Source organism: Haliotis asinina, chromosome 1, assembly GCF_037392515.1.
Source record: "Haliotis asinina isolate JCU_RB_2024 chromosome 1, JCU_Hal_asi_v2, whole genome shotgun sequence".
NCBI lineage: Eukaryota > Metazoa > Mollusca > Gastropoda > Lepetellida > Haliotidae > Haliotis > Haliotis asinina.
This window is the reverse complement of record NC_090280.1, coordinates 18,629,691-18,892,517: the sequence shown is the minus strand read 5'-3', so window position 1 is coordinate 18,892,517 and position 262,827 is coordinate 18,629,691. Positions and strand designations below refer to the sequence as shown.

General features: G+C 40.0%; 8 protein-coding genes and 1 pseudogene across 9 annotated transcripts; 6 read left to right on the top strand and 3 right to left on the bottom strand.

The window, feature by feature from the left end:
- Positions 1–24,570: 24,570 nt before the first annotated feature.
- Positions 24,571–29,006, bottom strand: LOC137287856 (uncharacterized). The gene is made up of 2 exons (XM_067820239.1): positions 28,895–29,006; positions 24,571–26,672 (listed from the first exon to the last, which is right to left on the bottom strand). The coding sequence occupies exon 2, from the start codon at positions 26,651–26,653 to the stop codon at positions 25,592–25,594; it is 1,062 nt and encodes a 353-aa protein (XP_067676340.1). The 5' UTR covers positions 26,654–26,672; positions 28,895–29,006; the 3' UTR covers positions 24,571–25,591.
- Positions 29,007–34,219: 5,213 nt separating this feature from the next.
- On the bottom strand, positions 34,220–88,399 carry LOC137287667 (amyloid-beta precursor-like protein). Its single transcript, XM_067820060.1, has 11 exons — positions 88,190–88,399; positions 76,314–76,472; positions 67,312–67,432; positions 56,936–57,154; positions 42,189–42,433; positions 41,560–41,655; positions 40,580–40,738; positions 39,640–39,868; positions 39,199–39,309; positions 37,890–38,011; positions 34,220–37,039 (listed from the first exon to the last, which is right to left on the bottom strand). Exons 1-11 carry the CDS (start codon positions 88,241–88,243, stop codon positions 36,773–36,775), a joined length of 1,782 nt encoding a protein of 593 aa, XP_067676161.1. The 5' UTR covers positions 88,244–88,399; the 3' UTR covers positions 34,220–36,772.
- A 5,852-nt stretch (positions 88,400–94,251) lies between these two features.
- On the top strand, positions 94,252–115,630 carry LOC137287654 (sialin-like). Of its 2 annotated transcripts, XM_067820047.1 has the most exons (13): positions 94,252–94,305; positions 98,664–98,888; positions 99,974–100,065; positions 100,981–101,074; positions 101,517–101,662; positions 101,964–102,051; positions 103,784–103,873; positions 105,013–105,146; positions 106,201–106,350; positions 107,287–107,419; positions 107,973–108,211; positions 109,071–109,269; positions 110,918–115,630. In XM_067820047.1, the coding sequence occupies exons 2-12, from the start codon at positions 98,687–98,689 to the stop codon at positions 109,230–109,232; spliced, it is 1,530 nt and encodes a 509-aa protein (XP_067676148.1). In that variant the 5' UTR covers positions 94,252–94,305; positions 98,664–98,686; the 3' UTR covers positions 109,233–109,269; positions 110,918–115,630. The 2 variants fall into 2 exon arrangements, with proteins under 2 accessions (XP_067676148.1, XP_067676139.1); XM_067820038.1 differs by having other exon boundaries at positions 109,071–115,630.
- Positions 115,631–117,269: 1,639 nt separating this feature from the next.
- LOC137287822 (mucin-4-like) lies at positions 117,270–124,763 on the bottom strand. Its single transcript, XM_067820212.1, has 7 exons — positions 124,665–124,763; positions 120,625–120,714; positions 119,460–119,840; positions 118,921–119,301; positions 118,379–118,762; positions 117,995–118,135; positions 117,270–117,545 (listed from the first exon to the last, which is right to left on the bottom strand). The coding sequence occupies exons 2-7, from the start codon at positions 120,677–120,679 to the stop codon at positions 117,535–117,537; spliced, it is 1,353 nt and encodes a 450-aa protein (XP_067676313.1). The 5' UTR covers positions 120,680–120,714; positions 124,665–124,763; the 3' UTR covers positions 117,270–117,534.
- A 20,297-nt stretch (positions 124,764–145,060) lies between these two features.
- LOC137255640 (uncharacterized) lies at positions 145,061–147,864 on the top strand (annotated as a pseudogene).
- A 49,548-nt stretch (positions 147,865–197,412) lies between these two features.
- On the top strand, positions 197,413–213,054 carry LOC137287905 (fibrinogen-like protein A). The gene is made up of 5 exons (XM_067820283.1): positions 197,413–197,656; positions 198,420–198,544; positions 198,661–198,757; positions 210,821–210,985; positions 212,259–213,054. Exons 1-5 carry the CDS (start codon positions 197,488–197,490, stop codon positions 212,471–212,473), a joined length of 771 nt encoding a protein of 256 aa, XP_067676384.1. The 5' UTR covers positions 197,413–197,487; the 3' UTR covers positions 212,474–213,054.
- A 2,494-nt stretch (positions 213,055–215,548) lies between these two features.
- Positions 215,549–220,335, top strand: LOC137287916 (fibrinogen-like protein A). The gene is made up of 5 exons (XM_067820293.1): positions 215,549–215,866; positions 216,642–216,766; positions 216,882–216,978; positions 219,252–219,416; positions 219,698–220,335. Exons 1-5 carry the CDS (start codon positions 215,698–215,700, stop codon positions 219,910–219,912), a joined length of 771 nt encoding a protein of 256 aa, XP_067676394.1. The 5' UTR covers positions 215,549–215,697; the 3' UTR covers positions 219,913–220,335.
- A 4,137-nt stretch (positions 220,336–224,472) lies between these two features.
- On the top strand, positions 224,473–228,121 carry LOC137288002 (uncharacterized). The gene is made up of 4 exons (XM_067820366.1): positions 224,473–224,685; positions 225,471–225,524; positions 226,444–226,650; positions 227,409–228,121. Exons 1-4 carry the CDS (start codon positions 224,517–224,519, stop codon positions 227,696–227,698), a joined length of 720 nt encoding a protein of 239 aa, XP_067676467.1. The 5' UTR covers positions 224,473–224,516; the 3' UTR covers positions 227,699–228,121.
- Positions 228,122–234,519: 6,398 nt separating this feature from the next.
- On the top strand, positions 234,520–256,458 carry LOC137255554 (apolipoprotein(a)-like). Its single transcript, XM_067793015.1, has 15 exons — positions 234,520–234,709; positions 235,499–235,558; positions 235,957–236,019; positions 237,552–237,746; positions 237,883–238,170; positions 242,551–242,772; positions 243,395–243,454; positions 244,571–244,633; positions 244,875–245,084; positions 245,370–245,654; positions 249,388–249,480; positions 250,761–250,802; positions 252,820–252,882; positions 253,591–253,797; positions 256,030–256,458. The coding sequence occupies exons 1-15, from the start codon at positions 234,541–234,543 to the stop codon at positions 256,449–256,451; spliced, it is 2,442 nt and encodes an 813-aa protein (XP_067649116.1). The 5' UTR covers positions 234,520–234,540; the 3' UTR covers positions 256,452–256,458.
- The last annotated feature ends 6,369 nt before the right edge of the window (positions 256,459–262,827 follow it).

Genomic DNA, 262,827 nt, shown 5'->3' with positions numbered 1-262,827 from the left:
TCAGTACACAGCAGTGGTCGTGATCAGTACACAGCAGTGGTCGTGATCAGTACACAGCAGTGGTGCGTGATCAGTACACAGCAGTGGTCGTGATCAGTACACAGCAGTGGTCGGTGATCAGTACACAGCAGTGGTCGTGATCAGTACACAGCAGTGGTCGTGATCAGTACACAGCAGTGGTCGTGATCAGTACACAGCAGTGGTCGTGATCAGTACACAGCAGTGGTCGTGATCAGTACACAGCAGTGGTGGTGATCAGTACACAGCAGTGGTCGTGATCAGTACACAGCAGTGGTCGTGATCAGTACACAGCAGTGGTCGTGATCAGTACACAGCAGTGGTCGTGATCAGTACACAGCAGTGGTCGTGATCAGTACACAGCAGTGGTCGTGATCAGTACACAGCAGTGGTCGTGATCAGTACACAGCAGTGGTCGGTGATCAGTACACAGCAGTGGTCGTGATCAGTACACAGCAGTGGTGGTGATCAGTACACAGCAGTGGTGGTGATCAGTACACAGCAGTGGTGCGTGATCAGTACACAGCAGTGGTCGTGATCAGTACACAGCAGTGGTCGTGATCAGTACACAGCAGTGGTGGTGATCAGTACACAGCAGTGGTCGTGATCAGTACACAGCAGTGGTGGTGATCAGTACACAGCAGTGGTCGGTGATCAGTACACAGCAGTGGTGGTGATCAGTACACAGCAGTGGTGGTGATCAGTACACAGCAGTGGTGGTGATCAGTACACAGCAGTGGTGGTGATCAGTACACAGCAGTGGTCGTGATCAGTACACAGCAGTGGTGGTGATCAGTACACAGCAGTGGTCGTGATCAGTACACAGCAGTGGTCGTGATCAGTACACAGCAGTGGTGGTGATCAGTACACAGCAGTGGTGGTGATCAGTACACAGCAGTGGTCGTGATCAGTACACAGCAGTGGTCGTGATCAGTACACAGCAGTGGTCGTGATCAGTACACAGCAGTGGTGGTGATCAGTACACAGCAGTGGTCGTGATCAGTACACAGCAGTGGTCGGTGATCAGTACACAGCAGTGGTGGTGATCAGTACACAGCAGTGGTCGTGATCAGTACACAGCAGTGGTCGGTGATCAGTACACAGCAGTGGTCGGTGATCAGTACACAGCAGTGGTGGTGATCAGTACACAGCAGTGGTGGTGATCAGTACACAGCAGTGGTCGTGATCAGTACACAGCAGTGGTGGTGATCAGTACACAGCAGTGGTCGGTGATCAGTACACAGCAGTGGTCGTGATCAGTACACAGCAGTGGTCGTGATCAGTACACAGCAGTGGTGGTGATCAGTACACAGCAGTGGTGGTGATCAGTACACAGCAGTGGTGGTGATCAGTACACAGCAGTGGTCGGTGATCAGTACACAGCAGTGGTGGTGATCAGTACACAGCAGTGGTCGTGATCAGTACACAGCAGTGGTCGGTGATCAGTACACAGCAGTGGTGGTGATCAGTACACAGCAGTGGTGGTGATCAGTACACAGCAGTGGTGGTGATCAGTACACAGCAGTGGTGGTGATCAGTACACAGCAGTGGTCGTGATCAGTACACAGCAGTGGTGCGTGATCAGTACACAGCAGTGGTGGTGATCAGTACACAGCAGTGGTGGTGATCAGTACACAGCAGTGGTGGTGATCAGTACACAGCAGTGGTGGTGATCAGTACACAGCAGTGGTGGTGATCAGTACACAGCAGTGGTCGGTGATCAGTACACAGCAGTGGTCGTGATCAGTACACAGCAGTGGTCGTGATCAGTACACAGCAGTGGTGGTGATCAGTACACAGCAGTGGTGGTGATCAGTACACAGCAGTGGTCGGTGATCAGTACACAGCAGTGGTGGTGATCAGTACACAGCAGTGGTCGGTGATCAGTACACAGCAGTGGTCGTGATCAGTACACAGCAGTGGTGGTGATCAGTACACAGCAGTGGTCGTGATCAGTACACAGCAGTGGTCGTGATCAGTACACAGCAGTGGTGGTGATCAGTACACAGCAGTGGTGGTGATCAGTACACAGCAGTGGTGGTGATCAGTACACAGCAGTGGTGGTGATCAGTACACAGCAGTGGTGGTGATCAGTACACAGCAGTGGTCGGGATCAGTACACAGCAGTGGTCGTGATCAGTACACAGCAGTGGTGGTGATCAGTACACAGCAGTGGTGGTGATCAGTACACAGCAGTGGTCGTGATCAGTACACAGCAGTGGTCGTGATCAGTACACAGCAGTGGTCGTGATCAGTACACAGCAGTGGTCGTGATCAGTACACAGCAGTGGTCGTGATCAGTACACAGCAGTGGTCGTGATCAGTACACAGCAGTGGTCGTGATCAGTACACAGCAGTGGTGGTGATCAGTACACAGCAGTGGTGGTGATCAGTACACAGCAGTTGTGGTGATCAGTACACAGCAGTGGTCGTGATCAGTACACAGCAGTGGTCGTGATCAGTACACAGCAGTGGTGGTGATCAGTACACAGCAGTGGTGGTGATCAGTACACAGCAGTGGTGGTGATCAGTACACAGCAGTGGTGGTGATCAGTACACAGCAGTGGTCGGTGATCAGTACACAGCAGTGGTCGTGATCAGTACACAGCAGTGGTCGTGATCAGTACACAGCAGTGGTCGTGATCAGTACACAGCAGTGGTGGTGATCAGTACACAGCAGTGGTGGTGATCAGTACACAGCAGTGGTGGTGATCAGTACACAGCAGTGGTGGTGATCAGTACACAGCAGTGGTGGTGATCAGTACACAGCAGTGGTGGTGATCAGTACACAGCAGTGGTGGTGATCAGTACACAGCAGTGGTCGTGATCAGTACACAGCAGTGGTCGTGATCAGTACACAGCAGTGGTGGTGATCAGTACACAGCAGTGGTGGTGATCAGTACACAGCAGTGGTCGTGATCAGTACACAGCAGTGGTGGTGATCAGTACACAGCAGTGGTGGTGATCAGTACACAGCAGTGGTCGTGATCAGTACACAGCAGTGGTGGTGATCAGTACACAGCAGTGGTCGTGATCAGTACACAGCAGTGGTGGTGATCAGTACACAGCAGTGGTCGTGATCAGTACACAGCAGTGGTGGTGATCAGTACACAGCAGTGGTGGTGATCAGTACACAGCAGTGGTCGTGATCAGTACACAGCAGTGGTGGTGATCAGTACACAGCAGTGGTCGTGATCAGTACACAGCAGTGGTGGTGATCAGTACACAGCAGTGGTCGTGATCAGTACACAGCAGTGGTGGTGATCAGTACACAGCAGTGGTCGGTGATCAGTACACAGCAGTGGTGGTGATCAGTACACAGCAGTGGTCGTGATCAGTACACAGCAGTGGTGGTGATCAGTACACAGCAGTGGTGGTGATCAGTACACAGCAGTGGTCGTGATCAGTACACAGCAGTGGTGGTGATCAGTACACAGCAGTGGTCGTGATCAGTACACAGCAGTGGTGGTGATCAGTACACAGCAGTGGTCGTGATCAGTACACAGCAGTGGTGGTGATCAGTACACAGCAGTGGTGGTGATCAGTACACAGCAGTGGTCGTGATCAGTACACAGCAGTGGTGGTGATCAGTACACAGCAGTGGTGGTGATCAGTACACAGCAGTGGTGGTGATCAGTACACAGCAGTGGTGGTGATCAGTACACAGCAGTGGTCGTGATCAGTACACAGCAGTGGTCGTGATCAGTACACAGCAGTGGTCGTGATCAGTACACAGCAGTGGTGGTGATCAGTACACAGCAGTGGTGGTGATCAGTACACAGCAGTGGTGGTGATCAGTACACAGCAGTGGTGGTGATCAGTACACAGCAGTGGTGGTGATCAGTACACAGCAGTGGTGGTGATCAGTACACAGCAGTGGTCGTGATCAGTACACAGCAGTGGTCGTGATCAGTACACAGCAGTGGTGGTGATCAGTACACAGCAGTGGTGGTGATCAGTACACAGCAGTGGTGGTGATCAGTACACAGCAGTGGTGGTGATCAGTACACAGCAGTGCTGGTGATCAGTACACAGCAGTGGTGGTGATCAGTACACAGCAGTGCTGGTGATCAGTACACAGCAGTGGTGGTGATCAGTACACAGCAGTGGTGGTGATCAGTACACAGCAGTGGGTCGTGATCAGTACACAGCAGTGGTCGTGATCAGTACACAGCAGTGGTCGTGATCAGTACACAGCAGTGGTCGTGATCAGTACACAGCAGTGGTCGTGATCAGTACACAGCAGTGGTGGTGATCAGTACACAGCAGTGGTGGTGATCAGTACACAGCAGTGGTGGTGATCAGTACACAGCAGTGGTCGTGATCAGTACACAGCAGTGGTGGTGATCAGTACACAGCAGTGGTCGTGATCAGTACACAGCAGTGGTCGTGATCAGTACACAGCAGTGGTGGTGATCAGTACACAGCAGTGGTCGTGATCAGTACACAGCAGTGGTCGTGATCAGTACACAGCAGTGGTCGTGATCAGTACACAGCAGTGGTCGTGATCAGTACACAGCAGTGGTCGTGATCAGTACACAGCAGTGGTCGTGATCAGTACACAGCAGTGGTCGTGATCAGTACACAGCAGTGGTGGTGATCAGTACACAGCAGTGGTGGTGATCAGTACACAGCAGTGGTGGTGATCAGTACACAGCAGTGGTGGTGATCAGTACACAGCAGTGGTCGTGATCAGTACACAGCAGTGGTCGTGATCAGTACACAGCAGTGGTCGGTGATCAGTACACAGCAGTGGTCGTGATCAGTACACAGCAGTGGTCGTGATCAGTACACAGCAGTGGTGGTGATCAGTACACAGCAGTGGTGGTGATCAGTACACAGCAGTGGTGGTGATCAGTACACAGCAGTGGTCGTGATCAGTACACAGCAGTGGTGGTGATCAGTACACAGCAGTGGTGGTGATCAGTACACAGCAGTGGTGGTGATCAGTACACAGCAGTGGTCGTGATCAGTACACAGCAGTGGTGGTGATCAGTACACAGCAGTGGTGGTGATCAGTACACAGCATGGTGGTGATCAGTACACAGCAGTGGTGGTGATCAGTACACAGCAGTGGTGGTGATCAGTACACAGCAGTGGTCGTGATCAGTACACAGCAGTGGTGGTGATCAGTACACAGCAGTGGTGGTGATCAGTACACAGCAGTGGTCGTGATCAGTACACAGCAGTGGTCGTGATCAGTACACAGCAGTGGTGGTGATCAGTACACAGCAGTGGTCGTGATCAGTACACAGCAGTGGTCGTGATCAGTACACAGCAGTGGTGGTGATCAGTACACAGCAGTGGTGGTGATCAGTACACAGCAGTGGTGGTGATCAGTACACAGCAGTGGTGGTGATCAGTACACAGCAGTGGTGGTGATCAGTACACAGCAGTGGTGGTGATCAGTACACAGCAGTGGTGGTGATCAGTACACAGCAGTGGTGGTGATCAGTACACAGCAGTGGTGGTGATCAGTACACAGCAGTGGTGGTGATCAGTACACAGCAGTGGTCGTGATCAGTACACAGCAGTGGTGGTGATCAGTACACAGCAGTGGTCGTGATCAGTACACAGCAGTGGTGGTGATCAGTACACAGCAGTGGTCGGTGATCAGTACACAGCAGTGGTGTGATCAGTACACAGCAGTGGTCGTGATCAGTACACAGCAGTGGTGGTTGATCAGTACACAGCAGTGGTCGTGATCAGTACACAGCAGTGGTGGTGATCAGTACACAGCAGTGGTCGTGATCAGTACACAGCAGTGGTGGTGATCAGTACACAGCAGTGGTCGGTGATCAGTACACAGCAGTGGTGGTGATCAGTACACAGCAGTGGTCGTGATCAGTACACAGCAGTGGTGGTGATCAGTACACAGCAGTGGTGGTGATCAGTACACAGCAGTGGTGGTGATCAGTACACAGCAGTGGTGGTGATCAGTACACAGCAGTGGTCGTGATCAGTACACAGCAGTGGTGGTGATCAGTACACAGCAGTGGTCGTGATCAGTACACAGCAGTGGTGGTGATCAGTACACAGCAGTGGTCGTGATCAGTACACAGCAGTGGTCGTGATCAGTACACAGCAGTGGTCGTGATCAGTACACAGCAGTGGTCGTGATCAGTACACAGCAGTGGTCGTGATCAGTACACAGCAGTGGTCGTGATCAGTACACAGCAGTGGTCGTGATCAGTACACAGCAGTGGTGGTGATCAGTACACAGCAGTGGTGGTGATCAGTACACAGCAGTGGTGGTGATCAGTACACAGCAGTGGTGGTGATCAGTACACAGCAGTGGTGGTGATCAGTACACAGCAGTGGTCGTGATCAGTACACAGCAGTGGTGGTGATCAGTACACAGCAGTGGTGGTGATCAGTACACAGCAGTGGTGGTGATCAGTACACAGCAGTGGTGGTGATCAGTACACAGCAGTGGTCGTGATCAGTACAGAGCAGTGGTGGTGATCAGTACACAGCAGTGGTGGTGATCAGTACACAGCAGTGGTGGTGATCAGTACACAGCAGTGGTGGTGATCAGTACACAGCAGTGGTGGTGATCAGTACACAGCAGTGGTGGTGATCAGTACACAGCAGTGGTGGTGATCAGTACACAGCAGTGGTGGTGATCAGTACACAGCAGTGGTGGTGATCAGTACACAGCAGTGGTGGTGATCAGTACACAGCAGTGGTCGTGATCAGTACACAGCAGTGGTGGTGATCAGTACACAGCAGTGGTGGTGATCAGTACACAGCAGTGGTCGTGATCAGTACACAGCAGTGGTCGTGATCAGTACACAGCAGTGGTGGTGATCAGTACACAGCAGTGGTCGTGATCAGTACACAGCAGTGGTGGTGATCAGTACACAGCAGTGGTCGTGATCAGTACACAGCAGTGGTGGTGATCAGTACACAGCAGTGGTCGTGATCAGTACACAGCAGTGGTGGTGATCAGTACACAGCAGTGGTCGTGATCAGTACACAGCAGTGGTGGTGATCAGTACACAGCAGTGGTGGTGATCAGTACACAGCAGTGGTCGTGATCAGTACACAGCAGTGGTGGTGATCAGTACACAGCAGTGGTCGTGATCAGTACACAGCAGTGGTGGTGATCAGTACACAGCAGTGGTCGTGATCAGTACACAGCAGTGGTGGTGATCAGTACACAGCAGTGGTGGTGATCAGTACACAGCAGTGGTGGTGATCAGTACACAGCAGTGGTCGTGATCAGTACACAGCAGTGGTGGTGATCAGTACACAGCAGTGGTGGTGATCAGTACACAGCAGTGGTGGTGATCAGTACACAGCAGTGGTGGTGATCAGTACACAGCAGTGGTGGTGATCAGTACACAGCAGTGGTGGTGATCAGTACACAGCAGTGGTCGTGATCAGTACACAGCAGTGGTGGTGATCAGTACACAGCAGTGGTGGTGATCAGTACACAGCAGTGGTGGTGATCAGTACACAGCAGTGGTGGTGATCAGTACACAGCAGTGGTGGTGATCAGTACACAGCAGTGGTGGTGATCAGTACACAGCAGTGGTCGTGATCAGTACACAGCAGTGGTGGTGATCAGTACACAGCAGTGGTGGTGATCAGTACACAGCAGTGGTCGTGATCAGTACACAGCAGTGGTGGTGATCAGTACACAGCAGTGGTCGTGATCAGTACACAGCAGTGGTGGTGATCAGTACACAGCAGTGGTGGTGATCAGTACACAGCAGTGGTCGTGATCAGTACACAGCAGTGGTGGTGATCAGTACACAGCAGTGGTGGTGATCAGTACACAGCAGTGGTGGTGATCAGTACACAGCAGTGGTGGTGATCAGTACACAGCAGTAGTGGTGATCAGTAAACAGCAGTGGTCGTGATCAGTACACAGCAGTGGTGGTGATCAGTACACAGCAGTGGTCGTGATCAGTACACAGCAGTGGTCGTGATCAGTACGCAGCAGTGGTGGTGATCAGTACGCAGCAGTGGTGGTGATCAGTACACAGCAGTAGTGGTGATCAGTACGCAGCAGTGGTGGTGATCAGTACGCAGCAGTGGTGGTGATCAGTACACAGCAGTGGTCGTGATCAGTACACAGCAGTGGTGGTGATCAGTACACAGCAGTGGTCGTGATCAGTACATAGCAGTGGTCGTGATCAGTACACAGCAGTGGTCGTGATCAGTACACAGCAGTGGTGGTGATCAGTACACAGCAGTGGTCGTGATCAGTAAACAGCAGTGGTCGTGGTCAGTAAACAGCAGTGGTCGTGATCAGTACACAGCAGTGGTGGTGATCAGTACACAGCAGTGGTCGTGATCAGTAAACAGCAGTGGTCGTGATCAGTACACAGCAGTGGTGGTGATCAGTACACAGCAGTGGTGGTGATCAGTACACAGCAGTGGTCGTGATCAGTACACAGCAGTGGTCGTGATCAGTACACAGCAGTGGTCGTGATCAGTACACAGCAGTGGTCGTGATCAGTACACAGCAGTGGTCGTGATCAGTACACAGCAGTGGTCGTGATCAGTACACAGCAGTGGTCGTGATCAGTACACAGCAGTGGTGGTGATCAGTACACAGCAGTGGTGGTGATCAGTACACAGCAGTGGTGGTGATCAGTACACAGCAGTGGTGGTGATCAGTACACAGCAGTGGTCGTGATCAGTACACAGCAGTGGTGGTGATCAGTACACAGCAGTGGTGGTGATCAGTACACAGCAGTGGTCGTGATCAGTACACAGCAGTGGTCGTGATCAGTACACAGCAGTGGTGGTGATCAGTACACAGCAGTGGTGGTGATCAGTACACAGCAGTGGTGGTGATCAGTACACAGCAGTGGTCGTGATCAGTACACAGCAGTGGTGGTGATCAGTACACAGCAGTGGTGGTGATCAGTACACAGCAGTGGTGGTGATCAGTACACAGCAGTGGTGGTGATCAGTACACAGCAGTGGTGGTGATCAGTACACAGCAGTGGTGGTGATCAGTACACAGCAGTGGTGGTGATCAGTACACAGCAGTGGTGGTGATCAGTACACAGCAGTGGTGGTGATCAGTACACAGCAGTGGTCGTGATCAGTACACAGCAGTGGTGGTGATCAGTACACAGCAGTGGTGGTGATCAGTACACAGCAGTGGTCGTGATCAGTACACAGCAGTGGTCGTGATCAGTACACAGCAGTGGTGGTGATCAGTACACAGCAGTGGTCGTGATCAGTACACAGCAGTGGTCGTGATCAGTACACAGCAGTGGTGGTGATCAGTACACAGCAGTGGTGGTGATCAGTACACAGCAGTGGTGGTGATCAGTACACAGCAGTGGTCGTGATCAGTACACAGCAGTGGTGGTGATCAGTACACAGCAGTGGTGGTGATCAGTACACAGCAGTGGTGGTGATCAGTACACAGCAGTGGTGGTGATCAGTACACAGCAGTGGTGGTGATCAGTACACAGCAGTGGTGGTGATCAGTACACAGCAGTGGTGGTGATCAGTACACAGCAGTGGTGGTGATCAGTACACAGCAGTGGTCGTGATCAGTACACAGCAGTGGTGGTGATCAGTACACAGCAGTGGTGGTGATCAGTACACAGCAGTGGTGGTGATCAGTACACAGCAGTGGTCGTGATCAGTACACAGCAGTGGTGGTGATCAGTACACAGCAGTGGTCGTGATCAGTACACAGCAGTGGTGGTGATCAGTACACAGCAGTGGTCGTGATCAGTACACAGCAGTGGTGGTGATCAGTACACAGCAGTGGTCGTGATCAGTACACAGCAGTGGTGGTGATCAGTACACAGCAGTGGTGGTGATCAGTACAAAGCAGTGGTGGTGATCAGTACACAGCAGTGGTGGTGATCAGTACACAGCAGTGGTCGTGATCAGTACACAGCAGTGGTGGTGATCAGTACACAGCAGTGGTCGTGATCAGTACACAGCAGTGGTGGTGATCAGTACACAGCAGTGGTCGTGATCAGTACACAGCAGTGGTGGTGATCAGTACACAGCAGTGGTCGTGATCAGTACACAGCAGTGGTCGTGATCAGTACACAGCAGTGGTCGTGATCAGTACACAGCAGTGGTCGTGATCAGTACACAGCAGTGGTCGTGATCAGTACACAGCAGTGGTGGTGATCAGTACACAGCAGTGGTGGTGATCAGTACACAGCAGTGGTGGTGATCAGTACACAGCAGTGGTGGTGATCAGTACACAGCAGTGGTGGTGATCAGTACACAGCAGTGGTGGTGATCAGTACACAGCAGTGGTGGTGATCAGTACACAGCAGTGGTCGTGATCAGTACACAGCAGTGGTGGTGATCAGTACACAGCAGTGGTGGTGATCAGTACACAGCAGTGGTGGTGATCAGTACACAGCAGTGGTGGTGATCAGTACACAGCAGTGGTGGTGATCAGTACACAGCAGTGGTGGTGATCAGTACACAGCAGTGGTGGTGATCAGTACACAGCAGTGGTGGTGATCAGTACACAGCAGTGGTGGTGATCAGTACACAGCAGTGGTGGTGATCAGTACACAGCAGTGGTGGTGATCAGTACACAGCAGTGGTGGTGATCAGTACACAGCAGTGGTGGTGATCAGTACACAGCAGTGGTGGTGATCAGTACACAGCAGTGGTGGTGATCAGTACACAGCAGTGGTCGTGATCAGTACACAGCAGTGGTGGTGATCAGTACACAGCAGTGGTGGTGATCAGTACACAGCAGTGGTCGTGATCAGTACACAGCAGTGGTCGTGATCAGTACACAGCAGTGGTGGTGATCAGTACACAGCAGTGGTCGTGATCAGTACACAGCAGTGGTGGTGATCAGTACACAGCAGTGGTCGTGATCAGTACACAGCAGTGGTGGTGATCAGTACACAGCAGTGGTCGTGATCAGTACACAGCAGTGGTGGTGATCAGTACACAGCAGTGGTCGTGATCAGTACAAAGCAGTGGTGGTGATCAGTACACAGCAGTGGTGGTGATCAGTACACAGCAGTGGTCGTGATCAGTACACAGCAGTGGTGGTGATCAGTACACAGCAGTGGTCGTGATCAGTACACAGCAGTGGTGGTGATCAGTACACAGCAGTGGTCGTGATCAGTACACAGCAGTGGTGGTGATCAGTACACAGCAGTGGTGGTGATCAGTACACAGCAGTGGTGGTGATCAGTACACAGCAGTGGTCGTGATCAGTACACAGCAGTGGTGGTGATCAGTACACAGCAGTGGTGGTGATCAGTACACAGCAGTGGTGGTGATCAGTACACAGCAGTGGTGGTGATCAGTACACAGCAGTGGTCGTGATCAGTACACAGCAGTGGTGGTGATCAGTACACAGCAGTGGTCGTGATCAGTGCACAGCAGTGGTGGTGATCAGTACACAGCAGTGGTGGTGATCAGTACACAGCAGTGGTGGTGATCAGTACACAGCAGTGGTGGTGATCAGTACACAGCAGTGGTGGTGATCAGTACACAGCAGTGGTGGTGATCAGTACACACCAGTGGTCGTGATCAGTACACAGCAGTGGTGGTGATCAGTACACAGCAGTGGTGGTGATCAGTACACAGCAGTGGTGGTGATCAGTACACAGCAGTGGTGGTGATCAGTACACAGCAGTGGTCGTGATCAGTACACAGCAGTGGTGGTGATCAGTACACAGCAGTGGTGGTGATCAGTACACAGCAGTGGTGGTGATCAGTACACAGCAGTGGTGGTGATCAGTACACAGCAGTGGTGGTGATCAGTACACAGCAGTGGTGGTGATCAGTACACAGCAGTAGTGGTGATCAGTAAACAGCAGTGGTCGTGATCAGTACACAGCAGTGGTGGTGATCAGTACACAGCAGTGGTCGTGATCAGTACACAGCAGTGGTCGTGATCAGTACGCAGCAGTGGTGGTGATCAGTACGCAGCAGTGGTGGTGATCAGTACACAGCAGTAGTGGTGATCAGTACGCAGCAGTGGTGGTGATCAGTACGCAGCAGTGGTGGTGATCAGTACACAGCAGTGGTCGTGATCAGTACACAGCAGTGGTGGTGATCAGTACACAGCAGTGGTCGTGATCAGTACACAGCAGTGGTCGTGATCAGTACACAGCAGTGGTCGTGATCAGTACACAGCAGTGGTGGTGATCAGTACACAGCAGTGGTCGTGATCAGTAAACAGCAGTGGTCGTGGTCAGTAAACAGCAGTGGTCGTGATCAGTACACAGCAGTGGTGGTGATCAGTACACAGCAGTGGTCGTGATCAGTAAACAGCAGTGGTCGTGATCAGTAAACAGCAGTGGTCGCGATCAGTACACAGCAGTGGTGGTGATCAGTGCACAGCAGTGGTGGTGATCAGTACACAGCAGTGGTCGTGATCAGTACACAGCAGTGGTGGTGATCAGTAAACAGCAGTGGTCGTGATCAGTACACAGCAGTGGTCGTGATCAGTACACAGCAGTGGTGGTGATCAGTAAACAGCAGTGGTCGTGATCAGTACACAGCAGTGGTCGTGATCAGTGCACAGCAGTGGTGGTGATCAGTACACAGCAGTGGTCGTGATCAGTACACAGCAGTGGTCGTGATCAGTACACAGCAGTGGTGGTGATCAGTACACAGCAGTGGTCGTGATCAGTAAACAGCAGTGGTCGTGATCAGTAAACAGCAGTGGTCGCGATCAGTACACAGCAGTGGTGGGGATCAGTGCACAGCAGTGGTGGTGATCAGTACACAGCAGTGGTCGTGATCAGTACACAGCAGTGGTCGTGATCAGTACACAGCAGTGGTCGTGATCAGTACACAGCAGTGGTGGTGATCAGTACACAGCAGTGGTCGTGATCAGTAAACAGCAGTGGTCGTGATCAGTAAACAGCAGTGGTCGTGATCAGTACACAGCAGTGGTCGTGATCAGTACACAGCAGTGGTCGTGATCAGTACACAGCAGTGGTGGTGATCAGTACACAGCAGTGGTGGTGATCAGTACACAGCAGTGGTCGTGATCAGTACACAGCAGTGGTCGTGATCAGTACACAGCAGTGGTGGTGATCAGTACACAGCAGTGGTCGTGATCAGTACACAGCAGTGGTCGGGATCAGTACACAGCAGTGGTAGCGATCAGTACACAGCAGTGGTGGTGATCAGTACACAGCAGTGGTGGTGATCAGTACACAGCAGTGGTCGTGATCAGTACACAGCAGTGGTCGTGATCAGTACACAGCAGTGGTCGTGATCAGTACACAGCAGTGGTCGTGATCAGTACACAGCAGTGGTGGTGATCAGTACACAGCAGTGGTCGTGATCAGTACACAGCAGTGGTGGTGATCAGTACACATCTGTGGTCGTAATCAGTACACAGCAGTGGTGGTGATCAGTACACAGCAGTGGTCGTGATCAGTACACAGCAGTGGTGGTGATCAGTACACAGCAGTGGTCGTGATCAGTACACAGCAGTGGTGGTGATCAGTACACAGCTGTGGTCGTAATCAGTACACAGCAGTGGTCGTGATCAGTACACAGCAGTGGTCGTGATCAGTACACAGCAGTGGTGGTGATCAGTACACAGCTGTGGTCGTAATCAGTACACAGCAGTGGTCGTGATCAGTACACAGCAGTGGTCGTGATCAGTACACAGCAGTGGTCGTGATCAGTACACAGCAGTGGTGGTGATCAGTACACAGCAGTGGTCGTGATCAGTGCACAGCAGTGGTGGTGATCAGTACACAGCAGTGGTCGTGATCAGTGCACAGCAGTGGTCGTGATCAGTACACAGCAGTGGTCGTGATCAGTACACAGCAGTGGTGGTGATCAGTACACAGCAGTGGTCGTGATCAGTACACAGCAGTGGTCGTGATCAGTACACAGCAGTGGTGGTGATCAGTACACAGCAGTGGTCGTGATCAGTACACAGCAGTGGTCGTGATCAGTACACAGCAGTGGTCGTGATCAGTACACAGCAGTGGTCGTGATCAGTACACAGCAGTGGTCGTGATCAGTACACAGCAGTGGTGGTGATCAGTACACAGCAGTGGTGGTGATCAGTACACAGCAGTGGTGGTGATCAGTACACAGCAGTGGTCGTGATCAGTACACAGCAGTGGTGGTGATCAGTACACAGCAGTGGTGGTGATCAGTACACAGCAGTGGTCGTGATCAGTACACAGCAGTGGTCGTGATCAGTACACAGCAGTGGTGGTGATCAGTACACAGCAGTGGTGGTGATCAGTACACAGCAGTGGTGGTGATCAGTGCACAGAAGTGGTGGTGATCAGTACACAGCAGTGGTCGTGATCAGTACACAGCAGTGGTCGCGATCAGTACACAGCAGTGGTCGTGATCAGTGCGCAGCAGTGGTGGTGATCAGTACGCAGCAGTGGTGGTGATCAGTACGCAGCAGTGGTGGTGATCAGTACGCAGCAGTGGTGGTGATCAGTACGCAGCAGTGGTGGTGATCAGTACACAGCAGTGGTAGTGATTTGAAGACGCAGTAATAGTGACTTTCAGTACGAAATTAATGATATGATATGATAACTGTATTAGGGTATTGAAATTGCTGATTAACTGAATTTCAATAGAGCAATTGATATCAATTTCAGATCAGGTAACGTGGAATATACCGTAAGGGGTGGTTATTGTCCTGTAATGGACTCTTTCAAGGAAACTGTATTCAGTTTCACAGAGATACAAAAAAGTATAATCAAAGTAAAGGCAGACACCAACATCTTTCCACAATGTTTGGCATTGTGCCACATAAACTAGAATAATCTAACATGACATTAAGTATTTGCAATCAGTCAGAATCACTTTTGAAGGGATCCTTTAGAAATTTCTAGTCACATGGAAAAATCTTGAAAACGGATGATGGAGAGGAGGGACCATTGAAAATATCTGATCTGAATACCACGGGTGAATGTAGTGCAAAGAAAGAACATGGTCCCACTGTACATTTATTTATTACTCGCACCCCTGGCCGACTTATTATTCTAAGCATGGGCCCTAACTAGATTTACAACATTCCTTCAGCAACTAGCCATTTTAGACCATCTAGCCATAAATTAAAATGAAAGAGTAAAGGCCTAACAACGAAATACTTTGGCCATCGAGTACCATTTGGATAGATTCTTGTTTCAGATTCAGTTAACATTGCCTTTTGGTGAATTCCATAATTTTCATGAATCTACAATACCTGACTTATAGACGTACGTCTGGCAAAAGGAACGGTAATATTAAATTCGTTGAGGAGGTTATTACTTGATGGAGTTGAACGTTTGTAGGTCAGCAAATTATCTAGGTATGATAGCCATTCATGACGTATTATCTTGTGTACAATCTTACTTCTTTTCGGGTTTTGTTTCATCAGTCAAGGATCTATTTTATATGCTAGTTGTTATCGAGTTATTAGGTTTTTAAAAGAAATCGAATTGTTTGATAAGTTTTGATGAGTATGCTTTGTGAATAGATAAATAACACAACCGCCAGTGGGTGAAGTGATGGTGTAAATCTGGTTCCTTGTAGGAAGTAAATGTACCGTAAACCCCCATGGTCCTTAGGATGGTGATCTACCTTTAGTTGTTGGAGATCTGTAGCCTGCTACATATCGTATTGTCTACAGTTTTAGATGTACAGGCAGCTTTTACTTCCGTATGTATGATATTCTGGTTGTGTTAATGTAGTTCGTCTACATGTTTTATTTTTTTAATATTCTCGGTTTATGTGTCATGAATGTACACCTTGTTTTAGTCACCATATGGCTAAAATGTTGTCCAAAAGACTAAAACTTTTAACTCACTCACTCGTTCTCTTTAGTGGTAGCCATCCCATTTGGAAATATGCACATTTTGTTGATGCAAATTGGTTCAAACAAGTATAAATAATTCTAGCAGCATCCAAATGTATTCATTGTAGTTTATTTTCACTGAAGATAGACCAATCGTTCTACACCTCGGGGATAACCAACACACAAAAAGAAACTGGTTTTACTTCGTTTTACATAAATCTTCATATGAGAGCCAGCTCTACACGCAGAGCAAAATCTTCACTAAAATGGCCAAGTCGAACAACATAATTGCGGTGCATAATCTAGTGCAGATTATAGTGAATGTTCGTGTTGATCTCGTAATAATTACCTTTCTTTGGCATGAAAATCTCGAAATACATATTTTAAGAAAAACATCAACGACACATTTCTCCTTTCTAAAAGAAGAATGACAAATGTCTAATTTCAAATCATTTGTGCATACAGAATTATCAAGGTGTGTTCCAGTTTAACACAATGCATTACATTCTACATCGTTTTCAGAATTTTGTTTAGACATTCGAGGCAGTTTGTATCGTAGACTTCTAGCATGAAAGTGAAAGATGGATGAAGTGGGACCAGGATTTTGTTCCATCTTACCTTGTTTTGGTGAGTTGTTACAATGCAACCCTATCTATGCTACCTGTCAAGATCAGTCCCTTCCCTGTAGGGACGGCGGGGTAGACAAATGGTTAAAGCATTTGTTCGTCACGTTGAAGACCAGGGTTCGATTCCACACATGGATACAATGTATGAAGCTTATTTCTGGTGTTTTTCTAGCGGGATATTGCTGGAATATTGCTGAAGTTTGGGTGAGACTACAGAGCTGAAACGTGATGGTCATATTGTACACGTTGTAAGCCCAGTCCATATTTTCCTATGTTATAAAATTAACCAAAATGAGCACCAAACTCTTGCATATATGAATATATTTCCTATTTCTTCCCTTAAAAATCTATATTGACACAATCAAGTTTCTATGAGTTACAGAATGCTAGTAATCATAACTCGCTCAGTTTTACACCTACATACATTGTGAATGATATGGAGATGCATTGATGCCTTCATATGCATGCACTATGCTTAGTTAGAAGTTATGATTTGTCTGTGACAATAAATAGACATTTTCATCAACCGATGCACATGCGTCCGTAATCTCCTATCATTATCACTGACGCGCTCGCTGTACAAATTCACTATCACTGGACGCCTGCAGTACAGGGTTCCAGGGGTGGGACTTTGTTTTAAAAAAATATTGGTAGAAAAAACACACATTTTTGTTTTGTTTTTTCTCTCTCAGAAATACAGCTTGGGAAGTTAAGCACGTACTAATGAGGTGCAGATTCAGTCCCACTCGTTCTTACAGACACTCATTCTTATAGTGGGCATATGGAAGATCGGGACTCGGCCTAGTCAAAAAATATTTTTCTAACTGGCAATGAAAAACTGTTACTTGTCGAAGTAAAGGTGACGTGCCGATGCCGAGGAACATTTCACTTGTTCGTTTAGCCTTATCGGTTTGTACGCATTAGTTACATTACATGGAATGAAACTGTCCACTGTTCTTCATATGAATCACAATATTTGAGTGCATTTGGTTCCGTGTTGTGTCTAAGACATTGCTGAACACATACATGTACCACTAATGACTATGTTTATACGACGATTATGCGATTATGTCACTCTTTTTTTATATTGTGTTATGCAAACCTTATTCCAAATATATGGGAGCGGTGGTGTCGCCTGATGGATAAAGCGTCCTCTCGTCACGCTGAAGACCCGGGTTCGATTCCCCACATGGGTACAATGTGTGAAGTCCATTCTTTGTGCCCCCATCGTGATATTACTGGATAATTGCTAAAAAGGCGTAAAAAACATGAGTATGTGAGTACGGTTTTACGCCGCTTTCTGCAATATTTAAACAATAACGGGGGAGCTCAGAAATGGGCTTCACAATTGTACCTATGCTGGAAATCGAACCCAGGTCTTCGTGCGCGATGAGCTAACGCTCTACTCACAAGACTATCCTACCGCCCACAAATAGTCCGCAGTAATCTTTTTTTAATGGAAGACATGCAGAGGAAAGTATGGTTATACTCACCATATTTTACATGCGCCACCTTGTTTTCAGGTAAATAACTAAAAGGATACCCACACCTTTTCGCCAGAAGAACCGGTGTCATCGCTAATTATGGTGACTTGTAGATGCTCTTGATATTGCCGGAATAGTACAACCGACGAGACTCTCCTGTGGAAATGGAAAGGCTTTTCCTGTAGCTGTAACTGCGGTATCTAACTACCTGAGGGTTAGCGGTTTCCTGGAATATTGTAGGCTAGTTTGTTTGACGTAACACATAAGTAAACGTTGTTGCGTGAACTATTTGACAAATTTAGTGGGACACACTGGAAACTCTTTAAAGTATGAATACCTCCAGCTGTACCATCCCAGAACGGATCCGTGGCAACAACTTGATCGCCCTCACCATCGTCGGCGCTGTGGTCAGTATTGTTTCCGTCTTCGGCAACGGCATTATCATTGCTGCTTTCATAAAGTTCAAATCCTTACGTAAGCCTTGCAACGTCCTCCTCACCAACCTGGCTTTGGGGGACTTCTTCTACGGCTTCATCGGCTTTCCCATCTACATCATCTCTGACTTTCTGCCGCATCTGTTTTGTCGCAAAGTCTTTGCTAGGGCAAGGGCACTTATTTTGCATCTGGCCTTCAATCTGTCCTTGAACAATATCTTTGTCGTAGCATGTGAACGATTTCTCGGAATACAGTGTCCTTTTTTCTACGAATGCCATGTAACGACAACCACAGCCCTAATTGCGGCAGTACTGAGCTGGATATTTGGTGTTTTTCGAAGTTGTGTCGGTGGGACGTTATATTTTTATCACAAAACCCTGGCCATAAGCATAGAGCTTGTTGTCCTGACTGTTTTGTTGTCCGTCACCTGCATTTTTTACTGTCGTGTTTATTTTGTGAGCAAACGTCATTTGAAACGTGACTTAAGATTTGGCATCAGGAACCAGGAGAGCAGAGCTCAGGTTGCAGTAATGACCGGGTTAACAAACGCAGTGTCATGGTCAACAGTCATCGTGGTCCTTCTTCTGGATACGTTCATAACTGACACGGGGTTCTGGGGGCAGGTTAGGTGGCTTTTTCCCTTCACGGGCACCTGTATGAATCTCGTACTTTACACCTACAGGATGAGGGAATATCGCCATGCTGTGAAAGCTTTGCTGGGCATACGAAACGTAGTTTCACCAACTGCCCACACCACTGAACCGTCTCTACATTCAGCGTTACCTTAGTGACCGTGAGGAGTGAGTGAGTATGGTTTTACGCCACTTTAGCAATATTCCAGCAGGGTTACGACTGGAGACACCTTAAATGTGCTTCACACATTGTACCCATGTGGAGAATCGGTGTACCCCACCGTTCCTTTGTGATCATGAAGAAGTGAAAGGTCTTAAAGAAGCATCTTGAAAGAAGTAATATAGTTCGGTAAAGCGTCAATAAACTAAATTAGCTAGTTCATGTGATATATCAGCATTCCGTGATCACTTTTATGTGTGTGTGATATCGCTTGTGTTTGTAAGTGGGAACAATTAACAGTGTATTGGTAACCCAATAATACATTGGCTTGGGTGGAATTTGAGTTACCGCCCCTTATTGTAAATACACGATGGCATTCAACGTTTGTGATATTTCAGGAGCAGTCATGATTCTCAAATGCCTTTGGCAGTGGGCACCCATCTGTGGCTGGGTGGCCAGAGGTACATTGGAGTCCGTTGCCCAGGTGGCCCTGCACGTTTTGACCACGGTGGTGTCTCTATCAACAGAGAGAGAATGTTTTGTACACGAGGGTTAGCTAGAACACAGTGAAGACGGGCAGTATTGGTCCATGGGATGAATTGCAATTCATTACATTATTGAAACCTTGGATAACGGAAAATGTGAACCGGAATGTGAAGATTGATGTTAGGAAAGATAGTGTTTGCTCGTGTCTCTGTATTGTACAATTTAATTAATATATGACAGATGTTACCGAGAAGTTGGTGTATTTTTAGACAAATAACAGCATCGAGTGACGTTTACGTCGTTGTTACCAATATTTCATCAATTTCACGGATGGGGCCCATATTGGGAATCGAACCGTTCCTCTTGCGCTAGCGCACCACCCAATACACATAGGAACTATTGGAGATTACTGTAGAGTGGGGACAACCGATGACGAAAAGGGCTCACAGTAATTGTGTGAGTGAGTACAGCGAGTGGCTAAAGCGTCACTCATCACGCCGACGACCCTGGTAACAAAAGCAATGATAAAGGAGCAAGCACCTGCTCCGAAATTTTATGTTATTCACAACAAAGATGTTAACATATATAAATCTTGCTTTTCTTATACATTCCACTTCGAAATACCCGTTAAAGATTTGCCCCTTTTCTGGTGTCCACCGCCTTGATATTGCTGGCATGCTGCTAAAAGCGGTGTAAAACTCTCTAAATGTTAGTTCCTAATAACCAACTTTTCCTAATAACTAACCTTTTGCCAATTCACATGGCCTCAAACTTCAGCTGGCATCCAGTGATATGGCTGGAATTCGTTGAACAAAAAGTGCGCCTCAACAACACCCATCCCAAATATTGACAACGACAGCATGCAGTTTAACTCGAAAACCAATAATGATTGTAACAGATATCGTTTGGTTTCTATATCCTATACATGTAATTACAGTATGACCAGAAATATCTGAGAATTTAACGACTGAAGTTTTTTTCACTCATTACTCACGTATTAAGTGTATTAGCAGAACAAAATTCCAAATTCATACACAGGTGAACAGTTAGTATTTATATCAAGTCACCATGAGCACCAATGCAGGCTTCGATGCCGCGAGGCACGCCGCTGATCAAAGAAGTGAGAAAGTTGTGGTCCATGCTGTCCCAGTATCGGACCAACTCTTCTGTCATTTTAGCAATATTTGTCAGATTTGTCTTATTGACACTTTCCTTCATTAGTCCTAAACTTTAGCTGATCGGATGTCCTTGTTATAATACTCTAAAATGAACTTCCTCTTCTCTAAATCATCCATACTGAGAATCACTAAAACTGTCGTCTGCTAGCAAGTAAACAAAGGGATGCAACTCTTCACAAACTAATGAAAAGGGGTTAACGGAGTTGTCTCTCTTGAATAAACCCAAGCACTTAGCTGGTCAAGGTTGTTAATACAAGAAATCCAAGAAAATATATATATTCCTAAAATTCTCAATAATTTCTGGTTATACTTAAATGTTACAATCAGATTGTGAATTCAGTTCTTTCGTGAAATGACTAAGAGAGTCAACCATTTTGCGTCATTTTGTGTTGTAGCAGTCAATATTACTTCAGTCATTTCATGAAATTTCATTTCATCAGTGCGGTGGACAGGAGTGTGTGGGGTGTGGCTGTTCTGGACAAAGCAAGTGTCAAACAAACAGGTGTAAATGCTTCAAAGCAAATCTGAAGTGCATCAGTTGCTGCCACAATAGTTCCAGTCGATGAAATGACTGGAGAACATTAATTGTTGTTTTGCTTTGCTTTTTCTCACATGTTATTCAGTTCGGAAGTATACATATATTTGTGTAGTCTATACATACACTACACTGGATCCATCCAGATACATTTCATCGATCAATATCAAATGCAAAAGTGTCAAATACATTTTGAAATATTTTTTCAACCAAGAGGTATATTGAGACTTGAACTATTGATCACTGGGCATACCCACCAGTGGTCTCCATTTTTGCTCGAATTTGTATTCTTTATTGTTCTTTGTTGCAATATATACTACCGACAAGAAATAAGGGAACTAATGAAATAATAGCGAATTTGAAACTGCTTTAAATATCCACTAAATCAATTTCACGCGTCAAGTTCAATATCTGGTGTGTCCACCATGTTGGGCAACACATTCACGGCACCTTGATGGCATACTGTTAATCAATTTCCGGATGGTTGCCCGTGGTATTGCCCGCCATTCCTTTTGGAGAGCTGCACCAAGCTGGGCCAGATTGGCTGGTCCTGGGTGCCTGGCGTACACCTTTCGACCAAGAACGTCCCAGAGATGTTCAATTGGGGACAGGTCTGGGGACTTGGAGGGCCAGTCCAATGTCTGGATACCTTCTTGTCGGAGATAAGCGGAGACAATTCGGGCCCAATGTGGTCTGGCATTATCATCTTGAAATACAAAATTTCGGCCTGATAACTCTAGCCAATGGAGCCACAACAGGACGCAATAATTGGTCAACGTATCGCTGACCAGTCATGGCTTCGTTAATGATGACCAAATCTGATCGTCTGTCATGTGTAATACCACGCCACACCATGACACTACCACCTCCATATCGATCATGGTCAAGAATTGCTGCTCTGGCATATCGCTCCCCGCTCCAACGTTTCCTGCCTTCTGTGAATCGTAGGCAAAACCTTGACTCATCAGAGAACATGGTGTAACGCCAGTGGCGCATAGCCCGTCCCTGATGCTGCCTAGCCCATGCCAATCTTTGGCGCTTATGGTGAGCTGAAAAGGTGACACCCTTAAAAGGCCGTCTTGCTTTCAGACGAGCTTGATAGAGTCGGTTTTTAACGGTTGAGGTTGAAATGCGTCTTCCAGTGAGTGTGCGGAATTCTCTATTGATGGCAGGGGCCCATTTAAACCTATCGCGTACAGCAATTAACGTAATGAGACGATCCTGTCGTGGTGTCGTTGATTTTGGTCTACCACGCCCAGGTCTCGTTGCAACCCCACCCGTTTGACGGTACTTATCCCACAGGCGTGAAATTACACTTTTTGATTTACCCATCTGCCGGGCAACTTCACATAATGATGTCCCCCCTCTATCATCCCCACAATTCTCCATATTGTTGCTTCACCGAGATACTGCCTCGGAGGCATTTCTGTCAGTAAGTGTCAATCTCTATTGCATTAGTGATTGCGACTTCTCCAGTACATTTACAGGAGTTAACTTCTGTATGCACGTGTGGCACGTGCTGGGCATGCATTATGCGAAATTCCATTGTCATTGGATGTTGCGTTTGGGAGATACGCCACGATAACGGACCCTGTCACAGTCAAAGTCATCTACATTCAATTTCTTGGTTCCCTTATTTTCTGTCGGTAGTATATCTTCCTGTTTTCATTATCTCCTTGAGAGATTTCTTGAATTTCCAAAATAACGGATCTTTTTACTTTTTATGCTCCTATTGTGTATGTATTTCTTGGCTAGGAGAATGATGTGGTTTATAAGACTGTCTGAGTTCTGGGAACCAAAACGGACTGTGGACATAGGTAAGACAAAACTTGGTCTTTCAAAAGAGCTTCAAAGTGAAACCAAAAGCTTTTGGTATGCTGACAGTAATAATATACATGTTCTATATCTTCTCTTTCCTTAGTACAAATTGAACAATCATCATCAACAGTTTTCATATATAACAACTAGCGTTTGGTGTAAATTATCTTGTGAATAAATCTGTATTGAAAATAGATCAGTTTAACATCCTTAGCACATTTTCTAAATTTAGTGAATATAGCTTTCCAGTTCATGTCTTCTGGAAATTGGGTTTTCCATTTTGCACGTACCTCAGGTAGACTGTCTATCTTTGTTAATATATCATAAAAGTGTCTACATCTTTCAGAGTATTTGAACATATTTCTTAAGGGTTCAGGAATGTTGATATTTTCTCCGATGAATTCTCTATTAAACATAGATGTTCTCCATTGATAAGGAATATTTAATAACATTTTAAAATATGGCTTGAATGCATGGTACTGTACTACACTACAATAAATTTATTTTAGTGTAGTACAGTACCATTCAAGCCATATTTGTCTTTTAATTGCGACCCCCAAAATTAAACTAAAACCAAAATTACCTTCCTCCCAGTCTAGTTGGAGGTTTGTGCATATATCAGCCTACTCACTGCCATAGGGCCTAGCCATACAACCTTCAGCTTTGGGTTTTTTATTATATATTCTTAGTCTTTACAATTTGTAAAAAGTGTCCAGAGTTTTCATCGCTGCCTGTAGACTATTTTCTGACCCATCTAGAAACAATTCTGTATCATTTGCACACTGCCTCATCTTACGTTCAATATCATGTAAAACAATACCATTGACTTATGTATTGTGTCTAATCGTTATCCCCAGTGCTTCTGCGACTAATGGAAAGAGGTAAGGGGACATTGGTTCACCCTGAACAAACCTCTTTCGTTATTGAAAAATGAAGAAAGATGGCCGCACATTCCTTGCTGTTTCACAAAATGACGTGAAATGGCTAACTCTCTTTGTCGTTTCACGAAATGACTGAAATGTTTAGTCATTTCACAAACTGATTGATTTCACAAACTGACTGTGACATATATATGATGTTGAGTTTTGCGATTTATCACGGATGTCGTGTTACATAGTTTTGTATGTTGTTCAGAGCAGCACCCATCATAAACCCCGATATATGACCGGCATGACAAACAAGGGGCTGATGGTATGAGGAACGATCCGCATAGTAGGTACAGGTACAGTTCACTCGGGTCTGTTGAGACTGGGGGTCATCACGGCGTCGGAAACCAGAAATGAGCTTCGCACATTCCACCTGTGTAGGGAATCGAACCCTGGTCTTCGGCATAGCGAGTGAAGGCATTAACCACTAGGCTACCCCACCAGACACGTGTTGCAGGATCTGTTCACAACCTGGTTAAAAAGACTGATGATACTTTAACTCACATACAACAAATACACAAATGATCAATTACAAATATAAAAATTTATTAATCAAACAGTCGTAAAATTGACGATTTATTTAATATGCGGTGAACCGTAATCAACACCGCCAGTATCATATATGATGCTACAATCACCACTGATATCGGTTATGTATCCGTGACATGGTCCAATGTATTCTGGATATGTAGTCACATGATATGTTCTACATCGGTTTTTAAGGGTGTTTCATGTGCTGAAATAAGCGCCTGGTCTGTTATATCACGTTGTGTCAGTTTGGTTTTACACCGTTATAAGCAATATTCAAGCAATATAACGGTAGGGGAGACCAGAAATGGGCTTCACACATTGTACCAAGTGTGAGGAATGGAAGCAGGGTACTCGGTGTGTCGGGCGAACGCTTTAACCACAATCATAGATGATACCATTATTGCAAATTTCTGTTACACCATATGAATTACTATATTCTGAACGCTGTTATTATTGAGTGAGTGAGTTTTACGCCGCACACAGCAATATCCCAGCTATATGGCAGCGGTTAGTAAATAATCGAGTCTGGACAAGACAATCCAGTGATCAATAGCATGAGCATCCATCTGCACAAGTGGCAAGCATGGGATGCTAAAGACCTATTCTACCCCGGATCTCCACGGGCCCTGTTCTTTTTATCAATCTGTAGTTCAGTATAGGGGTTATGTGTATCTTAGCTTACATATATTATAAATAAACGTACAAGAGTTGGATACAATTTCTGAAAGGATATTTTGGGATTGGTGACCTGTCAATGGAACTGTCTTGATCACATGAGCACTGTGGTCCCAGCTGCCCACAACCCATTACAAACGTCCACTACTTCACCTTCCTAATTAACTGCCCACCCAGCGATTTGACATGCGACACACTACCCCTGTTGTGTTCTTTTAAGAACCACTGTGTTATTCCTAAGCGGGAGATACAAAGTCACTAGCATGTGATATTTAAGGTTTTCCAGTCGTTAACTGTGGCCCAAAGGCTTCCTTTTCTATGCGCAGCTCTAGTTCTATGTCATTCCTTCTGCTTGACATCTTTCACCAAGTCCAGAAACTGCTTGAAAAGTTCCATCTTCTCTCTGTGCATCTTCTCAAGCCTATCCATTTTCAACCTGTCCTGCCGTTTACGATCTTCGTGGATGGAACGTAGCAGCGACCCGAGCTCAACTGACTGAACTCCCGAGCTCAAACTGGGCACTGCAGATGATGTTTGTGCCGATGATGACGTTGGCCCTGACGCGGCGGGCGTATTCAGATATTTTTTCTTCTTTGTTAAGGACGCTATGTCAGCATCGTTAAGACCTGGACTCTCTAGCTGACGTTTGGGTTGCGTCTGAACCGCAGCTACTGTGGTGATTTGGGCGTAAGGGGAGGTAAGTATGCTGGAATGAGGCGACACGTAGGAATACGCTTGTGAAAGTTCATCATAGAACGGACACGTATGGGGAATCACGTTAGTATTCCTAGCGTTAAAGTCTAAAGTATCTCGATATCTTTTCGTAAGAGACTTCCATTTGTTCTCGACTTGGCTCCACGCGTATGTGACATTATCGTCCTTCAACTTCCGTGCTATCATCTCCCATATGCTCTTCTTCTTATAATGAGGATCATCAAACAGCTGCTGGTGCTCCTTGTGTAGCGCGATCAGTTTCGTCACAGCCTGTTTGGGCCAGCTGATGCCGCCAGTCTTAGACGCAGAATCGTCCTCCGTGGATGAATTCGATTTGGGATCCGTTTCACAAAGCGGAGTAACTTCGATCACGTTCACCGTTCCGTGACACTCGATGCTGGCTTGCTGCCCCTGCGCAAGGGCGGGATCTGTCGTCTGCACGTGCTGCACGTCTGCCACAGTGACTGCGTTCCCGCCACTCAGATATTGCGGCGGGATATTGTTGTTCATGTTGGAAACAACTTGCAGCGGAACCACATGCCTCTGGTGGGCATGAACACCGCTCATACTGGTGACGGTGGTGGCGTCGGCGGCAAGGACGTTGACAACGATCTCGTTGCCTTGCTGGACGCCATTGGTAGAGACGATGTAGGATGAGTCGAGACCGAGTTCCGTCTGACTCATCATCGGGATGGGGCGTCTGAGACTGCAAGCAAATAAGACACTGTGAAACTCAGTTACAATTGACACAACACAAGTAACAGTGAGTATGGTTTTATCACTAAAGTACTGTCGGAAATAGAAAAAAAAGTTTTTTTAAGTTGTAAACAATATATCATCTGAGTGACAAATAATCGAATATGGACCAGACAGGCCAAGGACTGACAGGCATCGATCTACTCAACTGGGGTAAAGCGACATGCATGAACAAGATCAGCGAGCGTGACCATCCAAAGTAGAAGAATGGGTTGCTACTATTTTGGGGTTTTTTTTGTTTTGTTTTGTTTTGTTTTGTTTTGTTTTGTTTTGTTGTTGTTGTTGTTGTTGTTGTTGTTTAACGCCACACTCATCAATATTCCGGCTATACTACGGTGTTCATGAAATAATGGAGTCTGGGCCAGACAATCCAGTGATTAACAGCACGAGCATCAAACTACGCAGTTAAGATACGATGACATGTGTGAGTCTGACCACCCGATCCCGTTAGTTGCCATTCAAGCACGGGTTAATGACCAAGTCTAATCCGGATCTTCATAGGTAGTAGTAGTAGTAGTAGTAGTAGTAGTAGTAGTAGTAGTAGTAGTAGTAGTAGTAGTAGTAGTATAAGAACAAAATGTATGAAAGACATAACTGAGCCAATTAATAGAAAGTTAAAATATGTTTGAATCGGTGTGAACAATGGGCTATGATATTCATTCATATTCATAACAGATTACTCACTGGTCCTACATCTACACCTAGGGATGAACCTATTAAGAAATTGGTCTGCAGCACCCCACTGTGACATCCCAGATCCACCCTCCCGGACCCGCCCATCCCGACCTCGCCCTCCTCCATCAAACGCTGCATTCATAGGTATTACTGTTATTTCAACGCACAACAAATGTCTACCTGTTTATTGTTTTTCTACGTTCATAAAATTTTATTGATACATAGTTACTTGTTTAGTTTTATTATTTAGTTGACCCGTGAAGGTCCCGGGGTAGAATAGGCCTTCAGCGACCCATGCTTGCCATAAAAGGCGACTGTGCTTGTCGTATGAGGCGACTAACGAGATCGGGTGGTCAGGCTCGCTGACTTGAATGACACATGTCATCGGTTCCCAATTGCGCAGATCGATGCTCACGTTGTTGATCACTGGATTGTCTGGTCCAGACTCGATTATTTACAGACCGCTGCCATATAGGTGGAATAGTGCTGAGTGCGGCGTAAAACTCACTACCATTATTACTTAGTTTATTTATTTATTTATTTATTTATTTATTTATTTATTTATTTATTTATTTATTTATTGAAACATGTTATCTGAACACCACCCATTCCATGTGGGAACATATTAAACAGGAGCCCTACCTATGTCTCTAATAGTCCACGGTTCCTGATATTCAATTATCTCTACATATAGGGTCTTTTTCTGGAACTAAACGTCAGTCAACTATCCATCATGGTGATAGACATAAGCAGAGATATAATTATTTCTTAGATTTTCCTCTAACCTGTGTCAATACAGTTTGCCACGAAACTCATGTTTACTTATGTTAAGCTACGTTATGAGTTTACACCATTCCACGTATAGTATAATTGTTGGTCTGCCATACAAACCCTGAAACAGATATATCCAAGAAAACCCATGTAAGTCTAGATTATGTGGCAAGTCTGAAAATGAAAAAAGCCTCTGGGCTACTCTTCATTACATAATTATTTTTTATTATGAACATTTTCCCTGAAAATATGATTTGTTCAAAGACTATTCTTTTTCTCAGTTGTTAGTTTAAGTACTTGCCGCATGGCATTTAAATATTGTTCGTTATTCCAGTTTCGTTTCAGTGAATATTGAGTGCTTCCTTGTTTTCATTGCATTTATACGTCCGCGAAGCATAAAGTCAGTAAGATCGTAAGTCACTGAATGTCACAATCTGTAAATGAACCAAATGGTTATTTTTCTTAAGTCCATTTAAAACGAAGGCTACTCTTACTGTGGTTAGCATAAGCTGTTTCACTGGGCGGAGCTAAATATAACTTTGAGACGAGAGAGGGATATACATCCGCCATTTTGTTTAGTTGTATCGTTCTCAATCCAGTTTGTCTGGGGTGCCAACCTGGCAACAAATAATGGAGAGTAACTGCCATCGACCGTCGTGACAAATATATATTTATACCTCTAATTAGACATGGCTTTCTTTGAAATGCATTAACCCGTTCGCTTACCGTGATAAACACTAGGCAAACTGTGGTATTAACATTCCGGTTTCTAAAGCTGCGACCGCTCTGGAATGAGTTCAGCTTCGGTTGTACTTCACTGGGCCTCCTGGGCTTCTTTGGTGTAGGCTAAACCCATGGAAAACTTCTTTTACCGATGACCACGACCTTCAGTGTCAAACGTAAATAGTGAGGAAATAACAAGCGGGGAGGCGATTGTGTTGCGCAGAACGACATCCATAAAATTGTTGTTGTTGACCGATATGTTTAAAAAAAAAAGCAAGAAGAAACAAAAAAAAAACTTGACCATGATTGTATTTATTTAAAATGGAAGAGAAATGGCCGGTGGGAGATGATATTTGTTATGGAGTAGCAAGTACAATGTGAATGCACCAATGTGAATGTGCATCCATCACATGATAGATCATTCTGGTTACTTCTCCAATACACCTACCAGCTACAAAGCCTTTTCGATCCTCGTGGACTATTAAAGACAGTATGTGCTTTATTCTATTTGCTGGAAGTGAGATCATCAAGTCTTGGAATTGGTGGCTGTATAAAAAGATTTTCTAAGTCAGTTTGTGAGCAGTCTTCACTTGTATATAACTATTCATGATAATTCATAACCTCTTGGATAATATCATCTTGTATATTCAGTACAGTTCCATCTCTATTTTCAAGTTTTGATAAAGATTTCTTGAGAAAATCCCTAGATTCTAATTGCAAAAAGTATTTGGATGGTTCTTCTACTTGTTCTATCCATTTGGCTTTTGATCTTATGAACAAGCCTTTAGTTTTTATTCTATTTACATTTTCTACTTCAGATTTAGTTTCCTGAAATTTTCCATTAGTGTATCCTTTTTCAATTTCATCATTTACTTCACTTAATTTAATTTCACAATTATTTAAATCTGCTTCTAGTTTGGCTTCTATTGTATTTCCTCTTATGTTTAACAGTAACATCTTCCATAATAGTAGATGTTAGAAGATAATCCTCTTACCTTATTTATTTGTATTGTCTTTGTATTAATCTTAGGTATCATTTATAGTCTGTATCATTTTTTGTCGACCATTAGGATTATTTATATGTTTATATTGATGTGTGCCTTTCTCAGGATCAACAACTCACCACACGAAATAATTAGTTCTCCCTCAAAATCTTCAGCTATGTTATTAATTTTTCGTATGAAGTCTGGTTTATCAGTGTTGGGTCCGTGTAGATTTACTGGTGTATATATCTTCTCATTTCTGAGAACATCTAGTGCCACATTGATACTTTCTTCTTCGTCTGTGGTAGAACTGACAACTTAAAATTCAAAATTATTATTGAATAAAATTGTTGTTCCACTTCAGTTATTTTTAAAGTGAGAGACATAGCATTCCATATAGCCCCACTGAGGCCTTCTTATTAGGTCATGATCTGATGTAAAATGTACACCTTGCAAATTTTATACTGTATCTGGGCCTTTTTGTTTTTCAAAACCCTAAATACTTGCATTTTCCGTTTAGGCCTCTACAATTTAGGGATAATATTTTGAATATTTCCTTTGAGTATGTCTAAAGTTAAAATGTTTTGTTTTGTAGTGGCTTGATTGATATGAATACATATTGATACTTAAAGGTAGATGAACATATTTTTTTCATCATAAAACATGTATATACAAGTGAAATAGAAACCAATCATAAGTACTTCCTTACAGTTTCAACTCTAAAACCACCCAAATATATAGACCAGTTTTGATGAAATATACAGTGTCACCATTGGCATTTTGTTCTTTGATGACACTGATTAAAACTAATGTTTTTCTATCATGTCTATACAGACATCAACAAAATATATCAATACTGTACGAACATGGCGTTTCATTCAATAGTATGTATTGCAAGCAAGAATAATAATATCTATGTGCCACTCTCAACCATGAAAATGTTTTTAATCACAAGTACTTCAAGATCTAGGAATGTACATGTAAGTATATAGTTCACATTCACAAGATATAAATCAAAAGCTAATCAATCTGTCTTTAGCCTACTCAAAGTATCACATACATTCAGATGACATTTGGAGATGACATAAAACAAATCCTTTGGTGCACAAAGTGGACAATTGAAATCATATACATATAAGTATACATGTTATGCAGTTTGATGTCAACAATCAGGCACCATATAATCTGAAGTGAATTAACATTTTTTGTTGAGGATATTTTTTTAGATGACATATAAGGAAGTATTCAAATCCCATGTATCCTCTCCACCTCTCACTCATCCTGCATCACTTACTTATCCCATGATTACAAACAATCATGTGCAGTGCTTAAGTATCAAGGTAAGTACTGTGAGCATTAATATTACATGATAATGGGATGTATGATTTGTGTAAAAATACCATATGAATTCTGTTGGTGTCAGTGCTGCAACTTCTGCAGCCGTCTCATGTTTTTTAATGAAGAAAAATAAATTTAAAAAATAGTAAAGTAGATCTATGCAAATTAAATAAATACAACTTACTTTGCCAATCCGTTTTTGATACCTTTGATATATTGTTGAATAAACGTGGTTAACTGGTAAGATTGTGGAGACGAATGTATGCTAGCTTATGTATGATTTCCTGGCAGTAATCATAATGATAATCTTAATGAACACACATTGAGGGTAGAGAGAAAGTGACGTTGGTTTAAGGCTGCCTTTAGCAATTTTCCAGCAATGTCATGGTTGGGAACACCAGTGTGTGAAACTAAAAAAATATCCAAGAAAGACCGCAGGGCTGATGACTGAAAATTGTTGCTGGGCCTCGTAACATGTAACATCTAGGAATCAGAGAGAAGGTATTAAAGTATTGATCAAATCCATGATGTGTGAACCATTGGTCTACCTGGATGCTGCATTGTGGGTAAGGCTGGTCACCACCAGTCAAATGTTTCCAAGGGTCAGGCCACCCCAACCTCTTTTACCATTAGGATACAGGTTCCTATTGTTCAAGTATATTGTATATGCAGCGTCCCAATGATGGGCAATATAATTCAGTTGAGGAAAGTCGACTTGTAAAGTTCAAGTTCTCTGTACAGTGCTTACACACAGCTGGAATATTGTTGAGTGTGGTATAAACTAAACTCATTCATTCACTCTGCCCCTCTCACACTTCCCTCTGGACCAAATGGTATCAGCTGGTTAGTTTGCGTGTGCTTTCATTTGTTCTTTACACCACACTGGGCAATATTCCAGCTTAATCATGCCAGTTAGTAAACAAGAGTCATCAGAAGATGACATATCCCCCCTGCCCCTACACGTTTGAAAGGACACATCATCTGACAGTTACTCATTGTTTTTTTCATAAGACTAAGTTTGAATTGTTTCTATGGAAACCGAGAAAATAATACATCACAAAAACCTTACAAAAACTTAATGGCGCCACTTTGGGGTCTGCAACACATATCTGCCAAGTTTTACCAACAGATATTCAGAAGTTTTTGAGTTCTGCTCTAAAAACGAAACACACCTCTCACTTTTCAGACTAGGTCCAAAACGTTTCCATGGAAACTGAGAAAATAATAAATCACAAGATCCTGTACATAGCAAAAGGCACCACTACAGGTTTGATATATCTGATATATCTTTTGATATATCTTTTTGATTGATATATCTACCAAGTGTTGCCGAAAAATATTGAATGGTTTTTGAGTTCTGCTCTGGAAACGAAGCCCATCCCTCCATTTTGAGACTAAGTCTGAAATGTTTCCATGGAAACCGAGAAATAATGAATCACAAAAACCTTTACATAGCAAAAGGCACCACTTTGGGGTCTGCCACACATATCTGCAAAGTTTTACCAACAGATATTCAGAAGTTTTTGAGTTCTGCTCTGGAAACGAAACACACCTCTCACTTTTCAGACTAGGTCAAAATTGTTTCCATGGAACCTGAGAAAATAATAAACCACTAAAACCTGGAAATAGGAAAACACACCACCTTAGGTTCCGATTGATATATCTACCAAGTTTTGCAGAAAAATATTGAATGGTTTTTGAGTTCTGCTCTGGAAACGAAGCCCATCCCTCTATTTTGAGACTAAGTCCAAAACATTTCCATGGAAACCCAAGAAAAAAATAAGTCACTAAAACCTGTAAATAGTAAAAAGCACCACTTCAGGTTCTGACTGATATATCTACGAAGTTTTGCAGAAAATTCTTCAACCGTTTTGGAGTTCTGCTCCAGAAACGAAACACACCTCTCACTTTTGAGACTATGCCTGAAACATTTCCATGGAAACCGAGAAAATAATAACTCATAAAAACCTGTACACAGCAAAATTCACCACTATATGTTCAGATTGATATATCTACCAAGTACTGCATAAAAATATTGAATGGTTTTTGAGTTCTGCTCAGGAAACGAAGCCCATCCCTCCATTTTGAGACTTAGTCCGAAACGTTTCCAAAGAAACTGAGAAAATATAAATCACAAAAACCTGTACACAGCAAAAGGCACCACGCTGATGTCTGCCTCATAGATCTGCCAAGTTTTGCGGAAAAATATTGAAAGGTTTTTGAGTTCTGCTCCGGAAACGAAACACACCTCTCACTTTTAAGACTATGTCTGAAATATTTCCATGGAAACTGAGAAAATAATAACTCATAAAAACCTGTACATAGCAAAGGGCACCAGTTTAGGTTCCGACTGATATATCTACCAAGTCTTGCAGAAAAATATTGAACGGTTTTTGAGTTAGTTCTGCTTCGGAAACGAAGCCCACCCCACCATAAGACTACCACCAAAATGTTCCATGGAAAAACAAAAAAAATATAAATGCCAAAAATCTGTAAATAGTAAAAGGCACAACCATAGGCTGAGAGTATTATATCTATCAAGTTTGGTCTAAAAATATTGAACGATTTTTGAGTTATGCTGCGGAAACAAAATGATTACAGACGGACAGACAAGGTGTCGACTATATCCCCCCCGCATTACATGCCAGGTGGATAATAATTGAGTCTGGACCAGACAATACAGTGATACACAGCATGACCATCACTCACTGCATTTGGTCAAGTTATAAAGTCTCACCACCCAATCCTTAAGCTGACTCCTGTTAGGTGATTGAAGACCATTTCTCACCTGGATCTTCACAGGTACGATACTATGAGGTTATCACTCTGCAGGTGACCTGTACTTCAGTGCCTTATGCATTAGTGTAATATCATGCTTGAGAAGAGTGTTAGTGTGTCATAACATCAACCATTAGGTTGGACTCGACTGTTTACAATGTAGATCATAATGATTTCAAAGGATTTTCAGATGCATTCACTCTGACTCACAAAGACCAAAAACAAAGACTTGTGGAAATGTGTTTATTTAAAGAAGACACTGTACACAAGCAGACTAAATATGAATGGAAAGACTAAATGTTGTGTATACAAAATGTTGCCATAGAAGGTATACATAAATTAGTACCAATTATCAACACGTTAGAATGGAATGGCTGTTTCCCTCGACTGCCTGGACAAATATACACACTGTCCCTACCATTAATGTGTCCTTGAAAGTTAATCTCAGCATTTGATTCCTGAAACAGGGCTGGAAGTCGGTGGGATTGTCCACAGGCAGAGAGATTTATTGGAATGTCGAAATTGTAGGGACCGTATCTCAAGTTGTCATCATTTCAAAATTAAAAGTAACCTGACTGATCTTGGTACATCACAAGAGTGCATCTCATTCCTATGATGTTCAAGATTTTTCAACCCTACTTCATTTACAAAATGACAATTGAACTATTGACACGACCCCCATTACAAGGGGCACCTGCTGTAATAGAATGAGCTCGAGAGCAGCAGCCACTCTTGTCAAATAAAATGTACTTGCACGTTTAGCAGGTGTAGGTAGGAAAGGGGACACTCCTCGACCATGCAGTTCACCCAAACACTTGCCCTGTCATATATTCATGATAATCACTTACCCACACATAATCTTATTTTTCTCTGACCTGCAGGCAAGAGTTTACATGAACTGATCTACAAATCTGAATATGGACTTGGTCCCTGAAACTGAGAGCAATTAACACTTGACAACCTCCTTGAAATGAATTTATTAAGTATTAAAATAAGAAACATATTCAATTCCAGTTCAGTTTTGAAGGTGAATGGGAAATTACCTGTAGAGTTTTTGATTTTGAAACTAATATCCAAAAGAGACATTCTTAGACTTTCCTGATTAATTAATTCTTCTCTGAATACAGACTTTGACGACAATTTATTTGCATACTTTGGTGTCAGACTATTTCTTAAACCAATAGCTTGTCTGAGTCCCTCTTCCATGCACAAACAAAGGCTTGACAGGGACCACACAACCAATGAGAACAATATCCACTTGAAACGTGATACAACATAATATAACACAATCACATATCTGTGAATGATTACGTGTCACACATGTGACACACATAAATGTTTATATTCTAGCCTGCAGCAGTTAAGTTGAAAAAATACTGTCAATTTAAACTCTCAATCCAAAATTCTTGGATCTTATAAGAAGGAAGGCATATGTATATACCAATGAAATTCCTCCACTTTATTCAATTTTTGCCAAAATTTGAAAATATTTTCTTGCAAATGCTAAAAAGACAGTATTCCCATAGTGATGAATAATGATTTGGACAAGCGACTGTGAATCCAAATAGGCGAACATGTTAATTTCTAGGCTGGGCAATAGTGATAGATGTCAACTGTACACAGTGTCGAAGAACTACTACAATAAGATCACCAAGACCAACACACAACACTTTGAGTATAGTTGGACTGCTCCGACACCACGACCAAATACAATGGGAAATGAAATTTTGGATTATATATCAGTTGTCACACAGAGTCAAAAACAGTTAAGTCTTCCTTAGCACTACCTTTTAGTGAATGTGTGTAACTGGTTGGAAACTACGAAGTACTCTTCACACAATTTATCACGAAGTCTTGGTCGAGGTTGTCTGTTACGGAAATTTCTACTTCAGACATCACAACACAATAACAGCATCTACCTTGCCTAACTCATCAATGAATATTTCTCCATGACCTACGTCACAGAAGCAAAGGACACACATATATTGCTCAATATCAAAAATCTGTGTACAAGACAATTACTTTGCACAACTGTTCTGTTAAAAGGAAGGAATCTACCAAGCTCAAACTCCACCATCTGGGTACACACTTCGGCAATATACAAAATATTGAACACTATACAAGAATGGCATTAAAATAAGCAAGTATGATAACAAGTACAATAACTGATATCATCACAAGGATCTAAAACTGTCATATAATGATCTACGATAATAATCTGTCAAACAAATAATACACTTAAAAAAGCTGTTATTCAAAAGTGGAGATACATAGGACACATCCACTGTACAGACATCCAATTATTTTAACATGGCTTTAGGAATCGACTTAACTTAAATGCTGTTAGTGCCACTAATCTGATAAAAACACCAGCATCAATCCTACGATTAGATAAACTGTATGCTATATTTTGTAGGATACTATTTCCATTACTGTGGAATAAAATGTCATTGTAAAACATCATAGAACTGAGTCACTAACACGGAAACGAGCCCTAATCAAGTCTCATTAAACTGAACACAAAGTCTTCCTGTGACTTAAAACTACAGGTTGTTTTGTAAGCTGCACAACACTTCTCGATTTGATTCAGTCACGAACGCTTAGCAATCACATTTGGGCGGCAGCAGTTTTGTGATGGCAGGAAGGCAGTTGCAAGGAACAACAGGTCTGGCTCTAACTGAAGACTAGTAGTTTGCTGGTCATGATATTCGCAGCTGTTTACTTGTGTTTTGAGAAGCCGCCGCCCATACATATCTGTACTCAAGCACAACTTGCACTACTTTCATTGTGACGTCTGCGACATTTCAAAGTATCTGTAAGTGGGGTTTTCATACCCATTCATTTGCATATTTGCAACATGGCGCTCTTCTGGTGATGCTGCCGGGTCCACCTCTACGTAACCGTGGGTTACAGGTTGGCGATGGTTCCTCCTCCTCAGCATAACAATGGCGACAACGATGATGACGAAGACGGCCACACTGCCGATAGCAATGCCAAATGTACTTCCAACCTGGTTGGACACTCCATGAATGGCCACTTCCTGTACAGACTGAAAGCAGAAGAGCATTGTTACAGTGAGTAAGTGGGAGCACTAACATTTGTAACGGCTATTTTTCTGATCCTGTGTGCTCAGTATTCAGCACATAACGATGCATGTCTGCCAAAAAAATTTCTTAACTTGGTAATTGAACAAGAAATAGTCAGAGATCAGAAACATTTCTAGGGGATATTGTGTGCCAGTCCTCAGCAGAATACAGTTTAAACCTATTGACAGTTACAGGAATTGGGAAAGGCAGGAGCCATGGGTCATTTTGCACATTAGAATGATATATATGGCCTATTATAATTTGGAAGTTTACTATCGTTACAAGGGCAGGTGCCCATTCAATATTCAGGAAATGGCTAACAATCCTGAAAATGGCCCATTGTCAAAGTTCCTTTTCCCAATCCTTGCAGTTAACTGAAGATCAGATCTGTATAAGGATGCACTGTAGAGTCAAAAAGGGAGAAGACTCACAACCTATTCTCAGTTACCTCCCTTCAACCATTCTATGGAGGAGAATGCAAGTTTGAGCCACACAAATGGCACATTTGAAACAAATGTAAATGTCTTCAAGATCAGGGTGGCAGAGAGAGACAGCAGTGAGGGATGGGGACAGATGGTGGTGAGGGATTGGGAGAAGATGGGGACAGATGGTGGTGAGAGATGGGGAAAGAGGGTGGTCCACAAAGGGAGGAAAGCTGCCAGGTACAGGAAGACAGGCTGGTGTGAATATCTGTTGGACAGGGGTTAGGAGGGGGGTGAATCAGACACCCACTTCTTATAAAGTAACATTTAACTCCACTTGACAAGGTTTCAGAGCTACTCAAGAACTATGTCTATAAAATCAATAACTTACTCGGTCATCGACATGCATGCCTTCATTCACAACGTGGGCAACAAAGTGGTCATTGTGCTCATATGCATGTTCATCCTCGTGGGTTTCATCCATCTTCTCCTCGCTAGAGCTCTTGTTGTCATCTTGGAAACAAATAAGGTCAGGTTAACGAAAGTGATCAGGTTGTTCATAATCAGGCAAGTTTCAAAGAATGGAACTTGTATCATTTTGAGTTGGTTTAAGTTGTAAATGTTTGTTTAACTTTCTGTGTATCAGTGTGCAAAAGTTTCCAAATGTTATGAGCCAGACAGGCTAGCTATATAGCTATATGCTTAAAGAGCACTAGTCCACCACAGAATTCACCAGTCCCAAACTTGAAAGTAGACTCGGATTTCATCATTAAACTGCTAATATGACCAGACTAAGTGCAGGTTACCTGACACGACCTCCAACTAGGTCTTGTTATACCCAGTGTAGGAGTGTAACAAATATGATTAACATTTTCGTCAGTCCATTATCTTTCATGATTCAAAAGTGTATAATAACTTAACAAGTCGGTGAAAGTGATATGCTTATAAGGTGAACCCATGAAAATTCACCAGCCAGTTAGGCTTGACTCGAGATTTACTAGCCCAACTGGATTTTTACTAGGCACAGGCTAGTGTCTGTTTACTGCAAGACTTCTACAGCGACTGTGGACCAGGTTAGTTTGCTCAAAGTAATGACAGACTATGAGGAATTATGTCCCGTCTACTGGTAAATCAGATTCTATGTCACATATCTGCTCAAAACAATTGAGTGAGTTTAGTTTTACACAGCACTCAGCAATATTCCAGCTATATGGCATCCGTCTCTAAATAATCAAGTCTGGACCAGACAATCCAGTGATCCACAGCATGAGCATCAATCTGCACAACTGTGAACCAATGACATGTCCACCAAGTCAGCAAGCCTGACCACCTGATCCCATTAGTCGCCTACAAGAATAGTGATTTTTTATGGCAAGCATGAGTTGCTGAAGACCTATTATACCCTGGACCTTCACAGGTCGCTTAAAACTGGCTGGTCAACAAGATCTGGTCAATACTCAAGATCTGGTTTCATAAAGTGGAGGAAATAACTTCCGCACACTAGATACATACTGTAAAAACGGAAAATATCTGCCGATGCCAGGGTGTTGGTTTACATGCTTTACAAATTCTACAACTGACAGCAATTTGCCTGGCATGCTGTCTACTGAATGAATGTCACTTTGTTTACATGATTTTATCACCTTAGACCACAGGGCCTAATCCCCTCTATCAGAGTTAAATGCTATATTTCCCCATACCCTGGTCATTGTAGTTGTAGTCATCAGCACTTTGCTGGGGCTGAGCATTGTCATTGAGGATAACGTTCTTGGCACTGGCATCAACGGCTCTGTATCTCAGGGCAAACTTTACTGTAATACAAAGATATAAAAAGTTACAATCACTGACAAAGTAGACATAGCAAATCTGTTGACCATTTCACAAATAATTCACCACATATCAAAACTATCTTTGCCTATCTCTCCTACCCACTCCTGCTACGCATAACATGCCATAACTCACAGATCTCAAATTTAACTTTATTATCTCAAGACCCCAACTCCCAGATTTCAAATTTAACCTTACTACCTCAGATCGCCAACTCACAGATCTCACACATCACTCACAGATTAATTTTACTATGTCAGACCCTAACTCACAGATCTCAAATTTAATTGTATTATCTCAGACCCCCAACTCACAGATCTCAGGCTTGACAACCTCCTCGACGTCTGGGTATCTGGAAAGCATTCCGAGTGTCTGGTTGAGTCTCTCATCAATCAGTTTGATGTGTTCCTTGTAGTGCGGCCTGATGCGTTTGAGTTCAGCGGGCTCAGTGTACTTGACGTGCTGGTAATGATTGACGGTGTGCATCTTGTCTTTTTCCTCAGCACGGAAATATGCACGCAGGTACCTCAAAATCTTGTGGGGCTAAATCATGGAAGAAAGGACATGGTTTGATGTCATCAACACAGATCACAAATCCACAGAAACGTGTGAGAAAATATTCCAAAAATATTTCACACACTGAAGTGGACACTGACATAATGCTTTTGTTAAAGGAAACGCTTCTACTATTGACACGATATAACAACGCTTTACATCATGCACAAATGTGCATCCAGAATGCTTAAATGAAGAGAAATGCAAAAAAAAAATCCACTGTGTCTTGAGGGACTCCCAATATTTATCACTGTACCAAAACCACATCCATGACTAAGTGTTTCCTTCAGATCAATTGCATGCATCATTTCATCCTCTGGTACACGTATGATCAATGATTCATCACTGGCTTCAAAAAATTATCAAAATGTACAGTTGTCTACACTTACTTCACAAGACCATCGTACTGCCTGAAAGGACCCATAAATTTAATCACTGGGAGTCCCTGGGCTACCCATGATGGCAAAGAAACTTTTCGAAAATTTTGGACAATAATTAGGGGTCCTGTTGGTACTTCTCTGACACAAATAAACATTCATAGATTTGCTTACCAACTATCTATACAAAATTCACTGGCCACCAGTTTTTTTTAGATATAAGTACTAAATAAAGGATGATTTGGCTGATGACCTTTTCCATGTTCATATTTAACTTACTGAAAGATGTCCAGAACAAGTTTGGTGAAGACGAACAACTTACATCCCTCTTCTCCTCCTGCAGGGCATTCTGGAACTTCTCGATGGCCTCACGCTTACGTTTGTTGAGGTCACCCTGGATGTGCTGCTGGTGCAAGGCAACAATCTGCTTCTTCTCAGCCAGATCCTGTTGCTCATAAGACTCGTACAGGCTCTGGAATCTCTGTAATATCCAGTGGAGAACAAACCTCATTACACTCAAGATCAGTCTGTCCAGTTCTGACTGGTTAATAACCTAGCCATATGAAACCATGCAGGTGGATGTGCCAGGGAGCACGAACCATGCAGGTGGATGTGCCAGGGAGCATGAACCATGCAGGTGGATGAGCCAGGGAGCACGAACCATACACCCCAAACAAACTTGACCTTAGATTGAATGTAGCTTCCAAACAGCTGATCACTTCAAAATTTGATGCGAGCAGTTATGAGTATCATTATGAATAAAATTGTTTCCATAATTTCTTATTTGTTTGTGCCAGTAAATGTATAAAAAAATAATGTGTACGTATTTCACTTTTCGTATAAGAAAACCTAACATCTGATCATTTTAATCATAAACTAAGCCATCCTGAATTATCTCCCTTAATGACTGTTCAGGAATTATCATGGCGAAACATTTTGCGTTTCATTCTGCGGAATGTTGAAAATTGTTGTCTAAAGATAAGCTACATTATGATATTCCGATGTTTTGAAAGGGACTGTAAGACCTTTACGGTGCCTCAGGAAATACAGAATTTACAAGGGTCTTACAGTCCTGTGTACCGTTTCAAAACACCATGCAACTAATAATACACATGGACAGATGCTGGACTCTCTGTAATTACCTAGGGTATAACAACACATACACTCATACAGGTACACTAATGTTTTGTCCCACATGATAGCATTATACACATTATGTCTCTACTTTTCAAGAATGTCCAGCCATAATGTTAACATCTGGTCACCCCCATTACAAAACAAGAACTGAGCTGGACAATGTACCTCTGTGATCTCGTGACCGAGGGTCTTAGCGCTCTTGGTGTCGGTCTTCTTCAGCTCTTCAACATGTTCACGGGCTGCCTGCCACTCCTTCATCAGCTGGGGACAAACACATCAAAACTGAGGTAATGGAAATACATGATGTATTAAAAATGTGCCAGGTTTCTTGTCACGAGTGACTGACAATACCCTGTCACATTTGGAGACGCCAGAAATGGGCTTCACACACTATGGGGAATAAAACCTGGGTCTCAGGAGTGATGAGCAAATGCTTTAAACTGTAGGCTAACACACTATCCCTATTACTTGTACGGGGGCAATGGAGGAGCCTGGTGTTTAAAGCATTGGCTTGTCAGGGGACACGCATAGAAGACATTATAAATGGGATTCACACATTGTACCCATGTGGGGAATCTAGCCCGGGTTTTCAGCATGACAAGTGAACACATTAACCACTAGGCTACCCTACGCCCTTCATTTATGACAGACAACACCATGATGAAGACTCTGATAAAGAATGATGATGAAGACATAATCTAACTCAGAATCCAAACTATTATGTTTTCTACAAGCAATATTCAGCAGGACCAGCTCGAACCAAAACCTCATGGGTTTGGACAAACGGTAAGTACCTTGGTGATCTTGGACTGTTGGTCTTTGCGCATGAACTTGCGGGCACTGAGGTACCACTCATGCTCGTTCTTAAATCCGTTCTTGACACCCTTGAGGTAGTTACGGTACACATTCTCCAAGGATGGCTTGTTGGCTGCCTGAGTCTTCTTGTGTTCATGACCCTTTGTTTCACTTGAAGCATCCTCCTCACTTGATTCCTTCTCATCACTGTGGGTCACCAGAGGCACAGGCTTGACATCTGAGGCTGCAATGAGACATACAGCACCTCAACATGACTCTGCAAGGGTTGATTTTTCAATACTGCTTGAGTAATATTCCAGCTAAATCAGCTGCCCATAAACTACTCAATCTGTAAATCTCCCTTTCGTTAGTCTGGTTTTAACAATGTTCAGCTCACAGCTATCCATAAACTTCACAATCTGTGTGATGTCAATATCATCGTAAGTCTCCCTTCCCTTCAGTTTCTCTTGTTTTATCAATATTCAGTCAAAATCATGGATACCCATAGACAAAATCTGTGTGATGTTATCAATATTTTTGTAAATCTCCCATTAGTGTGTCAGGATTTATCAGTATTCCTGCTGCAGCATGATGTGAGACATCGCAAGTGAGGGAATCAACCCAGGGCCTTCAGTAACATGAGACCACACTTTGAGTCACCGTCCTCTAGCACCCATAACATTAGGTAAAGGATGCAGTCAATACAGCCGTTATATGTACATTCAAATCAACTCAAACAGCAGGATTCTGTTGCATTTACAATCCATAACAACCCAAGGTTTTATGCATGTAGAAATGAGCAATACAGACATATGTATGGAATGGACGCAGGAAATAACTCATAAAGTCGCTTTGACGCATAATAACTGTTCACAATTTGTGACAGCAAATATATAGTTCTTGTGATGAAATTAATCATTAACCCTTACAATACAGTCTGTTTCATCATTTATCACTTTACAGAACCCTCATACTTCATGTACAGACTCACAAAATTTTAAGTGTTTGTCCTGTGGACCCCTTATTTTGTTGGTCACGGTAGAATGCTGAATAATCCAACACATTAAAGTATCCATCTGCCTTTTTAACAAAGCCTTCGTTTTGAACATCCTAATATCTGAAACGTAATTTTGCTCTATGACATGTGCTTGAAATGCTTTCTGTAACTGGAGCAATGTATGCAGCACACTTGCAGTGTCAGTTCTCATCACTTGTCAATTATTCATGAGAGGTAAATTCACATGAATTCTGATCTTAAATGTTTGGGTTTTTAAAAAAAAATCTGACATTTCCTGTTGGCCTTTCAATCCCTAAGTTCAAATGTAATTATGCAACATCCCCAGCCCATGTAGGACTATGATTGTGGGTGTTTTCTGGAGACGGGAGAAGTCTGGAAACGAGAGATTGATCGATTAAAAGACGAGGTGCTTTGTCAAGGTAGAGATAAGTACAGCATGATTTAATTATGGGATTGTCTTCTGTCTACATCGATAACAGAGATCTTGGCATAACGATCAATGCAGGTCTTTGCTAAAGCATGTGTCACTATAGCCTCAGCCTTACCAACACTTTGTGAACTATGCCTTGGGTTTGCAAAGATTAACGTGGCTGAATGAGCGAATGTTGTTTTATGACATTTGCATTTCTTGTCTGTACCAGATATTCTGTACTCTTTGCATAAAAGTTGAACACTTGTCCCACTCTGCCTTATCTTCAATACTTAATCTTTCATACATTCAGTTGTTATGTGATGATCTTATAAAATCATTTACAGAATTACAATTGTTACTAAAAACAAAAATGTGTCTTTTTCAAGAAAGTATAGCAAGTAATTTTAGTTTTATGCCACTTTTAGCAATGTTTCAGCAATATCACAGTGAAGAACACCACAAAAGGCCTTCACAAATTGTACCCATATGGAAATGAAACCTGGTACGTAAGCATGATGACCCAATGTCTTAACCACTAGGCTACCCCACCACCCCATGGAAGTGTAGTCCTCATCATGTCACTCTATGAGATATACATGCCCTCTGACAAGAAACAGACTCATATTTTCCACATTTTTCATTTTATCTTGGACAAATGTTTTTAACTTTTGAGCCAACGATTAACAACTGCTTGTTCCCTGGTCCCACAAAACAAACAAAAAAACGGTGCATATCAGCCATATCTAGACACGAAAATCAGTTATGTCCTTTGCCCACAGTACCAAACAACTAACTTCATGGTACATAACTGCTTGGCTACAATGTTGATGATGTTCCAACAGATTTCCAAATGACTACTCTTTGAATTCCATGCTGCCTTCAAAAAAAGGTCATTACTCGCCAAGCAGCAAGAAAACTGAGACCAAATGGTCGATACATTATTCCTGAAGCTCCATAATATGGAAATGAGGCTTTGTTACTAGACATGCAACAGTCAAGCAGAATAGCCTACCCCTGATCAATAAGCACTCATTTCTCGCAGAGTCAGGCCGATATATTTCAACCTCCCCGACTGCCATTATCTTCCAACAATCAGGACATGTACACTGCAATCATTAGGTGATCTCGTCCTCTACCAATAGCTATCTCCTTAGCTCATGAACACAGACACTTTTGTCCCTGCCCCAGCTCGCTCAAACTCCTTCCCCTTCCACCCCTCCCCCCACCACAAAAAATATCTGTCTTCTTCAGTTGTAGACTAACTCATCCTGACATTTTGGGCACAAAAATCAATATGACTGCTTGATGTGCATAAATATTACAGAAAATGACACAACAGAAGTGTGCAGAAGACACCAGGACTCAACAGCCCAATGATAAGCTCATCATACTGCAGTAGTCTGATAGGTTTCACATGCATACAAATAAACCACAAGAAAAATGGATTCAAGTGTATGAAATTCTTCAACCACTTTTTCCAGTTGGAGCCATAGTGGCCCGCTTATCCGTGCAAGTTGTTTGTTCAGCTTTTTCTTGCCATGCTGTCTGAGGGTAGTGTTTTCAGGCTACTCTCCTGATCCTATAAACCAAGGATTTATGATTGTAGGACTGGGACTTCGTTTTAACAAACTATCTTGCGTCTGCTGTGCCTGTACAAAGTGCTTATGTAAAGGTTCCAACTGGCACCAGAATGACAGGATTCCATACTATTCACAAAAGATTAATTATGACCAATTCATAAATACAAGTGAGTGAGTATTGCTGTTTGCCACTTTTAGCCATATTCAAGCAATAGCACGGTGAGAAATATTTAAAAAAAGGGTTCACTTACTGTACGCATACTTTCACAACCAAGCTACCCCAGTGCCTCTTGACACAACAGATTGATTATTACATTTGACACATGATGTTGGGGTATATATTTCATTGTCATTCAAGCCAAACCCAAATATCAAACACTATGTGGATAAAAAGTTCAAGGGATAATCTACATTAGCAACAGATTTGATGCACTTGAACACATGTCTAAAATGACTATTGTAACTGCCATATCAAGCAGTCTAATCCCACAATAAAAACCACTTAAGCATCATGAAGACCACTCTGTAACCAGTCCACGAGTGAAGATCCACATTGAAACTGGTCTTCAGCAATGAATACTCTTGGCTTGGTTGAAGCATATTATGCTACATGACTGCGCAGATCAGTGCTCCTGTTGTCAATCACTTGCTTATCAGGTCCAGAATTGATTATCGACATACTACCATCAAAGAGAAGGAGAAGGCTTCAGATTTGTTTCAAGGAACAAAGTTCATTGCTGTGCCTTTGAATGAGTAAGAGGGAGAGTTTGGTTTGATGTCGCTTTTAGCAAATAGTCCAGCAATATCATATAGTCCGTGTCAGGAGCAGAGAGATATCTTTTCAAAAGATTGTTATTTGTTATAATCTTTGCTTGGTAATAACCTTTCTCAAAATGGCATTCATATTTCAGATGTATTTAATAAGAAAAGCATAAGCATAATTCAAGAATAGAAAGGTTTCTTTTCAAAACATTGTTACCAAGCTAATACGTAACATTTATAAAAAGTTTTCTCGTGGCTTCCCAGGGAAAAAGTTTTCATAATGTTTTCATTATGCATTTAAAACGTTTACTACATGTTATTTTGAAACCACATGAAATCATTCGGAGTAACATTAAAGTTTAATCAAGAAACAAAATCAAAACTTCTACAGACCAATGTTTTAGAAATGTTATTGAAACAGTGGCAAGCCTTTCCCTAAAGTTTGATGGAAACCAAATCACGACCTGGTAAAATTGTTACTGAAACATTCTGATGAGAAGTATGTCTCCTTTCTCTGCAGGCATGCATATGACGTGAAAATAATGGTTATGCAATTACACCTGAACACATACATTTGTGAGAAGTTATCAGCTTTTGAAAACTGTTTTGAACATTCATCTAAGTTAAATAATATGTCGTTTGTCTAAGTACAATCACTGATTATTGTACTGTACTATTTAATGAACAGCCAATATTTTTATTATAATGTTCCATTTACTGCTGTGCGTTTAAGGTTGGTATACCCATAATCTTTAAGTATAGTTTAGTATAACCTTCTTGCATGGACAACTTGCTATCAGACTCAGTGGGATATAATACTATGGGATAATATTGATGTCGAATTAAAGAAACTGTATAATGAAGAATAGACATGAAAATGTGTAAATAACTTTATTTATATTTTTATATGTTCCCAAATTAAAGAGCGCCCACGTCAATTCTGCTTTCTTTGTAATTTGTCAGAGCCTTCAAGTCAGGCGCACCATGCTTATTTAGCCATACCATTGTATTGCATGTAGCGCAAAGGCTACGTCCATTGACCTGAGAAGCGCCACAATTTTATCCTTCCTATGAACTGTTCACGCAATGCATGGTACGATTACATTTGAGCTTCTTAACACCTGAATTTTGAATTCTCTGTTCATTTGTATGCTGACTAACTGAAATGTACATCATGCCAGAATCACCTACCCTCCTTCACTTTGGGCAGAAGAAACCTCTTCTTCAAGCAATGCTACTGATATATGGACAAGATTTATGGATGAACAACTTCTTTCAACATATTGTTCTCTAACTTCTAAATAATGCCACTCAAAGAAGAAATGCTTCTGGGTCAAGCGGAAGAATGGAACTATCACCTTATCACAATTATCTGAGTTCCATGGGACACAAGTTCCAGACAAAAGAGCATTAAGCATAAATCAGGACTTCAGCAGACACTGAGATCGTTGTGTACTGTATATAGGACACTTTTAACCTGATCACTTTTAATTACTTTTAACTGATAAGTATTGTATGACACTAATGATCCTGTTCAAAATCCCACTTCAATCTCCCCAGGCTGAACAGGGGTCAACAGATCTGGCTAACAGAAGGGGTGTAATGAATTAACAGAATTTATTTATGCAAATACAGTAATATTCGTTTATAACGAACTCAAAGGGACTGTTGTTTTCAGTTCGTTGTAAGCGAAGTTCGTTCTAAGCGATTCGGGAATGTTCGTGAATATTCGGAAATTACCGAGAATCGTCACCACGCCACTGGTTTCAGACAAGATCATGTTCACACAGAAAATAAAATAAGATAAAACCAACAAACATATAATTGTCATGGATCATTCATTTCATCATCGATCATGTATTTTATTACGCATCTTTAACAAAATCGGTAATTTTGTGCTTCTGTGACGTCAGCCAATCATCAACTGACTTGCTGTCACAGACGAGCTTTCTCCGTGTGTCATGGCTGAACATATCCCTCGTCGCTTCTTAAATCTCTCTAACCACGACTGATTGGCCTTGAAATCTGTATGTCCAAGTCTGCTGTCATGTCAGTCTTGGATTTACCGCCTGCATCTACAGCTTGGATGATTTGGTATTTTTGTCAAGATCTAGAGCTTTGCGTTGCCGTGACAAGCCCATCCATGCTGACTTGAAAGAAAGACTTCCCACATCGCTATTTATGCCTTGACAATGTCAACAAGATTCACAAGATTAAATAAATGATAACATTTCACAGGTAAGTTTATTTTATTATCCCCTTGATCCCCTGTGAGGAAGCCTGTTTGTTTTCACAAGCTAATTGGTGACACGTGAGATGACACGCAAGTGGATTCGGATCAGCTGTTCGTTATAAACACGTCAATTAACGCGTGAAATAGCACAGAGGGCCCATCAATTTGTTCGTTGTAACAGATAATTCGTACTATCAGTGTTCGGTGTATACGGTAGTTAATTCATAACAACATATAGGAAAGCAGTCGGGACTTCTGAATTTGTTCGTTGTAACCGGCAATTCGTTCGTTGTAAGCGTATACGTTATAAGTGAACTTTACTGTATTATGACTGAATGATCCGCACAAATGGTAACTAAATCTCTGCGCAACTGTAATCTTTTTTTCACGCAAATGATATATGGAAACGCGCAAATGCAAAACGCCGGGAATATATAACATAGAGTCAGGGTCAGTGGTTAGCAACATTCCAGCTTAACCTAATACAATGCAGTACAAGTCAAAGTGGCACCGTCCATCCAATCAGTAGAAACCTCAACCACTTCCAAACACCCCCGGCACTACGTCACTGCCAGCATCATTGCAACTACACCTACCGCCGAGGCTACTGGAATCAGAGCTACTGAAGCAGACTGAGGGCCCATAATTAAATCATGCTGTATATATTCCTACCTGCACAAAGAATTGCATCTTATATTCGATTAATCAACTAGATGGATATCTCCAATCTCTCTCCAACGAGAAAACACCTACATTAATTTGGACAATCATCTCTGCTACTGTCTAGGGAAGTTACACTCATTAATCACTTACCCAAAAACTGTTTGATTATTTAGGCAGCAGACAATGACTTTCAGAAGGAAAAACCCTTACATGGTACAGATGTCATTTCGATGGAGTGAGTGACATTTTATGCCACATCCCTAATTCAGATGAATCGTGATGAGTGATACCACAAATGGACTTAATATAACGTTGAGGGTCAGATTCCAACAGATGTACCCAGCAGAGGGGCAGTTTCAAATAGATGTACCAAGCAGAGGGGAAGGTTCCAAAAGATGTACCCAACAAAAGACAGATTCCAACAGATGTACCAAACAAACGGGCAGATTCCAACAGATGTACCCAGCAGAGGGGCAGTTTCCAACAGATGTACCCAGCACAGGGGCAGTTTCCAACAGATGTACACAACAGAAGGGCAGATTCCAACAGATGTACCCAGCAGAGAGGCAGTTTCCAACATATGTACCCAACAGAGGGGCAGATTCCAACAGATGTACCCAACAGAGAGGCAGATTCCCACAGATGTACCCAGCAGCAGGGCAGTTTCCAACAGATGTACCACACAGAGGGTAGATTCAAACGAATATACCCAACAGAGGGGCAGTGTCACATACATTTACCCACAGCAGGAGCATCTGCATCATTCTATTCCAAGTCAATGCATAAATCCTGTCTACACCCAAACGGGATCATCCACACAAAGTATAGACAAAAAAAACAACAATCATCTAGAGCTGTCTGAAACTTCCGTGTCCACTAGCCATTAAGGCCATACCACATCCGTACAGATTCATCAAGCAGAGCATCTCCTTCCACGTCTAAGGCAGACCTAGAAATTTCGAACACCTAGGTTTGACTTTTTGTCTGCCTCAAACACAAAATAAGCCAGGCACCTGCGCCTCCTCCTTTGACTGATGTCTCTGAGCTATTTCTGGTGCAGAATAGTTTACTCATTACAGGCCCAAAGCAATACTCGATGTCAAAGAGAAGGGTGCAGATTCAGATAGCGATCTCTGTGTAACTAACCAGATATTTTCACAGTGATTGCAGAGTAAGTTAACTGTTCAGCTTTCTGAATGGAACTACAAGAAGAATCTTCACAAAAGGACACCACCTTTCAAAAGACACCTGGATCCTAGAAGGGGCACCTGCTTTTTGACTAGAACAAGAGCCAATAATCACGAAAGGACACCTGCCTTCCAACATCAAGATCCATCAATCATGAATGGGGCATCTGCATTCCTACATTAACAAGAGCGGGACACCTGTCTTCGGACACCAAGATCCATCAATCTTGAATGAGACATCTACCTTTCAACATAAAGGAGAGCCATCAATCATGAATGGAGCACCTGCTTTCCAACATTGAGGAGGCCAATTAATCATGAATGGAGCAGCTGCTGTTCAACATTAAGGAGAGCCATCAATCATGAAAGGGTCTCTGCCTTTCAACATTAAGGAGACCAGTCAATCATAGATCTCAAGATTTAATCGTGAAAGAGGCACCTGCCTTCTTACATCAAGGAAAGCCATCAATCATAGAGGGGGCACTTGCCTTCCGACATCAAAAACCATCAATCATGAATGGGCACCTGCTTCTCTACATCAAAGGAAAATAGGAATTCTGGAAGGGCACTTGATTTCAAACATCATGGAGACCAGTAAGTAATGGAGGGGCACACATTTTCCTACATCCGACACCAGTGAATGACAGGGGCACCTGCCTCTCTACATTAAGTAAAACTCTCTGTGGAAGTAACAAACCTGATACAGACTATAAAAAGCAGTGTAGTTGGTGATATTGATCTGCTGGCTGAGTTCAGGAATAACATTGGTGTAGGCCGCGGCACAGCTAACTAATCATTTATAAAATGCTCCTCGCAAAGCTTGGGAGAAAATACCATGTACATCAGACCCAAGCCAGGAAGACATCTTCTGGATGGAAATCAATGATGTCGAGGCGACACTGGAACGTGGTTCGATTGTGTAGATCAATGTTTGAACATGCTACAAGGTGGTCCAACACGTGCAATGCACTTGTTGTGTTAGTGACTGAGTACATTACTGTTGTGCACTCAATGCTTTCACTGAGCTGTCATTATGAGACATGTCAGCGAGTCACCAATGATATTACTTTGCCCACGTCATCAAGGACATTCCAAGGCCTCCAGGGACCTGTCTAGCTACAATACAAATATTGCTGACACTACTTGCTCACACAGGAAATGGACATGCCATCAAAATCTGATCCTGTGTTTTGCGAAAACAATAAATGGTAGACGAATCTGTGATATGATTCATATGTTAGCTACGCGATAATGGTGCTGGATCATAAACAGTGAGTGAGTGAGTGAGTGGATGAGTTTGGCTTTGTTTTGAACAATGTTCCAACAATATGATGCCAGAAGACACCAGCAATGGTCCTGACACACTGTAGCCATGTGGGGCATCAAACCTAGATCCTAACCAAGACGTTCAAACACTTTAACCTCTAGGCTATCCCATCACCCCTTGACTGAATACAAGAAGGTATATACATATCTTTTGAAGGTCTATGGTCTATGGTATTTTTGTCAAACATTCCTGGAATCTGACCAATAAACTTCAAAAGAAATCTAAAAGATTCATAGTTGCAATATTCTCTGTTATTTGAAATCTCAAGACAATAAATACGATTGAACTAGAAAAGGTTATAAAGCTGATTTTCTTTTAGTATTCCCCCAAAAGAAACAGTAAAATTTGAGAGAAAGACCACTTGACACCAATGTGAATTTCACATTGTGGTGGATCAGAGGCATGATGAGTTGAAAGGCCACTCATGCCACTTCTAAGATAACTACTAGGGCTATAACGATTCACAGGTGTGTTTGTTGAATCAAACCATATCCCAAGAATTCTATTCCTTATGCATACATAATCACTACAGCTGAATACTGATGACTTCAATAAATAAGCATGTTTTCTTAGAATGAATGTATCAGAACAGGATGTCCCAAACTACACATATCTATGAAAGCCAGGATGATAGTCAACACTTATACATAATCTGGCAGTTATCTCGTCACTCGGCATTGTCAAGATAAACTAAACCTGTCAACACAGTAACACATGTCAAATTATGTATCTTGTTATTGATTCACTGAAAATACTGAACAATACGTGAAATGTTGAATTGTTATTGCATTCATCAGCCAATAGTCATATTCCTTACCCAGTTTTCGTGACATGCGTCTTAATCGCCTCATTGTGGATTCGCTGTAGTCCTAATTACTGCTGTGAAATCTCAGCCAGCATGCACACCTGCCAAGGTAGCTGTTTGTACTTTTCAGACTAATACGAACACGAACTGCCACAGTGTATTGTGTTTTATGCCACCTTCAGCAATATGATGAGCAAGAGACTAGGCTACCCCATCGCCAAGCCACAGTTTCACTTAGCTAATACACAACATATACTCTGAGCCGATCTTTCTCAATATGTCTGGCAGGATAGCTATTCTCGAAACATTAGTAGCCCTACGAACTTCTTAAGCTCTTAAACTCATTCTTAACATAGACTACGATCAGAGTTAAGAATTCTTAGAGCTAAGAATGCTTCAAGCATAAGGGCCCAGATTCACAATGTGTATTTTCAAAGATTTCTAATATGAGGTGTGGTTGAGTAAGTTAGTGGTCAGAGTGCTTACTCGTCATGCTACGGACCTGGGTTTGATTTAAAACATTGCTAAGCTGTGTGACGTCCATTTCTGGTGTCCTCTGTCATGATATTGCTGGAATATTGCTGAAATATTGTTAAAAGTTACATAAAACCATCATGACTCATTCACTCACATTCTGATATGAAACATCCAAGAAACAAACGACTGATCTGTTGTTTTCCAGAGAGGTGCTCCACCAACAAGACAACAGAAGCAACCACATTAGCAAATGGGATTGACAAGAAGCAGGCCCTCACAGAGTTACAATTCTGGTACAGCACACGTGTGAGGTGAATGAGTGAGTAAAGTTCTATGTCACTTTTAGGAATATTCTAGCAATATCAGGGCAGGGGACACAAGCAACAGACTCCACACTTAATACCCATTACATGTTGAAATCAAACATCCAGCATGACAACGAATGCTTTATCGACTATACTACCCCACCGCCTCCCACACGTAAGGGTTGTTAAACAAACTGAGAATAAATCAATCTTGGACATGAAACCTACATTCATACATCTTTCCCCCAAACCCCCATGTTTCTATTTCGAGAATTATGTTTACAGACTTTACCTCAGTAGTCAAGTCAATGCAGGTAGCTTCATAATACGCAAGTAGAGTGTTTCGTAAGTCACATTGTCAAATGTCATGCTGTTCATAAGGATGTAAAACGGTGAAACTAAGCATGTATATGAAGTGTTACATGTTTACAGACTTCACCTCTGTAGTACAGTACTGGACACTTTGTAGTACAAAAGTACATTGTTTCTTTGACCACACTGTTAAATATCATGCTGTTCACAAATACATAAATGGTCAAACTAAGCATGAATATGAAGTGTTACATGTTTACAGACTTCACCTCTGTAGTACAGTACTGGACACTTTGTAGTACAAAAGTACATTGTTTCTTTGACCACACTGTTAAATATCATGCTGTTCACAAATACATAAATGGTCAAACTAAGCATGTATATGAAGTGTTACATGTTTACAGACTTCACCTCTGTAGTACAGTACTGGACACTTTGTAGTACAAAAGTACATTGTTTCTTTGACCACACTGTTAAATATCATGCTGTTCACAAATACATAAATGGTCAAACTAAGCATGAATATGAAGTGTTACATGTTTACAGACTTCACCTCTGTAGTACAGTACTGGACACTTTGTAGTACAAAAGTACATTGTTTCTTTGACCACACTGTTAAATATCATGCTGTTCACAAATACATAAATGGTCAAACTAAGCATGTATATGAAGTGTTACATGTTTACAGACTTCACCTCTGTAGTACAGTACTGGACACTTTGTAGTACAAAAGTACATTGTTTCTTTGACCACACTGTTAAATATCATGCTGTTCACAAATACATAAATGGTCAAACTAAGCATGAATATGAAGTGTTACATGTTTACAGACTTCACCTCTGTAGTACAGTACTGGACACTTTGTAGTACAAAAGTACATTGTTTCTTTGACCACACTGTTAAATATCATGCTGTTCACAAATACATAAATGGTCAAACTAAGCATGTATATGAAGTGTTACATGTTTACAGACTTCACCTCTGTAGTACAGTACTGGACACTTTGTAGTACAAAAGTACATTGTTTCTTTGACCACACTGTTAAATATCATGCTGTTCACAAATACATAAATGGTCAAACTAAGCATGAATATGAAGTGTTACATGTTTACAGACTTCACCTCTGTAGTACAGTACTGGACACTTTGTAGTACAAAAGTACATTGTTTCTTTGACCACACTGTTAAATATCATGCTGTTCACAAATACATAAATGGTCAAACTAAGCATGAATATGAAGTGTTACATGTTTACAGACTTCACCTCTGTAGTACAGTACTGGACACTTTGTAGTACAAAAGTACATTGTTTCTTTGACCACACTGTTAAATATCATGCTGTTCACAAATACATAAATGGTCAAACTAAGCATGAATATGAAGTGTTACATGTTTACAGACTTCACCTCTGTAGTACAGTACTGGACACTTTGTAGTACAAAAGTACATTGTTTCTTTGACCACACTGTTAAATATCATGCTGTTCACAAATACATAAATGGTCAAACTAAGCATGAATATGAAGTGTTACATGTTTACAGACTTCACCTCTGTAGTACAGTACTGGACACTTTGTAGTACAAAAGTACATTGTTTCTTTGACCACACTGTTAAATATCATGCTGTTCACAAATACATAAATGGTCAAACTAAGCATGAATATGAAGTGTTACATGTTTACAGATTTCACCTCTGTAGTAGAGCACAGTACAGTACAGGCAGCTTCGTACTACACAAGTACATTGTTTCTTTGATCACATTGTCTACATTCATACATCTAGCAAGCATAAAAGAAATAAATGCCAAGCTTTATGAGGATGGCAAACCATGACAATTCTGAATAAAGTATAATGACAACTACACAATCCAACCACCCTGTACCATAGAATCTAAACACATATTTAATCCAACTACAGTCAAACCAATGGGTGCTAGGTCAACCAATTACAGAATAAATAAAATTGACAAATGGACATTCCAACTACAGTATTCCTCTAGGAAATCTCAAGCTACTCCTGTATTCTCCCGTTCCTTCACGTGGTATAAGCAACAAAGTTCATCAATAAACTAGTGCACTGGTTGTCTCCAAAGTTACAGTTCTAAGCCAAATCGCCTTCAGTCTGCTTCATGAAATATTCGATTCTCTTAACAAACTGGCTGACAAATACTAAATAATTCAGACAGGGAATCGATGAAAAATATATGGCCTGCTTTCTGTTACAATTATGTGGCAAGTTGTTGCAAGTGTCTTGCGAACATTCTACTGCAACGAGCAGGCAGGCACCCAACAAACACTGCCCAGTGAATAATACATGCATGGGAAGCTTATGTATCTAATTACTGTGAGAAGTGGTAGGAGCATAGTACATCAGTATCGATTGTGTTCTGTGAGCTGCAAGACGCTGGCGTGACAACAAGACACACTCAGAGAGTAATCCCCTGCCTGAATGTGGTAGATCAATATTCCCCACAACTCGGTTATGTCGGGAGTCTTGCAGGTAGGCAGGAAGCACCGGCATTGATTGATAGCAACCGTATCTCACAGGTAGGCCGAGCAGGAAAGACAGGTCTCACAGGTAGGCAGATAGAAGCAGGTTTGGTCTTACAGTTAAGCAAATGGGAAAAGTCAGTCTTTATGTGGGCAGATGAAAAGATGAAATCTGACAGGTAAAGCCAAAAGAAAGAAAATGTATTATCTAAAAACACAAACAATCATACTGAACAATACTTCAGTTATTGGAAAATGATTGTAAATGATAAATTCTGGAAATAGGGAGGGAGCTGGGCTTTAGCAATTTTCCAGCAGTATCACGGTAGGGGACAGAAGGAAAGAGCATCATACATAGTACCCTTGTGGGCAATTGAACCCCAGTCTTGGGCGTGACAATCGTACACTTTAACCACTATCCCCACTGTAATAAACAAATGGCTGATAGTATAAGCAGTATCCTGTTGTGAGACTCTAACAAACATGTGAAAGAGCCTGATCGGCCAAACCATGAAGGCACCTTCATAGCCTGATATTGGAACAAGAATTAGCTCAGAAACAAAAAAAAAATAGTTGTTATCCAAAAAAATTGTGTCATGTATTCAAGAATCTGTTTTAGGGTCAGTAATCTCAGAGTTGCAAAAAACTGCATGTCACCAAAGGACTTTCGAACAATCTGATCAAAAATCAAGTGAGTGAATGTGTGAGTGAGAATTTTTCATGCGGCTCTCAAACAATATACCAAGAAAATCACAGCAGGAAATAGAGACACTGAACGCTAGGATGAAATGAAGCCCCTGTCTTCTGCATGTAAGCAAGGATCCCTCATGCCCCTAATGAAAAAGCTGATTATGTAAAGAAGAAGTCTAAAAATGGAACTGCCATCCAGACACACGGCCTTACTATGTGGGGAAACCGACAAGATGCTGAAGTCTTACTGTAGACGTCAGAAGGGTTTCAAAATTCCCATTTCAAAGTAAAACAACCATCCTCCCACTAAATAACACTTACTTTAGTCATGTCCCAGTGTGGTAATGTAACAAGGAATATCATTAGACAACACTTCCATGAGATTCAACCAATAAATCATTGTCAAAGTCTTGTCTCCCAAAGGATGGGAACAATCTTCAAGAAAACAACAAAAAATATTTCTTGAAATGAAACCAAAGACAACTTACTTTTTCCTTTCGGGCAGCAGACAAACTCGACACCATTGAACCTGTCCAGGCCACATTCCAGCAGCATGGCAAAGCTCTCGGTCACCATCTCCCTTTTTCTACACATGGAGATGGCTGTGTCATTCCAGCTCTTGAACTCCTGGCAAACGCTGGTGTCATGATGGTGGTCGAATACGCAGTGCTGGGGAACCAGAAGGGCATCGCTTTGGAAGGGACCATCTGGAAACACAACAAGTGCTCACTTCAACAAAAACTAATAATCATAATGTGTCCATTTATACAGCACTGAAACCAAACTCCACACCAGCTATGCTAACAGCACTATCAAAGAATAGCACAACACATTATTACCCCAGCAAAGTTGTCTGTTAGGTGTTCCCATGATCTTCTCAGAGGTCAGTTTCAACAAGCTCACTTGCCTAAGGTGAGACCACATGTATCACAGGCACTTCATTGTGGGGCAGGACTGATGTCCCAGAAACTCTCAGGAGTCAAGCTGACCAACATGGCCACCGAACCAAGAACCACCACAGTTACCCTTAGACCAGATAATTGCTTGTATTAGACAGGGCAGAATAGATAACCTGCACACAATACTATATTCTTTCAAAGGTTCCTAATATGAACAGGCTCCCAGTACTAAATGCAAAATTACTTCACAGATTGCTGAGCAGAATAGCCTATTTCTTCGACACAAATATGGAAAAAAATATCCAACAGAATTCTTATCTGCAATACCAAACATCTCAAAGTGAAAGAATATGACAGACATTTCGTTTAAACATATTCAGGTTAATTTGTTTACTCCCTTTTCCACATTCCATAGAAAAGCAACATGGTGTCTCCTGTCAGTAAAATATATGGTAGCCAAACAATTACGTCAGCTTAAAACTGCAGAGGAAGCATCATATTGCCATAATACCTAATGACTGCATCATATAATTCATTTAGGTTCCTCCAGGGAAACATTAAAAATAAACACTATTTCCCTCACCTCTAATCACAACTGTTGTAGAGTCTTAATCACATTTCAGCTAGAAACTTCCTGTAAAAGTTACTTCTATTCAGAAATGCCACAACATGAAAGTTGATAAATGTTTTAATTGTTGATGATGTCAACATCCATGCCTATAGAAAATGAGCAATAAATTTCAGCAAAAGAAAACAGTTATTTCTGAAACTATCGACCATTCCTTCTTTGCAGCATTACAAAGTCAGACATCAAACAATGAACCTTCACCAGCCAACATGGACATTGCATTAGTTCTTCAATATGTTCGATTGTTTCAATAATATGAAAAATATGCCTTATATACATTTCTGATGTGCACCATTAAGTGCAACAACAATGATTCATTACTCCATTGCATTTTTTTCCTGCTCTCTTAATTCACTCCACATTCAAAATAATCTTTGATATGATGGTCAGACAGTGTTGAAGCTGATGATGCTCAAATTGTGTAAGTTATGTAGACAAACAGCTTACTCATTACCATCAGATGTCCTTTAATCTGATGTCCTTTAATCTGATGTCCTTTAATCCTTTCCAGGGGACTTAACACGATGACTATTAGGGCTGTACCGATTCATCAACCAAACGATGGATTTCACTCGCTGAGTCTCCCATAGCAATTAATCGATGGTAGAAACAAAAATGTATCAATGCATGAACAGTATATGTGACCATCAATAGTTTAGTAACTGACTTCTGTTCTGTATAAATGCACACTGCAAAATAAAAGAAGTAAAGGAAGGATTCGTTCACCAAAATTTAGAGTTATCTGCCCCTGTCACCTCTTAAACAAACTTGATCTGGGTTTAAACTTTTTTGTCAGTTATTGAAATAAACTTAAACTACTTCAGCTTGTTTTCATTTCATAGAAACTAAACATTCATTTGAGAAATGACTTCCAATCTGACAATTCAAGGAGAAAAATACTATTGCAATAGTTGGTAGCAACAGTCGTTAGCAATAGCATGTTGCAACAGACTATTGCCAGAGCCATTGTTTCTGCTTCAAAAGTCACCCATAATGACGACAGACAATGAGTATTATTTAGTGAGGGAGTATGTTTGGTATTATGCCCCTTTTAGAAATATTGGAGCGATATCACGTCAGGCTTCATGCACCGGTCCCATGTGGGGGAATCAAACCCAAGGCAAGTGAACACTTTCACCACCAAGCTACCCCACCACCCCTGAAGAGGGGTGGGTATGTCAAGTCACGTCTGTGTAATGGCTGTACACAAGAACATTAAACAAAAGAGACAGTTGTCTTGGTATCTGTAATGAAAGGTGAGAGGCATTAGTATGTGATGACACGACTGAGGAATGTTTGCCAGCCAAAGGTCACCAGTAACAGTCCTGGACATCGGGACGTTAATTACGCAGACACATGACCCTGGCTGTCGTTCCTTCATCAGCCTCTCATGAAGTGGTAGATGCAGATAGGTATGGGGCAGGGATATCTGTCAGTGAGAGTTACCACTGCTTTTTCAGGCCCACCATACAAATGGTGAAAAAATCCCCCAAACTGAACTCATATACTCCAAAACAGAACACAAATCAGAAAAATAAACAAAAAAACTTTCAACACTGCAACAATATCCACTAATACCAAACCAAACACTCTTATTACAACTTTTTACTTGAAATGGGGACAAACCTCATGTCTCAGCTACAAGAGTGCCCAAGAACGGTCACCAAGTGTACAACAGCATCCCGAAATGGCATAAATATCATCAAAGATGACAGTGAGGGGAAACGAAATGGCTTTGATCAATAATGTTTTTCGTCACTATGAGTCTAATCTTGAAAATTTGATGTCAGGATGTAAGGCATCAACCCTTATTGTAATAAGCTTCAAACTTATGTTCATACTTCTCAGTGTCAGGCTTGAGATACTGTGTGAAGTCCATTTCTGGTGTACCCCAGTGTGGTATTGCTGGAATATTACTAAAACCAGCATAACACAAAAGTCACACTTTCCATACTCATCAAAGTCTCTCTCTGTCAGGTCTTGACTCCTGATCTTTAACACTCCTTTTCACTTACTAAAGAACGAAAATTTATGAGGAATTTTATGACTTACAAAGTAAACCTTTACAGAAATTGTACATACAAGAATGACAAACTAACAAAAGCCCTATGCTGGGAGAAGACGACCTTCGGCACATTAACCTGCATTCACAATGACCCAGACAATCACCACAGAAAATTCCTACATCACTGATAGGCTGAATAATTGTTTACATTATGTCTGGAAATATTTCAACCATATCAAGACCAGACACTTACAAAGGATAGGCTTGCTAGTTTTCTTACTTTAAGCCCTTTCTGATGATTATCTCTCTGTCATTCAAATAATCTAAAGTTTGAGACCATCCCCTGGTCATGACAAGTCTCAATCAGATACCACGGATGAGAAGATTGGCTTTAACAGTGAAATAGATATGATGGAAACGGTGGACAGAACAGGCTTATCCTGACATGCTCAGAGGCCGATATTCGATCCCATGTCGCAACAAACGCAATACATTATAGCACTCAATCTAATTTTAAAAAACTACCAAAGAAATCAAGACAATGTAAACTTTTAGCGAAACAATTTATTTTCCAGTGTGCTTGCTGAGGGCACTTAGTCGAGAATCCTTCATGAATCCTACACCAACAACAGTCATTTTTTTTCAGGGAGAGTTAAGAATATATGACAAATTACCTCATGTTACATCTGACTCAACCTACGCTGTCATGAACAGGTTTGAGTGGGTGAGTGAGTGAGTGAGTGAGTGAGTGAGTGAGTGAGTGAGTGAGTGAGTGAGTGAGTGAGTGAGTGAGTGAGTGAGTGAGTGAGTGAGTGAGTCACTCAGGCCTCTTCTTGCAATGTTCTAACAATAGGACAGCAAGTAATGCCAAAAATGGGTTTGACACACTGTACCCATGATGGGAACGAATGCCAAGTCTTCAGCATCCATGTAAATACGTTTTCACCAAAGTAATAAGTTCAAAATGATTAATTGGTGACTTGACAAATAATTTTTTGCAAGAACAAAATACTTTCCACACAATATCTGCCTTTGAATCAAAAGGTTATCATGTTTTAACAAACTAGGATCGTATTTCACTTCTGACCCTGCCCCGATGTTAGTCAGGCAGGTAGACATTGATTGCAAACAAAGACCAGTGTGCTGGAGGACTACTGGTTACACACAATAGACTACAACATTCCCAGGCCAGGACGATCAGTCAGCTTTAAACAATGATCGTTTACAAGATAGGAGACAAAGGCCTGGACTCAGGATGAATGAGAACTGGCTAATTATTTTTGTAAGGTCACAGCTCTGCTGATATTGTGGTATTAAACATTAAGGGAACACTGGTGTTGTCAACGAGGAAGTTGCGTGAACTCGACTTTCAAGGTATCTCAGTCTGATGTAAAGGTGTTACCGTCTCTGACGTTGCCACGAGAGCTGTGATGCTATATCATAGAATCTGTACTCACGACACTTCAAGTCACGATTATTATATTAATTCTTTCATATCGTGATATCTTTCATTGACCTATAATTGTTAATTTTCACTTGAGATGACAATTACGCCAAAATTTACATGTTACTTGTTATCAAAGATACCATATCGTGATACGTATCGAATAGAACTGCATTGTTCCAAGAGTGAGCAAGTGAGTTCTGTTTTTTGACACATATAGATATATTCCAGCTGTATGGCAGTAGTCTGTAAATTATCAAAACTTGACCAGACAATCCAGTGATCGACAGCATAAGCATTGATCTGCACAACTGAGAACCAATGGCATGTGTCAACCAAGTCAGCCAGCCACCAAATGATCTCGTTAGTCGCCTCTTTTGACAAGTATAGTCACCTTTTATGGCAAGCATGGGTTACTGAAGGCCTTTTCTACACTGGACCTCAAAGGGTTTGTTCCACGATATCATGACTGTGAAATTTCTGTATTGTCACACCTCCATTTGTCACTTTTACTCAGCTGATAAGCATGTGTATGGTGAACACAAACTGAGATGGTGTGTGATGCACAGAAATGGTGATATATCTGGGTAACTTAGTTTGTTCCTATGACCTGACTAACATTCAGTTTCTGAAATTAATGTATTTTACTGAAATACAATTCTTACATGAACATAATAAAACAACTAAAAGAGCTAAGACATTGTAATTTTCAGCCTGTTGTAATATAGACTTGCCACATAACACTGATTTGTATGGGTTTTTCTCTGAATATATTTCTTTCAGCATCTGTATGGAACTCTGTGGAAGAAATTATAGTGTTTCAGATGACTTAGCCAACCATGTCCTTCGTATGAACCACAACATCTTCACTCCTACCAAGCCCTTTTCTGCAAAGCTAATGCCATAAATGAAGCAAGTCTAGATTTCCTCAGGGTCTACATTTCCCATCTCAATGGGGCTCCTTTTTAATCACATTCCATCAACATTACATATATTCTGAGACTAAGTGAGTGAGTGAGTGAGTTTAGTTTTACGTCGCTCTTAGCAATATTCCAGCTATGTGGCGATGGTCTGTAAATAATCGAGTCTGGACCAGACAATCCAGTGATCAATAACATGAGCATCAATCTGCGCAATGGGGAACCGATGACATGTGTCATTCAAGTCAGCTAGTCTGACCACCCAATCCCGTTAGTCGCCTTTTACGACAAGCATAGTCACCTTTAATGGCAAGCATGGGTTGCTGAAGGCCTATTCTACCCCGGGACCTTCATGGGTGATTCTGAGACTAAGAGTTAGGATGACAATGACTCTTACAATGTTGGTGGAAACACCACATTCAGCCAGTTAGATATTCCTCCTCACAAGGGGTCTTAACAGATAAACTCAATTAAAATCCATTCAGGTTGAACAAAGCCCAACAAGCTGGACTGAAAGTCTGATTGATGGCCTCCAAGCCCTGACCTCTCTCCAGTGAGCTTACTGCCCCCCAGCAATAAATGGAATTGATTAAAGCAGACAGACATGAATATATCCATGAGTTTGTATGTACATGATGGCCTCTTTTGAGCAACTGTAAGAAGTATCGGTTCAACTCACAGTTCCCTACACAATACTGACAAAGGACAGGTTCAATCTCAGCCAACAAGAACACAGACGTTTCTCATCTCCCTGAACAGCTAGCGGATTGGCATGTTGCTACATAATAGAGCAATTTAACATTCTGCTCATGGATTCCAAGGATTTTAAACCAAGTGACCATGCTTAGCAAATCATGAATGAAAAAAGAAGACTTTTTGTCCTTACCATGACCTTGTGTCAGTGTTATAATACATTCAAAACATTATCAAACCTGATTAAATAAACTTTAGGAATATCTAAATTCAGACCTCTCTATTTCTTTTTGATAAGTTTGACGAACATTTCAAACTGAGTTGAGTCCGAAGATATTCCAGCTGATTGCTGATACATATCAACAGATACAATGCCTGGGTCAAATGATGGCAGAATATTTTAACACGGCATAAGCCAGGAACCTCCTTTCAAAGCAGGGTTATAAAACCATATTCACTTCAGTTCTGAACCATGACACTCTGAAAATTGCCAAGCTGGTTCTTTTCAAAACCATAAAGTTGTAGTTCACTAGGGATTTGAATTGGTATGAGTGAGAAGAGAGAAAGGGGTCCATGGGGACCACAGGGTTTAGACAATTCATGAGAATGACCCCTGTGTGGCCCAAGAAAATTCTCATCGCTGAATATAGAAAAACTTTATGGGTTACAACAACTTCTTTACTTCATGAGTGCGACATTTCGATACTGACTCTTGCAGCCTTTTCAATCAGAAAATGGTTCTTGTCTGTTAAGTCTTTCAAACTTCCCAAGTTTTAAAATGCCAATAGATCACAAACAGTTCAAATGTTGAAGAACTTAAAATTCTGTCACTAACAGTTTTCAGCTAGGAGTAGTGGATCCCTTCTGTGTTTCAGTTTTCTGACAGAATAATAACCTCTGTAATATACCATTCAAAGAAAGTAGGGACATTGGATTTACCGGTTTGAAAATATGCAAAAGAAGAGAAATAATGGAAAATGTGACAATTCATTCAATTCTTTTGAAAATGTTACCTCTGTATGGATATACATTACTGCTTCTCGTATGCATTGGCTATACTGGCATGGTCGCAAAATGGAATATCCCCTACTTTTTGTGAATGGTATATGAACCAGAAACTATGTACAATCATGTAAAGGTCATAATGGAGGATGGTAATAAACATTCCTTGCATGCTCTTTTCTAAAATTTAGTCAGGGCACACTAAGTAAACACTGTACAGTGTTTCCCATCTTGGAGTACTGGAAAGAACAGCATTATCTTTACATTCATCAACAAGTCACTCAGCAGGTACAAAGTTTTCTCAACCTGGAACTGACAGATACCAGTCCACTGATTTTGCAAAATCGATTTCTCACTTTATATCATACTTGGCAAACTGACCCTCTACAAAACCACAGCTTATGAGATCCAACTCACACTTCTTCATCCCTGTCACCATCCCCCATCCCCCACACCCTCACCCTACAGGGCCTTCTACTTATGCTACCAAGCCATCAAACAGACACACTGATTCACCCAACAGACCATTCCTATTCATCCTCGAGACTCGGACTCACCCTCACCATACAGACACTACTACCACACATACACTCTCTCATCTTATTGGCCCTCACACACACCCTGTAGTCACCCTCCAAACACATACCCTACAGACCCTCACACACACATCTTCAACATACAGATCCTAACTCTCACAAACCTGTCTCAGTTCAAAGGCTACATTTTCAACCCATTGTTCAATAACAATGCTTGATTGTTCTGGTTTGGTGTTACCACAATCTACATCTAGCATCAGTTGGTAACAAAGTCTGGTATGGCTTGCCAACTGTTTGTTCTTTGTTAGATTTACTATTGTGTGTGCTGGCACTAATTTGATTCTGCTGTATTACAAGGCTGCTGCTGACAAAGAATTCTACTTCAGGAACATTTCAAAATTCAACATAGGCTACAAATTGGAATACCATTTCTTGAAAGTGATTTCTAAATTTTGAAAATATGACCCACAAGTTTCATTTAATATTACTCAGCCTGACCCACAGGTCTCCATCCTCATATCACCATCCTGTTTGCACAGAGCCAGCCATGTTCATTTGGATTCAGAAAATCTCAAACCCTTCTTCCATTCATGTTTTCTGGACACCCCCAGCTTCAACCCTTCTCCGTGACACCTGACCCACAAGTCACAACACTAAACATTCCCCTCACCCTCCTCAACACCTTCCATCCATCTATAAACTCCAACCCCCCAACCCCCATCCCCTTCTCAGAAGCATCTGACCACTGGGGTGGACTGTCCCTCCTCTCAACGGAAGGGTGTCAACATGTAGCAACACACTATTACACAAGCCATTGTATTCCACCTGCACAGTACAGTATTAACAAACCAACCAACAATCAAATAATAGCAGCAGAGGTGAAATGGTATGCTCTTACCATGGTATGGTACGTATTGTGGTACCAGGCCTTCAGTTCAGCCTGGTTTGGTTTGGTATATGAGGTATGATCAGATCATAATGCAGAAAACTGACAATAGTCAAACCTCACATTGTTTAACATAACATGAAAAAATAGAACCATAATCTTTGTTAGTTTAAATGAACAAAACTGTCATTTTATGACCAGACAGAAATGACAGTATGAGAAACGAAAATACCGATTTGGGGGACTGCATTACAGCATACTGAACTTCAGGCCACATACTGCAGTTCTCAAATATCGAGACATACCATTCCACTACAAAGCATACGTTTTTCAATATGCATACACACAGAATAATTTACGACATGAGTTTACAGGAGTGTTGTATGATGATTTCATCCATTACATGACTGGCAACACTCAATGACTGAGGACTGCAACCATGTTACTGGATGAGGATGTGTCTCTATGTCTGTTTTTTTCCCTAATTAAGAAATTGTGGACATGATTTATTCAAAATCGTCTGGAAGCCTTGCAGACCAAGTTGCGAGTCAAGACGGTGAGGGTTCCACCATGTAAAATAATCCAACCAGGGCCTCCTTCCACAAAGCACTAAGGTGATCATAAGTCACTTCGGTGAAGTTAGTGCAGTGTTGATGAATGTTAGTTAAGGTTAACCTTAGTTAAGAATGATTCCTGAAAACAGCCCCTGGCCTTGTTTTCATCCCCTAAATGCAGAAAACCAGGATGGGTGACAAGGAAAATATCTGGAATGAGGGTCGATCAAGTCTGGGGTCCATCAAAAGACCTCCAGCTTTCTGGACAGGTGGTCTAACCACAGGCCCATGAAGGCAGTCTAATTCAGGTTGAGTCTGTCATCACTTCTATATCAGTGAGAGAAGTCACAAGATGCATCAGTAATGTTACATCGGTACATCAGTTATGTGATATTACTACCCAGGTGCACCTGTTACACTAAGGTTACATTGGTGCATCAGTTATATTACACTTGGGTATCAGTAATATTACATTGATGCATCAATAATATTAAGATGCATCAGTAATGTTGCACTGGTGTATCATGTTTCTATCACTCCTAGTCTTGGAGGATTTCTAGTTTAAACCCAGCATTATTTACCATAAACTCAAACAAGCACTGGTACACAAACAACCGCAAGATTAGGACTTGTGGATGCTAGCAGTGCGAACACACTGATCCAAGCTTCGGTCTGCTGTAGAGAATGGTCCTGCTGAATAGCATATTCATCTCCCCACCACATGCAGCAAGGCTGCTAAGTTGTGAGACGCAATGTGATCATCAGCCATCAGCCAGGCAAAAGCACTATGGTGCATGATTATATGTTCAGGTTTCTAAACTAAACACTTTTGGTACACATAATTGGGAATACAGGATTTTGTTACAACCTAGGGCTTTAACATCAACCAAGTCACAGACTGGATGACCTGATCAACTATGTCACCACTTGGACCCAATCAACTATGTTACTCACTTGACGTTCCCATCAACCGTGTCATTGATAAGATGGCCCCCATCAACCATGTCATTGATTCGACGACCCCATCAACCATGTCAGTGATTGGATGAATCCATCAAGCGTTTCACTGATGCGACAACTCCATCAACCATGTCAGAGAGCACCTCTTACTCTTACATCCTGTACACTATATGGATTATGTATTCCCTCCCAGAGCCCAAAGCAGTCTGATTGGTAGGTCAGCTATTGTGTGGGACATACGATTTTTATACAGATTTCAAGGGTCAAGTTTGGAATCTGGCTTATCTATGAGTGGTGAGTATGAGTATCTATGGTGATACAGTAATCAGTTACTCACCGATACACCTGTACGGCCTGACATGGTGAGTGTGTCGCTTGCCATTCTTGGACGGCCATTCAGGAACGTTGGTTTCGTATGATGCCTCTACGATGTTGGTGATCTCGTGGTCAGGGTAGAGCTGAAAAATAACATGACACATCAGCAATCGAGGACTCTTTCAACACACCGTTTCACCTCAACTTGATCCTAAGAGACATTGCTATAACAGAACAGAATGGAATGGAACTTTTACTACGCTCAGGCCGATATATACTTGGTATAAGAGGTAAAAATATACAGCTAAGAATATATAGAATGGCAGGATGGTTTACACAGAAAACTGCAAAATCATCATGATAGTACTACAACACATACACAGAAAAACACTAATTCATTAATAGTTACATAAATAGTTAAATTCTAAGATGCTCACTTTTTTAAAATTATAGTTTGGGATACAAGTTTTCCAATGATGTTTGAAGGAAGGGTTGAGAAAAATGTATTGCAATTTATCACCAACATCCCTTAAGTCGCAGAAATAAAGTTCTGAACAGCAGACACTTAAAAACCATGTATAATTTGTTTTCAGGGCAATACACCAGAGGAGAATGATGTCATGGGAATTAAACTCTTCTAATAATTGTCAGTTATATAATTAATTACTTTATACATATTTAAACTTTTTTGTTGAATATTATATTCACCTATTCACTTCAGGCCAACATGCTCCCATGCCATTATCAAGCAAGGAGTGGCGAACATTGGTCAGCTAGTCAATACAATCCTGTTCTGCCATCACTACTACACTCCTACCACCACCATATATAGTCAGTAATGGGTAAGCCGTTCCCCTACCAATTAGCGCTATACACAACTACTTTTGCTGAATGTTCAGCTATCCTCACATCAATACAATCATCCGAACCCATTTCTAGTGACATCTTTCAGTAAATGACCCACTCCATCCAGAATTTGCCCATCAAGGATGAGCAAGTTGTCTGTTTCATGCCAAAGTATGTCAGTTTCATGACAGCACATTATCTTAACACCGAAAGGGTTCTAGCAATTAATTATTTAACTGAAACCTTCAAGAGTGGTTTGAGAATGAAATTCACTTTCATAGAGATTAATTAACATGTTTTATTAGCTTTAAACCAGACTCAGCAATTTTTTATCTACACAGCATCAGTCTGCAAATATTCATGTCTGAACCAGGCAATCCAGTGATGAACAGCATGAGCGTCAACCTTGGGATGCGGAGACATGTCAACCCAATCAGTGAACCTGATGTCCAACTGTCATCTCTTACAACATGCATAGGTTACTAAACCAATTCTAACACCCAATATTCAGGGTTAAGAACAACCTGCATTTAACAATATACCAGCAATATTATGGTGAGGCCACAAGAAATGGGATTCACACATTGTACCCATATGGAGCATTGAACACTTATCCTGGGCATAACAAACAAATGCTTTCACCACTTAGCTACTCTAATGTCCCCAATATAATTAAAACAGCTTCAAGTTTTTATACAAAAAGGAGATGCAATCCATAAACTGTCTGTCCTTCAACATCCATCAACTCCAAGAGAACAATTCTAAACATCTGCGCAGCTATCTTTCCACTGCACACCATAGCAGGTGTCAAGGTCAGTTTGCTAGCAAACAAGATCATCTCACAAAACAAAAACATTCATCCCCAAACACTATATTTTGCATACAGAAAAGCCAAATTTATGCAACATACATAATCATTACAACTAGTTTTCAAACGAGGTTCAGTTCAAATATTCATAGCTTTGATTATTCAAGCTTCTGAAAAGCAAGAGCCATATCTCACACAATACAGTCCTAGTCCATCTTAATCAGCTTGAAATCATCACACTGGATGCAGTCAAGCATATGCCACAGCCACTTCAGTTAGATTTTGAGGTCATTACCCACAATTTATCACGTTATGATCAACTGAATTTAATCCCATTAATGGGCAAGTTATTGACAGGTTTGCCTCCACTAAGACATAAAAAGGGGCACTCCTCAACCAGAATCAATAGCCAAGCCTTGCTGGATGTGAGTGAGTTTAGTTTTATGCCACACTCAGCAATATTCCTAATATATGGTGGCAGTCTGTAAATAACTACATTTCAAGACTTGCTTTTCCCTTCTTGGCAGGCAAAGCCCAATATGAAGTCGCGATTTCATCAGGTTATCACCCAACTCACTGGAGCTACTCTGCAATAGAATTAGGTCTATTTGTTACTATCAAATTTAAACACATTCAGGGACTACGCATTAGTCTGGAGGTCAGGACTTGAGTCTTACAAACTCTCATGACTGAATCAGCATAACAGGTGATCCATTCTTTGAGACCAACATTGCATGACATCAACTGACCAGAACTCTGTGTTCAGGCCACATCCAAGTGTAAGGACATGTACTGGCAAACAAAATAAGATGACAATTGACCCATATTAACATAAATGAGTGCTGCCCACTGGTGCTTACCATTGTGAGCAATGGGGAACCAGGCTGCCCAGGATCAAGTATGACATGAGAGTCTTACGATCAAGCCAAGTGCAGCTGCCTTCACTGGCCTACATCTGTTCTCCATTTCAAAAACCAATTGCGACTGCCCACTGCTGTTCACACCTACATCTAGTTAACGTATTTTCTGCGCCGGTCCAACTTATCCTTGTTTGCCAGTACAAGGATCCATCTGGATCTTCTCAAAGATTTATATATGGCAGCAAATCTGCAGGAAAATCCATTAATATTTCCTTAATGGGAATGAAAATGCAGATTTCCCGGTACCACTATTATAAAAATGTCACAAGATTTGACTCACAAAGAAGGGAAGGGATGACGGGATACTACATTTCAGCGCTGAACACAATGTTGAAAAACATAATTAAAACCTCTGTAAAAATATCCCTTGAACAAAGTAACATTTATTTTAACATGAAATCCTGAAATGCTCAACAGAAAAGAAGCTTGGAAGTTTTCGTTTACTAGCTAGGAAATATTTCATGGAATGAGAGGATTGATCCTCTGAAAGGCTGTCACAACTATGTCTTTTTTTCTCTGTCTCTATTTTTTTCTTTCAACTATCAAGGCAGATAAAATTCCCTACCAGATGAAAAACTATTCAAGAAAGAGTCTGAAATTCATTTAAAAAACATACAAACGTCTTCAAAATACTCTTTTTTCACACTCAGGGAAAGTCTGAATGACAATACACTCCCCTCCCCTTAATGAAACTTTTACAATGAAAAACAATGGGACAATGATTGCGTCAATGCTACCCATAAGCTGAAGCCTGTCTGTCAACAGACACGGAACATGAAAACCACAAGGTTCAAAATAGCAAGATGCAGAGCCCATGAAATATTTTATTATAAATATAGTATCTCCTCCATTTCAGCCAACATAGTGGGTTCATTCTGTAAAATTCATTTTTGTATTCATAAAACAGAGTGAGCTCTTCAATGCCTGTATTCAGGCAAGCTGTTCAAAGCCTACCTGGGAACAGTTGTTTCCTTTAGTATGAATAGTATATATAACAAGATATAGTACACTATACAAAGAGATTGTACGCATGATATATCATACTCCCACTTATCACATCCCATGTAATGCAGTCACAAGCTATCAGTGAACAATGATCCAATCCACCAGTGTAATAACACACAATATAACCTGTCAGAGTTTGACAAGTTTATCCATTTGGTTATCTCTTTCTACTAGCATGCCTAGGACAGTCATCCCTTCCCAAAACTCCCACAGATCTCATCTACAGGCCCCCCTAAGTAATTGAAGGAATTACAGCAAATTTGAAGGAATTGCATCTCAAATGTAAACAAACGCAGCGATATCGGTAATTTAGCGGTAATATAGAAATACATCGGCCCTATCGGAAGCAATGTCGGTAATACTGGAAACACGATCGGCCATCTTCGGAGATTTTTCGGTCGCGAGCGGAAACTCACGCAGCAAAACATGGCGTCGTTGGAAAAAGCACCCGTCTCGGTGAGATTTGTTTTTAGTTTCTACTATTACATTTTTATACTTATCCATCTTTGACCACCCGTGTTGAATGCGTTTAGGTATGAGGTGTTGTCGGGGCAATAGCTTATGTTTTTAGGAAAAGATAGTCACTCTAGGAGAGCGTCACAAGTCATGCCCCTGTAGTTTGTTTACATCTGAACATCGAAGTCGTGCCGATGATTACGAACGTGCGCCAGATATAACATCATTTTTTTTGGTGTAAAATGTGTTTAAATTTGTCAATTGCACCTCGTAGCAAGAAAAATTATGGCTCTTAAACTTCTTCATGGCGCACGTTCATGATGTTCGTAATCATCGGCACGACTTCGATGTTCAGATGTAAACAATCTCCAGGGGCATGACTTGTGACACTCTTCTGCAGTGACAATCTTTTCCTTAAAATATAAGCTATTGCCCCGACAACACCTCATACCTAAACGCATTCAACACGGGTGGTCAAAGATGGATAAGTATGAAAATGTAATAGTAGGAACTAAAAACAAATCTCACCGAGACGGGTGCTTCTTCCAACGACGCCATGTTTTGCTGCGTGAGTTTCCGCTCGTGACCGAAAAATCTCCGAAGATGGCCGATCGTGTTTCCAGTATTACCGACATTGCTTCCGATAGGGCCGATGTGTTTCTGTTATTACCGCTAAACTACCGATATCGCTGCAATTGTTTCGCGAGTGGGCTGCGTTTGTTTACATTTGAGATGCAATTCCTTCAAATTTGCTGTAATTCCTTCAATTACTTAGGGGGGCCTGATCTACATACATCAGCCAAATACAATAAAATTTCACTTTGAAACAAACTATTGATTCATAGTGGTGTTTCGACAAGCTTTACAGAAAGACCATAATAGAACATGATTAGTCCATTGGAGGTAACAAGCTCCACTCATATAGCCTCATCGTCTGTTCATTAGCAATTCTCTGATAGGTTGCCACAATGAGCTTTTTAATTAACAGAATACCATTTGTGAGAGATTCAAGCGGACTGTTGAACTGAATAGGGACATAATGAGACAGCAAGAATGGTATTTCTACCTTCAGCTTTGTATATTTTCTAAAATATCCGCAGAAGGGGTACACATCTTTTCAACAGTTGTCCCGTTGTTTTCAACTCAGTCAGCAGGATTCTAGACTACTCTGAATAAACTTTGGCCTAGCAAGCATGTGGTTGATGGAATGGACAACATTCATCCCACTTCAGCAACAAGTTTCATGCTTTATCAACCACTCAGACTAACAGACATGGTTGAGTTGGACACTGTGCAACCTTCATCATGTTGCTGACTCTGTGCTACTTTTACATTGCTCTCCAATATAATCCAGCTAAATAGAGGCAATCTGTAAATAACCGAGTATGGACTTGGCAATCCAGTGATCAACTGCATGAGCATCAATCCACGCAATTTGGGATACAGTGTCAATCACACTGAACTCATTAGTTGCCTCTTATGACAAGCATGGGCTACAGAAGATCACATTCCAGCTCGAATCTTCAGGAGCCACTGTGGAAAAACTTCCATGTACAGAAATATAGGACAAGATAATATGTTCCTTGTTTGAAGGTATCATGAAACACAAGTCCTGTGGAACAGTTTGTAAAATTAATGTCAACATTTTGTCAAGAGACATTACAATGTGACATGATCCACTGACAGTGAAATACATTACCAGATTGCAAAGGAATTTCATCATTTTGATCAATAACATGATTTACATGTGCGGAAATCCTTGTAGCATTGAAGGGGATTGAATCTGTTGGCAATTATTGTCACAGATCACATCAGGCATGTAGTTTTATGGACCTCATCACAGAGATGGTACAGAAGATGGTTCAAGAGAATGAGATAGAGACATCTCAAGCAAGGAAACACAAAAGTGAAGAAAGCCCTTGCTGTCCATCTTTAAGAGTAGATCATCCAGTTTACTTTTGAATAAGTCAATTCACCTAATAGATAAATATTTAGTGATTCATGTTCATAAATAGTACAAGAGTTAAATTTTACGCTGCTATTATGCCAACAGCAAATTGTTTGCCATGTCAAAATGGCGTCCAACACCTATTTGAACAGTATTTCAGCGGCATTAACAAACTCTAGAGAATCGTAACTTCAGTTTGCTATAGACAGAATTAGTAATGTGCATTTCAAACTGTACAGAACGTGGTGGGATATGTTTTGTTACATGAGTCACTTCACTGTAAACATGTTGGTGATAAACTTAGATTACTGTATTTGAAAAATAACTATGCATATTTGTCTCGAACTTCCATCTACATTTAACACAATAGTTTAACAATGTCTGTGTCACACTGCTTTTAACAGTATTTCACCAATGTCATAGTAGGGGGCACCAGAAGTTAGCTTCACACAATGTAACCATGTTGGGAATTGGACCAAGGTCTTGGCCTGATGCCCCCAGTAAATGGATGACACCTGCTGCTTATTGCCCTTGTCCTTACAGAGACAGTGGATTTGCTCGGAGAAACCTGAGACGCAACTGGTCTCACTTCACAAGTGAGGAGGATGGACAACATGACCCTGCTGTATCAAAGATGAATGAGAAGCAGTCGGCAGTGTTTGGCCTTGGCTGTAGACTGACATTCAGTCCACGACATATCTTCTTAAACAATATACAGAGAGATTTATCTACAAAATATATCTAAGTTGTGCCTACAGCCAACATAAATTGATAGAGCAGAGGCAGTCTAGTAAGGCTGGGATGGGTAACCTGGATTGATTTCAGACTGATCAGAAAGCACACACAATAACTCTTTATAATTCAGATTTGGAGACATTTGTAAAAAGACATTATTAGTTGAAAATCAACAGTCTTTGCTAATTATTTGACCCCCAAATTTAGATGTTGAACAAATATCATCACTTACTTAAAAGTCATGACTGAATACTTCTTGAAGACTCTGGGAAGTTTATGTTCATTATATTTTAGTCATCACTTGAAAGCGCCTGCACTTGAAAGGAGTCTGGCACAGCATTTTACAATGGATGCGAAATTTGCATTGTTTCTAAATGAAGCAAAAAAACAACAGAAAACTGCATGGTTTTTCTTTATACTTATCTGCCACAAAAATCTGATCAGTAAAATCTGAAACATGACATAACTAGTTTTTCAATGATTGGTTGTTCGAAATGAACCATACATCAATTGTGGCATTTCAACCAATTCAATTTATCATGCATAGCATGGTTCTATGGTGTGGAATCTGAGAGGATCCTGAAACACAAATGGGCATGTTTGCTCACCATGTGAAAGCCAGAGCAGTCCTTCTTGCTACCTTGGCAAATCATGAAGACTTCAAGAGTGGTGGGGTAGCCCAGTGGTTAAAGCATTCACTCAATTCACACCAAAGACCTGTGCAATATTCCAGCAAAATTATGGCGGAGGATACCAGAGATGGGCTTCACACATTGTTCCCACGTGGAGAATTTTGGTGAATTTTATAATAAGGCCAACCAATTGTATTTCTTGTTTTACAGATTCACTAGTTGTAGTTTTTCAAGAATAAGAAAAACAGAAAGAAAAATTAATTTTCTATGTTCCAAACATGGGTACAAAGTGATAAGCCTAATTTTATGTCCCCACTCTAATATTCCTGAAATATTGCTTAAACCCCCAATTGGCCCACTCACAATACAAACTCTTTCAGTTAACATGCTGCAACTTTAAAAAAGATCAGCCCACTCAGACAACGTACAAGGTATTTCTTTAGTGACACATAAAAACACAAACCAACTTGCCCAGACACTCATTGACATGAAAGAGAATAAAAAATCATTTGTTCCATAAATTAAGCCCAAATTCATTTGCTTAAAACCATCCCCATATCCTCTTTTCAACGCTCCTTAGTGCTTTCAAAGTATTCATGCAGCATAAACATGTATTTAGTATCTTCAAGGCTTCAAATTATTCCTTTTCAACAGTATACTCAAAGAACATCTTCGTCTGTAAATTCCACCTATTTTGGTCCCAAGGCACAATATGCCACAATTTCATCTGCTGCGAATAGAGGAGTTCTTATTACCACTGAAAGGAATGCCAAACCTAGGATGTGCTCCTTTAAGACTTGCAGCCTGTTTCATGTGTGTTGGGAGAGCACAAGGGTGCCGGAGATTTGCATACGCTGTCATTCACGGCTGCTCTGCTTACATCAGGTTTTGTGCCTCAATCATTGGATCTTAGCCAGATCTCCTAACACCAGTTACAAACTCAATCAATTTTCCAGCCATGTTATCGACTTGGTGAAAGAACTGGCCCCGATATTCATGTAATTGATTTGATCGTCATAGCAACCACTGAAGCTGTTGGAATGTCTATCCAGCAAGACGACCAAGGCCAAGGAAACAAGCATTCATGATACATGGACGGGGTATGAAAGGGGATTCAGACATGGATGGTGGAGCAGGCAACATGGATGAGGATTGAGGGGACATGCTCTTGGTTTCAGGAACTGGGATTCAGTGAAAAAGGATGGCCATTCACAGGGAATTCGAGGCACACAGACTTGGTTTAAGGGGATGGGCATGCATGGTATTCAGGAAACTTGGACTGGGTTTGGGGGATCTGGAATGGGATTTCGGGGACACTGGTGGGGATTCAGGTGATATTGATGCATGTTCAAGGGACACATCAGAAATTCACGAAACATGGACAGGGACTTTTGGAGACATGTCTGAGATTCTGGGCACATGGATTGGGATTTGGGGGGACCTGGCCGAGATTCTAAGAACATGGACTGGGATTTGGGAAACATGTCAGAGATTCTGGGAACATTGATTTGGATTTGGGAGAAAGATGCAGGGTTACATTACACACCTGCAATTGTTTGACTATTGTTTCCTTAAAACTTTATAAGGCAACTCGAAACACATGAGACATGGCTATTTTTTTCACACATTTCACACAAAAATACATGTTAACAAGAGATCTAGGGAAAGACTGACCTCTTGGCAGTACTGGAGGATATCGGTCTTCTTCTTCAGGCAGTCGGTTGTGGTGTCATACTCCCAGCCGTTTGTCACACGATGCATGGCAGGTTTGTTGCACATGAATGCAACCATGGGCTCAAACTTCTCGTCAACATTCACAGTCGCAGTCAAAGTCTGAAAGAAAACATTTCAATAATTACAAAAGTCCAAATGTGAACATATGAACTGAATGTCTTCAGGTATAAGATCAAGTGTTTGATATTAACTATTTTATGAAGTGGCAAGTACTTGCTACACGTTTTAAAAATAGGTAGCAAAATCTTTAACCTGGAAGCAGCATTTTTTCCTATTGCGTAAAATACATCATATAATCAGTTAGTAATTATGAACCCTGCAATCGCTTGGGATGCAGTGAATCCAATGAGAGGCAGTTGTGATAAATATCGCCATAACTGGATGATGAGAACAAGTATTGGTAAGGAATACAAAAATTAAATATATTCGTTGGTGGGCAAGCTTGCCTAAAGCACCAGGCTAGTGATCAAGCAAACTTGAGGTGTCGAGATCAGGCAAACCCTTGACGTGGTGTAGAGTTTTTCAGTGTTGTCACAACTCTGTACAACCATGAACCAGTAAGTAAATGAACAGAAGGTGGCCACACGAATACGTGCAAACACCTAGTTGTGGGTACAGTCAATTAGGAGTAAACTTTGACAAAATACTGTGACTATGTGTCCCAGGCCACCCAGCTGTGAATGGGTACTATATATGGATGGTAAAGTCACATGAACTTGGTGTGTCTAGTGGCTGCAACAGTTTTATGAGCCCCAAGGAGTTGAGATTGGTAATATAATGTAAGGGTTGAGACTGGCATCGATGATCAAGGGAAAAAGCCTTTGAGCACCTGAACTGGATATCAGCATGATACAATTATTAGCATAATATTCAATCAAATATCGTGTTACAGTGTTAATCTATAAAGACAATGACCAGTGACAACAGTACTGTCCAACTAAATATATGGGTGTTGACAATTATCCTGCTAGGCCTGGCTGTATTCCCTTTGATACGTCAGGTATATATGTTCAGGTAAGTTACACCCAAATTCAAGTAAACACACACTTCTTTCTAATAAATTTTATACTATTGATGACAAGTAATCATTTGCATTCAGGAAAGTTTTCAGCATAATTTAACACAAACTTGAGTGAATCATAACAGACCTAATCATCAGCAATGTTTTACTGTTCTGTGTCTTATATTAGATGGCTCCATATGCATGATATAGGAGGCGGTTGCCTATGATGTTGCAGTTGGTCTAAATTGTGATCAAGATTTGGTTAGTTATAATGGATGACTTGTCCACATGGACAAAGTGAAAATATAACTCTCAACCAAACAGAAGGAAAATAATTCAGCACTTTAAGACACATCAAGGGAACTAACTCTCCACCTAATATAACATCCAGGGGAAAATCTCAGCACTTATAAAAAACACCAAGGGAAATAACTGTGTATCTTCAATAACATCAAGGGAAATAACTCCTACCAAGCAAAGCAAACTACCTCAAGGAAACATCATAATGAAGACCCATCACACTTGAGCACCAATCAACCACACTCGATAACAAGGGAAACAATCAGCTTGGACAGCTATGGTGAAACAGATAATGTTTGCCAGCCTCAAGATATCAAATACTTGGCCTAAATGTGTGGTAACAAATGGCCCGATCCTAGTTGTAATTACGAAGCTATTTTCCTAGATGCTGATATATGTTCCGATGGAGCTGGAAATTGACATTGAACAAACAGAGCATGTCGCTCTAAAGGCCATGGCAATCTACTCAGAAACTGTACGCCATGGCAGTCAGGAAATGTCAAATTTGCAGATTGATAATGCTTCAATTATCATATTATCTTTCTGTGTGTGCTGCATAAGTGGTTCAGAGGCTTGAGAGCTGTTAGAATGAGGCCTCAATCCACAAAGTGATATTGGCACTACGGCTAGAAGTGTATGTTTTAGTGGAAGAGTTATGAAAGTTAGGACAGGCAACAAGCTATTTGTTCAATCACTGAATATTTACATTTGCTATCATTTACATAAGCTAATGATCATTATGTTTTGATTCATTCTCACTGACAGGAGTGAATGAGTATGGTTTTACACAGCTTATATCAATATTCCAGAAATATCACAGTAGAGCTGGACACAAGAAAAGGGCTTCACATATTGCACCCATGTGGGGAACTGAAACTGGGTCTTCAGTGTGACGAGCGAACGCTTCAACCACTAGACTACCCTACTGTCCTCAGTCTGACTGGAAGGCGAAGCAGATCTTGATGTTAATTCCAAGATTACTGCTCATGTGTAGCAATGTACAAGCTTGTGTTTTGGGGATATCTCCACATGAATCTGGGTCTGTAGATGATGCATAACATCAACAACCCTCTCAAGCAGGAACATATGAGTGGCCAGTGCTTGTTTTATCCCATTAATTTCAAGCACCATACGGGGTTATCAGGACAAGCACCATACGGGGTTATGAGGATACATCTTCTAACAACACTGAATACCCATGAGGTATGGACTAGAACTGATCTTCAGTAACCCATGCTTGTCACAATAGGCACTGAACAGCATCAGGAGACTCGAGGACATGGTTGACATATGTCATCGTATCTCATAGATCACTGCTCATGTTTTTGATCTATGGATTGCTGCTGTCACAAGGCATGAAATACTGTTGCAAGCAACGACAAGTACGGAAAAACTTTATAAAGGGACTGGAATGGGATCCACCCATCGATTTTCTACTATTCAGATTATCCATCTGAGACTTCTGCCTCAGAACTCAAATCTGGATTCCATGTTAAATCCCTGTTCAATAAAAACTATTTCAAAATGCACCCCGGATCAAATTCTAGACTGGAATGTCAGCATGGCCATACTTTCAAAAATTTGAAAAAAATTAGATTTCTTTACAGGAAACATTTTTTTTTTTGTAACTATCAACATCATCAATGTTTCATCAAAATTCTTTACTATAAATTTTCTTTTTGAAATGACTTTGCTTTTAATACTTTATCAAATAGTCTTAGCGCCTTGCCATGTTATGCAATGTACAGCATTTATCACTGATCTTGAAACCTACAGGCACAGTTATGGTGCTGAAATATGAACAATACATCTGTGCAAACCAGGAATCAAACTCACAATCGTAGGTTTCTGACACCCAACTCAAATATACATGTCAATCCATGTGAGGAACAAAGTGAACAGAAATATGACCCATATTGACAACAGTCCTTATTGCAATCAAATCCTAGGGCAATGAATACTGCCAACAGCTGAAACTACTATAAAATCCTCAGGCAATCAATTCTGCCTACTGTATTACATACTATTTTTTCATTTACTGCACTCCTGGGAATTCATTATGTTAATTCTACACAAGCACCACTAGGATGCCATAATGCTCCCATTGTCCCGTCTTAGTGAGAAAATTAACCATTTCCAGTCAGTGAGGAATGTAAGTCTACTGGTTGTTTGTTCCTAGGATGGTAAATCAGTGGCCACAGCTTAGTTATCAGGTCTCCTCATACAATAAGAAAAGGTGAGTCTGTGGTAGATGACAGATTAAATTTTGGTCTGTATTACAGCAGAAAACTAGAGTGAGTGAGTGAGTGAGTGTTTAACCACTTTTAGGAATATTCCTGCAGCACTGACAGTGAGTGAGTGAGTGTTTTACTACTTTTAGGAATAATCTAGCAATATCATGGCAATCAATAGTGAATGAGTGAGTGACCACTTTTAGGAATATGCCTGCAGCACTGACAGTGAGTGAGTGATTTGTTTTACCACTTTTAGGAATAATCTAGCAATATCATGGCAATCAATGGTGAATGAGTGAGTGACCACTTTTAGGAATATTCCTGCAACATCACAGCACTGACAGTGAGTGAGTGATTTGTTTTACCACTTTTAGGAATAATCTAGCAATATCATGGCAATCAATGGTGAATGAGTAAGTGACCACTTTTAGGAATATTCCTGCAACATCACAGCACTGACAGTGAGTGAGTGATTTGTTTTACCACTTTTAGGAATAATCTAGCAATATCATGGCAATCAATAGTGAATGAGTAAGTGACCACTTTTAGGAATATTCCTGCAACATCACAGCACTGACAGTGAGTGAGTGATTTGTTTTACCACTTTTAGGAATAATCTAGCAATATCATGGCAATCAATAGTGAATGAGTAAGTGACCACTTTTAGGAATATTCCTGCAACATCACAGCACTGACAGTGAGTGAGTGATTTGTTTTACCACTTTTAGGAATAATCTAGCAATATCATGGCAATCAATAGTGAATGAGTGAGTGACCACTTTTAGGAATATTCCTGCAACATCACAGCACTGACAGCGAGTGAGTTTGTAACTACTTTTAGGAATAATCTAGCAATATCATGGCAATCAATAGTGAATGAGTGAGTGACCACTTTTAGGAATATTCCTGCAACATCACAGCACTGACAGTGAGTGAGTGATTTGTTTTACCACTTTTAGGAATAATCTAGCAATATCATGGCAATCAATAGTGAATGAGTAAGTGACCACTTTTAGGAATATTCCTGCAACATCACAGCACTGACAGTGAGTGAGTGATTTGTTTTACCACTTTTAGGAATAATCTAGCAATATCATGGCAATCAATAGTGAATGAGTGAGTGACCACTTTTAGGAATATTCCTGCAACATCACAGCACTGACAGTGAGTGAGTTTGTAACTACTTTTAGGAATAATCTAGCAATATCATGGCAATCAATAGTGAATGAGTGAATGACCACTTTTAGGAATATTCCTGCAACATCACAGCACTGACAGTGAGTGAGTTTTTAACTACTTTTAGGAATAATCTAGCAATAGCATGGCAATGGATAGTGAATGAGTGAATGACCACTTTTAGGAATATTCCTGCAATATCACAGCAAATGACACCAAAAACAAACTTCAACCATTGTACCCAGGTAGAGAATCGAATGTAGATCGTTTTAACAAGTGATTCTTTTAACCATGAGGCTTCCCCACCAGCAATGGAGCAGCATACCTGCTAAGACATGTTGAAAAGCAAAAGCCTGTGGTAGTTTAAAGACAGATTAGGCCCGTCTCAGTCACAGCAGTATGCAACAACTGTAGTGTGTGAACGGGTCATTAAATAGGATGGCAAAACACTTTGCGTTCCATATTCATAAGAAATTTCTACATAAAATCTGACAATAAAGAGCCGACAGCACAAATCTGACATTTGTTAAAAGGCAGGCACAAAGGTGCTGCACCACCAATGGCAGCCATAACAAATACATGCAGAGGCAAGTCACTTTAAGCTTGATAACAATGTAAGAATCCACGTTATAACATCGCCCTATTCAACAAACAAGAAGTTCCATCGAGTGGTATATTTATTTCTCTGAGGCAGGTCAATTCTTCAGCTGAAAAAACATCAGAACCTGACATTCAGGCATAACCTTTGACTAGCATCTGAATCATTTTTTCACTGATGATGATACAATTAATTACAAATTTCCCCCAATTGTAAACTATTCAAATTTGAAAGCTCTATTGAAGCCATGAACAGTAGAATGTTTTAACTTTGAGCTTACACCAAGAAAAACAACATGACACTGAGAATTATGGCTCCTTGGATAAGTGAGTGTGTCAATTCAGTTTTCCTCCACTTTTTAGTTTAATAATATTCCAGCAATATCATGGTGGGGAACACCAGATATGGGCTTCACATACTGTACCCATGTTGGGTATAGAACCCAGGTCTTCAGCATGACAAGTGAACCACTTGGCTACCCTAGCTGCATAACGCTTTGGATAAATCAGCCATCTGTGCCTAATGTAGTTTACAGAGAGGTTGGGTTATTATTGTCTGTGTTACACCACCTAACAATTGCAGTCATAAATGAGGGGGGCCATTAAACTCACACACTACATAATGTTGCCTAACCTTCACCTCTATTGTAATCCTGCAGGATTGATAATCTGGTCGCACACAGCCTCCCAGTGACGGTAGCTCACCATGAAATTAGGCCCTGGAAGCTAAACTACAATTACTTCACTGAATGAAATAAGGCCTGTACAACCGAGATGGGCTAGATTTTAGACAGACAGTCTAAAGCCTAAATTTACAGCTAGCCAGCCCAATGGTCCGGCAATATTTTATGATATTATGTTCCATACATCTAAGTATATTCACCATATCTTTAAAATCTTCATATTTTTCAAATTGACCCTTATATTTAGACTTGACAATTATTGTTTTAATACTTAACTATCATATCTCAAACTCCACTGCGTCGACACATCTTATCACTAAAACAGAGGCACCTACCAATGAGCAAAGTTCTGCAGTAAACACATGTCTCAGGTTTATTCAATCAATCTTTACAACAAAAACTGACTTATTTTCTTTGGATTGTCTGGTCACGTTAAATCCATTTTGGGTTGGTAAGATTTTGAAGTTGTGAGCCCTGATGTCTGGATGCCTTTTTGGCTTAATTCACAAACTGATTACTTATAACAGATAGCATGGAGGTCACAAAAGCATGAAGCTGCAATAATTTAGCATGCTTTACCTAAATTTATTGTTTTTAGATAATTTGAGCTTAAAGGCCACAGATCTATCAAAGGTGATTGTACACGATACAACCAATACATGAATTATTTAATGATCGAGTAAAACAGTGAAATAACAAAACTGTTAGAGCCTGTTGGATTTGCAGCTGTGAGTTTAGTTTTACATCACTTTAACAGTGTTCGTTAACACAGAAACCTGCATCTTTCACACAAAAAATAATAAAAACACACAAACATATTTTGAGTGCATGCTTTGGACACACAAATTTTGATCTACTTAATTTGAAAAAATACCCTTAAACAGTAACACACACACACAAAAATATAAATTTTGAAATGATTCAGGTTTGGCAATGTAATGAAAATAAATAATTTTATTTGTGCTCGCACTCTTACAAATCCTACCGTGAACACTTATTTTATTTAGCAATAATCAGACACTGGCTTCAAACACTGTAACTTATGTGGGTATCGAACTTCAGTCCTTGGCATGAAAAGCAAACACTTAAACTACCATGCAAAATCACTGCCCTGATTTGCTACAGAAGTTTCATGACATTTATACATGATTCTGCATGTGTAAGTAGATAATGGCACAACCGTTTATTCTTTTTTTCGGTGTTGACATTTTATATCACAAAATAAGAGAAAAATCATAATGGCAAGGTTAATTATCAACTTCCTGTTGATTGGAGGTCACATTCACGATTCAGAAATATTACCTTATGATGGTGTCTGTTTTATAATGATTATGTCACAGAAGAAAACACAGAAAAATAAGTTGGACAAATATTAATATCAACCTGAACCGATCTCACTTTTCAAATCCTTAACTTTAATCAATTTCACTTTTTAAGAAAGATAGAGGAGGAAAGAGGAGGAGGAGGAGGAGGAAGAGGAGAAGAAGAGAGGAGAGGAGGGAACAACCCTTGATGCCAGTGATCCTTGATTTATTCCCAGATAAGCTCCCACAGTGCTATTCAGGGCTGGTAACAGAGACTGCAAACTATAAAAGGAGCATCTGAACTTTCCCCAGCTCATTTGTTTCTCCCAGTGTATCTTGAGGCTGTATTGAAATGCATGAATGCAATAACATGAGCATCACAATCCCACAAATTCTATTCATCCATTTACCAGTAAAATACAGGATATATCTAAGCAAGAAAGTTGGAGCTTGTTTTAGAGGTCAACATAAATTTTGAATGACATCTGCTCCTGACTTCATGGGCCTAACCATGCTGATGGAGCAGGTCCCCATCAATTAATGGTAACACAAGCGCAGGCTAACATTTCTATTTTTGACCAGACGCCAGTTAAATTTCAACCCTACTAGTCTCCCAAGCCATTTAATGGCTATATAAGCATTCTGGAGACAAACATACCAGGTGTATGTTTTATTCTAGGGGCAAGATATACAGCCACTTAAAAACAAGTTAATAAAATTACAAAGGATTTTCTTTGCGAAGTGGTAAAATAGATTGAAATTCTGGATGTTTGGACCATTTCCAATGCCAATATTCAGTCCCAAGTCTGCAAAGAACACCAGTGGCAATTGTCCAATCTAGGTTTTAGTTGCAGTTTTGCAGAGGTGGCTTGAATTTCAGTGAAAACATCCCAAACAGATTCGATGAGACGTGAGCACTCAATTCAGCCTAATGCATTGTCAAAATACCTCCAATTTAAGGAAAACAAGCACTAAGATACCCTCATTCATCACTGTCAGCTTGTATGCAATCTATACGAGTTTAAAATGTGAGACCCTAGCAACTCTACTAAAATATGCAAAAGTGTATTAGCGCTAAAAATATCGCGTAACACCACCATCCCGTGAAAAACATGTCTGTGATACCTGCATTGTGATAACTTTGCAAATTTGAACTTGCTCTGCACTATTCCAACCTTGTGTTGTCTGATACTAAATAACTGAGTCTGGACTTGACAATCCGGAGATATACATTTGGAGCTTCGATCTACACATTTAGGAAACAGTCTATAGATTGGGTGGTTAGTTTACCTGCTGTTTCATGCCACACTCATAGACTTTCTGGGTAAATAGCAATGGTCTGTAAATAATAGAATCTGGACCAGACAATGCAGTGATCAACAGGATGAGCATTAATATATACAATGAGAATGGGATGCACAACCTTTACAAGGCCTACAGACAATCTTAATAACAAAATTTGAAAAATCAAAATATATGAGTATGATATGGTACATGGGAAATTCAAATAAGGATTCACAAGCCAAAACATGCTAAATACAATACTGGATTCAAAAATCAAAACAAAGAAAGGGTCAAAAAGTGAATTATTGTTCTTATCTAACACAATAATCACAACAACAACTGTGATCTCAAGACTTTCTAAAATGAACTGACACAAACAATTTTGATAAAGCAGTTTATTCATTCAGAAAGTGAATTGTCTTCTTTACTGCCGGTACAAGAAAATTACTGAAAATTCCACATCTAAACTTTGCCAAAACAAGACAGTCTCCTTTTGAAACACTTTCAAAATTAAAATGACCTCTAGGTGTACAATTACATCTCCTGTAAGTGTATGCCAAGCACAATATGATTGATTACACAATGCCATTAAGAAAGTGGTCAAATGCAACATATGTCATATTTGGGATTTCACTTTCTTAGTAAAGTACAAATTCTAGTACTTTTTTCTGTTGAGTCCGATCCGGGATTCGAACCCGCACCCTCAGAGTCAGGCACCTAATTGCCAGCACACAAAGTCAGCCGCCTAGCCCGCTCAGGAAGTCGCGGTGGTTGGGACTCAATGGAAAAAAGTACCAGAATTTGTACTTTACTAAGAAAGTGAAATCCCAAATATGACATATGTTGCACAATATGATTGTAACAAACGCAAATGAACAACAAACTTCAGTTTGATACAGTTGAGCCGCTTACAATATCACATCCAGGGACACCAGAAATGAACTTCACACATTGTACCTATGAGGGGAATCAAACCTGGGTCTTTGGCTTGACAAGCAAATGGTTTAACCACTAGACTACAGCACCACCCAAAGACAAATAGAAAGCTTGTCAGATCCTCATTACAAGTGGGTTCATTAAAAACATACCGTGGTGCTCGTAACTTAGACCCAATACATTATCCTAATCATTCAAAAGCATACTGCACTAATTAACTGTTCTGCCCTGAGGTAAAAACATTTTAATATACTTAACACTCCATGTACTGCCACTGATTACAATTACACAGGGTAAAGGTTCATTATTTTTATGACCCCAAGAGGCTGTAAATAATCCCAACCATCTAAGAATAACACTTTCCAAGTCAAATTACAGCATAGTTTGAAGTCAGTAATGATTTTTTTGTTTGTGCAACCAAAACTTAACGCCAGCCAATATCCCTTTACCTGCGAGAACAGATGCATATTTACACAGACCAAGCTACATGCGGGCAGCCTTATTCCTCACATATTCAGCTTCTTAAAAATAACATAATCCCACAAAATAGCACTTAAGACTGATTCCATCAGCATATTATACAATTTCGTAAAAGGAAGGATAACAATGGCCAAACAACTTTATTATGATGATAAGAGCAACAACATTACACAGAAACAAAGAAGTTGTTCATCCATAAATCGTTATCCTTCTGCACTGTTCCAACTTTTAAATGCCTCTCAAAGAAGTTACTTAACAACATTATATGACACACCACCTAGAAAAGTATACCTATCACGCAGAGAAGATCAAGCTCTTTCATCAAATATACACTTAAGTCTGGTGTAGGCTTATTGATGTAGGAGTTTGGGGCTAGCAGACAAGCATAAATTTCAATGGATGATACCTGCCCTGTTTAAGGATAGGCTAAAACAGGAAAAGAAACATTTTTTCCTTGTCCTTACAACGGAAACAACTGGAGTTTCACATATTTCCAAATGAGACTTTCGTGGGTTTGAAGAAATATCCCCACTTGCTACTCTTTGACTTGAGAATTCCAGATGATGCAACTGTCAAAATGACATGCTAATGTAGTAAAGATAATGGCCATTGTATTCTTTATCTGTCATCTTTAATGTAGTGACACCAAGCCTGGCCTCTGTACCAATCTAAATAATAAATCAGATAACACTGACAAAGTTATTCTGTCATCTAGATTATCCATTAGCATATCATTAACTGTTGCAATGTTACATTACATGCTCGTCTCAGCCCAGTCTATGTAAAACTTACAGAATTATGTTAATACGAAAACATATTACTCACACTCGGTGACTAACAGCAGTATTGATTTTCTTACAGTTTATTGTCAACATAACTCAATAATTCATGGCTTACTCTAAGGCTATGTATCTCTACCGATGACAAGACATTAAAAAATGAGATTTGTTTCCTGAAAATTACAAACAATTAAGTTCCATAGAAAGAACATAACTACCCAATATGTAATTATGTATATGATAGGGAATATGTGTCATCTGGATCGACAACTGTACCTTTTAAAAGATGTACACGTCTTGTACATAATGCCCTTTTCAGATGGCACACCTAATGGGTGCCACAACACCTTTTAGGAGGGGCACATGAACACATGGAAAGGGCGATGAAAGAGACTGACATATAGAAAGGATAAAGAACGGTCATTCCATTTGGTGTATGACCTATTCATGTTTGTGGGTGAAGGCAGAAACTTCAGGTATTTTCGTTCAAAGAGTAAACATGTCACTTGTTTAACAAACTTGTCAGACACCAAGTCTCTTGACCCCAATTCTTTATTTATGTGAATGTCCTCCCAAAGAAATACCGTCCCAAACTTAGGACGGATACGTTCTACTCTCTGTTGTGTCATCGAACCCATACCATGATTCAGTCAGACGGTTCAGTCGGGTTGTAATGATTCATTATGTTAATTCATCCACTGAATCTTTGATACAGGTAACACAGAAGATGGAATTTGATATTCAACAGCAACGCTTTAACATGGCCGATGCCAGGGTATTTCTTTCATGATTGCAGTTTCGTCTTCGTTTAATGAATGGTGCATATAATGAAGTCACATGCAAGGATTTAAAGCTTGTTTTGCCACAAAAGGCACAACATTTGCCAGTTCGCATTGCGATCTTCTGCACTCGATCGACAAAGCCGACCCGTGCGGAGAGTTTACTCATCTAGGTGAAACAGACCATACCCCAGCCTTTCCCCGACTGTCAAATTGTTGCGTTCGCCATGTTAATACCTGTATTTGAGAGCTTGAACGTACCTGTATCAGTCCAAGAAGGACGGTTATCACCAGCGGCCCGAACGATGGCCCCATCTTGAATAGACAATAATTCCGTGGACGCGAAATGGAAGCAATAGCACCTGAGACGAATTGGTGAATACTGCTAATATATCCAATATGTCCGTGGCTGACGTCACAGAGGGGTTGTTATAGCACAGGGGATTGGGCAGACAATTGGGGTTGGAATGTCCAGACACTACTTCCCTAATCAGTACTTCTGTACAGTTCTTTCAACGGTCGACGTTAACCAGACAACATACGGAAGTAATATAAACATGAAACGCTCGATAAACTATCAACAACGAAGAAAACATATTAGTTAAAATGCAAGATGAGATACTGAAGAAACTCCCAATTTGTGAACATCGACATAGGTTTCGTAATAAAGGTAATTGTTTTATCAATTAAATGTGACCGGTATTTTAAATGCTTCATCAATATACTACATGGATATTGCTGGTTTATTGTGTGAGCCTAATAAAGGGCCGGTCTTGGCCAACGATTTTCCTTGTAATTTAAAGTGTCCTGGGTGTATATTGTATGAAATATACCTAATACAACTTTAATGACACATAAGAGAATTTATTAAGTCAGTTTTGTAATCAAAGATAAATACGGTTTAGGTAGCTTTTAGTAACAATTCAGCAATACCACGCTGTACCCGTATAGGGATTCGAACACGGGTCTTCACCGACGGACTGATTAACCACTTATTTACTACCTACCTACCCCATCCCCGCCCCATTCCAACATCGCTCTACATATTTCAGTACTGGATGCGAAATCGAACCAATATGCTTAAAGTATTCACATATTAAGATTGTTAAATATTTCTGTCTGTTCGTTACACAGGACATTTGATCTCTCGCCAGAAGAGCTACTGATCCCATGAGCAGCGCTCTCACCGATCTGTTCGTTATTCACTAATAAGTAGAGACACCAGGTCCTTGGTGTGAATGGAGGTCCTGCTATAATCACTGGCTTGGTTGACACATATACAATTGTACCCCAGTTGCGTACATCGATGCTCATTGTGTTGATCACTGGATTGCTTGTTCCAAACTCGATTATGCAGACCGCCGTCTTGCAGTTGGGGTACTGTAGAGTGCTGAGTGCTGTGTGGTCATGAGTCGCATGCTGTTAACCGACTACATTTATTTTAAATCTCACTGCGAACCCAAGTAAGAAATCTGAAAACCAGTAAAAGGTGTTCTTTATGTACTCTCTTTATATATTACAGGAAGCCCCAAGGAACAATAGCAATCAACAGACAATTATGATAATTACCAACCCGATCCGTGAAGATCCGGGTTAGATCTGATCTTCAGAAACCCATGCTTGTCGTAAGAGGCGACTAACATGATACTGTGGTCAGGCTCACTGACTTGGTTGCCTCATGGTATCGTATCCTAAATGCGTAGAACGATGCTCTTGATGTTGATCACTGGATTGTCTGATCCAGACTCGATTATTTAACAGACCCCCACCACATCACTGGAATTTTGCTGATAGCGGGGTAAAACTAAACTCACTCACTCACTTGATAATGATGTCGGCATCCACACCGAAGAAGTTACTGAAGCTTGTCTGAAACTGTTCATAATTATCTGCAACAGCAGCAATTTCATGATTGATGTATTGTAATTATTTCCAAATTAAAGGATGCTCAAAGTTGTGTGATTGTCTATGGCAAACTCGACGTCCCTGCGTAATATATGTTACAGTCAGACTGTGAAATCACCCATTTCGTGAAATGACTAAGAGGATCAACGATTTCACTTCATTTTGTGTAACTACAATCAATATACTTAAGTCGTTTCAGGAAATTTCATTTCATCTTTATGTGGACAGAGATTTGTGAGGCGTGGCTGCTCTGGACACAGCAAGTGTCAAACAAACAGGTGTAAATGACTCAAAGCCAAGCTGAAGTGCAATAGTCGCTGCCACAATAGTTTCAAATTAGCGACGTTAAACTTGTGATCCACTTTTTAGGTTAAGTTATTAAGTTAAATTTGATGAAATGACTGAAGTGTGACTGAATGTTTTAGTCATTTCATGACACGACTGATTTCACAATCTGACTACACGACATATTCACTGTGTAAGTGCGTACATCGCGCGTACGATCACGCTATTTCCTTTGTGTGTTGACAACGTTGTAAGGCAAGGCTTACATTACGTCCGTTTTTTCTTGCGTAGCATCGTGCGTTACGTCAAAAAACGCAAGTCAGTAATTTTATCAATTATACCTTACACTACGTCCGGTTTTTGGGTGCGTTGCGCTGCGCTGCGTTGAAAATAGGTCTTGCAGTATTTTTGACGCAACGCAAATTGAAACGCAGAGGGAATTCCCTTGATGACGACATTTTAACAAGGTATTTTGCCAACACGTGAGTACTTCCGGTGAGTTGTTGTTGTAATTTCTTGAACGAAACAAGCCAGTGTAACATGTAATCCTCTAGTTGGATGACTTATCACTCCAGAATGCTTTATCTGTTTGTATATGACTTAAATTATTTCATAAATACTAAGTAATGTACCGTATAATACTATTTACATAAAACTGCTGTGACTGTGGGTAATTCCTCCTCTTCTTCGAATTCTTCCTCCAACACCATACTCATCACAGCTATGGCCGCCGTCTTTACTTATAACGCGTGTTCAAAACGCATATTAACGCATATTGTGTGAGGGCAAAAACGCAACGCATAACGCATGCGTTCAAAAAAATACGGACGTAATGTAAGCCCTGCCTTACTGGTCACATCTATTTTAAACACATTTCATGCATATTTTAACACATCTCAGCAACATCGGAGACACTTTACCTGAAGATTGCTATTGTGTTACAATTAATGTGGATGGGAATTCGAGATTCATATAGTAATGTATCATCCAAAACTGTTCCACAGAAGACATTGCCTGTATGAGATATAGAGAATACTAAACAATCTTCCATGGAATACCATTTTTATCAAACTAATTAATGACTTGGTATCAAACGAGCGATACGAAATCTTTCATGAGCTTAATGAAAATGGAATTTCACGGAACGAGTTTTGTTTTCTGTTTATTATTATGCAACACAAACTGATAGAAACTGTGGTGAAATGGCCCACGGTGTGATAGCCCACCGTGGGAGGGGTAGGATAAGCCCAGAAACGTCGTGAAAATAAACTCAAGAAGTTGCTATCCATAAAATAATTGACCTCTACTAGTGTAATATTGCCGTAGAAATATTACACTGCAGTATCTTCCACGGGCGAGTAAGAACAAACTGTATCAGGACATATCGTTTGAACAGTAGATTTTGTACATTACCCTAACATCATAATTTACATGAATTGCAATGCTATTGTGGCAGTCACATATATTCATATGGCTGTCAGCTTTGTACAGTGTAGTTATTAGTCATATTAGTATTAGTACTAGTTATTAGTTTTAGTGTTAGTATTAGTACTAGTTATTAGTTTTAGTGTTAGTATTAGTACTAGTTATTAGTTTATAGTATATATAGTATTAGTAGTGGTATTAGTATTAGTTATTAGTATTGGTATCAGCTATTGATATTAGTATTAGTTATATATATTAGTTTGTAATATGGGTGAAAAGGATTTTAATTAACAGGTTATATTACATTGTAAATATTTTAACTTAGCTGTGCTTGGGTCAGTCACCACCCTACTAGCTTCTATTGTTAAAAGCAGGGCAAATGTTCTGGTTGAGTGGCTCACCCTATTGTTATCAGCTTGCATGCTTTTTAACTCTCACTTGCACCTCAGTCACTGGACAGACAAGTCACTGACAAACTTCAGCTCAGTTTGAAAAATCATATTCTCAATACTGCCAAGGTATGTTTGTTTTATATTGTATACATAAACATATGTGTATATCTTACATAGATAAGATTATATAAACATTTTATTATGTATTCTAAATAAGGTAATTTCGATATTTGTGATAGATTTAGTAAATGGCAAAATCTAGATAGTCAGGTATTTGAACATGTTTACGAAGCTTTTATAATGTATGTGTTGTGAATGTATGTGCATTTACGAAAGTGTTAGGGTGTTCGGTATTTGTTGTGTGCTATGCCAGGTCTGTAAATATGTGCTCTGGTTTGATCATGATGTTAACATGTGTACCAAAATTGTGAAGGGACGTTAGTTTTAATTGTTTGCATGTTGTAGATACTGCTGGAGTCAATGTGTCCACCATGTCCTTCTAGTGTGACACACCTAGGGACCATACCTCTGGTATGTTTGTTATTGCATATCTCTCTCTATATATGTTTACAATTATCTATTGTATTATGTGTCACAGACAGTAAGACGTGTGCATGCTTCATATTGTATCCATCCAAATATATCTGAACAACTTTAATGCAGGTTGTCGTTATTGCTAATGTAATTGTGTAGCCTGATGCTGCACTGGTTTCGTGGCCAGTATTGTAATGACATACAACGACCATATAAATACCTTATCTTCATGTAGGTCTAATGATATATACAATGCATATGTTATTCATACCTTTGTATGCAAAGCTTAAAGGTTTATAATGCTCTGGATATATTTATTGTTCTTATAAATGTTATTGTGTATTTCAGGGTGTAACTGATGAGGATAGTCATCATTAAAACCGAATCACACCCGTAGCTGTGTTGTCATCTTTGTTTATGACATAGTTGGTACTGCTACACTATGACGTCGAAGACCTAATGACGTCATATTGCTATGACATCGCTGCACTGCAAGTATAATGGCATTACCGTATTCATCCTCGATAATAACCAGGCTATCGTTATCATCGTTATCGTAACGTATACCCTGCAGTTTATCGAGGATGTCCCGTGTTCAGTTATGTACATTTTTCATTCATAACTAATTTTCCTTCTCTGTTTCGCAACCCCATTTATGCTACAGTTCGCCTGTGATTGTACCCGTGTGTGGAATCGAACCTGGGTAATCGGCGTGGAGAACATGTGCTTTAACCACCTGGCTACCCAACCACCCTTAGCGAAAATCAAGACTTCGTGGTTGTCTATATCTTGCTCGGAAATCTTTGAAATCTTGAACTGAAATTCTCTATGAATGAGATGCCTTTGTGCTCTACAAAATCACTTTCAAAATGGAAATCGCAGGAACTCTCCTGTCACGTTTAAAACATATTTTGCTGAAACGACATCGTAGTGAGAGAGAGTTTTGAAACAACAATATAATGCCACTGTATCACCGAGGAGGAGACAATGAGCAAGGCTTCACGTGTACGCATGGGCATTGCGCCCTATATACTGTAATTATTTCTGTTAATAATCAAATCACACGTGTTGAGTCATCATTCACTAGACGATTTCTGCAAGTATTATTAGTTGTAGGAAAATTCTATCGTGGAAATGCAAAGGCACCAAATATTATGTTGATTTGGGGGCCGTCAGTGCGTGGAATATTATTCGATGGTGTGAAACGCTGGGTTTCTTTTCCAACTAGTCAGCTTTTCACTACACTCTCCAAGTTCATGATGTGTTATTCACACGCGTGAATTCTGAGAAATTGGGGAAAACCGTGTTATTCAACAGCAGATGGCCGAAATAACACAAACCAATCAAATTCGTTGTTACAAAAACGATGGAATGCGGAAAGAATTAGGTCGCAGTGTCGCGTCAATGATCAGTCGATCTAATTATGTTCCTTATTCAATATTAAATATTAACTTTCACAAGACGATTTTTTTTGTTAAAGTTCCAACATGTGCATTCATTTCGTTGACATGAAATATAATCACTTTCCAGCCATTATCATATTTTCGACTAGTTTACAGTTAACCACATTGAAATGGTCCTAGCAACAAGCCCGTTTTTTAGGATACTCTTGTTCATGTAAATGTTTCGTTGAACATTTTCCAGTAAGTTGCATATACGTCCCCCGTGTATACTTCATGTAATGCTACATTTCGTACTGTCTACAGTTTTCTCATGAATACATTCCCAGCAGGTCGCACGCAGATCGCTGATCGGATCTATTATGCATCGGTAGTTATTTCTGTCGACACCGTTTGTTGGAGGCTCTCCAAATCTGGCGCAGGCTTAGTTTGACAGGTGAGGCAACATATTGGGTTTGCATGCCCCTCGTGTCTTCAGCATGCGCACCTGTTAATAAGACGATATGTTTTGATCAGGTGCAAATTTACTGCATGTTAAAACTGAAATGACGTCGCAATATGATCTTTGATTTCGCGAACAGCTGGCGGCGTGTTATCCTTAACATATTTTAGTCTCATCGAATATGACTTTTAACTTTGCATTCTTCAGTTCATGCTATTTAAAGCTTTCAGTTTACCGCTTGTTTATACCATGCTCGTCATTTCAGTTGACTAAGAAACGCATTTCACTCAGATTGTTAAACTTAAAGAATTAAACCTGACGTTACATATAAATTGATAATGCAGCTTAATTATGACAAAATCATTTTTCGTAATTTAAGACACAAGCTGAAAATGTACCTTTGAATTTGTGAAATGTAGAAATGTGACACTTTTAATGAGGACAGGCTACAACAATATTTGATTTTTAAAATATGATCCATTTCTTCACAAAGTTAAATATCACCCTATTTTTTTTTGACAGTACACAAGGATTGACATAGGTGAAAATGATCACATTTATGCTTTAACACGAAGGTCCAAATTAGATTGGTTTATATTAACTGATGCTTGTCCTGAAAGATAACTAACAGGATCGGGTGGTCAAGCTCACTGACTTGGTTAATACTTGTCATTGTATCCCAACTGTGTTGATTGATGCTCATGCTTTTGATCACTGGATTGTCTGCACCAGACTTGATTATTTCCAGACTGGCGGCATATAGCTGGAATAATTAAACAACAAGCAAACAAAATTACTGTGTAGAGTTAACTTGTATAGAGTTAATGTGCTAGTGGGGTAAAGTGATTTGTCTCCATTTACCTTTCTTGAGGATTCAGTTCCCATGCACTCCACGAGTACAATTTGTTTGACTTTATCTGTGTTTCCATGCAATAATAATATGGTTTTCATATTGCTCAGTGTCTTGTAAAACATGTCTCATTCACTTATTTTAGCTGATTTTGAATTTGTATTGGGTTTAGGAAGGGTTGCATGAAATGCAAAACACAACCTTGCAGATTTTTATACCTTTTGGTGTGGACTTACACTAACAAATGATCAAAACTGCATATTTAACGTAAAAAGATGAAAAATAATGTGATGAAAAAAACCCTGCATAATTGTGTTTATTAAAGGTGGCATGAAATGCAAAACTCAGCTTTGCAGATTTTTATACCTTTTGGTATGGACTTACATTAACGAATGATCAAAAATGCATATTCTTCCTAGATAGATGAAGAATAATGTGTTGTAAAAAAACTCGCTTAATTGGAGTTCAGACAATTCGCTATTTTCCCCCTACCTGGGATGAAAAGTGGTTCAACAGCTATGCTGTGCTGCGCACATAGTGCATGCACAGTTATTAGGTTTGCACAGCTTGAACTGGGATGCATTGATGGTTTATTCCCAAGAGGGCGACTTGAAGAAAACACAGCAAGTGATGCATGCAAGGATCATACCTGTGGTCGAGGTTAGAGAACAAAAGATGTTTCTTGTGATTACAAGCAGTTTTGGTCTACAGTTAAAACATACTCTGGTTTCATACGTTTTCTTATTTTTCCAACATCTTGCTTCTTGGGGGTAAAATGGCATATTTGCAAATCAAGTTTTCAAGAAAATGTAGCATAAGAAATACTGATATCTTTGTTAACAATGCTCAGGTTACAAACGTTTTAATTCATGCCTGTGGAAACATTAAAAAAAAACATAAGCAGCCTCTGTCAAGACAAAGCTCAATATCTGTTGTATTGACACCTGTGTGTCTGCCTGGCTCTCTGCTAATGTCAGTATGCAATACACAACTTCAATCACTGACCACATGCACCTTGAACATAACACCTATCAGGCTACATATCATAAATGCGCCTGCTTTCTGTGTCTGTCACATTATATAATTACACAGAGCAGGCAGATACGATACTTGAGCAGTTATGATGACATGTTTTGATCACTGCTAATTGCAAACAAACTACATCCTTTTTAATTTGGTGATTGGATCAGACGAAAACCAGCACAAAATCAGATTGTCAGTTTCAAGTCCTGCTTAGTACATGGACAAACAACAGTTTCCAGCCATACACTAATTCAGCAGCTCAGTATTTGTTGGTTGGATTGAACTCAAAGGCAGAAAAAATGGGCATACATTTACAAAACCCAACATCTCTATTATATACACATCTGAGGGTTACGTAATTATGAGAAAATGAACCAGCCAATGAAACTCTTCATTACACTTAAGTGCATGTCCACCTACACTGACTGGGTTTGGTATCCTGGTTACTTCGTTTTGAGGGTACTACAACCCAAATACCAAATATTGCACTTTTGATTTGTGATTGTATGCCTACTATCTTATTTATTTACATTTTCATAATCGGAAATGCATATTATGTGTCATGAATAAATGATGATCATGTTTTAATTATGTTTTGTTTTGTTGGTTGCATGAAAGCGTTAATATTACAGATATAGATTGGAAACTTCCAACAAAACAATGATAAAAATGAACTAATCCAGTTCACTTTTTTAAACATTAAAATGTCTCAATTTGACCTTAAAATGCAGTCAGTGTTGACATTTCATAAAAATAGCATTAGTGTTGATATTCTGGATTTGGTATGTATTAGTTCTGTTATTACGCAAGGAAGTGACGCCAAATATATTCTGTTACATAGCAGACTCATGCACTGCGGCAGTGAGGTGAATTTAACGTCATACTGAAGGATATTTCACTCATATGATGATGTGCATATGTCAGTCCCTCTTGGTTTCTGCAATTCCTCAGTTGCAGAAAAAATCGCGGAATTTACCATTCCATGCAGAAAAACGTCTGGCGTCTTTCAAATAATAATATGTGAATTTTACACTGCAGTTACGTTCTCAAAATCGATCATTCTGAAAACTGAAATTATTTCAGATTTACTTTAAATATAAAATTGTTATTTGCATAAAGCTGGAAGTTGTTTCGTCTGCATTAAAGTTACGAATTCTCAAACACAGTGAAAGATGTTGGTGTTGTGTCATCAAACTTACTAAAGATGTGATGTGTACTGTCGACTTAACTTTATATCTGTGTTTGAGAATCAAACTATTAAATTCTGTATAATGTTTTTGTTGTTTTTCCTAAATGTTTTAACTGCAGAATGTTTTGCAGAATATTGAAAAATAGGGTGCAGAATTTTCTTAAGGTTGCCGCGGGATTCTTAAAAAATTGCCGTGGAGTCCAGGGGGGACTGATACATGTGTGGGTATGGCTTGTACAAGCTCAGACTTAAGCTGATAGCATGGTGCTAGTTCTCTACACATACCATGCTGTAGTTGAGCATGAATACTCCACTCAGACACATTATGCTGACTCCAAGCTGACCAGTCCTTGTTGTATCGATTAATTCTGAGTGCCCGGAAAGGACCAACAAGAATCATGTTTTCACGCCGTTTGGAATGACACATCCTCAGTTTTCTCAAGGGTATGGGTTACAGTAAATCTCCATTACACCCAAGATGTTTCTATGGCCCGATAATTTTATTAGCTCCCTTTGCATCCTCACAGTAGCCGATTACCTGAGTTGCAGTCAGCAAAAATAGCAGTCTTAGCCACGAAAGAAAGTTTGATTCAGATTTTGAGGGTAATCATATGGATGAATTGACAGGTCCAAAAAGTTATGTACGAGATCTCTTACCTCTTCCAGAGTACCTGTGCATCATTTGTGTTGAAAAGGTTTTCAGTTAGATAATTTAATAAGTGAAAGTGTGTTATGATTGGTATGCTCAAATTCTCAGCATAGACAACTGATTGGATAAAAAGCCAGCCAAGGGAGGTTGTTGACTCAATGAAACGCTGATCATAATCAGAACTTCATACCAACTCTGTGAGGTTTTTGCAGAATATTTTTCCTTAAAATAAATCATTAAAATATCGACACAGTTCACTGTTTATAATGTTGGAAGACTGCAGAGAAAGGGACAGCCAGATGTGCCAGAGAGAATGGAGACAGCACAGCGCAGGTTAATGAATAAAGAACTTTCTCGGCCCTTGTGCACATACTTCTCAAACTCCTGGCTGTGTCTTTCTCTGCACACACCCCTCGTAATAATGAATATATATTAATGATAGTTTGTTAAACAATTTTCTTATTAGGACAAAAATTCTGTAAAATCTTTACGGAATTGGTATGATGTTTTGATTATGATCAGCTTGTCACTGAGTATGTTATACTTATTAGTTTTCAAGTTACACTGCAATTTATCGGTTTGCTTTTGAGCCAAATGGACTATAACTAACAAGTAACAAACTCATCCGTTCTCTGTTCAAGGGAGACAACTGCTGTAGGAAGGTATGGAAAGCGAACACCAGCCAATTGCGACAGACTCTCCGTCTTCAGAGCTCTACGATGAACGCGCTGCCATCAAACCAGCATTCCACCACGAGTACAGCGAGAGTGGTGGAGGAGGGACCAACAGACGGGACACAAGTGGATGGATGGGCTTCTCCGTTCCTAAACGCTATGTTCTTGCCTTCATGGCATTCCTAGGCTTTGGTAAGTTTGTTTATGGGTGATAATATTTAGTGCTAAATAGGTTACCTATTGCTGAAGATCAAATAGGTTGAAAATCGTCCTCTCAGTATTGTATTGTGTAATGTTTGGTCCTTTAAACGCTGTGAGTCTGTTATTATGACTATAGCGGTAGTCCGCTAGGTTTTCAAAGCAACTCGTGAGCAAAACACAATCTTTGAAGATTCCAACATTTATTCTTCATTTAAAATACAAAGTTGTCGCAAACCTTATTTTGTCCACAATTCCTTTCACAACTTTATAAACACCATAGTTCCTTGCATCATAAACCAAAATGTTCATCGAAGAAAACATTGCAGCTTCAGATGAGACGCTCTCAGCCATTTTTGGTTTCATAAGGCAACCCTTTACCAATACTACTCGCAAACCACTAACAAATTCGTAACCTATGCATTAGCTGCTACAATGACACTGTTGGTAAATATCAACGATCAGAGCGGTAAGCAATAGATGTTACGGAAATACTTTCTTGTGTATCAACAAGCAACCCATGAACAACAACTGTTACAATCGATCAGTTATCAGTTAATATCCAAGAAGTCACTTTGAAATACTTCACGTCACTGATTTTTTGAGACACAAAATACAATAAGCAGAAAGTTCAACTGATTTCCAATATGCCAGTGGAGGAGGACTGAGAAAGAAGTTCTCCTCTGTAAATATTAGTGTCTGCATCAGTGTGGTTGTTAAATCATCTGTTTTAATCAGAGGTAGTTACCTGTGATTTGAAACCTCTTGTTTTTGCAATCAACATGTTTTAGTTGTTTGTTGAACTGACTTTTGATGGAAGATATCTGGGTTCAACATATTAATTGATCGTGCTTATTCAGGACAAAACTAAAACATCCAAATCTGTTTGACTCCTTTTCTATAGGCAAAGAGTTATTTTTAAAATTTGACCTTGAGACATTTTGCTGAATACATTTCAAGTTATTGGTTGAGCAATGTTTCCTAAATTCAAGCAATGCTCAGTGTTCATGAGTCCACCATATCTGGATCTCCTGCCAGTGCTGAGGATTTCACCACATCTGATTTGGTGTTTGTTTCAGGTAATGTCTATGCTCTGAGAGTGAATCTGAGTGTCGCCATCGTTGCGATGACCAAAAACCGAACAGTACTTCTGAATGGGAATGTTACAGTGGTGAGCTGAACATGTTTATTTTTCAGTCAGTGGAGGCTCCCTCTGTACTGTGTTGAATAGCTTGGTTCTATGGTAGCTGGAATATATGCTGAACTGCTAAAGAAGCATCATGAAATTGGAAATGGCGTATCAATGGAGTACCTGAACCTATTCTTTATATTTACACTGGAAGTCAAGTTTGAGGAAACATGAATCATGATCGCATAGCCTGTGTTTGTTTGAGATTGACATTAGCAATATTTAAACTTGTTAAGAGGGAAGAGTTTGCTCAAACACACTATTGGAATAGAGATGCATGTTCCCCATGCATGCAGTCAGGCATAAATTGCCTGCTTGAATGGCAAGTGTTCTCTTGTTTTCTGAACGCAGCAGCAATGGCTAGGTTAACTGGACATCAGTGACAGCAAGCCATTGGAAATCTGCATAATCTCTAGTGATGTTTCGTTTGCTTTTCAGTATATATCTTGTTCGTCTGTGAATTTGTAAGAACTGGTAAGGATGAATATATCTGTGATGTATCACAAGTACATTTGCAACATTATGGCATAGGTGCTAACACCATTATCAAGAAAAAGACAATGGTGTTAACAGTAGTCAGATCTATTGCCACAAAAAAGTTATGAACTGCCTGATGAAGGAGCAATCATACACTCTGAAACGTCCTGTCTTATTGACAGTAAAGTATTAAATCCATAAATAAATCTTGCATTTCTTATGCTTTCTTTTTCTGAATGCCCTTCAAAGGTTTCATGAAGAAGTTGACTGATGGTTTTCCAGTTCATTGGACAAATGGGTCCCAGCAGCCAATGGATTAGGTGGCAAGACTCACTCACATGGTTGATTGGTTGATAGATTGTTCAGGTAGGGTTGATTTGCTGTAAATGCTTGATAACCATGAATGTCACCACACTACAGGTGTCTCCTCCGGACTTTGACTGGGACAACAACTTGCAGGGAGTAGTGCTGTCATCTTTCTTCTATGGATACATCCTCACTCAGCTGCCTGGAGGTGAGTCAATGGATGCAGGTCAGTCGGTTGGTGTGAGTCGGTGAGTCAGCAAGTGAGAGTCCATAGTTGTCAGTTGGCAATTGTTAGTGCATGTGCGTTGGCTGGTGTGAAACTGTTGGTTAATAGTCAGTGTGAGGGGTTGAGAGTAAGTTAGTGTGAGTCAGTGTGGGTGAGAGTAATTTGGTGTGTGTCACTGATTGAGAGTAACTTGATATTTGTCAGTTGGTTGAAGAAACTTGATGTGAGTGAAAAGTAACTTGATGTTTGTGAGTGGGTGAGTGTAACTTGATGTGAGTCAGTGGATGAGAGTAACTTGGTGTGAATCAGTGGATTAGAGTAAGTTGATGTGTCATTAGCTAAACAATACATTAATAATATGCATTCTTGGTCACTCAGTATCAATATTTGTATTTACATGTTCCTAATAAAAATGTGTTGCCAGGATACTTGGCCACGAGATTTGGAGGAAAGTATATGTTTGGAGGAGGAATCTTTGTCACCGCCCTACTGACCATTCTCACGCCGGTGTTCGCTACCTGGAGTGTGTATCTCCTTATAGCTGCCCGAGTCATTGAGGGACTGTTTGAGGTAGAGAATACTTGTGCACGCAGTTTGCCCTGAAAGCTAGGAATTAAAGAATGATGTTTTCTGAAAAATAATACTCTTAGTTATTAGGTGTGAAAAAACTATCAGCAATAAAGACCAGTAGAAAATAAAACCTTTGGGTCTGAGTGGTTTTCAGTTGGATTCGAGCCAAACAATCGACATCAATTTAAAACGCTGCTTGTGTGTGTCTTCAATTCATTCTCATCATTAAGATATGTGAATAAGCCCATAGTGTTGGTGCTGTTGAGCAGAGAGTAAGCCCTCACTATCTGCTCTGTTCCAGGGCGTGACATACCCAGCCATCCATGCCATGTGGTCCAAGTGGGCTCCACCACAGGAGAAGACAAAACTTGCCACATTTGCCTTCTCAGGTCAGTCATCATACATCTTGTGTTCCAGTACATTCATGTCTTGTGTTTCAGTATCTCCACATGAGTCCCCTGTTGTGCTGGCATCCTGTGTTCCACCATATATATAGTCTGGTTCATAATTATTGAGAATTTTTCTTCTTACTTTGAGCTATCCTAACACCTCAACCGATTCACTGATACTTAAAACTAAGTAATGGTATAAGGGAGGTAACTCATCTTGGCCTACTGAGTATAGTACAATTAGAGTTACCTCCCCTGAATCTGTAGCAGACGTCATTTACCTCAGCACTGTCAACAATGTCTGCTGAAGATAAAAGAAGGTTGATTTTTGAGTTGTGTAATCAAGGAATTGATGATGTAAATACATTGGCAGAGAGAACAGGAACTCCTCTTTCTACTGTGTATAGGATTAGGAAGAATATTAAAGAGGGAAAGGATTTGGGGCACCAGAAAGGAGCAAGGAGACCCAGAAAATTGGACTTCTCAGATCGCGTCCGGCTAGGAATTTTAGCGTCTAAAAAGCAAAGGGCAAGCATCTCCAACATCAGGTATGAAATGATAGAAAGGGGATCAACAGTTGTATCAAAATCTACAGTTAGAAGAAATTTGATTGATCTTGGATGGGAGAAAAAGACTGGAATTACTTCTCCTCTCATGAAACAAGAACATAAAGACAGGCGTGTTGAGTGGTGTTTGGCACATGAAAACTTTGACTGGGAAAATGTGATTTTTACTGATGAAAGCTCAATATGGGTATATCCCAATAATGTGAAAATATGGACAAAGTCTGCGTCAGCACCGTTGTATCGACGACCTAAATACAGCCCAAAGTTTCATGTATGGGGAGGGATATCCTTATTAGGAACGACCGCGCTGTGTGTGTTTGAGGGAAATCTGACAAGTCAACGCTACACTAACATATTAGATAATTTTCTCCTTCCAAGTGCACATGTGTTTTATGGAAATGACTGGATTTTGCAGCAAGATAATGATCCTAAACACACCGCAAAACATGCCAAGCAGCGGTTTCAGGAGAAAAATGTGACTGCATTACCATTTCCTGCATATAGTCCTGACTTAAATCCCATTGAGAACATTTGGGGGATGATGAAGGAATGTGTGAATCAAAAGGGGTTGACAAAAATTAAAGACATGAAGAGAGAAGTGGTCCGATACTGGGACAGCATAACTCACGAGACACTAACCTCTCTGATAGGAAGTATGCCTACCCGTCTTAGACTGTGCCGTGAAGCTCAAGGAGACTTGATAAAATATTAAATTGTTACCTACACAACATGAAAAGGTCACTTCACTTTCACAATACATTCAATTTTACCTGATTTGTTCTCGTTTAATAATATGAAATGCTTTAGCTATTCTCAATAATTTTGAACCATACTGTACATCTAGTGTTCCAGCCTCAATACATCTGGTTTTCCAGCCTCTATGCATCCAATGTTCCAATTCCTATACATCCAGTGTCCCAGCCTTTATAGATCTAGTGTTCCAGTCACTATAAATCTGGTGTTCCAGCCATTATAAATCTGGTGTTCCAGCCACTATAAATCTGGTGTTCCAGCCTCTATGCATCCAATGTTTCAATTCCTATACATCCAGTGTCGCAGCCTTTATACATCTGGTGTTCCAGCCTCTATACATCGTGTCTTCCGGCATTTATGCATCTAGTGTATTTATACATGTGTCCATGGTTAATGTATCTATGTTTCTGCAGGTGCCTACTTGGGAACTGTGTTGGCAATGCCTGCATGTGGGTCCCTCGCAGCAAGCTCGGGTGGATGGCAATCAATTTTCTATGTCTTTGGTAAGAATGGGACCTCTGTTCTTCAGAGTCAAGCTATTGTAATGTTGGTTTCTCCTTCAAAGATACAGTGATCCGCATATCTGTGCGTTTTTCGTTTGTCCGTCCGTCCTTTTTGTTTCTCAATAACAAAAGGAAACTCATCCACTAGACATTGCACTCACCAAGAGCAGGTTAACAAGTAGTGATTTTTGCTGTTTAGGGATTTCTAGATTTTTTATTTTTCCCGTTTCCATGGCAGCATGTTTGGCTTTGACTCTGTTCATGTAATCATGGAAATGAATAAGGAAAACATGAAACTACAAGTGTTCCAATATATATTTCTAGAATTTCACTCAAATTACTATTACAGCATACAATGAAAGCAGTATAGGATCACATATACTTTCTTGTCTTCACTTATTCATTTCTATGACTACGGTTGTATTCATGTCCAGATAAAAACTAGTGACTATTCATTCGCAAACCTTAACACACACACTGATCACATTGTCAAATGGCGCCTTTTACTATTTATTTTTATGTTTCTTGTTACCGTGTCAACAAGTTGACTCAGTTGTCAGAGTGTGTTTTAGACTTATCCCCAAGACGACCAGTTTTTGTTTTTGTATTACCACTTCTTGATCTTCTGTTTGACAGAGATTTAGTTACTTGTTACAAATTTAATAAAATAATGAGAATATTTATAATGTGCCTTTTCCAGGCTAGATATCCAGCTCAAAGTGCACAATCTGATCATTATTACCCCAGATAACCCAAGCTAGTAAGGCACTAGAAGGTTATTAGTCTCACAACTTATCCCACAGGGTATCCATCTTCTGCTTGATGGACAGAGGCAAGTTTGAACAAACTCACCTGCCTAAGGTGGGACCACATGTATCACATGTACCCCGTTCTTGGGCAGGACTGAAATCCTGGAAAGTCCCGGAAGTCAAGCTGCCAAAGGTGGTCACCCATTCTAGGACGCTCTGCACCCAGTGTTGCTTAACTTCAACTGATTTGTGGCGTGCAGTCTATACAGTTATATACCTAATTCCATTTGTGTTTATCAAGGAGTAGGTGCTTAGATACATCTTTGGCTGCATATGGGCCAATTCCAAAGACTTTGATAGTTGTTTTAATTATGATTATTATCTCTTCAGGGTCAGTGGGCATTCTGTGGTTCCTCTTCTGGTGCATCTTTATCTCGGAGAGTCCAGCCAAACATCCAACCATCAGCAACTTTGAGCTGGAGTACATCCAACAGGCTATAGGCTACACAGATGAACAAACAAAGGTAGCGTAGCATTCCAGCTATATTGCAGCGGTCTGAAAATAATTATAGTCTGGACAAGACAAGCTTGTGACAAATATGATAGGCATTGATCTACACAGTTGGGTTAGAATGACATTTGTCTATCAAGTCAGCAAGCCTGATCACTCGGTCCTGTTAGATGCCGTTTACGACAAGCTTGGGTACCTGAAGTCCAGTTCTAACTTGGATCGTCATGGCTCAACAGATAGCATTCACTTTACTGGAGATTTTATGAGCACTTCAGACAGATCTGATTGATCACATGGGATGCAACGTGAAACAAGTGAAGAGTAAGAGAGCCACAGTACATTAAAAAACATAACATGTTCAAAATAATATACAATATTGGAGTGTGTTAGATGATGAAATTTACATTGAAACGCCTGATTTGGCATCATTTCTAAATGGAGAATCTTAAAAACACCTCAATGCTCTTTAGAAAGTGGTCAAATTCAAATGTACCGTGTATACCCGCGTATGATGGGACCCCCTCATTCTAGGTATGAAAAACTTGCAGTATGCACTGGTATATACGGTAACATTTGTTACCAGTGTATGAAATAAGCCAAAAACCCAGCCAGCCATCAGGGCTGGCAACATCAAAATGTTACCAGCTCAAAATGAACTGAATGAGACCAGACATTCTGAACAAATATCGCTTAACAAATAATTCACTGAGCCAGAGACATGATGCAATAGCTAAATGTTCAAACAGGAATTGTTAAGTCAAAATATAATGCTCAGTTTAATAAATAGAATTTAAGATAAGGTGAATTTACTCATATGTAAGGAACATGTTTTCTGAAAATTTTACCACACCGTTGATCTAGCTAGCTGTAAATTGTGACAATCTGACAGAAATCTAGCCCATTTCATACGCTGATGTAACCCAGAAATATGACACAAACAAAACAAGAATTGTAATGACATCACAAGCTTACCTGTATTTTCTAGTCACAAAGCATTCCTCCATGAGACAGAAGTGTACTCAGTGCCAAAAGTATGTGTTTCATGTAGTAGTCGCCTTGTGTTACAGAGGATCCACCCACCATGGTTGTCCATGTTGACGTCACTGCCGGTGTGGGCAATTGTCGTGGCTCACTTTGCCGAGAACTGGGGCTTCTATACCTGGCTGACTGAGCTGCCTACTTTCCTCAACTCTGTGCTGCATTTTAAACTGGATCAGGTGAGTTATTAGCTCACCATGCCTAGCTCATGAGTTTGCTCACCATAGACAGTTGATGAATATTGTTAGCTCACCAGAGATAGTTGATGAGTATTGCTAGCTCACCTTTCCTAGTTGATGACTATTATTACCTCACCTTACCTAGTTGATGAGTGTTTCCAGCTCAAGGTATCTAGATGATGACTGTTATTACCTCACCTTACCTAGTGGTGAGTATACCTCACCTTATTTGATTAGTATTGTTAGTATAACTTACCTGGCTAATCCAAGGTGTTAGATTGCCATAATATTGGGGGTAAGTATCAACACACTGCACTGGATCAGGTGCATTTGTTAGCTCACCTTACCTGAGAATTGATCATTTTCTCAGTATTATTACATACCTTACACAACATATGTCACATATGTCATATTTGGGATTTCACTTTCTCAGTAAAGTACAAATTCTAGTACTTTTTTGGTTGAGTCCCATCCGGGATTCGAACTCGCACCGAGTCAGGCACCTAATCGCCAGCACACAAAGTCTGCCGCCTAACCCGCTCAGCCACCGCGACTTCCACAAAATGAAAGTCGGACAACTGGTAGTCTAGACTACGTTCTTTGTGTACCCCTCTGATAGTACTACAGTGTTGACAGATGTACATTGTCATTGAAAACTAATGAAGAATTATCTCTATTTAGGAATATTTCAGCAATATCATTGTTGTGCATATGGGGCATCAAACCTGTTTCTTAGTCAAGACAAGCAAACGCTTTAAGGGCTACCTCGTTGCCCCCTTACTGATATAATATTATGACTATGCAATGTTTGAGTTTCAGAAGAATGAACAGTTTTATCTTATCTGTTATGTTTCAGAAGAGTATACTGTTTCATTTTATGTGTGAAGTTTGAGTGCATGTAACTGTGTCATATATTCTGACCTGCATCTGTTTCAGGGAGGATTTTTGGCTGCTCTGCCATACCTGGTGATGGGCCTGGTTGTGTTGACTAGCGGCCATCTTGCTGACATCATGCGGGGTCCACTTGGCGTGTCCACTGGCATCGTCAGGAGGATATTTACTTGTGGGGGTAAGGTGGGACAGTGACTAAACAGCAGCCTTTTTGGACTGATGGCTCGGGTTTCTGAAGTGAACTATTTTTGTTCTGAGGGTTGTTTGTTTATATAGTCTTGGTGGATGTTTGAACCTTGATGAATCGTTTCTTATCTACATACTTGGATGAATTGATGTCAAGGTCGGGCAGTGTGAAATCTGCCATTAGAAAAGCTTGTGGACATGGCAAAAGTGGTCTACATGATTTCCTATGTTGGGTCTCGATCTTGTGAAGGTGGACTCCATTGCAGGTCAAAATCATCAGAGTACAGGGTGTAAATCATTGCATGGAATAATTATATGAGGATGTACCATTATTAATCACATAATCTGATTACTGGACACCTTCAAAATGACGGCAACTTGAGTTCGTGTCTGAGTTTGTGTGTGTGTGTCTGTGTGTGTGTGTGTGTGTGTGTCTCTGTGTGTCTGTGTCTGTGTTTGTAACTATTTCCTGTTCTGATTCAATCAAACACCATAGTCATTTTAAAGGTCACCATGGTCATGATGCCTCTACATCTGTTTTTCAGCATTTGCTATCCAGGCAGTGTTTATGATAGCCGCTGGCTATCTCATGACACCTGTTGCTGGGATGACATGTCTGACCATTGCCGTCGGTCTAGGGGGATTTGCCTGGTCTGGATTCAGTGTCAACCATCTTGACATTGCCCCGCAGTATGCAAGCATCCTGATGGGGCTGTCCAACACATTTGCCACCATTCCTGGAATCATCTCCCCGAGCCTTACCAGTGCCATTGTTACCAGCAAGGTAGCTGCAGTTGTCCCCCTTTGCCAAACTGGATGTCTCTTTGTTTGTTTGCTTGTTTTATGGGATTGGGTGGTCAGGTTGGCTGACTTGGTTGACCATTGGTTGGTCATTGTAACCCAGTTGCTTAGATTGATGTCCATGCTGTTGATCACTGGATTGTCTGGTCCAGACTCAGTTATTTACAGACTGCCACCATATAAAGAACCAACCAACCAGTTTATCACTGCACTCAGGATAATTCCAGTTTTGTTATTCTGGTCTGAAAATAATCAAGTTTAGACCAGACAATCTGATGACATCATAAACCATGATAAATCCACATTCGGATATGATGAAATGTGTACACCAAGTCTGAACATGAAGGAAAACCAAGTTCTTTGTGATGCTCGATAATGGTGTTAGTACCTACACCGAAACGTCACACCCATTGCAATAAAGGAATTGACTATCCATTTTTGTTCATCTGTACAACTTCTGAAATGACTTTCAAGGAAGTCTGAACCTGTCCACTGGATCCTGTTAGTCACATATTCCAACAAATAGCTGCTGCTAAATATCTATCTTGACGGGTTCTAAAGTCTTAATAGGCTTAGGATGATAACAAGGCAGGTTTTCCATAGCTTTTGTACCTGTATGCATTCTGTGTTCCTCTACATCTTCTTCTTATGAATGAATGAATAAATGAGTGACATGTTTCAGTGCATGAAAATAGAAAAATAAAAATTACGTTAAAGCGAAAAGATAACTGTCCCAGGCGAGAACTTTATATTGAATATCTACAGAAATCTATATTTACCATATGTAAATGATAATGCTGATGCAAAACATTATTTTAACCCATCTCTGGAATGGTTTCCAGGGCAATGCTGGTCAATGGCAGATCATCTTCTATCTGGCGGCAGCTGTATATGGCTGTGGTGCCATCATGTATGGGATCCTGGCAGGAGGGGAGAGGCAGAAGTGGGCAGAGATTCCCTTGGGATACCAGCCTCATCTTGATGACCCGGAGAAGGATCAGTAAGGGAGACCTCGGAATTGGTCAAGAGTGCTGGTTGCAGGTATTAAGACCAGGAATCAGATCCTGGAATTTGTCTTGAATCAATTCCAGGAAATCAGTGCCAAGAATCTGTTCCAGGAGTCTGTTCCAGGGTCTGTTCCAAGAATCTCTCCTAAGCATGACCACATCCAGATCTGAGAGAAAAGATATATTTTCTTCTTTGAAAATGCTGAATTGACATGTGATAGGGATGTCCAGATTACATGGTATGTGACATCACTACACAACTTGGACTGATCGATCAAAGAGTTGCTTCCCTTGCATTGTCTTTATAATCTATCAACAGTGATATGTTATGTTAAAGTTGAAGTTTGGAAAGAAAGGCCAAGGTTTTCTGAGGTCTCATTTTTGTTTAACATCTTCATGTTTTAAGGGATTAGCAAAGTTTTTAAAAGACATCTTGTAAGTGTTAAATGGAAGAGAACACTCTTTGTCAGCTTTGGTAGCAAATACAATAATCTGCATACTTACAGTCATACCAGTTGGATTTGACACTTGCAGAGGGACAATAGGGCCCTATGTATTGGCTTCACATATACGATGTCTTTCATTTAATGTGAAATACTGGAATCAGTCAAGTATTCTGACATCATATTGCTGCTGCTGATGATGCTCCCATAGTTTTCTTGAAAATATACTTTTGTCAAATTAATGTCTGACATAGCAGTATTATTCACAAACATATCTCATTCTATCCACAGATTGTTGTAATCCACAGCTTTTTGTCCTCCGTGACTTTTGTCATATCTACAGATACTTGTTGATTCCATATGCCCACCTGTTATATCTAGACACCTGTCGGACCCACGCGAAATTTCCACAGACACCTGACATATCCAAAGACATCTGTCATATCCTTAGATACATGTCATGTCTACAGACGCCTGACATACCCAAAGGCCCACCCATCATATCCACAGATAACCATCATATCCACACTCATATCTTGTCCACAGACACCCGTCATATCCTTGATTGCTTGTTATGTCTACAAACACCTATCCTACTCATTAGCCCCAAGGCTCCAGGTTCCATATTTCATATATCCACACTCCAAAAGTATCAGGCTCCATATTACAGAGAACCACAATCCACAGATCCATGTTTCAAAGTTACTGGTTCTCAGATACCACAGTATGTATTCCACAGATGCACATTCCACTGGTCACACTGAACCATATTCCATAGATCTACACTCCATAAAGGATCCATATGCCTCATTTTGTACAACCACATTCCACATATTCTCCTGCCAGAGATTCCTATTCCACAGATCCATATTCTGCAGAAGTTGATTCAACATATCCACATTCTGCAGAACCTGATTCTACAGATCCACATTCTGCAGAAGTTGATTCAGCAGATCCACTTTAATCAGAACTTGATTCAACAGATCCAAATTTTACATAACTTAATTCAGCAGATCCACATTCTGCAGAAGTTGATTCAACAAATCCACATTCTACAGAACCTGGTTCCACAGAGCCACATTCTGCAGAACCTGATTTTACATATCCACAGATCCACATTCTACATGTTCCACATTTGAACACTTGTTCCAGTATTATTTCCTAATGGATGCCAGACTTCGTTGATCATGGGTTTGAGTCTGTGCCTGATTTATCACTAAGGTTTATTTGTCTTTTCAGACGCAGCAATTAGTCAGTGTCCTTGAGCCACTGGAATAAACTTTGACCACAGAACTGATTTTACCTTATTGAGTTTGCTTGTGGTGGGTGGTCACATTTATGACTTGGGTTTGATTCTCAACAATGCATGAAGCCATTTCTGGTATCCCGCACTGTCATATTGGTTGAATATTGCTATAAATGGTGTAAAACCAATCTCACTCATTCACTTAATTATTGTGTTTGTTTGTGCCTGAACTCATGCTTTAGATATTTCCAGCTTTTGTTGACAAACCCCTATTGTTGATGTTATAAAATTGTGATATGGTGAGGTGTGGTGTGTATTGTTGCTCAATCTCACAGCATCATTTTGTTGACACCCATTATTGCAGATTTTGCAGAATAAATTATTGACCCATGTGGTGCAGGATAACAGTGTGCATTTAATCCACTTATGGATGCTCAAAAGTCACAAGAAGTCATGCTTCTTATATACACCCATTATGTCAATAATAGAATTCTTGCTGACAAAACTGACCATCACAGTGGTGACAGTTTTCCTTTCATCTGTGTATTCTTACTACTTTGTTTGCTTGTTGGTCTTCATGAATATTGAAATAATACTGAAAGACATCCTGTTGTATATTGTTTGTTAACAAGCCTGACAAAATAAACTTGAGCCTGTGAAAACATTTCTTTTTCAAAAAAACACTGTTCAATAAGTTCAGTTTACTGAAACACAATGTTATTTACATGGATTAGAAATAGTCACTGACCTTTCAATTTTCACCTTTCTTCTTACTTAATCATAGATGTTTGTTTCAGTTTCTTTATTGTTATGGGTGCACATGCTCTTGACCTAGTTCTAGTTGTACCCCGAAGCGCGTTTTGTGAGGGGTATTAATTAAAATGCCCTCCGTGCACATTTATCTTTTCCAGAGCACTTTAAAACTGTTTTTATTTCTTCACCAAACTTGGCGTATAGATTGGCCTAGTGGTGTACTGGTGCCTTTTAGTAGGTTTGGAATTCTGAATACAAAATTAAAATATTTTTGGCATTTCCATGGCATCAAATGACTTCGAGTGAAATTGGTGGTAGTGCTCTTTTCTGGAGCAAAACTCAAACCATTCACTATTTATTCCCCAAACTTGACACATAGCTTTCTCTGGTGGTGTACTGGTGCCTTTGATAGTTTTGGATTTCTGAATAAAATATTTTTTGCATTTCCATGGCAACAGGTTTGACTTCAAATGCAATTGGTAGTGCTCTTTTCCGGAGCAAAACTCTAAAACCTGTCACTATTTCTACACCAAACTTGACACATTGATTGGCATGTTGGTGTACTGGTGCCTTTAGGTAGTTTTTGAATTCTGAATAATATATTTTTGGCATCTCCATGGCAACAAGTTTGACTTAGACTGAAACTTGTGGTAGTGCTCTTTTCTGGAGTCTACAACTATTCACTATTTCTTCACTAGACTTGGCACATAGCTTGATCTAGTGGTGTACTCATAACTAGTAGGCATATTTGGGGTATTGATGACTTTATCTTCTTGTTGCTATTTGGACAGAGGTCCTTTTGCTTTCAAAAGTCGACGATTCATCAGCAACAAATGTGAATTGAGATGTGGGCAATTCGGTTTAAACTCATTTAGTCCACCTGTAAACCTCCTGCTCAAAGGAGCCTTAGAAAATATTCTAATCTGGTATGAAATGATCTTGTCAACTTTGCTATAATCCAGATATGACCTATACTGGGGGAAAAAAAATAAGGGATCACATGAAAGCATATAAGCTCCTTAGTTGCCTGGTTCCTTCACAAGCTTTGTACCACACAACTTCAGAGGAAACCTAGGCAATAGATAAAGGAACACTTGTGTTTTTATGGGATCCTCTATGTTTTCCCTCAGTATAATCTGATCTGTTGAAAATATTTTTTTACTTTTAGTCAATATATTTTGCCGAATGCATTATTTTTTTCATGTATATGTATATTTTGTCCCCACTGTTTCCAATATGTCTAGTCACACTGTGCTCAATTTTTTGTGTATTGTACTAAAATATACTAGTCTTCTATTATTATAATGTATATAGTGTTTGGCTATTTATTCAGGGCCTGGCTTTTCAAAGCTGTCTCAGCACTAAGATGTAACTTATTGGTAATGTGTGGCACTACGTGTATGGTACGTGTTTTAGTGCTAAGAGAGCTTCAAAAATCTAGGCCCAGTACTTTCATATAATTTTGTTGTTCGGCTGATGTTGAAATGTTGTGCAAGAGTGATCAAATGTGTGTACCCATATAATACACTTACAATGTTAGAACCTGTCTGTTATAGATACTGACTTGCAAAATATATTCTTTATTGAAGATGATTGTATAAAGTGCAAGTGATTCTATGATGTTTGATTGGCTGACCAAGCAAGTAGTTCCTATGTTCCGTTTATGTTTTCATAAAGAAGAAAACGGTCTCTGTAGAGACAGTAGTTACTATTTGTTGATTGGCTGACAAATGTCATCCTCGATATCTCCAGGGTATACGTTCCAAAAAGTCTCCACTATACCCTGGATGCATTTACGGCTCATCCCAATAAATTTATTACCTTCCTTGGCTGGCTTTTTATCCAATCAGGTGTCTACGCTGTTAAGTTGAGCAAACCAGTCACAAGTCACTTTCGCTTTTTAAATTCTCTAACCGATTAAACTTGGCAAACAAACCATGTGTAGGTTCTCTGAAAGAGGTAGATAGATTTCTTGCATATGTTTTTAAAAAGGTTTCAGACCTATAAAGTTGCCTGTATGATTTCCCCAAATTGTGAGTCACACGGCAAGCAAACCTTTGCAGTTGCAACTGCTACCTTTATTGGCACTGGCAAGTTCGGTTATAGCGGCGACCATGCTGATTGGCTACTGTGAGAAAGCGGAGCCCGCAAAGGGAGTTAATAAAATTATCAGGGCCAACCTGTAGATGGGTATAGTGGAGACTTTTCGGAACGTATACCCTGGAGATATCGAGGATGGACAAATGTATGAGCTAAGCTTTTTTTGTAGTTTGTGCATTTGTAACTACTTGTGTCATTCTGGCATCCTGGATGGCAACTTGTACCCCTCCCGTGGCTATGTTTATGACTGAGCCTTGTCTAAAAACAAAAGGGCAGGGAGATGAAAGTGGCCTAGAACTATTTGTTTATATTATGCTTTCCATAGTTCAGCAAAGTTTCAAAGTTTGTGCCATCATTTTTATGAATCAAAATACATTTTCCTATGTACAATTTGACTGCTTTGCCACGAATCTTGGCAATAATGGCATACTGTTCTGCAACAAGTCTTTTTGTGGGTCATGGAATGGGGCAAGTGGTTACATATAGTAGTGTGCGCTGAAAGATGTCATGAATTTTGTGTCCTTGTCTAAAGTCTGTTGCATGTAAATGATGAATATTAAGATTATTATCATTAGATATTTTTATTATTGACATAGGAGTTGATGTCAGCATGTTTGTACCTTTATGCAGGTATTAGCATAAATAGGTGTGCAGATTTGTATACTTTACACCTGATGCTGTCATTATGTTGCCATAAATTTGGATACTACAGATGTCAGTTCTAATATAAAAGAAATGAAACATTTACCCCCGCCAAACCCCCGCACCCCACCCCAAAGAGACATCTGTTTTGGACACAAATTTGCGAGAAAATAGGTAACGATATTCTAGTCGTGTAAAAGGATTTGAGCATATCAACATTCTCAAGATCAGCCAAAGAAAAATAGTGGTTAATTTAAAAGTAATCATTCCAGATCGTGAAGATCTCAGGTGAACCATATCTGAAGAATATGAAATAGTTTTTATTTATTTTAGTTTTTTTTTTTATGAAATATTCTATCTTATCTATCAAAGGAAGTAATATATTGATAAAGTGAAAGGTTCATGACCTTAAACTCTGTGTTTTTCTCAGTTACCTCCCTTTATCTGATGTCTTCTGTGATAATGACCTTGATGTCAAACCATATACTGAACAGTTTGGAGTAAACTGATAAGCAGAATTTTGTTTGTTTTTATCATTGACATATTTATGTCATCCCTTGACAGTTTCAATCCTAGATGGATCATTGAACATCCAATTCTTGGATCACACCATAATTTATGGCTTTTTCAAAAAACCCAGACTAGTCAGATGTCCTACACATATTATTCTTAATTGTATTGAAGCCCAGTGGTTAATTTGTTCACTCGGGATGTGTAAGTTCTGGGTTTGATTCCCCTGTTTGGTACAATCTGTGAAGCCCTCTTCTCTGGTGTCACGGCCATGATATTGCTGGAGTATTGCCAGAAGATTTATAAATCAACTTACCCGGCCTCTCCACATATTATTCAGAAAGTTTCTCATTTGTACTGAAAGTATAGTTTCACGATTTTACAGTGCATTGATAAGTGCTGTAACATTAACCAGTTATTTGGAAAGTACCTGGGAATATACCCTCTTGTCTTCCTGCACTCCCCCACCCACTTTTTTAAGGAAGGCATGTGACATGTAAATTCAGGTATAGTTATATTATTTAAAAGTGTGTTAGATCTTATTTACATTGTTGTTGCTTTAGCTGGAAGAGATATATCCATATACACATGTATACAATGCCATGTTAATATATAGATATAATTGTTGCTGGAGGTTTCTCAATTTAGATTTTCATTCTTTTATGTTTTGTGATTTATATAATCTGAATAAAATTTTAGTTGAATTATGTGAATGTCACGGATTACTTTACAATATGGTGGTAACTCATAGGAATGAGACAGTGAATTAGGGAGTGAATGATTTACATTGCACTCAGCAATGCTCCAGCTATATGGCAGCTGTCTGTAAGTAATTGAGTCAAGAGAGGACAATCCAGTGATCAACAACGTAAGCATTGTTCTACGTAATTGGGACTCGATGACAATTGGCGTCATTGTCAGCAGCCTGATCCTGTTAGTTGCCTCTTTCGACAAGCATGGGTTATTGAACATCAGGTCTAAAGCGAGTCGAAAAGGGGACAGTCATCTGAGGGGTGAATGTTCAGAGTTATGTCCCTTATGTGTGCCATGATCCTTATTGCATGTTCTCTGTAGTTGTGTTTCATGGGTAAGTGGAATGCATCATTGGCTTGATGGTATAGAGGAGCTTACAAAAAAAAAGCATCTCCAAAGTTATTTCTAGTGGATTAACATGCAGACTGTCCAAAGCATCATCGTGTTACCATGTGTTTTATGTTTACTGATACAGGCTTCACACAATCTGGTGTTGGTGGGATGTCCAGTATAGATATTTTGGTCCTCAGCACCCCATGCTTAACTTCAGATGGTCAAGCTCAAAGACCTTGCTGTGTCATTTCAAACAAATTGGCCAGTACCCTTATCCCAAGTCTGGCTTAAGACACAGACCTGTTAACTCTCACTTTCATAGAGTCTTCGACGGGCATTTAGAAATAATACACATAAAGACACGAGTTTTGATGGATGACAACTTCTTTACTGTGAAGAGTCACGACGTTTCAAAGTGTGTTCTTACTTCTTCATCAGCACCTTGATGGTGAGGAAGTGAGATGAAGAAATAAGAACATACTTCGAAACGTCGTGACTCTTCACATTAACGAAGTTGTCATCCATAAAAAAAAGTCTTGTCCATATAATGAAAATCACGTTGTCACGGCCAGTATACTAAATTTCACATATTTTTTCATAAACGTGTTTCAAAACATCGCTATATATTACGGTAAGAGTTCTGCCTGTACCCCCAACCCTGGCTAAGATACATAGCGTTGATGTTTGTGAACGCTGTGTATCTTAGCTACTGCAAACATTGAGACCTAGCTGATGCAAGACAACAAAGAAGTCATTGAGTCTGACCACCATATCCACATCAGGCAGCAGGGGTTGATGGTAAATATTACACAAAAAGGGTAAATATGCCGGCATCATGTACCTTGACAGTTTCACCTATTTTGTTGCTTGAGCAAAACACAAAAAATGTTCAATATTTTTAGACTAAATTTGATAGATATTATAATCTGAACCTATGGTTGTGCCTTTTGCTGTTTCCAGAGTTTTGGTACTTGTATTTTTTTGTTTTTCCATGGAAACGTTTTGGTGTTAGTCTAATGGTTAGGTGGGCTTCGTTTCCGGAGCAGAACTCAAAACCCGCAATAATGTTAACACAACATTACTTGGAGGCTTAAAATATTGGGAAAAGGAAGTCACTAAGTGCTTAAGCGGAAATGAACTTCAAGGGGAGAGAACTTAAAATGGACCTTTTAACTCATCATTCATTGTTTCCTTATGGTAAGCTTGAACCCGCACTCACCCAATGCCAAGGTATAATGATTACAGTAAAGCGCATGAATATTAATTTTATTTCGTTTCAGTTTCACGTGTCTTCTTTTTTCGCTCTTCGATGCTATCCAGGCGGACATCGACCATGGAGTGCTGCCTTTAGTATTTTTCAGCAATCATAGGTAAAATTGAAGACACGATTTGAGCAGCTGGTTTTGCTCCAGATAACTGTTTCTCGATCAAATGCACAGTTGAAAACAACACGTATAATATTCTTTTTTTTCTCCATGGTGGTTATCCCACTGCTGGTCTCAACAGACGTTTCCCTTGGTTATTGTTGACCTGGATGAAAACAGAGCAGATAAGGCAGTAGTCCTGACCCTGCTACAAGGGTGACGTATAAGGTTCATGTGCAGAACACAAATATAGGCCTGATTTAGATACCGACTTGAAACGAGCTCCTTGCATTTTAAATACACCTTTTCGGTTTGAATGTTTGTCGTTCTGGTATAGAAAGTTGAAAACATTTGAGTAGAACATGAAGCTCTTCATACGACAGGATATCTGCAAGTGTTAAATGGCATTTTTGCGATAAATCGGAAACCAGATTACCCGTCACGGACAAACTTTAGCTTTTATCAGGTATGTGTTTTAGTCAAATACACTATACACTCACGTGGTAAAGAAACCCAGCCAAAATAAAATTTATTATAATCTTAGTCTAAGTGGCTATATACATGAGTCCAAAACACACATTAACATTATATGTGAAGTTAAAGCAGTAACAGAACCTGAGGCTGTCATTCGCTGTTGTAGACTTGTGTCCACAACCTGTACTGACGCACCTGTGTTGGTCGTTATAGGCTGCTTACTGCCAGAAATAGACTTCTTGCCTATCACTTGTGTTATCCCAGGTGCATTTGTTCTGCAACCTACAGAAAAACTGAGATGTTGCATTACTGCCCCCTATTGTAATTTGACTTGGTGATGTTGTCAGACATGCCCTAGTGGCTGAAAAAGCATGCGCAAGTATTTGAATTTACATCAATTCAACGTGAAAAGCACGAAAATGTGTATCATAAAAGTGTAACGTCAAATATTGTGTGCGTGTGTATTGTATCTCAAGGTCACTAAACGTTTCTGAATCAGTTTTAGTTAACATTATCATTACGCACTTCTAGCTGTGATGTTGGCAGTTGCCTCATCAGTTCCAGCTGTCCCCGCCAAGTACAACGTTGTGCAATAGTATGTAGAAGCAGCATCATCACATCTCAGATCTGTCAGGATGAACTGTATACTGCCTGTTGCTCCACTAATAGACCCCGAGGCTGTCATTCGCTGTTGTAGACTTGTGTCCACTACCTGCACTGACGCATCTGTGTTGGTCATTCGTATTATAGGCTGCTTGTTGCCAGAAACAGACTTCTTGCCTATCTCCATGTTAAACACTTGTGTTATCCCAGGTGCATTTGGCCTGCAACTTACGGTTAACTGAGTTGTTAGGTTACTGCCCCCTATTGTTATTTGACTTGGTGATGTTGTCAGACATGTCCCAGTGGCTGAAAAAGCAAGTATATGAATTTACATCAGTTCAACATGAAAACCACGAAAATATGTATCACAAAAGTGTGACGTCAAATGTTGTGTGCGTGTTTATTGTATCTCAAGGTCACCAAACGTTTCTGAATCAGTTTTAGTTAACATTATCATTACGCACTTCTGGCTGTGATGTTGGCAGTTGCCTCATCACTCCGAGCTGACCCCGCCAAGTACAACGTTGTGCAGTAGTATGTAGAATCATCATCACATCTCAGATCTGTCAGGATGAACTGTATACTGCCTGTTGCTCCACTAATGAACCCCGAGGCTGTCATTCGCTGTTGTAGACTTCTGTCCACAACCTGTACTGACGTATCTGTGATGGTCATTCGTATTATAGGCTGATTAGAGCCAGTAGAAGATTTCTTGCCAATCTCCATGCTAAAGACTTGTGTTATCCCAGGTGCATTTGGCCTGCAACTTACGGTCAACTGAGATGTTGGATTACTGCCCCCTATTGTTATTTGACTTGGTGATGTTGTCAGACATGCCCTAGTGGCTGAAAAAGCAAGTATATGAATTTACATCAATTCAACATGAAAAGCATGAAAATATGTATCACAAAAGTGTGACGTCAAATATTGTGTGCGTGTGTATTGTATCTCAAGGTCACCAAATGTTTCTGAATCAGTTTTAGTTAACATTATCATTACGCACTTCTGGCTGTGATGTTGGCAGTTGCCTCATCAGTTCCAGCTGTCCCCGCCAAGTACAACGTGTTGCAGTAGTACGTAGAATCATCATCACATCTCAGATCTGTCAGGATGAACTGTATACTGCCTGTTGCTCCACTAATAAACCCCGAGACTGTCATTCGCTGTTGTAGACTTGTGTCCACAACCTGTACTGACGCATCTGTGTTGGTCATTCGTATTATAGGCTGCTTGTTGCCAGAAACAGACTTCTTGCCTATCTCCATGTCAAACACTTGTGTTATCCCAGGTGCATTTGGTCTGCAACTTACGGTCAACTGAGTTGTTGGGTTACAGCTCCCTATTGTTATTTGACTTGGTGATGTTGTCAGACTTGCCCCAGTGGCTGAAAAAGCAAGTATATGAATTTACACCAATTCAACATGAAAACCATGAAAATATGTATCATAAAAGTGTAACACCGTAATGTCACAAGATTCAAATAGTGAGTGAGTGCGTTAATATTTAACGTCACATCTTCAGTATTGCAGACATATCGTGACGGGAACGATTAATTATAAAAAATACAAATGGAATAATAGCACATACATTGTAAAACCCTGTTAAAGAAGGACAGTAAAACTAATTAGAATATCACAGAGTAGAATGTAAAACTAGTGATTAGACCTAAAACAATGTATTTGTAGAGGACAGTGCAATATAAAAATGAGCTATAGGTTGCCAACAACTAAAGGTAGATTTCCATACTAAGGACCATGAGGACTTACAGTACATTTGCTTCCTATTCATGGTTTCTGTGTTCTGTGTAATGTACAATTTAAAAAAAACAAACCATTGTAACTAGCGCCTTTCCTGTATACAACACTCGAGCTGAATATCTGGCATAGGAGAAGCAGGATGTACAACAATGAATATGTCGACAGAGTCAAAATGTTTTATGTACAAGTATCACCATTGCGTTTTCTTTGTTCATGAAGAAACTGGACCCTCGTACTGGACCCACTTTGTGTCGGTTGAGAATTTATGCTTGTTACATTGGACATATCTCACAAATATGCGTATATTCATTTACGTGTGCGTATCGATTTACAGCAATACAACCACAGCTCTACAATAGAAGGCTGTCTTGTTTGATAACGTTTGTCTGGCAGCACAGTGTCTGTACTTACTTGCAGAGAGAAAGGTCATGAAGATCAGAAGACAAAAGGGATGACACGGGTTCATTGTTACTGGTTTCCAAGAGTTGGGACTTTCTGTTCCTGAAACATGGTAGTTACCCGTCTGTAGTACAAGGTTCAGTTCAGATCAACCTTTAATTATTGGAGTTTATCTAACGTACAAGTAGGAAATGTGTCTATCCATTCGTTGGTTGCATTATAGGAGAATGTATTGCAGCTATTACATATTGATGTGCAATTTGGTTTCTGTAACTTGTAAAACACCCGTCCATTCTGTTTCACCTAATGACGTTGGGCTAACCATGTCGAAATAGAAGACATTTCCATTAAATATAGAATATTTCATGTGAAATCTTTGAAGTGGCGATAGGAGTTTATAGCCTATAGCCAAATCCTCAATAAAATGTACAAGCAATTTACAAGTTTATATTTCAAGATTGATGCAGTGTATAAACTGACACCAACAGAAATACATTCTGGCAAACAACAAATGTAATATTTCTGGTTTTCAATGAAAGCAACTGAGCTACATGATTCTATCTGTACTTAGATTTCCAGTATTTGCTAGATTAAGTAAGATATTCGTCTGGAGAATTATTCTAAGAGGCCATGAACAAACCAAACGAGCAGTGTTCATTACATGCCATAGTTACAGTAATTAAAGTAATATTTTCAAACAAAGCAAATATCGTTTTAGAGAATTGAGGATTGTTGTTAGCGCCAAGACTGTCACGATATGTGATTAATTTTTAAAGGGGATTTTATTATTACGATGGGAAGGATATAACCGATGCTGTATTCATACGACTGGTTAATGTAGAGAGGGATATATTTAAACTATGGAAACATGGGAGACAACATAATTTAAATGTGTGTAAGAATATAATATAAATAGTCACTATTGGAGATTTAGGAGAGTAAGAGAGAGGACATTCGTTTACAACCATCAATATTCGAATACATGGGAGACAACGTAAGTTAGATGACTGTATGAATATAGTAGAAAGGAAAGGAATAGGAGATTTAGGAGAGCAAGAGATGAGAGGGGAAGATATGATCAAACACTGGTTTGCGTCCATCTATATTCGTATGGGAGCCCATTTTTCACTAAATTTTGTCTCTCCAGGAATGAATTTTATTTTTCTATGTTGTGGTTATACTTTATTAGCGGTAATAATTGAGTAAATATGGGAACAGTCATAATGCTTTGTAATTAGAAAAAGGTGGTTTTCAAGAATTTTCAGCTTTGAATCGCCAAGAAGGAAATTGCTCATATTTATATCTAATTTTAAGTAGGTTCTTCTTTCATTCCAAATTTTGAACTCATTTATCATAGTTTGAATTGACAGGAAAAAAAAATGAATGTTCTAGTCTTTAAATTTTATGAAATATGTGCATCCAACTTTGAGTTCCATTTAGCAGTAAGATCTTGAAGAGAACAAATACCTCATCATTACAAATCAATTTATAGATAAATATACAATCTAGTGGTGAGATAATATCTGTGAGAATCTTACAATTAGCATTTAAATTTGTTCTATTAATCGGGCATTCTCTTCCCACAGAGGTTACTTGTCATATCTTCTTATGAAAGATATGACAAGTAACCTTTGTGGGAAGAGAATGTTAATCGGGTTATCTTTTGAAATGTTAGTCCATGTTTTTGTTATGAAACTTATCAGTCTAAGGTAAGAAATGCAATTGTCAGTTAATCTGAACTCGCACTTCAAAACATTGAATTCTTTTAAGTGTCCTGAATCAGTCATTAGGTCCCGAATGTATCTAATTCCTCACTGATACCATTATATATATTTTAAAATCTTTACAAGGAATGAAACTCATGAAGGGGAGATTTCTGAATTCACCAATTATCCTATTATGCTATTATGCATTTATGCGTTGATGCACACTTTAGAAGTGTATACATCAGACACTGGCGTACATGTATCATCTAGTGTTGATTACAGAACTGCAGTTAGCATCAGTGGATAACTGTATACATCAGACACTGGCATTCAGGTAACCCGTACTGCTAATTACAAGAGAACTGTAGTTAGTGTGGTGTACAAGAATAGCTACGTCTATACATTGATACACACTTTAGAACTGTATACTTTCAGCCACTGGTGTACAGACAACATGCAGTACTGATAACAGTTATGTAAGACAACACACAACAAAGGTAGAAGTCATCCAACAACTTCTAACAGTCTTTGATCATCACAACTGTTGACAAAATCGGTGGATGCACACCATTTTTATGTTCCTGAAGGTTAATTTTTGTACAGATACATGGTCGTGGTATTTCATCTATGAATACATATAAGTATAAAGGAAGTCATCTTTTCTATAGAACTGAGGATACACACGTCAGAACAGTTTACTCACAATCGTTCTTGTCACTTTACCCACCATTTACAATCTTATCCTCCTCAATATATTTCTTTGATGACTGCAATTGTGCTTGACAACAGTACACGATTCTGTATGGATACGTCGTACTCACGAAAGAGATTAAATTTGTTACTCATACAGTTTGTTCGATAGTACATGTTTCAACTTCTAAAATGCCATTCAGTGAAGATCCCATTACCTGTAATGTCTACACGTCACACTAAATGCAGTACTTGAGTAAAGCATACCTTCGGTGTCAGTGGGATGGATGTGTCGTGTATCACTAAGTATGTTATGCAACTGTGGAGCGATGGTAAGTGTGTGTGTGGTGTTTATGCCAGTGATAATATAGATACCAATGTGAAGCATTGCCACATTGTCTATTATTACATCACTTAGATATACATGACGGAACTGGATGACAAGGTCCTGCAGACATCGCCCATCACTCCAATATGCTGGTGCAGAAAAGTAGACGACACCTTTGTAGTCGTCAACCCCGACGAAGACCCCGAACTCCTCGTCAACCACCTCAGTTCTCAACGTCCCCGTATGCAGTTCACAATGCAAGAAGAATCGGACAACAAACCCTTTTTCCTCGATGTCCTGGTAAAGAAACAAGAAAACAAGTTCTCCACCACTGTTCTACAGGAAACCCACTCATACCGACCAATACCTCCACGTCAACTCTAAGCATCATCTGCAGGTTAAGGAACGTATACATGTAATTTCCACCCTTACCCGAAGAGCCAACAACATCAGTTTGACAACAGATGCCCTATAAATAGAACGTAGCCAACTCCGCCATGTCTGCACTCATTATAATAAGTATCCCGAGGAGTTAGTTAACAACGTCATCAGATCCAGCCTTAACCCAAGAGGTAAAGAACCCCTTCGCCAATCAGCTCCCTTTGTAATACGTATCCCATACACCCCAGCAGTCAGCAGCCAGATAAGACGACTCTTCAGAAGCAAGCAGGTATACGCGTTCTGTTCCAGAAAGGCAAGTCCATCCAAAACCTCCCACAAGCCACAAGCAAACCACCATCAACAACTGTTGAAGACCCAATAGGAGCAGTCTATCAGATCAATTACCAGTGTGGAGAGTTTTACATAGGTGAAACGTCCCGCTCTCTTCCACTACGAATTAAAGAACACAAAACTTCAGTCCAGAAAAAAAGACTCCAAATCCGCCATAGCCGACCACACCAAGCCAACCCTTCTCATCCTATGGGACAACATCCGAATCCTTGAATCCAATCGCTCAGACTACAAGATTAGGACAGACATACTCTCTTGAACAATATCAGTATTCATCAACGTATCTATTGTAGAAACTCATCCAGCATATTGTTGTAATCACTGTTACTCTGTACATCAACTTACTCTGCTTAAATCATTCACCAGCAATCTTGTGTACATCAACCTTGTTAATTGTATATACACACTTGCAGCTGTGTTACAACTCCACGTATAATTACTTGGTTAACGGTGTAAGTACCTACACCGAAACGTCGCCTACATTGCAATAAAGAAGTTGACTATCCATAGAACTTGGTTTTCCTTCATCAATACAACTTCTAAAATGCCTTTGAAAGAAACTATTGTTACAAAGACTGTTCCAAAGACACACATACCTGTGCGTATGAACAATACCTCCTTCTTGAATCCACAGGCTATGAGAGTGTGTTCATGAGAGCTGTATGACCTTGGTGTGTCAACTGAAGTGACACGCCAAGGTCATACCATGTCAAACACACGAAGGACACGTGGTTCATGATAATGTAAGGGCGAACCTTCGGAATGAAATGGAAAAGTTGTCAAGTTGACATGCGTCTAGTCAATCTTGCCTAGTCATCTCTTACAACCAGCATGGGTCACAGGGAGCCTTTTCCTGACTTAAATCGCCATTTATCTTTCCTAAAACGGAAACGTGTAATCACAAACGCAGACCAACACTGACCTTGTGTTGGGATTTCGAGAGGTGAGGTCACTGACGCCGAAAGCGACAGGATATGTGTTATGGCTACACTTCAAGACATGCTGGAATTCTCCTACCCAAAATAATTAGTCATAATTTGTAAATTGTCATAAATTATTCAAATTATAGTTTGGCAGTTCAAAAGTGTAAACTGAAGGAAGACAGACCTACTTGGATCTTACTGGCACATTTGTATTTCTCGGCTCCTGTAAAAGTGACACTTTTGAATAATACGATGACCAATGTCAGGATTGTAAAACTAAGCAGAAGGATGACTACGGCGTAGGATATTCATTAGACCGGTAGCAAGACGTATGCGACGTTGCCGCCACACACAAACTATAAGAACGATTCCTCATTACTGGCAATATGCAGTTTTAAAGAAATTACGTTTTAAGATGTTCATGTCATGCACCTGTTACCCTTGGCTGACCCATCCCATCACCACCCTCTGACTTACGTTCCACAGCCATGGAACAGCCTGTGAATGTATGTCTAGTGGAGGCTGAACTACATATCGAATAGGTTTCAGAATTCGTATATCATAATGGGATAGGTGGCCTGATTCAACATGCTCAAATTAGCCTGATCACAAACGATTCTGAATGACAGTGGTAAACATCTGGAATGCCAGACTTTCATGTGCAGTCCAAGATCAAGTAGTTCTGTCAGAATGTTGTCCTTACGACCTTGATTTCTTCACATATATTTCTGGTATATCACTGATCCGGCGATCTATATGTCTTCATCAGAACACCATCCTTGTAGTAATAAGAAACTTGAACCTTGCTAACCTCCTCACAAGAAACAGCCTTACTTGCCAACTTCTGCACTCCAACATCCTCACCCTGCGCACTAATAAGCTGCTCTCTGGAAAGAATGTGATCACCACCTGACAAACTGTCAGACTTATCCCGAAAAGCTACTACTCTTTGAAGATAAGTCATCAGCCTCTACCTCACACAAAGGATGATCCATGAATGTACCTGCCTGACAAATCATAAATGGAATAATTTGGCAAAGACGTCTTGGAAGAAATTATCTCCCATAGGCGACACAGAACCCTTATATACAAAGGGCAAAAACTCCTTCCGAACTTTAGAATCTGGGGACTTACTCTCACAAATAAAACTCTCCTTAGAACCACCTGGAAAGAACAGCTTAGGCACGATGAACACAAAAGCATTCGTCGAACCTGTAGCCTGATTTCTAAATTGGAATTTGTAACATGCAGAATTCAAATGACCTGGCTTCTTACAATATGCACAAACAGGATCACAACCACGGGTAGTCTTATGCTTAGACTGAAAAGTATGTGACTGTTTGCCACTAGAATTTGAACCTGTTCTAACACCACTGTAACCTGCATGTCCTTAAAAAGCCCTTTAGACCAGAAAACTTTGTATTACCCGGAGACCTAAAGGAACTCTTGGGAGTCAAATAATAATCATCTGTCAACATTGCTTCCTTATGAAAGTCATCAACCTTTTGTTCATCCAAATAAGTCTTAAGGTCAGACTGAACACTCTGCTTGAAATCTTCAATCAAAACTACCTGCCTCAAACTATCAAAATTTGTGCCTTCCTTAGACCCACACCACTTATCAAACAATGCTTCTTTTTCCTAGCAAACTCTACAAAAGTCTCATTGTCCCTTTTTGTGAGCATTTCTGAACTTCTGACGATAAGCCTCAGCCACTAACTCATAAGCTTTCAAAAGTGTACACCTGACAAGATCATAGTTTGAACTTTGCTGTGCTGACAAGGCTGAATAAGCATCCTGAGCTTTACCCTTCAAAACAGTTGCAATAGCATAGTCCGTGACTCCCTAGACTACTTTAGATTATCAACAACCTATTCAAAATGTAGAAAATATTTGTCTACTTCTTTCTCATGTAAAGGGGTACTAGTCCATTGGGTAAAGGTCTGAACATTCCTCTGGCACCATTTCCAAAACATCATGTTCAAAATCTCCCTCTATATAGTGATTCAACACAATCTTCAAAATCTGAAATATCCTCATTGCATGTTTGGCATCAAGTTTGAAATGTGAAAAAAACTTCTCAAGTTCAATTAAAATACTGCAAAATTACAAAAGTTGGAATAAATGTCACAAATGGTCTCGAATGTCAAATGAATTATATCCCGGACGAGGCGACAATTTTGTTACGGTTAAAAATTTGCTAGTCCCGGGGTAAGATAGGCCTTCAGCAACCCATGCTTGCCATGAAAGGCGACTATGCTTGTCGTAAGAGGCGACTAAGTGGATCGAGTGGTCAGACTCGCCTACTTTGTTGACACGTCATCGGTTCCAAATTGCGTAGATCGATGCTCATGCTGTTGATCACTGAATTGTCCGGTCCAGACTCGATTATTTCCAGACGGCGGCCATATAGCTGAAATATTGCTGAGTGCGGCGTAAAACTAAATTTCGAATGTCATCGTTGCAGGAGACAGAATGAAGATCCCTGTTGTTGTGTTCCTGACGATGGCGGTGAGCGCTGTCACAGAGGGAGTATCTGTCTATAACGAAGCCGTAAGTGGAGATGCTCAAAGAAACATCCAACCTGATGAAGGAGACTTCGTCATTTTATATTTTACTGTTTACTCCTTTACTGAAGCATACATTCAGCAAGTTACCAAACTTAACGGTTTCTAACAATGAGTATTAAAAACTGAATATAAGAGCTTTTACAAGCGTTTTCAAGAGTACTCCACCACACATGTTTCTTCAGTCTGCAACATGCTCACCTGAAGTGTTGCCATTTTGCTTATAGTTCACATGGTCGAAACACCCGAGAATAGTACGTAAGTATGTGTTTCGTGTCTTGGTTGTAAAGCGTATCCTTTTGACTGTAGAGGATGGCATACAAACCCCGTCATCCCTTTCATTTTCCTCTCATAAAGTCAATAGTTGATGACAGTTTAGAAAAGCATTGTATAATCGAAGAAAGATTTGATGAGTAAATCAAAATATTGCCCTTTTGCACTCAAAAATACATTGATTTTGCTATTGTTCAACATTGTCGAAACAATGAAATACGCCTATAGTTATTCTGAGATATTCGTGATGAATGTGAAAATCGTCGGGCACAGTTTCGTTCTCCACGCGTTGGTAATTAGACTATAGCTTGTGCGGACTATAGTGGACTATAGCTGAATTAGTTCAGACGTTCTTCAATATTCTCCTCACAACGATCTAACCCGACATGGTGACATACCTGGTCACAACTGATTCAATAAGGTATGCGTCGGTTTGCATACAAAACGAAACATCATGCCAGGTTTATGCTTTTGCCTTTGCCAAACTTTGTTCAGTTTGATTTGGTAATTATTACGATCACCATTTGTCCCAACAACAGGTTCGTAATCTCCACATTCTGCTGGATCTGCTGGATCATATTAGACATCTGTGAGCTCAGACCTGCAGGAACTGACATGAGTCCCAGCTCAGACATAGATGTGAGTGGCCGTCTAGGTTAGATTTACCTCAGATATGCGGAGTTTACTTCAGCCAAACATGATGTGTGCTGAATTGCTTGTCCTCAGCTGAGTTCCCATAGAAGAACTTTGGGAAGCTTCACCTGAAAAAGAGCTGGGGGAAGCCCTGACATAAATGACCTTAGTTCAAGTTAAGGCATAGAGGAGCTGACCTATTCTACCAGCTCAGATATGCATGAACTGAGCAGCGTAGCAACTCTCACGTGTGTGCTCACAGGCGTTCGACTTCACACTTCACACATTCACGGGAACTGTGGGGAGCTCCACTTAAGAGATGGATGAGCTCGTCTGAGTTACAGCTCTTCAAGTTAACAAACACCTCAAAGATACATGAACTGGACGAAGTTGATCTCAGATGTACGTCGGCAGAACGGAGCACATATGTCTGCGAATCGAATACCTTACAACTTCTTCAGCATGCAATTGCACATGTTTTTAGTTAGCTCCAGTTATCACGTGCAAGGTTACAATTATCCATCATGGCTTAGGTACATACCGACTTGAGATATTGTGTGCAGAGTTAAATGTATTTATTCGTAGAATATATAAATGGAAGATTCCATATGGTTGGATACACTACAGGCTTTTCAGTAAAAGTTTTAAACATATCTGATGTGTTGTTTTTTTAAAATTTAGGGTACCACTAAGTCCAGGCTTTCTAGAGGTGCTGAGACCGTAGAGGCGGAAAACTAACAACGTGGAGCAAACAAAACAATACATGTCCAAGTGAGTACGTTGAAACGAGGATAAAAGTATAAACAATGCAATTACAGGTTTGTTGCATAACATTAGGATAATGGGAAAACAAAGCATGCACAGAATTGAAGCTTCACATACAGGGTAGGAAAACAATAAAACATACACAGGATTGTAGCCTGACATACAGGGCAGGAACACAATATAACATACACAGGATTGTAGCCGAACAACCAGGGCAAGTAATTCACACGTGAGAAAGTAAAATGACATAAAATAGCTAAAACAGATGCATAGGTTAACGCGGTTTAACCTTTAGCACTAAACTTAGTAACTTGACAGATCAGAACACTTCCATACATACACTGGATAGTAGCCTGACATAAGAAATATATCAGTATCTGGAACATACAGGCTAGTAGATTCACGTTTACGATAAGATTAATACAACTCATAGATAGCTTAGTAGCGTCACGTACAGAATATGAACAAAACAGCAGACAGGGTTTCTTCTTGACAGAAAGGCAAGAAAAAACAATGCATGTGCTGACAGTAGACTGGCGTTCATGGTCAGAACAAAACAATGGTTACCGCGTAACATGTAAAACGATGAAGGTTAAAGCAACGCACATTGGCACACACTTAACATACAAGTTAAGAACAAAATATAGTAATACATTGGTAAACAGACTAACATACAGAAACAAAACATTGGATACACTGGTAACAGCCATTGTCGTTGACGATTAGAGTAAAAAAGTGCACACACACGTCACGTGGTTGCCATACAGGATAAGATAAAATGGAAAATGAAATAAATACACAGATTAGTGCCGTGGCCTTGAGATAATTTCAGGTTACTTTGTTAGTGCATCTCTATGCACAGTCATGGTTCCCTACTTTGACAGAGTTGTCGAACATTGTGGCGAGGTCTGCAATGGAGGGTGCAATGTTTTAAGTTGATCGTATGCATAATTATTAGTACAAACCTTTTAGACTGTTAATTGTGTCTCACTGTTATGTATCTGTCAAGAAGATAATTGTTCACTAAAAATTACTTTTATGAGTAACAAACTATTCAATACTTGGTGTTCAATGTGAAATGTCTTCGAGGTACTTAAGAGTTTTCTTCACGTGACTATGATAAAGTAATAAAAATGACATATGGACTTGAGTGTCACTTTGCCTACAGTGGGCAGACAGAAGGTAGAACGTATATTGAGCTGATTCAGAAAGACATTAGAAAGAGGGGAGATGAGTTTTTTTAATTAAATTCACAATTTAAATAAATCCTTATATGATATTGTTGGTAATAACTGCTCAAAACCTCGCTGAACCGACCATGTTAAACTTTAAGCCATATCTCTATCACTTTTAAAAGACATGTATGTTTCATGAAATACTGATTTGCAAGGTGTGATATTTAGCTTACGTCAACAAAAAATAAATGTCTCCAGAAACAATTAACAAACCAAGATTCTGTCCACGAAGGTATGGTGAAAGTGCATATGTGAATGATAATAATGTGATTTTGAAAACTAATGGAAGCAAGCATGACACCATGTATATGCATGAAGTCTATGCATCCTTAACGTATTTCCGTATTGTTTCTTCTATGCACAGACAAAAAAGACGATGTGAGGAAAACAGACAATACACGGGACCATTCTTTTAGGATGGCGTTTTTCATATATAATTGTGGATAGTTATACCTTTTTATGAAATATTATTTGATGCATTAGGCTTTATGTTCATTTTCTATATGTGGAGGGGTAGATAGAATACGTTTTTGAAAAGGAGTTCTTCTAATAGAGACAAGGAGTCCTTCAAAATAATACCCAGACGATTACAAATTTCGTTGGACTTTATTTATGCATAGAGACTAGACGGTGCTTCTTCTCGGTTCTTGAAGTTAAACTCAAACCCCAAGTTAAAGTTCTCGACTGGTCACCTGCATTGTACTTTAAGGCTATCTTATCTTTCCCACCTATAATCTTATTCCATTGTTGGTATTCCGGAACCATTTATCGACACACTTACATCAGTCTGAACTGCAACTCTACACAAATCCATTCCTTGTATTCTCAGTAACTTCTATTACGTGTTCAAGTGTTAACCTTAAGGAAACATATGCCAGTTACAAGTGACTACTTTATCCGTATCTCGAATACCCAGTTCCACCTACATGGGACATGTTCACTCTATGGAAGTCCAGTCATATTACAAGTGACCAGTTGGTGGACTATTTCTTTATTCACATTTACATTAATTCTTATTGATACAATCATACTTCCATGCATACTATTATGCAATACTATACATTTTGCATATTTTGCCATTAAATCACATTCTGGCATTTACCTTATGAAGGGGCAAGAACGTTGTCTCGTAAATGCTACGTTGTTATGATCTATTTTAATGATTTTAAGATATTTGTATTGCATTAAGATTTTATCTTTTACTCTATCATTGTATCATGTAGATAATACATGTACTTATTGATGCTACATCTGTGCATCGAAACCTAAAAAGGGATTCAGTCAGGCACACGCCTTATTACAGGCACAGTGTAATGAGAAACAATCCACCTCATTACAGGCACGGTGTCATGAGAAACAATCCACCTTATTACAGGCACGGTGTAATGAGAAACAATCCACCTTATTACAGGCACGGTGTAATGAGAAACAATCCACCTTATTACAGGCACGATGTAATGAGAAACAATCCACCTTACTACAGGCACGGTGTAATGAGAAACAATCCACCTTATTACAGGCACGGTGTAATGAGAAACAATCCACCTTACTACAGGCACGGTGTAATGAGAAACAATCCACCATATTACAGGCACGGTGTAATGAGAAACAATCCACCTTACTACAGGCACAGTGTAATGAGAAACAATCCACCTTACTACAGGCACAGTGTAATGAGAAACAATCCACCTTACTACAGGCACAGTGTAATGAGAAACAATCCACCTTACTACAGGCACAGTGTAATGAGAAACAATCCACCTTACTACAGGCACAGTGTAATGAGAAACAATCCACCTTACTACAGGCACAGTGTAATGAGAAACAATCCACCTTATTACAGGCACAGTGTAATGAGAAACAATCCACCTTATTACAGGCACAGTGTAATGAGAAACAATCCACCTTATTACAGGCACAGTGTAATGAGAAACAATCCACCTTATTACAGGCACGGTGTAATGAGAAACAATCCACCTTATTACAGGCACAGTGTAATGAGAAACAATCCACCTTACTACAGGCACGGTGTAATGAGAAACAATCCACCTTACTACAGGCACAGTGTAATGAGAAACAATCCACCTTATTACAGGCACAGTGTAATGAGAAACAATCCACCTTACTACAGGCACAGTGTAATGAGAAACAATCCACCTTATTACAGGCACAGTGTAATGAGAAACAATCCACCTTATTACAGGCACGGTGTAATGAGAAACAATCCACCTTACTACAGGCACGGTGTAATGAGAAACAATCCACCTTATTACAGGCACAGTGTAATGAGAAACAATTCACCTCATTACAGGCACAGTGTAATGAGAAACAATCCACCTTACTACAGGCACAGTGTAATGAGAAACAATCCACCTTACTACAGGTACAGTGTAATGAGAAACAATCCACCTTATTACAGGCACAGTGTAATGAGAAACAATCCACCTTATTACAGGCACAGTGTAATGAGAAACAATCCACCTTACTACAGGCACAGTGTAATGAGAAACAATCCACCTTATTACAGGCACAGTGTAATGAGAAACAATCCACCTTACTACAGGCACAGTGTAATGAGAAACAATCCACCTTACTACAGGCACAGTGTAATGAGAAACAATCCACCTTATTACAGGCACGGTGTAATGAGAAACAATCCACCTTACTACAGGCACAGTGTAATGAGAAACAATTCACCTCATTACAGGCACAGTGTAATGAGAAACAATCCACCTTACTACAGGCACAGTGTAATGAGAAACAATCCACCTTACTACAGGCACAGTGTAATGAGAAACAATCCACCTTATTACAGGCACAGTGTAATGAGAAACAATCCACCTTATTACAGGCACAGTGTAATGAGAAACAATCCACCTTACTACAGGCACAGTGTAATGAGAAACAATCCACCTTATTACAGGCACAGTGTAATGAGAAACAATCCACCTTATTACAGGCACAGTGTAATGAGAAACAATCCACCTTACTACAGGCACAGTGTAATGAGAAACAATCCACCTTATTACAGGCACAGTGTAATGAGAAACAATCCACCTTATTACAGGCACAGTGTAATGAGAAACAATCCACCTTATTACAGGCACAGTGTAATGAGAAACAATCCACCTTACTACAGGCACGGTGTAATGAGAAACAATCCACCTTACTACAGGCACGGTGTAATGAGAAACAATCCACCTTATTACAGGCACAGTGTAATGAGAAACAATTCACCTTATTACAGGCACAGTGTAATGAGAAACAATCCACCTTATTACAGGCACAGTGTAATGAGAAACAATCCACTTGGCATAATGTTGGCATAGCCATCATTTCTTTCATGGTTTGTTTGAACTCCTATTTTATTCATTAAATGGTCACAAGTAAAGGTTTCTTAATACACGTTTCTGTTTAATCTGGATTTCTAAGTTCATTATATTTATCATAAGTTCTTCAAATCCTGATATCAGTTTGCAACCATAGTTTTGTACCAGAACGAACCCTTCAAATGTGGAGGTCAGCTTTGCATGGCGAGGATGTTTTGATTAATATAATACGCAGTCTGTGATTTGCTGCTCGGTTTGTCAAATGAATACAACTTGCATTTTATGCACTGCAATACCATTATGCACCCAGAAAGTGCATTCTTTATGCACCTAATATCGAGTGATAGCAAGCTAGACTAGCTACTGTGTACTGATGGCAGCATCCAAAATGTTTGTAATGTATTTTACATTAAATTTACCAGCATGGATTTAATAGCTATTATGGTACTTCACAGAGACAAGGTGATCCGGAAAAAATAAATAAAAGGGACAAGGTCAACAGTACGTTTGGAATAGGATTTTCGAGTACAGATTAATACGGATGGTTCAGACATTTAGAATGTAATAAGTAATAAGAACTTTTACGCAATAAGGTAAAAAAATCATATCTAATGAAAATAGTTTTTACAATCATGGAAGTTCCTATGATGTAGCTCTGGAAATCCACTCATTACAGGAAGAGGTGTTTACAGTAGAAGAGATTTGAAACTGGTCAGTTCCTGCTTAAATATGAAGGTACCGTCACTACAAAAAGTCCCGAAGGCAATGATACACACGATTTTGAGGTACAACATAAAGGGTCTACATTTTGGTTAGTTGGTATCATCTGATTCATTAGAAATTTGTATTTATTTAAAGAAAAGTGCGTTAACTGGCTTCTCGGTATGTTAGAGATGTTATGGCGTCAACGAATATGGAGTTAAAACATATATAATAATATATAACAGATACAATATTAATATTCTGTTCATATTAACTGCTAAACATTGAAAGACAAGCTGGAAGTTACAGCGTCACTTGACAGGTAGATATTTTTTGCACTCCCTGGATTGATGCCACAAAAGAAGATGGAACCTTAAACTAACGGGGTGGTCAGACTCGCTGACTTGGTTGACACACGCAGTCGTATTGCAAATTGTGCAGATCCTTGCTCATGATCACTGGATTGCCTGCTCCACACTCGATTATTTATCGATTTATCGATCGCTGGAATATTGCTTTATGCCGCGATAAACAGAAAACAAAAACAAGATAACAGTGTGTCGTGTTCCTGATTTTCAAAATAGCACAGACAGACACAAAGACAGACAGACAGACAGGTTTATTTCGTAGATATGGCCATGAGGCCAATAGTACACAATGACATCTTGTGTTAAATTATTACAGAGCGCCTGGACAAAATTTTATTTACAAAAATTGCAAGACGGAGAATAATGTTATGGTTCGTAGTATTTAGAAGACGTATAAATTTATGTATATCCGGGTTCATGGAATAGATACTTGGTAAATAGCACATATTTTTGTTGCTTTAGAAATAACAAATGACTGATAATACTGGTAGTCTATGCAGACAGAATTTTCGCATTAATCTTCATCATATCTGAAATGAATGACTATATATTCTAGTCTACATGTAAACAAGGACCCGCGGTTGTATCGGACAGCAATGGTATCAGCGGCACCTTTGAGTTGCTAATAACCGTAGTTTAATGTTCCCCATAATTTTAATGCCATGCTGAAGAGCGCATACTATGGACAGAAACTAATTAGTTTGTAGAAGCACCATATCATAAAAATGAAATCATCCAGATAACCTGTTCAAAGTGGTATACACACAAAATACCCCCAGTCACTCAATACCACTCATGCGCCTTTAAAATCGTTAGACTCGAAACACATATCACGATTGTCGTCGAGCTCAACAACACATGCCACAATTCCGTGAGCTTTCGCTCGGTAGACACAACAACTATGCTGAATGGCTGTTAAGCTATTTTGAGACTAATGAATGAGAATAATAATGGTCGGTACTTCCATCAGGTGTGCACGGTAATTACATACAATGATTATTGTGTCATTCAGATGTATAATGCTATTTAGACTATAATCATCAGTACGTCATTTTGATGTGTAATGGTACTACAGTGATCATTGTGTTATTCAGATGTATAATGCTATTTAGACTATAATCATCAGTACGTCATTTTGATGTGTAATGGTACTACAGTGATCATTGTGTTATTCAGATGTGTTATGCTAATTAGGCTATGATCATCAGTACGTCATTTTGATGTGTAATGGTACTACAGTGATCATTGTGTTATTCAGATGTATAATGCTATTTAGACTATAATCATCAGTACGTCATTTTGATGTGTAATGGTACTACAGTGATCATTGTGTTATTCAGATGTATAATGCTAATTAGGCTATGATCATCAGTACGTCATTTTGATGTGTAATGGTACTACAGTGATCATTGTGTTATTCAGATGTGTTATGCTAATTAGGCTATGATCATCAGTACGTCATTTTGATGTGTAATGGTACTACAGTGATCATTGTGTTATTCAGATGTATAATGCTATTTAGACTATAATCATCAGTACGTCATTTTGATGTGTAATGGTACTACAGTGATCATTGTGTTATTCAGATGTGTTATGCTAATTAGGCTATGATCATCAGTACGTCATTTTGATGTGTAATGGTACTACAGTGATCATTGTGTTATTCAGATGTATAATGCTATTTAGACTATAATCATCAGTACGTCATTTTGATGTGTAATGGTACTACAGTGATCATTGTGTTATTCAGATGTATAATGCTATTTAGACTATAATCATCAGTACGTCATTTTGATGTGTAATGGTACTACAGTGATCATTGTGTTATTCAGATGTGTTATGCTAATTAGGCTATGATCATCAGTACGTCATTTTGATGTGTAATGGTACTACAGTGATCATTGTGTTATTCAGATGTATAATGCTATTTAGACTATAATCATCAGTACGTCATTTTGATGTGTAATGGTACTACAGTGATCATTGTGTTATTCAGATGTATAATGCTATTTAGACTATAATCATCAGTACGTCATTTTGATGTGTAATGGTACTACAGTGATCATTGTGTTATTCAGATGTGTTATGCTATTTAGACTATAATCATCAGTACGTCATTTTGATGTGTAATGGTACTACAGTGATCATTGTGTTATTCAGATGTGTTATGCTAATTAGGCTATGATCATCAGTACGTCATTTTGATGTGTAATGGTACTACAGTGATCATTGTGTTATTCAGATGTATAATGCTATTTAGACTATAATCATCAGTACGTCATTTTGATGTGTAATGGTACTACAGTGATCATTGTGTTATTCAGATGTGTTATGCTAATTAGGCTATGATCATCAGTACGTCATTTTGATGTGTAATGGTACTACAGTGATCATTGTGTTATTCAGATGTATAATGCTATTTAGACTATAATCATCAGTACGTCATTTTGATGTGTAATGGTACTACAGTGATCATTGTGTTATTCAGATGTATAATGCTATTTAGACTATAATCATCAGTACGTCATTTTGATGTGTAATGGTACTACAGTGATCATTGTGTTATTCAGATGTGTTATGCTAATTAGGCTATGATCATCAGTACGTCATTTTGATGTGTAATGGTACTACAGTGATCATTGTGTTATTCAGATGTATAATGCTATTTAGACTATAATCATCAGTACGTCATTTTGATGTGTAATGGTACTACAGTGATCATTGTGTTATTCAGATGTGTTATGCTAATTAGGCTATGATCATCAGTACGTCATTTTGATGTGTAATGGTACTACAGTGATCATTGTGTTATTCAGATGTGTTATGCTAATTAGGCTATGATCATCAGTACGTCATTTTGATGTGTAATGGTACTACAGTGATCATTGTGTTATTCAGATGTATAATGCTATTTAGACTATAATCATCAGTACGTCATTTTGATGTGTAATGGTACTACAGTGATCATTGTGTTATTCAGATGTGTTATGCTAATTAGGCTATGATCATCAGTACGTCATTTTGATGTGTAATGGTACTACAGTGATCATTGTGTTATTCAGATGTATAATGCTATTTAGACTATAATCATCAGTACGTCATTTTGATGTGTAATGGTACTACAGTGATCATTGTGTTATTCAGATGTGTTATGCTAATTAGGCTATGATCATCAGTACGTCATTTTGATGTGTAATGGTACTACAGTGATCATTGTGTTATTCAGATGTATAATGCTATTTAGACTATAATCATCAGTACGTCATTTTGATGTGTAATGGTACTACAGTGATCATTGTGTTATTCAGATGTATAATGCTAATTAGGCTATGATCATCAGTACGTCATTTTGATGTGTAATGGTACTACAGTGATCATTGTGTTATTCAGATGTGTTATGCTAATTAGGCTATGATCATCAGTACGTCATTTTGATGTGTAATGGTACTACAGTGATCATTGTGTTATTCAGATGTGTTATGCTAATTAGGCTATGATCATCAGTACGTCATTTTGATGTGTAATGGTACTACAGTGATCATTGTGTTATTCAGATGTATAATGCTATTTAGACTATAATCATCAGTACGTCATTTTGATGTGTAATGGTACTACAGTGATCATTGTGTTATTCAGATGTATAATGCTATTTAGACTATAATCATCAGTACGTCATTTTGATGTGTAATGGTACTACAGTGATCATTGTGTTATTCAGATGTGTTATGCTAATTAGGCTATGATCATCAGTACGTCATTTTGATGTGTAATGGTACTACAGTGATCATTGTGTTATTCAGATGTATAATGCTATTTAGACTATAATCATCAGTACGTCATTTTGATGTGTAATGGTACTACAGTGATCATTGTGTTATTCAGATGTATAATGCTATTTAGACTATAATCATCAGTACGTCATTTTGATGTGTAATGGTACTACAGTGATCATTGTGTTATTCAGATGTGTTATGCTAATTAGGCTATGATCATCAGTACGTCATTTTGATGTGTAATGGTACTACAGTGATCATTGTGTTATTCAGATGTATAATGCTATTTAGACTATAATCATCAGTACGTCATTTTGATGTGTAATGGTACTACAGTGATCATTGTGTTATTCAGATGTATAATGCTATTTAGACTATAATCATCAGTACGTCATTTTGATGTGTAATGGTACTACAGTGATCATTGTGTTATTCAGATGTGTTATGCTATTTAGACTATAATCATCAGTACGTCATTTTGATGTGTAATGGTACTACAGTGATCATTGTGTTATTCAGATGTGTTATGCTAATTAGGCTATGATCATCAGTACGTCATTTTGATGTGTAATGGTACTACAGTGATCATTGTGTTATTCAGATGTATAATGCTATTTAGACTATAATCATCAGTACGTCATTTTGATGTGTAATGGTACTACAGTGATCATTGTGTTATTCAGATGTGTTATGCTAATTAGGCTATGATCATCAGTACGTCATTTTGATGTGTAATGGTACTACAGTGATCATTGTGTTATTCAGATGTATAATGCTAATTAGGCTATGATCATCAGTACGTCATTTTGATGTGTAATGGTACTACAGTGATCATTGTGTTATTCAGATGTGTTATGCTAATTAGGCTATGATCATCAGTACGTCATTTTGATGTGTAATGGTACTACAGTGATCATTGTGTTATTCAGATGTGTTATGCTAATTAGGCTATGATCATCAGTACGTCATTTTGATGTGTAATGGTACTACAGTGATCATTGTGTTATTCAGATGTATAATGCTATTTAGACTATAATCATCAGTACGTCATTTTGATGTGTAATGGTACTACAGTGATCATTGTGTTATTCAGATGTATAATGCTAATTAGGCTATGATCATCAGTACGTCATTTTGATGTGTAATGGTACTACAGTGATCATTGTGTTATTCAGATGTGTTATGCTAATTAGGCTATGATCATCAGTACGTCATTTTGATGTGTAATGGTACTACAGTGATCATTGTGTTATTCAGATGTGTTATGCTAATTAGGCTATGATCATCAGTACGTCATTTTGATGTGTAATGGTACTACAGTGATCATTGTGTTATTCAGATGTATAATGCTATTTAGACTATAATCATCAGTACGTCATTTTGATGTGTAATGGTACTACAGTGATCATTGTGTTATTCAGATGTATAATGCTATTTAGACTATAATCATCAGTACGTCATTTTGATGTGTAATGGTACTACAGTGATCATTGTGTTATTCAGATGTGTTATGCTAATTAGGCTATGATCATCAGTACGTCATTTTGATGTGTAATGGTACTACAGTGATCATTGTGTTATTCAGATGTATAATGCTATTTAGACTATAATCATCAGTACGTCATTTTGATGTGTAATGGTACTACAGTGATCATTGTGTTATTCAGATGTATAATGCTATTTAGACTATAATCATCAGTACGTCATTTTGATGTGTAATGGTACTACAGTGATCATTGTGTTATTCAGATGTGTTATGCTAATTAGGCTATGATCATCAGTACGTCATTTTGATGTGTAATGGTACTACAGTGATCATTGTGTTATTCAGATGTATAATGCTATTTAGACTATAATCATCAGTACGTCATTTTGATGTGTAATGGTACTACAGTGATCATTGTGTTATTCAGATGTATAATGCTAATTAGGCTATGATCATCAGTACGTCATTTTGATGTGTAATGGTACTACAGTGATCATTGTGTTATTCAGATGTGTTATGCTAATTAGGCTATGATCATCAGTACGTCATTTTGATGTGTAATGGTACTACAGTGATCATTGTGTTATTCAGATGTGTTATGCTAATTAGGCTATGATCATCAGTACGTCATTTTGATGTGTAATGGTACTACAGTGATCATTGTGTTATTCAGATGTATAATGCTATTTAGACTATAATCATCAGTACGTCATTTTGATGTGTAATGGTACTACAGTGATCATTGTGTTATTCAGATGTATAATGCTATTTAGACTATAATCATCAGTACGTCATTTTGATGTGTAATGGTACTACAGTGATCATTGTGTTATTCAGATGTGTTATGCTAATTAGGCTATGATCATCAGTACGTCATTTTGATGTGTAATGGTACTACAGTGATCATTGTGTTATTCAGATGTATAATGCTATTTAGACTATAATCATCAGTACGTCATTTTGATGTGTAATGGTACTACAGTGATCATTGTGTTATTCAGATGTATAATGCTATTTAGACTATAATCATCAGTACGTCATTTTGATGTGTAATGGTACTACAGTGATCATTGTGTTATTCAGATGTGTTATGCTAATTAGGCTATGATCATCAGTACGTCATTTTGATGTGTAATGGTACTACAGTGATCATTGTGTTATTCAGATGTATAATGCTATTTAGACTATAATCATCAGTACGTCATTTTGATGTGTAATGGTACTACAGTGATCATTGTGTTATTCAGATGTATAATGCTATTTAGACTATAATCATCAGTACGTCATTTTGATGTGTAATGGTACTACAGTGATCATTGTGTTATTCAGATGTGTTATGCTAATTAGGCTATGATCATCAGTACGTCATTTTGATGTGTAATGGTACTACAGTGATCATTGTGTTATTCAGATGTATAATGCTATTTAGACTATAATCATCAGTACGTCATTTTGATGTGTAATGGTACTACAGTGATCATTGTGTTATTCAGATGTATAATGCTATTTAGACTATAATCATCAGTACGTCATTTTGATGTGTAATGGTACTACAGTGATCATTGTGTTATTCAGATGTATAATGCTATTTAGACTATAATCATCAGTACGTCATTTTGATGTGTAATGGTACTACAGTGATCATTGTGTTATTCAGATGTGTTATGCTAATTAGGCTATGATCATCAGTACGTCATTTTGATGTGTAATGGTACTACAGTGATCATTGTGTTATTCAGATGTATAATGCTATTTAGACTATAATCATCAGTACGTCATTTTGATGTGTAATGGTACTACAGTGATCATTGTGTTATTCAGATGTATAATGCTATTTAGACTATAATCATCAGTACGTCATATTGATGTGTAATGGTACTACAGTGATCATTGTGTTATTCAGATGTGTTATGCTAATTAGGCTATGATCATCAGTACGTCATTTTGATGTGTAATGGTACTACAGTGATCATTGTGTTATTCAGATGTATAATGCTATTTAGACTATAATCATCAGTACGTCATTTTGATGTGTAATGGTACTACAGTGATCATTGTGTTATTCAGATGTGTTATGCTAATTAGGCTATGATCATCAGTACGTCATTTTGATGTGTAATGGTACTACAGTGATCATTGTGTTATTCAGATGTGTTATGCTAATTAGGCTATGATCATCAGTACGTCATTTTGATGTGTAATGGTACTACAGTGATCATTGTGTTATTCAGATGTATAATGCTATTTAGACTATAATCATCAGTACGTCATTTTGATGTGTAATGGTACTACAGTGATCATTGTGTTATTCAGATGTGTTATGCTAATTAGGCTATGATCATCAGTACGTCATTTTGATGTGTAACAGTGCTACAGTGATCGCTGTGTTATTCAGATGTGTAATGGTGCTTAGACTACAATGATCACCGCATAATTCAGGTATGTAACGAGACTACAATGATCAGTGAGTCATACGACGGCAAGGACCACTCAAGTCATGGAACTTCCCGATACCACCGCATGCGTGGAATGGTGAAGTTCTTAGTGCTGTGTAACACTGCGGGACTCTCGAATTCTTTTGTTTGATTCACTGGTCACAAACGTATAGAAATGGTGCTTGTGATAGTTCGGCTATTGAGTTCACAAAGCTTACTTATCTGTGCAGCGACTGTTATCAACTGAACTTTTGCACAGTATTGAGAAGGAAATCTAAACGTATATTTGATTCAGTTCATTATTTAGTTACGTATTTATATCAAAATCATTTGTTTAACCAGTTTCCTTGTTGACTTTCTGACTTAACACGGAGGTGCTTGGACATGTTAGCGATATGTAACGGTCTGGTAAATCGTAAACCGTTTCATGAGACGACAGCTGCACCTGCCGGTAATTTTGTTGTATAATTTTATCCTCATAACCATGTGCATTCTTGCTGACAACATAACGACACAGGCAAGCATCTTTGTTTGCTTTTATCTTTTTTCCATGGTACAATTACTTCTCTTTGAGATATATTTCCCACGACCTTTGAGTCTAGATCTTGTCTTTATTATCTTCTTTCCACTTGTCCAATCCATGTGGTTCGTTTTCTAGTATTTATGATTTTTTTCCATTTGTGATCCATTTGGACCAATGTCTTGGTAGTAGGGTATATCTGTGGAGCCAGTTTCTGGTGTCTCATGATTGAGGGGAATTGTTGGAATATGACAAAGGAGGCGTACACCTGTAGTTTCACTCACTCAGGTAAGACTAGCTCATCGTTAAACAGTCGCACGGTGATCTAAATCAAAGATTTAAAAGCTGCGCTAACCCCAAACTCACTCACTCACTCACTCAATCTGTCTTAATCAGCGATGATGGAGCTAACAACATAATTGGTTGGAGCTGTTTGAGTCATTTATTTCAGGTAAGTGTTTAGGTCTTATGTGATTCAAACTGAAGAAAGCAACCCCCAAAACGGAACAGTTGATCTCAAATGCAGATAATATTTTGGTAGAGTGAGCTTACGAAATATGCAATGAGTGCCAAACATCCATCCATAGTAAACAGAATTAAGGAAACAATAAACACCATGAAAGAATATATGTATGGTAGACAGAGGATCTGTTTTGAGAAGATATCAATTGCATGAATGATGCTCATGATGTCACTCACTGGATTGTCCATATTCGATTGCAGGAATATTGCTCAGTTTGGTGTCTCGGGAGTACAAAAATACAGAGTTTGGGGTGTACCATGGGGTGGGATACTTGTTAATTAGTTCTTCAAACCGCCTGCAGACGTTACAATAACACTGACATATATATAAGATCGGTAAACCCATAAGATGTCTCACTCTGAAAGTGTGGGTTCGAATCCCCTCCCCATAAATAAATAAATAAATAAATAAATAAATGAATAAATAAATGAATAAATGAATGAATGAATGAATGAATGAATGAATGAATGAATGAATGAATGAATGAATGAATGAATGAATGAATGAATGAATGAATGAACCGACGGACGGACAGACGGACACACTGATAAATAAATCAAATAAATACATTATGTGTACTTTACATAAAAATGTTTATCCCACATATGGATTATTTTTCAGGTACAACACTAGTATATATACTGTCTGGCCTGGAAGGCGGCGTTCTCACCATCATCATATACTTCTACGTAACTATTCGACGGAAACGACGACATGTTTTGTCAGGTAACATCCCAAGCTGGAGAACATGTCACTCTCATGCGTTAAACATTCTGACATTATCATGGTGGGGTACACTTAAAACATTGAACACCTCGAGGGATTCGAACCCAGAGTGTGTCTGGATAACACTTTAATCACTAGACTACCCATCACCTGTGTGGCCTAAAGTAGCATGAAAGAGAAATATGAAAGACTGTGTCATTTGTATGTAACTATAGACCTCATTATGCCCGTGAAGATTTGGTCTTGTCATGCTTTTCGTAAAAGGCGACTAAAGGGATCGGGTGGTCAGATTCGCTGACTTGGTTGACACATGTCACTGTATCCCAATTGCATTGATCGATGTCCATGCTGTTGAACACTGTTTACCGTCATATAGCTGGAATATTGCTGACTGGCTTGTCTGGTATTAGTTTTAAACAGGCGGATATGTTGATCATTTCCAAACAAAGCCTTGAACAACACAAGACCTTTATTCCAACACACACTACCTTGTGGAACATATCTAACCACAGTATCACCACTAAATACTTTGGGGTCTCTCCGTGACCCAGAATCCTCACCAAGAAATATCTACAGCGAGATGGAACCTTCCAGATCACCTCTGCACCGCACTAACAGTAATTCGTCCACGATCTACAGTGAAATATCTCCGTCTATCTCGATGACAAATGCTGAAAGGGAGACGAATGCAAGAAGAGGCTCTTTCTTCCCACCGATGCCACTGGGTACATCGACATGACGTCTAACAACGTCACCACGCTCGTTGACGCCACCAACCAGTACGTTTATAGTGACGTCAGGCAAGAGGCAGCGCTGGTTGAAACCAACCGCACACAGACCTTTCAAAACAGAGAGGAGAAATACCTGAATGGAGCGTTGAGGAATGTAGGCTGGTACTGCTGGTTGAGGAATGTAGGTGGGTGCTGTTGGTTGGGGTTGCAGACTGTTACAGTTAGTTCAGAGATGTACTCTGTTGCTTGAAGATGTAATCTTGTGTCGCTTGTTATGAGATGTAGGCTAATTCTATTGGTTGTGAGAGGTAGGCTGATGTCTTTGGCTGATGAATGGAGGCTGGTGCCGTTGGTTTAAGTGTGTAGCTGGTGCTGATGGTTGTGTTGTGGCACTGCAGGTTGAGAGATGACACACAAGACGCTCTTCATCCACTGATACCCAGTAAACATGGATGTGACTGTAAACAGGCGTGTAAACACCATCAACCAATACACCGATCACGAGGAAAGGCTAATTATAAGCTGGGCATCGGGAGGCAACAACACAACCTTGCTTTCCTAAGGGCATAGAACACCCTGAATATGCTACCACTGGTTGTCGGGGACACTGTCAATATCTGAACACACACCCCTACCATTACCCTACGAGGAAGCTAACCGCTCACCATTACCCTTTATTGACCGTGCATGACAAAAATATAAATTACTTAATGCCCAGTGACTGCACTTCAACCAAATATTAGCAGCCTAACGAAGATGTGGTCAATTCTTATTTTGTGAGTGAGTTTAGTTTTATGCCACACTCAGCAATATTCAAACTGGAACCTTCACGGGTAACTTTTGTGTATCTCCATGAATAGGCACAGATGTTTGGAACGCTCTCATTATTTATAACGAAATCTTAATAAATAGAGCAGTATCATTATATTTTGATATCTTAATTTTTGTTTCAGCATTAGACAAATACAGTGGGCTGATGCTTGGGCAGCTTTCTACATCGGTCCCGCTGAACACCACCAAGAAGCAGCTGCAAGTGAACCTCCTAGTCATGGTGAATCAACAGATTCTGACAACTGCTCAGCTGATGCGTTTTATGTGCTTGTGGGCAAGATGCACCAGTACAACCCTAATGACAATCTGGACCACGTTGGCACTGGCATACTTAATCAAAAAAGATATCAACAGTACTCACATGAGCATGATTTTTGGATTGTTTTGCCCAAGTTCTTTTCGACTCTCTCAGATGTCAGGAAACTTCTGTCAAAGTTGTCTTCTTACCATGTCTGCCTTGGAAATTATTAAGACAAATACAGCCATCTTGTTCCAATAGGTGTTGGGTGGAGTCAGTCTGCTGCTTCTGGCATATCAGCATATAGAGAATGTGACTTTGGCGTCAACATCAACGACATTGAATTTAGTTCAACAATCCGGACAACACGCTGTGCCCTGCTAGCTTTTGGGAAAACAGGATGTGAACATTGTTCTAGGTATCGTTCTAGTCTCAGGAAAACAATGTCTCGCGACAGCTTATCTCCTAATCCATGTCAGCCACACCCTGACATGACACAAAATTGAACTTGTGAACAAATTTCAAACTGTTAAATCACAGAACCAGGCACTTAAGAGTGAATTAGCTCAACTGAAAAAAAGGTTTTTCGTACAATTGGAGGTAAGGGACTAAAACTAAATACTACTTGTGATGAGGACTTCAGACACATCCTGAAAGAATACAGCTCTGAAGTGCAAAGAAGTTATCCTGATGAAAACCCCCCGCAAAGATTATTTTGGGAACAACAAGTGAAGTATTCAAACCTATCTGACAAATGTTCCATGAGATGGCACCCTATGGTGATCAAATGGTGCCTTTACTTGCGGAGCAAGAGCAGAAAAGCTTATGATGCTGCACGGGATACAGGTTTTATGAAATTGCCAAGCAAGAGAACCCTATTTGATTATTCCCATTCTTTGCCCAGCATTCTTGGCTTCCATCCAGAATTTGCTAAACATCTGATGCAGGAAGCAAATGCCTGTAGCATGCTGGAGACTGATGTTAAATCCTATTTGGCACTTTGCAGGACGAGATGAAAGTATCAGAAGGACTCGTGTATGACAGATCATCTGGGGAATTAGTTGGCTATGTGGACCTGGATAAAACTGGGAATGAACTGCTACGATTGGAAGATTCATTGAAAGACACACAACCCCATTTAGCCCGTACTGTTCTAGTGATAATGACCCGAGTAATTTTAGTCGATTTCCGGTATCCGTATACAGCATTTGCCACTAGAAGCATCGAATCATCGTTTTTATACTCCATATTGTGGGATTCTGTTCTAACTCTACAGAACATTGGATTGATGAATCCTTTCATCACGTGTGATGGTGCTACCCCAAATAGAAAATGTTTTGAATTCATGTGCCACAACAGGGGAATACCTACTGGACATAGAATCCATATTCATTTCCAAAACGGAAATTATATTTCATATCGGATGTGCCTCATCTGCTCAAATCACATTAAATTGTTTTGCCAATTCAGGTTCTCACAAAATGTCTAGACAGCTGTGGAAAGACAATTGTGATATATGCTGGCTGCAGATTGTGAGACTGTATGAACAAGTTGTGTAAAACTCACTTTTTTGTAAAACATACAAACTTACAAGAGATCACATTGACTTGACGTCATTTCCAGCAATGAAAGTCAATTTAGCTGCAGAAGTGTTTAGCTCAACTGTAGCTAATGCTCTTGAGGAACACTATGGCGATGAATCAAAGAAACTTCATAAGGCACATGGACAAGTTCTTTGACGGTTTAAATACCAGAAGTTTAAGAGAAGGAGTTATTTCCAGAAATCCAAACAAGAAGGAATACAGGGATGTTAATGATCCTCGGTTGGATTATTTAATTAATGATTTTCTGGAATTTTTCCAGTCGTGGGAGGAGAGCGTCATGAGGCGTCCGGGTGACATGACATTAGCAGAAAGGAGACGCATGATACTGAGTCATCAGACACTGAAACGACTGCAAATGTCCGTGAAGTCAATTGTAGAATGTGTAAGGTACCTATTAAGTAAAGGTGCTGAATACATCTTGAAGCACAGATTTAACCAAGGCCCCGTTGAGGAACAGTTTGGCCAGTATCGGCAAAAAGGAGGTGCCAAAGACAATCTGTCTGTGTACAACATTAAGAACATGATTACTGAGCTGAAAGTTATAGGTTCAGCAGCCCTGCAACCTATCAGAGGCAATATCTCACAAAAGAGAGGTGCAGCGGTAGCAAGGATAACTGTTGATGACACCCCTATGCCAAGAAAGAAAGAAAAGCGTTTGCAATAAAATGGTCACTTGTTCATTCATTTATGAATAACACGACATTGGAACTTTAAACTGAGGTACAGAGACTCAACATCAGGCTTTTCAATAATCTTACAACAGCTATGATATTATACATATGCAATTCTCGCAGTACAGTCTATTTTGTGTTTCCCTGATCCTTCAATGTTCCCCTGAGAGATCTGCTCCTTTTAACTCCCTTGCGATTCTTCATCCCCCTCATTTCCTTCTGAAGCTGACGTTTTGAATATCTGGCCACAGCACCTCCACGTACACGGAGAAATTAGTCAACGATGAACTCCAATACTTTGAGTTTTAGTTCATCCTCAGAGGAGATTAATTTGTCCCAGTAGTAGGAGACCATGTAATTTGTCATTAGGGTCTCTTTAAGTTTATCACAGATTAAAGAGGTGACACACAACTGAGAGAGTTGAACATTTTTTCTCATTTCAATTTCAAATGATCTAACCAGCAGAAAAAAAGTTGTCACTGGGGAATATTTGAACAACTCTATTCATTTTCTGTGCCCACCTACTAAATCTGGCAATGTAGTTTTCTTTGGATGTCCCATCAGACGTGGAAAAGAGTTCTTCAAGGTGTTGCTCTATATCCTTCTTAAAGATCATTTTTTTCTTCAAAAGAGCGTGCAGTATGTATCCAGACACATAATACAACACTGCTTGGTCATTGTCACTGATTGCTGATGCAGTTTGATGTGACTGTTTCTGAATTGTTTCTGATGGGTACTGAAGAATGTTTCTCATGATGCGGTCCAACAAATCGTGGGCAAAGATATGTATAATTCTGTGTGATTCACATGTCACTTTGACCAAAATGTCACGGATGCCTGCCTGTAATTCTTCATTCAGTCGCATCTGATGAAACTTTATCCATAACTGTTCTCTGTCAGATGAAAGGGAACAGCCTTGTCCAAACTTCTCGAAAACTGACTGGAATTCTGGGGTCAGAAGTATGGTCTCTGTTTTATGTAATAGGAAATGAACACATTATGAAATATAAATAACTGTGTTTTGCTAAACACTTTCCATTTTATGAATGGACTCTTATAGGTTTTCTTATAGTAAATGTATGGCGCTTCCATCTGCAATGAAGGCCGCCATTCGGCAGTGGTTGCATGGGTCAGTGTCTGATCGTTAGCGCAGGCGCAACAGACCCAGGAAACCAGGCTGTGTTTTACGTCCTGTTCTGACTGCGGCGTCTACCTCCCTTGCATACTGAATTTATATACAAATTCTTTCTTTTGCACGGTCATATCTGGACTTTCGCATATCATACTTCAGAAATTTATCCCTAACGTCTCTCTTAGAGCGTGTTAAGTTTACATTCTGATGAAAAGTTATGTTTACTTTTTATCAAACCAAACACCAAACAATGTCATCATCTTTAGATTTACCTCAGATGACATAAATTGACATGATATTTCCCCTCCCTCAGAATTAGAAACCATAAGTGTATATGTGTGCGTGAAAGATTTCAGGGTTTATTCCTCTTCAGTCACTGGATTGTCTGATCCAGACTCGATTATTTACAGACCGCCGCCATATAGCTGGAATATTGCTAAGCGCGGCGTGAAACTAAACTCACTCACTATTCCTCTTCATGTTTTTCAAGCATGCCTAGCGCCTTTAATTACGAATGTAAGTGAATTCAAATGATTGGCCGACATATCTGCAGATGTGTGACTTGTCTAGAGAAAAATAATGTTATTTTACCCAGCAACCGCCATGTCCCGCCATTGCGGGTCACGAACACTAACGAGTGTCGTCAATAGCGTACAAGAAGGACAGATCTTGACAGGAACCGATTCAGTATTGACTCTTGTTTGCCTGAAAAATGCGGCGTTAACGGTAGCCTAGTGGTTAAAGCGTTCGCTCGACACGTAGGGGCTTCAGTTCGATTCCCTATATGAGCACAATGTGTGAAACCCATATCTGGTGTTCCCACCGGGATATTTCAGGAATATTACTAAAAGCGGCGTAAAACGTAACTCATTCACTCGCAAAATGAACACTCGACACTAGTTAAACGAAATGTTGACTTTCAAGTACGCCTGTGATGATACGAGTCTCCCTCATCCAAGAGCTGGACACACACGTCAGCTCTAAGTGGTTAAAAGTACCCGTACTAGGAGGGCACTTTGCTCCAACAAGTGCCCTGTCTCCTGATGACCCAGCATTTAATCTCCACTTGGGAACAATGTGTGAAGCCCATTTCGTGTATTTCCCATCGTGATATCACTTGAAAAATGCTGTAAACATTAAAATCAAACTAGTCATACATATTGTGTCCGTTTCTATTTCTCCCTACAGGTCTGCAAAAGGCACTGACAGGACCTGTGACACAATTTGTTCAGCTGGATGCCATTTCGAAGAAGCGATTTTTTAAACAAGGCTTAAAGTCACCGAATGTCTGAATGTTACCGTTCCTGAGGCTGAATTCCACAATACGGGACCAGCCTTGGGAAAGCTTCTATCACTAGAAGAACTGGTGCGTGTTTTAACTCTCAGTTACTCTCAAACGAAGACAAACGAAACTAATCTGAACAACTGAGTGAGTGAGGTTTCACGCCGCTTTTAGCATTATCCCAACATTGTTACCGCAACGTGCACATGAAATCGGCTTCACACTTTGTACCCATCTGGGGAATCAATCCCGGGTGTTCTACATGACGAACAAACACTCTATTCAGTAAGCTGTCCCACTACCCTCCTGAATACACCAAACCGAAAAACTGAAGTATCTGACGTATACCCGAACACATTACTTAAACGAAATAAACGAACAATAATGTCAGAATTGATAACAATAACTAACTGAAGTTGATTGAACGAAAAACGATAATTTTGAATTATGTCTTCAAGTGATGTTACCTCAAACTACAAGGTCTATCAGCGAGTACTATTAGGATATGCAAGTATCCCAACCGAACCTGTACCATGAGTATGGACCAAATTTAGGTGCAGCTGCCAATATTCATAGTGATGCACGTCTGTGTGTAATATTGACGTGGGTGTACAGTACACAATAATGCACGTCTACTGGCATCGCTACATACATATACCTCAAAGATACCTTGCCACACGTAAATGAGCATACCTTTACACATGTACACACAGAACTGTTTCATTATGTAATAGATGTACCTAACTACTACACACAGACTTGCGTCACTGTATAATGTACCCTAAAACTACACATAGACTTGCGTCACTGTACACATGTACCCTGAAACTACACACAGACTTGCGTCACTACATACATTACCTTACAACTACACATATACACGCATCCCAGTATAATGTACCCTAAAACTACACACAGAGTTGCGTCACTGTATACATGTACCCTAAAACTACACATAGACTTGCGTCACTGTATACATGTACCCTGAAACTACACACAGACTTGCGTCACTACATACATTACCTTACAACTACACATATACACGCATCCCTGTATAATGTACCCTAAAACTACACACAGAGTTGCGTCACTGTACACATGTACCCTAAAACTACACATAGACTTGCGTCACTGTATACATGTACCCTGAAACTACACACAGACTTGCGTCACTACATACATTACCTTACAACTACACATATACACGCATCCCTGTATAATGTACCCTAAAACTACACACAGTTGCGTCACTGTACACATGTACCCTGAAACTACACACAGACTTGCGTCACTACATACATTACCTTACAACTACACATATACACGCATCCCAGTATAATGTACCCTAAAACTACACACAGAGTTGCGTCACTGTATACATGTACCCTAAAACTACACATAGACTTGCGTCACTGTATACATGTACCCTGAAACTACACACAGACTTGCGTCACTACATACATTACCTTACAACTACACATATACACGCATCCCTGTATAATGTACCCTAAAACTACACACAGAGTTGCGTCACTGTATACATGTACCCTAAAACTACACATAGACTTGCGTCACTGTATACATGTACCCTGAAACTACACACAGACTTGCGTCACTACATACATTACCTTACAACTACACATATACACGAATCCCTGTATAATGTACCCTAAAACTACACACAGTTGCGTCACTGTACACATGTACCCTAAAACTACACATAGACTTGCGTCACTGTATACATGTACCCTGAAACTACACACAGACTTGCGTCACTACATACATTACCTTACAACTACACATATACACGCATCCCAGTATAATGTACCCTAAAACTACACACAGAGTTGCGTCACTGTACACATGTACCCTAAAACTACACATAGACTTGCGTCACTGTATACATGTACCCTGAAACTACACACAGACTTGCGTCACTACATACATTACCTTACAACTACACATATACACGCATCCCAGTATAATGTACCCTAAAACTACACACAGAGTTGCGTCACTGTACACATGTACCCTAAAACTACACATAGACTTGCGTCACTGTATACATGTACCCTGAAACTACACACAGACTTGCGTCACTACATACATTACCTTACAACTACACATATACACGCATCCCTGTATAATGTACCCTAAAACTACACACAGAGTTGCGTCACTGTATACATGTACCCTAAAACTACACATAGACTTGCGTCACTGTATACATGTACCCTGAAACTACACACAGACTTGCGTCACTACATACATTACCTTACAACTACACATATACACGCATCCCTGTATAATGTACCCTAAAACTACACACAGAGTTGCGTCACTGTATACATGTACCCTAAAACTACACATAGACTTGCGTCACTGTATACATGTACCCTGAAACTACACACAGACTTGCGTCACTACATACATTACCTTACAACTACACATATACACGCATCCCTGTATAATGTACCCTAAAACTACACACAGAGTTGCGTCACTGTACACATGTACCCTAAAACTACACATAGACTTGCGTCACTGTATACATGTACCCTGAAACTACACACAGACTTGCGTCACTACATACACTACCTTACAACTACACATATACACGCATCCCTGTATAATGTACCCTAAAACTACACACAGAGTTGCGTCACTGTATACATGTACCCTAAAACTACACATAGACTTGCGTCACTGTATACATGTACACTAAAACTACACACAGACTTGCGTCACTACATACATTACCTTACAACTACACATATACACGCATCCCTGTATAATGTACCCTAAAACTACACACAGAGTTGCGTCACTGTATACATGTACCCTAAAACTACACATAGACTTGCGTCACTGTATACATGTACCCTAAAACTACACACAGACTTGCGTCACTACATACATTACCTTACAACTACACATATACACGCATCCCAGTATAATGTACCCTAAAACTACACACAGAGTTGCGTCACTGTACACATGTACCCTAAAACTACACATAGACTTGCGTCACTGTATACATGTACCCTGAAACTACACACAGACTTGCGTCACTACATACATTACCTTACAACTACACACATACACGCATCCCTGTATAATGTACCCTAAAACTACACACAGAGTTGCGTCACTGTACACATGTACCCTAAAACTACACATAGACTTGCGTCACTGTATACATGTACCCTGAAACTACACACAGACTTGCGTCACTACATACATTACCTTACAACTACACACATACACGCATCCCTGTATAATGTACCCTAAAACTACACACAGAGTTGCGTCACTGTACACATGTACCCTAAAACTACACATAGACTTGCGTCACTGTATACATGTACCCTGAAACTACACACAGACTTGCGTCACTACATACATTACCTTACAACTACACATATACACGCATCCCTGTATAATGTACCCTAAAACTACACACAGAGTTGCGTCACTGTATACATGTACCCTAAAACTACACATAGACTTGCGTCACTGTATACATGTACACTAAAACTACACACAGACTTGCGTCACTACATACATTACCTTACAACTACACATATACACGCATCCCAGTATAATGTACCCTAAAACTACACACAGAGTTGCGTCACTGTACACATGTACCCTAAAACTACACATAGACTTGCGTCACTGTATACATGTACCCTGAAACTACACACAGACTTGCGTCACTACATACATTACCTTACAACTACACATATACACGCATCCCTGTATAATGTACCCTAAAACTACACACAGAGTTGCGTCACTGTACACATGTACCCTAAAACTACACATAGACTTGCGTCACTGTATACATGTACACTAAAACTACACACAGACTTGCGTCACTACATACATTACCTTACAACTACACAAATACACGCATCCCAGTATAATGTACCCTATAACTACACACAGAGTTGCGTCACTGTACACATGTACCCTAAAACTACACATAGACTTGCGTCACTGTACACATGTACCCTGAAACTACACACAGACTTGCGTCACTACATACATTACCTTACAACTACACATATACACGCATCCCTGTATAATGTACCCTAAAACTACACACAGAGTTGCGTCACTGTATACATGTACCCTAAAACTACACATAGACTTGCGTCACTGTATACATGTACACTAAAACTACACACAGAGTTGCGTCACTACATACATTACCTTACAACTACACATATACACGCATCCCTGTATAATGTACCCTAAAACTACACACAGAGTTGCGTCACTGTATACATGTACCCTAAAACTACACATAGACTTGCGTCACTGTATACATGTACACTAAAACTACACACAGACTTGCGTCACTACATACATTACCTTACAACTACACATATACACGCATCCCAGTATAATGTACCCTAAAACTACACACAGAGTTGCGTCACTGTACACATGTACCCTAAAACTACACATAGACTTGCGTCACTGTATACATGTACCCTGAAACTACACACAGACTTGCGTCACTACATACATTACCTTACAACTACACATATACACGCATCCCAGTATAATGTACCCTAAAACTACACACAGAGTTGCGTCACTGTACACATGTACCCTAAAACTACACATAGACTTGCGTCACTGTATACATGTACCCTGAAACTACACACAGACTTGCGTCACTACATACATTACCTTACAACTACACATATACACGCATCCCAGTATAATGTACCCTAAAACTACACACAGAGTTGCGTCACTGTACACATGTACCCTAAAACTACACATAGACTTGCGTCACTGTATACATGTACCCTGAAACTACACACAGACTTGCGTCACTACATACATTACCTTACAACTACACATATACACGCATCCCTGTATAATGTACCCTAAAACTACACACAGAGTTGCGTCACTGTATACATGTACCCTAAAACTACACATAGACTTGCGTCACTGTATACATGTACACTAAAACTACACACAGAGTTGCGTCACTACATACATTACCTTACAACTACACATATACACGCATCCCTGTATAATGTACCCTAAAACTACACACAGAGTTGCGTCACTGTATACATGTACCCTAAAACTACACATAGACTTGCGTCACTGTATACATGTACACTAAAACTACACACAGACTTGCGTCACTACATACATTACCTTACAACTACACATATACACGCATCCCAGTATAATGTACCCTAAAACTACACACAGAGTTGCGTCACTGTACACATGTACCCTAAAACTACACATAGACTTGCGTCACTGTATACATGTACCCTGAAACTACACACAGACTTGCGTCACTACATACATTACCTTACAACTACACATATACACGCATCCCTGTATAATGTACCCTAAAACTACACACAGAGTTGCGTCACTGTACACATGTACCCTAAAACTACACATAGACTTGCGTCACTGTATACATGTACCCTGAAACTACACACAGACTTGCGCCACTACATACATTACCTTACAACTACACATATACACGCATCCCAGTATAATGTACCCTAAAACTACACACAGAGTTGCGTCACTGTACACATGTACCCTAAAACTACACATAGACTTGCGTCACTGTATACATGTACCCTGAAACTACACACAGACTTGCGTCACTACATACATTACCTTACAACTACACATATACACGCATCCCTGTATAATGTACCCTAAAACTACACACAGAGTTGCGTCACTGTATACATGTACCCTAAAACTACACATAGACTTGCGTCACTGTATACATGTACACTAAAACTACACACAGACTTGCGTCACTACATACATTACCTTACAACTACACATATACACGCATCCCAGTATAATGTACCCTAAAACTACACACAGAGTTGCGTCACTGTACACATGTACCCTAAAACTACACATAGACTTGCGTCACTGTATACATGTACCCTGAAACTACACACAGACTTGCGTCACTACATACATTACCTTACAACTACACATATACACGCATCCCAGTATAATGTACCCTAAAACTACACACAGAGTTGCGTCACTGTACACATGTACCCTAAAACTACACATAGACTTGCGTCACTGTATACATGTACACTAAAACTACACACAGACTTGCGTCACTACATACATTACCTTACAACTACACATATACACGCATCCCAGTATAATGTACCCTAAAACTACACACAGAGTTGCGTCACTGTACACATGTACCCTAAAACTACACATAGACTTGCGTCACTGTATACATGTACCCTGAAACTACACACAGACTTGCGTCACTACATACACTACCTTACAACTACACATATACACGCATCCCTGTATAATGTACCCTAAAACTACACACAGAGTTGCGTCACTGTATACATGTACCCTAAAACTACACATAGACTTGCGTCACTGTATACATGTACACTAAAACTACACACAGACTTGCGTCACTACATACATTACCTTACAACTACACATATACACGCATCCCTGTATAATGTACCCTAAAACTACACACAGAGTTGCGTCACTGTATACATGTACCCTAAAACTACACATAGACTTGCGTCACTGTATACATGTACCCTAAAACTACACACAGACTTGCGTCACTACATACATTACCTTACAACTACACATATACACGCATCCCAGTATAATGTACCCTAAAACTACACACAGAGTTGCGTCACTGTACACATGTACCCTAAAACTACACATAGACTTGCGTCACTGTATACATGTACCCTGAAACTACACACAGACTTGCGTCACTACATACATTACCTTACAACTACACACATACACGCATCCCTGTATAATGTACCCTAAAACTACACACAGAGTTGCGTCACTGTACACATGTACCCTAAAACTACACATAGACTTGCGTCACTGTATACATGTACCCTGAAACTACACACAGACTTGCGTCACTACATACATTACCTTACAACTACACACATACACGCATCCCTGTATAATGTACCCTAAAACTACACACAGAGTTGCGTCACTGTACACATGTACCCTAAAACTACACATAGACTTGCGTCACTGTATACATGTACCCTGAAACTACACACAGACTTGCGTCACTACATACATTACCTTACAACTACACATATACACGCATCCCTGTATAATGTACCCTAAAACTACACACAGAGTTGCGTCACTGTATACATGTACCCTAAAACTACACATAGACTTGCGTCACTGTATACATGTACACTAAAACTACACACAGACTTGCGTCACTACATACATTACCTTACAACTACACATATACACGCATCCCAGTATAATGTACCCTAAAACTACACACAGAGTTGCGTCACTGTACACATGTACCCTAAAACTACACATAGACTTGCGTCACTGTATACATGTACCCTGAAACTACACACAGACTTGCGTCACTACATACATTACCTTACAACTACACATATACACGCATCCCTGTATAATGTACCCTAAAACTACACACAGAGTTGCGTCACTGTACACATGTACCCTAAAACTACACATAGACTTGCGTCACTGTATACATGTACCCTGAAACTACACACAGACTTGCGTCACTACATACATTACCTTACAACTACACAAATACACGCATCCCAGTATAATGTACCCTATAACTACACACAGAGTTGCGTCACTGTACACATGTACCCTAAAACTACACATAGACTTGCGTCACTGTACACATGTACCCTGAAACTACACACAGACTTGCGTCACTACATACATTACCTTACAACTACACATATACACGCATCCCTGTATAATGTACCCTAAAACTACACACAGAGTTGCGTCACTGTATACATGTACCCTAAAACTACACATAGACTTGCGTCACTGTATACATGTACACTAAAACTACACACAGAGTTGCGTCACTACATACATTACCTTACAACTACACATATACACGCATCCCTGTATAATGTACCCTAAAACTACACACAGAGTTGCGTCACTGTATACATGTACCCTAAAACTACACATAGACTTGCGTCACTGTATACATGTACACTAAAACTACACACAGACTTGCGTCACTACATACATTACCTTACAACTACACATATACACGCATCCCAGTATAATGTACCCTAAAACTACACACAGAGTTGCGTCACTGTACACATGTACCCTAAAACTACACATAGACTTGCGTCACTGTATACATGTACCCTGAAACTACACACAGACTTGCGTCACTACATACATTACCTTACAACTACACATATACACGCATCCCAGTATAATGTACCCTAAAACTACACACAGAGTTGCGTCACTGTACACATGTACCCTAAAACTACACATAGACTTGCGTCACTGTATACATGTACCCTGAAACTACACACAGACTTGCGTCACTACATACATTACCTTACAACTACACATATACACGCATCCCAGTATAATGTACCCTAAAACTACACACAGAGTTGCGTCACTGTACACATGTACCCTAAAACTACACATAGACTTGCGTCACTGTATACATGTACCCTGAAACTACACACAGACTTGCGTCACTACATACATTACCTTACAACTACACATATACACGCATCCCTGTATAATGTACCCTAAAACTACACACAGAGTTGCGTCACTGTATACATGTACCCTAAAACTACACATAGACTTGCGTCACTGTATACATGTACACTAAAACTACACACAGAGTTGCGTCACTACATACATTACCTTACAACTACACATATACACGCATCCCTGTATAATGTACCCTAAAACTACACACAGAGTTGCGTCACTGTATACATGTACCCTAAAACTACACATAGACTTGCGTCACTGTATACATGTACACTAAAACTACACACAGACTTGCGTCACTACATACATTACCTTACAACTACACATATACACGCATCCCAGTATAATGTACCCTAAAACTACACACAGAGTTGCGTCACTGTACACATGTACCCTAAAACTACACATAGACTTGCGTCACTGTATACATGTACCCTGAAACTACACACAGACTTGCGTCACTACATACATTACCTTACAACTACACATATACACGCATCCCTGTATAATGTACCCTAAAACTACACACAGAGTTGCGTCACTGTACACATGTACCCTAAAACTACACATAGACTTGCGTCACTGTATACATGTACCCTGAAACTACACACAGACTTGCGCCACTACATACATTACCTTACAACTACACATATACACGCATCCCAGTATAATGTACCCTAAAACTACACACAGAGTTGCGTCACTGTACACATGTACCCTAAAACTACACATAGACTTGCGTCACTGTATACATGTACCCTGAAACTACACACAGACTTGCGTCACTACATACATTACCTTACAACTACACATATACACGCATCCCTGTATAATGTACCCTAAAACTACACACAGAGTTGCGTCACTGTATACATGTACCCTAAAACTACACATAGACTTGCGTCACTGTATACATGTACACTAAAACTACACACAGACTTGCGTCACTACATACATTACCTTACAACTACACATATACACGCATCCCAGTATAATGTACCCTAAAACTACACACAGAGTTGCGTCACTGTACACATGTACCCTAAAACTACACATAGACTTGCGTCACTGTATACATGTACCCTGAAACTACACACAGACTTGCGTCACTACATACATTACCTTACAACTACACATATACACGCATCCCAGTATAATGTACCCTAAAACTACACACAGAGTTGCGTCACTGTACACATGTACCCTAAAACTACACATAGACTTGCGTCACTGTATACATGTACACTAAAACTACACACAGACTTGCGTCACTACATACATTACCTTACAACTACACATATACACGCATCCCAGTATAATGTACCCTAAAACTACACACAGAGTTGCGTCACTGTACACATGTACCCTAAAACTACACATAGACTTGCGTCACTGTATACATGTACCCTGAAACTACACACAGACTTGCGTCACTACATACATTACCTTACAACTACACATATACACGCATCCCTGTATAATGTACCCTAAAACTACACACAGAGTTGCGTCACTGTATACATGTACCCTAAAACTACACATAGACTTGCGTCACTGTATACATGTACACTAAAACTACACACAGACTTGCGTCACTACATACATTACCTTACAACTACACATATACACGCATCCCTGTATAATGTACCCTAAAACTACACACAGAGTTGCGTCACTGTATACATGTACCCTAAAACTACACATAGACTTGCGTCACTGTATACATGTACACTAAAACTGCACACAGACTTTCGTCACTACATACATTACCTTACAACTACACATATACACGCATCCCAGTATAATGTACCCTAAAACTACACACAGAGTTGCGTCACTGTACACATGTACCCTAAAACTACACATAGACTTGCGTCACTGTATACATGTACCCTGAAACTACACACAGACTTGCGTCACTACATACATTACCTTACAACTACACATATACACGCATCCCTGTATAATGTACCCTAAAACTACACACAGAGTTGCGTCACTGTATACATGTACCCTAAAACTACACATAGACTTGCGTCACTGTATACATGTACACTAAAACTACACACAGACTTGCGTCACTACATACATTACCTTACAACTACACATATACACGCATCCCAGTATAATGTACCCTAAAACTACACACAGAGTTGCGTCACTGTACACATGTACCCTAAAACTACACATAGACTTGCGTCACTGTATACATGTACCCTGAAACTACACACAGACTTGCGTCACTACATACATTACCTTACAACTACACATATACACGCATCCCTGTATAATGTACCCTAAAACTACACACAGAGTTGCGTCACTGTATACATGTACCCTAAAACTACACATAGACTTGCGTCACTGTATACATGTACACTAAAACTACACACAGACTTGCGTCACTACATACATTACCTTACAACTACACATATACACGCATCCCAGTATAATGTACCCTAAAACTACACACAGAGTTGCGTCACTGTACACATGTACCCTAAAACTACACATAGACTTGCGTCACTGTATACATGTACCCTGAAACTACACACAGACTTGCGTCACTACATACATTACCTTACAACTACACATATACACGCATCCCTGTATAATGTACCCTAAAACTACACACAGAGTTGCGTCACTGTATACATGTACCCTAAAACTACACATAGACTTGCGTCACTGTATACATGTACACTAAAACTACACACAGACTTGCGTCACTACATACATTACCTTACAACTACACATATACACGCATCCCAGTATAATGTACCCTAAAACTACACACAGAGTTGCGTCACTGTACACATGTACCCTAAAACTACACATAGACTTGCGTCACTGTATACATGTACCCTGAAACTACACACAGACTTGCGTCACTACATACATTACCTTACAACTACACATATACACGCATCCCTGTATAATGTACCCTAAAACTACACACAGAGTTGCGTCACTGTATACATGTACCCTAAAACTACACATAGACTTGCGTCACTGTATACATGTACACTAAAACTACACACAGACTTGCGTCACTACATACATTACCTTACAACTACACATATACACGCATCCCAGTATAATGTACCCTAAAACTACACACAGAGTTGCGTCACTGTACACATGTACCCTAAAACTACACATAGACTTGCGTCACTGTATACATGTACCCTGAAACTACACACAGACTTGCGTCACTACATACATTACCTTACAACTACACATATACACGCATCCCTGTATAATGTACCCTAAAACTACACACAGAGTTGCGTCACTGTACACATGTACCCTAAAACTACACATAGACTTGCGTCACTGTATACATGTACACTAAAACTACACACAGACTTGCGTCACTACATACATTACCTTACAACTACACATATACACGCATCCCAGTATAATGTACCCTAAAACTACACACAGAGTTGCGTCACTGTACACATGTACCCTAAAACTACACATAGACTTGCGTCACTGTATACATGTACCCTGAAACTACACACAGACTTGCGTCACTACATACATTACCTTACAACTACACATATACACGCATCCCTGTATAATGTACCCTAAAACTACACACAGAGTTGCGTCACTGTATACATGTACCCTAAAACTACACATAGACTTGCGTCACTGTATACATGTACACTAAAACTGCACACAGACTTGCGTCACTGCATACATTACCTTACAACTACACATATACACGCATCCCTGTATAATGTACCCTAAAACTACACACAGAGTTGCGTCACTGTATACATGTACCCTAAAACTACACATAGACTTGCGTCACTGTATACATGTACACTAAAACTGCACACAGACTTTCGTCACTACATACATTACCTTACAACTACACATATACACGCATCCCAGTATAATGTACCCTAAAACTACACACAGAGTTGCGTCACTGTACACATGTACCCTAAAACTACACATAGACTTGCGTCACTGTATACATGTACCCTGAAACTACACACAGACTTGCGTCACTACATACATTACCTTACAACTACACATATACACGCATCCCTGTATAATGTACCCTAAAACTACACACAGAGTTGCGTCACTGTATACATGTACCCTAAAACTACACATAGACTTGCGTCACTGTATACATGTACACTAAAACTACACACAGAGTTGCGTCACTACATACATTACCTTACAACTACACATATACACGCATCCCTGTATAATGTACCCTAAAACTACACACAGAGTTGCGTCACTGTATACATGTACCCTAAAACTACACATAGACTTGCGTCACTGTATACATGTACACTAAAACTACACACAGACTTGCGTCACTACATACATTACCTTACAACTACACATATACACGCATCCCAGTATAATGTACCCTAAAACTACACACAGAGTTGCGTCACTGTACACATGTACCCTAAAACTACACATAGACTTGCGTCACTGTATACATGTACCCTGAAACTACACACAGACTTGCGTCACTACATACATTACCTTACAACTACACATATACACGCATCCCTGTATAATGTACCCTAAAACTACACACAGAGTTGCGTCACTGTACACATGTACCCTAAAACTACACATAGACTTGCGTCACTGTATACATGTACCCTGAAACTACACACAGACTTGCGCCACTACATACATTACCTTACAACTACACATATACACGCATCCCAGTATAATGTACCCTAAAACTACACACAGAGTTGCGTCACTGTACACATGTACCCTAAAACTACACATAGACTTGCGTCACTGTATACATGTACCCTGAAACTACACACAGACTTGCGTCACTACATACATTACCTTACAACTACACATATACACGCATCCCTGTATAATGTACCCTAAAACTACACACAGAGTTGCGTCACTGTATACATGTACCCTAAAACTACACATAGACTTGCGTCACTGTATACATGTACACTAAAACTACACACAGACTTGCGTCACTACATACATTACCTTACAACTACACATATACACGCATCCCAGTATAATGTACCCTAAAACTACACACAGAGTTGCGTCACTGTACACATGTACCCTAAAACTACACATAGACTTGCGTCACTGTATACATGTACCCTGAAACTACACACAGACTTGCGTCACTACATACATTACCTTACAACTACACATATACACGCATCCCTGTATAATGTACCCTAAAACTACACACAGAGTTGCGTCACTGTACACATGTACCCTAAAACTACACATAGACTTGCGTCACTGTATACATGTACACTAAAACTACACACAGACTTGCGTCACTACATACATTACCTTACAACTACACATATACACGCATCCCAGTATAATGTACCCTAAAACTACACACAGAGTTGCGTCACTGTACACATGTACCCTAAAACTACACATAGACTTGCGTCACTGTATACATGTACCCTGAAACTACACACAGACTTGCGTCACTACATACATTACCTTACAACTACACATATACACGCATCCCTGTATAATGTACCCTAAAACTACACACAGAGTTGCGTCACTGTATACATGTACCCTAAAACTACACATAGACTTGCGTCACTGTATACATGTACACTAAAACTACACACAGACTTGCGTCACTACATACATTACCTTACAACTACACATATACATGCATCCCTGTATAATGTACCCTAAAACTACACACAGAGTTGCGTCACTGTATACATGTACCCTAAAACTACACATAGACTTGCGTCACTGTATACATGTACACTACAACTGCACACAGACTTTCGTCACTACATACATTACCTTACAACTACACATATACACGCATCCCAGTATAATGTACCCTAAAACTACACACAGAGTTGCGTCACTGTACACATGTACCCTAAAACTACACATAGACTTGCGTCACTGTATACATGTACCCTGAAACTACACACAGACTTGCGTCACTACATACATTACCTTACAACTACACATATACACGCATCCCTGTATAATGTACCCTAAAACTACACACAGAGTTGCGTCACTGTACACATGTACCCTAAAACTACACATAGACTTGCGTCACTGTATACATGTACCCTGAAACTACACACAGACTTGCGCCACTACATACATTACCTTACAACTACACATATACACGCATCCCAGTATAATGTACCCTAAAACTACACACAGAGTTGCGTCACTGTACACATGTACCCTAAAACTACACATAGACTTGCGTCACTGTATACATGTACCCTGAAACTACACACAGACTTGCGTCACTACATACATTACCTTACAACTACACATATACACGCATCCCTGTATAATGTACCCTAAAACTACACACAGAGTTGCGTCACTGTACACATGTACCCTAAAACTACACATAGACTTGCGTCACTGTATACATGTACACTAAAACTACACACAGACTTGCGTCACTACATACATTACCTTACAACTACACATATACACGCATCCCAGTATAATGTACCCTAAAACTACACACAGAGTTGCGTCACTGTACACATGTACCCTAAAACTACACATAGACTTGCGTCACTGTATACATGTACCCTGAAACTACACACAGACTTGCGTCACTACATACATTACCTTACAACTACACATATACACGCATCCCTGTATAATGTACCCTAAAACTACACACAGAGTTGCGTCACTGTACACATGTACCCTAAAACTACACATAGACTTGCGTCACTGTATACATGTACACTAAAACTACACACAGACTTGCGTCACTACATACATTACCTTACAACTACACATATACACGCATCCCAGTATAATGTACCCTAAAACTACACACAGAGTTGCGTCACTGTACACATGTACCCTAAAACTACACATAGACTTGCGTCACTGTATACATGTACCCTGAAACTACACACAGACTTGCGTCACTACATACATTACCTTACAACTACACATATACACGCATCCCTGTATAATGTACCCTAAAACTACACACAGAGTTGCGTCACTGTACACATGTACCCTAAAACTACACATAGACTTGCGTCACTGTATACATGTACACTAAAACTACACACAGACTTGCACCACTGTACACATGTACAGTGGAACCTGTCTAAGCATGCACTCATTGGGACAGAAGAAATAATCCAGTTTAGTCAATGTACCGGATTGTAGAACAGATTATAAATGTAGAAGACACAGATGGGACTGAGATTTTATGCCAGTGTTGACAATTTGCCGGATTGGAGCGATGTTGGTGTTGACAGCTTCCACTGTATCTTACAACAACACACAGAACGCGTCATTATACACATGCACCGCAGTGTTGGCAAGACGTCATATTCTCCGGGAAGTTCTTGGTGGGTTCAACTGGACAGCGTCTCCTGGGAGTCCCATTCGCTGTCTGGACCGCATGTGGAGGGAATAAAGGCCCTGAGCTGATGATGAGCCTTACCAGCCTGAATGTGCCAGGATCACTCGAACCCTGTCCTCGTCTTATTCTATCTTTAACCTCTAAAACAAAACAATGGCACATTTTCCAAGCGCCTTTTTAGGTGCAATATCCTGCTCGAGGAGCACAAAACGTCAACAGATGCAACAGAAAGCTAGCTTCTCGGATGTGATGAGTTTCAGGAGACTTCTGTATCTGGTATAAACAGAGCAGGAACGGATGAGGTGAGGCAGATCATTCCGCTCAATAGCAGCAGTTTAAGAGAAGGACCCCTTGGCTTCCTGTCAGTATCAGTGCCAAACATCATTGTCCTTACTGAATGACTCTAATCCATAGTGCAGGAGCATATTTGACAAATATGATCTAGGTTCATCGAAGTGTAGGAAAGGTCTCAGACAGGTTATTTCAAGGTGACCAGGGACTTGAACGTTTTACCCTTGTCAGTACATTTCAAGAACAGTTCACTATACCTTTTTTGTGTATATTCAACAACAAGCCGCCGTCTGTAGTTCAGTTTGGTGACGTCCACTTAATGTTCAAGGTTATGTCAACACTTTGTAGATCTCACCATATTAAGCTGCATGTTAGTTAACAGTTTCACCGAGATACCCCAAGATCTGTTCACTGGATTTTCTTCGTATTCGCCATCAAGCTTCATCCAAGAAAGGCACGAAGTCTAAATGATTTTTGTGACTTTCATATAATTTTCAAGGTCACAGTGACACTTGGAACATTTCAGTATGTAAACAATGCCATCGCGATAACCCCAAGAACCATTCACTGGACTCATATTTGACACCAAGCTTCATCTAGGGAAGGTGCAAGGTCCAGTTGATTTTCATGACCTTCTCATAATTTTCTTCACTTTGAAGATTTCAGCATTTTAATCTGCATGTTAAGATTGTCAGCAAAACATCTCCAGGACAGTTTACTGGATTTTCTTCATAGACTTTGAAGACTTTGCTTGAATTGTTTTCAATAAGCTATTTCTTTATTACTATTTTTACATATTTCTTACACTATGACACCCATGTCAAGGTCAAAGTAATTGTGCGTTTGAACAACTACCGAGCAAGATATCAAGAGAGGTTGGCTGGTCTTGTTTTCATGTTAACATTTAACTTCATCTTAAATTACGACACTTTCTTTTTAAGTTTGATGTGATAATCTGCGGATGGGGATTATGTCACCTTAGTGACAATGCTTGTTGTCTCCGCCAAAAGAAAGTTTTCTTGCAGAGGGTATATGTATTCAACCCTAAAGCAATATATCACTGAATTTGGTCTTACATTCATCTCTAAGTAAATCAACGAAAATACGCGGTACAGCATTGAAATGAAGTAGAGCAATGGATTGGTATCCCGTGCAAATTTCATAAGAATGGCACTCCTCACAGCCATTATTTCTGTCCTGGAGGTGGCGTTGGCGCTACTACCCTGTAGGGCCACTGGCTCCACATCGTGTTCGTGCTGTCACCAGGGCCGAACGTTGGGTTACCCGGATCCTGGGCTGCTGTTGTGACTCGCGGTCTTCCTGGCCAGAGATGGTCATTTTTCGAATTGGAATGCACAAAAAGCTCCTACAAACGAATTATTTTGTTTGGTTCAACACTGATTGTCCTTGCCACTACACTCCTTCATTCGACAGCTTGTAATCGTGGAATGATAATATTTCGGTCGGCGTCATTGGGACGTACTAGTTTTTCTTCCAGTATTTGCAAGGGTCTTCGATGAATTTGCGAGATGCATTTGGATGTTTTATAGTCACAGGTTGTACTCATGGTTTGGACGTGAAAAACAATAACTGCGGGGTTCAATAAGAGTCAAGCTCGCCATGGCAATCATCAATGATAAAAGCATTCAAAAGCGTCTATAGCTGCATTCGCTCAAGCATACTGTCATAACCCATACCAACAACCATCATACCATCATACCATCATACCATCACACCATGCTTAATTTGACATATGGGTACAAACTTTCGATGATGATTTTCACATTTTACTATGCATTATTTTTTGAGTGTATTCTAAAGTACATTTACACAACACCAGGTATTTTGAAAATAATTGCAATGTTGAGACAATGAGGAATGTGAATGTCTCCAAAAGTTATGGAAGGATTTGAATGAATTTTGGTGGTTATCCAAAGTATGTCACAAGGGCTATCTGCGTACGGATTTAGGAAAGTAATTAAAGTACAAATGCAGACAAGTGCTGTGTATATTCTCTAACATGGGGCCTTATGGTCGCCAAGTTTAAGAAAAATATACGTAGAATTCCTGCTTGTGTTTGAATATAAAATAAGATCGAATTTTGCATTTTTCAACAGCTTTTTCTTGCAGGATAATGGCTGATTGGTTGACAATGCAAGTTACTTAACAATGCTAAATCCTTGTCAAAATGAAAATAAATATACTAAAACATTTCTCTTGTATACCCCACATGTAATATGTAGTTGCCTGTTCCCTATGATATAATTTGTCACTCCTGTATTAATACACTCAGTTTATATTCACTGCAGATTTTGGGTTTATGCCGTTTGTCTTCAGTTACCCAGACAGAAATGTCAGTATGTCATTTCTGACGGTAGGGCCCATTTGTCTCTTGTGCATCGCCATATGATAGCCACATTAAACTTACCCGAGTGAGTGAGTTTTGTTTTACGCCGCAATCAGCAATATTCCAGCTATATGGCAATGGATGTAAATAATCGAGTCTGTACCAGGCAACCCAGTGATCAACAGCATGAGCTCCACTCTGTGCAACTGGGAAGCGATGACGTGTCAACCAAGTCATCGAGCCTGACCACCCGATCCCGTTAGTCGCCTTTTACGAGAAGCATAGTGGTCTTGTATGGCAAGCATGGGTTGCTGAAGGCCTATTCTACCCCAGATCGTCACAGGTCTAAACTTACCTGGGTGCTGTTTATAATACATAAGTGTGCCATGGTAGTATATATTATGAAATGGGAGAATACATTACATGAACTGAATAAATGATTTTCATTAATAAAATCAATACAATATCGGTGTCCGATGAAGGAAAGACAATATTTGGTTAATTCATATGGTTATGTCATATTTTGTGTCAACAAACTGAAATTAGAAGCATTTTGTGCTTCTTTTTTTTCCTCATCATGCATGATAAACTACCGTTTGTCGTATGCAGCTTTGGGAGCCATAATAAATCACCCCGCTATGAAACTTTTTAAAAAAACACAGAACCATGTTGTTGGTGTTTTTTTCTGAATGCATACACAATAGTGATAACAATAGGTATTACTTTCAACAGTTAGCATGCAATTCCCACGGAATAACAAACGTTCCTGCACCACCTGAGAACATACTCGTCACGCCTAAAGCAAGTTGAATACAGGAGGGCAGTGCTCTTAAATATCAATGAAGTACTCAGCGCTCTTATCTTCCCGTCTCCAGGAATAAATTTTATCGGAGCATGTTTCATTTTTCGTTTTCCTGTGGAATGTTTACTGGAAGGGATTCGGCAGGTATAAGAGGACTGGGTGATCTTACGTGTAAAAGCCTAGCACTTTGGCATGTACTGAAAATTGGGAAAGACATCAGCGGAATAATCCGCAGTGCCACGTCTGACAACAATAACACTTCTATAAAGGTTTATCACAAGACTCTGATGACTTCATTTTCCTATAGGTCATCTTGCAAAGTTGAAACTACATCGGCGAGGAACGTAAATAATTGAGTATGGACTAGACAATCCAGTGACCAGTATAAGCATCGATCTACGCAAATGGAATACGTCGTCTGTCAACCAAGTCAATGATCCTGACCATCCAATCCGGCTAGTCGCCTCTTACAACAAGCATGGGTTGCCGAAGATCAAGTCTAACCTGTATCTTCATGGGAATGAAGTTCTAATGCCATGTTCCGAAATACCTTCATCACAAAGCCTGTAGCCTGGTCGAATCTATCAACCATACTGTTCATTGCCATGTTGAAGTTTGCAGCACATATATACTACACAACCTTGAAGATAAACAGATGATAGCGACCAACGCATGGCAAGAACTAATATCCTTGGGTAAGTCTGCCTCTGTGGGAAGTTGCAGCGTGACTGGTGTAATTTTGTACAAAGCCCATACAGAGTAAGAAAAATCTTTAACATCACAAACCAACGACGTTACTTGAAATAAAAATGTATAAATATCTCAATGACTCCTTTCCGCATTCTGTCGATTCCTACAGACATGGAGAAGATATTGCTCTGCGTGCTGTTGGTCACTGAATGGGCGTGTGCCTTTGAAATGCCGAACATTTCTGTAAAGTTCCAGGCCCCATCTTCACGGAGACCGACCAGTATGTTTCCCAGGAAACGAGGCCTCTTGCTAGGCAGTATGTAGCTGACGTTCTCATTCAACAATTGATGCTCAGGTAAGGGTTCTACAGTTTATCTCACAAATCTCTCTATATTCTCTGCTATTGTGAAAAACAAAGAAAATATTCATGCACGAAAACAGCTTTAGCAACATGTTCGAGGAACGTCGAAATATTCGGTTATCGTTTACAGACCTTGATAGTAAGGTCATTCATCAGGACAAAAATTGTTGAAATGTCACCAAGACGATGCACATTTTCTCTTTTAGAGACACCAGGATCTGTCTTTGCCACGATGAACTCGTCATTATTAAACTTGACAAAGCTCACTTGAAACAGCGAGAGGAGATGGCAGTAAGTGTTTTAAATATTTGAATTCGAATTAAGACTGAATTATTCACAATTTTAGTTGTTGTCATATTACCGCTTTCCCGTAACACGATTGTACGCGTAGCGTAATAATTAGGGATGTCAAGATACATAGGCCTCACGATACGATACATAATATCTCGATTGTGATGATACTTGTTCGAAGAACATCGTAATATTATATCAATAAGTGTACCATGGTAATAATCCCTGGATGGGGCATATATTCAACATAGGAAGGTGATATGAGAACATCATTGCAAAAACATTTTACAAATTTCTGGGCAGGGAACAGATAACCACAGTCACCGTTTCCCCTGCAAAAATATTGCAGGGGCCGCAAAAGTATATCTACTCAAATGTCCCAAACAAAAACAGTTACGTTTTTGTTCAACGTGCCTGTTTTCAAACATTATGTTGTCGGTAACCGTTCTACAACATGTTGGGATTCAGAATGCAAGTGTTTGTGTCCTAAACGTCAAATGCTTCCTACGTAAAGTTTCTTGATTTGAAGAGTATACATATGTCACTGGACATACATGTATGTATGTATGTATGTATGTATGTATGTATGTATGTATGTATGTATGTATGTATGTATGTATGTATGTATGTATGTATGTATGTATGTATGTATGTATGTATGTATGTATGTATGTATGTATCCCCTTGTACAGCAGTAGTTTACTAGCTTTTTGTATGATTCCCGTCGGTGTATCTGTGGGAGATATAAGAGCTTATGCCGTTCCGACCTTTATGTATATTATATCCACCTGTATCAATGTGTAGTTAAACTCGCACTCATATCACACATGTATTCCCCTTCACCGTACATATGCTTATACGTCACCGATACCCGATACCCGTTTATATTCCGAAGTATTAGCACACTTCTGGTCAGAGGCCAGATGTCAACTTTCACCTCGCGTCGGGTATTGTATACTGTGACGCTTACATTATAACTGGACGTGGCTGGTTATTCCAACACACTTGGGGAAAGTCTAGACGGCTTTGTGCATGTCAACCAGCTACCTAGTTGTCAATCACCGTATCGTGGGACGGCCTGACTTGGCCGGTTATTCCAACACACTTGGGGAAAGTCTAGACGGCTTTGTGCATGTCAACCTGCTACCTAGTTGTCAATCACCGTATCGTGGGACGGCCTGACTTGGCCGGTTATTCCAACACACTTGGGGAAAGTCTAGACGGCTTTGTGCATGTCAACCTGCTACCTAGTTGTCAATCACCGTATCGTGGGACGGCCTGACTTGGCCGGTTATTCCAACACACTTGGGGAAAGTCTAGACGGCTTTGTGCATGTCAACCTGCTACCTAGTTGTCAATCACCGTATCGTGGGACGGCCTGAGGACCGAACTTGGGAGCTCAAGACTGGTTTTTGTTATGTTACATTTTGCTCTGGTCTGTTTGGACTATTGATCACTTGGGCTGTTAAATGTTTACAGGCCCGAAACTCTCGCTGTAAGTGGCAGTAGTTAGGTCCTTATCATCCCCTGCTCATTCGGTGTCACCAGACAATATATGGTCTGATCCCTGAGCTGGTCTGTTGAGGCGGGTTTACTTGGTTCATGGCCGGGAAGGCTTAAATCGCGACTCGTCTCGGTTCAATGAACGTAGCCTTCCCGGTACTTGTTTATATTTATGCTCACATGTACATTTGGTAATAATTGTATATTCTTTGCTCTTGCACCACCGATGGTGAGTTATGAGAAAAAGAAAGTTGAAGTTGAAGTATAAAGTTCTAAAGAAGCGAAGATTATAACTATGTTTTGGAAAGAATTCTCTCTACACCCCTACATGGATTATGCTTCAGGGCACCTTACTTTAGTTTTGGCGCGCGGTACTTCCCTAATTAGCTCTCCCAGGAAAACCGAACTAAACAGTTTAGCCTTCCCGGGACATCTGAAACATAAACTTTAGCCTTCCCGGTACGACACCGTTTACTTAGCTAGTTGACTTGTTGTTTCTCGTGGCTTCTTGTTACGCTTCACAAGCAAGTTCACCCAGACTTGAGCGGTTCCTTAGCTTAATAAATTGTTGTATCCAACAGTCTGGTTGTGTGTTTGCTTTCTATTCTGCATCATTTGCCGTCGAGTTCGTCTGGACAGTGTTTGGCGCCGTGACAGTATATCTCTTACAGTTTATTAGTGGTATTCGAAAAATACAAACTGTAAAACTGCCAGGTTGCCCTGGTTCAGTTCCCATGATTTGTACAAGCCGAGCGTAAACCCATTGAATAAAATATCTTCATTATATGTCACGTACTTCCTCTTTACAGGGAACGTTAGCTGTAGATCAAAACACATTGCATGCATGTAAATGAAATTTGACACATGAAATGATTCCCATATGAAGTGGACCTTGTAGACTGATAGGCTACCTTCAATGTAACTGGTATTATGGACTTTGACCTGACAACAATTCCAAGGGAAGTAGACTTCCGCTGTAACTGAAGTAGTTCATCAGCTCGCCCTCACCGGTACCCTTCTCCTCAGGATGCATGCGCTTCTCTACCACTTGTCTACCAACTTTTGCACAATAATATTTGGAAACCATGACATCTCATTTAAAGTCCCGCTTGCTATTTTATGAACACAAAAAGCATCGTTTGAGTCGATTGTGCGATGTCGATTATATCAAGATCATATGTAGACTACTCTGATTTTTATCAAATTTGAAAGCGAATGACATTTGCTCTTGATATCGTATGATGAGGTGTAGACATGGATACCTTGAGGGATATGGCAATCCCTCAGGTTTTCCAGATCTAAACCTATCGAACACTCATGGGATGCTCTTAATCGCTATATGTCATCGCCTCGCTCGGTAATAAGAACAGAACCTCCAAGAGTTGGCAATAGTAATAGAACCTCCAACAGCTGGCAATCGTAATAGAACCTCCAAAAGTTGGCAATAGTAATAGAACCTCCAACAGTTGGCAATAGTAACAGAACCCCCAACAGCAGACAATAGTAATAGAACCTCCAAGAGTTGGCAATAGTAATAGAACCTCCAACAGCTAACAATAGTAATAGAACCTCCAACAGCTAACAATAGTAATAGAACCTCCAACAGTTGGCAATAGTAATAGAACCTACAACAGTTGGCAATAGTTATAGAACCTACAACAGCTGGCAATACTAATAGAACCTCCAACAGTTAGCAATAGTAATAGAACCTACAACAGTTAGCAATAGTAATAGAACCTACAACAGTTGGCAATAGTAATAGAACCTACAACAGTTGGCAATAGTAATAGAACCTCCAACAGCTGGCAATAGTTATAGACCCTACAACAATTGGCAACAACAACAGAACCTCCAACTGCCACCGACGCAAAGTTTGCACCCACTGTAGTCTGCGTTGACGGTGTAGAAGGACCAAAACCACTGAAAGATCGTTGGGCTTATATACCAGCCATACCGAGTCACTGAAGAACTGTTCATCAGCTGATGACGTGTCCTTGTGCCGTCGCCGTCGTTGACGTTGGTGATGGTTCCCTGTAGTTGACTGTTTTTACTGCTGACGTTGTGAAGCCCCCTTATTGGTCATACCGTTCGTCCTGTCTCGTTGCGCTTATCCGTGTTGTACGATGTTAGTACGATTTTCATATTTTGAAAAATGCACAATTTGTACAAAGATTTCAGACGGCTGCGTTGTCATCTGGACTGAGTACTCTCATCCCATTTCTTCTTGTGTTCAAATCTGAACAAGTGTTTGGCCGTGTGCTTGGGTCTGTTTTGTTGTGATGGATGTCGCAAGTCTTCTCCGACGAAAGCCGATATTGCCTCTCGTGAGCAAGTTAAAATATAAAGTCACTTTGGCAATATTTCTGCCATATAGAAACTGAAACATTGTATAGATTAACAATAATGAACGATAGATTATACAATCCCGTCAACGGAAGAACAGTAAAATAACTCGAATATCACATATGTAAATGAAAAAAAAGTAGTAATTAAATCTAAAACGTATTAGCTACACGATATATGGATAGGCTATAGATCCCCAACAACTGAAGGTAGATCCCCATACTATGAACCATGGGGACTCACAGCACCTTTGCTACCTGCATGGACCCTAACTGGATTTACACCCTCCCTTCAGCCTCTGGCTATTGTAAGAGTGAGTGAGTTGAGTTTTAGGCCGCACTCAGCAATATTCCAGCTATAAATCTGGACCAGACAATCCAGTGATCAAACATATGAGCATCGATCTGCGCAACTGGGAATCGATGACGTGTGAACCAAGTTAGCGAGCCTGACAACCCGATCACGTTTGTCGCCTGTTACGACGAGTATAATCGCCTTTGATGGCAAGCATGGGTTGCTATTGGGAAGGCCTATTCTACCCCGGGACCTTCACGGGTCCGATTGTAAGAAATGTTAGCCAAAATTAAAATAACAATAATGCTACGATTAAATGTCCTGGTATGTTTACATTGACGTTTTTGGACTTACGTACCCTCTCAGGAGGACAATAATTTTACAGTGCGGTATTGCGTTTCGACGGCTGATGGCAGAGTGAGAGTGTAGCGACGTCGCTGGGAGCGTTTTGCAGATGATTGTCTCTCGTGGGGAGTTAAGAGTATCATGGTGTGAGGTGCTATTGCTCTTAATCACAAACTAGGTATGTTGATCCTAGTAGCGGAAATGGTATGACATCTGCCCGCTATATTGATCAAGCGCTGGGACCCTTCGTCGTGCCACATTTTGAACGTCATGGAAACCACGTCTTCAAGAAGAGCAACGGGTTTGCCCATACATCCAGAGCGACTAGAAACCTTCTCCGTCAATTGCATGGAAACTGTGCGATGGCCGACCCTCAGTCCAGACTTAAACCCGATGGAACATTTGTGGGACAAGATTCGACAAGGCCGACGACTGCAGATGAACTCTCTCAGGCCTTTCACCGAGTTTGGACTCAAGTTCCTATGGCCATCAACCGTCGCATCCACTAGATGTTCAGACGATGCAATTCTGTTGTCGACGCTCAAGAAGGCCAAACACGTTATTAACTTTCGGATTGCACTGTCTCCCAACCTTCGTCATTTTGTAATTGTCTGAAATTTGTCTTCAGGTAATGATCATACCTGAAATCTTTCCAACAATTAGTATGCTATTTACATGTGTTTGAATTATACTCATTACTAATTTCCAAAAGGGAGTGTCGTTTTTTAAGTTTAGTGTATTAACCATTATCAATAATGTGCCACAACAGATCCTCGTTGTCAAAAGTATCTCGTAAATTCATAATGTCTCTATGTATACTTACTTTACAGCCTCTCTGACGTCGGAGTTAAGTGTACATTGTGGTTCTCCAACTCCACATTAGTTGTCTACAGTTCAACAGGTCTGCTGGTAAACTACAAGTGCAATAAGGGCTTAGTGAACATCCACTCTGGTCAACAGACAATGAGTTTTTGTCAGAAAGATGGCAACTGGACGATGGTCAACGTGAAGTGTGTCAACCGTAAGGATGCAACCTAATGCAATGCCTTATGCAAATAATGGAATCCTCTTGAATTACTTATAAGAAGAATGATCTATTCAATCCCCTATTCAAGCCTTGTTCAGTTGATTAGTGTGACTCTATTTATCAACTAATTCATGTTACTTGACAGTTTCTGGCTGCTGGGCAGCACCTGCTGGAAGAGTGATGTACACTGGAACTGTATCAACAACCATAACTGGCAAGGTCTGTCAGCGATGGGACTCTCAGACGCCACATGGTCACGTATGCAACGAAGACGTGAAGTACTGGATCCCAGGAACTGATGCTCCCCAAACCGTCACAGGATCTGCCAACTACTGCCGTGACCCATCTCGTGACGGGTTTTTATGGTGTTACACAACAGATTCAAATACACGCTGGGAAAAGTGTGATGTACCTAAGTGTAACACCCTGAGTTGATTTGGTTCCAAGTACGAAACAGACCGTTTGAGTTCTGTCCTCGCCTACTCTGCAACGAACGGAATCGGTCTTGTTTATACCGTTAGGTCTACCAGCCCACTACTCCTCCGCTTTGGTTTCCCTTCTACTACTTCTGTCGCGGGTTTCAGCAGTGTAATGTAAATGTGAGCTCGTCATGTCTCTTCCTACTGAGATTTTAAAGCCTGTTAACTTGATCACTGTTCAATAGGGTGGGCAAATCGTCTCAATCCATCTGTTAATGGTAATACTTATTTTGAGATTAATGAATGCTTTATTATCCCACGAGAATTTTGGTTTTATGCACTCGAAAGCAAACAAATGTCAGTGTGGATTGCAAGTGCGAATAGTTTACTGAACTAGTGTACCCTGACCTTTACTGAATAGTGGCGTTTAAAGATCCCCGGCCTACATAACTTACGATTATTTGATGTTTTACTATCCCATGGGATGTTCAGCCGATAGCAGGTCCTCTTTCCTCTATGACATGGATCGTTGCTTACATTATCAATCAGTAGACTGTCTAGTTCAGTTCGATTGTTCAAAGACCTCTGTGCTAAATCAATCAATCTTTGTACTATGAACACTAACGAATAAACAAACAATGATATCTTTTTGTTGTTTTCAGTATTGATATATATTCTGTTTTTAAAATATGGCAGAAGTTCGATTGTTCGATCCTCATGCTGCCATAATGGGCTGGACGACAGACGTCTGTGCAGAGAGATGAATGTTGGCGGTTTCATATCCAATTGTGTCATCCTATTGCTGCCTCCATGAGCTGTCAGATAGCGACTGGAAGGTCAATGGTTTCGGCACATTGCTACCACCATGGCCCGATGGCTGGACGCCATCCCAGAGATTGTAAGTTCTCTGCCTCTATGCACTGGCTGATATATGTCTATCCATAGACTGGAAGTTCGACGGTTCCACTCCCTCGTCACTGCCACCATGGACTAATGGATGGGTGAATCTTAGGGATTGGATTTCGACGGTTCCATCCCCTTCACACCTCCATGGACGTGGAGGAAGATGTCAGTCCTGACAGCCTTAGGTCCATCAGTAGCTAGGTCATGCCATTGTTGCCTACGTGGGCTGGCAGATACAGATATGTCTGCTCAGTGATTGAAAGTTTCCATGGTTCACCCCTTCGCCACATGCGGGATGTCGATGTATCGAAACGCTGGCCAACTCCATGTGCTGGCAGATAGACGTCTGCCAATAGTATGGAAGTTTACATCCTCGCATATCCTCGTGGTAGCAGTTCACGTTCTTGGAATTTAGCGAAATGAGGTGCGTGTCAACCACTAGACCTTTTCTTGTTAAAGACATCAGTTCCACGAACTGTGCCAAAGGTGGTTTGTGTCGAACTGCTTCTTTTGTCGAAAGAGATAATAATGCTTCGTGATGGTTACACACGATATATTGGCGTTCACATAGTAAAATGAAATTCGCTACTTCGAGGGTATTAACAAAATATATCACCTGAATAGTTTTTTATCTTCATTAGCCCTCACGCATACACATGCAATACAAAACTAACCACAAAAATGCTAAACAGAGGGCAAGTTTGATACTGGAGCTTGCATCAGTTGTGTAATAGAGGAGAGATTCATAACTATGTCAAAGCTTTTATAGCCCTTCTCTGGTACATTATATCAAGCCATTGTCTCTGATAATATATATGCCACATGAGCATTAATTAAGCACCACCTTAAATAATTGTTGATTGCAACAAAAAAGGATCAAAACAGAGAAGTCAACCAGATATATCTGAATACACATGCAGTTAGCACTAAATGCACGTGCTGACTCAAATGCATGCTTTTAATGCTAAAGTTCTGTCACGGTACAATTGACTGAGGGGTATAAAAAGGTGAAATGAAGTATTCTCATTGCTTTCTTATCGACGCATCAATAAGTGAACAGTTCTGAAATTGAACTTTATGGACATGCCGAGGCGTAGGCTTTCTGAAAATACCAGATGGCAGATTATTGGTACGCATGAAGCTGGTTTGTCCTGTCGCAGCATACTGAGTCAAGATTGAATATCAATCACACTTTCATTAGTCGCCTTGTAAACATGCGGCCACTGGAAGCCTCCTTGCTGACGTGGAAGAAGTCATTATGTTACAAGTTGTGTCATGCAAAATCCTTTGGCCATGATTCAAATACATACTTAACTGCCAGTAGAAAGTAGTTAGATTTTTTAACTATAATCTCAATAATTCTAACGGGTAGATCCCCTATCAATCCACTTAAAAGATAAGTCAACCTACGACTATTGTACAGTGGAATTGTAGAGGTCTTAGGACTAATTTTAATGAACTACAGCTATTAGTCCAGGATCTCACACCGTCGGTATTTTGTCTGCAAGAAACGTATCTAAAACAGACGAATTTTACTTTGCGCCAGTTTACAGCCTATCATTGTTTTTCCCCTCTAGGCGACAGGGCCACTGGAGGATCTTCTATACTTATACGGATATGTTATTCACAGTCCTGTTATACTAACAACTTCTCTCCAAGCTGTGGTAGTGCGACTTACTCTCGGTGTTGCATTTACATTATGCTCTCTCTATATTCCACCTTCATCAGCACTTCAACAGACTGATCTTCAATCACTCTATGATCAACTCCCGAAGCCATGTGTTATTATGCGTGATCTAAACCGTCATAATCCACTTGGGGGCAGCACTAACACTAATACTAAAGGCAAAATACTTGAAGATTTTATTTCCAGTAATGATCTGTGCATATTTAATAATGACTCAAGTACATATCTGCATCCTGCAAGTGGTACTTATTCTTCTCTGGCTATGTCTCTTGCAGATTCTATTTTACTGAATTAATTTGATTCGTCTGTTCATAATGACCTTTGTGGAAGTGATCACTTCCCAACTATCCTCTCAGAACTAACTCCATCTGCTTCTCCATTACATACAAGATGGAACTTTTCGAAGACTGACTGGTCTTTATTCCAAACTGTTTGTAAATCGAAACTGCGACCTGGCTGTTTCCGTGAAATAACCGATCCCATTCAAACATTTGCTGACGTTTTAAATAACATAGCTATGAGTATATACCGAAGTCCTCTACGACTCCACATGTACGAAAACCATAGCTTAATACAGATTGTAGACAAGCTAGAAAAGCGAGGAAAAAGGCAGAAAATCTTAAACTTGATTATGGCTCTATCATATATGGTGGAGCCTGTAAAAGCAAACTTAAACTACTTGATCCTGTGCACCACCAAGGCCTAAGACGTTGTCTTGGTTCTTTTAGAACCTCTCCTATCGACAGTCTTTACGTCGAAGCTGATGAGCTTTCTCTCAACCAACGTCGTATCTTTACAACACATTACAAAATTAGCTTCTAAAGAGTCTAATCCTGCGTTAATTGTGTCTTTAATCCTCTTTATGAGGATTTGTATAACAAAAAGTCTTCTCTTGTTCCGCCTCTTGGGCTCAGAATTAAGCCACTTCTTGCTGCTTCTAGCTTTGAGTTGGAAAATTTATCTCCTTCCCGACTTCTTTCTTCTCCTCCTTGGCAATTGTTAGGCCCAAAGTGGACCTAACACTGACAACATTTAAAAAATCAGAAACTATTGAATTTCAATATAAACACGAATATAATCAATTAAAACCTAAATATAGCAACTATACATCCTTATTTACAGATGGGTCCAAGGACGGTGGCGCAGTGGCTTGTGCCACTGTCATTGGATCCGGAACAATATCTTCTAGATTACCAGACAACAGTTCTATTTTTTCAGGTGAAGCTAGCGCCATATTAACGGCTCTTAATATATTCAAAGACATCCTAAACATAAACAGTATATAATCTATTCAGACTCTCTTTCTTGCCTTCAGGCTGTTAGAAATATTTCTTGTAAACATCCACTGATAATTGTCATTATTGAATTGTATAATAATCTGGCTGCCGGCCAATACGACATCGTCTTCAGTTGGTTACCAAGCCACGTAGGCATTTCTGGTAACGCATTGGCTGATCTTTCAGCTGAGGAAGCACTCAGCACATCTGTGACACCACTTTTTAATCCATACACCGAATACAAAGCTAACGTTAGAACTTACATCCGTAGTCTGATGCAGAAGAAGTGGGACACCCAAGTAGGTATAAATAAAGTACATGAAATGAAACCGTATAATGGTTACACAAACTGGTCAGTCCAGATTTGAAGAGGTTATTTTACGACGATGTCGTATTGGCCATACTAGATATACTCATGAATATCTTTTAAAAGGTGAGGATCCTCCATTTTGTATCCCTTGTGATGAGAGAATCACGGTCACGCATATCCTGCTTGACTGTGTTGAATTCTCCATCACAAGGGATAAATATTTCAATGTCAAAACTATCAAGGATCTTTTTACCAGCGTTACTTCTCATTTAATCATTGTTTTGTTTTTAAAGAAATTGATTTTTTGGTGGAATTTTGAATAATATGTTCTGTTTTAATCCCATTTGTGATATTCTAGTTGTTTTACTGTCGTTGACAGGTTTTTATAGTAGACATATATTTCATTTCAGTATTAAATTTCTCGTCACGGTATGGCTGAGATATTGCCGATGTGATGTTAAATATGAACTCATCCACTCACTCGATAATTCTAGCGGACTTCACTATTTTCAAAACTGGCGGCGCTTTCGCCGACTTACAAAATCAACATTACTTTTCACTGGTAATAAAATTTGCATTTTATTGACAGACAGTAGGATTTTAAATGACATAGCAATTTCACTCTTTTGGGGGTGGGGGGGGGGGGGGGTGGATGGATGGGGGGGCGGGGGGTTGAAGAGGGAGGAGGGAGGGGCATATGATATTACGATAATATGGTCACTTCGACCACAACCTCGCTTCCGCGAAAGAAAACGTAATATTCATGAAAATCGTTTTGGTCAGCAATGTGTAGTAAGCAGTCTTGAGCATATAAACTCGATGAAACTTAAACTCCATTTTCTATCCTGTAAGGGTGGCAGGGGGCGAACCATTCGATTTACTATATACCATCGGCTTCCACAGCGCTCGCTTCGCTCACACAAGCAAACATTTTAAGCACAAACTACGGTTTCCGGTGGAAATCTGTGCATATTGACACCTTAACCCGACCCCAAGGAGCAATTGACGGCAACACAACAATTCGGCATGTCTTTTGGTGACGTCGGGAAATTAGCAAAATGACGAGCTTCCAACACATTTCCTATTCAGCTAGCTGTTCCTTCTATGACGTCACAGCAGGGATGTGGCGACAGAGTTACGTAACCCGTCTGTGGTTTCGCAGGCGAGAGAGAAGACGAGAGAGCAGGCGAGAGAGCAGGCGAGAGAGCAGGCAAGAGAGAAGGCGAGAGAGCAGGCGAGAGAGAAGGCGAGAGAGCAGGCGAGAGAGAAGGCGAGAGAGCAGGCGAGAGAGAAGACGAGAGAGCAGGCGAGAGAGCAGGCGAGAGAGAAGACGAGAGAGCAGGCGAGAGAGAAGGCGAGAGAGCAGGCGAGAGAGCAGGCGAGAGAGAAGACGAGAGAGCAGGCGAGAGAGCAGGCGAGAGAGCAGGCGAGAGAGCAGGCGAGAGAGCAGGCGAGAGAGAAGACGAGAGAGAAGGCGAGAGAGCAGGCGAGAGAGAAGACGAGAGAGCAGGCGAGAGAGAAGACGAGAGAGCAGGCGAGAGAGCAGGCGAGAGAGCAGGCGAGAGAGCAGGCGAGAGAGAAGACGAGAGAGCAGGCGAGAGAGAAGACGAGAGAGCAGGCGAGAGAGCAGGCGAGAGAGCAGGCGAGAGAGCAGGCGAGAGAGAAGACGAGAGAGCAGGCGAGAGAGCAGGCGAGAGAGAAGACGAGAGAGCAGGCGAGAGAGAAGACGAGAGAGCAGGCGAGAGAGCAGGCGAGAGAGAAGACGAGAGAGCAGGCGAGAGAGCAGGCGAGAGAGCAGGCGAGAGAGAAGACGAGAGAGCAGACGAGAGAGCAGGCGAGAGAGAAGACGGCTTTTTAGCAACTTTTAAGCGTTTGGCATTAATTAACCACAAGTTTTGTTATAGAAAATGGTGTTCCGTTTATGACTAACCAGAAGTTTTTCATTTGCCGTGGTAAAAACAGTACGAAAAATTGAGTGTATTCGTTCTTTAAATCATTCACAATGATTGTACAAGTATTACTCAAATCTTAGGTATGTGCAGTTAGATAAGTGCCAGACACGTGTGTTTACCACAAGCAGAAAGATACCAGAGGGAACCAGGATGATGACTTCCTTTACTTACAACAGAGGTCCACTTCACTTGGTATTGTTTGTCAGGTCAATGTACAAGTACCACTATGCGTGTAATGCAGCATATGGTTACCACTGTGTGAATCACAGTTCTGTTATAAGAGCAGATTATTTGGAAGCAGAGTTTCAAGTGTGAGGCATGCCTATAGATATATAGTACTCCACACTCAAGCACACATTAACTCGGATGACATACAGTCCACGAAGAAAAGACTGTCAAAACAGCATGGTGTTCCGACTATGTCTGTGTGTAGTGTTGCTGGTTGCTTGTGGATATGCTAAAATATCCGGCGACTACTGTCAGGCTCTGGACAACTACAGTCTAAGTAAAATTATCCTCAGTACTTTTTGTTACACTTCACTACTGAGTCTAACAAAACGTTATGGGAGGTCGCGTCAGGTAACCTTTGATTGACCAATCACAACACAGCTTACCAAATCGCGAAAGTGCACATTCGCAGACACCTTCTGAACATTTTATCTCGAAAAGGTTCGTACCTGAACGATTCCGGGTGATGTACACGTACAACCATGACAACAGTGAGTAAACAGTCGCTGAAAATGGTGTTTTTGGCAATATTCAAGGATGTCATCTTGTGGAAATATTAGCAAATGTTACCCATGTCAGCAGAAACCCCAAAGCGGGTCAAATGATTGTGTTATATGCGGATTTGTGTTTGTGGAGAGATCTGTGTCAGTGACCTGAATATTTTGAAAGTCCCTCCGATCCCTAGATAGTAGCCGTTGTCTGATTGGTTACTGTAAATCTATTTAATCGCCTCGCGTTTGACTGGACGGTCATTGGTCGCTGAAAGGTTACCTGACGCGACATTCTACAGGGTTTTGTTAGACTCGGTGATGGAGTGTAACGAAATACACTGAGACTAAGTTTACTTAGACTGTGGACAACTACGACACTTTTAAGACGTCCATGGATAGCTTCCTGGCTTTCTGGGATGAAATCTGTGGGAACACGGACTTGCGCAGTGGTGAGTACTGAGTAGGATAGAAAGCAGTGGCACTGATGACTTCGAAGCCATGTCAGTTTTGTCCTCTGACAACTCGAAGCCGATGTTTTTCAACCACTGGTGGAGGCTGTTCCAAATACTCATCTCCAACATGTCATAATCTTCGTGTGCTGCACAATAAGTAGTAGAAAAGAAGTTTAACCCACTCTCTCTTGCTACCTAAGCTTAACATTATAGATTTCCAATGTGTGTTTTAGGTGTTGCCGCACGTGCTCTTTGAGTGTTACATGACTCTCCCTCTAAAGTTGTTTGATGAGGGTTGCAACGTTCACTGTCTCCCTAAAATGACATACAACTTTCTCGAGTTCTTAAACTTAATATGCACCTTGTTTTCTGTGTGATTGCACACACTGCATATTCTGTAATATCCACGACTCATTTGGGTAACCCATGTTTGTACATTTTTTTCTTCTAAATGTCTACCAACACTGAATTAATTTTTCTGGGAATATCGGCTATCGGCTTCTGCTGTCAGTATCAGTCAAATGTCCATTTGATACCAGTGATGACACATCGATTATAGCAAACGTATCTTTAAGATAGTAAATGGTTTGAGGATTTAACGTAGAGGTTTATTGTTCATATATAAGGTAAGAAAGACTGATTCCGAAGGAAGCATTCTCTATTTAAAGTGGTGCATATACGTTGAGTGTGAGAGAAACGTTATATAAATGACACATTACTACAATAATCCCAAATATACTTCACATCGAACAGATTGTAGGAGCATTCTGGATGAGTTTCTCCAAGCTGAGGACGGAATTTACCGACAGATGGGAAGGGCCATTTTCTGGCCTACTGTGTCATGACTCAACATGGCGAAGGATGGCTGGTAAGTTCCAGACAATCTCTGCAGCATGACAATTCTTCATTCAGTCTTAATGTGTAATGTTAATGTGTCATATATCTCAATATAAGCACAATGTGACTTCTATTTTGAATATACAGGTGTTTCAAAGCAGACTGGACTGGGCAGAAGATTTCTATCGGAATTGATTTGAATACATGAAAACCTCACCCGAGAGTTCTGGCTTGGTGACTACAAAAATATGAGTGAGTTACATATGACCGTATGAGCACGAGAACAGTTATTTGTTATACATAGTAATTAATGGTAATATAATTATATAAATTATAACTTGTCAATGAAGGGCAGGAACACAATCCACGTTACTAATCTTAACTACCAGTCATTAACATATATCTGTCTACAAATTACAGAATTCATCAATTAAAAAGTTATTTTAACAGCAATGTTTGAAAAATGGTAAAAACATCCTTAACTGTTTTCACAGTGAAATATGTAACTGTTATGATGGAGAATTCAACACGGTCAAGCGCACAAAAATTAATTCTTCCAGAGAACGATTATCGGTTCCTATATCCATGACATTGTTCTACGTCTGTGTCATCCTGGTATGTCATACTTTCAAATTGTATACCAATAATTGTTTTGTCTGTGTCTATGACTGCTATGGAAAGAAAACAGTCGTTATGGATGTTCAAGACAAACTAGTTTCGATTTATATGTAAGTGAGAGAGTGAGTGAGGTTAGGTTATCGCCGCTTTTATCAGTATTCCAGCAATATCACGGCGGGGAACACCAGAAACGGGCATCACACAGAGTTCCCATGTGAGGAATCGAACCCGGATGTTCGGCGTGACGAGCGAAGACTTTAACCACATGGCCTCCCCACCGAACCTTTATTTGTGAGAGCGAAGAGGCAGCCACACTGTTATTGAAGCGGACTTTGAAAAGGAAGACTGTTGAAATAGATCTCATAAAATATGTAAACTGTTCTTCTAAAACGCACGTCTGAGTTGGGTTGTGTGTCTGTGTGTGAACACTAACCTTACTGGTCGACACGTTTTACTCATGGACTGCATTCCTCACATTGCGCAATTGATTCAAAGTGAGTTTGGTGTTACTGTAATAGTGCAATACTCAATGTTTTGTTGTACTCGTTCACTCGCCTCCTCGATACAGGCGTGTCGCCTATGTATCAACGATGGTGAGGTTTGATATCAAAATGTGTGTGATTGGGGTCCCAGGGACATCGGGAAAATGCACACTGTGGTCATATTTCAAGAAATGAGAAGACACACAGACTGACGAAGGAGAAAGCCTATGTACTGAGGATCGACCTGGTGAACAAATCAGGAAGGCATTTCTATGCCGAATACAACAGCTTCCATCTGGGCAGTATGTCGGAGTTCTACACTCTCTTCATAGGGAACTACTCGGGGACTGCTGTGAGCATCTGACATGCAGTTTAAGTTACAAGATGTTGCTAGTCTGCATGTGTATTACAGCAGTACAGTAGATATGGATGTTAGTGTAGGCGGGCTCCTATCCTAGAGACCTGTCTAGGGGTTCCAAACCTATAATGCTGAAATCGCCATTGCAATACCGATAACACATTACACTGGCCATTAAGTGTGCACTCTGGCCTAAAGTTATGTCAGCCTCATGCCTCTGTGATATCAGTCATCAACGGCGAAAAAGTCTACCGGGCACCTAGATTGACTAATACAGATTTTATTGGATGTATTCTGTCGGCACAGCAGTTCTATTGCATTATGGCCTCCGGTATATTTTATATTTTGTATTCGATGAGGTCAATCACCGCTATGGCATACTGAATTTCCTGAATCCAGTGGTTTATATAATGAGCGTTGATTTTCTTTGACCATGAAAAGCGTAGATATCCATCAACCACGTAAGCTAGATTGACCTCTCGATCCTATTTATGTACTCTTTCCTCAAGTATAGGTTGCTGAAGACCAGTATTTACAAGGGTTTTCACTGGTCGAATGCACATTGATTCATAGATACATTTTATGTCCATGTATATTTGAAGTACTTTATCATAAGTTTCTTATCTAGTGTCATAAGAAGACAATACTAGAGTGCTATGTAATCATAAATTGGGTCATCACCTGGTGATGAAAACAGCTGTTGAGTATATCTCGCTCATGATGACAATCGTCACAAGTACATACACATGGTCTTGGTCAAGTCAAGTATTTTTATTCCGTACGTAGGTCACAGGCCCATATACAATATACACGCAATTGTTACAAATATAAGTTAATTATTACAGGGTATACATATTAATGGTACATGTGGATTGTATTAACAGATTCTTGTCACTATAAATATAACATTGTGATATAAACATATATACACACAAATGTAAATATATGGTTAAAATGTACGAACCTGTGGTTTGAAGAAAAATTATTGGAGTTTGATTGTCCTGCTTTTATAAGCATGATAGATATATTTACATAAATTTCTTAAAGTTGTCTCATTGTTCGTTGATAACAGAGACTTAAATTTATAGTAGTTTGGTTGTTTCTGATATATACATGGCAAGTATTTTAATCTTAGTGCGTTATATTCAGTACATATAAAGATGAAATGGTACTCGTCTTCTACACCTAGATTACACAGAGGGCAACTACGTTCAGCAACCTCTACATTCAACCATCTACTTTCATTATACTTTAGCCTTAATAATCCACATCGGAATTTGGTCAAAATATTTCGAAACTTTTTGTCCAATATACATGATAAATATTTTTCTGGAGTTAACAGACTTTTAAACTCACGGTACATATGGTATCGTGAACTGTTATTCAATGTACTGTTCCATGATTGAAAAAATATATTGATTGCAACAGTCTTGAATCTACTTAAAAATAAAGCTGCGTCACCAACTGTCTGGGACATCCAGACGTAACCAAACCCATGTGCAAAAAGTATTTCTCTTATATAAGAAGCATATGTCTTGTAGCCACAGTTATCGTAATACACTTGCATTTTGTACACTTTCAAGGGGATTCTATCTTCATGCATATGAATAACCTTTACCCAATATTTCACAGTTTTACACAATGCGTTTCCACATTCGCCATATACAATAGCAGTGGGTGTTTGAGGGCTGACATTCAAGAAACGTTTGCAGGCTAATAAATGGACCTTTTCTATTTCATAAAATCTATGCATTCCCCAGATTTCTGCTCCGTACAGTAACATCGGCTGTATCTGGGCATCAAAAATTTTGAAGTACACACTGGGGTCTATTATTCCAATTCCATTTAAATTACTTAATACTTCCATTAAGGCCCGCTTGCCCCTCAATGCTAAATCAGTGATGCAATTACTCATTTTGAATGTTGACGAAAATACAACTCCCAGATATTTATAAGTACTTAATGTTGTTATTGGCTGGCCATTTAAAAACCACTTTTCATTCCTTGCTAAGCGCCCTCCCCTTCTAAAAACAACTATATTTGTCTTGTCTACATTTACCTCTAGACTTGAATATTCAGCGTAAATGTGCAGTATATTAAGTTGATTCTGTAAGCCTGTAATTGTATCAGATATAAGAACAACATCATCTGCAAACATAAGTAACATTATTCCTAATAGGTCGGGAAATAACTGCACTCCATATTTGCCATATCTAGATATGTCATCTGATAATCCATTAATGAAAAAGGAAAACAATACGGGGCTAAGAACACAACCTTGCTTTAAACCAATTGGACAATCAAAATATTCAGTATACCCATTATAACCTCTAACACAAGCTGTTACTGAACTATATATACCCATGATAGCAGATAGCATTTTCCCCTGAAGACCAGATTTGAATAAGCACTTGTATAACTTAGGACGGTCAATTGAGTCAAAGGCTTTTCTAAAATCAGGCAACATATAACTTTTTCCTTTTCTTAATTAGACATTTTTCTATAGCACCATGTAAAGTAAAAATATGATCAATCGTAGAGTACCCTTGTCTAAAACCAGCTTGTGTTTCGGGAATTTTACTCCTTATATTTGCCCAGGTTCTGATGCGGACATTTAAAATGGACGTATATAATTTACTTAATATGCACAGTATTGAAATCCCTCTGTAATTATCTGGGTTTTTGCGATCGCCCTTTTTATGTAAAGGAATAACTATTGCTTTCGTCCAAGCCATGGGACAAACGCCTGTATCAAAAATCTTATTAAACAATACCTTTAAAAAGGGCATAATAACATGCTTAGATGATTTCAACAGCTCAGTAATTACACCATCACTACCCGCTGACTTGCCATTTTTCAGATGGGAAAGACATGAACATATTTCCTCATCAGTGATAGAAGACTCAAGAATATAGCTATCAATATCATTTAAAGGAATGTTCACATCAGGACAGAAAACATCATTCTCAGTGGTATCGTCAGCTAGATTTCTAGGTGTGAACAACCCTTTAAATTGATTATACAGTAAAGATTTGTCTAGTGGACAACGTGGGCTCTTTGTATCATTCAGACTTCTCAGCTCTTTCCAGAACGCAGAAGTGTTATGGATGGAAGATTTTAACTTAGAACTTTTCTTTTGCTGAAATGAGACCTTAGCTTTTCTACATTCATATTTATAATTATTCCTCAGTTCACAGTATTTACGTCTACTGATGGCTGATTTAGTGTTTCTATAACGCCTAAGTTCTCTTTTAGCCTCTCGCTTAGCATACTGACATCTGCTAGTATAGAATCCACCTTTAGATTGCTTATAGGGTGTATTTTTAAACACATCTGCCGATTTCAAAACGTGTTTGACAAATAGATCAAGTGCGTTATTAACATCAATATTAACTAAATCTACTAAATCATCAAGAGCCGGTAGGCGCTCACACAGTGTGTCTAGAAACGTTTGTTCATTTTCTGTGTTCCATATATATTGAGTTGAACCTTCATTATCCTTACCACCACCGCTACCTACAGGTGCAGTCACATCTGCATCAAAGTTTAACATCAAACTAACAGGCATGTGCTTCGATTCAACTCTCGAGTGCACCGTTAAGTATTCACAATGTAAATGAATATTTACAGATGCAATGAAATAGTCATTAACGCTCGAACCAGCTTCTGATATATAAGTAAAGTTCCCCTCCCTATCTCCCGCGCATCTACCATTACATATGTACAAATTATGAGTAAAACAAAGGTCAAGTAATTTTCTCCCTAAGGTATTTACAGCTAAATCACATGAGCTTCTCGGATCGAGAGGTACACTTTCCTCCTCGGGAAACGCTTCTCTGTCGATCCCCGGCTGGTCAACTGTCTCAGGGGGGTTGTTACTAAGCCCGACCCGTGCGTTAAGGTCTCCGCACATTACAGTCTCAAAGCTGCCGTCTGCGCTGTGTGTTCTACCTCGTCTACGGCTGTCAGGTGATCTGTGGTGAGGTAGAAGGGAGAGCCAGTGGGGGGTATATACATTCCTAGCAGTACAAGGTCCTTACTCATTCTTGTCAAAGATTTATCTAGTCTGATGCCAATGACATTTGGTATACCTAGGTTCAAGTGTAGGCAGTGTTTAGCAGTAGATTTATGAATTAGCATGTAAACACCGCCTGATAGTCTACCCGCACTAGCTAGTCTACGAGCATTTGCAACATAAACATCATAAGCAGAAAGTCGGGGGATATTTATCACTTTATCAAGAAATGTTTCCAAGAGACATACTATGTCGAATTTCGATAAGAAATCAATAAATCCTTTATCATTAATTTTTGACCTTAAACCGTCTATATTCCAAATAAGGATAGGCAATTGTTTAACACATGAGGAAGTAGTAGCACCTGGGGAGTGGGTGTCGACTGTTGGGGCCCGACCGCCTCCCTATGCCTCGTCCATCATTTTGTGTGGTAGGAGGTCACGTGACCTCAACGTCTCCCCTGGGGCAGTTGTAGCTGCGTCTTGGCTGTCGTGGCCTTCATTTGAGGTCACGTTCGTGGCTGGGGGTGGAATCCCGGATGTGGAGGGCGTTGTTCGGGGGCGAGCCAATCTCCGCCCCTTGTCGTGTATGTAAGAACGGAGTGGTTTTGTGAATAGTTGGCCATTCTTAAAATAACCGAACAAACCTTTAGTTTTCAGTTCAGACAACTTCTGTCGCTGCTGTTTAGCTAGGTCGTTGGCAACGCCGATGTTGGACCTTCGGAAATGATCCCGATGTCGCAGAGTTTCAATCTTGTCATCACTGCTCGCAAATTTTGCCATAAGTGGTCTCGGTTTGGTTTGTCTGTCCACCTTGGCACCAATACGATGCGCACGTATAATGTCACCACGTTGCCATTCCTTTTCCGTAACGTGCTCATTTAGGAGATTAACAACCTTTACTTTACAGGAGTCAAAGGATTCATTATCACTTTCGGGTACACCGTAGAATACAACGTTGTCTCTACGACTAAAGGCTTCAAGCCTATCTAAATCAGTGCCTTGCGCCTCCAGCTTACTCTCGACGAAATCGAGCCTACATTGCAAGGCATCTATATCGTTATAGATAGATGACTGCTCGCCAGAAACCCAGTCTATGTCATTGTGAAGATCAGACACAAGAGTTTCTAGTGTGGAACACTTGTCTGAGAGATTACTGAGTTTGTTATTCATGGATGTCATTTCTTTAGTCATAAGTAGCCTAAAATCCTTCAATTCAGATAAAATGTCAGTTTTCATGGATTTTAGATCATTCAGGTCAACTGGGCCTGGGTTGGTTTCGACATCATTTGATAAGATGATTTGCAGCCTGATCACACTTGCTGATGTGACTGATCCACGAGATGGTTGCATGCTGCATATATGATACGCTTCAGTGCTCAGCGTTAGGTGATCTGTGACGTCACGACTGTAAACACAGTTGTGTTCTAAAGAATGCGAGGTTAAGAGCCTGCGTTCATTAGATATATAGTGGTCTAGGCCCCTGATTACCAACGTAGACATCAGTAGATGTAGGGTCAGCAGTATAAGGCATACCGATACCCGGAGCGGCATATCCGAAGAAGACGTGTATCGTGTGTACTCCGAGTCAATGGCGACATGGCTCACCTGTCGTGACCCAGGCGGGTGGATGAAAAGTCCAATCCTAGCTCTGTAGGTCTGAAGATCGGTCATTTCCCCTTAGAATTCAATCTCTGAAGTAGTACTTACTTCCTGCACCACCCTTCGTCCATGTACACTTCTTCGATTTGTTATTTTTCAAAATTTCTTTGCTCTGCAGTGAACTGTGTGTCTGTTCATCAGGGGAGCTAATCAAGACTGTCTTGGTGCATATGTATTTTTCCAAGGGTTGTCGCTGAAACTATCCACAGTGCGTCATAACCAAAGACAGCAGTGTGATCGCCCAGCTAACATTGTCTATACAGTTCATACAGTAGACTAGGACTTTATCTTCGGGTATTTTCAGGAGACAAAATGTTGTACAACACCCGATTCTCTGCAAAGAATCTGGATCTTGATACTCATAGAGGTAACTGTGCAGTCAGCAACAGAGGTTCTTGGTGGTACAAATCATGCAAACAGGCAGAACTCAATCGTTTGTACAGTAAAGCAATTTACTGGCAAGGAATCTCAGGTGTTAAAACTGCATCCATGAAAGTCCGACCTCTTGCCTGAACATGTAGCTTGTTAATTCAAATAATTTATTTCAGGGCTGTGATTCTGAGCGTTGTTCTGCATATATCTGCACGACAGTTGGAGTATAACACGCTTGGTGTTTTGAGATGATTAATATCCTGTATTAGAAAAACAACAATCTTGTATTTAGCGAACATGTGTCATATGCATGGTGTTTATTCCCCCAACTGATTGGAAGGTGCGCTTTGACAAAAGTCAACACATTTGCAACTGACATCGCTGTTGTTGGTACTGGTGTCAATAAATGTAGTTAAAATTTGATGTCACTTTGGTATTATATCAGCCATGTTGTGTCAGTGAAGCAACTAGAATATCACAGATATACATATATAACTAGTAATTAAATCTAAAACAAACCCTAGCTGGATTTACATCATCCCTTCAGACGCTGGCGTTTGTAAAAAAAATATTTAGCCAACTTTAAAAGAACAAAAATAGTATGCTTTTAAAATCTGGTAAACTTAAAACTAGCTTTGTAGGTTTTGGCACTTACGTGCTTTCCCTTTGACAGAGAGTATTTGGTCAGTGTGTATTATTTGCATAAGTGTGTGTGTGTGTGTGTGTGTGTGTGTGTGTGAGTGCGTGTAAGTGTAAGTGTGTGTGTGTTCCTTCCTGTGTTATGTGTAAGTTTCTGCACTTTGTTTGAACACCCATCGCCTTGACTGCAGCAAGTATATATTCATATGTACATATTTCTAAAACTAATTGTCATTCTATCATGTAATGAATACACATACACCCAAGGTTTTGACGGAGGAGTAGTTCAGAAACATGCTATGTTGGTGTAGTCATATTTATTCATCTTTATATGTGTATGAAATTTGCTAAACGGTCATAACCTACACAGAAGCAAGTAAAACAATTTCACTCCCACTCAACACGGTCACACCCCCAAAGAGAGCTAGAGGCAGCCCACTGTAATATTAATTTTGTATAATTACAATTTAAACACACAGTATGGTTCGAACGAAATACCATATGTTTATTTCTTATGTGTTGCGTTGAGTTGCGCTTCACGTCACATCGGCATTATTCCAGCTACAGTGATGAGACCAAGTTTGTATTTATTGTCTTATAAGTCCATGGTCCAAAATTGTTTTGTTTCAAAAACACATTTTCATTTCACTACCATTTAAAAACAGAAAAAAATGTCATAGCATCAAATACAAAACCAGGCGTTATTCCCTTTACAAAACTGCAATTTATGATACAGGTCAACTTCTCTCAGGTAATCAGATGACCCCTCACAAGGGAAAAAACATTACCAACGCGACGCAACCAACACATTACACAAAAAAGAATACAAAAGCAAACACTGAACATAATTCTAATAAATTATATGCAAATGTTGAAAGTGTTCTGCAGTTTGTTGTCTGATAGAAAAAAACCACCAACCTGAAAGAACGTGTTTGAATATTTTCACTGCAAACTGGTATTCGTAAAGTAAAGTACAACTGTGAGTGAGTTAATATATTATGTTGTGTTACGTGGGCAGGTTCATTACTGTCTACGGCGATGTTTGACCCCGTACGGTATTTTGGTCAAGACACGGATGGACACCTCCTATTATTCTATAACGTCACCACATCGCTTGCACATCACATCGGACATTTCAGAGCACACGCAGATTTACTTACATTGGCATTGCAACTGACTTTCATCATATGACCACTGACATTTCTGCATACATATACACTTGATGGGTACATTTTTAATCCCTCACACTTTTAGTCCCAAAGTGAGCAGGCTGTTTTCATGAACAGATATAAGGGATTACTGGTGTTCAGAACGTTGCTGCACATTGCGAAGTAGAAGACATGTTCAACTGTGACAAGATTTCCAGACATTTCCCCGGTCTCCATTCTCTGTGTTCAGTAATGTACACATCCTATTTACGATGGTTGACTGAAAAGTTCTCAGCCTGAGTGGTTTTTCCCCACCAGGTAGAGACAGGTGTTTGCCACCAATGAGGACAATCATTTAGTGAATCATAGACACAAGAACTACAAACGTACTAATAGTTTTATCTCAACTACAGCTCCCTTGGTAAACCTACCCTCTGAAATCATCAGAAATGGACAAAACTGAATACAGGGCAGTCATCAAGTACTTGTCAAAGAAAGGGATGTCCCCAACACAGATACATGCTGACATGGTCCCCACTCTAGGGGATGATGCTCCTTCATTTTCCACAGTAAAGAAGTGGGCTGCAGAATTTAAACGTGGCAGTCAAAGCCTTCATGATGACCCACGCTCAGGAAGGCCTTCAACAGCAACCACTCCAGAAAACATCACGCGAGTGCTCGATATGTTGATGGATGATCGACGATTGACTACTCGACATATTGCTAGTGTAGTGGGCATCTCTCATGAGAGGGTTGAGCATATTATCATCAACGAATTAGGAATGACTAAAGTTTCTGCAAGATGGGTGCCAAAGCTCTTGACAGCAAAACAGAAACGTGTCAGGTTCCAGACGTCCCTTGACAATTTGCGTCGTTTTGAAGCAGATCCCGATGATTTTGTGGCACGATTTGTAACCATGGATGAGACCTGGATACATCACTTTCAACCAGAAACAAAACTACAGTCAAAACAGTGGAAGCATCCTGATTCACTAGCTCCGAAGAAAGCCAAGTCTGTTCCTTCAGCTGGAAAGGTGATGGCATCAGTCTTTTGGGATTCCAGGGGTATTCTGCTCATTGATTATCTTGAAAAAGGTCAAACTATCAACGGCAGATACTATGCCGATCAACTGAACCAGTTGCGAGAAGCAATCAAAGCCAAACGACGAGGGATGATCGCTAAAGGTGTCCTCTTCCACCAAGACAATGCGCTTGTTCACAAATCGATGGTGGCCATGTCAACAATCCGCGATTGTGGCTTTGAACTCATTGACCATCCTCCTTATTCACCTGATTTGGCTCCTTCTGACTTCCACCTGTTCCCCAAAATGAAAAAGGAACTCGCCGGTCGCCATTTTGCAAGTAATGATGACGTCATTTCCGCTGTGACTGATTGTTTTAGGGTAGCTGAAGATTTCTTCCTGACGGGCCTTGCAGCATCGCTGGCAAAAGTGTGTGAACTTGGAAGGGGACTATGTAGAAAAATAAATTACAAACGTGGACTTTGTAACTTTTTTTCACGGTGAGGCTTAGAACTTTTCAGCCAACCCTCGTACATTGAATTCGTGTGAAACCACATACTTCTCCATACATATATAACCATACGCATCCAGCAGGTTTCATATGTGTATCAGTATGTACACTTCAAAACTGAAAGGAAAGGAGAACCGTCTAGTTGTGCTCTATTGATGACAAAAGTTGGCAAATTCTGAACCTAGGCTTTTCTCCTGGTGTGCATTCTCGACGTCACACACCATGGGGATAGGCAAGGTAATATACACTGGAATCTACATCAGTTGTCATCATTTCTGTGGACAGACGGAGCGGTGAACATTTTGAGAAGCTGGTTCTAGTTACTGTTTACGAAAGTGAACACGATGAGATTTTGGCTTCAGTGTTGACATGACTTAAACACTCTAACTCTGTAACATGTACAAGACAAACACTCCACTTGCAGATTCATCTATACTGACAAAATAACAATAACACTCACAAGCAGAGAAATGTATGCAAACCATCAATAAGACCAATACTCTGGGTTCAGAAGTGTCCTTGGAAAAAACATGTACACGTGTAGATATAGTATGTATAAGATTCAAACGTTCAAATATTTCTTAACTGATGAAATTTAAAGTAGGACACCCAACCTTTAATCATTTTGTCAAACCGTAGACAATGCTTATACAAGTATTACTCAAATGTCAGACATTTGGAGTTAGATAAGTGGAAGACAAGTGTGTTCACCACGAGGAGAAGGATACCAGAGGGGACCGGGATGATGACCTAATTCAGTTACAGGGCAGGTCCACTTGACTTGGTTCTGTTTGGCAGTTGAATGTACAAGTACCTATCGGCGTGTAATGTAGCATATAAACACCACCAGAGTTACCATCGCATGAGTCATATTCCTGTTATAAGTGCAGAGTATTTCTATTAACTGTGAAGCATGCCTATAAATATATAGTACTCCACACTCAAGCACACGTTCACTCGGATGACATTCAGTCCACGAAGAAAAGACTCTGTCAAAACAGCATGGTGTTCCGTCTCTGTCTGTGTGTGGTGCTGCTCGCTGCTTGTGGATATGCTAACATATCCGTTGATTACTGTCAAGTTCTGGACAACTACGACACTTTCAAGACATCCATGGATAGCTTCCTGGCTTCCAGGGATGAAACCTGTGGGAACAAGGACATGCGCAGTGGTGAGTACTGAGTGGGATAGAAAGCTGCGGCACTGTTGACTTTGAAGCCCTGTCAGTTTTGTCTTCTGACAACTCGAAGCCGATGCTTTTCAACCACTGGTTGAGGCTGTTCCAAATACTCATCTCCAACATGTCATTATCTTTGTGTGCTGCACAATAAGTTGTAGAAAAGAGCAATTTTACCCACTCTCTCTTGTTTCGGGAACTTAAAATACATTTCCAATTCGTGTTCTAGGTGTTGCCGCACGTGCTCTTTGAGTATAAATTTAAGAAGCGTTATATGACTCTCACTCTTAAGTTGTATGATGAAGGTTGCAATGTCCCAGTAAAATGACATACAGGTTTCTCGAATTCTTACAACGTACCGTGCACCGTGTTTCTGTGTGATTGCACGCATTGGATATTCTGTAATATCCACGACTCATTTGGGTAAACCGTGTTTGTACTTATGTTTTTCATCTAAATGTCTACCAACACTGAATTAACTTTTCTGAGAATATCGGCTCCTGCTGTCGCAATACCTGTCGTTTCAGTCAAATGTGTATTTGATACCAGTGATGACAAATCGATTATGGGAAACGTATCTTTAAAGTAATAAATGGTTTGAGGATTTAACGTCTATGTCATTGTCAATATGTAAATTAAGGCAGCATTCGAAGGCAGCATTCACTATTCAAGGCGGTGGATATATGTTGAAACTGAAAGTAACATGATATAAATGAGACATTACCGGATATCCCCAAATACATTTCACATTGAACAGATTGTAGGAGCATCCTGGACGAGTTTCCCGAAGCTGAGGACGGAGTTTACCGAATCAAGCCGACAGATGGGAAGGGCTCATTTCTGGCCTACTGTGACATGACTCAACATGGCGGAGGATGGCTGGTAAGGTCCAGACAATATCTGCAGTTTAACAATTCTTCCTTCAACGTTTAATGGTAAATGTCAATGTGTCATAATCTCAATATTTGCACTATGTGACGTTGAATTTCAATGTACAGGTGTTTCAAAGGCGACTGGACGGGTCAGAAGATTTTGATCGAACCTGGTTTGAATACATGGACGGATTTGGAAACCTCACCCGAGAGTTCTGGCTTGGTTCGTACAAACATCAATTCCTCCTTAGAACTATGATTATTTCCTATATCCGTGGCATTTGGCAACGTGCGTCTTTGCTCTGGGTCTGTTATATCTTGGCTTGTAATACTGAAGAGGTAACTAAATGAGTGCTAAAACAGTCTTCAGAGATGAAAATTCTTATTGTGTATGTGAACAGCCAGACCTGTTTAGACGTCGCCTTGTACATAGACTGGATTCCTCGTGTAGGAAATTAGTGCTATTGTGTATGTGTCAAAAGTCAAAGTAAATTGTTTATTAGTATGTGATGCCACCGGCCCATATACAATGTACAGCGGTTACAAAGAAAGTTTACATTCAGGAAGATAACAATTGTTTTCTTAACACAATAGCATGTTTTAATTTACAGTGATAATCATTTCAAAATGGAGACATCATATGAGGAAACAATTTTGTAAAATGCTGAGTTATTACTTCTGTTTGTGATAAAATTGCAGAGATCATCAGAACAGATTTTGTCATAGACTGGGCATTCAACAAGAAAATGGAATTCGTCTTCAATGATTTTAACAAAATGGACATAATCTATAATTTCTGTCAATGAATAGTCTTCTTCCTTCTTTTACTTTTAGATCTAATAGCCCCAAACTAAACTTTACAAGTAGCAGTCTCAGATTCTTTGGAGTCACAAGGGATAAGTATCTTTCTGGTTCTAAAAGGGATTTAAACTGTCTGTAACAATCAAAACGAGACCTTTCTTCTAACCTCGAGTGCCATTCTTGTTGAAAAATACATATACAGCGATCTCTAAACTGATTCAGGAAAACACGCACATTACCTACGGATTGGTTTAACCAGACAATACCAAAACTTCTGGAACAAAGAAGGTGCCTTACATGGGACGCCCAAGTTTCTTTGTTGTTATCATCTAAATGTAGAAGCATATTGTAGGAAATTTTCGGGAGACGATGATCATACATTTGTACTATCTTTAGCCAGTATTTTAAGCATCTAACTTGAGCATTAATGAAAACTGGAAATCTCCCACATTCTCCTTATACCATGTTGTTAGGGGTAAATTGTGTGACGCCTAAAAATTTCTTGCAAGCCAGTAAGTGTATCTTTTCGAGCGCTTGGAAAGGTTGGACGCCCCATATTTCAGAGCCGTACAAAAGAATAGACTGAATTTGTACATCAAATAATTTGAAGAACGCGTTGTGGGTAAGGAAACCAACGTTGTTATAGATGAGGTATAACAGTGCTTTCGTAGCTCTGAGAGCTAAATCTGCGGCACAATGTGTCCCATTCATAGTAAAGAAAAGTTTTACACCAAGGTATATGTAATGATTTACGACATTAATATGTTTGGAATTAAAACATCACTTTTCCTTCGAAGAGAGGGGGCCACCTTTTCTAAATACAACAATATTAGTCTTTGATGTACTGTACTGATAGTGACCATTCTGAAGAATATCTTTCTAGTATGTTTAACTAGTTTTGTAACTCAATACTTGAGGAAGATACTAGAATTACATCATCAGCAAAAACTAACATAAATACTTCGATAATGTCAGGAAATAACTGGACACCATGCTTACCTTGCAGCGAAATATCGCACTGGAAAAACGTTCACATTTACAGGCTTGTAAATCGTTTGTAAAGATGATAAGATGATGTTTACAATACATCTACAATTTTGGAAAGATAGTGTTTACAAGAAATTTACAATTTGTAAAGATCCACAAGGGGAGATAACTGGTGGGTGATGGTAAAACAGTTCGCAAGGCCTCAGATTCACACTTAATAAATCCCAAAGGCTAATTACAGTTTGACCCGAAGACATAATTAATGAGGTAATTGGGGTGTGAAATAAGAGTGGGACAGACCACTGTTCAGTGGACCGGGGTCACTCTGTTAGGGGTAGGATGCTGATGCTCTTACTACAGTGTTCGGTGGAGTGAAGATGCATGGGTGTTTCTCTCACTATGCGCAAGCTGTTTAGAAAAGAATTCCGACTTATTTGGTGTTTGAGAACAGTGAATAACGATAACCATATACAATATCACCTTGTCACCTCTGATAATATGCTAAATGATACAGATTGTGTACATACTTGGGTTGTCAGTCCAGACTTGAAGAAGTCATTTTGCGACGATGTCGTATTGGCCATACAAGATACACTCATGCATACCTTTTAAAAGGTGAGGATCCTCCGTTTTGTATCCCTTGTGATGAGAGAGTCACGGTCAAGCATATTCTGCTTGACTGTGTTGAATTCTCCATCACAAGGGATAAAGTTTTCAATGTCAAAACTATCAAGGACCTTTTTAGCACTGTTAGTTGTCATTTAATCATTGTTTTTTTAAAAGAAATTGATTTTTGGGTGGAATTTTGAAAATTATGTTGTGTAAATAGATGCATTTTAATGATTGGTAGTTTGAATTAGTAACTTGAATCGTTTTGTGGCTGTACCCTCAAAGGGGGTTGAAGTATTGTAAAATTATTGTCCTCCTGAGAGGGTACGTAAGTCCACAAACATTCACAGTAAATTTAAGTCTACCAGGATTTTAATCGTAGTTCTTTTAATTTCGGCTAACTTTTCATACAATCGCCAGCAGCTGAAGGGATGGTGTAAATCCAACTAGGGACCATGCAGGTAGCAAAGGTACTGTAAGTCCCCATGGTTCCTAGTGTGGTGATCTACCTTCTGTTGTTGGCAATCTATAGTCTGTTTTTATATTGTATTGTCTAAATAGTGCTATTAGTTTTAACTTTCCATGCTAGTTTTAATTGAAATGGTGATATTCTAGTTGTTTTACTGTCCTTCGTTGACTGGTTTTTATGATTTATATATGCTCTTTTTCATTGTTGAATGTTCTCGTCACGATATGGCTGAGATATTGCCGATGTGACGTTAAGTATTAACTCACTCACTCACTCACTCTTCTTCAAACGCAAATTCAGAGATGGATTTACAAAACCCAACACCTCTACATACATTCCTTATGGATAACAACATAGTGTAGGTGATTTTGTTTGACAACAGTATGTCAATCCATACTGAAACGACACATCAAACGACAATACAAGAAAGTTGTTATCCATAAAGAATCGTACTTTCTTGTGACTTACCATACATTTCTAAAATGCCTATCAAACACATAATCTTTCTGTACGCACAATGAGCCCTCGGCGTATCAGCAAATGAACCAGCCAATCGGTAGCCGTCGTTACACTTGAGTACACATCCTCCAGATATGACTGGGTTTGGTCTCCCGCGGGCTTCTCTAAGAGGGAAGTAAGCCCAAGTGCAACATATTGCACTTGCACACTTATAATTTTATTTATTTGTCTTCTTACAAACAGCAGAACTGATGATGGAAAATATGTTACCAGTACTAGTAGTGGTGGAATATTTGACATGTTGATATTTCATATGTTTTGTTTTTATCTCGTGATCAATAGTGGTAATACCGAATACTAGTAGGTTCTTACCCACCTTGTGCCTGTAAAAACACAGATGGGCCTGTTTGTTCGACTTTGTGCGACAAGGAATTTTGCATATCATAACACTGAAATAAAGTTGATGTTCGCTTGATAGTGCTCCATGGTCAATACTGCACTGTTGTTGAAAATGGTATTCTATAATGCGGAATTTGTTTCACTTTCACCCATGAAAGATCGTTGCAAATTCAGATTTTGACGGTGGTCCACGGACACGACTGGCCGTCGGAATGGCTCCTTAAACTTGCACTTTTCTTAAAAATTGCATCTGCAAGCCTTTTTGCCGTCATCAGCTCTCTGGATTCTATTTTCGGCCTTACAATAAAATATGTGATGCCATCTCATCACGTCACTTTCCTCTGATGACTTCAACTGTGCCCTCTTTAATGCGTGTTCATATTTTGCTTTCTTATGACTGGGGAGGTCTGCCTGTCGTATCCCTTGGACTCGATTTCTGAAGAAAACAGCCAATACTATAATGATAATACTTGCATTAAGTGAATGGAAAAACCAATGTGAAAATAGAATTAATGGTTATTCTCATAATCTCATAGCAAGTATTATTGATACTTGTGTATTTAGTGCATTAGAACAGAGGTGTTGTATGGTAAAACATGTTTACTCCTTTGACAAAATCACACGGATTAATACTGTTACTGTATCTCTCACCCTTGAACAAAGCCTCAACACATAACAAGGCCTAACGCCTTGTTCATTGATGAGCAAGTTATAACAGGAAGTCGACACCAAACACATGCACCCGATTCAAACGGCTAAACAAAATCACCCAGGAACATCACATTTTGTTGCATAATCTGACTGTGCAACAAAAGTCACGTTTGGAGCTCAAGAAATGAGTATTCTTATTTATGTGACAGTGGGTTGTGCTTATGTTTTGTTGTGCGCTGATGCATAAAGGACAATACAATCAGCAGAACTGCAATACCTTCAAACACAGCGCGCGGAATAACGGGGAGAGCTTTTACAAACTGCCATGCATAATTCATGATGTCCTGATTCTGTCCTGTTTCCAACCTGAAAAATCTAAATTTATTGTCAGCACAATGCGGATAAATTCATGTCGAGGTTATTGTAGAAACACCTTAAGTTTTACGTGTTGAATGGTTTAATGCATTGAAACCCTTGCAGTTACTGTATTTAAATCTTATTAAAACTCAGAGTTGCCTGTGAAAATAGATTCATGGGAAAAATACAATTAGCGTTCTGAAAAACTTAACAAAATGACTAGCAGGTATTACAACTCTTAAACTCTTAAATACAGTCTTACAAGTCTTCAATAAAATCGAATTACTGCGAATACAATATCGTATAAGAATGCCTTGTCTGAAAACTTTATAAACATTTGCAAAGAGATAAACAATCAATTTAGTTTCTAAGGCTTAAGACTTTGTCTTGGGTCTTTCAGAACTTCACCCATTGACAGTCTTTACGTTGAGGCCAATGAACCATCTCTTACACAACGTCGCATAAAATTGACTTCACAATACATATCTAACCCTGCCTATAACGGTGTCTTCAATCCGCTTTATGAGGATTTGTATAACAAAAAGTCTTCTCTCGTTCCACCTCTAGGGCACAGCATTAAACCATTTATTTCTTCTGCCGGGATTGAGCTGGAAAGTATTTCGCCTTCTTTCTTCTGGTCCTTGGCAGTTTTTTTTTTTTTTTTTTTTTTTTTTTTTTTATTGGTTCATGTGATTACACATAGTACAAAACACAGGTACATATGGATGGATGATATACAGAAATCATATCAACATTTTGGTAATAGACATATACAGGTTGATATAGGTGATTGGTAGGTATATAGGAAGATTAAAATTTATCCAAGTACTGGGAAAAGAGGGCCCCATTTATGACTGAAATGATCTCTTTTATTAGTTTTTTGGCATATATGTTTCTCAACAAAGAATATTTCTTTTAGGGTTTTTGTAAATGAAGTCATATCAGGATGTATATTCTTAATACTACATATGTAAATGTGTCTTTTGGCTGCAAGGGTGATGTGGTTTAGTAATGTATTTCGGTTTAGAGTACCAAACCAAACCATATGTTTTGTAAAGTGAAATGGATGAGGGAATGAATTGTTGAGCCAAATTTGTAATTTTCTCCAAAATGTTTGGGTCACTTGGCATTCCCAATACACATGACAAACAGTCTCATTTATATCCTTGCAGAAACAGCATGTACTACTATCAACTTTCTTCATTTTAAGCAATTCTCTTTTAGTATAAATAGCACCTTGTAGAAATCTATATTGAAAATCTATGAGTTTTGTGTCTTGCAAATCTTTTCTGTATCCTGTGAATATTTTTTCCCAGTCAAAGTCTGTTTTTGGGAAAAACCGCTGCCACTTTTTACAAACATTTTGGTATATATCATTGGAAATAAGTTTATCATAAAAAGTTCTGCATCCTTTAGATGTTTTTATGAGACAAGTCTGGCAATGGTTAATATTTAAATCCCAGACTGGTATTGAATGACATTGATTTAGAGTATTTTTCCAAGAATCTGGAAATGTGTGTAGTAAATATCTATAATCTAAAAAAGTACCTTGGATATCATATACTTCTTTTAAAGATTCCAATGACAATAGTCCATTTTCGTCACAAATATCCCTAATATTAATAACCCCTTTATCTGCCCAATTCTTTATATAGTTTAATGAATTTTTGAAATTGTGATTAAACCATAATGGTTGTGATAGAATTTCATTGATGTTATTTGGGTCAATATAATGTTTTTGGTGAAATAGTTGCCATGCTTTCAGTGCATCCTGCCAAAAAGGGTTTTCAATCTTAATGTAGGCCTCAGAATTTGCTCCTAAATTAAATATGTCTTTGAAAGGTATGTTGCATGGATTTTCCTTATCACCTTTTCCGAAGTATCGTCGCAACGTGGATAATTTCAAAGCGTCTATAAATGTTTTAATATCGATCATTCTCAAACCTCCTTCTTTATAGTTATTTTTTATTATATTCCTCTTTATTTTGTCATTCTTGTCATTCCAAACAAATTTAAAAAGCATTTTTTCAATAGAAGTAATAAAATCTGCTGGTGGGTTGGGCAGGGAATTGAAAATATGAACCAATTTGGAGATTGCTAGAGTTTTTATTACTGTTATTTTACCAATAAGTGTTAAATTTCTCTTTCTCCAAGATGCTAGGAGTCTATTAATTTCTTCAAGTCTTTTCCTAGTGTTGATTACCCATAGATCTTCAAGATCTGGTGTAAATTTGATACCTAGTACATCAAATTCACCAACTACCCATTCAACTTTTAGATCATGACATATCATATCAGTAGATTTAGCTTTTGATCCAATCCATATTGCTTTTGATTTATCCACATTAATTTTCAAACCTGACATCTTGTAAAAAGTATTAACTGTGTCTATTGCAGAGTACAAACTCTCTTCAGTTCCATTCAGAAATAGTTCAGTATCATCGGCATATTGATTCAGTTTATATTCATTATCATAAATAACTATACCTTTGATATTTTCATTATGTCTTATCATGCAACCAAGAATCTCAGCTACAAAGAGGAAAAGATATGGGGATAAAGGGTCTCCTTGTCTACAGCCCCTTTCATTTGAAAAAAACTCAGATAAGTTACCATGCTGGATGACACAAGATGTTGTTTCGTAAGTTAGTGTATTTATCCATCCTATCAGTTTGGGGCCAAATTTGAATTTATGGAGGACTAGATTGATAAAATCTTTTGAAACAGAATCAAAAGCTTTTTCAAAATCAATAAGGATTAGCAAACCAGGGATGTTCTGTTTCTTTGTTTCGAACATAATATCATATAATAATCTTGTATTTTCACTAATTGTCCTCCCTGGTATGAAACCAGATTGGTTAGAATGAATGAGTTCGTCTAGGGTAGTTTTTAATCTGTGTGCTATACAGGAGCTGATAATTTTGTAAATAGCATTCAGTAAAGTGATCGGTCTCCAGTTTTTAAGTAATGTTCTATCTTTATTGGTTTTTGGAATACAGGTAATAACACCTCTTTTCCAATTCACAGACATTTCATTCTTGGCTAATACATCGCTAATGAATCTATAGATCCATGTTTTTAATTCTTTCCAAAAAAATTTAAAGAAATCAATAGGAAAACCATTAATCCCTGGACTTTTATTATTCTTCATTCTGTGCACAGTATTACTAATTTCATCTAAACTGATTTCTCTTTCAAGATAGTCCCTCTGTGTTTGGTTTAAGATTGGAGTATTAATATCCTTCAAACAATTTTCATCCTCATATTGTTTGTGAGAGGCATACAGATTTTTGTAAAATAATTTTAGTTCATTCAGTATTGACTTGCTGTCAGTAATTTCACTATTATCATTAGTTACTAACTTGTTGATTGATCTTTGGGTGAACGTTCTATTTTCCAGGTGACAGAAATATTTTGAAGGTTTTTCACCTTCTTCATACCAAAGAAGTCGGTTTCGAATTTGTATTCCTTTCATTTCCTCATTTTTAATTTCTTCCATTTCTTTCTTATATTTTGATAGTTCACTCAAAAGTTCTTCATCTATGTTTTGAAAGTTTTTTCTTATAGTATCTTCAACCTGTTTTATTTTAAGTTCTAACTGTTCTGTATTTTTTGCTTTTGTTTTCTTCAAGTAGGATGAGAAAGATATAGTCTTTCCTCGAATTTTCATTAGTAACGTTTCCAGAAATAAAGAGTTAGAAATAGTAAGTATAATATTTTCGGTGTTATTAAGATCATCCAATTTTTCTGTTGCATATTCCTGAACTGTGTCGTTCAAAATAGATCTGACTAAGTTTCCATATTCAGGATTTAACAGCAATGAAGTGTTAAACTTCCAATATCCATGTCCTCGTTCCTGGCCTAAAGTGTTGGAAAAGGTTAATGTAATTGTTGAGTGATCACTTTTATAGCCTGGCAAAATATCTGAGTCTAGAGTTATGTCAAATATATCCTCTGATACAATAAAGAAATCCAGTCTGGCTTGTTGTCTTGGATTTTTTTTCCACCAGGTGTATTTTCTGCATTTATCATTCATATTCCTCCAAACATCAACAAGATTATAAGATTCAATGAATTCTAAAACAGTATTTCTTGATTTAGGGTTGTTTACATGTTTATAATTCTCAAGATCAATTGTTGGATCAATCACCAAATTCCAGTCTCCAACTATTATCAGAGAATCATTCTCAAGATTTAGAATATTTTTAAATAGATTAGTGTAAAAATTACTGTCATCGATATTTGGACCATAGAGATTAGTTAGTGTTAGTCTTTTATCCTCTATTGTTACATCAGCTATTATATAATTTCCATTTTCATCTATTAAGGTCTTATGTATTTTAAGATCAACATCATTATTAAAGAGAATGGCCACTCCTCTGGAATTAGATTTAAAAGGTGCAATTATGGATTGTAAACCCCATTCATTTCTCATGATATTGCAAGTAGATGCATCAATATGAATATCTTGCAGACATATGATTGAGTGTAGTTTTTTCCGGTGTATGTTCATTAATTCTTTTCTTTTAAATTTGTCTGCAAGTCCTCTACAATTAGCTGAGATAACTTTGATTTTCTTAACATTATCCATTGTAGTCAATGGTTACGAGAACTATCAATATACCTAAAATTAAACTGTCTGACACAGTGGTATCCTTGCCAACTGAATGGAGGTAGAAGCGCTCATAACATGCTTGTGGGAGAGCTTGTACAGTAAATATTTGTGTTGTGATATCACGAGAACCTTTTTTTCCTGATAAATAGAAAACATGTATTAAAAGAAATAGAGGGTAACTAAAACGAAATAGCGGGCGAACCATGTTCTTGGTCTTCGAAGTCAAGCCGCATGAATGATAGTCCAAATGTGTGCAATGTGAACTAGAGCTAGATGTCCAACTGACGTAATATATATACATTGATGCCGGGACCTGCCTCTAATAGTATTGAAAGAGGAATACTTATCCAGAAACATCCTTATACTGAGTGGAGAAAAAGCGTAGAACGTCATAGATAACATCATACGAACTTCGTCTAACTGTGCTAACACATCCATCAGAGTAACGTAACAACATCCGGTAGCCCCGGGGTGAATGAAGCCGCTATAAATAGATTACCACGTGTATTTGTTTACAAACATTAGAAGCAAAGCAAGGATGGAAACGTTTTGGTGAGAATGGCTCCCAGAAAGCTTCTCGTTGCCAGATCGTCGAATTGTTCGGCACATTTGGGTTGTATAGTCATCGTGCCCAACTTCAACAGTAGTCTTAGATGTATATAAAGTAAATTACGTCGTTTGAATACTTATCCTTTACCCGAGTGGTGCACATGTTTACATATCCGTGCAAACAGAACACAAAGATTAGAAAGTTTCGTACAGTCCAATTGTTCTCCAGTTATCTTGTGGGTTCTTCCTGACCTGCAAGGAGATGTCGATTCCTTTTTCAAGAATCCGTGTCTGTACTTTATGGGTTTTTCTCAGTTCAAAGGCTTTATTTGCAAGGCGACCACGGTGTTTTTTCAGAGAGACAGGGAGATCAGTTCGGATCGTGACCTTCTTTTCCTTCAGAATTCCCCAGTTCTTGCCTGCAGCACTGTAGACATTCTGTCTATCTATTGCCCTGACGAATTTCACTACGATTGGCTTCGGCATTGAAGCCCTGAAGTTTTGAGGATCCGTGCTTTTTCTGGGTAGTCTGTGCACATTGTCGAACATCATCTCCTTGGCATGCTGTATCCCTAGTAGACTGAAGATTTCTTTTGCGGCTGTTTCAGGATCTTTTTCGTCGGGTATGCCATAGATTAGCAAATTGTTTTTCCTGGAGTAAACTTCAAGAGTGAGAAACTTTTTGTCATATTCTGTTTTCATCGCCGACATATCATCTTTTAGCTGGTCCTTGGCAGTTGGTTAGGCCCCAAGTGGACCTAACATTAACATCTTTAAAAAAGTTGGAAACGAATGTTTTACAATATAAACAAGAATATCGTGAATTGAAAAACAAATATAACAATTACAAATCCTTATTACCAGACGGGTCCAAGGATGGTGGCGCAGTAGCTTGTGCCACGGTCATTGGATCCAGAACAACATCTTCTACACTACCTGATAGCAGCTCTATTTTTACAGCGGAAGCTAACGCCATATTAACTGCTTTTAAATATATCCAAAGACACCCTAAACATAAACAATGAGTAATCTATTCAGACTCTCTTTCTTGTCTTCAGGCGATTAAATTTATCATGTAAACATCCACTTTTAATAGAAATTATTGAACTGTATAATGATCTCGCTACTGGCCAATACAACATCGTCTTTTGTTGGTTACCCAGCCACGTAGGCATTTCTGGTAACACAATGGCCGATCTTGCTGCGAAGGCAGCACTCAACAAAATATACACATAAATATTTGCTTAAAGGTGGGGATCCTCCGTTTTGTATCCCTTGTGATGAAAGAATCACAGTCAAGCATATCCTGCTTGACTGTGTTAAGTATTCAATCACAAGGGATCAGTATTTTAATTCACGAACTATGAAGGATCTTTTAGCAATATTAGTCCTTGTTTGATTATATTTCATTTTTAAGGGAATTCGATTTGTTAATTGAATTGTAAATAGATAAATATTTTATAATTGGATGTTTAAATTAGTAGCTCAGATCGTTAGTGGCTGTATGCTCAGAGGAGGTTGAGGTACTGTAAAATAATTGTCCTCCTGAGAGGGTACGTAAGTCTCAAAACATTTGAAGTAAATTTAATTTTTCCAGGTTTTTAATTGTAGAATCAGTGTTCTTTTACTGTATGTCTCGATTTGTCCAATTTGCTAACAGCTAAAGGGATGATGTAAATCCAATTAGGGTCCATGCAGGAAGCAAATGTACTGTATGTCCACATGGTCTTTAGTATGGTGATCTACCTTCAGTTGTTGGCAACCTATAGTTCATTTTTATATTGTACTGTCCTCTATAGATACATTGTTTTAGGTCTAATCACTAGTTTTACATTATATTCTGCGATATTCTAGTTAGTTTTACAGTCCTTCGTTGACAGGTTTTTACAATGTAAGATGTGCTATTGATTCATTTGTATTTTTATAATTAATCGTTTTCGTCACGATATGGCTGCAATATTGCCGATGTGACGTTAAATATGAACTCACTCACACGCTCACTCACTCCCCTCCGAACTTTTATATGTGACAGCCACATCGGACTTTGAAAAGGACGGCTGTTGAAATAGATCTCATAGAATATGTAAACTGTTATTCTAAAACATGCTCGCACGTCTGAGTTGGGTTGTGTGTCTGTGTGTGAACACTAACCTTACTGGTCGTCACGTTTTACACATGGACTGCATTCCTCACATTGCGCAATTGATTCAAAGTGAGTTTGGTGTTACTGTAATAGTGCAATATTCAATGTTTTGTTGTACTCGTTCACTCGCCTCCTCGATACACTTACGTGTCGCCTATGTATCAACGATGGTGAGGTTTCATATCAAAATGTGTGTGACTGGAGTCCCAAGGACATCGGGAAAATGCACATTGTGGTCATATTTCAGGAAATGAGAAGATACACAGACTGACAAAGCAGAACGCCTATGTACTGAGGATCGACCTGGTGAACAAATCAGGAAGTCATTTCTATGCCGAATACAACAGCTTCCATCTGGGCAGTATGTCGGAGTTCTACACTCTGTTCATAGGGAACTACTCGGGGACTGCTGGTATGTTGAAAATATTCATGACATGCATTTTAAGTTACAAGCTGTTGCTAGTCTGCATGTGTATTACAGACGGACAATAGATACGGACGTTAGTTTCATAGGTGTCCATTTTGGTCCCGGTGAACTGCCTGACATCATGTAGGCGAGCTCCTATCCTGGAGACCTGTCTAGGGGTTCCAAACCTATAATGCTGAAATCGCCATTGCAATACCGATACCACATTACACTGGCCATTAAGTGTGCACTCTGGCCTAAAGTTATGTCAGCCTCCTACCTCTCTGATATCAGTCATCAACGGTGAAAAAGTCTACCGGGCACCTAGATTGACTAATACAGACTTTATTGGATGTATTCTATTGGTACAGCAGTTCTATTGCATTATGGCCTCCGGTACATTTTATATTTTGTATTCGATGAGGCCAATCACGGCTATGGCATATTGAATTTCCTGAATCCAGTGGTTTATACAATGAGCGTTGATTTTCTTTGACCACAGAAAGCGTAGATATCCATCAACCACGTAAGCTAGATTGACCTCTCGATCCTATTTATGTACTCTTTCCTCAAGTATAGGTTGCTGAAGACCAATAGTTACAAGGGCTTTCAGTGGTCGAATCCACATTGATTCGTCGATACATTTATGTCCATGTATATTTGAAGAACATTATCATAAGTTTCTTATCTAGTTTCATAAAAATAATCCTAAATTGAGCCATCACCTGGTGATGAAAACAGCTGTTTGCCAATCGTTGAGTATATCTCGCTACTGATGACAACCGTCGCAAGTACATGCACGTGCAGTCGAATGTGCAGTGAGAACACATGGCAAAGTGTGGTAAAAGCTAACCTATAGAATAATTGCTTCCGACTAGTTGTATCACCATATAGGAATGTTAGTGATTATTCGTGATTATGCTGTGAGTATAAAAACATTTTGTTTCTTCCGTCTTGGTACATATGTATTTTGCCAAGAATTAACTTGTTTGAGTGGCATTTTAGAAGTTGAGGTGTACAAATAGGACAAATTGTTATGGATAACAACTTCTTTATTGCGTGATTGCGGCGTTTCGATACAGATTCTTGTACCGTTGTCGAAACGTCGCAATCACGCAATAAAGAAGTCGTTATCCATCACAATTTGTCGTATTTCCAAGAGTTGTGGCTAAAACTATCCACGGTGCGTCATTACCAAAGACAGCAGTGTGATCGTCCAGCTAACATTGTCTATACAGTTCATACAGTAGACTAGGACTTTATCTTCGGGTATTTTCAGGAGACAAAATGTTGTACAGCAACAACAACCGATTCTCTGCAAAGAATCTGGATCTGGACTCTTTTAGTGGTAACTGTGCTGTTGAAAACAGAGGGGCTTGGTGGTACAAGTCATGCAAACAGGCAGAACTCAATCGTTTGTACAGTAAAGCAATTTACTGGCAAGGAATCTCAGGTGTTAAAACTGCATCCATGAAAGTCCGACCTCTTGCCTGAATCTTTAATTTCAGGGCTGTGATTCTGAGCGTTGTTCGTGATGTATGGAGAATCATACGCTGAACGTTTATATCAAATATATCTGCACGACAGTTGGAGTATAACACGCTTGGTGTCTTGAGATGATTAATATCCTGTATTAGAAAAACAACAATCTTGTTTTTAGCGAACATATGTCATATGCATGGTGTTTATTCCCCCAACTGATTCAAGGCAAACGTGGCCACTTCAATATCTTATTATGCATTTTTTTTCACTTTTGTTGCCTAAAACCTGTTCTCGTCTTGTTCGAACATTACATATAAGGCACCTTTTCTTAGAAGGTGCGCTTTGACAAAAGTCAACACATTTGTAACTGACATCGCTGTCGTTGGCACTGGTGTCAAGAAATGTAGTTAAAATTCACTTTGGCTACACATTGAAAGCAGCACCTTCTTTTAAAATACAACAAAACTGTCCCGTTTTTACCGTTGAATTAAACTATCGAGACGTCTGGTCAATTTATTACTGTTTGAACCACCGGGTTTGTCCGCATAGTTAATTAACATTAATTTTGATTAAAGTGTGATCTTATCAAAATATACGACTCTGTGCTTCGTCCTAGGAGAGAGAGAGAGAGAGAGAGAGAGAGAGAGAGAGAGAGAGAGAGAGAGAGAAAAGAGAGAGAGAGGAGAGAGAGAGTGTTAAAATTTGATGTCACTTTGGTATTATATCAGCCATGTCGTGATAGCAAATCAACTAGAATATCACAGATACACATATATAACTAGTAATTAAATCTAAAACAAACCCTAGCTGGACTTACACCATCCCTTCAGACGCTGGTGTTGGTAAAAAAATAGCCAAATTTAAAAGAACAAAAATATTATGCTTTAAAAATTTAAAACTAGCTTTACAGGTTTTGGCACTTATGTGTTTCTCCTTTGAGAGAGAGTACTTGGTCAGAGTGTATTATTTGCATCAGTGTGTATGTGTGTGCGTGTGCGCGTGCGCGTGCGTTTGCGTGGGCGTGTAAGTGTGTGTGTGTAAGTATATATTCATGTATACATATTTGAAACATTAATTGTCATTCTATCATGTAATGAATACACTTACACGCAAGGTTTTGACGGATGATTAGTTCAGAAACATGTTATGTTGGTTTAGTCGCACAAGCATCATATCTATTCATCTTTGTATGTTTATGAAATTTGCTTTAACGGCCATAACCTACACAGTAGTATGTAAAACAAGCTTGTACAATTACAAAGTACACACACAGCATGATTCCAAAGAAATATCATATGTTTATTTCTTAAGAGTTGAGTTGAGTTGGGCTTTACGTCACATTTGCATTATTCCAGCCATATAGTGACGAGATCAAGTTCGCATTTATTATCTTGTGAGTCCATGGTCCTAAAATGTTTTGTTTCAAAAACATATTTGCATTTCACTACCATTTTAAAAAACAGAAAAATGTCATACCAGCAAATACAAAACCAAGCGTTTTTCCAAGCGTTATACAAAACTACAATTTATGATATAGGTCAACTTCTCCCAGGTAATCAGATGGCCCCTCACAAGGGAAAAGAGATCTTTCAGATTTCTCGCAACCAACACATTGCACATAAAATGTTAAAAAGGCAAACACTGAACAGAATTCTAATAAATTATATTTATTATTCTTATTTTAATTGTAAAATTTGAAAGTGTTCTGCAGTTTGTTGTCTCAAAAAAAAAAAAAACCCACTAACCTGAAACAAAGTGTTTGAATATTTTCAGTGCAAGCTGTTATTTGGGAAGTAGAGTACACCTGTGAGTGAGTTAATATATTATGTTGTGTTACGTGTGCAGGTCCGTTACTGTCTACGGCGAATTTTGACCCCGTACGGTATTTTGATCAACACATGGACGGACACCTCCTTACATGAAGTCTTTTATAACGTCATCAGATCGCTTGCACGGACATTTCGGAGCACACGCTCTTTTACGTACATTGGCATTGCAACTTACTTTTCATTTGTATGATATGACCACTCACATTTCTGCATACATATACACTTGATAGGTACATTTTTAATGCATTACGTTTTTAGTCCCACAATGAGCAGACTGTTATAATGAACAGTCATAAAGGATTACTGGTGTTGAGAACGTTGCTGCACATTGCGAAGCAGAAGACATGTTCAACTGTGACAAGATTTCCAGACACTTTGCCGGGCTCCATTCTCGACGTCAGGTAATGTATACATCTTATTTACATTGAATTCATGTGAAACCACACACTTCTCCATACATATATAAGCATACGCACCCAGCAGGTTTCATATGTGTATCAGTATGTACGCTTCAAAACTGACTACAGGTATTTGAAAAGAGAACCGTCTAGTTGTGCTTTACCGATGACAAAAGTTGGCAAATTCGTAACCTAGGCTTTTCTCCTGGTGTGCATTCTCGACGTCACACACCATGGGGATAGGCAAGGTAATATACACTGGAATCTACATCAGTTGTCATCATTTCTGTGGACAGACGGAGCGGTGAACATTTTGAGAAGCTGGTTGTAGTTACTGTTTACGAAAGTGAACACGATGAGATTTTGGCTTCAGTGTTGACATGACTTAAACACTCTAACTCAGTAACATGTACAAGACAAACACTCCACTTGCAGATTCATCTATACTGACAAAATAACAACAACACTCACAAGCACAGAAATGTATGCAAACCATCAATAAGACCAATACTCTGGGTTCAGAAGTGTCCTTGGAAAAACATGTACACATGCATAGTATGCATAAAATTCCAACGTTCGGATATTTCTTAACTGATGAATTTTAAATTAGGACACCCAACCTTTAATCATTTTGTCAAACCGTAGACAATGCTTATACAAGTATTACTCAAATGTTAGACATTTGGAGTTAGATAAGTGGAAGACAAGTGTGTTCACCACGAGGAGAAGGATACCAGAGGGGACCGGGATGATGACCTAATTCAGTTATAGGGGAGGTCCACTTGACTTGGTTCTGTTTGGCAGTTGAATGTACAAGTACCTATCGGCGTGTAATGCAGCATATAAACACCACCAGAGTTACCATCGCATGAGTCATATTCCTGTTATAAGTGCAGAGTATTTCTATTAACCGTGAAGCATGCCTATAAATATATAGTACTCCACACTCAAAGCACACGTTCACTCGGATGACATTCAGTCCACGAAGAAAAGACTCTGTCAAAACAGCATGGTGTTCCGTCTCTGTCTGTGTGTGGTGCTGCATGCTGCTTGTGGATATGCTAACATATCCGGTGACTACTGTCAGGTTCTGGACAACTACGACACTTTCAAGACATCCATGGATAACTTCCTGGCTTCCAGGGATGAAACCTGTGGGAACACGGACACGCGCAGTGGTGAGTACTGAGTAGGATAGAAAGCTGCGGCACTGTTGACTTTGAAGCCCTGTTAGTTTTGTCTTCTGACAAACCAAATCCGATGCTTTTCAACCACTGGTTCAAAGTACTCAAAGGTTGTTCAAATTACTCATCTCCAACATGTCATAATCTTTGTGTGCTGCACAGTAAGCTACAGTAAAGAGCAATTTTACCCACTCTCTCTTGTTTCGGGAACTTAAAATACATTTCCAGTTCGTGTTCTAGGTGTTGCCGCACGTGCTCTTTGAGTATAAAATTTATGGAGCGTTATATGACTCTCACTCTTAAGTTGTATGATGAAGGTTGCAATGTCCCAGTAAAATGACATACAGGTTTCTCGAATTCTTACAACGTACCGTGCACCGTGTTTCTGTGTGATTGCACGCATTGGATATTCTGTAATATCCACGACTCATTTGGGTAAACCGTGTATCTACGTATTTTTTCCATCTAAATGTCTACCAACACTGAATTAACTTTTCTGAGAATATCGGCTCCCGCTGTCGCAATACCTGTCGTTTCAGTCAAATGTGTATTTGATACCAGTGATGACAAATCCATTATGGGAAACGTATCTTTAAAGTAATAAATGGTTTGAGGATTTAACGTCTATGTCATTGTCAATATGTAAATTAAGGCAGCATTCGAACTCAGCATTCACTATTCAAGGCGGTGGATATATGTTGAAACTGAAAGTAGCATTATATAAATGAGACATTACCGGATATCCCCAAATACACTTCACATTGAACAGATTGTAGCAGCATCCTGGACGAGTTTCCCGAAGCTGAGGACGGAGTTTACCGAATCAAACCAACAGATGGGAAGGGCTCATTTCTGGCCTACTGTGACATGACTCAACATGGCGGAGGATGGCTGGTAAGTTCCAGACAATATCTGCAGCATGACAATTCTTCCTTCAGCGTTTAATGGTAATGTCAATGTGTCATAATCTCAATATTTGCGCAATGTGACATTGAATTTCAATGTACAGGTGTTTCAAAGGAGACTGGATGGATCAGAAGATTTTAATCGAACCTGGTTTGAATACATGGACGGATTTGGAAACCTCACCCGAGAGTTTTGGCTTGGTTCGTACAAACATCAATTCCTTCTTAGAACCATGATTATTTCCTATATCCGTGGCATTTGGCAACGTGCGTCTTTGCTCTGGGTCTGTTATATCTTGGTTTGTAATACTGAAGAGGTAACTAAAGGAGTGCTAAAACAGTCCTCAGAGATGAATATTCTCATTGTGCATGTGAACAGCCAGACCTTTTTAGACGTCGCCTTGTACATGGACTGGATTCCTCGTGTAGGAAAAGCTGATGAAACTCAGGGTGACCACTGAAAAAGAAGGCTTTTGAAATAGATGTATACTGAGTCAAAAAAAGAAACTTCACAAAATGATGAATATTTTTCTCTGATTATACATCTATGCATCCAAAATGGGATCCCTATCTATCGACTCTAGAAGATCGTTAACAAACCCCACTCAAATCCACCCATTCGTTGTGCGAATGACGTTAGTGCCAAATTAGGTTTTGCACGTGCAGTCGATCACGTGATCCTCGCATCGACGTTTTCTTCATTTGCACGTGCTTGCAATGGCCTCAAGAATTGAAAAGAAACCCAACTTTTAAACCACAGTTCTAACGGTACTTTAAATGCCACGATTGTCAAATGTGCAACGTGAACGTTGAGCGGGAAGATCAGTTATTGACGTCGCAAGAGCAATGGAACGCAGTCGTAGGACTGTGTATGACTTGCGATGTCGTCTACAACAATTACCCAAGATCGGGTCGTCCACGTGTGACGTCACGAGCAGAAGACCGTCAAGTCGTCCTACGTCACCTCCGTGACAGATTTCTTCCGGCTACACGAACCAGAGCTGAGATGTTTAGAGGTCGACTGTCCTATGAGACCATTCCAAATCGGTTGCGGGCTGCCAATCTCCATTCTCGACGTCGATATCGTGGGCCAATAGTGACACCATTTCGTCAACGTCAACGTCTGCTGTGGGCCCAACGTCACCTCCGATGGACCCATAGAAATTGGTATCGAGTCGTCTTTAGCGATGAATCCAGGTTTACCCTCAGATTCGCGGACGGCAGGCTTAGAGTCTGAAGACGACGTATTGAACGGTATGCCCAATGTTGTGTACAGGAAGTTGACACAAGTTCGGGGGCGGAAGTTGCATGGTGTGGGGAGCTTTCCGTGGGAACAACCGTTCCCGACTTCTGGTCATCCGTTGAAACCTCACAGCTGCTGCTTACCGCGACCAGGTGCTCACTCCTGAACACGTTCCTTTCATGGCGGCTCATGGTCCAGGTCTACAGTTCTGGTATGATAAGGCTTGGCCGCATACCGCGATGTTGACGCGAAATTTCCTTCCAAACGCTGGAATCAACGTCATGGACTGGCCACCGGGGTCCCCTGACCTTCAGCTTATAGAGCACGTTTGGGATGCTCTTGTTAGAAGACTTCGTGGGTTTAGGAACCAACCCCAGAATTTGCAGGAACTTGGCGCTGTCTTGCAAGAGCAATGGCACAGAATCCCCAACCACGTGTTCACAAGCATCAGGCAGTCGATGAGGAGACGTTGCTTGGCAGTGCTGAATGCGTGGGCGGCCATACACAATATTGAACTGAGAAATTTCGAATTTGTGTTCTTGTGACTTTTGTATTCTTCTGTATACCCGTGTTTTGGAACGGCGGTGTATCCTAATGATACTGATTGTGGCACTGTCAATGTATCGAGTACATCACACAGATCTCAGCAATGAAATAATAACAGTTTAACCATCTTACCATCTCTTTTTTTCACCGTGCCCTGAAGAAAGAATGTGAAGTTCCTTTTTTGACTCTGTATAAAAGAAAAGGAAACTAGCCCTATGAACACCCCGACCAATATGGTGTTTCTGCTACACACACTAGTATGGAAAGTATGTTTAACACAGATAAGTATACATTTCATATGAGGGCAAACAGATAGCTAAGTTTCTGCTGTAAACGAATTTCGAAAAAGAAAGCTGTTATAGATATATAAGAATTGTAAACAGTTCTTGTAGAAAACACGTGTATGTTGGGGTATGAGTAGGGATTCCAACAGTCAGACATTCCTGCTGGTCACATGTACACGAGGAACTGATTCGCCAAAATGGAACAATTGATGTAAGTCAGGGAGACCAATCTAGTGTTACTAAAAGACTGCTACGTAAACTGTTTTGCTGTACTCGTTCACTGATCTCCTTGACAGGGGCATGCCACTTTAGTATCAATGATGGTTGAGTTTTCATCTTATTCGGTGTGTAATTGGGGTCTCATGGACTTCGTGAAAATGCACGCTGTGGTCATATTTCAGGTAATGAGAACATACACAGACTGACGAAACAGAAAACCTACGCACTGAGGATCGACCTGGTGAACAACACGGGAAGTCATTTCTATGCCGAGTACAACAGCTTCCATCTGGGCAGCATGTCGGAGTTTTACACACTTTTCATAGGAAACTATTCAGGCACAGCTGGTATGTTGAAAATATTCATTTGTGTTTGTGTCAAAACTTCATGCATTCTTTCTATGTTCATTATATCATTGTTCCATTTAACTTCATAATTATAATACGTCGACTGAAATCAGAAATCCGTTTGTACACAACACTCATTGACACCGTGTAATGCTATTTGCGATATTCTTCTGTCTCTAATACACTCACAGAGCGTTGTTAAACACTGAGCCAGTACAAAACAGGATCAAATACAATGGAGTGTTGAAATAATAGTTAGAAATATGCTGGTGTATTTTCAGGAGACAAGATGTTGTATCACAACAACATCCGATTCAGTGCAAAAAATCTGGATCTGGATACAAACTCGAACAACTGTGCGGTGAAGTATAAAGGGGCGTGGTGGTTCAAGTCCTGTTACTACTCACACCTGAACAGAATGTACAGTGAGAGACCTCGATGGGATGGTTTGTCAGGCATAACATCCTCCTCCATGAAGATCCGACCTCTCAACTAAATGGCCACATGCTGCGCGTTAGTCACAAAGAAATCGCCATTGAATCAATAACATAGTTTCAAGGAACGTTAATCTTTAATACTTTTTTCAACAAACTATGAAATTAAACACAGTGGCATACGTTCTGTTTCACTTTACTGTGTTGTTTCAATTAAATGGGCGTGGTGGTTCAGAATCTACTTCAACTCACACCTGAACAACATCTGCAGTAAGAGACAGTGGGCAGTGGGCAAGTGCGTCAGACTTGACATCTCCCAGTCTGAATATTTGACAACTTAACTAAATAATACTTCCCGGTGGTATGTTACATGTTTCGTCGCACGGAATATCACCATCGCAGCAATAACAGATCTCAACAAGGAACATGAACAGTATTTGTAATTGATCAGCAAAGTGTAAGAAATACATTTGTTTCATACCAACCTCCATCTTGTACGTGTTATTCTTCTTGTGGCACCAACACATTCATAAACTGAAACCACTGAGTGTCAAATGTACCTTATTGCAGTGCATTGTTTGCAACGTGAGGTCGGGTCAAATGTTATAACTGGTCCTTGAAAAAGGAAAACACGTGACTGAGAGGTTCTGGCATTGTAATTAGTTATAATTTTATTGTTTTCCTCTGTAGTCATAGATGACTCGTGAAGATTCGGGGTAGAATAGGCCTTCAGCAACCCATGCTTGTCATAAAAGGCGACTATGCTTGTCGTAAGAGGCGACTAACGGTATCGGGTGGTCAGACTCGCTGACTTGTTTGACACGTCATCGGTTTCCAATGCTCATGCTGTTGATCATGTAATGGCTACGATCTCCTTACATTTTCAGAATTTAAAGCAAAAATTTGATCTAATTAATGTTCTGCTTAGTATCCCCCAAAATGGTCACATTAATAATGGTCACAATAAGACATCCAATAACATCAACACTGACAATATGTTCCGTATGGAATGATTTGAACAACCCCAGTAAAGGTTCAAGATTATCAATTTCATATCGGAAAATAATTTTCCCAAAGTATGTCATCAACTGGACAGTGAATTGAATGATCATTTATACTGGAAGACCACATTTCTACAATACCGACAATGTAACAGGGACCCTAAACTCCTAGAGTTTTTCATGTAAATATTTATATATAAAGCCATTTAAAGAAAAAGGGATCGTTACGTAAAATCAAACTGGTTGATTTCTGTTTCTTACGTGGTTCAGTAAGTGAGAATATGTATCATGTATTGAATGTCTAACTATCAGACTGTTTTGGAAACAATTCATCAATCTCGTTAATGGACTATTAAAAAGAACATAGGCACTTTCTATGATGGATATTATATTTGCTGCAATAGCAACAACCTACTCAATCATGTATTACTGGCCAAACACCACACATATGTAATGAAGATAAAGGTTTTGAAACTCAGATTTAGTATCTATAGATCAGTTTAAAAGATGTGTATCAAATTGCAAATGTTATTTCTTCGAAAATAATGAAAGTGTGGTTTTCTAAGTATGTTCTCATTGACTTGAAGACTCTGAGAATCTTTTTTTTTGCATCCAACTGAAGTGAATAAAAAATAATTAAACATACGTTGTCCTAGAGGGGACTGATCGAGTATGGGCCACTAACGCCGAATTCCCTAAAGATACAGGGTTTTGTTCAAAGTACGCAGCAGGTGAAAACGTCAGTAGGTAAGTAAATAAACGTTTTGCTTAAGATATATTTTTAATCTGACATAGCGTATATTTCTTACTCTTTTATTTATCTCACATACGTGTTGTTTGTTTTAAAAGAGGGAGTATTAAAAAAAGTCACAACGGATTGTTGAACATAATCTGTACATACTCATCATGTCATCATCGAGAGGGTTTGTGTTACTGGATATTTACTTCCTCCAGATCTCGCATCACATATTATTTGTGACCTTTCTTCTTTAAGTTAACTCTCCCATAGAAAACACAACAACTGGTTATCAGTGCTCCTTTCGTTGTACATCTTGTATCATTATTACTTATAGTAATTGACGAATACAAATCATAATTATGGTTGGAATCATAGAAACTGTTGTGGCTAGAGCACAACTTTTAATGTGTTTGCGTCTCTTTTTAAAGACACATTCAGCAATATTCCAGCTTTATGACGACGGCTTACAAAATCGATCCATAAATGACAACACTTTTGATAAGACCATTTGGCAAACCCACGGCTCGTGCAAGAGGAAAACATACATTTAAACCCTAATCTAAGAGTAATATTCGTTTTAAACAACTAAATCGAAGCTGAATCTTCTTCTCACCAGAAAGTACCAATATCGTCTTAAGCCATGCATTAATAATCACAATATCACACAGACTGTAGCCTGGCTGAATAGATCAACCATGCAGGTCATTGTTCTGTTAAAGTTGGCAACGCATACATACTACACAGCCTTGAAGATAAACAAGAGATATTTATCATTGCATGTCAAGAACTAATACTACTGGGTGACCAGCTTTCAGTGGGAATTCAAACTGGTTGCTGTAAATATGAACAAAGCCAACAACGACAGAATTACAACATTGAATGGCAAGCTAATGTTATCTTCGGTTACACTTTTGGTTGTTCACAGAGAGAGTGTTTTAACACGTTTTCATAAATCTAACCTGTCACGTTATGGTGAACGGTATTAATATGTCAATGACCTTTTTCGCTTTCTGTCGATTTCTGAAGACACGGAGAAGACATTGGTCTATGTGCTCCTGGCCACTGGATGGGCGTTTGCCTTTGACATACCTGGAGTGTCTGTAAAGTTGCAGGCACCATCCTCATGGAGACCGACCAGTAGGTTTCCCAGGAGAGGGGGACTCATTCTAGGTAAGATATGGCCGGCGTACTCATTCGACAGTTTAATCTTATATTCTCCGTTATTGTGAAAAAAGTAAAACTTTATGCATGAGAATGTTTTAGCTACTTTGTTTGAGGATCGGCGTCATATATTATTCGTTACTGACCTTGTTAATAAGGCCAGACATATGGACAAACTTTTTTTCAAATATCACCAAGATATCAATATCACGATGCATATTTTCGGTTTTAGAAACACCAGGATCCGCCATTCCCATGAAGAACCCGCCTTTTCAAACTTGGCAAAGCGTGTCGACAAACTTGAAAAAGACAGGGAAGATGAAAGTAGGTGTTTAAATATTTTATATTCACATTTTGACTGCTACGACAAAATTGGTTGTTCAGTTTCAGTTGTTGCCATATCGCCGTTTTCAGAATGACGTTATTTTACACATGTAATAATCATGGGAATGTCATATATTCAATACAAAAAAAAAGTGAAACGCAAACGCCATTATAATACATTTGATGAAATGCTGATGTGGAACAGAACTTGCCAGGGGACGGACAAGTCAATATGTCTCTTGTACAAATATTGCAGAGTGCGACAAACCAACGAAACTCAAATCGTCTCATTCGAAAAGAGCAATAACAAAGGCAGGATCTAGTAAGGAAGAACTGGTAAAGTACGCTGCGTCTTTCACTCCAGGATGAAACTGTATTTTCAAAATCACATGATCAATGAAATGATATGAGCTTCACTGTATCAAGTACCGTAACGGTAGCCACAATATAGATTACAAATTAGCGGAAATGTCTGGGATACGCACGCGGAAAAATATAACAAACACGCTGGTAAGTGCCTGGGAACTGTTCGAGGTCTTTTCGCTTTCTAATGGTTAATACTGACTATGAAACGTTCTAAGGATGACGGTGACACTTCAGAGGTCAGTTGGACACATGTGAAGACAGGAAGACGAGGAAGGCAAAACATCGACCTTGCACAGCATCAGAAAATGGCTAGTGATGCATATTGAATGTACATTTTGTGGAATATGTTTGGGGTTGAGTTCCGCCCGGGATTGGCAACCGAACTCTACGTATGTCCAAGAAACATTACAATAACATAGAACCGGTATCAGAGGCAAGGGTCAACACGGGCTTTGACCTATCCACATCCGTTCCAGCACGTTTCCGTCAGCGCAAGACAAGTTCATAAGGGAACGATGACACGCATCAACCAGGTGAGCGCATCTGACTACCTTAGTCGCCTCTTACGACAGGCAGCTAAAGACAATGAACACCATTCACGCAGATCTGATCAACGAACATGTGAAAATCTTTAACCTGTACCGATAACGTCATCCATTAAAGTCATGGGCAAGGACTGAATGGTTCAAGAAGTATTCAAATCTGCATTGAAACGTCATACTCAAGAAAGGTGACATTTAGACCAGGACCACAGACCTTTAACTGTGATCTGCTTGTGTTGAAATGCTAGCCAATGACAATACAAGTGATAAATAAGTAGAACACCATGGGTGTAGAAGTGGTAGAGAAGTGGTGTGCAAGTGGGGGTGTGCACCATGAGGAGAAGAATACATGAGGGGGCCGTTCAAATATTTTACTTCACTCAAGTACAACAACTCATTGATTTTCAAGAGGTGCTGTCATATACATATTCTATGTCAGCGTTTTGTCAAATGAGCCTATAAAGGCAAGGTTACCAAACCAGAGCACACATCCTCTCTGATGAGATACACTGTGTGAAGTCTCCGTCGACAACATGGTCCTCCGACTTTGTCTGTGTGTAGTCTTACTGTTTCCTTGTGGACGTGCCAACAAGTCCAGTGACTACTGTCGGGTACTGGTCAACTACGACGCATTTAAGATATCCGTGGATCAATTTCTGGCTTCCAGGGAAGAGACTTGTGAGAACACGGACATAGACAGTGGTAAGTGTGTAGCAGCCGTTACCTCGTCACCTCGTTACCCAACATATACTCTTCCTACTTTGTTTTGTTTCCTGGTTTATGATCTAGAATGTCAGCCATTGGTTTGCAGACCTGTTTACCCAATATCAAAAAACGATGTGGCTGAGTGCTTTCTTTTCGAAATTAGTTTCGCAAGAGATATGTAAATGAGATTATTAAAGGCACTATATCACATGACATTTCTCTAAACATACACGATACATTTCTCTCAATAATACCATCAGCCCCATGTGATTTATTTTGAAAAATATGTAATTAGATTACAATATTCAATTCAAACTTTAGAATGAATTACTGCAACGCCCTCTACTACCCGAACGTTATTGTAAGCAAACCCCTGAGAGTAATGCCCGTTTGAGCGCTCTTTAAGAATATCCTACGCACAACTTGTGACTGAAATCAATTTACACCAACATCGGATATACGGAGCAATTGTTTTGTCTATATATGGCAAGTGTTCTCTTTCGGGAAGTTGTTCGCCTCAAAGTTTCAATTATCCAAAAAGATGTGACATTGTGCCTTTAATGCTTGAGTACATATTTTCTTCGTGTTGTCAGTGAGTTGGTTTATACAGTGTTGTAGAATTTATCTGTGATCACGTGTAAACATTTAATTCGCGTTACTCGTGAGCTGACACCTATTGAATACATTTTCACATTTAGCTTGAATACATATTCAGTAAACTTGCTCTTAGGCTCTGGTTTCAGTTCAAATCCAGAGGAAGTAATTGCAAATGATATTTTCAGAAAGCAAAGCAACCTACCTGGCCAAGCGTGTGAAGGACCTCGAGAACAATGTCGGTAGGTAATCCTTTCTCAAATAGCATTGATGATCGGTCCTAGTTCAGTTACATGGCACAGCACTAGGTAATCCATCGTTTAACCGACTTACCTACTTATCTAATCTGCACTTGCCTCTGATATGCTGAAAGCCCGCGTGGTGGGGACGAGAGTCATGTGGGACTAGCGGATGGAGTCATGGGAGAAACAGGGAGCTTGGTCGTGTAAAGTGAAATTGCCAGAAATATGTTTCTAGTTAAACAGTCAAGTATGGTCCTAACGAACTCATAATCGTAGTTCTCTACAGGCATTTCGTGTAGTTATTGTATAACCGATTCCATTCATTTGACTATGGAGTCTTAACCAGTTTCTGGCACACGAGCAAGACTTCACTTTGCTAGGAATGTGTATATTTCTTCACAAGCAGTCTCTTTAGATTTCACTTGCTACATGAAATAATAACAACTACCACACGTGCACCCCTACACACACGCCTCTATACCCCCTCCCACCCCCCACCCCCCCACCCCACACACAAACACACGCTTACACGCACTCCCACCTCAATGCGCGCATACACACACGCACTCCTACACCCATATTCACACACACTAGAACCCGAGCCCATCACCACACACTCACTCACTCTTTTTCACTCTCACCACACTCGTGAACACTCACACTTTCTCATCTTTACCCTTGAATGTCTTCACACTTTATGCGTCCGATATGAGTTTCAATGCGTAATGGATGTGCTGAACATTGGAGAAAGACATTGGTGTTACCTGATCCCTCATTGTGGATTCATATATATATATATATCTTGCTCTGAGCTATTAGTGTGAACGAATTGTGCTCCTTTCGATAATCATAATAGATCCTCATTGTCAAAAGCAGCTGGGGCCTTTCGCAAATTTGTTTATGTTTATTCACTCAACAGCCAACCTGACGTCGGAGTCGAGTGTAGATTGTGGTTCTCCCGCTCCCCCAGAAGGCACAGACGTTGTCTACAGTTCTACAGGTCTCCATGCCATTGCCAACTACAGATGCAAGAAAGGGTTTCTCAGCATATACCCTGGTCAACAGATGATGAGCTTGTGTCAGAAGGATGGGCAATGGACCATGGTCAACGTGAAGTGTGTCAACAGTAAGGATGTTTAGTTTAATGTCAAAATGAAAACGTCTTGAACTTCACTAGACTGTAAAATTACGGTGTGTCCTCCTCAATTTCACTTGCTCGGTTTCGTCCAATAATCACGACTGCACATTGGTCCGGTTATTAGTACTACTACTACTACCATAGCAACTAGTACTGCAACTACTACTACTACTACTACTACTACTACTACTACTACTACTTCCATGATTACGACTACTACACCAACTACCATGACGTTTGCCATTACTACGAAATATATTACTGTGACCACAACTACTACTACTACTACTCCCGTGACTACTGCTACTTGTGTTCCTCACACAGCTACTACAGATGACCCCTGAAGGTCCAGGGGTAGAATAGACCTTCAGCAACCCATGCTTGCCATAAAAGGCGACATTGCTTGTCGTAAGAGGCGACTAACGGGATCGGGTGGTCAGGCTCGCTGACTTGGTTGACACATGTCACCGGTTCCTAACCGCGCAGATCGATGCTCATGTTGTTGATCACTGGATTGTCTGGTCCAGACTCGTTCACTTACAGACCGACGACATATGGCTGGAAGTAACTCACTCGTTACTACTGATCTTTCGTTATTTTATCACTAGTGCTGAAGCTACTACTACTACTACTACTACTACTACTACTACTACTACTACTACTACTACTACTACTACTACTACTACTACTACTACTTCAGCTGGTTGATAATTGGTATTTATCAACTGATTCATGTTCCTTGACAGTATCATCCTGCTGGACGGCACCTGCTGGAAGGGCGTTGTACACTGGAACTTTATCAACAACCATAAACGGCAAGGTCTGCCAGCGATGGGATTCTCAGACTCCACAAACTCACGGCAGCAAGGAAGACTTCAAGTTCTCCATCCTAGGATTTGACACACCCCAGACCGTCACAGGATCTGCTAACTATTGCCGAGACCCAACCCGGTCGGGGTATTTATGGTGTTACACAATAGATTCAAATACACGTTGGGAAATGTGTGATGTCCCTATGTGTAATACCCAGGATTGATAGGGTTACGGTCCACATGATCTGATCCTCATCAACTACACCTACCTACACAGTTGTGCCTGTAGTGTTATATCTATTAGCTCCACATTTCAGCTCTGAGGTTTCAACAAAATGGCTTAGATATGAGACCTGTAAACTCAAGTCTTCTTTCCATATAGAGGTGACAAGCGGTGATTCAAAACTGTTCAGAGACATTCACTGTCACTTTTTAATGATAATGCTTACTTTTGATGAGACTGATGTGTAGCATTCGGGATTGATTGAGTTACATGTACAACACTGACCCCATTGATATCTGTTCTTTTTCACTTTCCTATTACAGACACACGGAAGAAGTTGTGTCTATACTGTCAGGTATATATATATATATACTGATGATGAAACATTTCAGGGAATTGAATAAATTGTGACATTATCCCTTGATTACTCTTCATCATCTGTTTCCTGCTTGGCTTCACCATTTGCATTTTATCAGTCTTCTTGTAAATCCATTATCCCCTACGTTTTAGAATGGTATATGTCTTTGCTTTCCAATCTTATTCTTTTCAGTAATGTGGTGTACTTCTCAGACAAGTAAATTCAAGTGTTCTCCGTGTTAGTACATAGGCAGTCTCACCCACGTGTACTGACATCAATTATATTAAATGCAAGTTGATAAACGTATAATTATCCGAGTCTTGCCGAGGATATTTTTACCTTTATAAACGAGAGTTGATATAATTGATATCAGTAGAAACAAGGTGGAAATTCTATTTATCATAATCACTCTTCATTGGTCTTCAATGAAAAATGCACATATCTCAACACTGTACTACCACTGGATTTGCAGTACAGCGATGCCATAGCATTGTGACGTCATCAAATTCATGACGTTATAATATTGCCAGGACAATGTACAAAATCAACTGCCATCCTTTGCTTCGGAGACCCCATTACAGCAACCGTGGGCAGGAACATAGACGTCTACCCAGAGACTGGACGGTGGATGGTTCTGTCCCCTCGCTGTTTCAGTGAGCTGTCAGATAAACGTCTGTCCAGAGGTCTTTATGTTTGGTTCTCTGACTGTTTCCATTGGCTGTCAGATAGGCGTCTGTCCAGAGAATTTCGATGCTTCAACAACCTGGCTGCAACCGTTGCCTGTTGGACCGTCGTCTGTGCAGAGAGGTCCACTGGCTGCCTCCTCGAGTTTGCAGACAGACGCCTTCATCGTGAAACCCGAATGTCGATCGTACAATTAAACATTCAACATGAAATATATTGTTATGCCATCTGGAGATGTTTCTGAGCGCATGCAACATGGAGAGGTCGGATGGTACCGGTTAACCCCAACACGATGGAGTATTCATGACAACCGGGTAGAGATGCATGTACCCCAGCGGGACCAGCACAGTAAACCCACCCCGCGTCCACCAACATTGGACTGTTCTGGGTGATTGCGGATTTTGTTCTCGTAACAATAAACGACTATTACAAACAACTGCAACGAAAGCACAAATTAATAGTAGACTGCACACAGATTTGTTTGACTGGCAGTTTAGAAGTTGATGGGTAAAAGAAATGTATGATACTTTATGGATAATAACTTCTTTATTTCTGTGATGGGACGTTTCGGTGTAGCTTCTAATACAAGCAAAAGCAAAGCAATACAGCGCAGCAGAACCGGCATGTATACTTATATCAGGGATTAAGTAAGAAAACATAAGGGAATGCATCAGAGGGATTAACAATAACAACAATGGGATAGGTAATAATACGTACTAGCACACACAGACACAGACACACACACAGACACACACAGACACACACACACACACACACACACTTGCACATACAAGGGATAGAGGTTTTACTGATACTTGATAGACGAACAGGAATTACAAGAGAAAGCCATTCACTCCGCTTCATGCATTCATTCTCCCGTCTGTCACAATAATCACACCGCAGCATACAGTTTTATTCTACGATTAATGTTATGTTTAAATTTACCTCAACTGTTTTGGCACTTTGTAGTTGTAGAATAATTCAAGCTTCTTTGAGGAAAGAACCACTAATAATTATATTAGCTGATAAAGTAAACGACCAGCTATAAAACATTTACTTACAAACACAAATTATCTATTTACAAACACAAATTATCTATTTACAAACAATATATATGACTGTAAGTTTATCTAACAATTTCATTTCTTTTAGAAACAGAGTGATTAAATGTGAATTCACGTTTGAAGGACCCTTCAATGTTTTGACATCGAAGTATTTATTTATTCACTGTGACGGAAAAATCAACACAGTCAAGTACGGCATTCAAAATGGAGGAACATCCCATTTTGATAAGTATTCGTGTGCATATCTAGAATGGTCAGTGTGACGTCATTGCATAGTGGTCTCCTCAAATCTGGAGGGACCATCCTAGTGGGTGTAACCCTACAATGGTTAGTTAACTGCATATACGTATCTGCGGACACCTTCTTGCGTGTCCCGCTTCTTTCGCATCAGATCACGGATATATGAAGCGGTGTCACCAATTTGCTGAGTGCTGTCTTAGCAGCAATGTCGGCAGTAGTGTTACCACATGGCTGAGTAACCAACAGATAACGATGTCGTATTTGCCAGTAGCAAGATGTTATATGATTCAATAATTCCAGTTAAAAAAGTGGATGTTTGCAAGTGAGGCTTGTAATAGCCTGAAGGCACGAAGGTGAGTCTGAAAAGGTGACATATTTCTATATTAAAAGTGTTTGTTAGTGTATATCAGAGCTGTTAATATAGCATTTGCTTCAGGTGTGAAACAAGAGGCGCCGTCTGGTAATCTAGAGGATATGGTTTTGGATCCAACGACTGTGGACAAAGCAACGTGAGCACCATCCTTGAACCCATATCGAAATAAAGATTTTATGTATTATAAATATTTCAAGATTGAATAAATTCCTGTGTGTTCTGTAATTCATTGGTTTCTGGCATTTCTCGCGTGGCCACTGCAAAGGCGATTTAGGGCCTTACTAACGGACAAAGAGGAGAGGAAAGAAGCGGGAAGACGCTGTATTTTGTAACCCGACAGCAGCAGGAAGGAACGGCTTGATTCGTATTCTTTGGGGCAGTAGAGAAGACCTCTTGTAGGGAAGAGGGGATCACATACCCAGTTAATGGGGGCGCAGGGTGGGGGTGGAGGAGGGTGGTTAGACTCGTCAGTATAGACTTTCGTAACCTATTGTGGTTTAATACGGCGATAGAGACTGGGCATCTGCTTCGACGGAGACACCGTCAACAGAAGTTCTGAAAAATGCTAAACATATTCTTAGTCCTTCGTAATCGACGGAATCCATTAGCTTTTAGTCTGTTTTACAAGCTACGCCATATACGATGGAGCTGTAGTCAGGTTTTAATCAAATGAGTGATCTGTGTAGATGAAGGAGAATTTGTTTGATTCTTTTCCCACTTCGAACTGGAGACGACTTTAACAGATCCAAGGAGTGAGTGACTGACTGGAGGAGTTTAGAGTAGTTTACGCCGCATTCAACAATGTTCCAGCTATATGGCGGCAGTATGTAAAGATTCGAATCTGAACCAGATAATCCAGTGATCAACAGCTTGGCCACTGATCTACGCAATTGGGAACTATGGTGTGTCCACCAAGAGAGCCAGCCTGATAACCCGACCCCGTTATTGGCCTCTTACGACAAGCATGGGCAACTGAATATCAGTTCTAACCCGGACCTTCACGAACAAGCAGATCTAAGGCCTTCGTAGTAATGATTGTCCAAAATTACTCCCCGAACTTTTGCCTCCTATACAACATTAACAGTTCGTCATGAGGTTTATATTTTCCACAAAATGTATACATTTGGTCTTTATCTATGATACGTAAAAGCCATTCTCAAGTGACCATATGTGATTTTTTCTTAAACACATTTGTTATCGACCAGAATATAATAAAGAACAGTTTTGGGGTAGTCTTGACAACTCTATCGAAGCCGCCCTAGACATATCTAGTACAGTTATTGTTACTGGTGACATAAATGCTGTGCTGTCCCATGACCCATGCTGTCTATAACATTCTGGATAGGAAATATATGGCAAATGTTATTAGTGAACCGACTAGAGTTACAGAGCAAGTACCTACGGTAATATCAGTGCTCATATATCTACACAAGCAGATTCTTACTCAAACCTGAATGAACAGTTATTTGAAATGTATGCAGAAACTAAATTCTCATTGGAAAACTTTACGTTACATTGTGAAATCGTCCGGTTCCTGTTCAACTATTCCAGGTTTAAAAGAGAACAGTAACGATGAGCGCCCATCTATTTTTTTCGGATTTGGGTAAAGCTGACAAGCCGAATGAATATTTGCATTCAATTCTAACCTTAAAGGTGAATTTATACAACTTCCTAAATTTTGTCAAAGAACTAATGCATCGATTGACGTTGATTTGTTTTCGACACTAGTCCCACAAGCAGGTCTCTTTTATCTGTAGTAACTATTTACCGTACTTCTCTTACAATAGGTTTTTACATGTAACCTCGGTAACAAATATTGGTGTACATCCTAACCGGGTAAGAAAGTATTTATATTCCATTTAAGAACAACTACTATTGGTTGTTTGCTGGCTTAATTTATGACCATTCAATAATAGAAAAAGATAAATGCGTATATTCGCATACATTGTCGACACTGTTAACCCTATTTACACTGTTTACAACTATGTAACAACTGTAACAACTGTAACAACTGTGTAACAACTATGTTCTATACTCTAGCTGAATAGATTTTTTGACGTAGCTATGTTATCATCTAACGGTACACATTTCAGCCAGTTGACTGGGCAGCTGTGAAATATGGGGGTAAAACATTTCGCCAAGAAGCAGGCATCTCCATGGGCAACAATGTGTGCTACCCTCCTTGCGGATCTGGTTCTTTATGCATGTAAAGCAGAATTTCAACTTATGTTGTCAAAATCAAAACAAAGTAATTTGGCGGATCTGGTTCTTTATGCATGTAAAGCAGAATTTCAACTTATGTTGTCAAAATCAAAACAAAGTAATTTGGCGGATCTGGTTCTTTATGCATGTAAAGCAGAATTTCAACTTATGTTGTCAAAATCAAAACAAGGTAATTTGGCGGATCTGGTTCTTTATGCATGTAAAGCAGAATTTCAACTTATGTTGTCAAAATCAAAACAAGGTAATTTGGCGGATCTGGTTCTTTATGCATGTAAAGCAGAATTTCAACTTATGTTGGCAAAATCAAAACAAGGTAATTTGGCCAAGAGGTTAATCAATAACCATTGGATAGCCAACTTCCACTGATTTACCCATCTGAACGTGCTATTCAGGATAAAAAATAACACCACTTTGAGCAACTCTTTCATATTTTTAGATCTATGCATAAAGATAAGCCACCAAGCTGTATGGCAAAATTGATGACTTCACTTTCTAGTCAATTCATAAATGCTTGTCAACCAGCACCAACATTTTAAATTTCAAAACTGTTGAGGTACAATCGTACCTTTTCTTATCAGGATTTCAAAGAACGGCATGCCACTCTTGCTTGGGAGTTGTTTGATCAAGGTTACAACATTCAAGGCTTCTGTACAGTTTTCGAGAAGTTTTGTGGTAAACATGCGGAGGGACATGCCAAATGTAATAAATCAGTAACAAATTTATTTCTCTTGCATTTGCAATTCCCTGTTTTGACCTATATCACAATGTCCAAATTATTTCAGGTGAACAAATTTAGAGACTTAACATATGTTTATAGCAGGTGCCACCGGTTGGCTAGGATGCGCTCACCTTTTCGCGAACAGCTGGTATCATCTCTATTTCATAGAGATTCATAAACACATGCTCTGTCATCGTAGCGCATGGTGTCAATCATTGGATTGTGTGGCTCAGACCCAGTTTGTTTACAAACGACAACATAACAGCTGTAATAGTGCTGAAACAAATGACGCCGTCACAATCTTCAGCAGATATTTGTTATCAATGTGATGAGGGTTTGTCGCTTTTATCTATAATTTATTCCAGAACTTGTCTGTTTCAAATGCACACACTACAAACTTGCTGGTAGTTCGATCTCTTTCGTTGATTACACTTCCATCAAAATTTTGTGAAACATTATAAATTTAACGTTCCTAATTTAAAGATGTACGGGAAATAATGAAATGGCACTGATTCACAACTGACCCTTAAGTACATGAGTTTTCGAATAAACACAACAGAGGATATTCACACACGTGAATGGATAATGAATCCTCTGTAATAAACGTAACAAGACCTCTAACACGCTAAATATTACATCTGTCTGCGCGCACAGATACGCAAGTACACGCGTCTCTGCACGCACACATACACGCGCTTTCACATGTGTCCTGCTCCTCAATCGATACTCCTATATATATAGTCGTATGAACATTTTGAACATTTAACTGTCAACATTGCCAGAAAACACTTCAGCGATGACTTCTAGATTGGAACCACCGACCTTTAACTGTGACATTGTGTTGAAATGTAAGTAAATGACCGTACAAATGTTCGACAGGTACTAAACAATGGACAGACAAGTGGCAGACAAGTGGGGGACAAGTGTCTACATCATGAGGAGAAGGATGCCAAAGACGGCCACGATGATGGCCTACTTCAGTAACACTGAATGTTCACTTCGAGTTCATGAAGTATTGTTTGGCAGTTCATTGTACAAGCACTGGGCGTGTAATGCAGCATGTTAACAAGAGTTACCATCAAGCATACTCGAGCAGAGTATTTTGATTGACAGTCAAGTTAAAGATATAAGCACACATTCACTCGGATGACAGACGGTCTGCGCAGTTAAAGTTTCTTTCAGCATGATGTTTCAACCTGGTCTGTGTCTAGTCTTACTCTTTGCTTGTGGATATGCCAGCAAATCCAATGACTACTGTCGGATTTTGGTCAACTACGACACATTTAAGACATCGGTGGACCAATTTCTGGCATCCAACGATGAGACCTGCCAGAACACAGGCCTGGACAATGGTGAGTATGTAGCAATCGTTACTCACTCGCCCAAATATCTTCATACTTTTGTTTTGTTTCTAGGGTTATGCTCTAGATTGTCAACCATTAGTTTGCCCAGGCCAGTTAGCTCAACCAAATGCCATGGGACCGGGCGTTTCTCTTTTCTTAGTTAGGTAAAACACACAGAGATAGATGACGATATTAACAGCTGGAGTACTTATTTAATTCAGCATGGCCCCTAGCTAGTGTGGTGATCTACCTTCAGTTGTTGGTGATACAGAGACCGTTTTTAAATTGCATTGTCCTAATTTGAAATCCTATTTTAGAGATAGATGGTAGATCTAATTCTTGATACTGTGATATTCTAGCTGCTGTCACTGTCCTTTCTAGAAAGATGCTTTAAGATATTTACCGTGTATGTCTGTAACACTGACGATGCAACATTTTAACTCACTCACTCACTGCATGTATTTGCTTAAGTGAGTTTAGGCATATGGTTGGTTAACACATCTCTGTTATATGTAACTACTAGTATTAACTGTACTCTGAACAGCTCTTTAGAAGTATGTTTGTATTTACTACATTTTGCCCACGTAACTAGATATCTATAATTCATTCTTTAACATGTGAACTCGTATATTTCAGCCTTTATTTTGTGCTTATGTACCTATTTAATGCGTGCACAGGCCTAGATGATGAATCTGTTTATTGCAAGTGAAGAATTTCTGGAACCAATATTCTAATTCTGAGTCTCCAGTAATTGTTGGGATATTTGTTGGTTTATTGCATTGTAAATTGCATTTTCAGAAAGCAAAGCAAGCTTAACCACCATAGACAAGCGTATTAATGACCTCGAGAACAAAGTCGGTACGTTATTCCTTCTCAGATAGCATTGTGCTGTTCGGTCCTACTGGTCTAAGGTCGTCACAGTGGTGCAGTGGATAGAGTGGAAGCACTGTTGCCCACGCCGTTAGCCTGACTACGTCTTGAGTATTACAATGCACATACCGTGCATTTGGACAGCTGCCTTTTGGTGTTTTGTGTTGTTAAGAATTCGCCAATTTTCCCTGATTTTTATCATGCATTGAACACATAACAATAAACTTGTCAAAGTTATACGAATTTGTATATATTTGTAGTGACTTATAAAGAAATGTAAATTGCATACGCGGAATCGAAGACCATTACGACGATGAAAGACCTATGTTTTAGTTTATTTATCAACACCAATTGTCCATATATGTAAACTGACGTTTATGTTGCAGAAAACCTGAAGAAAGACAACGTGAACAAAGAGACTCGTCTCAGTTACATGGAGGCAGCGCTAAGTAATGCTTCTTTAAATCATGAAAAACAGACATACCTACGTATCTAATTTTTAAAGGCTTCTGATATACTTACCTGCCGAGATTCTTCAGGGGCATTGGGAAGCTGGTGAATATGTAAGACAAATATGTGGAGAGCGACTTCTTATTTATTGTATAACACAACGATTCTTCATGTGATTAAAGGCAGGTGTAGAAAACATGTTATATATGCACCAGATTTACAGGAAGCCAGAGATGCACATGTATAATCAATTGTCTTTGCATCTACATCTCTGGTTTCCTGAAACGTTGTGTTATACAATAAGTAAGATGTTGCCACCCATATACTTATCTTGTACATACATGCCGCGAATGTGGATGAGGGTCTTTTGGTGCTGGCTGACTGGCTGGCGGATGGAGGATCCGGAGAAACAAGGAGCCCATTCTTGTTAACAAAACAAGGAAATGCATACACTGTTATAATCCTGGAATTATCGTAATGCTGGTGAATAACCAGGATACATATGATCCAATAATCTTGATTTTTGGCTGCTGGCGCATAAGGTGGCCTCACGGATGTATTGTTTGTTGAAGCTAGGTTCATTGCTAATTTTCTCTTAGGAAAAAGCAATGTTCAGATGTGTAAATGATCTAGTCGGGGGCCTAATAGTGCATAGAGTAACTTACATTTGTAAGGAACGTTATAACGGGGTGTGTGGGCAGATTCTGATCTGAGGTCTGCGCACAGGACCAGTTGAAGTTAGGTAGCGGGAAATCCTTGGAACACGTGACCGTGTTCGACAGCCTGACTCCTGAGACTTTCTAGGACTTCAGTCCTCCCCCACAACGAAGCATCATTGATGAAGTATGTAGCCTCACCATTCGTTTAAAAACTGCCTCTATCAACCCAACAGTAAAAATTGGGTACCTGGTACGATGCGATGGTAGTCTGAATTTGAACCTTAAGCCCCTTTACAAGCAACCGATTGTATTCTCCACAGGAAGTGTTATGTACGCGTTGACCAGGAGTAATATGTCAGCTCTTGGAGCATGCATTGTGAATGGATAGATGCCCAGTATATAAGCTATTCTTATCATTATTATCAAGTCATAGCAGTAGTTTCTTGTGCGTATTTCGCTTAAATTATAAGGAAGCGTGCGGGAAGAAGGTTCCCTACATCTATCAGTTCTTTAGTTTACAATCCCTTAACTGCTGATTCAGAAAAACAATAACCAAAACCTCAGTGATGTTCATCCAAAGAAAGTTTATTTTCCTCAGCATGCAGTCCATGATTCCTTTGCGATTTGCACTGACAGTAAACCTGATGTGAACGACCATATCATACAAGAATACTTGAGAGAAATTAGTATGTACTGGACCTTTGGAATGTGCATTTGAAGCAGTAAATATATCAATATTTGTTTGAAGATGCTGTTCACGGATTAGACAACCATGTAAATGAGAAGTAAAAATAACTATCGATTATCTGGAGATATTGTTGTCAAGAGGTGTCTGCACTTTCGTGAGCATTCTATGTATATTTACTTTACAGCCAACCTTACGTGGGAACTGAGTGTACATTGTGGTTCTCCTACTCCATTAGAAGGCTCAGTCGTTGTTCATAGTTCAACTCTTGCCAACTACAGATGCAAGAAGGGTTTCGTGAACCTCCATCCTGGTTCGCCGACAACAAGCTTGTGTCAGAAAAACGGGAACTGGACGATGGTCAACATGAAATGTGTCAACCGTAAGGATGCAACTTATTCAATGTCAACTGTAAAAACTTTATTTATTTATTTATTTATTTATTTATTTATTTAGACCTGCTTTGTTCAGTTGATTAGTGCGACACTATTTATCTACTATTTCATTTCCCTTGACAGTATCTACGTGCTGGACGGCACCTGCAGGAAGAGTGATGTACACTGGAACTCGATCAAGAACCATAACTGGCAAGGTCTGTCAGCGATGGGACTCTCAGACGCCACACGACCACACTTATACGGACGACTCGAAGTACTGGATCCCAGGAATTGATACTCCCCAAACTGTCACAGGATCTGCCAACTACTGCCGTGACCCCTCTCGTGCCGGGTTTTTATGGTGTTACACAACGAATCGAAAGTCCCGTTGGGAAAAGTGTGATGTCCCAAAGTGTAATATCCAGGACTGATAGGGCTATGGTCCATTCGATCCTCATCCACTACACTTACTGACACAGATGTGTCTGTAGTGCCATATCTATCTGTTCGATACTCAAGCTGTGGAGTTTCAATAAAACGGCTTAGATCTGAGACCTGTAAGCTTTTGTCTTCTTTCCATATAGAAGCTGTGATATATGTGGAAAACTGTTCAAAGTGGAGTTTGTACATTCACTGTCACTCGTTTATGATACTTTAGATACGATTATTTAATCGTTATTATCCCCAAGGAAATTTAGGCGATAGCAGGTCACTCTTCCAATCGTTGCGCACACTGTCAATCACTGGATTGTCTAGTTAAGCTCGTGTGTTCAAAATTATGTACAACTTAATCGTTAACAAATAACTTCCAAGATCTGGTCTTTTGTGTGTTTTCGGCGGGAGAACGGTCCGCGGGAATGCAACTGGCTGCGTTAAGGCTTGCGTGATTTTCATGCACCATCAGGAAGTAGGATGAAAGCGAGATATCAACAGAATGTCGTGGTTCCACGTTCAGACGTGTATTTCAGGGGTCTTATTCGGTCATCACAGTATGAAGAATCGCACACTTGACACTTGAAAGCATGAAAATAGGTTTGAAGCTTACTATAGGGGATTGATGCACTACATCTCGATATCAAATTTTCAAGATTGACGGTGACGAAAAACATTATTGACCAAAGCTTGTTCGTCTCCCTTCACCGCCATCTTTGACGATATTTATGCCGTTCCGGGTTGCTATGACTGTCATTTTGTACGCTCGGCGACCGTGTTTGGGAGCTCCTGTATCTGATAGCGCGTTTTCTTTCCACTCCAAACTTTAAAGGTCACATGCAACGTACAACACAACTTTGCAGATTCTGATAAATTTCGGTATGCACTTACCGAAACAGGCACCCGTGGAGAGCCTCCTCCTCGTGGTTGGTGCTGGGTAACGCTAAGTGCTCTTCTCTCATGTGGACAGGGGACAGAATGTGTCCAGAGCACCCCATTGCTGGTCGTAAGAGGCGACCAAATTGGAAAGCCCGTTTGCCGTGGGTTGCGCTCATGCGTCGGAGGAGGGGATCCTGGTGGTTGAGGGTATTGGAACAAGGACTAGGTGATCCTATTGCCCAACACCCCACTTTGACCCTAACTTCACCTAGACGGGTGGTTGAACAGGCCCGATTCAATCAATCGGCTGGTCACGCCAAGCCCTGTGTTACATTAATATACTGTTGCACCAAATTTTGAAAATTATCATATGATATGTTCTAAAGTCTTGGCGAATTGTTTGGACTCTGATTCTCAATACATAATTTAATGTTAGTTTTGCCTAGAGTTGTATGCCAGAAGGCGCTGGCTCATGGGCCAATCTGGTAGAACCATTAATCTGGAGTACATCATTCGGGTATCCTTGGCTCTGCAAGCTGTAGATTCGCTTGTTTTTAGCATTGTCCTTGTGATACGCCGTGGTGGGTATATAGCTCTAATAATGAAACAATACACATTCAATATGGCTTACGAAACTCCCTCAAAAAAACTAAATGTCCACTCGACAATGATGATGAACAGCGACCTTCAAGTCTATTGATTACTGGCCATGGTTTATAGTCATTGAGACTACTGATAAAATGCCTCTGAAATTATATCCGTTTGCAGTTTCTAATAGCATTCAGGGCATTGCAGGAGACGTAGGAAACATTAGACGCTTACGTTCCGGTGCTTTGTTAGTCGAGCATCCAACCTCCTTTCCCTTGAATCGTTTGTAGGTGTACCCGTTTCAGTTTCTGCGCAGCGAACTCTTAACACCAGCAAAGGTATTGTACGAGATCGGGATCGATTGTACGCTGACATGGCAGAACTGGATACAGTCACAGAAATGGAAGATCAAGGAGCTACCTTTGTAAAAAGGTTTATCACCCGTAACAACTCAGAAATCCACCAGACAAACACATATCTGTTTTCATTTTCCTCACCAACTGCACCTCAATTCAGACCACAGGACAAATCACCATCTCAATCAACAGCAAATGTTCAACAGGCCATTAAAAGCAAACCGAAACCAAGGTCAGATTCAACTAAAAAACTTCAAAGTAGCAGAGTATCAAAGGGATCAGAAAATCCAGTTCAACTATATAACAAATATGGTTCACTTGAGGATATGGACGTGTCCGAACACTCCCATTCCAGGGCACATAGCTTGTCGCCCTCTAAAAAGGGGCGGGGTAGATCCCCAATTATCCCGCCTGAAAGATAGTCAATTCCAAAACAATAGTACAGTTGAACTGTACAGGATTACGGACCATTTTTAATGAGTTACAGCTATTAGTCCATCAGTTTTGCTCCATCAGCTTTCTATCTGCAGGAAACCTACGAAAAGCAGACAGATACTTTTAATTTACGTCAGTTTGTTGTTTATAATTCTTTTTCACCTTCAGGTGACAGGGCCACTGGAGGGTCTTCAATCCTTGTAAAGCAGGACGTTATTTACAGTCATCTAATACTCACAACTAATCTCCAAGCTGTTGCTGTTGAAATGTAGTCCCTGTGAAAATTAAGTAGGGGAATTAACTTTTCAGTAAGTAAATACCTTCGGGAAAACTAGCCTTCGAAAAACTACCAATGGGCAGATTCGAATCGTTTGATTCACACAAGTGTACGATCCGATACCCATGCTTCAGACAGTTCAAAATTAACATTGAGGTGTTCGGTAAAGGAACATAAATAAATTTTGAGGTTACATCAACCCTTGACCAGTGAACAACTTATAACTAATGATGTACCCAGCTGCGAGGCTTTTCTTTTAAGGTTACATTGTCTGTTATATTCAACAGGTGAAATGTCTGAAGCTCATACTTGCCGTGATATTGCTGGAATATAATTGTATTAATTGTAGCTTGCCAATACCACTATTTCTAAATGCATTTCCCGACGTGAGCGTTGTGTCAAACTGTGTACCACCATGTAAGACTTCTTTATCAGAACAAACGTTTAGTCCAATACGTTTTACTATGTACAATGAGTTTGGTGATGTTCGACGTGAAGCTGTAAAGGAATGTGTATGATTCACCACTTTCATATCCAAAATGTACTAGTCTTGACTCATGTACAAGGTGGTATATGTAGGAGTTGGTTTTTCTTCTGTGTTTAGGTCACAATCAGTTGAAGTTAAGACGCGGTAAGTCCTTGGGTGGACTTGGGTAGCCTTAAATCCTAATACTTTCAAGGACAGTGATCATGTCCCACAGCGAAGCACATGTGATACATGAGGTCTCACCTTAGGCATGTGAGTTCAAACTTACCTCTGTTCACTCAGCATAAAATGGGTACCCAGTGGGATAAGTCAAGTGAGTGTTAACCTTCACACACCAGTTTCAAATCAAGGACTTCATTTTGTCATTTTGACATTTACTTTTGATAGCAGATATATTCGCAAGACTTTGAATGTGATTTAAGGTGGGTAGTGTCCTCGTAACTCTCCCGTCCTTAAAACATAATGAGCCTCGGTCCCTCTGGGGTCTCTCTTCCATTGTTTTTAAGGAATGGAAACTTACTCAGACATTACCCAATATTGAGAATGTATCCACACAATGTCAAAACGATGAGACGTTGGCATGTAATGTGAGTTAAAAACAGTATCATAAGGGGTAACTGTATGTACCAAGACCCTCACACCGAGTATGTATTCGTACACACAAATGAGTGAGTGAGTTTAGTTTTACGATGCACTCAGCAAAATTCCAATTATATAGCTGCGGTCTGTAAATAATCGAGTCTGGACTAGACAATCCAGTGATCAAAACATGAGCATCGATCTGCGCATCTGGGAACCGATGACATGTGTCAACCAAGTCAGCAAGCCTGACTACCCAATCCCTTTAGTCGCCTCTTAAGACAAGCATGGGTTGCTGAAGGCCTATTCTACCCCGGGACCTTTACGGATCCCATACACACAAAAGCAACAACAACAACAGCAGCAACAACAACAACAACACACACAAGTGCACTAATCCAATGTTCAACTGATATATTTATTTAATAGTGAAATGTAAATATGGACAGGGGACCTTTAAACATTTTATTAGATGTCGAGCAATGATTATATATGTGTTAGACAAATGTTTATCAAGTATAGTTACACAAGTGGTAGACAAGTGCGTGCACCATATGCATGAGGAGAAGGATACCAGGGAGAGTCGGACGGAAGTCCACTTCACAACGGAAGTCCACTTAACTTGGTAATAATTGTCAGTTCAAAGTTCAAGGACCACTGTGCGCGTAATGCAGCATATGACACCGCCGGAGTTAACCTTGTGTGAACCATATTCCTGTTACATGTGCATTGCATCCTGACTGGCAGTTAAGTTTGCCTGTTAATATAATTATATTATTCCACACTCAAGCACACATTCACAGAGGTACAGTCCACGATGAAAAACAATATAGTTTTCCGTCTGTGTCTGTGTGCAATGTTGTATATTTCTTGTGGATATGCCAACACATCCGGCGACTACTGTCAGGTTCTGGACAACTACGATACTTTCAAGACATCCATGGATAACTTCCTGGCTTCCAGGAATGAAACCTGTCGGGACACGGACATTGGCAGTGGTGAGTATATAGCAGATGTTACTTTGCCACCGAACACAGAAACTTCACCCTTTCGTTTTGTTTCCTGGTTTATGTCCTAAGTTCGTCAACCATTGGTTTCTACAGACCTCTTTATCCAAAACCTAAATGCAATGGAACTGAGTGTTTGACTTTTCAGAATGAGTTAAAACATACACAGGTAAATGACAATATACATAGCAATAGTACTTAATTAAAGTAATTTAATTTAACCTTACTTAATTTAATCTGTTAGTTGGTGTATACATATTATGCATGTGGTCTGTTGTTTTTTAACATACTGTCAGCAATGTTCCAGCTATATGGCTGCGGTCTGTAAATAAGCGAATCGGGACTAGACAATCCAGTGGTCATTAGCCTCTTTATCGATCTAAGCATTTGTGATACGGTGACAAATTTTTACATGTGAGCGCCACTGTATGTTTAATATGCTGTTTGTGACCTCTTGTATCCTAAATAATTTATGCTAATTATGGGGACAGGTTTGTTGTTCCCTCCGTCCATAGACTTGCAAGTGTGGATTGTTTAGAACCAATTCTAATCCTGAATCCTCAGTATTTATTAAGGTTTTTGTTGGCTTATTGCATTGCAAATTGTATTTCAGAGAGCAAAGCAACAATGACAACTATGGAACAGCGTGTAAATAACCTCGAGAAACAAATTGGTATGTAATCCTTTTTCAATTAGCATCATGTTGTTCGGTCCTAATGGTCTTAGGTCGTCAGTGGTGCAGTGGCTACAGTGAAAGCACTGCTGTCAACGCCGTTAGCCTGGACGTTGGGGGTTCGCTACAAACAATTAATGACTGCGTCTTTAGTATTACAAGGAGCCTTTCTGCTGTTTCGTTCATGAAGGTGATCATGAACGATGTCGTTCTTGTGTGTATGTCAGTATAGGAATATGCATGGGTTGAACATACATATAATTCAATTTAAAAACAATATTAATATCAAAGCATGGTGTACAATTATATAAGACAGTGTGAACTTGTGTAGTATGATATCTGCAAGATAAAAAACTTCATAAAGTCATGTGTGGATATAGAATTCGATATAGGTAAGTATTTACTTCTGAGTTCATCACAGAATGGGCAAAGATACAGAAAATTGCATTCGTCTTCGACTCCGTTATTACATATTGTACAGCGCCTGTTTATTTTATCGATGTTGTAGTGTCTTCTTTGTTGACCTCCAGGTCATTGAGACCTAGTCGGAATCGAATGAGCGTTTCTAAGAGGTTTAGATTTAAGGTTGTTTAGGTACGTCTCTGTTTCAAAGTCGGGCTTGACCTGAATCTTGACATGAATGCCAATCATGTTTAAACATGTCTGGCACGAATTCGAAACATCTTGAGAAATAAGTTACAATCGCCCACTGTTTGTGAAGTCCACGCAAAGCCGAATCCAGATCAATAAACATTTCTTTTTAATTGAAGAAGCCCAAGTGTTTTTACTGATTTCGTTTAAGTGGTAAATCATGCTGTGAGCAGACATGTGCATGTGCATGAGTTGTGTTCTCGCCTGAGTTATGTACTAGCCAAATATACTATTTCATCCTCACTTTCTGATTGTAAATTTCTATAGTCCAACTGAGAGGGTACATAAGTCCGAAAACATTATTCAAAGGAAATGTAAATATCAAGACTTTTTTTTGTAAATGTAGTATTTGTGTCACTTACTTGACTGCAATCGAAGAATGGTATCTTGACTTTGCAGAAATGTCTAATGTTGATTTATTACCATCGCGAGTTCGTATGTGTAAAGTCACTGGTTTTGTTGCAGAGAAGCTGTTACATGACAACGAAAACAAAGAAGTTCGTCTTCGTCACATGGAGACGGCACTAGGTAATGCGCCTCTAAATCAAATAATACACACTTACCTCCATAGCTCATGCTTATGGCATCTCAAATAGACTTGAGGGGAATTGGGGAACCTTCATCAGCAGAATTTGTTAAATGTACATACATTACTAATACGAACTACAGAAAAGAAAGCACAAATCTATCAAATCCACTTGTAATCATATCGACCATCGTAACAGGTCAAAAGTAGAGCGTGCCTTTGTAACCTCTATATGTATTACAGCCAACGTGACGTCCGCTCTGAATGTAGATTGTGGTTATCCACGTCCTGTAGAAGGATCAGACGTTGTCTACACATCAACAGGTTTCCATGCCATTGCCACCTACAGATGCAAGAAAGGATTTTTTGACTTTATCCATCCTGGTCAACAGATGACGAGCGTGTGTGAGAAAGATGGGTTCTGGACCATGGTCAGCGTGAAGTGTGTCAACAGTAAGGATGCAACATAGTTCAATATCAAAGTGAAAAATGTTTGAACTTCCGTCGAAATTCTAAACATCAAATGTTCCCCTTTATGTATCACTTACCCCTTGGTGTATCCTTTATGCCTAGGTTTAGTGTAATAATCACAATCTCAAACTGAGCCTCTTAAGTGCCTGGTACTTCTACAAATGCTACAACTACAGGTAGAGCAGGATATCTCCTAAAAAGCCCTTAAAGCATCCAGTTCCCTTGATGATTGGGATCTGAATTCACTGCTTATGTTTTCCTTCACAGTATCTGGCTGCTGGACGTCACATGCTGAAAGAGTGTTATATGCCGGTACTCAGTCAACAACCATAACTGGCAAGGTCTGTCAGCGATGGGATTCTCAAGCACCACACGCACACTCTGTTAAGAAAGACGTCTTGTTTTCCATCCCAGGATTTGACGCACCCCAAACTATCACGGGATCTGCTAACTACTGTCGTGACCCAGATAAATCAGGGTTTTTGTGGTGTTACACAACGAATCGAAATTCACGCTGGGAAAGGTGTGATGTCCCTAAGTGCAACATCCAGAGCTGATTGGGCTACAAGTACGAAACTGACCCCGTTGGTTTCTGTTCTCGTCCATGAGGTGTGTTGAACTCTCTCATTCTCGCTTTTACTGGTATAGCTTACTTTGAGATTAGATAATGCTTTAGTATCCCATGAGAGAGTTATTTTAGTGCACTAAGAAGCAAACAAGTGTCAGTTGGGATTACAGGTGTGGATTTTTCCGACACCACTGGAATTTACTAAAGAGTTGATTTCACGGACTAGTTGATAGCAGGTCCTCTTTGCTCTATGATATGAACTGTTGCTCACAATATCAGACCCCTGATTCTCTAGTACAGCTCAGTTGTTCCCAGACATCCGTCGTATAGCTAATTAATAAGGAATAAATGTATGTATATGAAATTATGATGTGATTAGAAGACTGTTAGTCAATCCTTAGTAAGTATTGACGATGAGTGCCGAAATACCATAACATTTAAACAAACGTCGCATACAATGTTACTATATATTCTGCTTCAACTTTAATTAAAATCATTCTCGGCATTGTCATCGTTTTTGCTGTCTCCTGACGGACAGACGTCTACCCAGAGATTGGACGGTCGGGGGTAGCGTTCCTTTTGCTGTTAGCATTAGATGTCAGGTAGATGTCTGCAGGGAGACAGGACAGTCGGTCGTTCTGTCCCTTTTGCTGTAACCATGGGATGGCAGAGAGACGTCAGCAAGGTGACAGGACAGTCGGTTGTTCTATCCCTTTGCATGTCATTAGATGTCAGGTAGATGTCAGCAGGGAGACTGGACAGTCGGTTGTTCTATCCCTTTGCATGTCATTAGATGTCAGGTAGATGTCTGCAGGGAGACTGGACAGTCGGTCGTTCTGTCCCTTTTGCTGTAACCATGGGATGGCAGATAGACGTCAGCAAGGTGACAGGACAGTCGGTTGTTCTATCCATTTGCATGTGCACAAAGAATGGACCGCAGGTGGTTCTTATCCCCTCGCTGTAACCATGGAGAATGGAGACGCAAAAAGGGCCGGTGGGGTAGCCTAGTGGTTAAAGTGTTCGCTCGTCAGACAGAAGACCCGGGCTCAATTCCCAGCATAGATACAATATGTGAAACCAATTTCTGGTGTCCTCTTCCGTGATGTTGAAATATGACTAAAAGTGGCGTAAAACTAAACACACTCACTCATTCCGCAGCGGGACGCTAACTCTAAATAATGTCTTATACATAAGAGCATATTGTAATATATGTAATTAAGGATACACTGCCTGTCTTGCTGCACAATCTATTCCCTACATCTGATCAGTTGGTAATAAGTAACACGTTAACTTACATAAAACGACCAACACATGTTGCGGCATACAGACAAACCCAAACTGTAAACTGCTATGTTGAGATATCCTGTGTCAACTGACGTTAGAATACGAAACGACCAAATGTCAAGAAGCAGACACTGGTGCTAGTGATAACACCATCTATCTTCACCGTAAAACGTTTCACTGCCGTAACTTCTTGTTCTCTTAGGTCTATAGCAATGTCCTCTTCAGTTGTATCAGCTGTTCTACCAGCTTGTGGTCCTCCTTCGTATGCAATAGCGCAAAGTGACAATAAAATAACGATTGTTTCCTAAACAACCTTTTTGTTCGGGTGTTCAAAATTATTAGACAAATCATCAGAGTTGGTCTGTCCATTTCATATGAAAATTGGTTTTGTTTTAATTATTAGATTTTGTGGACAATTTCATTGGTCTCAAATGAAATCAAAAGGAGAGTACATATTTTAACCGTACAATACGTTTTATGGTTGGTGTATTTGTAGTGAACAGTTTACATGCATTGGCACGTCTCTTAGACGGGTGCCATCGGTGAGGCAGGATATGTTCATTGTCTGGGACATAATTACTAATTCATCGTGGTTCACCTAATACAAGTGCTTATGATGTTGTCAAATAGTAGAAAGGACTATAAGAGACACATTTTATCCTATTTACAGTGTCTAAACCGGCCCTCATCGGGACAGAAGAAATAATCCAGTTAAGACAACGTGCTTGATTGTAGAGCTGATGATAAATGTTCAAGCCATAGGACTGAGATTTTATGCTGGTGTTGACACCTTGCCGATTTGGACAGATGCCAGTTTAGACAGCTTCCACTGTAGTTATCTGTCATAACGTGTGTCGTTTCTTTTTAGTCTTTGATGTCTTCTTTTTGCTGCTTATGTCGTATACGTTTGGGTTGTCGGAATGGGAGTATTTGAAAGGCAAATATCAAGATGTAACACAGTTCGTTTGTGCTTGGGGCAAATTGTATTACGGGATATAAAATGGCTCCACCTTGGGCACAACATGTTACTTGTGACCTTTTTTGTTTTTGTTGTTCCCTTCATAAGAAATGCAGCAGCTGTTTATTAACGTTCCTACTCGTGTACATCTGATTTCATCATTAGCTGACAGTGATTGACGAACACGAGTTATTGTTGTGGTCGGTACCATACAGACTGCTGTTGGTTGAGCACAAAGTTCGTAATGTTTTTGGTATGATTGTTGTTTAGCACCCTCGTTCAGCAATTTTCCAGCCTTATGACGCGGTTCAGAATAGATATAATCTATTCAAAAATGATTAGATTCAATGTGGGTTTAGAGACCATCTGACAAACTTCTGGGACTTCTCCGCAGAGCGCATGTGGTTCGTTCATCGAGGAAGGCACATTTTAAGCACAAGACTTCAGAGTAATATCTGTCTCCGTATTTTTAAACAAAACTAAATCAAAATGCTTACAAAAAGTAATAATATTGTCATAGGAAGTACCCCAATGACTACGATCACAAAGCCACAATGTCATCAACCACACAGTTCATTGTTCTGTTGTAGTTGGCAATACAAACATTCAACACAACCTTGAGTAGGTGAGTGAGCGAGTGAGTTCATATTTATCGTCATATCGGCAATGCTGCAGCCATATCATGATGAGAACAATTTATTTTGTACCACTATTACAATCAATAAATTGAAAACGTACAAACCTGTCGTTGGGGGACATTAAAAACAATATCATATAAAACACGGAATATATATCGCCAACAACTGAAAGAAGATCACCATACTAAGGTCACACAACCTTGAAGATAAACAAAAGATATTTATCATTGCATGACAAGAGCTAATATCGGCGAGTAACACTGACTTCAGAGGACATCCTCAGCGTGACAGGGATAGATATGTACAAAATCCAGAACGTTAGAAGTAGAATTTTGGATGATATGCCCATGTTATCTTCAGTAGCACTCGCTGGCCATAGAGACAGTCTGGTCAACACAAGTTTATGAACCCACAGACATGTCACGTTACGTGAAATGAAATATATAAATGCATCGATGACTCCTTTTCGTTTTCTGTTGATTCCCGAAGACATGGAGAAGATATTGCTCTGCGTGCTCCTGGCCACTGAATGGGGGTTTGGCTTAGAGGTACCCGACCTGTCTGTGAAATTCCTGGCACCCTCTTTACCGAAAAAGGCCAATATAAAGAATGGAGAACTAGGTACTATTTCGGTGATGTACTCATTCAACAATTCATGAGCAATTAACCGGTCCTCACTTCTTTTAATAGAATTTCTCATAATAATGTATTGTAAAAGTCATCTTTAATACTCTCTGCTTTTGTGAAAAAAAAGTAAATACATCATGGACCAAAACTATTTGTTCCACGAACGGCATCATATTATGTTATTGTTTATGTTAAATGTATCGTTTTTAGAGACACAAGGATCTGTTTTTTCCACGATGAACTCGTCTGTATGGAACTTGACGGAGCGTGTCAACAAACTTGAAAAAGACAGGGAAGATGAAAGTAGGTGTTTTATTGTAGAACAAATTTTGACTGTTATGACAAAATTAATTATTCACAATTTCAGTTGCTGCGATATCACCGTTTTCACAAACTTATATTGTACAGATATCGCAATAATCTTTTTTTTTCATGTAAAGGAAGGTGAAAAGAAAACATTATTTTAATACATATGATGGATTGCGGAAGACGGATTAAAGTTGTACTGTGGAACACAAATTACCAGTCATTATGTCCCTCATGGCAACCTTGTTTGGCGTCCTAATAGAAATATCATGAAGTTTAGGTGGTACATTGGGGTTGCATCCACACGGAAGTAGCCTGAAGTCTTGGTCGCATACCAGGGTAGCGTTCACATACAAATATCCTGAAGCCTGTTTGGCACTGGAATTTTTGCATCGAAATAACATTGGAAATACGATTATCTTCAAATGCACAAAATACAAAGCTTCGCTTCCTATCCCCGTTCACAGTTTTACATAGGTACCTATAACATGGGCTCATAGCGTGTCTGTTTCAGTAATAAATTACAGTGAATCTATTTTCAATTCATCTATTGTATTTAATCTTTGTACGGAGATATTAAGTCCTAATTAGGAGATAATAAGTACTAATTAGGAAATATTAAGAAACTAGAAATATTAAGACTGTAGAAACGTCCTAGCGCCACAGTCTGATATTTTATATCTCCTAATTAGGACTTAATGTCTCCTAATTAGGACTTAATATCTCCTAATTAGGACTTATTAGAGTTTAGAGGTTTGTACTGGATCTGAAGATGGTTATCTTCGTTGTCTCAACCTTGCTTGAAGCAGCGTTTTTAATTGGCATTGGTCTTCATTTGTCTGCGTCATCACTGTATTGGGATTCTTGAGAAGCATTTAGAAGTTGCTGAATATCATAAGATTAGTACATTGATGACAGCACCAACCATTTTTCACCGACCTTACACGACAAGATTTACTAATGCCATTTTGAGGAACCGCTACGTTGGAATATCACCATATTGTGGGATGCTCTTGATCAGTGTCAGCGATCACCTCGGCAACAGTCACAGAACCTCCAACAGCTGGCACAAGCACTAGAGAATGAGTGGGGGAATATTCCGAAGGCCACAATTCGTAATCGATGACGAGAGGCAGTTCTGGACTCTCATGGTGGCCTACAAGATATTCACCTTCAAATTTGACAAGTATTAGGGAACAGGCATTATTGTTTAATTCCCCAAGGAAAGTTAATGACATGACTCTTCTTGCCTTACTACATTGCATTTTTCATTTCAGAAAGCAAAGAGAAGCGTGTTAATGACCTCGAGATTAAAGTCGGTAAGTACTTGTAACGTTTTCTCAAATCAAAATTATGTTATTTGTTCATACTTCTCTATGATCGTTGCAGTGATATTATGGTTAGAATGGAAGTTCAGTCCCCTGCACCTTAAGGTGAGATATTATCAGTCTGGCCCTAAGACAATACCGACCGTGAACTGGAGATTACAAGGAGCCTTGATTCTGCTGTTATCGTCCTGCAACTGCAAGACGTTTACAACATGACCTCGAACGATGACGATCTGATGGCGTCTGTCTTTCAGTGTGGCATTAACAATATTCCTGCTCGTCATCTCTGACGACAAGCATTGGGTTACAGAAAATCAGTTCTCACCTTGATTTTCACGGGTCCCCACTGAAATGATGGTATCCCATGAAATAGAAAAGACTATATTTGTCGTGTGAGTTTCATTGTACTACGGAGATATTTCCATACTGAATCCTTAGAGTATTATCTGCACATCATACTGGTATACAGATAGTGTCTTCTGAAACTAAGTGTTACGAGAGTGTTTTCTGTAATTGGTATTATTATTGATTAAGTGATAGTTATTGTTGGGTCATGATGTTAGAGTTTTGAGTGATAGTTATTGTTGGGTCATGATGTTAGAGTTTTGAGTGATAGTTATTGTTGGGTCATGATGTTAGAGTTTTGAGTGATAGTTATTGTTGGGTCATGATGTTAGAGTTTTGAGTGATAGTTATTGTTGGGTCATGATGTTAGAGTTTTGAGTGATAGTTATTGTTGGGTCACATCTAGTATCATGGTCACTAGTGTTTTAGCGGCACACCTTTAAGGTAGCACTTTAGAGTTGCCTCCCTTTGACTGAATGTAAACACGAGGCTAATCGATAAGGATCCTTACTTAGCTGGAATGCTCAGGTGTCAGTGACAGTGCATATATAAGGCTGGTTGTTGTGTTCACACACACGCACACACAGAGAGAGAGAGAGAGAGAGAGATTTCCTGGATCTGTCATCATTCGGCCTACATTCGTCTGTCGGCCTCTTCTTCAACTTTCATCCAACATCCAACCCCGCTTGGTGCGTAAAGATTTAGTAGAAGGCTTTCTCACTGAAAACCAAGACTTTTGTGAGTTGATATTATATTTGTCACCCATTACTTTAGATTGGACTCAGTTGCATTGTACTAGAAACCTGTGTTGTGATCTTTGTACCTTGCTCTTGTCTGATTTTACTGAACATTTTAGTCTTGTCAGTGTTATATTTTGCTAGTTCTGAGGGAGTTTCTTATACCTTTTGTCACGGCAAATTGTTCACCGTAACACTAAGTAAGTAAATAGTTTACTTGACGGGAGCAATATAGGGTGACGTCATTTAGGCCTATATAAAAAAGGAGTGGTGGAGTATGGTCTTGGGCCGTTTTTATCAATATTCCACCAATATTACGGAAACGTACACCGGAAATGGGCTTCTTATGAGAGGGATCGAACAATGATCTTCAGCGTGACTAGCGGATGTTTTGAGCATGAGGCAACACCACCGCCCCAACAGCTGGAGATGCTGGAATATTGCCTGACATAAGGTGAAGGTTGTCTATTGGACATTGGCAATGTTTTGTTCTCGAATCAGTTGTGATGCGAGCCTGTACAACTGCACTCTCACCCGCTAATTTCAGATTTATTCCGCCAAGTAACAGTAAAAATACAAGTGTACAATGCATTTGGCTTCAGACACAATGTGTGCCAGGTAACAGGAATAAAGAGCAAGCCATATAATCATTTGCATCATATGGCGAGGTGTTTACAGGTGAACAATTGACTTGTCGTTGCACGTCTTTGTGATGGGCGCTACCGGTTTAGCAGGGCACCTTCGCCTTTATGTTAGTAGATGATAAAATGTTATCACGTTAGAAAGTATTCATTGGGACTTGGAAATAAGATAGGCGCAATTGAAGAATAGTATCCACCTTCAGAAGTTGTTTTCAAAGATTAATGAACTGTTCTTTTAGATTATATATGTGGAAATAGAGAGTACGCAGATCATTTCTATTGCAGAGCAACTGTTAAATGACAACAAAAACAGAGACATTCGTCTGAAGGACATAGAGGCAATTCTAGGTAATGCATCTTTTAAATATGGTTAACATTCTTACCAACATATCTCATTACTACTAACCTAAAATGCGTGGGTTGGACGCGTGTTTGAGTGTGGGACTCTTGGTCTGGAGTGGGGTAGGTGCGAGTAAGGGAAAACAGGGAGTACCGCCGCAATTAAGTAAATATGTAAAGTAAACTAGAAATATGCACCTGGATCATTTATCTCAGTGGCTGTATTGTCTTGGGAATACCTAAAATACAAGTGAACAATGTATCTGGCTTCAGACACAATGTGCGCCATCCTGCTTTTCCAGCATTTCTTTGTACTAAACGTGCATACATTACTTGAATGAGTTGAAGTGAAACGTACCCCAGGTTGTATGGGAGGTTCTTTTGATCTCAGTCGACCTGTACTGTATAGCAAATATAACCGCTGTCACTTGGCTGTCGATTCTTATGCTGTTTAATATGACGTGACTTCTGGCTAACGATTTTCATCGCTAGGAACCAGGCATTTATTGACACGTCAAGTTATCAAATTCTGTAAATAGTTATATTTTAGAAGTAGTCGATACATCCGTAGTGGCTTCTTTTCACGGTATTGGGGAACATGAAAGATCTGTGGTTTCATGTGACCGACCATATCATACAAGAATACATAGCAGACCCTCGTTGTCAAAAGCAACCCTTACCTTCGCAATGTCTATATGGAAAGTATATACATTGCAGCCAAACTGGCGTCTGAGTGCAGTGTAGATTGTGGTGCTCCAACGTCACTAGAAGGCACAGACGTCCTCTACAGTTCAACAGGCCTTTACACCATGGCCAACTACAGGTGCAAGACGGGTTTTCTTGACATCCATCCTGGTCAACAGATGATGAGCACGTGTCAGAAAGATGGGCACTGGACCATGGTTAACTTGCAGTGTGTCAACAGTAAGGATGTAACATAGTTAAATGTCAATATAAAAACTTAAGACCGATCTATCACACTCATTATTTTTCAAATAGTGTTTTGAAACTGTTCTTGAAAGAGTTCTTGTTGTGATTATGGTTAAATGCATTGCCAAGGGCATTACGTCACACATTCATTCTACCGGTTGGGCCTACGTAGCAAGGGGGAGGGCACGCCAAGCTAAAATCGCGTTTCCAGGTGCCACAAGTCACGTGACCTATTGATACACGTGCAATTGATCTCACGGTAGTAGAGCAGAGTGGCATCTCAGAAAAACACGGTTTTATGGTTAATTATTCGTTAATTTGCAATGCCACGACTGTCAAACATTCAGCGTGAACGTGCCATTGCCATGCTGAGTACGGGAACGTCCGTCACTGATGTTGCGAGGGTTATGGGATGCAGTCGACAGACCATCCATAGTTTCCAGACACGTGTCCATCAAACTGGCACCACAGCTGACCACTCCCGTTCCAGTCGACCACGTGTGACGTCACATGCAGAAGATCGAGAGATTGTCTTACGTCTTGCGTAATCGGGAATGTATTGTTTGGAGGTCGAGTGACCGCCCAAACCATTCGAAATCGCCTGCGCTCTGCCCGTCTTCATGCACGGCGACCATATCGGGGACCAATTCTAAGAAGTTTTCATCGACGCCAACATCTTCTATGGGCACGACGACACCTGAAATGAACCCAGCGAGATTGGAATAGGGTTGTGTTTAGTGATGAATCATGGTTCACATTAACCTGTGCTGATTGAAGGGTTAGTGTTTGCAGAAGACGAGGTGAACACAATGCCCAGTGTTGCGTACAGGAAGTGGATCGATTTGGGGTCGATAGCGCTATGGTTTGGGGTGCTATCAACGGTCATGCTCGATCCCGACTCATTGACATTCAGGGAAACCTGAATGCGGCAGCATACAGGGATCGGGTGCTCGTTCCAGAGCTTTTGCCATTCATGGCAGCTCATGGCCCAGGTCTGACTTTCCAACAGGATAACGCCAGACCTAATGCGGTCAATTTAACAACGAATTTCCTCATGAGCGCTGGCAGCATTATCATGGAGTGGCCCTCAACATCTCCCGACCTCAACCCCATACAGCATGTGTGGGATGTGTTAGGCAGGCGGCTCCGTCAAGTAAGGAACCCTCCACAGAACTTGCAGGAGCTTGGTGCCAGTGGTATAAATATGGTGGCGCATTCAGCAAGCTGTGTTCAGACGCATCATCCAATCCGTTGCATCGCACTTGTGAACGCCCATGGACGACGTACCCGATATTGACATGATTTCATTGAGTTGTGACTCACAGTTTTTGATCATGGACATTGTAGTCGCATTTACGGTGGAACCGATTCCATGACAAACATTGTCTGTATGCTATGGCATCTTTAAAGACAAGAGAATTTAATACAATCGTTATTTGAAACCCATTTTCCAAAATGTTCAAACTATTGACTTTGAAACGAGTGTAAAGTTTTTATTTTTGGTGAGTTATCAATCACTACTACTACTACTACTACTACTACTACTACTACTACTACTACTACTACTACTACTACTGTACCACTGCTATTGTTACTCTCACTTTTACTAACACAAATAGCACCACAGCTGTTACTACTACTACCACAATTACTACTACTGCTAATGATACTACTAGAACGACCACTACGCTTTATGCTACTATTATGACTACCACTAATCCTAATAACATTTCGTTTATTGTTTGTTGTTTCCTCATCGAGTGCCTACATGAACATTTTTTGAGAATAGGACGGTAACATATTAGAACTACGCCTAGTATAATGGTGAACTGGTCTTCAGTAACCTAATGCATGGCTTTCATAAAAGGTGACACGTATCTTCGTATCCCACTTGCGTAGATCGATGCTCATGTTCTTGATCACTGGATTGTCTGGCCCAGACTCGATTATATATAGACGGCCGCTATACAGAGGTAATATGGCCGGTAAACAACCAGCCAACCAACCAACTTTTTCTATTCTTTACTACTGCTGCTACAACAATCACTACTCCTACTACTACAGCTACTATTTCGACTACCACTACACCTACTACTTCCACGATTACAACTGCTGCTGCTACTACTACGTCAACTTATGGAAAGGAAGGAGAATAGCAGGATACCTTGTAAAAGATCCGTATTGACTTGCATATCTGTCTTCTCTGCTTTATGTTTCCCTTGACAGTATCTGGCTGCTGGACGGCGCCTGCTGGAAGAGTGCTGTATACCGGACCTCGATCAAAGACCATAACTGGGAAGGACTGTCAGCGATGGGATTCTCAGAAGCCACACGGTCACGGCAATGTGGAAGACGTAAAGTTCTTCATCCCAGGATTTGACACTCCCCAAACTGTCGCAGGATCTGCTAACTATTGCCGTGACCCAGATCGCACAGGGTATTTATGGTGTTACACAACAGACCCCAATTCACGCTGGGAAAGGTGCGATGTCCCAGAGTGTAACTCCAGAGCTGATTGGGTGACAAGTGTAAAACTAGGCCGATTGGTTTTTGCCCTCACCCACTATCCATCTAAACAATGTTGTCTTTACTGCTCTGGGATCTTTCTTTGTTGTAGGTTTGGAGGAATTCACGATTTTGCAACATAAAAATTGGTCAGTGTGAAACAAATGGTAGTTATTCTGTTGTTATCAAGGTCTCTGTATCGGTTCCAATATTTGAGTCAAAGGTGGTTTGTGTCGTCTTGTGTATAGGTTCACTCCTCTAACAGTCACTGTGCCTTGAAAATATCCAGTTTTGGTATTATCTCATGAACTACTCCCATAGGTATGATGTCAAACAAGTGACCGAAAATTCAGAGTAATTGTTCATTATAGTACTTGGCATACATGGTTTACAGACTTGTGAAAAACAAGCTTCGATAGGACTCAGAGGTAACACTACACTTTGGCGTTCATACAGTAAGGCCGAATCGGATACTAAGTTTCAGGTCTAAAATGTTCATTACTGTGAAGGATGAGGACTTCAACTTCTTCATCTTCTTTATTCTTGTCCAGACGACGTATTGACACGGATTCTAATGTCGTTGATGGTGTAATGCTATTTATCATGTGTGTGTGTCTTAATGTTTTAACACAGATTTTTATGCCACTAAGCCTGATGGCTGGATGCTGACGTTCTTATAATTGTATATGTATGATCTGTATTTTATTAGCATGTGAAATAATTCTAATAAAATAATTTTCTCTGTCTCTTCTCATATTCCAGTTCAGTAAATTAAAAATGAGTCTCCCCAACTCGCCCTTGTAATAACGTATCGTGACGGGTTCATCGTTTCCTTGTCACACGAGTACGAACACTTTACATAGACTCCAGATTCCAGGAGGCCGGGTCCATCCAGCTGTAAATGTGTACCTCGTATGGACGAGAAAACCACAATAACACGGAACATTTGTATGATACCCGGGGAGTTGAGATTGTGAATGCGATTGACTTTGGCATCCAGTAATCAAGGCAAATATCAGAGCCTTGAGCATGTACTAGCTGCGAGGGTATGTGCGCCATATAAATATCCTATGATAATACGTAATGACATTACAACAAGTCATTATATTTGTACCACAAGAGGTGTCGTCAAGCAAATCTTATACATGTTTCCATGTCAGCATGCTGTGATTGACAGTCAAGACTTCCTGTAAAGATCAGACCCACTATACACTTATAACATGCCAGAAGTTATAAATGTACAACGGGTCTTCATGCCCCAGAAAACATTTACCCGGTTGACATACAATCTGTGCAGTTAAAGGCTGTGTTGGCAACATGGCGTTCCGACTTTGTCTGTGCACAGTTCTACTGTTTGTGTGTGGATATGCCAACAAGTCTAATGACTACTGTCGGGCTCCGGTCAACAACGACACATTTACCACATCCGCGCGTGGACCAATTTCTTGCTTCCTGGAATGAGACCGGCGACAGGGCCAGTGTGTGTGCGTTCGTGCGTGCGTGCGTGCGTGCGTGCGTGCGTGCGTGCATGTGTGAAAGCTATGATATTTTCAGAAAAGCTAACAAACTACCTAACAGCCATGAAGAGGTGTGTTAACGACCTCGAGAAGTCGGTAAACCCTAATTTCTCTATCAAAGTTATGTTTGTCGTCCCTATTGGTCTAAAGTTGTCACAGTGCTGTAGTCGTCCAGGCTGCTATCCTGGAAGTTCATTTGGTTGGTGATCGCAAAAGAGAAGTAAAATACAATGCGACCGTACTGAGCAGTTCAGGGGCCATTATTTTGTTCTTTCGTTGTTTAAATGCAGAAGTTTAAGATCATTATCTTGAACGATGTTGCTCCGGAGGCGTAGGTCTTTGAATTTGTCATAATTAATCTTTGGTTCCGTCCTGTGGCCATTTCATCCCAATGAACGTTAAGGTTGGTGGAATGGCATCAGACAGAACAGACACTAAAACAGTACCGAGTACTTAAGGAATATTTCATGTAGGCATTATTCTTCAACATATGTCATATTCGGGATTTCACTTTCGTCGAGGGAAGTCGCGGTGGGAGAGCAGGCAAGGCGGCTGGCTTTGTGTGCGAGCGATTAGGTGCCTAACTCTAGATCAGTGGGAGCGGGTTCGGATCCCGGATGGGACTCAACCCAAAAAGTACTACAACTTGTACTTTACTAAGAAAGTGAAAGCCCAAATATGACTCATGTTGCATTTGACCACTTTTTCAATGACATTGTGTAATCATGGCATTATTCTTCTGTTACCTCCCTACAATTGCACAGACTTTAGACCATGATCTTGAAGGATCAAGTTCTGGTAGAAGGTCTTTCAGATTGGCGTATACAATGTTGAGTTTGCAATGCGCCCCACGTACCATTGCACTCTATGTCATTCTTTATGCTGCTAAATAGTATGAATATTGCTGAGTGCCAAACCACATTGTTATTCGGACCGCGTGATACAGTGTTTCATATGACCAATTGACTTGCTATAGCATGTGTCTGTGACGGGTACCACGTCTCCTCTATGTGAATACGCGATATCATATTTTTGTATTTATGCACAAGGAAATGCATATGTTATAGTTGGAATCGAAAGATGTTATTTCCTGAAAGCACCTATTTCCAAACATGAAAGAATGGGCTTTTTAGTGTACTTTCACAATCGATAGTTCATGTATGTAAAGTGATCGTTTTTGTTACCGAGAAGATGTTTAATGACCATGAAGACAAAACGATTCGTATCAGTTTCTTGGAGAGAGCATTAGGTAAATGTATCTTGAAATGAAGTATCTAATGATTACTAGCCTCTGAAATTCTAGGAGGGGTGTGGAAACAGGGAGCACTGTCTTGTGATCAAAACTGAAATGAATATGCATTGTTGTAACCCAAAAAAGTAATGCTTGCTACATGTGATGTGTTCCATGTGTGTGTGTGTGTGCGTACGTGCATGTGCGCGCACGTGTGCTTGCGTGTGTGTGTGTGTGTGTGTGTGTGTGTGTGTGTGTGTTGGGGGTGGGGGTGGACATATGTTTAATACCACATCAACTACTGTTATTTCAGGATCGTCATATCGATTATCGGAAATAATCCTTGTTGTGTTGGACCTTTCCATTGTGCATTTGAAGCAGTAAATATATTTTGTTTTAATTTAGTGTGCAGTTACTGTTGGTGATGGATCTGTACACAGTGTTTACGAGTTAAGGAAGTTAACTATCATCAGCAAGGGGTACGATTATGGGAAGAGATCCCCTTTGTCAAAATGTGGCTGCGTTACACATATTTACTTTAGATCCAACCTGACGCCGGAGCGGGATGTAGACTGTGGATCTCCACCCTTCCCTAGAAGCCACAGATGTTTTCTACAGTTCAATACGTCCTCGTGCCATGGCCAACTACCGATGCAAGGGGGGTTTCGTAAGCATCCACCGTGCTTCACAGACCACGAGCTTGTGTAAGGACGATGGGAACTGGACAATGGTCATAGTGACGTGCGCAAACCGTAAACATATATCCAGTTTCAGTGGAAACGTGACAACTTCTTCAGTTGTAAATGCAATACGAAGTAAGCGCTATTCATTCCACCGTTTCATGTTCCTTGACAGTATCTTCCTACTGGAACGGCGTTATACATCGGAACTGTATCAACAACCATAAACGGCAAGGTCTGTCAGCCATGGGGTTCTCAGACGCCACACGCACACGTAATGAGCGAAGACAACTGACTCATCCCAAAATGCCACAGGATCTGCTGCTGCCGTGACCCAGATAATTCAGGGATGTTTTGTTGTTTCGCAACGGATGATGATACACGCTGGGAAAAGTATGATGTCCCCAAATGTAACATCCAGAATTGGTTGAGTTACTAATACGAAACCTGTCCATTTGATTGATGTCTTCATACACTGTGCAAATTTAATCAGTTTTGTCTGTACTACCATGCCTACCAGCCTAGTTTAATCATGTAAGTCCGCATGGTCATGGTGATCAACCTTCAGTTGTTGATGATCTGTAGCCGGTTCTTAGATTATACTGTTGTCTTGTGATATATGCTTAGGATAGCGTACTAGCTTTAAAGTAAGAGCTGTGATATTCTAGCAGTTGTCCTGCCCGTTGATGAATGGCTTTTACGTTATACATTTATTTATCTGAATGTTGATAAATTGTCACGACACGACATGGTTGCAATATTGCCTAAGTGATGTTGTTTTGACTCGCACACTCACCTGTTAGCCTAGTACACCATCAATGTAGTTTCAGCAAAGTGGTTTAGATCGGATACCTGTAAATCCAAGTCTTCTTTCCATGTACAAGTGACATGCTGTGATGTAAATGGAAAATTAGTCAAATTGATGAATTTGTTGAGAGCCTGTTTTCCAGCAGCAGCTGCGTTTAAGTCAGCAATGTCAAGAGACAAGTGAGTAAGCTTCGAAGAAGTGGGTGCTTCAAATTTGGTTTGAATATCTCAAAATGATATTGCAGATTTTAGTTGACGGGGCTGTGAGTTCCCTAGTTTAGGAGAAGCAACTGAAAATAGTTCTTCTGCCAACTTTGTTTTTGCCTTTGGGTCGTGAGCTTACCTCAGAGCACGAAAAGGATGGTAAACCTTCAGATAGCCTGGTAAGTTCCCGTCATTCAGGGTGGAATACGTTTGAACGAGGACTTGAATTGGATCCTCTCTTTCGCCGGAAGCCAGTTTGGCTGTTTTAATGTAGGAGAGGTGTGGTCGAACTTTCTTGCTCTCCTGATGACTCTTGCAGCCTAATTCTGAACCCGTTGAAGGTGTGATGACGCACTGTATTCAATCAGGAAGGAGTTGCAATAGTCTAATGATGACGTAACATGACAATGTGCAAGTAGCTTAGTGGTGTCGGTGTCTAGATATTTTCTTATATCTCCGATATTTATGAGTCTTATGAACACCAAGATTCCTTATTTGATCTGTTGGGAGTATCGCAACCAATGGAAAGTGGCCGTGGTGACTGACATTTAGGTCGTAGTATCATTAACTCAGTAAAATGATGGATCATTTTGAAACGTGTGAAAGTAGTTTAGTAACAGGGGATGAAACATGGATTTATCATTACGATCCAGAGTCAAACCATCAATCCATGGAGTGGCACCACCCCATTTCTCCGCCATTCATGACGTTGAAGTCCTCAATGTCAGATAAGAAAGTTATGACGACAGTACTCTGGGATGCGAATGGCATCATCCATATTCACTACCTGGAGAGTCAACAGGGTATCACTGGCGCCTACAACGCTGATCTACTCCATAGATTGAGAGCACCTATCAAAGATCAAAGAAAGGCGTCGTGGTTTGTTGACGGCTGGAGTTCTCATTTTATATGACAAAGCTTCATCTCACACCTCTCGACTGGCAAAGTATGCAGTACATTAATGTGGCTTCGAAGAACTTCCTCATCGTCCATAATCACCTGACCTGGCCTCAAGCAACTTTCACCGATTTCCAAAATCGAAGGAACATCGCCGTGGAAAACGCTATGCCGGTAATGACGAGCTCATATCTGCTGTAACCGAGTATTTGACAGAAGAGCTCTATGTACATGGAATTGAGCAACTGAGATACCGATATGGGAAGTGGATTGCAATCAAGGGTTATTATGTGGACAAATACAATATTAAAATCTGACTAAATGGTTTATTGTCTGTGTTACGCTTAGAACTGTTTGACCAACCCTCTTACCATGACCCCTTGTAATGCAAGCCAACAACAGCTTTTATCCTAAACGGAACAAAACACTGAGATTTTATTGTTCAATTGGCAAGGTACAATTATTACAATTATGACGATCCGCAAATTTAATTTCACTTTATTTGATTTACTTTGTTTGCCTCAAGGGGAATTCATCGCTACTGTTTCACTGCAAACAGACACCCGTCGTGGTACCCCGCTTCACTGAACCAAAGGTGATCAGTGTACCCAATGACTTTCTACTTTGGGGTTCATGGTCGCCCACACACCCCGCGCACCTGATAACATCGTCGATGTACCCAATAACTTTCTAATTTTTTTTGTTTTCCGATGATGCCACCTAACAACACCATCGACGTACGTAATGACTTTTCTATTTTGGGGGGATTCATTGTCGCCCACACATCGAGCACCCGATAACGCCGTTGACGTTCCTTGTGACCTTCTCTTTTTTCATTTTTAGCCTCATCGTCGCCCACACCATATCTCCATATTGCTACATGTCAATAAATTTGAGAGGCTAAAAATATCCCTAATAAGATAGTCATATATACATATGGAAATTAATTAAGCAACACCAAATTCAAAGACACATAAAAACTTAACAAAGTTTAACGAAGTAATTTTGATGATTGATTATTCAATTTTGATGTATTGACATACAGCATGAGCTTTTCATGGGTTGATATGACGCGCGTGAAGCTTGCACAGCGCACGTGCATTGCTTTAACCTCAACTTTCGAAAAATGCACTTTTTCCCTGGGGTGTTTACAAGCGCAGGTTGTCGATTGCATTCGGTTTTT

Excerpts from the sequence above, each read along its gene's own strand:
- LOC137287856 (XM_067820239.1), bottom strand. The coding sequence starts at position 26,653 with ATGATGAGTCAGACGGAACTCGGTCTCGACTCATCCTACATCGTCTCT.
- LOC137287667 (XM_067820060.1), bottom strand. The coding sequence starts at position 88,243 with ATGGGGCCATCGTTCGGGCCGCTGGTGATAACCGTCCTTCTTGGACTG. Across the intron at positions 57,155-67,311 it reads CAGGCCGTACAGGTGTATCG|ATGGTCCCTTCCAAAGCGAT; the intron begins GTGAGTAACTGA and ends TTGTGTTTCCAG. Across the intron at positions 41,656-42,188 it reads AACAGTCCAAGATCACCAAG|CTGATGAAGGAGTGGCAGGC; the intron begins GTACTTACCGTT and ends GTTTGTCCCCAG.
- LOC137287654 (XM_067820047.1), top strand. The coding sequence starts at position 98,687 with ATGGAAAGCGAACACCAGCCAATTGCGACAGACTCTCCGTCTTCAGAG. Across the intron at positions 98,889-99,973 it reads CATGGCATTCCTAGGCTTTG|GTAATGTCTATGCTCTGAGA; the intron begins GTAAGTTTGTTT and ends TGTTTGTTTCAG. Across the intron at positions 108,212-109,070 it reads GTGCCATTGTTACCAGCAAG|GGCAATGCTGGTCAATGGCA; the intron begins GTAGCTGCAGTT and ends AATGGTTTCCAG.
- LOC137287822 (XM_067820212.1), bottom strand. The coding sequence starts at position 120,679 with ATGAACCCGTGTCATCCCTTTTGTCTTCTGATCTTCATGACCTTTCTC. Across the intron at positions 119,841-120,624 it reads CATGACCTTTCTCTCTGCAA|CCACTGGGGCAAGTCTGACA; the intron begins GTAAGTACAGAC and ends TTGCTTTTTCAG. Across the intron at positions 118,763-118,920 it reads TGCCAACATCACAGCCAGAA|CCACTGGGACATGTCTGACA; the intron begins GTGCGTAATGAT and ends TTGCTTTTTCAG.
- LOC137287905 (XM_067820283.1), top strand. The coding sequence starts at position 197,488 with ATGGTGTTCCGTCTCTGTCTGTGTGTGGTGCTGCTCGCTGCTTGTGGA. Across the intron at positions 197,657-198,419 it reads GAACAAGGACATGCGCAGTG|ATTGTAGGAGCATCCTGGAC; the intron begins GTGAGTACTGAG and ends CACATTGAACAG. Across the intron at positions 210,986-212,258 it reads GAACTACTCGGGGACTGCTG|GAGACAAAATGTTGTACAGC; the intron begins GTATGTTGAAAA and ends GGGTATTTTCAG.
- LOC137287916 (XM_067820293.1), top strand. The coding sequence starts at position 215,698 with ATGGTGTTCCGTCTCTGTCTGTGTGTGGTGCTGCATGCTGCTTGTGGA. Across the intron at positions 215,867-216,641 it reads GAACACGGACACGCGCAGTG|ATTGTAGCAGCATCCTGGAC; the intron begins GTGAGTACTGAG and ends CACATTGAACAG. Across the intron at positions 219,417-219,697 it reads AAACTATTCAGGCACAGCTG|GAGACAAGATGTTGTATCAC; the intron begins GTATGTTGAAAA and ends GTGTATTTTCAG.
- LOC137288002 (XM_067820366.1), top strand. The coding sequence starts at position 224,517 with ATGGTCCTCCGACTTTGTCTGTGTGTAGTCTTACTGTTTCCTTGTGGA. Across the intron at positions 224,686-225,470 it reads GAACACGGACATAGACAGTG|AAAGCAAAGCAACCTACCTG; the intron begins GTAAGTGTGTAG and ends TGATATTTTCAG. Across the intron at positions 225,525-226,443 it reads GGACCTCGAGAACAATGTCG|CCAACCTGACGTCGGAGTCG; the intron begins GTAGGTAATCCT and ends TTCACTCAACAG.
- LOC137255554 (XM_067793015.1), top strand. The coding sequence starts at position 234,541 with ATGATGTTTCAACCTGGTCTGTGTCTAGTCTTACTCTTTGCTTGTGGA. Across the intron at positions 234,710-235,498 it reads GAACACAGGCCTGGACAATG|AAAGCAAAGCAAGCTTAACC; the intron begins GTGAGTATGTAG and ends TTGCATTTTCAG. Across the intron at positions 245,655-249,387 it reads CCCTAAGTGCAACATCCAGA|AGACACAAGGATCTGTTTTT; the intron begins GCTGATTGGGCT and ends TATCGTTTTTAG.